Source organism: Jaculus jaculus, chromosome 13, assembly GCF_020740685.1.
Source record: "Jaculus jaculus isolate mJacJac1 chromosome 13, mJacJac1.mat.Y.cur, whole genome shotgun sequence".
NCBI lineage: Eukaryota > Metazoa > Chordata > Mammalia > Rodentia > Dipodidae > Jaculus > Jaculus jaculus.
This window is the reverse complement of record NC_059114.1, coordinates 27,227,989-27,516,346: the sequence shown is the minus strand read 5'-3', so window position 1 is coordinate 27,516,346 and position 288,358 is coordinate 27,227,989. Positions and strand designations below refer to the sequence as shown.

The window sequence follows — 288,358 nt, the reverse complement described above, 5'->3', positions numbered from 1 at the left end:
ATTCTGGTTATTTCTTTTATTTTTTTCCCTTTTATTTTATTTTATTTTATTGAGGTAGGGACCCAGTCTAGCCCTGGCTTACCTGGAACTTGCTCTGTATTCCCAGGCTGGCCTCTCCTCACAGGGTCTCCTACCTCTGTCTCCCCCGTGCTAGGTATGCACCACCATACCCAGCAGGCCACATAAAGGGCAGTCCTAATCTATGGTATAAATGTAACCATTTAAAGGGAAATTTGTTGAGCACAATGGATCCATTTATCCAAAGAACTGTGCTTTTTCTCCAGTATAGTTTATGACCTTCTAAGCCATAGGATTTTAACTTGGTTATAGTACCAGGCATGGATTTCCCCCCTCAGGGAGTGAGCTTCAACTCCAATCAGGGAGCAGTTGGTTACCTCCATAACTGACATGCCACTATTGCGCCAGTGGGCACGTGTGACCTGGCTGACCCATTGTGTAGATTGCAAGATGCACTATGGGTCAAGACTGTTGATGACTTCTCCCCTAGTAGGCTGCATAGCACTTTCTGTCATTGTCAGCTGGACAGCTGAAGGAGGCCGTTTTCATTATAATTATTTATTATTCTTATTAGGTTTTTTTTTTTTTCTTTTTTCAAGGTAGAGTCTTGCCCAAGCCCAGGCTGACCTAGAATTCACTTGGTAGTCTCAGGGTAGCCTTGAATTTACTGCGATCCTCCTACCTCTGCTTCCCAAGTACTGGGACTAAAGACATATGCCACCATGCCCAGTGTTTTCATTATTATTATTTGTGTGTGTGTGTGTGTGCCAAATAAAGGCAGTTGTGTTACTATAAATTAACTTGTAATATGAGATAAAATGAGAATGTGCATAAGACTTGTGGAATAGAATAGACCTGGTTTGGGGTATTATCATTGGGTAATATCATTACAAACAACATTTACATCATGAACCTGTGTTTTTCTTTAGGTACTAAGGGCTCATGAAAAGCTGACTACTTTTTATGGGGCATTTGGACCAGAAAAATTTAGGTATGTAATTCCTTTTCTTTCTCTCTCTTTTTTTAAACATTTTATTTCTATTCATTTACTTATTTGACAGAGAAAGAGAGTATGGGCACACCAGGTCCTCCAGCCACTGCAAATGAACACCAGATGTGTGTACCCCCTTGTGCATCTGGCTAATGTGAGCTCTGGGAATTGAACCTGGGTCCTTTGGCTTTGCAGGCAAGCACCTTAAACTCTAAACCATCCCACCAGCCCTTGTTTTGGGTTTTTGAGGTAGGGTCTTGATCTAGCCTAGGCTAATCTGGAATTTACTATGAAGTATCAGGGTGGCCTCAAACTCACAGTGATCCTACCTCTGCCTTCTGAATGCTGGGATTAAAGGTGTGCAACCCTGCTCCTAGCTCAGAAACTTAATTTTTACTGTAAAATCTTTGTAGCAGTTTTGTTTTCTACTTCATGAGATAAAAGTTAATTAAGATGCATAATGATACCCGCTTGGAAGATATAATCTTTTTTTTTTTTTTTTTTTTGGTTTTTTGAGGTAGGGTCTCACTCTAGCTCAGACATACCTGGAATTCACTGTGTAGTCTCAGGGCGGCCTCGAATTCATGGCGATCCTCCTACCTCTGCCTCCTAAGTGCTGGGATTAAAGGCATGTGCCATCATGCCCGGCCGGGAAGATATAACCTTAATTTTGTGTTATATTATTAATTTTTTTCCTTCTCAGTAGTAGTTCTTGGATTGAATTCCTGAACAGTGAAGATGATCTTAGAGATTTTTTTTTTTTTATAGCTAAGAGAAGGAAACCTTGTTTGTGCACAGGCTTAGAAATCAGATAATACATTTTGCATATTTTTTGATAATGGCTTTCTAGCTACTGAAGTGAGAAATTGATTGTTGGAAACTAATATGCTGTCAAGTGTGATTGGGTAAAGTTGAGGCAGAAAAATCAGCCTGGGGGCAGCTTGGTCAACATAGTGAGACCCTATCTCATTCATTCATTCATTCATTCATTCATTGATAGAGAGAGAGAGAGAGAGAGAGAGAGAGAGAATTTTTGTTATCCGTGTGTTGTGGCACACGCCTTTAATCCCAGCACTTGGGAGGCAGAGGTAGGAGGTTTGCCAAGAGTTCAAGGCCACCCTGAGTCTACATAGTTAATTCCAGGTCAGCCTGGATCAGAGTGAGACCCTACCAAAAAAAAAAGAAAAGAAATTTTGTTTATTCAAATCCTCTTAATGTTGACTGATATTAACATACAACATTTAGGTTCAAAGGGTTAGTAATTGGCCAGGTGTTGTAGGGCATGCCTGTAATCCCAGCACTTGAGTGGCTGAGGTAGGAAGATGTGAGTTTGAGACCAAACTGAGATGACATTGTGAATTCCAGGCCAGCCTGGGTGACACCTGACCATGAAAAAGCACACAAAAAAGTTAGAATTTGTACTATCACCTTTCTCCAATTGTATTTTCTTTAGAATATCACCTTAGCCGGGCGTGGTGGCGCACGCCTTCAATCCCAGCACTCGGGAGGCAGAGGTAGGAGGATCGCCGTGAGTTGGAGGCCACCCTGAGACTACAGAGTTAATTCCAGGTCAGCCTGGACCAGAGTGAGACCCTACCTCAAAACAAACAAACAAACAAACAAAAAGAATATCACCTCTTTTGCTTCCTGTGAAAAGGAATTTATTATTTAATGCTCATTGATGTGATATGTCTTGAAATTTTGCTCCCCCTCTTATGCCCAGTTCTCGACACCCCCAGTGACCAACAAGGAGAACCAAACACGTGTGCAAGGACAAGGAGCTTTAATTCGGGCTTAAGCTCGGTCTCTGGACTTCACCAACGCAGTGGGTCCATACAAGAGCCCCGAGTAGCGGGAGGGTAGGGTTTTTATAGGGATTTGAACATACAAGAAGGGGATGGGTACATGATTGGTTGATTTAAACAGTGTACTCTTCTGGTTGGCTTAGGATTTTGGTGAGCAAAGTTGGCGGGCTGGAGCTAAGGGAATTGAGCTCATCCATGACTACGGGAATGTCTCATGACTTCAGGACTGTATGGCATAATGTATGGCATAACCGGTTTAACTGTTAAGCCTACCCTTACGGCAAGGTCGGCGGGCTGGAGCTGGGGAAATGAACTTTATGACTTCAGGAATGTATGGCATGATCAGTTTCCAGTATCTGGTAAGCCTATCCTTACCAGAAGATAAAAAACTTAGATCTTGCTGGGAAACAGAAACTTAGGCTTATTGAGGACTCTGAAGCCTGTCATGACATCCATCTGGTTCCTGGGTTCTTCACCCCAACTTGAAAAATTTGCATGAATTACTTGTATCTCTCACTATTCATTCAGTAAGATAATTCAGAAAAAAAGAGCCTTAACTGCTAAGCCATCTCTCCAGCTCCTATTTTTATTTATTTTTTAGAGAGAGTGAGAAAGAGGCAAATAGAGAGAATGTGCACACCGGGGCCTCTAGCTGCTGCAAATGAACTCCAGATACCTGCACCACCTTGTGCATCTGGCTTTACGTTGGTACTGGGGAATTCTTTGCAAGCAAGCTCCTTAACTGCTAAGCCATCTCTCCAGCCCTGAAATTATTTATTTTAATTTATTTATTTGAGAGAGAGAGAGAGAATATGGATTGGCACACTGGGACCTTTAGTCTCTGCAAACAAACTCCAGATATATGCACCACCTTGTGCATCTGGCTTATGTGGGTCCTGGGGAATTGGACCTGGGTCCTTTGGCTTTGCAGGTAAACCCCTCAACTGCTAAGCAATCTCTTTAGTCCCTGAAATTATTTATTTTTTTCTGAAATTATCTTTTTAATTAACATAAAAAGCAATAGGTTTCTTTATGGCATTTTCATATACACACATTGTACTTTGCTCTTATTCACCCCTCTCCTTAACTGTCTTGCCCCTGAAATGGCTTTTAAATAGAATAGGTCTTTGCCTTTTTAGGGGTTGTTAAAGTTTGTCAATTAAGACTTAACTTCTGACTCTAATTCTGGCCAACTTTCAAAGTAAGTTTGATGTGAATATGCTTGAGAACTTGATCAACTCAATTTCTACACCATTCTCTTTGCAAACACCTTGTCCATGGTTTCAAAATGATGTGATACCATATGTGAGAAGTATTGTACCTGAGGGACAGGTGAGTTTCCTTCAGTATCTCTACTTCTTATTCATTTTTTAATATTTTATTTATTTGAGAGAGAGTGTGTGTGTGTGTGAAAGAAGCAGATAGAAAGATTAGGTACACCTGGGCCTCTATAGCCACTGCAAACGAGCTCCAGATGTATGTGTCACCTTGTGCATCTGGCTTACGTCGGTCTTAGGGAATAGAACCTGGGTCCTTAGGCTTTGTAGGCAAGTGCCTTAACCTTTAAGCCCTCTCTCCAGCCTCCCACTATTTATTTTAAAATCTATATTATTATTTTCAGGCAGAGAAAGAGAGAGAGTGAGAAAGAGAGTGTATTGGCACCCCCAGGCCTCTAGCCACTGCAAACCAACTGCAGACACCTGTGCCACTTTGTGCATCTGGCTTTATGTGGATACTGGGAGTGGAACCTGAATCGTTAGGCTTTGCAGGCAACTTCCTTAACCACTACGCAATCTCTCTAGCTCCAATATCTGTACTCTTTATTTATTTATTGTTTTTATACTCTTTTTTAAAAAATATTTATTTATGAGACAGAGAGAGAGAGAAAGAAAAAGAGAGAAAGGCAGATAGGGAGAGAATGGGTGCTCCAAGGCCTCTAGCCATTGCAAACGAACTTCAGACACATGCACCACCTTTGCATCTGTCCTATGTGGATACTAGGGAATCAAACCTGGGTCCTTAGGCTTCATAGATAAGCACCTTAGCTGCTAAGTCATCTATCCAGATTCCAATACCTCTACTTTTAATAATTTAATTTTTACATTAGATCATTATGGATGAAGTGATTATCTATTAAGAATTTAATTTTAAAGATATTTTTGTTTTTTACTTATTTATGGGCATGCCAGGACCTCTAGCCACTGCAAATGAACTCCAGACACATGTGCCCTTGTGCATCTGTCTTATGTGGGTCCTGGGGTATTGAACCTGGGCCCTTTGGCTTCGCAGGCAAAGGCTTTAACTGCTAATCCATCTTTCCAGCCCATAATTTTACTTTTAAATGGTTTATCTATTTCAGAACATTCTTGCAAAATGGTTGGAGCAAGCATCCCAGAACTTAGAATTAACTGATAAGGTCATGCCAATGTAATTGACATTTTCTACCTTTGCAGTAGCATAAACACTGTTTTAATAGTATGTAATATTTTTTTAAAGGCACACTAGCCAGAAAATGGATTTCAGCTGACAGAGGATATTTTTAACAGCAGAAAAAACGGATGAGTTAGGATTTTCATCTTCTGGGCACTGGATTTCTATGGTATGATGCAATGAATTAACCTTCAATATTAAACTATACAATTTATATTTGTCTATGTGGAGAAAAAAATATTTTGTTGTCTCTTTTGAGTCTACCAAATGGAAAATTTCATTTGTTCTTCCCATTATTCCTATTACAAGGTCAGTCTGTTTTATTTTATTTTATTCATTTGAGAGAGAAAAAGAATAGGCAAACCAGGGCCTCTAGCCACTGCACACGAAACTCTAGTCACATGTTCTACCTTGTGCATCTGGCTTTACGTGGGTACTGGGGAATTGAACCTGGGTCCTTAGCCTTTGCAGGCAAGTGTCTTAATTGATAAGTCAGCTCTCCAGCCCCTCACATACCTGTTTTAATGCACTGCTTTAAATTTCCTCCTCTTTTAAAAAAATGTATTTTATATTTTATTTATTTATTTATTTGACAGAGAAAGAAGGAGAGAGCGAATGGGCACGCCAGGGCCTCCAGCCCCTGCAAATGAACTCCAGATGCGTGCACCCCCTTGTGCATCTGGCAAACGTGGGTCCTGTGGAATCAAACCTGGGTCCTTTGGCTTTGTAGGCCAGTGTCTTAACTGCTAAGCCATCCTTCCAGCCCAAATTTCCCTCTCTTGATTTGCACGCTGGGGCCTTTAGTCTCTGCAAACAAACTCCAGATACATGCACCACCTTGTGCATCTGGCTTATGTGGGTCCTGGGGAATTGGACCTGGGTCCTTTGGCTTTGCAGGTAAACCCCTCAACTGCTAAGCAATCTCTTTAGTCCCTGAAATTATTTATTTTTTTCTGAAATTATCTTTTTAATTAACATAAAAAGCAATAGGTTTCTTTATGGCATTTTCATATACACACATTGTACTTTGCTCTTATTCACCCCTCTCCTTAACTGTCTTGCCCCTGAAATGGCTTTCAAATAGAATAGGTCTTTGCCTTTTTAAGAGTTGTTAAAGTTTGTCAATTAAGACTTAACTTCAACTTTCAAAGTAAGTTTGATGTGAATATGCTTGAGAACTTGCTCAACTCAATTTCTACACTATTCTCTTTGCAAACACCTTGTCCATGGTTTCAAAATGATGTGATACCATATGTGAGAAGGATTGTACCTGAGTGACAGGTGAGTTTCCTTCAGTATCTCTACTCTTTATTTTTTTTTTTTAATATTTTATTTATTTTTGAGAGACAGAGAGAGAAAGCAGCAGCTAGAGAGATGAGGTACACCTGGGCCTCTATAGCCACTGCAAACGAACTCCAGATGTATGTGTCACCTTGTGCATCTGGCTTACATTGGTCCTGGGGAATAAAACCTAGGTCCATAGGCTTTGTAGGCAAGTGCTTTAACCACTAAGCCCTCTCTCCAGCCCCCTACTCTTTATTTTATAATCTATTTTGTTATTTGCAAGCACAGAAAGAGAAAGAGGGTGAGTGAGTATTGGCACCCCCAGGCCTCTAGCCACTGCAAAGCAACTGCAGACACCTGTGCCACTTTGTGCATCTGGCTTTATATGGATACTGGGAATCGAACCTGAATTGTTAGGCTTTGCAGGCAACTTCCTTAACCACTAAGCAATCTCTCTAGCTCCAATATCTCTACTATTTATTATTTTTATACTTTAAAAAAACATTTATTTATGAGAAAGAGAAAGGCAGAGAGCTAGAGAATGGGTGCTCCAAAGCCTCTAGTCATAGCAAACGAACTCCAGACACATGCACCTTCTTTGCATCTGGCTTATGTGGATACTAGGGAATCAAACCTGGGTCCTTAGGCTTCACAGGTAAGCACCTTAACTGCTAAGTAATCTATCCAGACTCCAATATCTCTACTCTTAATAATTTAATTTTTACATTAGATCATTATGGATGAAGTGATTATCTATTGAGTATTTAATTTTGAAGATGTTTTTGTTTGTTTATTTATTTATGGGCATGCCAGGGCCTCTAGCCACTGCAAACGAACTCCAGACACATTTGGCACCTTGTGCATCTGGCTTATGTGAGTATTGGGCACTCTATCATGGGTACTTAGGTTTTGTAAGCAAGTGCTTTAACCACTAATCTACTCCCCAGCCCAATAATTTTATTTTTATTATTTAATTTTATTTACTTATTTGCAAGCAGAGAGAGATAGAAGAGAGACAGGTAGAGAATGGGCATGCCAGGACCTCTAGCCACTGCAAATGAATTCCAGACACATGTGCCCCTTATGCACCTGGCTTATGTGGGTCCTGGGAAATTGAAATTGGGTCCTTTGGCTTCACAGACAAATGCCTTAACTGCTAATCCATCTCTCCAGCCCATAATTTTATTTTTAAATGGTTTATCTATTTTAGAACATTCTTGCAGAATGGTTGGAGAAATCATCCTGGAACTTTGAATTAACTGATAAGGTCATGCCAATGTAATTGACATTTTCTACCTTTGCAGTAGCATAAACACTGTTTTAATAGTATGTAATATTTTTTAAAGGCAAACTGGCCAAAACATGGACTTCAGCTGACAGAGATATTTTTCACAACAGAAAAAAAAAAAAAAAAACCAAATGAGTTAGGATTTGCATCCTCTGGGCACTGGATTTCTATGGTATGGTATGATGAATTAGCCTTCAATATTAAAATGGCCAATTTATATTTGTCTGTGTGTGGAGAGAAAACTGTTTTGTTGTCTCTTTTGAGTCTACCAAATGGAAAATTTCATTTGTTCTTTCCCATTATTCCTATTTCAAGGTCAGTCTGTTTTATTTTATTTTATTCATTTGAGAGAGAAAGAGAATAGGCAAACCAGGGCCTCTAGCCACTGCACACGAAACTCTAGTCACATGTTCTACCTTGTGCATCTGGCTTTACGTGGGTACTGGGGAACTGAACCTGGGTCCTTAGCCTTTGCAGGCAAGTGTCTTAATCAGTAAGTCAGCTCTCCAGCCCCTCACATACCTGTTTTAATGCACTGCTTTAAATTTCCTCTTTTTAAAATATTTTATATATTTATATATTTATTTATTTATTGACAAAGAAAGAGGAAAAGAGAGAATGGGCAGGCCAGGGCCTCCAGCCATCTGCCCAGCCCAAGCCTTACAATTTTTCTTTTAGAGTCAAGTTATTACAAGAAAGTCACAAACTAATGGAGATGAAGAAAATTTTACAAGGCTATGGAATAAGAGAAGTGAATCTCTTAAACAAGGAAATAATGGTCAGTGTGCTAGTTGAATCTTTACTTTGTTATATTTCTATGGCAACATGGGAAATCCAGTAAAGAGTTTATATTGTTAAAAATTAAAAGAGCTAGATTTTTTTTGCTAGATACAATTATATGTGTTCCACTTGCTTATGAGAATATTATGATCAACAAATAACAAGTTTAAAGAAGATGACAACTCAAAAAGCAATCCCAAATATAAGTTATGTTTTAATCTTTCATATAGTTTAGTTTTTTGCTGCATTTAAAACTTTAAAAATGAAGCTGGGCGTGGTGGCATACACCTTTAATCCCAGCACTCGGGAGGCAGAGGCAGGAGCATCGCTGAGAGATCGAGACCAACCTGAGACTACATAGTGAATTCCGGGCCAGCCTGGACTACAGTGAAACCCTACCTCGAAAAACAAAAACAACAACAAAAAAATTGTTTATGACACTTGTCTTGTAAGCAAATGATTTGTGGGTTCTTTGAGGTTTCATATTAAGAAATGTGCACACTGCTTCTCTTTCAGAGAGTGGTCAGATACATTCTTTTTTTTTTTTCCAGGTAGTCACTGTATTTTATTGGAAAACATTGATATATATTTTTCTTCACAGCTTGAACTGAACACAATATTGCCCGGTTTAAAAAACAAAATAAAACAAAAAACAAAAACAAAACATTCTGCAACATCCACAGCCTCACGCCTACCTGCCCTTGCCCTCAGCTCTTGGCTGGGTCTCCCACTTTGACCTGTCCCTACCTCCCTTGAGGCTGGTGCCAGGGGGTGGAGAAGAGTCTCAAAGCTGGGCAGGTCCCAGGAAAAGCCTCTTATCAACCTGGGGGGCCGGATGAAAACAGAGAGAGGAAGCGGACCCAGACTGAACTGCCCACGTTGACTGACCGACATGTCCCAGAGGCGAGTCAGCAGAAGCGAGGGCGCGGATCATGCTCTCCGCTGGGTAATGGGGCAGCCAGGGTGAGGGCAGAGGCAGCGCGAGGGGAGGAAGTGGTGCCAAGTCACCAGAGAGGCAACAGGTGCCCTCTGCGCGGTGGCCCACACGAGTGTTTATTGCAGGTTGGTTCTCGTGAGTGTGGTGGGGTCTGTCTCCCCTCTCCCCACCCGTCAGCTGGCCCGGCATGTTTGGGACAAAATGAAAAGTTTTGAGGGGCATAAAGGGTGGGGGAAAAAGGATCACCAGCACATTACATGGCGACCATTCCCATATCCGTTCCTAGACAGCCCTAGGCTGGGTGGCCAGCCGGCCGGGCCTTGGGGAGCGGCATGGGATGTTAGCACCAGGTATTTACAGAACAGCAGAGATCACTGGAGAGACACGGGCAAGCACGAGCGGCAGAGGTGGCCAATGAGAGCCCCCACCTCCACTGTGCCCGGCCTTGGAAAGCCAGCCAGATGGTTTCAGAGCAGGGCCAGTAGGACTGGAGTTCTGCTCTGTGTGTCCCCTCAAGTGACAAGCATGCCAGCTTCCAAGTTTTTCCTGCCCCTTGCTCCCCTCCTGGGCCACATCCAGTCACTGCCACACTTCCTTGACTGTCAGTCTTTCCTGAACGTCCTCCCTGGCACCCCACCCCACAGGCTGCTGGGTTTGCACATGGAATCACGGGGCTGGTTGCATGCAACGGCGGAGGGCATGCTCCTCTGCCCGGGCGAGGGCTTGCTCCCCTCCCCACAGGTCCAGGACAGGGCTGGCAGCCACCCCAGCACCCAAAGGACAAACAAAAGGAAACAAACTGAAACGGGGGGAGAGCCACCCGGGCTGGGGGAGGAGGGCAGAGGCCTCCCAGAGGAGTAGGTTTCATGTTATGAATGCATCAGGCCTGGAAGGTGTGAATGGAAGTTGGGAGGCAAAAGGAAGCGATGAGGGTGTGGAGGGAGAGGCAGGAAGGGGGAGAAAGAGCAGTCATGCAGCTTGGGACAATCTTTTGTTGCTTTATCAGATTCTCAGTCAATCAATTGGTGTTTGCTAGAACCGGGGTACGCAGGGAGTGTTGAAGAGAGGAGAGCGCGCGCGAGGAGAGATCAGGAGAACAGGCATCACCAGCTGCCCGGGCCTTCACTTTGCGGTCATCATCTGTACAAACTCTTCATAATTGACCTGGCCGTCGCCATCAATGTCTGCTTCTCGGATCATCTCGTCCACCTCTTCATCAGTCAGTTTCTCCCCCAGGTTCGTCATGACGTGGCGCAGCTCAGCAGCACTGATATAGCCATTCCCGTCCTTGTCAAAGACACGGAACGCCTCTCGGATCTCCTCCTCGTTGTCTGTATCCTTCATCTTTCTGGCCATCATGGTCAGGAACTCTGGGAAGTCAATGGTCCCATTCCCGTCAGCATCCACCTCATTGATCATGTCCTGCAGCTCGGCCTCGGTGGGGTTCTGTCCCAGTGATCTCATCACGGTCCCCAACTCCTTGGTGGTAATGGTGCCATCTCCGTCCTTGTCAAAGAGGGAGAAGGCCTCCTTGAACTCTGCGATCTGCTCTTCAGTCAGCTGGTCAGCCATGGCGAGGCACGGGGTGTCCGGAGCGCGGGGATCGAGGTTCCTGCGGCGGCGGCAGCAGCTGCAGCAGCTCGAGCTCCGCCGCGCGCCCGCGCCTCCACGCTCACTGCCCGCAGCGCGCGCCGCCGCCGCCCGCCCCCACCGCTCCCCCTACGGCCCAGATACATTCTTAAACAAGATGTTCCATCCTCCTTAGAAGATGCCTTAAAGGTGGCCCAAGTGTATATGCTGCCTGATGATGAAATCTATAGTCTAAGAATTATTGATCTGAATGACAGAGAACAGGTATGAAAGTTTTTTGTTGTTTTTTCTTAGAGTTTCTTGGTTAACTGCATTCTTACCAACAGAAACCATGGGCTGGGAGAATGGCTCAGTGTCTAAAGCACTTTGTGCTCAAGTCTGAGGACCCGAGTTCAGTTCTCAAACCACCCCATGTAAAAAGCCAAAAGCCACTGCATGCTTCTGTAATTCCAGCATGCTGACAGCAGATGGGAAGTGGAGACAGGAGAATATCCTGGAAGCTCTCGATGAACACAGCAAAAACAATCACAGCTGCAGAGCGAGAGCCAGAGACCTTGCCTCACATGATGTGGAAGAGCAGGGACAGATTTCAAAGTTGTCCTGTGACCTTTACACACACATTATGGTACACACATATACATTTATAAAACAGCAGGCAAGCTGGTTGTGGTGGTACATACCTTTAATCCCAGCACTTGGGGGTAGAGGTTGGGGGATTGCCATGAGTTCGAGGCCACCCTGAGACTACATAGTAAGTTCCAGGTCAGCCTGAGCTGCAGTGAAACTCTACCTCAAAAAACAAAAAAAATGCTGGAGACATGGCTTAGTGGTTAAGGCGTTTGCCTGCAAAACCTAAGGACCCAGGTTCAATTCTCCAGGTCACACATAAGCCAGATGCACATGGTGGCTCATGTCTGTAGTTCATTTGCAGTGGCTAGAGGCCCTGGCACCCCTGTTTTCTCTCCCCACTCTCTGTCTCTAACAAATAAATAAAAAAAAATAATAAATCTTTAATTAAAAAAAAAAAACAGCTGGGCATGGTGGTGCATGCCTTTAATGCAGCACTCGGGAGCCAGAGTTAGGAGGATCACCGTGAGTTCAAGGCCACCCTGAGATTACATAGTTAATTCCAGGTCAGCCTGGGCCAGAATGAGACCCTACCTTGGAAATAATAATAATAATAATAATAATAATAATAACAATAATAATAAAATAAACATCAGTCTACAAAACCTAATGACCCGTTTGTTTTTTAAAAAGAAAAACAAAACATCCCAAGCCCTACAAATGGCTTGTACTGAACTTTTACATTTGAATTAAAGATTGTTACACATGAAAAAAAAAAACAACCTAATGACCCATGTTCCCTTTCCCAGTGCCCATGTAAAGCCAGGTGCCTAAAGTGGCTCAAGCATCTAGATGCCCTGGTGCACCCATGTTCTCTCTCTCTCGCAAAAAAAAAAAAAAAAAAAAAAAAAGCTGGGCATCTTAGTGCATGCTTGTAATCCTAGCACTTGGGAGGCAGAGGTAGGAGGATTGCTGTGAGTTCAAGGCCACCCTGAGAATACAGAGTGAATTCCAGGTTGGCCTAGGCTAGAGTGAAACCCTACCTCAAAAAACACAAAACAATAACAAAACAAACAAACAACAACAACAAAAACAGAGACCAATCAAATTATCCAAACCAGTTTCCCCAAAATAAATAAAGTTACACCAAAATGGGAACACTGGGTGTTAGAATAGCTACTTCTTATCTATCGTTAAATATATTTTGTGATTAACTAGTGGGCTTTTATATTATAATAGTTAATAAAACTCAGACATACTTTTCTTTTTCCCCCATTTTTTGAGGTAGGGTCTTGCTCTATTCCAGGCTGACCTGGAATTCACTATGTAGTCTCAAGGTGACATCGAAGTAATGGCAATCCTCCTACCTCTGCCTCCTCAGTGTTGGGGTTAAAGGAATGTACCACCATGCCCAGCTTAGACTTACATTTTAACATGTGCTGCAGGACCCTTTGACTCTTCAAAAATTTGTGAGTTTTTAAAATTCAATTTTATTTCTATTTATTTATTTGGGGGAAAGGGAGAGGATGGGTACACCAAGGCCTCTAGGCCTGTGCCAACTTCCTGCATCTGGCTTTTTTTGGGGGGAGGGTGTTTTGAGGTAGGCTCTCACTCTAGCCCAGGCTGGTCTAGAATTCACTATGTGGACTCAAGGTGGCCTCGAATTCACAGCAATCCTCCTACCTCAGCCTCCTGAGTGCTGGGATTAAAGGTGTGTTTCCCAGCTCCATGATTCTGCTTTTGAAAATATCTTTACATCTTTTTTCCTTCTGCGCTGGCAATTGAACCTAGATCCTTTGCTAGTCAAGTCAAGATACTTTGTTGTTTTCCTGTGTCCTTTCAAGTTAAAAAGGAAAGAGGTTAGTCTGAACTGTCCACTGCAAGGACTAGCTGGTTTTTTTGTTTGTTTGTTTTTTGGTGGGAACAAAAGAGGTTTATTTTGGCTTTTAGGCTCAAAGGGAAGCTCCATGATGGCAAGGGAAAACAATGGCATGAGCAGAGGGTGGACATCACCCTGGCCAACATCAGGTGGACAACAGCTCCACTCCCTAAGGATACCCCGCCACTGACGCCCTGTGACTCACCTCCGCCCTGACCCACAGCCACGGATGAGGACTCACTGACGCTGGAGGAACTTGAAGAGCAGCGGAGGCAGATCCAGGCGGCTCTCCAGCAGACTGACGGCATCAGCAGTGACTCCGATACTCCCGTGGACACACCTCTAACTGGTAATTCGGCTACCTCCTCACCTGTCCAGATGAGCTTGACCTCCCTACCCCAGAGGGAGCAGCATCTGAAGAGGGGGTGCTGGATGTACCTGATGTTCCAGATACTTCTACAGAGACAGCCAAAGGTGAGCTCCCCTCCAGGCCCACATCTGAGCCCACATTGCTTTGTCAGAAGGAGGAAGAAAAACCGGCAGAGGTGGACCCCCCAGGGGCTCTTCTGGATAATGGCACTGTCGTATTAGACTGTGACGCCAGGAATGGAGGCCGGCAGCAGCTCCTTCAGGTGGACACCTGTTCTTCCACAGCCACGAAAATTCACAGCCCCATACCTGACATGAGCAAGTTCGCAACTGGAATAACACCATTTGAATTTGAGAATATGGCAGAGTCTACTGGGATGTACCTCAGGATAAGAAACTTGTTAAAGAACTCACCCCGAAATCAGCAGAAAAACAAAAAGGCTTCTGAATAACTGCATTATGTATCACTGAGAGCTACTTAATGACTTAGAGCTGTTCTTTAATTAGCGCTAGAGGACAGAAACAATTCTTTTCCTGTTTGTCCTGCCCACGCTTAAAAAAAAAATCAATCCAAGGTTTAATTGTGGTCTCAATTCAAGCCTATTTTAAAATGGAATGACCAGGCCCACCACTTTTGCTATCTTGTATTCTCTGACAAAAACCTCAGTGGGGAGTGAAATGGAGCTTGTTTAGAGATAGTTTGGTCATGTTTCTACTATTTTTGGAATGTGAATGTCCATCAAGAGTAATTTTTTGTTTTTTGTACATTGTTTTCCCTTTCTACATTTTGCTAATTATCCTGTATATATGTTTAATATATCACTTAAAAAATTTCTAATCAGGGCTGGAGAGATGGCTTAGTGGTTAAGCGCTTGCCTGTGAAGCCTAAGGACTCCGGTTCAAGGCTTGATTCCCCAGGACCCACATTACCCAGATGCACAAGGGGGTGCACGCATCTGGAGTTCCTTTGCAGTGGCTGGAGGCCCTGACACTCCCATTCTCTCTCTCTCTCTCTCTCTCTTCTCTCTCTCTCTCTCTCTCTCTGCCTTTCTCTCTTTCTTTCTCTGTCGCTCTCAAATAAATAAAAAATGAACAATAAAAAAATTGTAACCATTTTAAATTCATATTTCAAATATGACAACCAAATGAGAAAAATCAGGGATGAGCAGCTTTATCCTCTTTGGGGGTATTTTTGTAATATTTAATGCATGAATTTTAATGACACTTTTTATAACTTCATTCTTCAAATACACTTAATTACAGGTATGTTCACCTTTGTGTACAGAGGTTTAATAAATTAGTTTTAAGCCGGGCATGGTGGCGCACTCCTTTAACCCCAGCACTACGGAGGCAGAGGTAGGAGGATCACCATGAGTTCAAGACCACGTTGAGACTCCATAGTGAATTACAGGTCAGCCTGGGCTAGAGCGAATCCCTACCTGAAAAATGAAAATAAAAATAAAAATAAATTAGTTTTATTATATATAATCTAAGACTTTGAATCAAAAAAAGTGATTCATAGTTAAATTAATAACTTAAATTTAGAAAAAAAGTATGTGGTTGCAAAATTGGTAGTACTGGGCTGGAGAGATGGTTTAGTGGTTAAGGCGCTTGCCTGCAAAACTGAAAGATCCAGGTTCGATTCCCCAGTACCCACATAAAGCCAGATGCACAAGGTGGTTCCTGTGTGTGGAGTTCATTTACAATGGCTAGAGGCCCTGGCATGCCCATCCTTTCCCTCTTCCTCTCTATCTGCTTCTCTCTATCTCAAATTAATGAAATAAAAAGTTTAAAAAAAATTGGTAGTACAGCTGGGCATGGTGGCGCACACCTCAAATCCCAATACTCAGGAGGCAGAGGCAGGAGGATCACTGTTTGAGGCCAGCCTGAGACTACCTAGTGAATTCCAGGTCAGCCTGACCTAGAGTGAGACCCTACATCAAAAAAAAAAAAAAAAAATTAGTGGTAGTAGGGACTGGAGAGATGGGTTAGCAGTTAAGGCATTTACATGGGAAGCCTAAGGACTCATGCTAAATTTCCCAGTACCCATGTAAGCCAGATGCACGAGGGGGTGCATGCTTCTGGAGGTCATTTGCAGTGGCTGCAGGCCCTAGCATGCCCATTCTCTATCTGCCCCCACTACCATCTCGCTCTCAAAATGTCTTTTTTTTTTTTTTTAATAGTGTTAGGGCTGGAGCGATGGCCTAGTGGTTTAAGGTGTTTGCCTGTGAAGCCGAAGGACCCAGGTTCGATTACCCAGGACCCATGTAAGCCAGATGCAGAAAGGGCGCATGTGTCTGCAGTTTGTTTCCAGTGGCTAGTGGTCCTGGCATGACCATTCTCTCTCTGTCTGTCTCTCTTCTATCTCTTCTAATAATTTAAGAAAATAATTTAAGAAAAATAGCCAGAAGCTGTCTGGCATGATGTGGTGACCCTACCTCAGGAAAAAAAAATAGTTGTAGTAAAGGAAGCAAGAAATTGCAAGTTTGTGTGCTTTCAGTGAATTTCAGGCATAAATATTAAGTTTTGTTATCAGGTATATAAGAAAGAACTAAATTTCTAGCTTTTTCTTTATGTGGAATTCATCCTTTTTTTTTTTTTTTCCCCAAGGTAGCGTCTCACTGTAGCCCAGGCTGACCTGGAATTTTTTTTTACTTTTGGTTTTTCGAGATAGGGTTTCACTCTAGCTCAGGCTGACCTGGAATCACTGTGGAGTCTCAGGGTGGCCTCAAACTCCTGGTGATCCTTCTACCTCTGCCTCCTGAGGGCTGGGATTAAAGCCATGTGCCACCAAGCCTGGCTTTAGGAATTTTTTTTCTTTTTCTTTTCTTTCTGTACCAGGAATTGCCTGTGCTAGGCAAGTGTTCTACCACTGAGCTACAACCCCAGCCCTGGAATGCAACTGTATACTTGGCCAAGTCCATGCAAAAGAACATTTAGAAATCTTGTTGCTACTGTCAACTAATGTTATCCTGCCCCCAGGACAGCAGAAGCAAGACCATTCTGGTCTTAGTTTTCATTTGTTAAATTTTTTTGTTTATTTTTATTTATTTATTTGAGAGTGACAGAGAGAAAGAGGCAGATAGAGAGAGAGAAAATGGGTGCGCCAAGGCCTCCAGCCACTGCAAAGGAACTCCAGATGCGTGTGCCCCCTTGTGCATCTGGCTAATGTGGTCCTGGGGATTCAAGTCTTGAACCAGCGTCCTTAGGCTTCATAGGCAAGCACTTAACTGCTAAGCCAGTCTCCCCTTAATTTTCATTTTTGAGAACTTGAATAATCAAACTTACTTACCTTATTATAAACAATAAAGGGAAGGGAAAATATATAAACATGAACAGGTGAATCAGTTGGAAGGCCCTCATAGAACATGGTAGAAGAAAATGTTAACTTTGAGCTTTTTTTTTATTTTCATGCACTTGGTGCTTTAAATTTTTCCCCTCCCAAGGTAGGGTCTCACTGTAGCCCAGGCTGACCTGGAATTCACTATGTAGTCTCAGGCTGGCCTTGAATACAGTGATCCTCCTACCTCTGCCTCCTGAGTGCTGGGCATGTGGCACACAGCTGGCAACTTTTAAAATATTTTTATTTATTTACAAGCAGAGAGAGAGAGAGAATGGGTTCACCAGGGCCCTCAGCCACTGCAAACGAGCTTCTAGATGCATGCGCCATTTTGTGCATCCGGCTTTAGGGAATCAGACTCAGGTCACTAGGCTTTGCAGGCAAGTGCCTTAGCCGGTAAGCCATGTCTCCAGTCTGACATGATGCTTTTACTCTAGAGAGCTATCTCACCATTTCTGTCAGGCTAATTAATAACTGCCCCAAGAACATACAGTGAGGGAAGCACAAAGAAATTTAAGGCACTTAATCAGCATTGAACAATGTAGAATTACATGTGGTGGTGCATACCTATAAACCCAGTAAAAAGATCAAATGTCAAGATCATCCTCAGCTACATGCCAAATTCAAGACTAGCCTAGAATCCAAGAGACCTTATCTCAAAAGAAAATTTAAGCCAGGGACAGTGGCTCATGCTTTTAATCATAGCACTGGGGAGGCAGAGGTAGGAGGATCGCTGTGAGGCCACCCTGAAACTATATAGTGAATTTCAGGCAAGCCTGGGCGAAAAACCAAAAATAAAATTAGAGCCAGGCATTGTGGCTCATGCCTTTAATCCCAGCACATGAGAGGCTGAGCTAGGAGGATTGTGATGAGTGAACCAGCCTGGGCTACAGAGTGAGTTTCAGGCTAGCCTAGGCTCTAGTGAGGCCCTGCTCAGAAAAGAAGACAGGGCTGGGTGTGAGGCACATGCTTTTAATTCCAGCACCAAGAAGCAGAGGTAGGATTGCTATGAGTTTGAGATCAGCCTGGGCTAGAATGAGACCATACCTTGCAAAAAGAAAGAGAAAAATAGGGCTGGAGAGATGGCTTAGCAGTTAAGCGCTTACCTGTGAAGCCTAAGGACCCCGGTTCGAGGCTCGGTTCCCCAGGTCCCACATTAGCCAGATGCACAAGGGGGCGCACGCGTCTGGAGTTCGTTTGCAGAGGCTGGAAGCCCTGGCGCGCCCATTCTCTCTCTCCCTCTATCTGTCTTTCTCTCTGTGTCTGTCGCTCTCAAATAAATAAATAAAAATTTAAAAAAAAAAAAAGAGAGAGAAAAATAAATGATGGAGGGTTGGAGAGATGGCTCAGTGGTTAAGCCGCTTGCCTGCAAAACCAAAGGACCCAGGTTCAAATCCCCAGAGCCCACATAAGCCAGATGCACAAGGTGGCACATGCATCTGAAGTTCATCTGCAGCAGCTAGAGGCTCTTGCTTGCACATTTTCTCTATCTGCCTCTTTCTCTTTATGTATATGTATATGTATGTGTATGTGTATGTGTATGTGTATGTGTATGTGTATGTGTATGTGTATGTATATGTATATGTATATGTATATGTATATGTATATATATGTATTTTTTTTATGACGGAAATAATTCCAGAGGTCAAGAGTACTTGGCTGTGGGAGCATGAGGACTTCAGCTCTCAGTATTCTCATAGAAATTGTTTGCAGCCCGGCTTGGTGGAACATGCCTGTAGTCCTAGCACTTGGGAGGAAGAAGTAGGATTGCCATGAGTTTAAGGCCACCCTGAGACTCCATAGTGAATTCCAGGTCAGCCTGAGCTACAGTGAGACCCTACCTCTGGGGAAAAAAAAAAAAAAAAGTTTTCTGGCTGGAGAGATGGCTTAGCTGTTAAGGTGCTTGCCTGCAAAGCCAAGGGACCTCAGTTCGATTCCCCAGGACCCATGTCAGTCAGTTGCACAAGGTGGCACATGCATCTGGAATTCGTTTCCAGTGGCTGGAAGCCCTGGTGTGCCCATTCTCTCCCTCCCTCCCTTGCTCTCTCCCCCTCCCCCTTTCCCTCTCTCAAGTAAATAAAAATAAACAATTAAAATATTTTTTAAAAAGTTGTAGTCAGCAGAGTTTGAGGCCACCCTGAGACTACATAGTGAATCCCAGGTCAGCCTGAGCTAGAGTGAGATCCTACATTGAGGAAAAAAATACAAATAAATAAAGCATACCTTTAATCCCAGCACTCAGGAATCAGAGGTAGGAGGATTGCCATGAGTTTGAAGCTCCCTGAGACTACTTCTAGGTCAACCTGGACTAGAGAGAGAGAGACTATTTAAAAAAAAAAAAAAAGCCTAAGGACCCAGGTTCAATTCCTCAGTACCCATGTAAGCCAGATGCATAAGATAACCCATGTGGCTGGAGTTCATTTGCAGTGGCTAAAGGCGCACCCACTCATATTCTGACTCTCTCATATAAATAAAAATAAAGCCAAACTGGGTGTGGTGGCACATGCCTCTAATCCCAGCACTGGGGAGGCAGAGGTGAAGGATTGCTGAGAGTTCAAGGCCAGCCTGGGATCTACAAAATGAGTTCCAGATGCACAGTGACGCAGGGCGCAAGGTGGCACATGTGCACAGGGTGGCACACGTATCTGGAGTTCAATTGTAGTGTTTGGCCGCCCTGGCACACCAATTCTGTCTCCCTCCCTCCCTCTTGTGCTCACTCTCACTTTCTTGCATTAAAAAAAAAATAGGCATACTGGGGCACGCCTTTAATCCCAGCACTCTGGGAGGCAGAGGTAGGAGGATTGCTGTGAATTTGAGGCCACCCTGAGACTCCATAGTGAATTCCAGATCAGCCTGGGCTAGAAAGTGAGACCCTCCCTTGAAAAACAAGACAAAACAAACAAAACAACAACAACAACAACAACAAAAAAAAAACAGCTATGCCTTTAATCCCAGCACTTGGGAGGCAGAGGTAGGAGAATTGCCATGAGTTCAAGGCCCCCCTGAGACTACATAGTGAATTCCAGGTCAGCCTGAGCTACAGCAAGACCCTACCTCAGAAAACAAACAAACAAACAAACAAAAAAACCCAGCTGGGCATGGTGGCACATGCCTCTAATCCTAGCACTCAGGAAGTAGAGGTAGAAGTTCATGAGTCCTTGAGTTCATGGCCAGCCTGAAGCCAACCCCCCACCCAAAAAAAGACATGGGTCAGTACCGCAGTCATAAAAAGTAGATACAAACACAGGAGTCAAATGTCTCCCACACCAACACTTACAAAAAAACAAAACAAAACAGGAATCAGCCAGGCGTGGTGGTGCACACTTTTAATTCCAGCACTCAGGAGAAAGAGGTAGGAAGATCGGTGAGTTCGAGGCCACCCTAGACTATATAGTGAATTCCAGGTCAGCCTGAGCTAGAGCAAGACTTTACCTCAAAAAAACAAAACAAAACAAAACAAAAACAAAAACAAAAAAAAAAAGAAAGAAAGAAAGAAAAAAGGAATTGTACATGGAGTTTCTAAACAAGATATGTAGCAGCTACTGATGTCCCTTTACAAGAGTCAGACATGCCTATTAATACACACACCCATTCTGGCATGAATATACAGGGACATTTCCAACACCCACCTCTCTTATGCCCAGAAAAATACCAAAACACACCCAAAGTGCATTTGTTTTGTTTGTATCAAAACATCTTTCCCTCTTCCCATCCTACCCCAAATCTTCCCACCCCATTTAAGATTGGCCTATAAGTCTACTTTAGCCATTTCATTATTGTTTTTATACTTTATGAGAATAAATTATATAGCAACTATTTTAATAAATTAAGCTCCACAAGGGAGAGAAAAAGAGGAAAGCTAAATGGCAAGATAAAAAGCCAGGGCACATTTTGGCTTGGAGGAGGGCAGGGGAGGGTAAGGACAGAGTGATTGCAGGGGTAGGGACCCCCTGTGGTGAAGAACCGGCAACCACTGAGCCCCTCAGCATAGAGTTTCTGGGAAAAAAAAAACAAAAAAAAAAAACACCAAGAATGTACAGTAGTGCTTGTGCCAGGGGCAGCACCAGCTTGGGCATGACGTCTAACCTGTGGAGCAGTGATCCTGCTGTCTCTCTGGCGAGCACCAGGGACGACATAGGCAGACCAACCTGCAGCTGCCCCTGAGCTGGGTGGGGGGCAGGGCCACTGCCGAGCGCAGCTTTCAGTACAGCAGAGGTCACCCCCGGTGGGTTCTGAAGCAGAATGTCCTATTTTGCACACACTACCTCCAGGAACAAGTGTGACCACATGCTAGCCGCAACCTGACGAAGTGTCTTTAAAGGCAGTGCTTGATCCTCCACCAGAATGAGTGGTTTTCTAATTACTTCATTAGTGACAGTCCCCTTAGACCAAGGATCAGATATTCTACCTCACACATATGTCTTTCTTCTTATCTAGTCCAGAGCCATGCGAATGCACACTACAAACTACATTTAGAATTACGGATAGCAGGAGGGAGGGAGAGAACCTTGTGCAGTTGCGTATCATCCACTTGTCCGAGACAGCAATGATTCTAGACTTCAGGATCTATTGCAGGATGGAACTTTCTGTAAGATGCCAAGTGACCCACACCTACCAGAGGAAGATTCACAGATTAAGCCAACATTTGGATCATGAGAAGAGGTACTGTGGTGGTTTGATTCAGATGTTCCCCGTAAACTTAGGTGTTTTGAATGCTAGGTTCCCAGCTGATATAAATTTGGGAATTAACATCTCCTGGGGGGAGTATATTGTTGGGGGGTGGGCTTATGGGAAACTGTTATAGCCAGTTTCCCCTTGCCAGTATTTGGCACACTCTCCTGTTCCTGTTGTCCACCTGATGTTGGACAGGGGGTGATGTCTATCTTCTGCACATGCCATCGTTTTCCCTGCCATCATGGAGCTTCCCCATCAAGACTATAAGCCAAAATAAACCTCTTTCTTTTTCCCACAAGCTGCTTTCGGTTGGGTGATTTCTTTTTTTGTTTCAAAGTAGGGACTCACTCTAGCCCAGGCTGACCTGGAATCACTATGTACTCTCAGGGTGGCCTCGAACTCACAGATCCTCCTACCTCTGCCTCCTGAGTGTTGGGATTAAAGGTGTGTGCCACCATGCCTGGTTTGGTTGGGTGATTTCTACTAGCAATGCAAACCTGACTGCAACAGTAAAGTGGTACCAAGGACTGGGATTGCTGCTAGACACCTGACTGTGGCTTTGGCCTTTTCGAGCTGATTTTCAAGAGAAATGTGGAAGGATTTGAAACCTTGGCTTAAGAGATGCCTTGCAGTGCTGTAAGTACAGCTTGATGGACTATTCTGGTCAGAGTTGAAAGGCCTGAATGCAGTAAGAACTATGGACTGTGAGGTTTGGCTTATAAGGGTGAGAAAGAGCTTTGCTTGGACTGGGCTAGCAGTTTGTACGAAAAGCTTGCTGTTATGCCCATGTCCTGAGAAGTTGTGCAGGGTTGTTTTGCATAGAAATGAACTGGTGTTAGCAGAGGGATATGGCACAGAAAGAAAAATCTTTGGGCAAACTGTTGCCTATTCAGCTGCAATTGAGAGATTACAACCTTTGAGATTGGGCCAGCTGACCTGCACTGGGGCAACAGGAAGAATGTAAACTCTTGAAGGGGCCTCAGTGTTCAAGAAGTGTCCTATTCTTCAAAGTCTGCTTTATTCCCCCCTGGATTAACAAATTGGCACTCTACTTGCAGGAAAGAGGGCTGTAAAGATGGCTTAGCAGCTAGGTGCTTGCCTGTAAAGCCTAAGGACCCCAGTTCAAGGCTCGATTCCCCAGGTAAGCCATATGCACAAGGTGGCGCTTGCATATGGAGTTTGTTTACAGTGGTTGGAGGCCCTGGCATGCCAATTTTCTCTCTATCTGCCTCTTCCTCTCTCTGTCTGTCTGTCACTCTCAAATAAATAAGTAAAAATAAAAATAAATTTAAAAAAAAGAAATGCAGGAGAGGGTCTTTAAGCTTGCAAAGTGGTCTTGTGTTTTGGAAATGGCCATGAGCAATGTGAACAGGTTTGCTGGACGCCTGCATGGAGACCCCATGGGGCCATGAGGATGAACCGTGTTGCAGTGGAGACCCAGTGGAGGTGCTGGGACCACGAGATAGAAGCTAAGGAGCTGCCAGCCCCGATAAAGTTTTCCAGGACTGTGAGTAGCCTAGCTGGAGGGGCGGAATTGGAATGCCAGGGAGTTGTTGCTGGTTAGAATTATCGGACTTGGAGATTTGTCACTGGCTAGAGTTGTTGGACTTGAAGCTACAGAGTTTGATGTTTGCCCTGGTTGTTTTAAACCTTGTATTGGTTGAATATTTCTTTTCTATGCCCAATGCTATCTTTTACAGTGTGAATATTTATTCTGTGCCATTACAGGGGCTTTGGGGAGGATTTTTTTTGGTATTATGGCTCAGTTAAAAGCCCTGGACTATGGGGATGTATGAACATCATTGGAATTGATAAAAGCTATGGGGACTTTTTACGTCATGTATAGATATCAGTTTATGGGGATCAGGGGTGGAATGTGGTGGTTTGATTCAGGTGTCCCCTATAAACTTAGGTGTTCTGAATGCTAGGTTCCCAGCTGATATAAATTTGGGAATTGATGTCTCCTAGGGGGAGTGTATTGTTGGGGGCAGGCTTATGGGTTTTATAGCCAGTTTCCCCATGCCAGTGTTTGGCACACTCTCCTGTTCTGGTTGTCTACCTTATGTTGGACAGGGTGTAATGTCCACCCTCTGCTCATGCCATCGTTTTCCCCTGCCATTATGGAACTTCCCCCTTGAGCCTGTAAGCCAAAATCTCTTTTTTCCCCACAAGCTGCTTTTTTTTTTTTTTTTTTTTTTTCCTGAGGTAGGGTCTCACTCTAGCTCAGGCTGACCTGGAATTCACTATGGAGTCGCAGGGTGGCCTCGAACTCATGGCAAACCTCCTACCTCTGCCTCCCGAGTGCTTGGATTAAAGGTGTGCACCACCATGCCTGGCTACAAGCTGTTTTTGGTTGGGTGATTTCTACCAGCAACGTGAATCTGACTGCAACATGTACCACAAGACATAGCAGAAGTGGGACAGATGTACAAAGTTCATTCTGTGGGTCATTTCTTTATAGCCAGCGGTGATACATGTTTTCAGCTATACAAGGAGGAAGATTGGGAGTGAAACCAGTATTTCCAGATGAGACAGTCTTGTAAGTGACCAGGACACAGGACCTCATTGAAAACCATCAGAAAACCACAAGCCTGATAATGTTATTTATATTGTGATCTGAGGCAGATAATAACAGAGAGAACCCAAAAGACATGGAACACTACAGAAAAATAAGACCCACCAACTCAACTGTCACATCCTGACAGCAATTTTTTCCCCAGAGTAACTATGGAGAACAATCACAATGTCACATATTAGCCAAGGTCAGCTGCAGGTACAATTAAAGACCACTGAAAAGCACCAAGTTTTCCTCCTCCTTCCATGTCCACCTGTAAACCGGTTAACTCTAAAGCTAGCATCTGAAAGATTTTCCACTAACAGGAGGGCAATGGAGTCTGGCTCAGTAACATCTGGTAGCTGGAAGGAACACAGGAAAATGAGCAAGCCCTTGCCACCTCCCATGCCAGAATAAAGCTATAATCATGAGATGCAAAACTCTTCCTTTGCACTCCTGAAATCCTGAAGGCTTCCTCTAGACAAAGGCTGTTTCCCACCTCCCTCCATATTTCCTCACTAGCTGACAGACAGAAGCAACACTCCTCAGCCAATGGGTATGGTTTGCCATGAAGAATTGGAAAGCATGCTCCACTAACCTCAGCAGCCCAGGATTAGAGCCCTGAGCTGCTCAAGTGGTCTGAGACACTGCTGCCTTGGCAGCTTTCAGAAGCAATGTTTTCACGACCAGAGTGAAATGTATGTAACCAAGGTTGGAAGAGGATGATGGTGGAGGAAGAACAGGGTTAACCTCAGGTCAAGAGTCTAAGGAATCTACAAAACATCAGCTGAATTTTAGAATTTGCCACTAAATTGCTCCACCTTGTCTACTAGAATATGCCAATAGCAGGCCAACTCAACACCTAGGGTCACTTCTGCTCTTCTCTTGGGGCATAAGAGCTGTACTTGGCACTTTAAACTCCTACCCTGAAGATTATATATAAAATTGGAATACACATCTTAAAACACTGCAAATAATTAGAAAACACAAGCATCAAATTTACTCAAGATGCAAAAATCTCTACATTATTATATAAGAAACAAAAAACGTCAAGACAATACAATCCCACAAAAACTGACCCCCAGCGAGACTGTTTTAGATGCCTAACAAAGATTTCAAAGAAATCAAAGGAATCAAACAAGAAAAACTTCTGAGCCGGGCATGGTGGCACACACCATTAATCCCAGCACTTGGAAGGCAGAGGTACGAGGATCACTATGAGTTCGTGGCCACCCTGAGACTACACAGTGAATTCCAGGTCAGCCTGAGGTAGAGTGAAACTCTACCTTGAAAAACCAAAAAAAGAAAAGAAAAGAAAAAAGAAAGAAAGAAAAAGACAACAAACTCCTGAAGGAGAACACAGGAAACCAACTTAATGAAATAAGGAGGTCAATACAAGGCATGAGTAAGGAAATAGAAATAATGAAAAAATACCAATCAGAAATACTAGAATTGGAGCCAGGTGTGGTGGTAGACACCTTAAACCCAGCATTTAGGAGGCAGAGGTGGGAGTACTGTCATGAATTCAAGGCCAGTCTTAGATTACATAGTGAATTCCAAGTCAGCTTAAGATAGAACAAGACCCTACCTGGAAAAAAAAAAAAAAAAAAAGATTAATGATAGCTGGGCATGGTGGCACATGCCTTTAATTCCATCACTTGGGAGGCAGAGGTAGGAGAATTGCTGTGAGTTTGAGGTACCCTGAAATTACATAGTGTGAAACCCTACCTCGAAAAACCAAAAAAAAAAAAAAAAAAAAAAAAAGTAGAAATGAAAAGTGGAGTAAGTTAAATAGAAACTCTATGGAAATAGAAAGTCTCACCAGTAGAATGGATGCAGGAGAGGACAGAATATCTAAACTAGAAGACCAAGTGACAAACCTAATACATTCCAACAAAGAGAAAGACAAATAGGAAGGCATAAATGGGAATTTCAAGGCATTTTGGACACTATGAAGAGATTAAACATAAGAATTCAAGGCATAGTAGAAGGAAAAGAACTTCACTCCAAAGGTATAACAGGTATTTTCAACAAAGTCATAGAAGAAAATTTCTCCCAAATAGGGAAAGAGATGCCAATGCAGATACAGGAAGACTTTAGAACAGACAAAATCAGGAAAGAGGGCTAGAGAGATGCCTCAGTGGTTAAGGTGCTTGCCTGTGAAGCCAAAGGACCCAGGTTCAACTCTCCAGGACCCACATAAGCTAGAGGCACAAGGTGGCACATACGTCTGGAGCACATGCATCTGGAGTTTGTTTGCAGAGGCTGGAGGCCCTGGCACGCCCATTCTCATTTTCTCTCTCTCTCTCTCTTTCTCTGCCTCTTTCTCTCTTTCAAATGAATAAGTAAATAAAACATATATATATATATATATATTTAAAATCAGGGAAGAGGGCTGGAGAGATGGCTTAGCGGTTAAGCGCTTGCCTGTGAAGCCTAAGGACCCCGGTTCGAGGCTCGGTTCCCCAGGACCCACGTTAGCCAGATGCACAAGGGGGCGCACGCGTCTGGAGTTCGTTTGCAGCAGCTGGAGGCCCTGGCGCACCCATTCTCTCTCTCTGCCTGCCTCTTTCTCTGTCGCTCTCAACTAACTAAATAAAAATGAACAAAAAAAAATTTTTTTTAAAAAATCAGGGAAGAACCTCTTACTGCCAAGTTATAATTAAACTGTAAAACCCACAAACCAAAGAAAATATATTGAAAGCAGTTAAAAATAAAAATCAAGTCACATACAAAGGCAAGTCCATCAGGATAACAACAGATTATTCAACACAAACTTTAAAAGCCAGAAAGACTTGGAATGATGTATTCCAAGTTCTGAAAGATAACAATGGTCAACCAAGATTACTCTATCCTGCAAAGCTATCCATCCAAATTGATGGAGAAATAAGAATCAAATGATAATGAGAACACAACATACCAAAACCTTTGGGACACAATGAAGGCAGTCCTAAGAGGGAAATTTATAGCTTTAACTGCCTATATTAAGAAATTATAGACACCAGGCATGGTGGCGCACACCTTTAATCCCAGCACTTGGGAGGGAGGGTTAGGAGGATTGCCGTGAGTTCAAGGCCACCCTGAGACTCCATAGTGAATTCCAGGTCAGCCTGGGCTAGAGTGAGACCTACCTTGAAAAAAAGAAATTAGAAAGGTCTCAAGTAAACAACTTAATGCTTCACCTTAAGGTGTTGGAAAAAGAAGAACAAAGTGAACCAAAATCAGTAGATGAGCCAGGTATAGAGGCAGAGGTAGGAGGAAGAGGTAGGAGGGTTGCAGTGAGTTCCAGGCCACCCTGAGACTACAGAGTGAATTCCAGGTCAGCCTGGGCTAGAGCGAGACCCTACTAAGTGAGGTAACCTGTACATTCCTGGGTCCTTACTCTGGGGGCCAGCTACAGTCCCCCCGAAGGTGCCCGGGCAACTGGGTTGGGTGAGCACGCAAAAGTAAAAGACTTTGGGGAGGAGTTTCAGTGAACAGCTCTCTAAGTTTATTGTCAGGAAAAATGCGTTTATAAGCATCTGAGGGTGGGAGGGAGGACCCTAAGGGGATTGGACATACCAAGTTCATTTCTGATGCCTAATTAGCATATGGGGACATTCATTCCAGCACATAGGCCATAGTGGGGGGGGGCGGGGAGGGGGGAGTTCAGGTGATCTAGGGTCTCAGGGGATGGGCTGTGTGAAGGCTGATAAGGAGTTTCCTAGGCAACTGGCCAAAGGTTACAGGGCTATGGGCAGAGCCTAAGTTCAGGTGAGCTGGGCTTGGAGAGGGAGTGGCCTCCTTTAGCCTAGGAGTCCTTAGCCATGCCTGGAAGTTCAAGCCCCTCTTCTGAAGTCTCCAGCCTGTGCTTGGCAGTGCCCGACAACTCCCCCTTTGTTTTTATAATGGGGCAGTGTCATCCTGAATGAGTTTTTTATAGCTTACCATAGGTAAAATTTATATATATATATATAATAAATAAATATATTTATATATAAATTTTATATAAATATATATACATAAATATATAAATTTTATTTATAGATAGATAGATAGATAGATGCAGAAGAACAGATTACTGGGGGTGGAAAGGCCTAAGTAAGGTCAGGGGAAGATACTGAGTAAAGGAAGGGTGGGTGGAAGGTTAATCAAAATTGAAGGGGGTGGGGCTGGAGAGATGGCTTAGCAGTTAAGACACTTGCCTGAGAAGCCTAAGGACTCATGTTCGACTCTCCAGGTCCCATGTAAGCCAGATGTACAGTGACGCAAGTGCTCAAGGTCGCACATGCACATAAGGGGGCGCACATGTCTGGAGTTCGATTGCAGTGGCAGGAGGCCCTGGTGCACCAATTCTCTCTCTCTCTCTCTCTCTCTCTCTCTCTCTCACTATTTTTATTTCTCTCTCACACTCTTGCTCTCTTACATAAAAATAAAAAAGGAGGGAATTACCATGGGTTATATTTTTATAATCATGGAAAATGTTAATAAAAATTTTTAAATTAAAAAAAAAAGAAGGGAAGTCTGTTGGGCTTGTCTCAAAAAAAATTAGAGAGGGCATGAATAAATCATATGGAAACCTACTTTTTTGGACAATGACACACCCAGAAGACATAGACTGTTACTAGAAAATTTTCAGAGCCAGGCATGGGATACCTTCCAGTGAGTGGTTGGCCAAGGAGGTCCCTGATGCCCCAAAACATTACAGTCCATTGCAAAGGCTCTTGGCTTCCCACCAGGAATAGACGGTAAGACCCTATTGCTGAAGACTCTACATACTTGGGCTGCAAGGTCACTGAGAAATCTTGCTGGAGATAAGATGAAAACCTCCTCCATGTAGATCAGCTGACAGAAAGCTGGAAAAAGCTATGCTGCATGCAGCTCCATGGGAGAGAGAGGTCATCAGTGGAGATAAACAACAGTGGACACTGCAAGCCTTAAGGTGGTCCAGCCAGGCCAAATGAGCCAACAGGTGCAATAGTGGCATGTCTGTTATGGGGAAAAACAACTGCTCTCTAAATTGACTGGATGCCCACTCCACAGGAAGGAATACATGCCTGATACTGAAAAACCTATGAAAGGAGAAGTCATGAGCCCTAGGGGTGTAACACCTGCTGGTGTCTGGCTAAATGCATATATTATGCTCACCAAATTGCCCAGTAAGCACTTCTCTCTTCTCTTAATGTTTACACCCATATATGAATGCTACTCACACTTTATTTTTTCAAGGTAGGGTTTTACTCTGGCCTAGGCTGACCTGGAATTCATTATGTAGTCTCAGGGTGGTCTCAAACTCATGGTGACCCTCCTACTTCTGCCTCCTGAGTGCAGGGATTAAAGGCATGTGCCATCATGCCTGGCCATTACTGTCACTTTTTTGGTTAGAGAAGCTTCTCTTTTCAGAAGGTGATGACCTTGGGGATGACTCAAAGGGCCCCATAGTGCTGAGAAGAAGTGACAGAGTGCTCAACACTGAAACATCTCTATTATACCTTTCAAGGCTCAGGGTCCATTGTGCAAGAGGTGACAGAAAGAACATAAGAGCCAAACAAAGAGTAAGACTCTTTACAATACACTCTTCCAGACATAAAATGGCCTGGATATCAATGACCTGGCAGCACCTGACACTACCTACACAAGATCCTCATTACAGGAGGAAAACATGATGACATCAAAAGGAAAGAGAGACTGACTGAGGGGGGGGCATGTGATGGATACTAGAGTTGTGAAGAGGAAAGTGAGGGGAGAGGGAATTACCATGGTTTATTATGTATAATTATGGAAGTTGGCAATAATAAAAATTAAAATAAGGGCTGGAGGGATGGCTTAGTGGTTAAGACCCTTGCCTTCAAAGCCAAAGAACCCAGGTTCAATTCCCCAAGACCCATGTTAAGCCAGATGCACAAGGTGGTATATGCATCTGGAGTTCATTTGCAGTGGCCGAAGGCCCCAGCGCACCCATTCTATCTGTCTCTCTCTCTCTCAAATAAATAAATAATCCCAGTACTTGGGAGGCAGAAGTAGGAGGATCACTGTGAGTCAAGGCCACCCTGAGACTACATAGTGAATTCCAGGTCAGCCCTGGGTTAAGAGTGAGACCGTACCTCAAAAAAAAAAAAAAAAAAATTGAAGTGCTGGAAAGATAAGTTTAGTGGCTTGCCTACAAAGCCTAAGGACCCAGTTCAATTCCCCAGTACCCACATAAGCCAGATGCACAAGGTGGCACATGAGTCAGGAGTTTGCAGTAGCTAGATGCCCTGGTGTGTCCTTTCTCTGTCTGCCTCTTTCTCTCTCTAAAATGAATAAATAAGAACTAAAGATTAGGATTTCAGAAATAGCTTTAAAAGTGTTGTTTATCCATGGATGTTGAGAACTCCACGTAGCTTTCCTATAAGGTTGTATTAGGCAAAAGGATCTGTTAGAGATCCCTTAGTGGAGAGGGAATGTCTCACTCTAGCCCAGGCTGGCAGAGGTTCTCCTACCACAGCCTCAGTCCTCCTGCCTCCACACACATTCCTACTATTGGGATTATCAAGCCTGTGACACAGTTCCAAGCAACTTTTTTTTTTAAATTTTTTTTTTCAAGTTTTGACTTTTTTTTTTTTTTTGGTTTTTCGAGGTAGGGTTTCACTGTAGTCCAGGCTGACCTGGAATTCACTATGTAGTCTCAGGGTGGCCTTGAACTCACAGTGATCCTCCTACCTCTGCCTCCTGAGTGCTGGGATTAAAGGCGTGTACCCCCATGCCGGCTTTCAAGTTTTAACTTTTATTTATTTATTTGAGAGCGACACAGAGAGAAAGAGGCAGATAGAAAATGAAAGAGAGAAAAAATGGGCGTGCCGGGGCCTCCAGACACATGCGCCCCCTTGTGTATCTGGCTAACGTGGGTCCTAGGGAATCCAGCCTCGAACCGGGGTCCTTAGCCTTCACAGGCAAGCACTTAACCACTAAGCCATCTCTCCAGCCCAAGTTTTGACTTTTTAAGATTTTATTTTTATTTATTTGGGAGAGGATGGACATCACCAGGGCCTCTATCCACTGCAAACGAACTCCAGACACATGTGCCACCATGTATCTGGTTTACGTGGTTTATAGGCAGTTGCCTTAATGGCTCAGCCATCTCTCCATGCCCTAGTTTAATTGTTTTCATTTGAGAGCAGAGAGGAAGAGGGTGGGCATGCCAGGGCCTCCAGCCACTGCAAACAAATTCCAGATGCATGTACCATTTTGTGTGCCTCACTTTACACGGGTACTGGGGAATTGAACCTGGGCTATCAGACTTCGCATGCAAGCGCCTTAACCACTAAGCCATGTCCAGCCCCTCAAAAAAAAAAAAAACATTTTTTTTTAAAAAGAAGATAAATCCTAAATCAGCATTCAGAATGAGTAAAATGGGCCAGGTGTAGTGGTGCAGGCCTTTAATTTCAGCACTTGGGAGGCAGAGGTAGGAGGATTGCCATGAGTTCAAGGCCACCTTGAGACTACATAGTGAATTCCAGGTCAGCCTAGGCTAGAGAGAGAGACCCCACCTCGAAAAAACCAAAAATAAAAATAAAATTTAAAATAAAACAGAAAGAGTAAAACAGAAAAGGAATGCAGTGGCTCATTTTAAAATGCTTGCTACAGTGCATTGTTAGGAATGCTGGGTGGAGGAACACAGTATTGTTTGGGCTTGTCATTGCTGTGACAGATCTCCAGGTGTGGGGAAGTGAGGTAATAACCAAACACTTGTACTTCAAGATGGACTTGGAGGAGGGGTGGGGATCTGTTTGTAATCTTTGCCTTGGGTTAAAATGGTATGTGAAGTGTAACACAGGTTGCTACAGCAAGCCCAGATCTTTGTCATCTGGAGCAGGTGAGTGGAAAGATGACAGTCACTCCCTTTAATAAAATACAAAGACCTGTTTCTTTGTTTCAAAAAGGTTGTGTCTCTTCGTCTGTCCAAAGCACTGTCTGTGTTCTAACAACCACAAGGTTTTATCCTAGTTGAGTTTATGCTTCAAACACCCTGTTGGCATCATTTGATTTTCCTCTCTTGTAGTTTAAAGATTATCATTAGCAGACAAAGCCTTATAAGGGTGTTGTAATAGGTTTTTTAAATTTCTTTTATTTTTGTTTACTTATTTATTAGAGACAGAGAAAGGGGGAGAGAGAGGGAGAATGGGCATGCCAGGGCCTCTAGCCTCTGCAAATGAACTCCAAACACATGTGCCCCCTTGTCCATTTGGCTTATGTGGGACCTGGAGAATCGAACCAGGATACTTAGGCTTTGCAGGTATGTGCCTTAACTACTAAGCCATTGTGTGGAGACAGTACCTCTTGTCTGACTGCATGGTGCGTCTGTGGAGACAGGACATCATGTTGGACTGCATGGTGCGTCTGTGGAGACAGGACATCATGTTGGACTGCATGGTGCGTCTGTGGAGACATTACCTCATGTGATACTGCAAGGTGGGTCTGTGGAGACAGAAAATCACGTTGGACTGCACTGTGGGTCTGTGGAGACAGGATGTCGTGTCAGACTGCATGGTGGGTCTGGGGAGACAGGACATCATCTAAGATTGCATGGTGCGTCTACAAACATAGAATGTCATGTCAGACTGCATGGTGGGTCTGTGGAGACAGGACATCATGGAAGACTGCATGGTGAGTGTGTGGAGATAGGACGTCATGTCACTCTGCACGGTGGGTCTGTGGATACAGGATGTCATGTCAGACTGCACTACGGGTCTGTGGGGACAGGACATCACATCAGACTGCACTGTGGGTCTTTAGAGACAGGATGTCACCTCAGACTACAGGGTGGATCTGTGGAGACAGGACGTCACCTCTGACTGCAGGGTGGGTCTGTGGAGGTAGGATGTCATGGAAGACTGCCTGGTGGGTATCTGGTGTTAGGACATCATGTCACTGCATGGTGGGTCTGTGGCGACAGGACATCATGGCAGACTTCAACATGGGTCTGTGGATACAGAATGTCAAGTCAGACGGTAGAGTGGGTCTGTGGAGATAGGACATCACATTGGACAGCAGGGTGGATCTGTGGAGAAAGGACGTCCCGTTGGACTGTATGGTGGTCTGTGGATCTGGGACATCATGTAGGACTACACAGTGGGTCTGTGGAGACACTACGTCATGTCGCACTACACATGGGTCCGTGGAGACAGGACGTCACGTTGGACTGCAGCGTGGGTCTGTGGAGACAGTACCTCATGTCAGACTGCATGGTGGGTCTCCTGGCCAGACAAGTGCACAGACAGGGCCACATCAACACTGCGCATCTTGTAGCAACCTGCCTCCACCTGCACCTGCAGGAAGCCAGAGGGGACTAGGAAGCCAGGAAGGATGTGAAGGTCCACGGGAGCTGGAGCTGGGAAGACTCTCTTTTAGGAAGCCCTCCAAGCCTAGTCGGTTCTAAACACTTAATGAGCAAGAGGAGGCAAACAGTGGGAGAAACCAGACGGAGAGGGGCAGGGCCAGCCTCCCCAATACTAGTCCCTAGCTCTGATCTGAGTCCCATCTGACCCTTTCCACTGCTGTGATGTGGCAGTCTCGGGTGTTTGATGGGAGCAGACAGTGGCTTTGCAACTCCACTGTAGAGAAGGATGCCCAAGCAGGGTGGGCTGGGCATGGTGGTATACACCAGTCATCCCAGCATGCAGGAGGATCATGAGATTGAGGACAGGCTGGGATACATAGGGAGACACTGCCTCAAGAAGAGGGGCTAGGGGAGAGAAGGGAGGAAGACCTTCAACTTGGGATCGTCATGCCTTGGACTCTGGAGTGCTGGGATTACAGGCCTGTGTCACCACACTGGGCTGGGATGAGACATTTACCAGTTCTCTATGTTGTCTGCTCAATTTTTCTTTAAACTTAAAACTGCTCTCAAAAAAAAAATTAAGCCTGGGATTGGAGACATGGCTTAATGGTTAAGGCACTTGCCTGCAAAGCCTAAGGACCCAGGTTCAATTCCCCAGTGCCCATGTAAGCCAGATGCACAATGTGGTGCATGCATCTGGAGTTTGTTTGCAGTGGCTAGAGGCCCTGACGCGCCCATTCTCTGTCTGTCTCTCTCCTGTCACTCATTCTCTCTCTCTCCCTGCAAATAAGTAAGTAAATAAAAGAAAAACATTTTAAAAATTAAGTCTAGGGGCTGGAGATATGTCTTAGTGGTTAAGACTCTTGCCTGTGAAGCTTAAGGACCCAGGTTTGATTCCCCAATTCCTACATAAGCCAGCTGCACAAGGTGGCACAATGCATTTGGAGATCATTTGCAGTGGCTAGAGGCCTTGGCATGCCCATACTCTCTCTCCTTGTCTCTTTCTTTCTCTAACTGCATTCCCCTTTCCTTCAAATAAATGAATTTTTTCAGATGAAGTCTAAGTGTTAGGGAGATAGAGCTCAGTTGATAAAGTGTTTGTCTTGCAAGTATGAAGCCCTTAGTTTGAACACCAGAAACCATGTGCAAAAAAAAAAGGAAGAAGCCAGGCATTGTGGCAAAGCTGTTCCCAGCCTACTGGAGTGCTCAGCAGGACTGAAAACCTGCTGGGAATCAAAGGCTCACCATCTTCTTCTACCCTTAACACTGAAGTAGTCTTAAAACGGGCTCACCATGGCTCAGGGAATTTTGCAAAACAGGAGTGGGAAAGATTGTAAGAGCCACAGGTTGGGAGGGCATATCAAGAGGCATTAACCCCCCCCCCCCAAAAAAGAATGACTTCTGCCCTCATAATGCACAACCCACAACTCCATACTAGCAACCCAACTGAGGTGGGCCCTCAGCAGATTGGGGGCAGGGAGGAGAGAGATGATTGTATGAACACATGATGTGTCCATACACAGTATATTCTTAATTTTAAAAAGTGCCAGAAAATTGTCAGAAGCAGAAGGTACTTGATGGGCCTCTGTGAGAGCAGGTAGGGATCCAGAACCAAATGGTAGGAGGAAAACAAGGTGTAAATTTCTGAGTGTTTGGGAGTCGCTGTCTTCTCCTTCTTATGACACGTCATTGGGTTGATCCTCCACATTCATACAAGATTTTACCTCAAGTCCCTGAGCTAACATGTTCAGAAAAGACCTTATTTTATAATTTGGTCACATTCCAAAGCTCTGAGCAAACATACTTTTTGAAAAGGACACGTTTTAGCCCAGATGTTCCCTTTGATCTTCAAAGTGACACAACTCATAAGCCAGAGTCTGTTTGGATGTAGAGGGAAGGTGTCATGGGGGAAGTCAGGGGTGACCCAGGATGAGGGACTGAAATTCAAAATCAGGTGAGAGGCAGAGGAAGGATCTGGGGTTCTCGAAGCAACAGAGATCTGGAGAACAGCTCAGTGGAAGTGCGCTTGACTAGCATGGACAGCCCTTCGGTTCAGTCCCAGCAACACAAAAAGGAACCTTTGAGGGGTGGTTCCACATGGCCCTATGCTTCCATGTGTGAGTGACCAGGGACATCAGGAGACATGGCATTTCAAGGTGGTCTGATCCCATAGGAGCTATTTTACAAGAGTGCAAGTTTAAAGACCAGCGTTGAACCTAACCATACACACTGAAATGTCTGTAGAAGGAGCAAAACCAATCCACACCCAACTGACAAGGCCAGCTTTGGCCCCGTGAACACGCATGCCATCCTTCCTTTACTGCTAACAAATTGTAGTTATGTCTTGTTTCAGCTGCCTGCTTTCCATCTATATAGGCTAGAGATATTAAAATACATTAAAAAATCACCACATACTGAATGGTTGATGTCAATACAAATGTGTTCTCTTAAGGCTCTGGGAGAAGCAGCAGCGGGAGGATGCAGGAGGAGCAGCAAGGAAAGGGGAGCTTGCAGAAGAGTGTCCCAAGATGACTGCTCAGGAGGGTCTTATTTTCCCCTTTGGACACACACACACACACACACGCACGCACGCACACACGCACGCACGCACACACACACACACACACACCACACACACACGGTATACACAAGCTCGCGTCTTCCGGCGTGGCGGGGGCGTCGTCGTCTGCACTGACGTCCACGCTCGCTGTGGGGACGCGCGCTTCCGGAAGAGGTGGCGGGTCGCAGGCCGGAGGCGAAGCGCTCTGCTCAGCGGCTCCGGATCCTGCACGCGAGGCCTTCAGGCAGCGGCGCAGGCCCGGCTCGCGGGCTCAGTGTCCCCTTCCGCGGTGCTGGCCGTCGCTGCGGGAGCTCCGGCCTCCTCCCTGGCTCCTGGCTGCCCTGGGTTGATGCTGCCAGCTTGTGTTCTGTCGCCTGGGGCTGATGGTCTGCTCCGGGGCCTTGGGACCGCGGTCTTTAGTTGTCGGCCTTGCCTTCTGCGGGAGCTGTGGCCCGGCTGGACAGAGGGAGGCTGGAGCGGTGTCGGGGCGAGGACATTCGGGACTCGGCTTGGCGGTGGTCCTCTTCTTTGGCCAGGATATGCATAGGTTGGGTAGACTGGCACGGCTGAACTCCTTATGCTGTGCCTGCTGTCTGTCTTCAGGCTGTTCCTGGGCTGTTAAGCCTGTAGACAGTGTCCGAAAGGCAGGCGCGGGATGTTTCCTCTTGGGGGCATAGGGAAGGCAGCGGGATCAGCGGGGGTGGAGAAAGGCATTGATGCTGGGCAGATAGGCTTGTCTTCACCCTTGTCCCTCATCCTACTCTGTGCCTGGGACTGTAATAAAAGATATTTTGCCATGATTTCATCATACTTACGTTCCTGGATGGCTTCAAGAATGTCATCTACATCAAACTGCATAAATGCCATAACTGATATGATGTTCATCTCCAGCTCTCTAGGGAGTGGTTTACAATTATCTGAACCCCCTTGGTCCTGCTGGAGCCAAGAGTGGTTCATCATTTCCATTGTTGTTGGCCCCCGTTCTGGAACTACAGTTAGTATAAGCCTTATGAGGTCCTTTAATTCTTCAGAGAGGCCTTTGGGTACCTTTTAAACCCCTGTGATGATCTTCAGGCAGAGTTCCCTACTTACGTTAGAGTCAAAAGGGATGGTCCCGGTTACCATACAATAGAGAAGGACCCCCAAAGACCACATGTCCTTTTTTGGACCGTCGTAGGCTTCAAAAGAGATAGCTTCTGGAGGCATGTACTTGTACGTGCCACAAAACTTGCGCAGCATCTGTCCTGGCCAAAACCGGCTGGCCAGGCCGAAGTCTATGACTGTGACCTTGCCCCCGTCATCCACCATGATGTTATCCGGCTTTATGTCTTGGTGTACTATGCCGAGGCTGTGGCAGTAGAAGATGGCATCTTAGATTTGTCTGAACATCTGGTGGGCCTCGTCCTCCTGCAGGCAGCCCTTCGTGGAGATGTGTTCCAGCAGCTCATTCTGGCAGAATTCCAAAACCAAGTAGAGGTTGTCTTTCGTGTCAACTATCTGAAATAGCGACACTGTGTTGGGGTGTGCCAGCATCTTCATTCTTTCCACCTCCTGTGTGCAAACTCTCCGCCACTTCTCCAGGACCTTGATGGCCACCCTGGCTCCTGTGGAACGGTGGCGAGCCTTTCGGATGCTCGAATAAGCACCCGTGCCGATGACGCCCAGGTCCTCGTACTGAGACCACAGGGTCTCCTCCGTCATTGACATCGTAGCAGAGCTACGAATACCAACGAAAATGTTAAAGTAAAAGGTAAAGGAAATAGGTAGCTAACAAAAGAAAGTAAAATAAACAATCAAAATAGAAATCAAAACTGGAAACGAATCAATAATAAAACAAATCCCACACCAAAGTCTACCCAAAGAAAATGAATCAGAAAGTAAATTCCAAAGAGCCAAAAAAAAAATTAAAGAATAGCCAGGCGTAGTGACACATGCCTTAATCACAGCACTCCGGAGAGGCAGAGGTAGGAGGATCGCCATGAGTTCAAGGCCACCCTGAGACTACAGAGTTAATTCCAGGTCAACCTGGACCAGAGAGACCCTACCTCGAAAAACCAAAAAATTAAAAAAGTAAAATGCAAAAAGCCAAAAGCAAAAGAACAAAACTAAAGATAAAAATAAAAAGGAAATGAAAGATGCAGTTAACAAAAGAAAGTAAAATTAAAACTGAAAACCAAGCTAGAATGAAACAAAAATCCCATACCAAAGTCTACCCAAAGAAAACGAACCAGAAAGTAAATTCTAAAGAGCCAAAAAAATAAAGTTAAAAGGTAAAAGCCAAAAGCAAATAAAAAAAACTCCTCTCTCCTCTCCTCTCCTCTCCTCTCCTCTCCTCTCCTCTCCTCCTCTCTCTCCTCTCCTCTCTTCTCCTCTCTCCTCTCCTCCCTGTCTCCAAGCACTAGGATGGAGGCTGCTGGTGGCAGGACCTTGTACCCCAGCTCAGTGGTTAGTAAATACATTATCTGTTGAAGGAGAGCTCGAGTCAGATCCTCCACCCAAGCAATTGAGAAAGTAACTTTGCAAAACTGGTGACAATGGAAGTTGTAAGGTGTGAAGCCAGATGTGATGATGCAAGCCTGAAGTCCCTATATTGGGAAAACAGTGGCAAGAGGATGGCCACAAGTTCAAGACAAGCCTCAACTATGTATGAAATCCTGCCACGAAACTCATACAAAGATGTCCACCTTGTGCCCCACTGAAGCAGACATTTCTTATTATGGTAAAATATACATAACACAAAGATAACTATTATAAAAATGCACAATTTAATGTCCTTGGACACACTCCACTTAGCATGAGAAATTTTTATACCATCTGGTTCCAGAGCTTTTTGTCACCCCAGAAGTTTACCTGTACCCGTTTAGCCCCCACTTCCCTCACCACCAGGCTCATCTGCTGAAGCCTGTTGCTGTGGATTCCCACTGTGGGCACTTCCTGCTTGTGGAGGATTTGTTTTCAAGATCCATCCATGTTACAGCGTGTATCAGCCCTGTGTTCTTTTTTGTAGCAGAACAATATTCTTTTTTTAAAATTTAATTTATTTATTTGTGAGAGTGAGAGAGGGAAAGACACACACACACACACACACACACACACACACACACACAGAGAGAGAGAGAGAGAGAAAGATAGAGGGAGAGAATGGGAGCATCAGGGCCTTCAGGCACTGCAAAGGAACTCCACATGCATGCACCATTTTGCGTATCTTGCTTACATGTGTCCTGGGGGATCAAACAGAGGTCCTTTGGCTTTGCAGGCAAACACCTTAACTGCTAAGACATCTCTCCAGCCCCAGAATAATATTGTTCTGCAGGTTTATACCATAGTCTGTCTATTCATTAGTTTGATATTTCTAGAGTCTCCACATTCAGGCTGTTCCTGTTTGAACACTTGTTTTGAATTCTAGATATGTATCTTGGAGTAAGATTGCTGGATCCTGGTCTAATTCTATGTTTAATTTATTAAGGAAATGTCACACTGTTATCCAGAGTGGTGGCACTGTTTTACATCACCCATCCCACCCCAGCAACTCATGTGGTCTGAGAATCTCCACATCTTCACCAACACTTGTTATTTTCCATTGCTGCATGCTGGTCATCATGTGAGTGGGAAGTAGTGCCTACTCTGGCCCTGATGTGCCCGTCTCCAGTGCTAATAATGTAGAGCATCTTGCCATGGGCCTGTCGGCCATTGGGCAGCTTTGGAGATGTGTCTTGTCAAGTGCTTTTCCTGCTCCTCTTTCTTTGCTTGTGTGTAGAGTATGTGTGGTATGGCATGTGGTGCGTGGTGTGTGCTGCACATGTGCAGACATCGGTGCCCAGCATGGAGTCCAGAAGAGAACTTCAAGTGACTTCTCTGTCACTCATCCACATGTTTCCTTAAGATGCAGTCTCTCCCTCAACCTAGAGCTGCTATTTTTCCACCAGTAGGCCCCAGTGATTCCTCAATCTCTACCCACACCCCACCAAAGTCAGTCACCATGGGCACAGACACTTGCCTATACCACACATGCATGTGCACACTCAAAAAATTCAGGCCAAGGCTGGAGGGATGGCTTAGCCATTAAGGCATTTGCCTGCAAAGCCAAAGGACCCTAGTTCGATTCCCCAGGACCCACATTAGCCAGATGCACAAGGGAGCACATGTGTCTGAGTTCTTCTGCAGTGGCTGGAGGCCCTGGTGTGCCTATTTTCTCTCCCCCTCTCTCTTTCTCTGTCAAATAAATAAATAAAAACATTTTTTAAAAAATTCAGGCCAGAAATATGCACAGTAAGCAGAGTCCTTTCCTATCATGAAGCCCAGGGTTCCATTTCAGCTTTGAACAAAACTAATTGTGCACTCACTCAATCTCTCTCTCTCTCCCTCTCTCTCTCATTTATCTATCTCTATCTGCCTCTCAAATAAATAAAAATAAAATACAAGAAATAAAATGAATAAATAAAATATTTTAAAACAAAAAAAATATTTTAAAACAGAACAGAGAGCCTAAGAGGTAACAAATGTCTTGGTCAAGACAACATGGCCATTGGGAACTGTAGAACTGGCATTCAGTGTCAGGTTCACCTCCAATTTCAACCTCACTCAGAGGTCCTCAGCTTCTACTAACTGTGGGAGCGGGCAGGGTTCAGAGCACAGGCCTGGGAAACAGCTGTACATGGTAACGTGGCTCTGGACAAGTTCCTGGCCCTGTCTGGACCTCAGGTTCCTCATCGGTACCGCGTGTTGCTGCTCTCGAAGAGTCTTTACGCTCCGGCTCCCTTCACCCAAAGTCCCATGCTCTCCTCACATGCCTCTGTGGTAATCCCTTCCAGCCAGAGCTGCTGTTCTGGAAAGAGCTCCGTGACAGACAGTGTAGGAAAGGAAGTCCCGGTGCAGGCTCAGTGCTGTCTGGAAAACTGTTAGCTTTCCTGGAAGACACCTGCTGCTCCAGCAGCCCTGCGGACAACACAGGCTGAGCAACCCAGGGAAGCTCGTGGCAAAGGGCGTCCTCCACCACCGGCTGCAGCCTGTGAGAATCAGCTTGCAGGGCACCCGGCTCTTCACGTCCCTCTCTCACCCCCCTTAGCCAGGAAGATGGCAGCAGCTGCCCTCGCCCAGAAGCACTAAAGCAGGGCCTGACCCTCAGAGCCTGCTCCACGCTGAGCTGAGGGGGGCACCCACAGATGAGGGGTGGGACTCTACGCCTCCTTTCCTTCGATGGCCTCAGATGAGGGCGAGGCGAGGCAGGCTTTTTCAGGAAAAGGGCCAATACTGGTCCTCAGCACTGCTGTGACCATATCGCCAGTGCCAAAATGAATTGGCATGGCTTCCTTCCAATAAAGCTTGATTGACATTGACATTTTAACTTCATACAAACGTCAGTGGTCTGTTCATAGCTCCCCGCAGCCATATAAAATGCAAAGCCTCGTATTGTCTCCAGTCCTAGAGAAGCAGCTGAGAGCCTGGCGTGGTGACGAACAGCTTGACTCCCGGCATCCAGGAAGCAGAGGCAGAGGAGCGGTACAGTGCACTCTGGACTACAGCGAGAAGCCCTGCCTCAGGTGGAACTAGCGTCTCTCCTTACTCTTGTCCCATGGGCTTTATAGCTTGCCATATAGCTTTCCTTTGTTCATTTTTAAATCTCTTTATTGTGCATGTGTGTGTCTGTGTGTGCCACATGCCAGAGCACACGTGTTTGTGGTCAGGGGTATCTTGGAGGCGTTGGTCTTCACCTTCCACCTTATTTGAGATGGTTCTTGTAGTTTGCTGCCACGAATGTCAGACTACTTCATCTGTAAGCTTCAGGATTCTCCTAGCCAGCCTCCCATGACAGTAGACACTTGCCCTGCTTTTCCTCACCTTGACCTGGTTGCTAAGCATTGAACACTGGTCAGCAGCAAGTTGCAAAGAAAATAAAATTAGAGTCATTGCCCTTTTTCATACACATAGATAACTATTACTTTGTTTTGTTTTGTTTTTTGCAAGATAGTGTCTCACTCTATCCCAGGCTGACCCGGAATTCACTATATAGTCCTAGGCTGACTTTGAACTCACAGCAGTCCTCCTACCCCTGCCTTTTGAGTGTTGGGATTAAAGATGTGCGTCACAACACCCGGCCCACTACTGCTTTTTAAAAATATTTTTATTTGTGAGAAAGAGTATGTGTGAGTATGTGTGTTCCAGAGCCTCTAGCCACTGCAAGTGAACTCCAGATGCATGCACCATTTTGTTCATCTGGCTTTATGAGGGTCCTGACTGCAGATTGGCACCCCAGATGATTAGGCTTTACAAGCAAGTGCCGTCAACTGCTAAGCCCATGATCACTGCTTCTGCCAATGTGAAAATCATCCACAATTTCAGCACACAGAGATTACTACTTATGCCAGTGACACTTTCTCACTCGATATTTCTCTCTCTCTCTCCTTGCATCATTGCTGTTCAGTGTGATAGCCACTCCGTATGTGATTTGTGTGGGGGTGAGGATGGAGACAGGAGCTCACCCTGTAGCTCATGCTGGCCTGGAACTCACTCATTAGCCCACATTGGCCTTGAACTCAGAGTCTCCTGCCTCAGCTTCCCAAGTCCTGGGATGGCAAGTATAAGCCACCATGCCCCACTTATATGTGATTATTCAACTTAAAGTTAGATGCATCTGTTCCTGGGTAAATGATTCAATAGATAAGAATGCTGACTGTACAAGCAAAAGGGCTTGAGAGAGTCTGAGACCAAGTGAGTTTGGTTCCAGGCACCCATGTTCAAAAGGTGGACATGACCACGTGCACCTGTAACCCCACTCCTATGAGAGCAGAGACAGGAGACTTGCTGAGACTCTCTGGTCAGCCAGTCTGACAGAAAAGAGCAGCTCCAGGTTCCGTCAGAGACTGTGTCTTAGGAACAGGAAGCTTGATAGAGGAGGACTTCCGGCCTCTGCACAAGCACGTGAGCGTCTGCAGACACGCAGCACATGCTAGTCACATGACCAAAACGAGGATACAACTAGACGGTCATGGTGACACAATGGTAATCCTTGCACTAGGGCACTAAGACAGGTATATCACAAGTTCAAGGCCAGCCTGAGCTGCATAGCAAGACCCTGTCTCAAAAAGCAAACAAAGCCAGATATGATGGCACACAGCTTTAATTCCAGCACTTGGGAGGCAGAGGTAGGAAGATCACAATGAGTTCAAGGCCACCCTGAGACTATATAGTGAATTCCATGTCAGCATGGGCTAGAGCGAGACCCTACCTTGGGGGGAAAAAAAAAAAAGCAAAAATTAGATGAAATTAAAGTTTCAGTGTTTCAATGGAGCAGTCATTTCAAGGAGTCAGTGCCTTCTTGTGGCCAGTGTCCACCATGTGGCTGCCACAGAAGCCTGGACATACATTTCTACTATCACAGAATGTTCTATCAGCATCAATGTGTTTAGGTCAAATTTTACAGATTTACATCATAGTGCAGAGTGGGTGTGTGGAGACAGGACATCACGTTGGACTGCACTGTAGGTCTGTGGAGACAGGACATCACATCAGACAGCAGGGTGGGTCTGTGGAGACAGGATGTCTTGTCAGACTGCATGGTGGGTCTGTGGAGACAAGATCTCATCTAACACTGCATGGTGGGTCTGTGCAGACAGGACAATATGGCAGACTGCATGGTAGGTCTGTGGAAAAAGGATGTCATGTAATACTGCATGATGGGTTTTGGGAGACAGGACCTCACGTCGGACTGCCTGGTGGGTCTCTAGAGACAGGACATCATGTGACACTGCAGGGTGTGTCTTTGGAGACAAGACATCATGTCAGACTGCATTGTGGTCTGTGGAGACAGGAGGTCATGTCATATTGCATGGTGGGTCTGTGGAGACAGGACATCATGTCACACTGCACTGTGGGTCTGTACAGACAGAATGTCATGTCAGACTGCATGGTGGATCTCTAGAGATAGAACATCACGTCAGACTACAGGGTGGGTCTGTGGAGACAGGATGTCACATTAGACTACAGGTTGGGTCTCTGCAGACAGGACATCGTATCATCCTGCAGGGTGGGTCTGTGGAGACATTACCTCATGTCAGACTGCATAATGGGTCTGTGAAGGCAGGATTTCATCTAAGACTGCAGGGTGTGTCTGTGAAGACAGGACGTCATGGAAGACTGCATGATGGGTGTGTGGAGACTTTGGTTTTTTTGAGGCAGGGTCTCACTCTAGCTAGGCTGACTTGGAATTCATTATGTAGTCTCAGGGTATCCTTGATCTCAAGGTGATCTTCCCACCTCTGCTTCCTGAGTGCTGGGATTAAAGGCATGTGCCACTATGCCTGGTTTGTAACAGTTTTATTAGTACCCAAGTACCTTTTTTTTGTTTTGTTTTTCAAGGTAGGGTCTCACTTTTGCCTAAATTGACCCGGAATTTAGCCTCAGGCTGTGATCCTCCTACTTCTGCTTTCTGAGTGCTGGGATTAAAGGCATGCACTACCACGCCCAGCTAGTGCCCAGGTAACTTCAAAGACATGAATCAGTTTCTGAAAATCCAATGTGCCTTCATACAACCTGTACGATCTCTTGAAGATCTGGGAAATGTCTTTTTTTTCTTCCTTCAGTGTCATAGATTCTTTCTTTCTTTCTTTTGATTTTATTTTTTTCTCAAGGTAGGGTTTCATTCTAGCCACCACGCCCAGCTTGGGCTAGATTTTTAAAAGAACAAAGATTTGCAAGCAATTGCCTAATCTTACACATTCTGAAGTGAATTTGTACTATTATGTCAAAAGAATCTATGGCTAGCCAGGCGTGGTGGCACACCCCTTTCATCCCAGCATTTGGGAGACAGAGGTAGGAGGATCAACCTGAGTCCGAGGCCACCCTGAGACTCCATAGTGAATTCTAGGTCAGCCTGGGCTAGAGTGAGACCCTACCTTGAAAAAAAAAAAAAAAAAAAAAAAACCCTAGCCCAGACTTACCTGGAATTCACTATTATATAGTCTCAGGGTGGCCTTAAACTCATGGCAATTCTCCTACCTCTGCCTCCCGAGTGCTGGGATTAAAGGTGAGTGGCCCCACGCCCGGCTTTGATTTTTTTGTTTTTTTTAAGTTTTTCAAGGAAGGGTCTTGCTCTAGCTCAGACTGATCTGTAACTCACTATGTAGTCTCAGAGTGGCCTCAGACTCATGGCAATCCTCCTACCTTTGCCTCCCAAATGCCGGGTTAAAGGTATGCATCACCACACACAGCTCCAATGTTAGATTTTTAAAAAATATTTTATTTTTCTTTACTCATTTGAGAGAGAGAAAAAAAATAGGGAGGAGGGAGAGAGAATGGGCATGCCAGGGCCTCCAGCCACTGCAAACGAACTCCAGATGCATGCAGCCCCTTGTACATCTGGCTTACATGGGTCTTGGGGAATTGAACCTGAGTCCTTTGGCTTTTCAGGCAAGCGCCTTAACCACTAAACCATTTCTCCAGCCCCCAATGTCATATTTTAAAGAGAAACCTTTGACCATGTGTGGAAATAGGTTTATAAAAGGCATCCCTAGGGGCTGGAGAGAGATTGCTCAGTGGATAAGAGTTCTTGCTGCTTAAGCATGAAGGCTTTGGAAGGGCCTGAGACTGCTCGAGTTCACTCCTCCAGTACCCATGTAAAAAAGCTGGGCATGAGATGCACAAGGGGGCACATGCATCTGGAGTTCGTGTACAGTGGCTAGAGGCCCTGGCGCAGCCATCCTCTCTCTCTGCCTTTTCCTCTGTGTCTGTAGCTCTCAAATAAATAAATAAATAAAATATATTTTTTTAAAAGTCTGGGCATGGCCACACATACCTATAATCCCAGTCTTGTGATAAGTGGAGACCAGAGAATCTCGGGCTCACTGACCCCAAAAAAGTGACAGCTCCAGGTTGAGGGAGAGACTCAGTCTCAAGAAAGCATGTGGTTGAGTGATATAGGAGGACACCAGATGTTCTCTGGCCTCTGCACACATCTGCACATACACATGCATACTCCACACGTACATCACATCACACACCACACAGACTCTACACATGTGTGCACACAAAATAATTCATTCCTAGGGCTAGGGAGGTGGCTCAACAGATAAAGTCACTTACTTGCAAAACCTGCTGGCCCAGGCTTACATAGTACCTATGTAAAGCCAGACACAAAAAGTGGCCCTATTTGGTGTTCATCTGCAGTGGCAAGATTACTATCATGTTTCTTGGCCATTTTAATTTTATCTATAAATTGTCTTTTCAGATGCTTTGCTTATTCTAGTGAGTTAATTAATGACTAAAAAAACCCCAAAACATGTGTCATGGCTCATGTCTTGAACCCCAGCACTCAGAGGTTGAGGTAGGAAGATTACAAGTTTGAGGCCAGTTTATTTCACAAGTTCCAGGCTAGCTGAGGCTACATAATGAGACCCTGTCTCAAAAAAAAAAAAAAAACCAACAAAAAACACAAAAATATCACCAAAATAATTCTTAATTATTTTGTTATATCTGAGGCAATGAGAAAGTCTACCAGAAATTCTTAATATCAGGAATGCATTTTAAACAAAACACTATCAACAGTGTGGTCACAATTGGAATTTTTGAAATCCAAAGAATGACTGAAAATACAGCAGCTGTAGCACTTATCCAACTTACTTCATTGCTCGCTGCTGAGATTGCTCCTCTGCAGAGTGACCTCATAGCAATGAGTTCTCCGTTTCAGTCATGGAGGCTGGGCCATTAGTCATAAGTGAGAATGACAGATGAAACTGGATTAGGTCAGGCTGTGGGATTAGACCCAAGACACTTTTCCCACGGGCTGATCACAGGTTTCTTTCTCCTCCTCATGTCTACCCTGCCTGTGCTGATCTGAGGCTCTCAAACAATCACAGTCCTATTCATTGACTCAGGTTACTGTAAAGCTTTTATTTATGAACAATGTTTGGAGCACTAATGAGCCTTGATTTGTTAGGGTCCTTGATATATGGTAGTCAGCTTTAAGTTGCTGGCACAAAGCACTCAAACAAAAACAGCTTGTAGTAGGAAAAGGTTTATTTTGGCTTACAGACTCAAGGGAAAACTCAAGGGAATGACAGGAGAAACATGGCATGAGCAGAGGCTGGACATCACCTCCTGGCCAACATCAGGTGGACCACAGAGGCAGGAGAGTGTACTAAACACTGGCAAGACAAGCTACCTATAACACCCATAGGTCTGTCCCCAGCAACACACCTTCTCCAGGAGGCTCCAGTTCCCAAATTGCCACCAGCTGGAGACATACCATTCAGAACACATGAATTTATGGGGAACACCTAATTCCAACTAACACAATGACATATGGAGTAAAAAATCAGGATAGTATTGAGCCAGGCATGGTGGCGCACGCCTTTAATCCCAGCACTTGGGAGGCAGAGGTAGGTGGACAGCCGTGAATTCAAGGCCACTCTGGACTAAAGTGACACCCTACCTTGAAAAACCAAAACCAAAACAAAACAAACAAACAAACAACAACAAAAAAAAAAAAACAGGATAGTATTGCTGAAGACTCCACATATTTGGGCTGTAAGGCCACTGAGAAATCCTGCTGGAGCTAAGCTGATAACCTCCTCCATGTAGACCAGATGACAGAAAGCTGGAAGAAGCCATTCTGCATGCAGTTCAATGGGAGAAAGAGAAATCACCAGTGAAGATACTCAATAGGGGGCACTGCAAGACTTATATTTGGCCAAATGAGCCAATGGGTGCAATAGTGGCACATCTGTCATGGTGGAAACCAACTGCCCTCTAATTGGACTGGAGGCCCACTCCATGGGAGGGAATACATCCCTGATACTGAAAACCTAAAACAAGGGTAGTCATGAGCCCTAGGGGTGTAACGGCTGATGCTATCTGGCTAAGTGTCTATACTATGCTCATCAAACTGCCCAGTAAGCACTTCTCTTAATGTTCATATCCATATATTAATGATACTCTCACGTTTGGTAGAGAACCTTGTCTTTTCAGATGGCAGTGACCTTGGGATGACTCAGAAGGCATCATAGTGCTGGGAAGAAGTGACAGGAGTGCTCAGCACCTTATCACACCTTATAAGGCTCAGGGTCCATTGCAGAAGAGGTGGCAGAAAGAATGTAAGAGCTGAAGGAAGGGTAGGATTCTTTACAACGTGCTCCTCCAGACACAAAATGGCCTGGATATCCATGACCTCACAGTGCCTGATACCACCTACACAAGACCATTATAATAGGAGGAAAAGATCATGACATCAAAATAAAAATGAGACTGATTGGGCTGGAGAGATGGCTTAGTGGTTAAGCACTTGCCTGTGAAGCCTAAGGACCCCGGTTAGAGGCTCGGTTCCCCAGGTCCCACGTTAGCCAGATGCACAAGGGGGCGCACGCATCTGGAGTTCGTTTGCAGAGGCTGGAAGCCCTGGCACGCCCATTCCCTCTCTCTCCCTTTATCTGCCTTTCTCTCTGTGTCTGTCGCTCTCAAATAAATAAATAAATAAATTTTTTTTTAAAAAGTGAGACTGATTGAGAGGGGGAGGGGATATGGTGGAGAATGAAGTTTCAAAGGGGAAAGTGGGAAGAGGGAGGGCATTACCATGGGATATTGTTTATAATCATGGAAGTTTTAAATTTAAAAAAAGGGAAAAAAGTGTTATAATCCCACTTTTTCTGTTGTTTGTTTTGTTTTGCGAGGTAGTGTCTCACTCTAGCTCAGGCTGACCTGGAATCCACTATGTAGTCTCAGGGTGGCCTCGAACTCACAGTGACCCTCCTACTTCTGCCTCCTGAGTGCTGGGATTAAAGGCATGCCCCACCATGCCCAGCAGCATTTTTTTTTTAAATTTGAGATAAAGGGAGCGAGAGAGAGAGCAGCTGCACAAGGTCCTCCAGCCACTGCAAATGAACTCCAGATGCATGAGCCACCATGTGCAGCTGGCTTATATGGGACCTGGAGAATGGAACCTAGGTCTTTAGGCTTCACAGGCAAGTGCCTTAACCACTGAACCATCTCTCCAGCCCAGTTTTTGGCTTTTTTTTTTTAAAAAAATATTTTTATTATTTATTTTTATTTGAGAGAGAGAGAGAAGTAGAGAGAGAGAGAGAGAGAGAATGGGCCCACCAGGCCCTTTAGGTCCTGTACACAATCTCCAGAAGCATGCATCACCTTGTTCATATGGCTTACATGGGTACTGGGGAATCGAACGTGGGTCCTTTGGTTTTGCAGGCAAATGCCTCAACCACTGAGCCATCTCTTCAGCCCCTGGCATTTTCTTTTTGGTTTTTCGAGGTAGGGTCTTACTCTATCCCAGGCTGACCTGGAATCATTATGTAGTCTCAGGGCTAGCATTTTATTTTTATTGACAACTTCCATACTTACAGATAATAAACCATGATAATTCCCTCCCTCACTTGTCCCTTGCAGCTGCTGGAGGCCCTGTTCCACCCACTCTTTGCCCCCCCCACCCCTCCCTCCCTCTCTCTGGGTGTGGTTAATCCCAGCACTTGGGAGGCTCAGGTAGGAGGATTGCTATGAGTTTGAGGCCAGCCTGAGACTACATTGTAAATTCCAGGTCAGCCTGAGCTAGAGTGAAACCCTACTTCAAAAATAAATAAATAAATAAATAAATAATATAAGAAGAAAAACAAGAACAAAAGAAAGAAGCTGGTCAAAGTGGTCAAAGGCACTTGCTTTCAAAGCCTGATGGCCTCGGTTTGATCTCCCAGCACCCACATAAAGGCAGATGAACAAAGTGGCACCTACATCTAGAGTTCATTTGCAGTGGCAGGAAGCCCTGGCATGCCCATTCTCTTTCTGTCTCTCACTTTCTGCTTGCAAATAAGAAAATAAATTATTTTTAAAGAATGAAAAATAAAACCCAATCACAGTGACATATACCTGTGATCCCAGCACTTTTGAGATAGAGGCAGGAATCAGAAATTCAAGGTCATCCTTGGGTACCTGATACCATGTCTCAAAAAAAAAAAAAAAAAGCAGCCAGACGACTTGGTGCAGTGGCACATGCCTTTATTGCAGCATTTGGGAGGCCTAGGTAGGAGGTTTGCCATGAGTTCGAGGCCAACCTAAGACTAAACAGTGAATTCCAGATCAGCCTGGGATAGGGCAAGACCATACCTCAAAAACATAAAAACACAAACAACAAGAAAATATCAATTGGATGTTATCACTTCTGGGTTCCTAGAATGCAAATACCATTTAAATTGGGGGAATCTCAGAATAGGTTCTGAGTCCCTTTTCCTGATGCAGGTCAAGTAGGCTGTGCTGTTCTTTTCCTGGTACCTAACATCCTCAGCTAGGCCTGTTGTGTGATCCTATTGAGACTTTCACCTTGACAAATGATGCAAAGGTCCACACTTCCTTGTGAATGCAACAAAAATGATAGTCCAAAGAAGGGTGGCTGAGCTGAACTTGGTGGCAACACTGGTAATACTGGGATATAGGAGGTAGAGGCAGGATGTTCAAGAGTTTAATGCCAGCCTGGATTATATGAGAGCCTCTCAAAAAACAAAAAAGAAATAAAAGAATGGGTTGGAGAGATGACTCTTTTTTATTTATTTTTCTTAGAGAGCTGGGTATGGTGGTGCATGCCTTTATTTAATTTATTTATTTGACAGAGAAAGAGGTGGAGAGAGAGAGAGAGAGAACACTGGCACACCCCCTTGTGCATCTGGCTAACCTCAATCCTGGGAAATCAAACCTGGGTCTCTTGGCTTTGCAGACAAACACCTTAGCCACTAAGCCATCCTTCTAGCCTGACTCTTACCTACAAAGTCAAAGGACCCAGGTTCGATTCCCAATTCCCTAGTACCCATGTAAAGCCAGATGCAGAAAGTGGCACATACATCTAGAGTTCATTTACAGTGGCTAGGAGACCCTGGGTCACCCATTCTCTCTGTCTCTCTTTCTCTCTTTCTTTATCTCTATCTACCTCTGCATCTCTCAAATAAATAAATGAATGAATGAAAAAAATCCTGTTATTAGGACTTCATATGGGAGGGGCACACAGATATTCAAACTGGGAGATTAAAGATGTGGACCACTATGCCCTGCTAAGTATTATTTTATTGCATGGGTATTAATCATATTTTGCTGATCCACTCACCAGTTGAACATTTCTATTGCTTCTTCATTTTTTTTTTTTTTTTTTTTGGTTCTCTTTTTAGGGTCATGCTCCAGCCCAGACTGACCTGAAATTCACTATGTAGTCTCAAGCTGGTCTCAACTCACATAGATCTTCCTACGTGTGCCTCCTGAGTGCTGGGACTAAGGGGATGCACCACCACACCTGGCTACTCTTGGTTCTTATGGATACTGCTGCCACGATGCTTGTCTTGTTTGAGACAGGGCACCCCTATGTAATGCAGCTTGGCTGGAACTTACCCTAACCCTAACCCTCCAGAATGGAATTACAGGCATGCACCACCACAAACAACTTGCTATATAACATTTGCATGCAAAGTTTTGTGGACATATGTTTTCATTCATCTTGAGAATGTTTTCTACATGTATAATTGCTGGTCATGAGAACTCTGTATTTAACATTTGTGAAATTATATTGTGAATATGCTGAATGCTACCAAACTGTGCTATTTGTTTATTTATTTACTTACTTATTTTGATTTTTTTTTTCAAGGCAGAGTCTAACTCTAGCTCAGAGGACAAATTTTAGGTCAGTCCTCACCAGTCCACCTAATTTAATGTAAGGTATTTTGCCCCGATATTTTTTTTTGTTTTTGTTTTTGTTTGTTTGTTTTTGTTTTTTAAGGGAGGGTTTCACTCTAGCTCAGGCTGACCTTGAGTTCACTATGTTGTCTCAGGGTGGCCTCGAACTCACGGTGATCCTCCTACCTCTGCCTCCCAAGTGTTGGGATTAAAGGCATGCGCCACCGTGCCGGCTGCCCTGGATTCTTGCTCTGTTGTCCTTTGCTGTGTTTACTAGGCACTTCTGGGAAATTCTGTCTCCACCTCCCATCTTACCTTCAGCAGCCACATGCTGGGATTTCAGAAGCCCTCTGGCTTCTAGCTTTAAAGTGAGATCTGGTGATTGATTGCACTTAAGTACTTTAGCTTGAGCAGTGGAGAGTCCTTTAGCCACTGAGCCATCTCCCAGTCCCTAGCTATTCTTTATTTATTATTTATACAGGATCTAGATATTTAACCAGGCTGGCCTTGAACTTGTGGTGAGCCTCCACCTCCTGAGTGCTAGAGTTATAGGCTTGTACCAACCATACCCAGCTGAAATTATGCATTTTAAAATTGATACTTTTCAGGCTGGAGAGATGGCTTAGCAGTTAACATACTTGCCTGTAAAGCCTAAGGACCCAGGTTCAATTCCCCAAGACCCATGTAAGACAGATGCACAAGGTAGCACATACATCTGGAGTTTGTTTGCAGTGGCTAGAGGCCCTGGCACATACATTCTCTCTCCCTTTCTTAAATAAATAAATAAAATACTTAAAATTGATAATTTTCTATTATGTGAGTTTATATCAATAAAAATAAATAAGCCAGGGGCCTGGGCTCAGTACAGCTCAGTGGTAGAACATATTTTTTTAAATTTTATTTATCAGAGAGAGAGAGATAAAGAATAAACTCCAGATGCATGTTCCACCTGGTACTCATGTGCCACCTTGTTCATCTGGCTTATGTGGATTCTTGGATGTCAAATATGGGTCCTTAAGCTTCACAGACAAATACCTTAACAGCTAAGCCATCTCTCCCGCCCTAGAGCATATTTTTTTAAAGAATATTTTAATTTTATTTATTTATTTCAGCGGGACAGAGTCAGACAGAGGGAGAGAGAGAGAGAGAATGGGTGTGCCAGGGCATCCAGCTACTGCAAATGAACTCTAGATGTGTGCGCCATCTTGTGCATCTAGCTTATGTGGTCCTGGGGAATTGAACCTAGGTCCTTTGGCTTTGCAGGCAAGTGCCTTAACCTCTAAGCCATCTCTCCAGCCCCCTAGAGCATATCTTATCATGTGAGAGGCACTGGATTCAAATCACAGCAATGCAAAAAACAAAAACAAACAAACAAAAAAGCCGGGCATGGTGGTGCATGCCTTTAGTCCCAGCACTTGGGAGGCAGAGCTAGAGTGAGACCCTACCTCCAAAATCAAAACAAAACCGAGGAGGAAGAATAGGTCTTGCTGAGCAATTTCCCAATGTCACCTATGTCAGTTGTTGGAGGAGGTGGGAAGTAGATTGGTTGTCCTGGTCCTGTGTATGTGTTTGACTGAGTCTGCCCTGACATATGCTGGCCTTGGCACAGTCAGGACGCTGGAACTCTCCTGCTGGCTTAACCTTCCCTCCAGTTGCTGGCACAGCAGGCTCCAGTTAGGCTTTGCCGCATGGCTGCCCCAGAGCCCTGCTCTACCGCTGAGCGTCTGCGGGAGGCCCGGGAGCACACATAGCTCTCCTTAACGCTTGAGTTTGCCTATCTTCTTCTTTAAAAAAAATTTTTTTTTAGAGGGATGCCTTAGTGGTTAAGGGGTTTGTCTGTAAAGCCAAAGGACCCAGGTTCAATTCCCCAGGACCCACGTTAGCCAGATGCACAAGGGTGTACTTGTGTCTGGAGTTGGTTTGCAGTGGCTGGAGCCCCTGGCGCGCCCATTCTCTCTCTCCTTTTCTTTGTCAAATAAACAAATACATAAAAATAAAATACTTAAAAAAATTTAAAAATTTTTTTTTTTTTGGTTTTTCAAGGTAGGGTCTCACTCTAGCTCAGGCTGACCTGGACTTCATTATGTAGTCTCAGGCTGGCCTTGAACTCACAGTGATCCTCCTACCTCTGTCTGGAATCAAAGGAATGTGCCACCATGCTTGGCTCTAACTAAGTCTTTTTATAATTTATTAGTTTATTATTAATTAATTACTTTTGAGCTAGGGTCTTGCTCTAGCCCAGGCTGACCTGGAATTCACTGTATATTTTCAGGCTGGTCTCAAACTTAACAGTGATCCTCCTACCTTTGCCTCCTCACCCCACACACTTTCTTTAATGTCATGCAAAAAAGGATGAGTAGAAGCTAGGTATGGTGGAACATGCCTTTACTTCCAGCAATTGAGAGGCTGAGGCAGGAGGATCATCATGAGTTTGAGGCCAGCCTGGGACAGAGTGAGACCTTTCCTCAAAAACGAAAAAGTAGGACTAGAGAGATGGCTTAGACATTAGGGCACTTGCCTGCAAAGCCTAAGGATGCAGATTTGATTCTCCAGTCCCATGTTAACCAGATGCACATCATGGCACATGCATCTTTAGTTCATTTGCAGTGGCTAGAGGTTTTGGTGTGCCCATTCCCTCTCCCTCTCTCTCTCTAACTCTCTCTCTCTCTCTCTCTCTCTCTCTCTCTCTCTGCCTCTGTCTCTAATAAATTTTTAAAAAGACAGAAAAAGTAGGCTGGGCGTGGTGGCGCACACCTTTAATTCCAGCAGAGGTAGGAGCATTGCCGTAAATTCGAGGCCGCCCTGAGACTCCATAGAGAATTCCAGGTCAGCCTGGGCTAGAGTGAAACCCTACCTTGAAAAACCAAAAGACTGAGATGGGGCCTTCCTCCACGAATGCCTCCCAGAGCATAGGCCTTGCCTCCCTGGCTCAATGCTGCAGAACTCCTGCTGCAATGACAAAGGGATGAAGCCTGGAGGGAGGGCCTTCCTCTCCTCCACTTCTCCTAGATGTCTCTTCTGAGGGTTAGAGATGGGGCTGTGCCTGAGAGCCACGTAGGAAGATGCTCAGAAGAGGAACCTATATGGTCAGCCCAGGGCGGCCCAGGTGGTTCCAGCACTGGATTTGGAAACTTTGAGGAAATTGGACCTCTTGACAGTGACCTCAAGCCACGAAACTCTACCTGGCTCCAGTCTGCCAGTCTCCTGTTTGTGGATAATCCTGTGGGCACTGGCTTCAGTTACGTGAATAAGAGCAATGCCTACGCTACGGACCTGAATATGGTGGTTTCGGACATGATGGTTCTCCTGAAGAGCTTCTTTGATTGTCACAAAGAATTCCAGATGGTTCCATTCTACATATTCTCAGAATCCTATGGAGGAAAGATGGCTGCTGGTATTGGCCTACATCTTCACAAGGCTGTCCAGGAAGGGACCATCAGGTGCAACTTTTCTGGGGTTGCGTTGGGCGATTCCTGGATCTCCCCTGTCGACTCTGTGCTGTCCTGGGGACCTTACCTATACAGCATGTCTCTTCTTGATGACAAAGGCTTGGCAGAAGTGTCTGAGGTTGCAGAACATGTCCTGAATGCTGTAAATAAGGGACTCTACAGGGAGGCCACCCGGCTGTGGGGAGAAGCAGAAATGGTCATTGAGAAGAACACAGATGGGGTGAACTTCTACAACATCTTAACTAAGCGCTCTCCCATGTCTGCCATGGAATCCAGCCTAGATTTCTTCCGAAACAACTTAGTTCGCCTTTGTCAACGACACGTGAGACACCTACAGGGAGACGCCCTAAGCCAGCTCATGAATGGTGTCATCAGAAAGAAACTCAAAATCATTCCTGAAGATTTCTCCTGGGGAGCCCAGGCATCTAATGTCTTTATGAACATGGAGGGGGACTTCATGAAGCCCGTCATCAGCATTGTGGATGAGTTACTGGAAGCTGGTGTCAACGTGACCGTGTATAACGGACAGCTCGATCTCATAGTGGGCACCATGGGACGAGAAGCCTGGCTACGGAAGCTGAAGTGGCGAGAACTGCCCAAATTCAACGAGCTCAAATGGAAGGCCCTATACAGCGATCCTAAGTCATTGGAAACCTCTGCATTCTTTAAGTCCCATGAGAACCTGGCTTTCTACTGGATCCTAAGAGCTGGTCATATGGTTCCCTATGACCAAGGGGACAAGGCTTTGAAGATGTTGAGGATGGTGACTCAGCAAGAGTAAGAGGCCCTGGTCCTCACTCAGTGCTCCTAGAGGTGCTGGATGCCGGAACTTCCTGATCCAACGTGGGCTGTGGCTCTAATCACCTTTCACACAACAGAAGATCGCAGCCCCTGTGGCAACTTGGAATATTTTTTTTAAATTTTTTTCATGCTGGTGTGATGGTGCATGCCTTTAATCCCAGAACTCAGGAGGCAGAGGTAGGAGGATCACTGTGAGTTCCAGGCTACCCTGAGACTACACAGTGAATTCCAGGTCAGCCTGGACTAAGAGTGAAACCCTACCTTGAAAAACAAAAAACAACAAAAAAATTCTTTATTATTGACAACTTCCATAATTATAGACATTAAACCATGATAATTCTCTCCCCCTTTACTTTCCCCTTCACAACTCCACTCTCCATCATATTCCCTCCCCGTCTCAATCAGTCTCTTTTTTGTTTTGATGTCATCATCTTTTCTTCCTAGTGTACTGGTCTTGTGTAGGTAGTGCCAGGTACTGCGAGAACATGGATGTACAGGTCATTTTGCGTCTGGAATAGTGCACTGTAAGAAGTCCTACCCTTCCTTTGGCTCTTACATTCTTTCCACCACCTCTTCTACAATAGACACTGAGCCTTGGAAGGTGTGATAGAGGCAACTTGGAGATTATTTCTGCTGCTTATGAAGTCTAAGTTTTTTAGACCAGACATGGTGGTGCATAGCTGTCTTCCCAGCACTCAGGATGCAGAGACAGAAGGATCATAACAAGTTCAAGGCCAGTTTGGTCTACATGATGGCCCCTGTCTCAAAAAAAAAAAAGTCACACACGCACATAAAACTGAATTTGGGAGCAAGGTGAGGTGACACATGTCTTTTGAAGGGTTAATAGCCTTTGCTGAAAACTAGAGGGAACTAAAGAGTTAATAACTATCCCTGAAACTAGCAGGCAATAAAGAAGTCATAGAGATATTTGGCCTCTATGTTCAACACCTTCTCTGATTGATGTTCTCCCCTTAAGTTCAGATGACCTTGAAGGACCAGAAACCATCTGAGTAACCTTCCTTAGACAATCTTGGCTGAAGAAGCCTATTCTGTACAAGGTCACGAACAGCTATGATTTCTTATCAACTGCACCTGGTAAAGATCCTTCTTATAAGTCTGAACCCCAGCCTGGCTCAGTGCTTCAGCCTTCATCCACAAGAAGGTTGCTGCCCCTTACTGTTTCTCTCAATAAACAGTCTGCCTGTAGAGACCAAGTCTGTGTTCTCTTTCACTTTTCTCTTACACTTTCTTTACACCTTTACTTATAGCACTCATGAAGCAGCGGTAGGAGCATCACTGTGAGTTCAAGGCCACCCTGAGACTACATAGTGAACTCCAGGTCAGCCTGGGGTAGAGCAAGACCCTACCTCAAACAAAGGAAAATAAATTGATGTGATTTATAAACAAAGAAAGAGGAGGATAAGGAACAGAATGGGCCACACCAACTTGTTTCTCTCCCTGCAGCTCTTTTACTTGCTAGGTATACATATATTACATATATATATATATATATATATATATATATATATATATTTTTTTTTTTTTTTTTTTTTCTTCTCAAGGTAGCCAGGCTGACCTGGCTCTGAACTCACTCTGTAGTCCCAGGCTGGTCTGAAACCCACAGGGATCCTCATACCTCAGCCTCCAAAGTGCTGGGATTAAAGGTGTGCACTGCCACCATGACTACATAAATATTTTTTTTACAAAAATGGAATCAATGCTGTATGTGATTTTGCTGTCTGCTTTGTCCTGAAAACCTTTCATATCAATAAATATATGACTTATTAAAAAAAAGAAAAACCAAAAAACTAAAAATACATAAGTAAATACATAAGTAAAAATAAAATTCACTTGATGTCTGTTGTCCACCTGATGTTGGCGAGGAGGTGATGCCCACCCTCTGCTCATGCCATCGTTTCGTTTTTCCCTGTCATCAAGGAGCTTCCCCCTTTCCCACAAAAAAGAGGGATGGCTTGGTGGTTAAGGCGCTTTTGCTTGCTAAGCCAAAGGATCCAAGTTGGATTCCTCAGGACCCACGTAAGTCAGATGCACTAGGTGTTGCACGTGTCTAGAGTATGTTTGCAGTGGCTGAAGGCCCTGGCACGCCCATTCTCTCTAACTGCCTCTCTCTCTCTGTCTCTCTCTCTCTCTCTCTGAAATAAATAAATTAAAATTAAAATATTAAAAAAGAAAAAGAAAAAGCCCAGCACACCTTTAATCCCAGCACTCTGGAGGCAGAGGTAGGAGGATGGCTGTGAGTTCAAGGCCGCCCTGAGAGTACATAGTGAATTCTAGGTCAGCCTGAGCAAGAAAAAGTGTGAGTAAACTCAAAGTTAACCTACATTATCACATTGTTTACACCACTATTTACCATTCAAACAACAGAAAGGAGGTGGAAATTTAGGGATTGGAAAGGAAAGAAAACAAAAAAGCACTTTTTAGCATTTATTCATCTCCACTATGTACAGCTGTGTTCAGGAAAGGCTTTTTTTTTTTTACTCCTCTGTGCAAGAATTCTTTTGTATATAAAAATTCTTTTGTATATAAAACTTTGAGAAATGAGGCAGAGGTCAGAGGATTGCTGTGAATTCGAGGCCAATCTGGGACTACAGAGTGAATTTTAGCCAGGGATAGAGTGAGACCCTACCTTGAAAAATCCAACAACAAAACAAAACCCCCAAAGTGTTTTTATTTATTTATTTATGAAGGTAGAGAGAGAGGGAGGCATGTTAGAGCCTCTTGCCACTGCATACAAACTCCAGATCCGTGCACCACTTTGCATACCTGGCTTTACATGGGCTAGTACTGGGTTATTAAACTGGGCCATCGGGCTTTTAACCACTTCACATCCTATTTAAATTAAAAAAAAAATATTTAGGCTGGGCATGGTGGTGCACGCCTTTAATGCCAGCACTCGGGAGGCAGAAGTAGAAGGATTGCCGTGAGTTTGAAGCCGCCCGAATTCCAGGTCAGCCTGGGCTAGAGTGAGACCCTACCTCGAACAACCAAAAAGAAAAAGAAATTATTGGTTGGATTCAAGTCAGTGCAATCACCAGTTTTACAACTATTTTGCTTTATTGGTTAAAAAAAAATCATAGCTTGGTGTGGTGGTACATGCCTTTAATCCCAGCACTTGGGAGGAAGAGGCTAGGAGGATCATCATGAGTTTGTGACCACCCTGAGACTACATAGTTAGTTCCAGGTCAGCCTGGGCTAAAGTGAAATTCTACCTTGAAAATCTAAAAAAAAAAATCACAGAATCTTGGGCGGAGAGATGGCTCAGTGGTTAAGGCACTTGTTTGCAAAGCATAATGAACCAGGTTCAGCTCCCCAGTATCCACATAAAGCTAGATGTATAAAGTGGAACATGTATCTAGAGTTCTTTTGCAGCAGCTAGAGGCCCTGGTGTACCCATTCTCTCTCTCTCTGTGTGTGTGTGTCTCTACTTGCGAATAAATAAGTAATTATTTTTAAAAAGTCACAGAATCTTGCCGGGCATGGTGGTGCATGCCTTTAATCCCAGCACTTGGGAGGCAGAGGTAGGAGGATTGCCATGAGTTCAAGGCCACTCTGAGATTCCATAGTGAATTCCAGGTCAGCCTGGGCTAGAGTGAGACCCTATCTCAAAAAAAAAAAAAAAGTCACAGAATCTTAAAAATGTTTGTGATAGGGGCTGTAAAAGTGACTTTGTTCAGCCCCCTCAGTGCAAAGTACCATGTATTCAAAGCACTAGCCTATTTAGAAGGCTCTAAATACACTTTAAATTATGATGTGTGACACTCAGCTGCTACTGTTCTTTGTTAACTGACTATACACAATACTGCTTTTGTTGTCACACTCTTTGAGAAATGATCACGAGAACCTAAATTTAGTAGTCATTTTTCATCATTTTGCTTATTAAAAATTCCAGCCTGGCCAGGCATGGTTAAGGCTCATGCCTTTAATCCCAGCACTTGGGAGGCAGAGGTAGGAGGATCGCTGTGAGTTTGAGGCTACCCTAAGACTCCATAGTGAATTCCAGGTTAGCCTGGGCTAGAGTGAGACCCTACCTTGAAAAATCAAAAAAAAAAAGCCTTAACCACTAGGCAATCCCTCCAGCCTTTGAGTGATATATTTTAAATGTTAGGGATGAAGATACCTGAACAAGTTACCAGGCTTTTTTTTTTTTTTTTTTTTTTTTTTAGGCAGGCTGTAGTCTCAGGGTGGCCTTAAACTCACCACCCAAGAACATGTTTTAATATATATATTTGAGAGAATGGGCATTCCAGAGCTTTCGGTCACTGCAAACAAACTCTAGACACTTGCACTATCTTATGCATCTGGCTCTATGTAGGCACTGGGGAAATCAAACCTCTTTCCTTTGGTTTTGCAGGCAAGTACCTCAGCCGTCTCTCCAGCCCTTGTTTTTTTTTTTTTTTTTTTTTCTTCAAGATTTATTTGCAAGCAAAGAGAGAGAGAGAGAATGAGACAGAGAGTGAGAGAGACAGAGAGAATGGATGCACCAGGGCCTCCAGCCACTGCAAATGGACTCCAGATGCATGCACCACTTTGTGGTCTGGCTTTTTGTGGGTTCTGGGGGATTGAACCTGGCCCTTTAGACTTTGCAGGCAAGTGCCTTAACTGTTGAGCCACTCCCCAGCCCCGTGCTTTTTAAAATATTTTATTTTTATTTATTTGAGAGAGTGAGTGTGAGAGAGAATGGGTGCACCAGAGACTCTAGCCAACAAACTCCAGACACATGCACCACTTTGTGCATCTGCTTTTATGTGGGTACTGGGAAATCGAGCTTGGGTCCTTTGGCTTTTTAGGCAAGTGCCTTTAACCGCCAAGCCATTTCTTCAACCCTGTGTTTAAATATATATATATATATATATATATATATATATATATATATATATATATATATATATATATATATATGTAAATGCATATATATTCACTTTTAAATTAATCAATTTATCTATTAACAACTTCCATTATTCCACTCTCCATCATATCCTCTACCCCTCTCAATAAGTCTCTCTTTTATTTTGATGTCATCATCTTTTCCTCCTATTATGATGGTCTTGTGTAGGTGGTATCAGGCACTGTGAGGTCATGGATATCCAGGCCATTTTGCGTCTGGAGGAGCACATTGTAAAGAGTCCTACCCTTCCTTTGGCTCTTACATTCTTTCCACCACTTCCTCTGCAATGGACCCCGAGCCTTGGAAGGTGGAATAGAGATATTTCAGTGCTGAGCACTCCTCTGTCACTTCTTCTCAGCACCATGGTGCCTTCTGAGTCATCCCAAGGTCACTGCCATCTGAAAAGAGAAGGTTCTCTACTAAAAGTCAGAGTAGCATTAATATATGGGTATGAACGTTAAGAGAAGTATTAACTGGGCAGTTTGATGAGCATAGTATACATTTAGCCAGACAGCAGTAGACGTTACACCCCTAGAGCTCATGACTACCCTTGATTTAGGTTTTCAGTATCAGGGATGTATTCCCTCCCATGGAGCGGGTCCCGAGTCCAATAAAATGGCAGTTGGTTTCCACCATGACAGACGTGCCACTATTGCACCCCTTGGCTCATTTGGTTTCTTTAGCCCTGTTTTTGTTTTTGAGTCAGGGTCTCACTCTCCAGTCATGGCTGACCTGGAACTCATTCTGTGCAGCTGGCTTTACATGGATAGTGGGAAATCAAACCTGGGCTGTCAGGGTTTGCAAACAAATGCTTTTTACCTTTGAGCCCTCTCTCTAGCCCCCCAGCATTCACTTTTTTTTTCAACTTAAAAATTATTTATTTATTTACTTGAAGTAGAGAGAAAGAGAGAGAGAGCAAAAGAGCAAGCCAGCCTCTAGCCACTGCAAACAAACTCCAGACTCACGTGCCACCTTGTGCTTCTGGCTTTATGTGGGTACTGGGAAATTAAACCTGGGTCCTTTGGCTTTGCTAGCAAGTGCCTTAACTGCTAAGTCATCTCTCCATCCAATGAAAAATTTAAAATGTATTTATTTGTGTGTGTGTGCATACCAGGGTCTCCTGTTCCTGCAATGCAATGCCCATTTGGCTTTATATTGGTGGCTGGGAAGTTAAGCCTGGATGCGCAGACTTTGCAAGCAAGTGCTTTTAACCACTGAGTCATCTTCCTAGACCCAGTTTACTTATTTATTGGTTTTCTGTTATGATTAAGGCCTGGGCTACCATAAACCTAATACTATTTAGTTACCTCTATTGGTTAGTGATATGATTTGGGATATGGGTGTAGCTCATAGGTGAAGCCTAGCATTTGTGAGGCACTGGGAACAAAATAAAATAAAAAGCAGTTTAAACTTTTACTTACTTTTCAAAAAAAACTTTTTTTTTTTCAAGGTAGCCCAGGCTGACCTGGAATTTACTATGTAGTCTCACTGCGATCACCCTCTCTGCCTCCTGAGATTAAAGATGGGTGCGACCACGCCCAGCTTTTTCTAAACTTTTAAAAATTTATTTCCAGAGCCGGGCGTGGTGGCGCACGCCTTTAATCCCAGCACTCGGGAGGCAGATGTAGGAGTATCGCTGTGAGTTTGAGGCCACCCTGAGACTACATAGTGAATTCCAGGTCAGCCTGAGCTAGAGTGAGACCCTACCTCAGAAAAAAAAAAATTTCAGTGGGGGTGGGGGCAGGGTTGGGGGTGGAGAATGAATGAACACACCAGGGCTTCTGGATACCCCCTTTTTTTTTTTGAGGTAGGGTCTCACTCTAGCCCAGGCTGACCTGGAATTCACTTCTGTATTCTTGGGGTGGTCTTGAACTCACAGAAATTCTCCTAACTCTGCCTCCTGAGTGCTGGGATTAAAGGTGTGCACTACCATGCCCAGCTTATCCCTTATTTCAAAAAAAGTTGTGTTTTTTTTTTTTTTTTTTTTTTTTTTGCTTTTTCAAGGTAGGGTCTCACGCTGGTCCAGGCTGACCTGGAATTAACTATGTAGTCTCAGGGTGGCCTTGAATTCACGGCAATCCTCCTACCTCTGCTTCCCAAGTGCCAGGATTAAAGGTGTGCACCATCATGCCCGGCTAAAAATATGTTTTAAATAATTTATTTATTTATTTATTTACTTAACAGAGAGAAAGAAGGAGAAAGAGAAGGAGAGAGGGAGAGAATGGGTACACCAGGGCTCCAGCCCCTGCAAACAAACTCCAGATGCGTGGACCCCCTTGTGCATTTGGCTAACACGGGTCCTGGGGAATCAAACCTAGGTCCTTTGGCTTTGCAGACAAGCACCTTAAATGCTAAGCCATCCCTCCAGCCCTAATCCCTTACTTTTTAATTTCAAGAGAAAAACAACTGAAAAAAATCAGTATTGGCTGGAGAAATGGCTTAGGGGTGATGAGCATATAATATACATTTAGCCAGACAGCAGTAGACGTTACATCCCTAGAGCTCATGACTACCCTTGTTTTAGGTTTTCAGTATCAGGGATGTATCCCTCCCATGGAGCGGGCCTCCAGTCCAATTAGAAGGCAGGTGGTTTACTCCATGACAGATGTGCCACTATTGCACCCATTGGCTCATTTGGCCAAATATAAGACTTGCAGTGTCCACTGTTGAGTATCTTCACTGGTGATTTCTCTTTCTCCCATTGAACTGCATGCAGAATGGCTTCTTCCAGCTTTCTGTCATCTGGTCTACATGGAGGAGGTTATCAGCTTAGTTCCAGCAGGATTTCTCAGTGGCCTTGCAGCCCAAATATGTGACCTTCCTCTGCTGGAGGGATGGCTTAACAGTTAGGCGTTTGCCTGCAAAGTCAAAGACCCAGGTTTGATTCCCCAGGACCCACGTTAGCCAAATGTACAAGGGGTTGCACAGGTCTGGAGATCATTTGCAGTGGCTGGAGGCCCTGACGTGCTTATTCTCTCTCTCTCTCTCCCAAATAAATAATTAAATAAATAAATTTTTTAAAAAGTGAAACCTGGGCTGGAGAGATGAAGGGGTGTAGAGTGTGGTGGCACTCTGCCTTCAATCCCAGCGTTTGGGAGGCTGAGGTAGGAGGATCACTGTGAGCTTGAGGCCAGCCTGGGACTACATAGTGAATTCCAGGTCATCTTGGGTAGAGTGAGACACTGTCTCAAAGAACCAAAAACAAACAAAAAAAATAGTACTAATATGTGATAGATAAATCAATATTTAATTTAATTTAATTATTTGAGAGAAAGAAAGAGGGAGAAAGAGGAAATGGGCACACCAAGTCCTCTAGCTACTGCAAACAAACCACATGCATGTGCTGCCTTGTGCATCTGGCTTTACATGGGTACTGGGAAATCAAACCCTGGGTCCTTAGGCTTTGCAGGCAAATGCCTTAACTGCTGAGCCATCTCTCAAGCCCAACACCCCAAATCCCACACACACATAACTTTTTTGTTTGTTTGTTTTTTTCGAGGTAGGGTTTCATTCTAGTTAAGGCTGATTTGGAATTCACTATGTAGTCTCAGAATGGCCTCGAACTGACAGCAATCCTCCTATCTGTGCCTTCTGAGTGCTGGGATTAAAGGTATGTGCCACCATGCCCATCTTACATAATTTTAAAAATATTTATTTTTATTTATTTATTAGAGACTGACACAGAGAAAGAGAGATTGGGAATGGGCACACAAGGGCCTCTAGCCACTGCAAATGAACTCAAGATGTGTGCGCCACCATGTGCGTCTGGCTTATGTAGAACATGGAGAATTGAACCTGGGTCCTTAGGCTTTGCAGACATGTGCCTTAACTGCTAATCCATCTCTTCAGCTCCATGTGATTAGTTTTTAAAGGTAAAGTCTTGCTCTAGCCCAGGCTGACCTAGAATTCACTATGTAGTCTCAGGGTGGGTTTGACTTCACAACGATCCTCCTACTCTGTCTCCGGAGTGCTAGGATTAAGGGTGTGTGCCACCAAGCCTGGCCAAACCAATATTTATTTTTTTTCTTTTCAAATTTTTTTATTAACTTCCATGATTATAAAAAAATAATCCCATGGTAATACCCTCCCTCCCCCCACTTTACCCTTTGAAACTCCATTCTCCATCATATCCCCTCCCCATCTCAATCAGTCTCTCTTTTATTTTGATGTCATCATCTTTTCCTCCTATTATGATGGTCTTGTGTAGGTAGTTTCAGGCACTGTGAGGTCATGGATATCCAGGCCATTTTGTGTCTCAGTGCACGTTATAAGAAGTCCTACCCTTCTTTTGGCTTTTACATTCTTTTTGCCACCTCTTCCGCAATAGACCCTGAGCCATGGAAGGTGTGATAGAGATTAGCAGTACTGAGCACTCCTGTCACTTCTTTTTAGCACCATGATGCCTTCTGCGTCATCCCAAGGTCACTGCCATCTGAAAAGAGAAGATTCTCTACCAAAAGTGAGAGTAGCATTAATATAAAGGTATGAACATTAAGAGAAGTGATTACTGGGCAGTTTGATAAGCATACTATATACATTTAGCCAGACAGCAGCAGATATTACATCCCTAGGGCTCATGATTACTCCTGTTTTAAGTTTTCAGTGTCACAAACCAATATTTAAAAATAAAATTTATTTCAGAGAATGGATGGGAGTGCCAGGGTCTCCTGACGCTGAAATGAACTCCAGATACATGTACTACCTTGTGCATCTAGCTTTATGTAGGTTCTGGGGAATTGAACACAAGGCATTACGCTTTGTAAGCAAGTGCCTTTAACTGCTGAGCCATCTCCACAGTCCCAAACCAACATAAACTTAATAGAATGAGTTGCACTCTGCCATTAATATTTGCCTAATCCTATGGCATTTATGACTACATAGGGTAGCTTTTATAAAATTTAATTTTTGTCTGAGCATGGTGGCTCACACCTTTAATCCCAGCACTCAGGAGGAAGAGGTAGTAGGATTGCTGTGAGTTCAAGGCCACCCTGGGACAACATAGTGAATTAAATTAAAAAATTCACTTTTGGGGGGCTGGAGACATGGCTTAGTGGTTAAGGCACCTGCCTGCAAATCCAAAGGACCCAGGTTCAATTCTCCAGGACCCACATAAGCCAGATGCACAAGGTGGTGCATGTATCTGGAGTTCATTTGCAGTGGCTGGAGGCCCTGGCCTGCCCATCCTCTCTTTGCCTCTTTCTCTTTCAAATAAGTAAAATAAAAAATAATAATAAAATAAAATTTAAAAATTAACCCCCCCCTTTTTTGGCTTTTCAAGGAGGTCTTGCTCCAGCCCAGGTTGACCTGGAACTCATTATGTAGTCTTAGGCTGGCCTCAAACTCACAGCAATCCTACTACTTCTGCCTCCCCAAGTGTTGGGATTAAAGGGGGGCACCACCACACCTGGCCTTTTAAAATTTGTATTTATTTTGGTATTTTGAGGTAGGGTCTCACTCTAGCCCAGGCTGACCTGGAATTTACTATGTAGTCTCAGGCTGGCCTCTAAGTCACGAAGATCCACCTACTTCAGCCTCTCAAATGCTGGGATTAAAGGCCTGGGCCACTGAGCCTGGATTCAGCCTTTTTAAAAATTTTTGAGACACGTTCTCAAGTAGCCCAGGCTGGTCTTAAACCTACTATGATGTCCTTAGTTTTTTTTTTTTTTGTTTGGTTTTTTTTTTGTTTTTAGAGGTAGGGTCTCACTGTAGCTCAGGCTGACCTGGAATTCACTATGTAGTCTCAGGGTGGCCTCCAACACACAGCAATCCTCCTACCTTTGCCTCCTGAGTGTTGGGATTAAAGATGTCCTTAAAGTTTTAAAAATATTTTTATTTAGTTATTAGGGGAGAGAGAGAGACAGACAGACAGACAGAGACATCGAAAATGGACAAGCCAGAGCCCCCAGCCGCTGCAAAGAACTTCAGACCCAGGTGCCATTTTGTGCCCCTGGCTTTATGGGTGCTGGGGAATGGAACCTGGGTCATTAAGTTTTGCAGCAAACCATTTCTCAAGCCCCTGACCTTGAATTTTTTATTTTCCTGCCACCACCTCCCTAGTGCTAGGATTACAGGTTTGTCCCAAAGACTGTTAAGGTGGTGCTGGTGATTGAGTTCAGGGCTTTATGCACGCTAGGCAAGCAATCTACCAACTGAGTTATATCCCCAGTTTATTAAAGGCCGAATAATGTTCAGATTAGGGAGTAAATTATCCCTCTCAGATTAGGAATCCGAATATTGAATCCCAGGGGTACTATCACCACTAATCTTTTCAGTTTATAAATTAGGCCCAGGTGGAGTTAGGTAATAGAAATTTTGTGTGTGTTGTTTCAGACTTGGAACGGGCAGAGCTTAGAGATAAATTCACTTTGTTAAGGACGTCGTGCATTTTCAATGTAGTTTCCCTTCCCCTCTTCTGTACAGGCCTGTTTGTCCCAGCAGCGTGAAGCTTTGAATTAAGATCAATAAGGGAATTCTCTCCTAAGGGAAAGGAGGAGGAAGCGTGAAGCCACTCATTCATCCCTGAGTTGGCAGCAAAATCCTGGGCTGCCTTGACAGCTGCAAATTTCTGCTTGGGGCTGCTCAACTTCTGGGGTTGCCATGGTCCATGGGAGTGAAATGCTGGCCGCCCTCTGCCACCGCGGCCGAGCCGGCTGTTGCAGCATCCTCTCCGGTCTCATCCAAAGCTTTTACAGGAGATTCGGGGCGGGGGGACGGGACATTAACCTGGGCTTCTGTCCAAAGGACTGGGATGAATAAAAAGAGGCTTTTTCTTAAACCAACGGAGGCAGCCCTGGGCTCCTTTCAAAGGATTTTTTAACCCTTAGTGTTTTCCCCGGGCAGCAGAGATGATTCTTCCATGGCTTAAATCTGCTTGTGGGCATCTTCTTCCAACTCGTTTCCAAGAATTTCTCCCTCTTCTCTGGCGGGAAGGAGAGGGCAAACTGACAAACCGGCCCCTGGTCGCGGGCGGCGGTCAGGACCCAACGGAGCTCTCTAGAGTGACTTGCAGATTCTGGGAGGAAGGCTTTGCAGGAAACCGGGAACGAGTCGAAATGATACGGCGCCCCTTCGCGCAGGCCTCTCGGCTTGCCGTGGCGCCCCGTTCCCCAGCGTCCGGGGCCTCGCGGGCACTGGGCAGCGCTGCAGGGTCCAGGCTCGTCCGTCCGGGGTCCTAGGGTGGGTGGGGGGCCAAACAAAGGAGCGCGGCGGGCGGCGGGCGGCGGGCGGCGGGGCGCGGGGAGGAGCCCAGCGAGCGAGCAGACGAGCGGACGAGCGGCGTCTTCCCCGGCAGCGCGCGCCCGCCCGCCCGGCCCCGCGGTGGCGCCGCCGCCGCGTCACGCTCCTCCCCGCCCCGAGCCCACGAGCCGCGAGGCGGGAGGCGGCGGCCGCGGCTGGTGCTGCAGTGGGGCAGGTGGCGGAGAGCGGCGGCGTCCGAGGCGGTGAGTGGGTCGCGCGGGCCTGTCCCCTTCCCCGTCTTCGCGCGCTCCTGGGCCCCGCGTGCCCGGCTGTCCCCCGGAGGAGACGCCCGAGCCCGCAGCGGCCGCCGACCCGGAGGCCGGGCTCCCTGAGGTGTCTTCCCCCGGAGCCGGGCGGGGATCCGGCTGTGTCAGCACCCGGCCGGCCGGGCCTGCCTTCCCTTCCTCGGCCCGCCTCAAGATGGAGCGGGGACTCCCCGCCCGCGTCCTCTCCTTCGCGCTGCGCCTTGCGGGCTGGGGCTGGGGCCGGGGCGCTGCGGCCGCCCCGACCTGTTGCCCCCCGCCTCCCCGGGCGCTGCCGCCCGTCGCCCGAGCCTCTCCTCGGGCCCCGGGGCGCCGGCGCGGTGTCCGCGAGCCCGGACGGAGGGCGCCCGGCCCTGCCCGGGGTCGCCTCACGGGCCCCGGCTTTTGTTTGCCGGCCGGGCGAGCGGGGCGGCGGTTGTCGGAGGCGGGGGAAGGCGAGGCAGGGCCACCTCTCCGGAATCGCCGCGGCGGGCCCGACCTCCTTCCGCGGCAGGGGACTGGCGCGGAAGACATGACACTTGTTCAGAGGCGGTTTTCCAGCAGAGCCGACCGTCCGCTTCCTAGAACGGAGGTCTTGCATTACGGAGGGGGAAAAAACCCCACAATCGGATCCCCATGCTGGGGTAAATCCCCAAGTCAGTCGTCTCTCCACTTCATGTGGCTTTTCCATCTGGCCGGAACCGCGCGCCACCCCCTCCTCCCTTCGCGGCCCCACCTCTTCGGCATGAAGAAATTACACGTTAAGTCTGTAATCGGTGTGGATACCTGTTTTTAGCAAAACTTGGGCGCCAATTACTGTTTTAAAAAAAGAAAGTGCAGAAGATTCTGTAATTTATTCTTTCTTTCCGTGTGTGTCAGCAGCCTGGCTCCCTTCCTCTTTTAGGTCAGGACTGTGTCTAACCTGGTTGGAGCGCTGTCAATATCAGTGCTGTGGCTGCTACTGCTTTTATGGTTCTGATTCTGGAATTTTGTTATCCTTACTAGTATCAACAGTGTCTGTAAGTCAGGAGAGCACTGTTTGGCTTGTCGATTTAATGATAACCTTTTGCAAGAGTCCTCAGGTATGTTGCTCTTCAGCCCTGGGGACATTTTTTTTCTCTTAAATAATAACAATTAACATTTATTGAGGATTTCTTGTGGCCAGCCTCTGGGCAAGCCTTGTATGTATATTATCACATGTAATCTGCCCAACCCAGTAAGGGTGCTGTCATTATTCCTATTTTACAGACAGGGCATTGAAAGGTCAAGTAACTTGAGAGTCACCCAGGCCAGTAAGTGATGTTGGCAGGATTGATTCTCAGGTCTTCGTTTTGTGCTTAGTTATTTTGTCAGTTCAGTGAATATGTAGCAGAGAGCAAGACTATTTTTTTGGAGGGGGGAGGCTTTCGAGGTAAGGTCTCACTCTAGCCCAGGCTGACCTGGAATTCACTATGGAGTCTCAGGGTGGCCTCGAACTCATGGCAATCCTCTTACCACTGCCTCCCGAGTGCTGGGATTAAAGGTGTGTGCCATCACGCCCAGCTATTTTTTTAAAATATTTATTCATTTGTAAGCAGAGAGAGATAGAAGAGAGACAGACACAGAGTATGCCAGGGCCTCCAGCTGCTGCAAACAAACTTAAGATGTATGTGCCACTTTGTGCATCTGGTTTTATGTGGATCCTTAGGCTTTGTAGGCTGAAGAGATGGCTTAGCAGTTAAGGCGCATGCCTACGAAGCCTAAGGACCCAGGTTTGATTCTCCAGGTCCCACGTAAGCCAGATGCACATGGTGGTGCATGCGTCTGGAGTTTATTTGCAGTGGCTGGAGGCTCTGACCTGCCATGCTCTCTCTCTCTCTCCCTACTCTCCGTTTCTAATAAATAAATAAAAATAAATCTTTAAAAAATTATTTATTTGAGAGCGGGAGAGACAAAGAGAATGGGTGCACCATGGCTTCTAACCACTGCAAACGAACTCCAGATGCAAGTGCCAGCTTGTGCATCTGGCCTACATGGGTATTGGGAAATCAAACTCTACTCCTTAGGGTTCACAGGCAAGTGCTGTAGTGGCTAAGTGATCTCTGTAGCCCCCCACCCCCCTTTTTTTTTGAGGTAGGGTCTCACTCTAGCCCAGGTTGACCTGTAATTTACTATGTAGTCTCAGGGTGGCCTTGAGCTCACAGTGATCCTCCTACCTCTGCCTCCCGAGTGCTGGGATTAAAGGCGTGTGCCACCATGTCTGGCCTAGCCCCCCCTTTTTTTAACTTAAAAATTATTTTTATATGAGAGAGAGAGAGAGAAATTGGCAGGGAGGGACGGAGGGAGAGAGAGAGAGAATGGGTGCGCCAGGGCCTCTAGCCACTGTGATGAACTCCAGATGCACGTGCCACCTTGTGCATCTGGTTTACGTGGTTCCTAGGGAATCAAACCTGGGTCCTTTCGCTTTGCAGGCAAGTGCCTTAATCACTAAGTCATCTCTCCAGCCTCCCCCCTTTTTAAAAATTACTTCAAAGAAAGTGAGTGATTGCATGAGGGAGGACTTCGTCCAGTTGTTGAGGCTTAGAGAAGGTGGTTGTATATGTTCCACTGGTCCTTAGTTCAGAGAGGTAAATACTGAAACTGGGAGAGACCTGCATTGGTATCTGTCTGAAGATAAAGATTGTGCTGTTCCTTTTATTATTATTATTATTTATTTTTGAGAAAGGGACAGAGAGAAAAAGAGAGAGAGAGAGAGAGGCAGAGAGAAAGAGAAAGAATGTGTGCGTCAGGGCCTTTCAGCATCTGTGAACAAACTCCAGATGTGTGTGTCCCCTTGTGCACATGTATGACATTGCATATTTGCATCACTTTCTGGGTACATGGGACTGGAGATTTGAACATATGTTATTCGGTTTCACAAGCAAGTGCCTTAACCACTAAGCCATTTCTCCAGCCCGCCACTCCTTTTTGAAAAAAAAAAAAAATTGGTGTGTTGTGTGGGTGAGAGTTCACACATGCCATGGCACACAGGTGGAGGTCAGAGTACAACACTGGGTGTCAATCCTTGCCTTTCACCTTGTTTGATGCAGGGTAGTAGGATCTTGACCTTTTGTGGGTTCTGTCTCTCCCTCATCTCATTGTAGGTGAGCTCACACATCCAGCCTTACATGGGTTCTAGAGATATGAACTCAGGTCTCTTGTAAAACAAATGATTCACTGAGTCATCACCCCAGCCTCTGTTTTGGGGGGGAGGGGTGGAGAAGTTAAAGCAGAGTCTCACATAGCCCATGCTAGTGGTGAACTCCCCATCTTCCTGCTTCCATGTGCTTAGTGTTGGGATTGCAAGTGTCTACCACCACACGTGTTTTTGTTTTTGTTTTTTGAAGTAGGGCCTTGCTCTAACCAAGATTGACCTGGAATTCACTATGTAGTCTCAAATTGGCCTCAAGCTCACAGTGATCCTCCTACTTCTGCCTCCTGAGAGCTGAGATCAAAGGCATGTGCCATCATACCCAGCCTTTTGCTTTAAATTATGTGTGTGTATGTGTGTGTGTATGTATGTATGTATGTATATAAAACCCAGGTGTGGTGGTACATGCCTTTGATCCCAGCACTAGGGAGGTAGAGGCAGGAGGATCGCCGTGTGTTCGAGGCCACTCTGAGACTACATAGTAAATTCCAGGTGAGCCTGGACCAGAGTGAGACCCTACCTTGAAAAACCAAAAAAAAAAAAAAAAAGTGTGTGTGTGTGTGTGTGTGTGTGTACACACATACATACACACACACATATACACACACATATATAATTTATACGTGTATATAAATTATATATATAAAGTTTTTTTTGAGATAGGTTCTCACTCTAGCCCATGCTGACTTAGAGTTCACTATGTAGTCACAGGGTGGCCTTGAACACTCTTCCTACTTTGTCTCCCAAGTGCTGGGATTAAAGGCGTGTGCCACCATGCCTGGTTTCTTGCTTTAAAAATTTTTTTTTTGTTTCCTTTGCTTTAAGTTTTTAATAATATTTATTTGAGGGCTGGAGGGATGACTCAGCAGTTAAAGGCACTTGCTTGCAAAATCTGATGTCCCTAGGTTCAGTTCCTCATTACCCATATAAAGCCAGATGCACAAAGTGGTGCATGTGTCTGGAGTTTGTTTTGCAGTGCAGGAGGCCCTAGAACACCCAAACTCTGTCTCTCTCTCTGCTTGTCTCTTTCTCTCAAATAAATAAAAATTATTAAAAATTTTTTTTTTGTTTTGTTTTTTGAAAGGTAGGTTCTCACTCTAGCCCAGGCTGACCTGGAAGTCACTATGTAGTCTCAGGATGGCCTCAAACTCATAGTGATCCTCCTACCTCTGCCTTCCGAGTACTGGTATTAAAGAGTGCTGTGCGCCACCACACCCAGTTCAATAAAATTATTATCATTATAATCATTATTATTTATTTATTTATTAATTAGAGACAGAGAGAGGGAGAAAGAGTGTGTGAGAATGGTCATGCCAGGGCCTTGAGCCACTGCAAACAAACTCCAGATGCATGTGCTACCATGTGCATCTGGCTTACGTGGGACCTGGAGAATCAAATCTGGGTCCTTAGGCTTCACAGGCATGTGCCTTAACTGCTAAGCCATATATCTCCAGCCCCCACTTTTTTTTTTTTCTGTTAGGGTTTTACCCTAGCCTAGGCTGACCTGGACCTCACTATGTAGTGTCAGGGTGGCCTTGAACTCATAACAATATTCCTACCTCTACCTTCTGAGTGCCAGGACTAAAGGCATGTGCCACCATGCCTGGCTTCAATTAAGTTATTTTTAAAAATAAATAGAGAGATTGTGATGGGGAGGCAATATGATGGAGAATGGAATTTCAAAGGAGAAAGTGGGGGGGGGGGGGGAGGGAACTAACATGGTATTTTTTTTATAATCATGGAAAATGCTAATAAAAATTAAAAAATAAAGAATACAGAAAAAAAAATAGAGAGAGAGGGAGGGAGGGAGGGAGAAAGAGAAAGCATGAGAGCACCAGGGCCTCTTGCCACTGCAAATGAATTCCAGACACACCACTTTGTACATCTGGCTTTACACGGGTACTGGGGAATGAATAGCTGGCAGATAGGCTTTTCAAGCAAGTCCTTAACCTCTGAACCATCTTCCTAGCAAATCTAAATTGGTTTTTACATTTTGCTTTTAATTAATTAATTAATTTGAAAGAGTGAGAAGAAAAGGCAGATAGAGGAAGAGAATGGGAGTCTGGAGTTCCTTTGCAGTGGCTGGAGGCCCTGGAGTTCCCATTCTCTTTATCTCTTTTTCCCCCCTCTCTCTCTTTCTCTCTCTCTTTCATTTACAAATAAATAAAAATGAGCCAAAAGAAAAAAATTTAAAAAAAGATATATCTCAGTATTAAAAGATACAGAACAATGCTGGACGTGGTGACGCCTTTAATCCCAGAATTTGGGAGGCAGATGTAGGAGGATCTCTGTGAGTTTGAGGCCACCCTGAGACTACATTGTTAATTCCAGGTCAGCTTGGGCTAGAGTGAAACTCTTCCTAAAAAAAAAAAAAAAAAAAGCCATGTTATTCATCCATCTGTCCATCTAATGGATGGGCATGAAACCCAGGCAAGCACTCTTAACATGGCTGGCTACTTTTTCTTTTTCTTTTTTGGTCTTTTTGAGGCAGGATATCCCTCTAGCTTAGGTAGACATGGAACACACTCTGTAGCCCCAGGCTGGCCTCAGACTCATAGCTATCCTCCTACCTCAGCTTCCTAAATGCTGGGATTAAAGCTTTATGCCACCATGCCTGGCTTTTTTTTTTAAACTCTTATTGGCAACACAATATGCCATGAACATAATTCCTCTCATTATCCTCCTTTGTCCCCTTAACCTACTTCCCTCCACTATTTATTTTATTTATTTATTTCAGAGAGAGGAGTAAATATGCAGAGAGAGAGAGAGGATGGGCGTGCCAGGGCCTTTGCCTCTGCAAACAAACTCCAGATGTGTGCATCTGGCATACGTGGCTGCTGGGGAATCAAACCTAGGTCCTTTGGCTTTGGAGGCAAGTGCCTTAACTGCTAAGCAATCTCTCCAGCCTCCAATATTTTTCTTTTAAAATCTTTTTATTTTATTTATTAAAGACAGATAGAGGGAGAGAGAGAGGGGCAAACAGAGAGAAAATGGACACACCAGGACCTTCAGCTGCTGCAAATGAACTCCAGACACATGCACCACCTTGTGCAATTGGCTTACATGGGTCTTGGGGAATTGAACCTGGGTCCTTCGGCTTTTCCAGCAAGCACCTTAACCTCTAAGCCATTTCTCCAGTGCCCCCTTTAAAGAAATTATTTATTTATTTATTTGAGCGAGAGAGGGAGAGGGACACAAATAGAGGAGAGAATGGGCGTGCCAGGGCCTCTAGCCACACTGCAAATGAATTCCAGAGGTATGCACCACCTTATGCATCTGGCTTACATGGGTCCTAGGGAATTATCCTGGGTCCTTTGACTTGTCTGGCAAGCACCTTTACCTCTAAGCCATTTCTCCAACCCCCCCTTTTAAAATTTTTTTATTTATTCATTTATTTATTTGTTTGAGGGAGGCAGATAGAGGAGAGAATGGGCATGCCAGGGCTTCTAGCCACACTGCAAATGAACTTCAGATGCATGTGCTACCTTGCGTACCTGGCTTATGTGGGTACTGGGGAGTCAAACCTGGGTCCTTAGGCTCTGCAAGCAAGTGCCTTAACTGTTAAGCCATCTCTCTAGCCCTCCTTTTTTTTTTTTTTTTTTTTTGTATTTCAAAGTAGGGTCCCTCTTTAGTCCAGACTGACCTGAAATTTACTATGTAGTTTCAGGGCAAACTCAAGGCAGTCCTCCTACCTCTTCCTCTCAAGTACTGGGATTAAAGGTGTTTTTTTTTTTTTTTTTTTTTTTTTTTTTAAGTAGGTTCTCAATCTAGTCTAGGCTGGCCTGGTACTTACTCTGTAGTCCTAGGCTGGCCTTAAACTCACAGAGATCCTCTTACCTCTGCCTCCTGAGGACTGGAATTAAAGACATTAAAGACATGCATGACCACACCTGGGCATTCCCTGATCTATTTTGATATCATCATTTTTCCCCCTTTTATTATGCAAGTCTTGTGTAGGTTGGGACAGCCATTGTCAGGTCATGAATGTCTCAACCACTTTCTGTCTGGAAGACTGTATCGCAAAGCACTCCTCCCTTTCCTTTGACTCTTAAGATCTTTCCCTGAGCCTTAGATGGTTTGACAGAGATGTCTTTCTCAGTACTGAACACCCCACTATTTCTTCTTCACAGTACTTTGATGAGTTTTGAGCCTTCCCAGTGACCACTGCCATCTGAAAAGAGAAAACCTAAAGTAAGATGAGGGTTGGAGAGATGACTCAGTGGTTAAGGTGCTTGCCTGCATAGCTTAATAACCTAGGTTTGATTCCCCAGTACCCACGTAAAGCCAGATGTACAAAGTGGCACATACATGAATCTGGAGTCTGTTTGCAGTGGCTGGAGGCCCTCGTGTGCTCATTCTTTCTGTCTCTCTCTCGTCTATCTCTGCTTGCAAATAAATAAGTAAAAAATATTATTGTTGTTATTATTATTATTATTGGTTTTCTGAGGTAGGGTCTTGCTCTAGCTCAGGCTGTCCTGAAATTCACTGTGTAGTCTCAGGGTAACCTCAAACTCATGGGAATCCTTCTACCTCTGCCTCTCAAATGTTGGGATTAAAGGTGTGTGCCATCACGTCTGGCTAAATAAAACTTTTTAAATTGAGACTAGCATTAATATATGAACATAAGTATGTAGAGGGCAGTTTGGTGGATATACCAAATGAGCCAGACAGTATTACTAGTTTCCCCCCTAGGGCTTATGAATTCCCCAGCCTTGGGGTTTTGATTAGGTTCCCTCTAATGGAGTGGACCTCAAGTCCAATTCAAGAGCAGTTGGTTTCCCCCACAACAGACATGCCACTATTACACCATTTGACACATTTGGCCTGGCTGGCCAGGCATGAAGCTTTCAAGGTCCATTGCTGCCTAAGACTGTTGATAACTTCCCCAACAGGCTGCATATCTCTTTCCAGCATAATGACAACTAGTCAACAGGAGGAGGCTTCCAGTTCAACCCCAGCTTGATTTCTCAGTGACCTACAGCCCAAACATATGGAGTCTTCAGCACTAGGACCTTACCTTCTAGTTATGGTGGGCAACCAAGAGCCTTGGCAGTGGCTTGTAATGTTTTGGGTGTATCAGGGGCTTCCCTGGCTAACAACTCACTGGAAGAAATCTCTTTTTGAACTGGGCATGGTGGTGCACACCTTTAGTCCCTGTACTGGGGATGCTGAGGTAGAAGGATTGGTTAGTTTGAGGCTAGCTTGGGGCTACAGAGAGAGTGCTAGGTCATCCTGGGCTAGTGCGAGACCCTACCTTGAAAAACAAAAACTTTTTTTTGTGCAGGGTGGAGATATAGCTCACTAGTTAAAGGTGTTTTTTTGCAAAGCTTGACAGCCTGGGTTTGATTACCCAGTACCCACATAAAGCCAGATGCACAAAGTGGCACATGCATCTGGAGTTCATTTGCAGCAATAGGAGGCCCTGGTGTACCCATTCTCTCTCAACCTCCTTTTCTCCAATAAATATTTTTTAAAAATTGGCGTATATGTGGTATGGTGTGTGAGGTGGTATGTTTAGTATATGTACATGTGTGTGCAGATACATGTGCCTTATGCTCATAGTAGAAGCATGTGGAAGCCAAAGGAGAACTTTTGTTGTCTTTCTCTTTTTGCTTGTCCTCCTTTTTCCTTGAGACTCAGCCCAGAGCTGCCATTATCTCCATTTAGTGTGGAGAGATGCCTCAGTGGTTAAGGTACTTGTCTGTAAAGCCTAAGGACCCAAGTTCAGTTCCCCATTACCCATGTAAAGCCAAATGCACAAAGTGGCACATGTGTCTGGAGTTTGTTTACAGTGGCTGGAGGCCCTGGCATGCCCATTCTCTATCTGCCTGTTTATCTCTCAAATGAATATATATAATTTCATGAAGGGGCCTGGAAAGATTGCTCAGTGGTTAAGGCACTTGCCTTAAAAGCCTAAGGACCCAAGTTCAATCCCCCAGTACCCAAATAAAGCCAGTTGCACAAAACGGTGCATGCACCTGGAATTTGTTTGCAGTGGCAAGAGATTGGTGCATCCATTCTCTCTCATATCCATCTGTATCTCTCTGCTTGCAAATAAATAAATAAATAAATAAATAAAATATTAAAAAATTTAAAACAAAAGAATTTCAGGGAAGAATAACATCTTCAGATTTCAAAGGAGGGAGGGAGGGAAATATAAAGAGAATGGGTATGCCAGGGCCTCCAACTGCAAAGGAACTTCAGATGCATGCACCACCTGAGCATCTGGCTTTGGTGGGTACTGGGGAAACCTGGGTCCTTATGGCTTAATAGCTAAGCCATCTCTCCAGCCTTCCCCCTTTTTATTTTTTATTTATTTGTTTTTGGTTTTTCAAGGTAGGGTCTCACTCTAGCTCAGGCTGACCTGGAATTCACTATGGAGTCTCAGGGTGGCCTTGAACTCGTGGCAATCCTCCTACCTCTGCCTCCCAAGTGCAGGGATTAAAGGCATGTGCCACCATACCTGGCCTACCCCCCTTTTTAACAAAAATATAGATTTTTATTTATTTATTTGAGAGGTAGAAATAGGGAGAGAATTTTTATTTTATTTATTTGAGAGAGACAGAGCAAGGGAAAAAGAAAGGGAGAAGGAGAGAGAATAGGCGTGTCAGAGCCTCCAGCCATTGCAAATGAACTCTAGACACATGCGCCACCTTGTGCTTATGGCGTACGTGGGTACTAGGGAATTGAACCTGGGTCCATAGGCTTCACAGGCGTCTTAACTGCTAAGCCATTGCTCCACCCCTCCTTTTTTTTTTTCCCCCTTGGTAGATTGGCAGACTGTACTTAACGAACCTTGAATTCGGCTAGGACATTTGGGTTAATATGCTGGTCCTGGCATGAGGTATCAAGAAGTCTTGGCCACAATTAATTAAATAAAATTTTTTTTTAACTACCCTTCCCAAGGTAGGGTTTCCTAGCTCAAGCTGACCTAGAATTCACTATATAGTCTCAGGCTGTTCTGGAACTCACAATGATCCTCCTGCCTCTGCCTCCCAAGTGTTGGGATCAAAGGCATGCGTTACCACACCTAGCTAAGAGTTGTGTTGTTTTTTTTTAAATCTCCATCTGGTACTTCTAGAAGGACAGATTCCATTAGCACTAATGCAATGGATAGGTCTATTTTCTAGTTGTTTATTGTGGCCCAGCAACAACATCTTAAAACTATTCTTTAAAAGGGGGTTCCAAGGTACTAACACATGATGTATCCATAAAAAAATGTTATTAATAATAACTAAATAAAATTAAAAAAACACATTTTTTGCAAAATCTTTGTAAACAGGAAATAGTCCTATTACTCAGTCCCTGTTGGAAAGCTTGTCTGGCGCCCTAGTCCTTGGGTAAATACCTGTTCTATCACTGCTCCCAGTTCCTCCCCTTTTGTTGAATCAGGGTCTCATGTAGCTCCAGCTGACCTCAAACTTGATATATAGTGAAGTTGACCTTGAATTCCTGATCTTTTTGCTTCCACCTCCCAGTTACTGGGCTTACAGGGTCTGTGTGGTGGAAAGACAGGGCTTTGTGCTAGACAAGTACTCTACCAACTAAGCTGTATCACTAGTGCCTCCACATTTTGTATGCATGTGTGTGTGTGTGTGTGTGTGTGTGTGTGTGTGTGTGTGATGGGTGGTATATGCTCGTGTGTGCACAGATGCAGAGACCAGAGGAGAATGTCAGTTGTCTTTCTCTTTTTTCCTTTTTAAATATTTAGTTAATTAATTAATTTTTTTATTTACAAGAGGAGAGAGAGGAGAGAGAGGAGAGAGAGAGAGAATGGGCTTATAGCCACTGCAAACAAACTCCAGATGCATACGCCACCCTATCCACCTGTCTTACATGGGTACTGGGGAATTGAACCTGGGTCTTTGGGCTTTGCAGGCAAGCACCTTAACTGCTAAGCCATCTTTCCAGCCCCCCCCACACCCCATTTTTTTGGTTTGTTTTTCAAGGTGGGGTCTTGCTCTGGCCTAGGCTGACCATGGCGATCCCTCCTATATCTGCCTCCTGAGCACTGGGATTAAAGGTGTGCACACCACATCTGGCTTGTGGTTTGTTTGTTTGTTTGTTTTTTAATAGGTAGGGTCTTGTTCTAGCCCAGGCTGACCTGGAATTCACTATGTAATCTCAGGGTGGCCTTGAACTCATGGCAGTCTTCCTATCTCTGCCTTCCTAGTGCTGGGATTAAAGGCATGCCTGGCTCATTTTTATTTTTAAAATTTTTATTTATTTGAAAGAGAGAGAGAAAGAGGCAGATAGAGAGAGAATGGGTGCATCATGGCCTCCAGCCACTGTAAATGAATTCCAGGTGCATGTGTCACCTTGTGTATCTGGCTTACGTGGGTCCTGGGGAATTGAACTTGGTGCTTTGGCCATAGCCAAATGCCTTAACTGCTAAACCATCTCTCCACCCTAAATATTTTTTAAAGACAAAATACATGCTAATAGTATGCTACCATTAATGATAAAAAGGGTATAAAGGGGCTTTGGAGGTAGCTCAGTTGGTAAAATGCTTGCCTTGTAAGCATGGGGAACTGAATTCCAGGCCAGTGAGAGATTCTGACTCAAAAAGAGGTGGACAGGGCTGGAGAGATGGCGTAGCGGTTAAGCGCTTGCCTGTGAAGCCTAAGGACCCCGGTTCGAGGCTCGGTTCCCCAGGTCCCACGTTAGCCAGATGCACAAAGGGGCGCACGCATCTGGAGTTCGTTTGCAGAGGCTGGAAGCCCTGGCGCGCCCATTCTCTCTCTCTCCCTTTATCTGTCTTTCTCTCTGTGTCTGTCTCTCTCAAATAAATAAATAAAATTTAAAAAAAAAAAAAAGAGGTGGACAGTATACCTAAGATTGACATCCAAGGCTGTCCTTTAGCCTCCACATGTATACTCACATACAATCCATATGCATTCATTAATATATGTGCACATGCGATGAACATGCATATACATACATATTCATACAACACTTACATACACATGCTCAAAATAAAAGGCTAGTTGGGCATGGTGGCACACACCTTTAATCCTAGTATTTGGGAAGCAGAGGTAGGAGGATTGCTGTGAGTTTGCAACCAGCCTGGGACTACAGAGTGAGTTCCAGGTCAGTCTGGGCTAGAGTGGGACCCTACCTGGGAGAAAAAGGGGGGAGAGATAGGAGAGGCTGGGGAGATGGCTCAATGGGTAAGAGCACTTGCTTTGCCAGCATGAGGACCTGATTGATCACAGCACTCCTGTAGAAAGCTAGGTGTGGTTGCACATGACTGTAACGCCAGTGCCAAGGATGGAGACAGGTGGATTGCTGGGGTTCCCTGATCAGCAAGTCTTATGGAAAGACAGGGACCTCCCTGGCCAACAACTCACTGGAAGGTATCCCATACTTTAAAAAAATTTTTTTTTGTTTATTTTTATTTATTTATTTGAGAGCTACAGACAGAGAGAAGGAGGGAGGGAGGGAGAAGAGAGAAAGAGAGAGAAAGAGAGAGAATGGGCACGCCAGGGCCTCCAGCCACTGCAAATGAACTCCAGATGCATGTACCCCCTTGTCCATCTGACTAATGTGGGTCCTGGGGAATTGAGCCTCAAACCAGGGTCCTTAGGCTTCACAGGCAAGCACTTAACCACTAAGCCATCCCTCCAGCCCAAATATCCCATTCTTGACACTGAAAATTTTCTAGTAACAATCTATGGCTTCTGGGTGCACCATTGTCCAAAAATGTAGGTTTCCATGTGACTTATTCATACCATCTTAGATTTTGATTAACCCTCTCCCCACTCTTCCTTTACTCAATCTGTTCAAAAAAGTCTTTAAAAGATAGTTATAGTTCAGCTCCATAAGTTTATTCTATTATTTAAATTGGAATGGGAAACAGTGACTTTTCCTTGTTTGAGGAATCAAAGCTTTCTTGCTGCCATGTTTTATAAAGTTGATTTTGAGCAGGAGTGTCTTGCCATTATTGGAAGGGCATATGTTTAATGAACAGTTGTCAGCAAAGAACTTGTAATTTATGAGGAGTTAAATATTCTACATGAAAAAGCAACTCGTGCTCCTGTCAGAACTTGTGCCTTGCCAACTTGCAGGCCCTTTTCTATGTCAGGCTTCTTTCCCACAGTTTAATTAAAGGTGGAGTTTTCTTCCTAAGATCTGGTAGAACTTTCTGTGTGTGTCTGTAGAGAAGGTTACCTAAAACAGGTGAACATAACCAACATAAAGATTTAGATTTAAAATTCAGACGAAACCAATTCTTAGTTACCACAGACAGACACCATGTAGGTTGCTTGTTCAGAAACTGTCCTATGGATTTGTAAGTGTGTTTAGTAGACTGATTATAAAGAGAGAGAAAAATCCCCAGCAAGTCCTTGATTTTTCTGTAAGTTGTTTGTGTCCTATTCTTGTTCAGAAAAAGCAGTTCGTATGCTTTTGCTTTCGGTATGGGTCACATGTGACTATTTAAGGTCAGGCAAGAGTATGCCTTCTTTTATTCCTTTACGAAGATAGGGACGGAAGACAAGTTTAATGTACTTGAGACTTATTCTTTTCACCTTCCTGATGTATATTACAGATCAGAAACTATATTCAATTTTACATTCTCACTCTCTAAGCTAGTGTTATATGTCAGAGTCACAAAATTATAGGAATTTTGGAGAATGTTTGCGTAAATGAGCAAAATAGTTCAAATTATTTAGCTTTGTATGTTCCCTTTATTATTTTTTATTTTATTTTATTTTTTTTGCAGAGGGAAGAACTTTGGGAGGCTGTTTATTTTTGTGTATGTAAGTCATAAGTCTTTACTCCACGGAGCTATGCAGACATTCATAGGCAGTTGTATCATAGTCCAGTGTCCCCTCTTTAAAAAAAAAATCATTGTCTAATGACTCAGCCCTCTGCCTGGGTTGGTTTTTAACTCCCTCCCTCCTTTTAAAAACGGTTCTGGAAAAAAAAAAAAAAAAAACGGCTCTGGGTACAGTTTGTACTCTGTACTGTGTTATACACACAAAGTTTAAAGCCATAATTTTCAAGTACAACATAATTTTTCAAAGGATTATGTCTACTGCTTTGATGAGAAGATGTTAAGCTTTCTCTTTATTGTCAATGTCTTATTATATGATATTCTCAAACCAACACTTAATGCTGACAGGTGGATTTTACAAATGGCTCTGTAAGGGCTTTATTATTTAGAAATGGGAAGACTCCCTTGTAACACCTTATGAATTAAGGAGCCAATTAATTTTCCAACCCTTACTAGCTTGTGTTGGTCCTTTAGGGTCTGGATAGGCTCTTCACATTGATTGTTTTAGTGACTCTTGTGTACTTTCATTTCTTCTGCTTTGTCTTTGCTGGAGAGAGAAGTGGTTTGCTTCTTTTAAAATTTTTTTAAAATTATTTATTTATTTGCAAGCAGATGGAGAAAAAGAAGAGAGAGAGAATGAAAATGTGCATACCAGGGTCTCTATCCTCTACAAATGAACTCCAGATGCATGTGCTACCTTGTGCATCTGACTTACGTGGGTACTGGGGAATCAAACATAGGTCCTTTGGCCTTGCAGGCAAGTGCCTTAACTGCCAAGCCATCTGTCCAGCCCTTTTTACTTATTTTATTTTATTTGAGACAGAGTGAGAGAGAAAGAGAGAATGCATGCATGGCAGAGCCTCTAGCCACTGTAGGCCAACTCCAGACACCTGATTTATGTGGGTACTGGGGAATTGAGCCTGGGTCATTAGGCTTTGCAGGCAAGTGCCTTAACCACTAAGCAATCTATTTCTCTAGCCTGGGCCTGTAATTTCTGGTTTTGAGAGGTAGGGGCAGGAGAATGAGATGTTTAGGGAAATCCTTGGCTATATAGGGAGTTTGAGAAAGGGAGGGAAGGGGAAAGAGCATGGAGGAAGGAAGGGAGGAAATGAGAACACAGTAAATTGTAAGAAATACAGCAACCTTTTGGGCTAGGGATGTGGCTCAGTTGGCGGAGTGCAGTGAATAATCCAGGCCTAATGTCTGTTGTACCTATAATCCTAGCACTAGGAAATGGGAGGCAAGAAGATTAGGAAGGAGTTCAAGGTCATTTTCACTAATAAGGAATGTGAGGCCAGCCTGGGAGATATGTCTCAAAAAAAACCAAGATAGAGCCAGGTGTAGTGGCGCACACCTTTAATCCCAGCAGTTGGTAGGAGGCAGAGGTAGGAGGATCACCGTGAGTTTGAGGCCAGCCTGAGAATACAGAGTGAATTCCAGGTCAGCCTGTGCTAGAGTGAGACCCTACCTCAAAACAAACAAACAAACAAACAAACAAACAAACCAAGATAGAAATGCCTTAGCAGTTAAGGTGCTTGCTGGTAAAGCTAAAGGACCCAGGTTCAGTTCCCCAGTAACTACATAAAGTCAGATGCACAAGATGGCACATGCATCTGGAGTTCATTTGCTATGGCTAGAGGTTCTGACATGCCCATTCTTTCTTTCTATCTGTCTCCTTCTTATCCTCCTTCAAATAAATAAGTAAAATAGTGTTTTTTTTTAAAGCATACAACTCTTATTTTTGGTTATTTTAAAGACAGTGTTTCATATAGCCCAAATTGGCTCTGAACTGTTGATCATCTTTTCTCTGTCTTTTTTTTTGTCTGATTTATTTTTATTTATTTATATATTTGCTAGAGACAGAGAGAGGGACAGAGAGAGAGAAAGAGAGAGCGAGAATGGTTATACCAGGGCCTCTCCAGATGCATGCACCACTATGTGCATCTGGCTTACGTGGGACCTGGAGAATCAAACCTGGATCCTTAGGCTTCACAGGCAAGTACCTTAACCACTAAGCCATCTCTCCAGGCCTTCTCTGTCTTTCTGATTACTGGAATTACAGGCCTGTGCCACCATGCCTAATTTGGTGGTTATTTTCAAACTAGACTAAGATGATGTTTTTTACACTTTATATGAAAAATTAAATAGCAGTAGTTTTTTTTTTAAGGCAAGAGCCTAAACTGCTGAACTAACTCTCCAGCCTCCCCCATATTTCTTTTCCTTTTTTTTTTTTTCTTTTTCACTCTATCCTAGGCTGATCTAGAATTCACTCTGTACAGTCGTACAGTCCCAGGCTGACCTTAAACGCACAGAGATTCTCCTACCTCTGCTTCCTGAGTACTGGGATTAAAGGTATGCACCATTACACCAAGCCTGATAATAGTTTTTACTTTTTTTTTTTTTTAATCTTCTTCTCTTTCTTTCTTTTTAATTTTTTGAGGTAGGGTTTTGCTCTAGGCTGTGCTGACTTGGAATTCACTATGTAATTTCAGGGTGACCTTGAACTCATGGAGATCCTCCTACCCAGTCTCCTGAGTGCTGGGATTAAAGGCATGTGCCACTATGCTCTGCTTTCTTTTGTTTCTTAATTTCATTTTCACTTTGTATAGAGACTTTTGACTTGTTCTAAATCAGACTCTTTTTATCAGACATTTTTTATATACTTAGAAATTTTATATTGTATTTCAGTTTATCTTGGTATTCCATTACTATCTTTTCATTTATTTTATTATTAATATATTATTATTATTAATGATTTTTAGACAGGGTTTCACTATATACCCAAGGCTTGCTTGAAATTCACTGTGTAGCTCAAATTTGTAATTCCTCTGCTTCTGTCTTCCCAGTGCTGGGATTATAGAAATGAGCCATCATGTTTGGCCTAATATATATATAATTTTTCTTTTTTGAGGTAGGGTCTCACTTTAGCCCAGGCTGACCTGGAACTCATTTTGTAGTTCTAGGCTGGCCTGGAATTTAAGCGATCCTCCTACCTCTGTCTTCCCAGTGCTGGGATTAAAGGCATGTGATGCCATGCCTGGTGTAACTCAATCTTTTTATTATTTTATTAGAAATGGAGCATTGAAAGAATGAGGCACTTTGTGACTTCCCTCTTACACAGGTACCAAGCATGGTAGCCATCCTACTGACATTTAAGATTTTCTTCTGTGATTCTGAATCAGCTTCTGGGTTGCTGCTGCTACAAAGGGCTCCAGTACTCAGCATTGCCTTCTCCCTAGTCAGTGTCACTTCTTGTTACACTGGGTTGAAATAGGGCTTCTTTTGTGGCCTGTGCCCTAATTGCATTAGGTGACATCATACACATTTTCCCTTGTTCATGGGCCAAGCTTCTGAGAGGTCAGAGCAAATGATCACTGAAGGTGGCTTTATATTATCCATCAGCAGGTTGCATTGACTGGCCACTCATGCATTTTCCAGATACTCTACCTTGCAGTAGACCTTCTTCTTCCTATTCCTTGTGGTATTTATTTATTTATTCATTTATTTGAGAGAGAGAGGCAGATAGAGAGAAAGAGAAAATGGACACACCAGAGCCTTTAACCACTGCAAACAAACTCCAGATGCATGCACCCCCTTGTTCATCTGGCTTATGTGGGTACTGAGGAATTGAACTCGAGTCTTTAATCTTCACAGGCAAATGCCTTAACTGCTAAGCCATTTCACCAGCCCCATTCCTTGTGGTTTTACCTTTTGGGCCACAGGAATGTTGTTGGGACAGCCACTGATCAGTCACACTGTGTAATATCATTTGGCTACTCTGCTGAAGTATGCAAAGGGAATATTGTGTGTCTCCATTCAGAAGACTAACACGTTTCAAGATGTTAACATTTGGGATAATGAAAAGCCAAGTGTGGTGGCATATGTCTTTAATTCCCAGCCTTTGAGAGGGAGGCTGAGGTAAGAGGATCACCTTGAGTTCAAGGCTAGCTAGGGCAACAGAATTCCAAGTCAGCTTGTGCCACCCTGAGTGGAAAAAATAAAAATAAATGTTTTTTAAAATAATGGAGCTGAAGCCGGGCGTGGTGGTGCACGCCTTTAATCCCAGCACTCGGGAGGCAGAGGTAGGAGGATCGCCATGAGTTCGAGGCCACCCTGAGACTACATAGTGAATTCCAGGTCAGCCTGAGCCAGAGTGAGACCCTGCCTCAAAAAACCAATAAATAAATAAATAAATAAATAAATAAAATAATGGAGCTGGGTGTGGTGGCACACACTTTTATAATCTCAACATTCAGGAGGCAGAGGTAGGAGGATTGCTGTGAGTTTGAAGCCAGCCTGGAGGAAAAGAAAAAAGAAATAAACTGGGCATGGTGGCTCACACCTTTAATCCCAGCACTCAGTGAGAGGCAGAGGTGGGAAGATTGCCAAGAGCTCGAGGCTTACTGACTATTATAGTGAATTTCAGGTCAGCCTGGCCTAGAGAGAGACCCTACCTCAAAGAACAAAACAAAACAAAAAAAGAAATAGTCTATTGCTGTCATGGCACACATCTATAATTACAGCAATTATAAGGCTGAAGTAGGAGGCTAGTGAGTTCAAGGCTGACCTGGGCTACATTAAGTAGCTTTAAGCCAGTATGAGCTACAAACCAGACCCTGTCCAAAAAAAATAAATAAAAGCCCAGGGAAGAAAGAGTGTTTCTTTTATTATTCCAGTGTTTAAAAATTCATTCAAATTTATTTATTTGCACATGTGTATGAGTATATGTATATGGGTGAGCCAGGGTCTATTCCCACTGCAAAAGAATGCCTCATCAGGTCTCAGGCTGGCCTTAAACTCACAGAGCTCCTCCTATCTCAGCCTCCCCAATGCTGGGATTAAAGATGTGTGAAACCTTGCCCAGGGCAAGTAGACTATTTCTAAGTCAAAGGCATTTTACAACAGTTTGGGGGGAGAGGTTATCAAATTAGTAAAAAATGAATTTTTAAAAAATATTGATTTACTTATTTGGGAAAGAGAGAAAGAATGGGCATGCCAGGGCCTCCAGCCACTGCAAACAAACTCCAGATGTATGTACCACATTATGCACCTGGCTCATGTGGGTACTGGAGGAATTGAACCTGGGTCCTTAGACTTTGTAGGCAAGTGCGTTAACTATTAAGCAATCTCTTCAGCCTCCCCCCCCCATGAACTTTTCTTTGTTTTTTTGAGGTAGGGTCTTGGTCTAGACCAGTCTGACCTGGAATTCACTATGTTGTCTCAGGCTGCCTCCTGAGTGCTGGGCTTAAAGGCATGCACTACATTTCTTTTCAGTTTCCCCTTATAGTCCTGATGCCTGTGCTTTTCACATATTCACTTTTTTCCATATGGCTTATTCATTTATAACATCTTAAACTTTAATTAGACCTCCTCCAATCTCTTACTTCCTTAAATCCCCTCATGTGATTCCCCTCCCCTCAGCCTTTTTTTCCTAAATATTTTTTTGTTTATTTTTATTTATTTTTTGAGTGACATACAGAGAGAAAGAGGGAGGGAGAGAGAGAGAGAATGGGTGCATCAGGGCCTCCAGCCACTGCAGACAAACTTCAGATACATACTCCACCTTGTGCATCTGGCTTACGTGGGTCCTGGGGAATTGAGCCTTGAACCAGGGTCCTTAGGCTTCACAGGCAAGCACTTAACTGCTAAGCCATCTCTCCAGCCCCATTCTTTCTAAATATTTTATTTTTATTTGAGAGAGGCAGAGAGAAAGCGAGAGAGAGAGAATAAATGAGAGAATAGTTATGTGAGGGCCTCCAGCCACTGCAAACTCCAGATGCATGTGCCACTTTGTGTATCTGGTTTATGTAGGTCCTGGGGAATTGAACTGTGGTCTTTTGGCTTTGCAGACAAACGTCTTAACTGCTAAGCCATCTCACCAGTTCCCCCCCCCCACCTTTTTGAGATGAGGTCCTGCTGTGTTGGCTAGCCTAGCCTAGAACTTCAGGACTCAAGCAGTCTTCCTACTTCAATCTCCCTCAAATATCTGGGACTATAGGCATGTGATACCGTATTGCTCACTGAAGTCTTTTTGTTTGTTTGCTTGTTATTTGAATTTTAGTTTTTCCAAAGTAGGGTGTCGCTCTCTATCTTAGGCTGACCTGGAATTCATTATGTAATCTCAGGTTGGCCTCAAACTCACGGCAATCCTCCTAACTCTGCCTCTCAAGTGCTGGGATTAAAGGCGTGCTCCACCATGCCCGGCTTTTTTCTTTGTTTTTTGAGGAAGGGTCTCGCTGTAACCCAGGCTTAAGTGGAATTCATTATGTAATCTTAGGCTGGCCTTGAACTCACAGTGATCCTCCTACTTCTGCCTGCTGAGTGCTGGGATTAAAGGTATGTACCACCATGCCTGGCAGAAGTCTTTTTTAAAAAATTAAATTAAATTATTTATTTATTTATGTGTGTGTGAGAGAGAGAGAGAATGGTCGCACCAGGGCTTCTAGCTATTGCAAATGAACTTCAGACTACATGTACCACCTTGTATATCTGGCTTATGTTGGTGCTGGGGAATTGAACCTGGGTCCTTAGACTTCACAGGCAAGTACCTTAACCACTAAGTCATCTCTCCAGCCTTCACAGAAGTCTTTTGAGGTATGGCAGATCCAAATTGAACTGTATCCTAACTATTAAATACATAGTGGATTTCAATGACTTAACTTGTGAAAAAAGATTATAAAATATTATTTATTTTATATTGACTACATTAAAATAATAGCTTATATATAACAGGCTTAGTAGTTACTTTATTAAAATTAATTTTCACGTGTGTGTGCGCGATGCATGTGTTCATTTGGGTATGGGCACGTGCACATGTCACAGTGCAGATGTGGAGGTTAGAGGACAGCCTCCGGTGCTGGTTCTTGCCTTCTACTCGCGTGAGGCAGGTCTGTTGTCTGTTGCTGTGTATACCAGGCTAGCTGGCCTACAAGCATTCAGAGATTTTCCTCTCTCTACCTTCTGAAGCTGCTGGTGCACTGGGATTATAGATGCATGTTACCCCACTGGGTTCTATGTGGGTCTTTGGGAATCCAAATTCTTCTCTTTATGCTTGTACAGCAAGAGTTTTAAATAATTAAATTTTGTATTTATTTATACCTGGGCATGGTGGCACATGCCTTTAATCCCAGCACCCGGGAGGCAGAGGTAGGAGGACTGCTGTGAGTTTGAGGCTATCCTGAGACTACATAGTGAACTCCAGATTAGCCTCAGCTAAAATGAGACCCTACCTTGAAAAACCAAAAAAAAAAAAAAAAAAAATATATATATATATATATATATATGCACACACACACACAACACTTGTAAACAGAAAGAGACAAAGACAGACAGAACTATATACATTGTCTTAACCACTAAGCCACCTCTCCAGTCCAAGAATTTTAACCATTCAGCCATCTCCTCAGACCTTACCTGATTTTTTTTTCCTACTTCTTTTTAATTGTAAAAATGTGGTTACTAGGGAGCTGGGGTGAATGCTTAGTGGTTAAAGGTGCTTCTTCACAAAGCGTACTGACCTGAGTTCGATTCCCCAGTACCCAAGTAAAGCCAGATGCACAAAGTGGTGGCATGCGTCTGGAGTTTGTTTGTAGTAACAAGAGGCCCTGGCATGCCCATTCTTTTTCTTTACAAATAAATAAAACTTAAAAAAAAAAAAAAAGGTCTGATGTGATGGTACATGCCTTTAATTCCAGCATGCCTTTAATTCAGTAGAAGTAGAAGGATCACTGTGAGTTAGAGGCCAGCCTGAGACTACAGACCAAAATCCAGGTCAGCCTGGGTTAGAGCAACACTCTACCTTGAAAAACCAAAGAATAAATAAATAAAATATGGTTAGTAGAAAATTCAAATGTTCATGAGACTTTGCATTTTATTCCTCAATTGAGTAGTGCTTGTCTAGAAAGTATTGCATTGTAAACAGATATAATTATCTGATTTGAGGCTTTTTGCCAGGTCAATACTACTCACTGGAGGTAGTAATTGAATAGTTATGCTCATAGCTTTATTTATTTGGCCTGCTTTTATTTTTACTTATTTATTTGAGAAAGAGAGTGAGAGAGAAAGAAAGAGGCAGAGAGAATGGGCATGTCAGGGCCTCCAGCTGAGGCAAATGAACTCCAGATGCATGCACCACCTTGTACATCTGGCTTAAGTAGGTCCTGGGGAGTTGAATCTGGGTCCTTTGGCTTCACAGGCAAGTTCCTTACCCACTAAGCCACCTCTCCAGCTCTGGCCTGCTTTTAAAGCCAGGTTCTAGAGTTGGGAAACCTTCTAATGCCACCATCTTCATCAGGGCCTCAGAGGGAAAGATACAGTTACTTAATGCTTTGGTTTGAAAATTGAATTATTGGCTGTTTTGTTGTTGTGTCAGTTCAGAACTTTTAAAAACTCTTGTTGTGCACCATATACTCTATTTTTTTTTTCAAGGTAGTGTCTTACTCTAGCTCAAGCTGTCCCAGAATTCACTATGTAGTTTCAGGGTAGCCTCAAACTCTCTGAGATCCTCCTATCTCTGCCTCCCAAATGCTGGGATTAACGGTGTGCACCACCATGCCTGGCATATCATACATCTTGTAAGGTCGTTTGGATGCAAGACAAATCAAATGATATCCCTGGCCATGAGGTACTTAGTCATAGAATGAAATGCAAACAAGACAGCAGTGTGATTTGTCATTCAGCAGCAGAAAATATCCAGTGGGTTTTTTGTTTTGTTTTGTTGTTGTTTTTTTTTTTTTTGAGATAGTTCTCACTCTAGCCCAGGCTGACCTGGAATTCACTCTATAGTCCCAGGTTGGCCTTGAACTCACAAGTGATCATCTTACCTCAGCCTCTCAAGTGCTGGGGTAATTCTTATATTTTTCTGATTTTTAATTTTTTAAAAATTGTTTTTATTTATTTATTTAAGAGAGAGAGAAGGAGAAAGAGGCAAATAGAGAATAGGCATGTCAGGGCCTCCAGCCACTGCAAATGAACTCCAAACACACATGCCCCTTGTGCAGCTGGCTTACATGGGTCCTAGGGAGTTGAACCTGGGTCCTTTGGTTTTGCACGCAAATGCCTTAACTGCTAAGCCATCTCTCCTGCCATATTTTTCTGATTTTTTGATCTCCCTCCCCCAAGTCCTTCCTTCTGTGGCAGCAGGTCAGAGAGTGGCCTTACTACATTTTCTACCCAAGGGCCTTAATCTTCATTCATCTAGGAGATAAGAGGTTTTTAAATCGGTCCCAAACCATTTTATAAGTATATTGACTCTTTTTTTTTTCTCCTTGAAACTTGATCTCATGTAGCCCAAGGCAATCTTAAACTCACTGTAGTCAAGGATGGCCTTGAACTCCTGATCTTCCTACCTCCATCTCTCAAGTTGTGAATTACAGCCCCATGCCCAGTTTTTTGATCAGGTTTGATAGTCTGCCTAAGAAGTTGAAATACTTAACTATCCTGGGTTAATTTAGGATTTGAAGAAATTAAATGAGTCTCCTTTCCTTCTGTCTTTTTCTGTGTTTTCTAAGTGTATAGAAAGATGAATGCTAGCAAACCAAAAGAAGAAAAACTAATAGAATAAGTTGCCTTTCTTTTGTGGATACCAGTGTGTTTGGAAAGCTACCCTGTGTTTATTTTCTGTGGCAATGGCCAAGCAGCTCAGGTTACACTGCCTTTTGTGTGTTGGGGGCAGGGGACAGCAAGTGACACAGCATTCAACAGACACTTACATAACCATGACTTCAGGGGACAGGTTTACTTTGTGAATGAACCTTCTAGGCTCAGGGAGATGATATTAGAGCACAGCATTTGCATTTTCTTCTCAGGCCTTGCCTGAAAAAATCAGCATCAGGAACACCTTTCCTTCAAACTAGCCTCTGTGCTTCCAGAACTTCTTTCCCTACCCTCTCTGTCATCAAGTTCCTGGAATACTGTATTTTAGAAATCTCAGAGGAACTGTCTCCAGGTAAGTCACTCAATCTGTGTGGTACTGTTTTCTCATGGTCATCCAGCTGGGCTGAAGTTGTTATCAGATTGTTTTTGGAAACTTGGTATTAAACTCCCTCTCCTGGCAGGTTAAATTCATTGCAAATTCCTTGGCTACCAGCATTTCTAGGTTTCATAAATGGAGTATTTTCATTCTGCAGATGGAGGAAGTAGACTATGAAGGGTCTGAGCTGAAGTGTAGAAATGTGATTTTTCTAAGGGCTATTTGCTGTGCTGATAGTGCCAGGAACAACTGTGCTTGTTAGAAGTGATGTTATCGCCTCATGATGGCAGAGTCATTTTACTTTGTTTGGCAAAGGCAGAGCCAAGTCACTTTACTTTCACTTTAGGGTGCTTTGCCTTTCACTTTCTGGGATTGGAAATCCAAATAACTGATAGAACCAAAAAAGGATGGAATATTAGAGATGAATGTTATAAATGAGTACTGAAGTCTAGTGAAGGTTTTAGTAAGTTATCCCAAGTCACTCACTCAGCTGGGACAGAATCCATGTGCCTCATTTTCTAGCCTGTCTTGCTTTTTTCCTTTTTAAAAATGCAGTTTTAAAAATTCATTTATTTGCAAGCAGAAAGAGGAAGAAAGTGGGGGAGAGAGAGAAAGAGAGAATGAGAATGCCAGGCCATCTAGTCACTGCAAACCAACTTGAGATGTATGCGCCACTTCATTCATCTGGCTTTATGTAGATATTGGGGAATCAAACCCTGATCATTAAGCTTTGCAGGCAAATGCCTTAATTGCTGAGCAATTTCTCCAGCTCCCTTTTTTTTTTTTTTTTCTTCATGGTAGGGTCTTGCCCTAGCTCAGGCTGACCTGAAATTAATTGGCTGACCTGAAATTCACTCTGTTGTCTCAGGGTGGCCTCGAACTCATGGCGATCCTCCTACCTCTGCCTCCCGAGTGTTGGGATTAAAGGCGTGCGCCACCATGCCCGGTTTATGTCTCCTTTTTAACTTACTGGCCTCTGCTACTAAGTATTTTCATTTTCACGCAGAAGCCCAATCATCTGCAGCTAGGATCCACATATGAAAGAGAATATGTGGCGCTTGGCTTTCTGGGCCTGGGTTACCTCACTTAGTATAATCCTTTCCAGGTCCATCCATTTTTCTGCAAATTTCATAACTTCATTTTTCTTTACCGCTGAGTAGAACTCCATTGTATAAATGTGCCACATCTTCATTATCCACTCATCTGTTGAGGGACATCTAGGCTGGTTCCATTTCCCGGCTATTATAAATTGAGCAGCAATAAACATGGTTGAGCACATAGTTCTAAGGAAATGAGATGATTCCTTCGGATATATGCCTAGGAGTGCTATAGCTGGGTCATATGGTAGATCAATCTTTAGCTCTTTTAGGAACCTCCACACTGATTTCCACAATGGCTGCACCAGATTGCATGCCCACCAGCAGTGTAGAAGGGTTCCTCTTTTTCCACATCCCCGCCAACATTTATGATCATTTGTTTTCATGATGGTGGCCAATCTGACAGGAGTGAGATGGAATCTCAATGTAGTTTTAATCTGCATTTCCCTGATGACTAGTGACATAGAACATTTTTTTAGATGCTTATATGCCATTCGTATTTCTTCCTTTGAGAATGCTCTATTTAGCTCCATAGCCCATTTCTTGATTGGCTTGTTTGATTCCTTATTATTTAACTTTTTGAGTTCTTTGTATATCCTAGATATTAATCCTCTATCAGATATATAGCTGGCGAAAATTTTTTCCCATTCTGTAGGTTGCCTCTTTGCTTTTTTCACTGTGTCCTTTGCAGTGCAAAATCTTTGTAATTTTATGAGGTCCCAGTGATTAATCTGTGGTTTTATTGCCTGAGCAATTGGGGTTGTATTCAGAAAGTCTTTGCCAAGACCAATATGTTGACTTTTTCCTCTAGCAGTTTCAGAGTTTCAGGTCTGATGTTAAGGTCTTTAATCCATTTGGACTTAATTCTTGTGCATGGCGAGAGAGAAGAATCTATTTTCATCCTTCTGCAGTTATTTATCCAGTTTCCCCAACACCATTTGCTGAAGAGGCTGTCTTTTCTCCAATGAATATTTTGGGCATTTTTATCGAATATCAGGTGGCTATAGCTACTTGGGCTTACATCTGGGTCCTCTATTCTGCTCCACTGATCTACATGTCTGTTTTTGTGCCAGTACCACGCTGTTTTTGTTACTATGGATCTGTAGTATAGGTTAAAATCAGGTATGGTGATACCACCAGTCTTATTTTTGTTGCTCAGTAATATTTTAGATATTAGAGTTTTTTTTGTGATTCCAAATGAATTTTTGGATTGTTTTTTCTATTTCCATGAAGAATGTTTTTGGAATTTTGATAGGGATTGCATTAAATGTGTAGATTGCTTTTTGGTAAGCTTGCCATTTTCACAATATTGATTCTTCCAATCCAGAAACACTTTCTAGTGTCTTCTGCAATTTCTCGCTTGAGTGTTTTAAAGTTCTCATTGTAGAGATTCTTTACTTCCTTGGTTAGGTTTATTTCAAGGTACTTTATTTTTTTTTTGATGCAATTGTGAATGGGAGTGATTCTGTGATTTCGTCTCTGTGTGTTTGTTGTTAGCATATATGAAGGCTACTGATTTCTGTGTATTTATTTTGTATCCTGCTACTTGGCTGTAGGTTTTGATCCACTCTAACAGTTTGCTAGTAGAGTTTTTAGGGTCCTTTATGTATAGAATCATGTCATCTGCAAATAATGATAACTTGATCTCTTCCTTTCCAATTTGTATCCCTTTTATGTGTGTCTCTTGCCTTATTGCTATGGCTAAGACTTCCAAAACTATATTAAATAAAAGTGGGGACAGTGGACACCCTTGTCTTGTTCCTGATTTTAGTGGAAAAGCTTCCAGTTTATCCCCATTTAGTAATATGTTGGCTGTAGGCTTGTCATAAATAGCTTTTATTAGATTGAGATATGTTCCTTCTATTCCCAGTCTCTGTAGGACTTTTATCATGAAGGGATGTTGGATTTTGTCAAATGCTTTCTCTGCATCCAATGAGATGATCTTGTGATTTTTGTCCTTCAACCCGTTTATATAATGTATTACATTTACAGATTTGCGTATACTGAACCATCCCTGCATCTCTGGGATAAAACCTACTTGGTCAGGGTGAATGATCTTTTTGATATACTCTTGTATTCTGTTTGCAAATATTTTGTTGAGAATTTTTGCATCTATGTTCATGAGGGAGATTGGTCTGTAATTTTCTTTTTTTGTTCTGTCTTTGCCTGGTTTTGATATCAGGGTGAATCTGGCCTCATAGAAGGAGTTTGGTAGAATTCCTTCTTTTTCTATTTCCTGGAAAAGCTTAAGAAGCAATGGTGTTAATCTCTTCCTTGAAGGTCTGGTAAAATTCAGCAGTGAATCCATCTGGGCCTGGGCTTTTTTTAGTTGGGAGATTATTGATAACTGTTCAGATCTCCATGTTTGTTATAGGTCTATTTAAGTGATTAATCTCATTTTGATTTAATTTAGGTAGGTCATATAAATCAAGGAAAGCATCCATTTTTTTCAGATTTTCATACTTTGTGGAGTATATGCTTTTATAGTATGTTCCATAATGCCCAGCCCCTTTCTTTAATTTTTTTTAAAAAATCATTTATTTATTTGCTAGAAAAGAGAGAGAGAGAGAAAGAATGGGTGCAGCAGGACCTCTGGCCACTACAAACTCTAGATGCAAGCGCCTTAACTGCTGAGCCATCTCTCCAGCCCTAAAAGAGCTTTTTTTTTTTTTTTTTTTTTTGAGGTAGGTTCTCACTTTAGCCCACATTGACATGGAACTCACTCTCTCACTCTGTAGTCCCAGGCGCTGGCCTTGATCTCACAGACCACTACCTCCTGAGTGCTAGGATAACAGGTGTGTACTGGGCTGGGGAGATGGCTTAGTGGTTAAGGCACTTGCCTGCAAAGCCAAAGGACCTAGGTTCAACTTCCCAGGACCCATGTAAGCCAGGTGTACAAGGTGGTGCATGTGTCTGGAGTTGGTTTGCTGGAAGTCCTGTGGTGCACCCATTCTCTCTCTTCCTCTGCTTCTCTCTCTGTCTCTCTCAATTAAAAAAAAAGTGCTTGCCATGACTGAAAGTTGTTAAAAGAGGTTTTAATCATTTTAAAAAATGATTTTTTTCTGTGTATGTGTGATGTGTGTGTAGGGGGTGGGTGCTGGGTTTAAAGGCATGTGTCACCATGGCTGGCTTTATTTATTTGGTTTTTCGAGGTTGGGTCACCCTGTAGGATTTTTATTTTTTTGTTTGGTTTTTAAAAGTAGAGTCTCATGTTTTTATTTATTCATGTATTTATTTATTTAGTATATTATTTATGTATTTGAGAGAGAGAGAGAATGGGCACACCAGGGCCTCCAGCTACTGCAAATGAACTCCATATGCATTTGTTCCCTTGTGTATCTGGCTTATGTGGGCCTGGAGAGTCGAACTGTGATCCTTTGGCTTTGTAGGCAAATGCCTTAATCACTAAGCCATCTCTCCAGCCCCTAATGTATGTATTTATGTATTTATTGTTTATTTATTTGAGAATGACAGACAGACAGAGAAAGAAACAGGCAGATAGAGAGAATGGGCACGCCAGGACCTCTAGCCACTGCAAACAAACTCTAGATGCGTGTGCTACCTTGTGCATCTGGCTTACGTGGGTCCTGGAGAATTGAGCCTCAAACTGGGGTCCTTAGGCTTCACAGGCAAGTGCTTAATTGCTAAGCCATCTCTCCAGCCCCTGTATTTATTTTTTGAGCCAGCGTCTTGTATCCTTGAATCTTGAACTTGATATGTTGTCAGATAAAGCTGTTTTTTTGTTTGTTGTTTTTTTGGTTTTTCGAGGCAGGGTCTCACTCTATGTCAGGCTGACCTGGAATTCATTAGGCTTAGGATGACCTTGAACTATGGTGATCAGTCTATGTCTGCCTTGAGTGCTGGAATTAAAGGTACGCACAGTCATCTAAAGCTGACTTTTGAATAACTGATCCTTATGCTTCCACCTCCAAGCACTGAGATTATAGTATGCCCTACTTTGTCTGGCTCTAAAAATTAATTTATAAATTAATTTATTAGTGCAGTTTACTTAGCTAAATCCAGAATTCTAAGCAAAGTTTTATCTCTTTGCCACTGTATTAGGTAGGTAGTTGTTATCACAATAGCTCCACTAATTTTAATAATTTAAGTTCCTGACAGTTTATTTTCAGTTCTGGAAAACTCTAGAATAGATATATTCTAATAGGAAAATGGAGAGAGGTGATATACGCATGCAACTTCTCCCATTACACCATCTTCATCACCTGCTTCTGGGGGTTCTGGTCTATTCAGGCTACTGGAAGGACAAAGATGGTAGGAGTTGGATGTGTTTAGACTGGAGGTGGCACACTACCCACATGCCTCCTTTATTCCCCTTGCTAGAATTCAGTCATGTTGCTGAACTGCCAAGGAAGCCAGAAAAAAAACAAAACGGGACTAGTGGTCAGATGGGCCCAATGCTCACTACATACATACTCACTGATCGTCCTCTGAAATAATTGCATGTCTTTGAAGCTAATTTTATGTACTTAATACAATGAGAGACACAAAAAAACTGAGACTGCAACTCTCAATAATTCCCCTATTACCTGATGATCATTATTATTAATCTCCTATAGGTCCTTTCCACCTTAAGGCTTTTATTTTTTATTTTATTTTATTTTATTTTTTTTTAAAGATTTTATTTTCATTTATTAATTAGAGACAGAGAGAGGAAGAGAGAGAGTGTGTGAGAATGGACACGTCAGGCCTCTAGGCACTGCAAACGAACTCCAGACACATGCACCATCATGTGCACCTGGCTTACATGGGACCTGGAGAATCGAACCGGGGCCCTTAGGCTTCGCAGGCATGTGCCTTAACCACTAAGCCATCTCTCCAGCCCCACCTTAAGGCTTTTAATCATTTGAAATAGTAAAAATAATTTTTTTGTTTTTATTTTGTTTATTTGAGAATGACAGAGCGAGAAAGAGGCAGATAGAGAGAGAATGGGTGCTCCAGGGCCTCCAGCCACTGCAAACGAACTCCAGACGCGTGCTCCCCCTTGTGCATCTGGCTTACGTGGGTCCTGGGGAAGCAAACCTCAAACTGGGGTCCTTAGGCTTCATAGGCAAGCTCTTAACTGCTAAGCCATTTCTCCAGCCCTGTAAAAATAATTTTTTAGGGCTGGGGAGGTGGCTCAGCAGTTAAAGGTGCTTATTTGCAAAGTCTGTTGGGCCAGATTCAGTTCCCCAGTAATTTACTCATGTAAAGCCAGACACACAAAATGACACATGCATCTGGAATATGTTTGCACCGGCAAGAAGCCCTGGCTTACCTATTCTCTCCCTGTCTCATAAACAAATAAATAAATGAGAGAAGAAACTTTTAGAGCTTGAGTAAACAGTGGTAGTATTTTCCTGATATGCAGGAAGTCCTGGGCTTATTCCCCAGTCATACCCCCTCTCCCAAAAATAGGAGCTGGAGAGATGATTCAGCAGTTTAAGGCACTTGCTATAAGCCTGCCAGACCCAAGATCAACTCCCTAACAATCACCCCGGTAAAGTAGGATGCAGAGTAGCACATGTGTCTGATCTGAATGTGCCTATGGAGTGGAAGGTGGAACCAGGAGAATCTGGAAGCACATATGAAGTGAAACTGCAGAAACAATACCAAAGGGAGACTGTCTCAAGCAGGGTGGGGGGAGGGAGAGGACACACACTCTGAAGTTGTTCTCAGACCTTCACATGTGCACTGTGCACAGGTAAGCCTACACACACACACACACCTACCCTCACCCACGCATACAGAAACATACACGGTGGGAAAAAAAAGATAAATATTAAGCGGTTGGAGAGATGGCTTAGCAGTTAAGGTGCATGCCTGCAAAGCCTAAGGACCCAGGTTTGATTTTCCAGGTCCAATGTAAGCCAGATGCACATGTTGGCTCATGTGTCTGGAGTTCATTTGCAATGGCTGGGAGCCCTGGCGCACCAATTCTCTCTCCCTTTCTCTGTCTCTTTCTCTTCTGTCTCTAATAAACAAATAAATCTTTTTTTTTTTTAAGGAGGTTTCCATGTGGCATCTTCATCCTCTCTTAATTTATTTTATATATATATATACACATATACATATACATACACATACATACATACACACACAGATGTATGTATGTATGTATGTATGTATGTATATGTATCTATTTATTTATTTATTTTGAATTGTTGAGGTAGGGTCTCACTCTAGCTCAGGATTTCACTGTGTAGTCTCAGGGTGGCCTTGAATTCATGGTGATCCTCCTATCTCTGCCACCTGAGTGCTGGGATTAAAGGTATGCGCCACCATGCTCGGCTTAATATATAAGTTTAAAAAATATTTTTAAATTTTATTTTACATATTTGAGAGAGAGAGAGAGAGAGAGAGAGAGAGAGAGAGAGAGAGAGAGAGAATGGGCACACCAGGGCCTCCAGCCACTGCAAATGAACTCCAGATGCATGGATCCTGGAGAATTGGCCCTGAATCCTTAGGCTTTGCAGGCAAGTGCCTTAACCACTAAGCCATCCTGCCAGTCCCAATATATAATTTGTTTTTTGCTTTTTGTTCCAGCTCAGGCTGACCTGGAATTCACTATGTAGTCTCAGGGTGGCTTTGAACTCTCAGCGATCCTCCTACCTCTACCTCCCAAGTGCTGGGATTAAAGGCATGCACCACTATGCCCAGTTTATATATCTTTTTAACTGACAACTTCCATACTTACAGACAATATACCATGATAATTCCCTCCCCTCCCCTCCCCTCCCCCACTTCCCCTTCACAACTCTACTCTCCAGCATATCCCCTCCTTCTCTCCATTAGCCTCTGTTTTATTTTGATGTTAGTGCCTTTTCTTCCTATTATGAGGATCTTGTAAAGGTATTGCTAGGCACTGGGAGGTTGTGGATATCATCCTCTTAAATTTTGATTAACCCTTCTTCCACCCTTCCTTTACTCAATCTCTTCTCCTGACCTCACTTAGACCATTCCACCCCAGTGATCATCGACTTACATATATACAATATAGTCTCCCTAAGTCCTCCCCTCTCCTATCTCCTCTCTCCCCTATAGATCCTTTCTAGCTTATTGGCCTCTGCTACCAATTTTTATTCCAACTCACATACAAATCTAAACATTTGTAGCTAGGATAAACATATGAGAGAGAACATGTGGCATTTGGCTTTTTGGGCCTGGGTTACCTCACTTAATATAATCTTTCCAGATCCATCCATTTCCCTACAAATTCTATAGATTTTTTTTTTTTTATTTTTAGCAAGGGGGGAGAGATGGAGAGAATTGGGGCACCAGAGCCTCAGCCACTGCAATTGAACTCCAGATGCTTGCACTGCCTAGTGGGCATGTGCAACCTTGCACTTGCCTCACCTTAGCGTCTGTCTCATATGGGATCTGGAGAGAGATCGAAAGTGGGTCTGTAGGCTTCATAGGCAGGCAAGCGCGAAGTCATCCCTTCAGCCCTAATTTCTTATTTCGTTTTTTTGAGTTCTTTGTGTATTCTGGATGTTAATCTTCTGTCAGATGTATAGCTGGTAAAGATTTTCTCCCATTCTGTAGGTTGCCTCTTTGCTCTATTCACAGTGCCCTTTGCTATACAAAAGCTTTTTAATTTCACAGGGTCCCAGTGGTTAATTAATGGTTTTATTTCCTGAGCAACTGGGGTTGCCTATGCCAATGTGTTTTCCTCTAGCAGTTTCAGAGTTGCAGGTATGGTATTAAGGTCTTTGGTCCATTTGGATTTGATTCTTGTGCATGGAGGGAGATAAGGTTCTATTTTCATTCTTCTATGTATAGACATCCAGTTTCCCCAACACATTTGTTAGAGGCTGTTTTTTCTCCAATGAATATTTTTGTTGAAAATCAGATGGTTGTAGCAACCTGGATTTATATTCATGTCCTGTATGCTGTTCCATCAATCTACGTGTTTGTCTTTGTGCCAGTACCATACTACTTTTGTGTACTATGGCTCTGTAATACAGCTTAAAATCAAGTATGGTGATACCACCAGCCTTTTAGTACTTTATTTTATTATATTTTATTTTCTTTCTTTCTTTCTTTCTTTCTTTCTTTCTTTCTTTCTTTCTTTCTTTCTTTCTTTTTTTTTTTGAGGTAGGGTCTCACTCTAGCCCAGGCTGACCTGGAATTCACAGTGATCCTCATACCTCTGTGCTGGGGTTAAAGGCATATGCTACCATGCCTGGCCTATTGTTGTTTTTTGAGGTAGGATCTCACTCTAGCTCAGGCTGACCTGGAGTTCACTATGTAGTCTCAGGGTGTCCTTGAATTCACAGCAATCCTCCTGCCTCTGCCTCCCAAGTGGTGGGATTAAAGGCATGTGCCACCATGTCTGGCTTTATTTTGACTTTTATTTATTTATTTGAGAGAGGAAGAGGCAAAGAGAGAGGGGGGTGGAAATGGGCATGCAGGGCTGCCTCTAGTCACTGCAAAATGAACTCCAGATGCATGTGCCATCTTGTACATCTGGCTTTTGTGGGTCCTGGGGAAATCTAATATGGGTACTTAGGCTTTTCAGGCAGGCACCTATGTGTTTTTCTTTGTGCCAGTACCATGTTGTTTTTATTACTATTGCTCTCTATAATATAGCTTAAAATAGGGTATGGTGATACCACCAGCCTTATTTTTGTTCCTCAGAATTGCTAGACTATTTGAGGGGTTTTTTTTTGCTTCCAAATGAATTTTAGAATTTCTTTTTCTATTTCTATGAAGAATGCCACTGGAATTTTGATAGGGAATACCTTAAATGTGTAGATTGCTTTTAGTAAGACTGACATTTCAGGGCTGGAGACATGGCTTAGCAGTTAAGACATTTGCCTGCAAAGCCAAAGGACCCAGGTTCAATTCCCCAGGATCTACATAAACCAGATGCGCAAGGGGCTACATGCATCTGTAGTTCATTTGCGTTGGCTGGAGGCCCTAGTACACCCATTCTCTCTCTAATAAATAAATTTTAAAAAGATTCACATTTCACAATATTGATTCTTCCAATCCAAGAACATGGGATGTCTTTCCATTTCCTAGTGTCTTCTGTAATTTCTGTCTTTCTTCTCTACATTTTCATTGTAGAGATTCTTCACATCCTTGGTTAGGTTTATTCCAAGGTACTTTATTTATTTATTTTTTAAGCAATTGTGAATGGAAGTGATTCACTGATTTTATCCTCAGCATGTTTGTTGTTAGTATATAGAAAGGCTACAGATTTCTGTGTTTATTTTGTATCCTGCTACATTGCTAAGAGTGTTTATCAGCTCTAACAGTTTGCTGGTAGAGTCTTTCAGGTCCTTTATATGTAGAACCATATCATCTGCAAATGATAATTTGGTCTCTTCCTTTCCAATTTGTATCCCTTTTATGTGTGTCTCTTGCCTTATTGCTATAGCTAAGACTTCCAGTACTATATTAAATAAAAGTGGGGCAGCCGGGCATGGTGGTGAATGCCTTCAATCCCAGAACTGAGGAAGCAGAGGTAGGAGAATTGCCATGAGTTCTAGGCCACCCTGAGACTACATAGTGAATTCCAGGTCAGCTTGAGCGACAGTGAGACTCTACTTCAGAAAACCAAAAATAAATAAATAAAATAATAAATAAATAAATCAAAGTTGGGACAGTGGACCCTTGTCTTGATCCTGATTTTAGTGGAAATGTTTTAAGTTTTTCCCTATTTAGTATTATGTTAGCTCTAGGTTTGTCATAGCCTGTATTATGTTGAGATATGTTGCTTCTACTCTCATTTTCTTTTAAGACTTTTACCATGAAGGAATGTTGGGGTTTGTCAAATGCCTTTTCTGTATCTATTAAGATGGTCATGTGATTTCTGTCCTTTAGTCCATTTATATAGTATATTACATTTTTTGATTTGCATATGTTGAACCATCCCTGCATCCCTGGGATAAAGCCTACTTGGTCGAAGTAAATGATCTTTTTGATATAGTTTGTATTCTGTTTGCCGATTTTTGTTGTTGTTGTTGTTTTTTGAGGAAGGATTTCACTATAGCCCAGGCTGACCTGGAATTCACTTTGTAGTCTCAGGGTGGCCTCAAACTCAAGGCAGTCCTCCTACCTCTGTCTCCCGAGTCCTGGGATTAAAGGCGTGTGCCACCACATGCAGCATGTTTGCTAATATTGTGTTGAGAATTTTTTTGTTGTTGTTTTTTTGAGGTAGGATCTCACTCTGGTCCAGGCCGACCTGGAATTAACTCTGTAGTCTCAGGGTGGCCTTGAACTCACGGCGATCCTCCTACCTCTGCCTCCTGAGTGCTGGGATTAAAGGTGTGTGCCACCATGCCCAGCTCTTGTTGAGAATTTTTGCATCTATGTTCATGGAGGAGATTGGTGTGTAATTTTTTTCTTTTTGTTTTGTCTTTGTTTGGTTTTGGTTATTAGGATAATGCTGGCTTCATAGAAGGAGTTTAGTATTATTCCTTCCCTTTTTTTTCCTCCCGAGATAAGAGTCTTATTCTAGCTTAGGCTAACCTGGAATCCACTATGTAGTCTCAGGGTGGCCTTGAACTCACAGCAATTCTCCTAACTCTGCCTCCTGAGTGCTAGGATTAAAAGCATGCACCACCATGCTCAGCTTGTTGATTTCCTTTGATTTCTTTCTTTCTTTCTTTTTCACTTTCTTTCTTTTTTTAGTTCTGTGCATAGTGTGTATACAGCCATATTGGTACCACCATTAGCCTCCTCCCTGTCCTCCCCCCCCCTCCAAAAGGACCCTCTTTGTTGGGGAATATGGGTTGTGCATTGTGGGGTCATTTTTGAGTGCTTTAATGACCTATTCATCATTCAGTAGTATATTGTTTAGTTCCCATGATTTTGTGTATGTTCCGTATTTTTTCTTGCTGTTGATTTTTAGTTTAATCCCATTGTGATCATAGTACATGGAATTGTTTCAATTTTCTTGCATTTGGTACATGTTGCTTTGTGTTCTAATATTTGTTCTGTTTTAGAGAATGTATGCTGCTGAAAAAGAATGTGTATTCTGCAGCATTTGGGTGGAATGTTCTGTAGATATGTTAAGTTCTATGAAATCACTTAATCCAGATGCTTCTCTGTTTAGCTTTTGCTGGGATGACCTGTCAGTTGATGAGAGTGGGGTATTGAAATTACCCACTACAATTGTGCTTGGTGTTATCTGTGACCTTAAGTCTAATAGTGTTTGTATGATGAAATTGGGAGCATCCATGTTAGGTGCATATATGTTTAGAATTGTAATGTCCTCCTGTTGAATTGTTCCTTTAATCAATATATTGTGACCTTCTTTATCTTTTCTCACTAATGTTGGTTTGAAGTCTATCCTGCCAGATATTAGGATAACAACTCTTGCTTGTTTCGTAGGCCCATTCACTTGAAATACTGTTTCCCATCCTTTCACCCTAAGATACTGCCTGTCCTGTGTGGAGAGGTGAGTTTCATTGGAGGCAACAAACAGAAGAATACTACCTTTTAATCCTGTCTGCAAGCCTGTGTCTTTTAGTTGGGGCATTGAGGCTATTGATGTTATTATTGAAAGGTGTGAATTTATTTTTGTCATTCTTTTTGTTTTTCCTTTACTATTGTTTGAGTATGGTTTATATTTTCCTGTTTCCTCATATGTGCGCTTTCCTTTTCTCTTTAGTGCGAAGGATCCCTTAAGTATTTTCTGTAGAGCTGGCTTAGTGGTTATATATTCCTTTCGCCTGTTTTTGTTGAGGAATGTCCTTATTTATCCATCAATTTGGATGGATAGCTTTGCTGGATAAAGTAATCTTGGTTGACAATTGTTATCTTTCAGAACTTGGACTATATCATTCCAAGCGCTTCTGGTTTTTAATGTTTGTAATGAGTTATCTACTGTTATTCTGATGGTCTTGCCTTTATATGTGACTTGATATTTCTCTCTAACTGCTTTCAATATATTTTCTTTGGTTTGTGTGTTTATGGTTTAACTATAGTATGATAAGGAGAGGTTCTTTCCTGATTTTGTATATTTGCTGTTTTAAATGCTTCCTATATCTGCATTGGCATCTCTTTCCCTATTGGGTGGAAATTTTCTTCTGTGATTATTTTGAAACTACTTACTATACCTTTGGGTTGGACTTCTTCTACTCTACCCTAAGTTGTTGTGTTTGATCTTTTCAGTGTCTTGAATGTCTTGAGATTCCCATTCATACCTACATATTAGTTTGTTTTTCTCTTTTTTAGACTGTACTAGATCTGCCACTGTCTCTTCTATTTTAGCTATTATGTCTTCTCCTTGACCCATTCTACTCGTGAGACTTTCTACAGTTTTCTATTTGACTTACTCTGTTTTGCATTCCCTTTACTTCTTCATTATTTCTCTTTCCTTACTCATGTCTTATACTGACTTCCTTGTTTCATTGAGTTAGTTTCCTGTGTTTTCTTGAGATTCCTCTAAGAGTTTGTTTTCTTCTTTGATTCCTTGATTTCTTTGAACATAAATATAATCATTATTTTGAATTCTTTGTCAAGTTTTTCATCCAGATCAGTGTCACTGGAGGTCATTTCTGATGGATTTATAATTTTTGTAGCATTATATTGTCTTGATTTTTTTGTGTTTCTTTTATTATAATGTAGAGATTTTTGTATCTTGAGCTAATTTGGTGCTTGGGTTTCCTAATTATCTGCTGGATTCTTAGGCACGTTTATCAGACATTATATAACTTCAGAGTAGAAGCCTAAGGTGCCAGGTGTGGCTCTTATGTTACTCCCGAGTAACAGCAGAAGTGACTCTATGTTAAGTTTGCCTGCTACACAAGTATTCTAGTAGGCTGGGTGGAGCAAAATACAAGCATATTCTAAAATTCACCTGAGCAATATACACATTCAAACCACCAAAGAGTATTTATACAAGAGTACAGTTTAAAACAAGGAGATAATCTTACAAAGCCACAGTCCCTAAGGGTTTGTGTTGCCCCACACCCGTAATCCTGTTGACTGGGAGGCTGAAGTGTCTGGATTATAACGGCTTCCAGTTCAGCCTGGGACTGAGTGAGATCCTGCTCCCAAGAAAGACAGAAGAAAACAGCACTATAAATCAGGAAATATCAAAAGCGACACAAGTTAACCTCAAACCACAGTTTAAATCAGGTGTGGTGGTACATACCTTTAATCCCAGCACTCAGGAGGCAGGAGTAGGAAGATCACTGAATTCAAGGCCACCCTGAGACTACATAGTGAATTCCAGGTCAGCCTGGAGTAGAAAGAAGTGAGACTCTACCTAGAAACTTCCCCCCCTCCCCCGCCAAAAATAAAAAACAACCCTGGAGTATTTAAGAATGGTAAAGTCAGGGCTGGAGAGATGGCTTAGCAGTTAAGCACTTGCCTGTGAAGCCTAAGGACCCCGGTTCAAGGCTCAGTTCCCCGGAACCCACGTTGGCCAGATGCACAAGGGGGCATATATCTCTTCCTCTTTCTCTCTCTGTCTGTTGCTCTCAAATAAATAAAAATGAACAAAAAGAATGGTAAAGTCAGCTGGGTGTGGTGGCACACACCTTTAATCCCAGCACTTGGGAGGCAGAGGTAGGAGGATCACTTTGAGTTCAAGACTACCCTGAGACTATACAGTGAATTCCAGGTCAGCCTGAGCTACAGTGAGACCCTACCTTGGAAAAAAAAAAAAAAGAATGGTAAAGTCGACCATTAATCCAATGTAACATATAACCTGCCCTGACATGAAAGGTGTGATTTGCAATTCCAGAGCAGGTCTATATACTTGGCTTTGGGGCAGGTATTACTCAGAGTAACCTTTTGGGATGGCTTTGATCTCACCTATGCTGAGTGCTTAGGTCCCTTCTTTACTGTGCTGTGGGCTCTAGTAGGCTAGTTGGGTCAGTGGATCTGCTGTTTCGATTGGTTATGATGGATACTGTGTGGCCAAGATCCTCTGGAGTCCTCCAGTGGTTGCTGGCACTGGCGGTTGGGGGCAAGAAGGCTGTGGAGGGTGCTTGAAGTTCCTGGCTGCTCAGCTGAACCCTGTTGTCTTCTCCTTCAGGTTTCCTGACTCTGTGGGGCTTGTGTGAGTAGTGGTTCTGCTCCTGTACCTCAGGCTGTCTAGGTGTGCACATAGGTCTTCCAGTGGGCCAGCCACTGGGGCCACAGTGGGAGCCAATTCTGGCTGCTTTTGTGGTTGGTAGAAGCTCTGGGTCTCTCCTGCTTCTCTGCTATAGTTGATAATCCCTTATACATCCTCACTGTTTGGTAGAAGAGTGTATTGTGCTGTTATTCTGCTTATTTCTGCTTTTTAACCAGAAGTCCTCTTTCATTAATACTTATTCTGTATTTGCTGACACAACTCAGGAGAGGGCAAAAACAAGCAGCAGCTGATGGTTTGCCTTTTGCTAGGAGAGATCCACATTGCCACAGCTGTGGTGAGGCCTTACAAGACCTTTGGGCATTTTCAAAATGAACTTCCTCCACATTTTAATCTTTATTCCTGTTAGTAAACAGGGTAAATACTAGAGCTAGTGAAGTTTTCAGGTCTTTCAAGATAGGGATTCAAGTCAGGCGTGGTGGCACCCCTTTAATCCCAGCACTCAGGAGGCAGAGGTAGGATTGCCATGAGTTCGAGGCAACCCTGAGACTCCATAATGAATTCCAAGTCAGCCTGGGCTAGAGTGAGACCCTACCTCAAAAAAAAAAAAAAAAAAGATAGGGATTCATTCTGGCTCAGGCTGCCCTGGAATTCACTACTCAGGGTAGCCTCAAACTCAAGGGGATCGTTCTATCTCTGCATCCTGAGTGCTGGGATTAAAGGAATGTGCCAACACACCTGGCAGGGAAAGGGCAATAGCTATTTATTTTATTTTATTTATTTATTTTGAGAGAGAGAAAAAAATGGGTACACTAGGACCTCCAGCCACTGCAAAAGAACTCCTCACCTCCAGACACATGTGCCAGAGTGAGGCAGAGTGTGGTGGTTTGATTCAAGTGTTCCCCATAAACTTGTGTTCTGACTGCTAGGTTCCCAGCTAGTAGCAATTTGGGAATTAGAGCCTCCTCAAGGAAATGTATTGTTATATAAACACTTATGTGTGTTTTAGCCAACTTCCCCTTGCCAGTGTTTGGCACACTCTCTTGTTGATAATATTGGCCAGGAAGGTGATGTCCACCCTCTACTCATGCCATCATTTTACTCTGTTATCATGGAGCAAAAGCAATATCTCTTCCTCCCTCAAGCCGCTCTTGGTCAGATGTTTGTTGCCAGTAACACAAAGTTAAATGCAACACAGGGGATAACCTTGAGTTCTAGGCCAGACTGAGACTACAGAGTGAGATCCAGGTCAGCCTGGACTAGAGTGAGACCCTGTCTCGAAAAAACTTAAACAAACAAACCCTTATAGGACACTCCCAAGAAATCAGAAATTTCAGACTCCTTGATGAACAGAGAGAACAGGTAGATCTCCTCCAGAGTCTTGATCTTCATGTCCTTGACTAGGCAGCCCAGTTTAGTGATCTTGGGCTTTCCCTCTATGAGCCTTGATCTTCATGTCCTTGACTAGGCAGCCCAGTTTAGTGATCTTGGGCTTTCCCTCTATGAGCTGGTACACTGCTGAAGCTTCTAAACTTCCTGGAAGCCACAGTGACCTTCCAATTCTGAGCCCTTGGGTCATGCAGGCTCTTACACCACATAGGCATTATCTGCCACTTGGGTGTTTTCCCAAGGCAGAATTGTATTTTTATTTTTAAATATATTTATTTATTTATTTATTTGAGAGAGAGAAAGTGAGAGACAGAATGGGTGCGCCAGGGCCTCCACCTACTGCAAAAGAACACCAGATGCATGTGCCTTGTGCATCTGGCTTACGTAGGTCCTGGAGAATTGAACCGGGATCTTTTGTCTTTGCAGGCAAATGCCTTAAACTGCTAAGCCATTTCTCCAGCCCCAGAATTGCATTTTTAGGGAAAAAAATTATTTGAGAGAGAGAGAACAAGGATGTGCATGTATGCCAGGCTTCTTTGCTACAAATGAACTTCAGAAGCTTGTAGTCTGGCTTTATATGGGTTCTGGGAAATTTAACCTGCACCAGCAGGATTTGCAAGCAAAAGCTTATTTTTTTTAACTTTTATTAATTTATTATTAGTAATGTATTAATTTATTTGCGAGAGGCAGATAGATGAGTACACCAGGGCCTCCCACCCACTGCAAAGTCTAGACACATGTCACCATGTGCATCTAGCTTATATAGGTCCTGGGGCATAGAACTTGGGTCCTTTGACTTTGCAGTCAAGCACTTTAACTGCTAAGCTATGTCTCCAGCCCAAGCAAGCACTTTTTTTGTTTTTGTTCTTTTGAGGTAGGGTCTCACTCTCACTCAGGCTGACCTGGAATTTACTGTGTAGTCTCAGGGTGGCCTTGAACTCATGGCAGTCCTCCTACCTCTACCTCCCAAGTGCTGGGATTAAAGGCATGTACCACTGCGCCTGACTCCAAGGAAGCACTTTTAACTTCAGTGCCATCTTTCCAGCCCACATTCTTTTTTAATGTGTGTGTGTGTGTGTGTGTGTGTATGTGTGTATGTGTGTATGTGTGTGTATATATATATATATATATATATATATATATATATATATATGCACACATATATATATGTATGTATATATGTATATATATACATATACATACGTACATACATTATAGATATAGATATAACCTGCGGGAGTTCGAGATAGTGTCTTACTCTAGACCCTGGAATTCACTGTGTAGTCTCAGGGTGCCCTTGACCTCAGGGCAGTCCTCCTACCTCTCGAGTGCTGGGATTAAAGGCATTCACCACCATGCCCAACAATATATAGCTTAGTTTTCTAAGAGGAAAAGAAAAACACCTTTTAAGCTAAATCAAATTAACAACTTGAAAACTGGAAGTGTATGTATGTGTGTTACTGGTGCTAAGCTTTTTGTGTGTATTTTTCTTTGCTCACCTGTGTTACTTCTGCTGTTTAGCAGTGGAGGAAGATGGGACTGACATCAAGTGGGAGGGTAGTGCTTCTAGATAAAGTACATATATCTTTGTCATTAGCCCCAGGTACAGCCATAGAGAATTTTCTGGTGTTCCTTTTAAGTGGTGAGGCTGCAGTGCAGAACAGACAAACATCAGAATTCCCCTTTGTGAGGTCACCAAGATGACCACACAGGCAGGGAGTTCGAAATGTTGCTCCGCCTCTGGTAGCATGTGAGCTGAGGTGTGGCTGGATTCCATAGACACCATGAGGTACAAGTTTGTCTCCTGCTGCTAGATTTGTGCTGACTTATCTGCAACTTCTGTAAATAAAATATAGACACATATCTCTATATTTTACTGAAAATTATATAATGGTAAAATCATTGTGAATAGCTGGGTATGGTGGTGCACACCTTTAATCCTAGCATTTGGGAGGCAGAGGTAGGAGGATCACTGTGAGTTTAAGGCCAGCCTGGAACTACAGAGTGTGTTCCGGATTGGTCTGGGCTAGAGTGAGACCCTACCTTAAAAACAACAGCAACAACAAAAATCACTGTAAATATTCTTGGCAGGACACTGAAAAGCAGAACACTTACAAGATGAGCAGAAATATGTATTTCCTCTCAGTATACAGGTGTCAGTACTCCATTTGTTATGTAGTTTTCTATTAATTTTCTTGCAAATAGGCATAACATTTTAGTTCTGTGAAAATTTATATGTAATTCCAGGCAGCAGCAACTCAAAATGATTAGATTTGTTTATCAGTTGTATAATTATTTATGACCCAGAGGCCTAAATTCAGACCCACCATAACTGAGAAGTTGTCAGCATATTTTTTTTCCAAGGTAGGGTCTCACTCAAGTCTAGGCTGACATGGAACTGATTCTGTAGTCCCAGACTGGCCTTGAACTCACACAGATCCTCCTACCTCTGCTTCCTGGGAGCCAGAATTAAAATTGTGCACCACTGTACCCATGCTTGTGCGTGTGTGTGTGTGTATGTAATTAAAAAAAATTTTTTTTGTACATCTTTAGTTATTTACTTGAGAGCAACAGACAGAGAAAGAGGCAGATAGAGAGAGAGAGAGAATGGGTGCACTAGGGCCTCCAGCTACTGCAAATGAACTCCAGACACGTGCACCCCCTTGTGCATCTGGCTAATGTGGGTCCTGGGGAATTAAGCCTCAAACCTTAGGCTTCACAGGCAAGTGCTTAACCACTAAGCCATCTCTCCATCCCTATATGTATTTTTTTTTAGACAGGCCTCCCTCTAGCCCAGGCTGACCCATCCTTGTATATCTTCTTCTTCTTTTTTTCTGAGGTAGGCCTCCCTCTAGCCCAGGCTGACCTGGAATTCATTATGTAGTCTCAGGGTGGCCTCGAACTCACAGTGATCCTCCTACCTCAGCCTCCCGAGTGCTGGGAATCCTTGTATTTTTTGTGTTATTTATTTATGAGTGTGTGTTGTGGGGGGGGTTAATGGGAATGGGTGTGCCAGGAACTGGCACTGCAGGTGAACTCCAGATACATGTGCCACCTTGTGCATGGGTACTGGGGTATCGAACCTGAGTCCTTCGGCTTTGTTGGCAAGCACTTTAACCACTGAGCCATCTATCCAGCCCCCGCCCCCCCATATTTTATTTTATTTTATTTATTTTTGGGTTTTTGAGGTAAGGTCTCACTGTAGCCCAGGCTGACCTGGAATTCACTATGAAGTCTCAGGGTGGTCCTCCTACCTCTGCCTTCTGAGTGCTGGGATTAAAGGCATGCACCGCCACACCAGACTTATTTTATGTTTTAATTTGAGAGAGAAAATTGGCATGCCAGGGCCTCCACCACTGTAATTAAGCTCCAGACACTTGTACCACCTAGTGGGCATGTGCAACCTTGAGCTTGCCTCACCTTTGTGCATTTGGCTTACATGGAATCTGCAGTCAAACATGGGTCTTTAGGCTTTGAAGGCAAGTGCCTTAACCACAAAGCCATCTCTCCAGCTTCCTTGTCATTTTTGTTTGTTTTGTTTTTGTTTTTCGAGGTAGGGTCTCACTGTAGTTCAGGCTGACCTGGAATTCACTATGTAGTCTCAGGGTGGCCTTGAACTCATGGCAGTCCTCCTACCTCTGCAAGTGCTGGGATTAAAGGTGTGCACCACCGTGCCCAGCCCCCTTGTATTTTTTTAAACTTTTTTTTTCAATTTTATTTATTTATTTATTTGACAGAGAAAGAAGGAGAGAGGGTGAACGGGCGCACCAGGGTCTCCAGCCACTGAAAACAAACTCCAGATGCATGTGCCCCCCCCCTTGTGCATCTGGCTAACATGGGTCCTGGAGAATCAAACCTGGGTCCCTCGGCTTTGCAGGCAAACACCTTAACTGCTAAGCCATCCCTCTAGCCACCCCCCCCCCCGTATTTTTTTAACCAGTTTAATTTGTTTTATTTTTTATTGAAAACCCTATGTAGTTGCCACAGCTGAAGCCTACCTAGGTCCTTTGCACTGAGAGTCTGGTATTAGTTTTTACATGATGGTTGGAGAACTGGTAGAGAGACTTGGTGAACAGTCTCTTTCTAAGGTCAGGGGTCAGGTAGTTGTAGGTATTGGACATGGCATCAAAGCTGGTCTTGGTGAAATTACCCAGGTTGTCAGTGAAGCCTCTTGCTGAAGTGTGGTAGTTATCAATACTAGCCATCAACAGCAGCTTCTAGGACACAGGGACAGAGATCATGCCAGTGGCCCTGGAGGTTTAGATAAGGCCTAACAGCACAGAGCCACCTTGTAGGGGACTATGTGGGGTTTGTCGATCTCGTTCTTCTGGTAGCCTTTCCTCACAGGTACAATGGACAGCATGGCCAAGCTGACAGCGGTGGCTACCTCCTTGGACATGTAACCATGTATTCCCCAGTGGTCACAAAAACCTTGAACCTGGTCTGCTTCTGCACTGCCATGATCTTCAAAACCTCATCCTTGAGCCAGGCATGGTGGTGCACACCTTTAATCCCAACACTGGGGAGGTAGAGTATGATGGTTTGATGTCCGTGAGTTCTAGGCCAGCTTGAGACTACAGAGTGAGATCCAGGTCAGCCTGGGCTAGAGTGAGACCCTGACTCAAAACAAAACAAAACAAAACAAAACAAAACAAAACAAAACAAAAAACAACTTAAAAAGAAAACACAAAAAAATCTCATCCTTTTAGGACACTCCCAAGAAATCAGTAATTTCATACTCCTTGATGAACAGGGAGAAGAGGTAAATCTCCTCCAGAGACATGTTCTCTTATTCTATCAAGGAGTGCCAGGGCCTCCAGATACTGCAAACAAACTCCAGAAGTATATGCCACTTTGTGCATATGGCTTTACTTGGGTACAGAACCCAGGTCATTAGGCTTTACAGGCAAGTGCCTTAACCGCTGAACCATCTCTCCAGCTCTGTGAACTGTGTTTGTTTTTTTTTTTTTTGAAATGCCACTTGTTATGTTGCTCATGATAGTAGTCTCTAGCTGTTATACTCAGATGATCTTCCTGTCTCAGTCTTCCAAGAAGCATGTGCCCAGCTGGAGACTACTTTTTTGTTTATTTATATTTATTTATTTGGGAGCAACAGACAGAGAAAGAGGTAGATAGGGGGAAAGAAAGAACGAGGGCACCAGGGCCTCCAGCCATTGCAAACGAACTCCAGACACTGCGTCCCTTGTGCATCTGGCTAACGTGGGTCTTGGGAAATCGAGCCTCGAACTGGGGTCCTTAGGCTTCACAGGCAAGCGCTTAACTGCTACACCATCTCTCCATCCCCCAAAACTACTTTTGTAATAGATATTGACCCTATTTTCTTTCTCCCATTGATGTAAAGTCTTTTGATTTATTTCTCTTTGCAGATTTAATCCAGTGACTCACCTCAGTGTAGAAACACCCATGGTTGTATGGATGATTGGGGAAAGATCGTGGCAATAAACACAGAAAAAACAGCCGTCATCCACTAGGAAAATGAGTATGTTAAAACCAAGTGGGCTTAAAGCCCCTTCCAAGATCCTTAAGCCTAGAAGTGCAGCCTTGAAGACATCTGCTGCTGGTAATGCTTTATGATTTTTTATCTTGTGTGAAGACTTTAATTTTAAAATGTTCTTAAATTTATTTATGTGTGTATATGTGTAGTGTGTGTGAGCACACGTGTGCTACAGTGCATGTGTGGAGATCAGAAGACAACTTCAATGTGTCTGTGCTCTACCTGCTTTGAAAATGGTCTCTAGCTGCTGCAGACAACCTGCCCAATTGCAAACAAACAGCAGTAACTGGCTCACAAGCTTTGAATTCTCCTGGCTCTGCCACCCATTATTGTAGGCATTTAGCATACAGGTGCATGGGTCACTTTGAATCTGGCTTTACCTGGGTACTAGAGAGTTGAATTCATTTTGCCTTCAAATTGTATCCATGGAGTTAGAAAAAACAAGTACATGTCTAGTCTGAAAGATTGTATGATGCTGATTGACCAGTTCACTGAGGGACAACTTTCATGGACATTTTATACTTGAGCTGAAGTCTACTCAGGCTGCTGTAACAAAATACCTTAGACTGGGAAATCATACACAACAGAAATCTGTTGCTCATAATTCTAGCGCGCTCGCAACTTTGCTCACACCTTCTTGTTGATCAGTCATCAAGCCAGCTGTCATCTCCAAGTGGCCTTCCCTGGCTGATCTTTCCAAGGTGCCATCTCCCGGCACTGATTACCTGCATTTACCTAATGTGCTGCTTTCCTGTCTTCTCATTTCTTCTTCTTCCTCTTCCTCGTCCTCCTTCTTTCTTCTTCTTTCCTCCTCCTCCTCCTCTTCCTCCTCCTCTTCTTCCTTCTTCCTTCCTCCTCCTCTTCCTCCTCCTCTTCCTCCTCCTCCTTCTTCTTCTTTCCTCCGAAGTAGGGTTTTACTCTAGCCCAGGCTGACCTGGAATTCACCATGTAGTCTTAGGGTGGCCTCAAACTGGCAGTCCTCCTATCCCTGCCTCCCAAGTGCTGGGAGGAAAGGTGTGTGCCACCAAGCCCAGCTATCATTTCTTTTCTTTTTCTTCTTTTTTTTTTTTTTTTTTGTTTTTGTTTTTCGAGTTAGGGTCTCATTCTAGCCCAGTCTGACGTAGTCTCAGGGTGACCTCGACCTCATGACAACCCACCTACATCTGCCTCTCAAGTGCTGGGATTAAAGGTGTACGCCACTACTCCCAGCACCTATCTTCTCATTTCTTTTTTTTTTTTTTTTTAATATTTTTTGTCATTTTTATTTCTTTATTTGAGAGTGACAGAGAGAGAGGGAAAGAAAGAGACAGATAGAAAGGGAATGGGCGTGCCAGGGCTTTCAGCCACTGCAAATGAACTCCAGATGCGTGCGCCCCCTTGTGCATCTGGCTAACGTGGGTTCTGGGGAATCGAGCCTCGAACTGGGGTCCTTAGGCTTCACAGGCAAGCGCTTAACTACTAAGCCATCTCTCCAGCCCTATCTTCTCATTTCTATCTCTGATCTCTGTGAATATACGCTGTCTTGCTTTGTTCCCTGGCACAGATCAATACCAGGAACTGGTCCTGGAGATACAGGACATAATTGATTGATTCATATATAGCATGAATAAATGCATTATTTCACTTAATCCTCTCTTTAAAAGTCCTCAAGGGAGATGTTATTTTCCTCTTACAGACGAAGAAATTAACCTCATAAAGGCTATGCTACAGCTTGAGATCATATGCCTAGCAAGTGGTAGTGTGAGTAGGAATGTGTACTTTATGCAGAAATTTTCAGTTTATACAAAATCCTTAATCCTTGTTGAATGATTGCATGAATGAGTTTTTGATGTACTAACTGGTAAATGAAAACTACTGCCTGTTATGATAGGTTTAAGATCACACATAGTTGTTGTGCCCTACTTGGATATTTGGCCAGTTGGTATTTTTTTTGTCTTCATTGTAATTTCCACCTTTATTGTCAAAGGAATAGATTTTATGTAGTTTGGTTGCAATAAAAATGATTACGGGGGTGGGGGGCTGGATGGATGGCTTAGCAGTTAAGGCACTTGCTTGCAAAGCCAATGGACCTAGGTTTGATTCCCTAGAACCCACATAAGCCAGATGCATAAGGTGGCATATGCATCTGTAGTTCATTTGCAGCAGCTAAAGGCCCTGGCGTGCCCATTCTCTCCCTTTCTGTCTCAAATTATCAACTCAATAAAATAAAATAGACTGGGGCCGGGCTGGAGAGATGGCTTAGCGGTTAAGCGCTCGCCTGTGAAGCCTAAGGACCCCGGTTCGAGGCTTGGTTCCCCAGGTCCCACGTTAGCCAGATGCACAAGGGGGCGCACGCGTCTGGAGTTCGTTTGCAGTGGCTAGAAGCCCTGGCGCGCCCATTCTCTCTCTCCCTCTCTCTGTCTTTCTCTCTGTGTCTGTCACTCTCAAATAAAAAAATAAAAAAAAATTTAAAAGAAAAAAAAAATAGACTGGGGCCATAGCACTGAGTCACCTCCTTCATCAAGCATGACTGTATATATTTGTGGTTAAATGGACCCAGTCTTGTTAGCTTTGACTACTCAAATGTAGGAACAAGCTGCACTTAGTGGATTTGACTATGTGTGTCCTAATATGCAGGAAAGGAAGAGGGGTGAGAATAAAGTAAATCTATCAATACAGATCTGGGAAAAGGAATAATTTTTTTTGTCTTGCTTTGACTTCTAGTCTTAATTGCAAATGTCAATGAAACCTTACTCACCTGGTTCACTGAGATTTTACATTACTCTTTGGTTTCTTGTCTGAAACAAAACTCTGTAAGAGCCATGTGCTGTTCTTACTGCTGTTGCTCGATTTTTCCTTTAAGTTGGAGGATGGTAGCTTGAATATGAAATCGAATCTTTCCTGATTCTTCTGTTTCAGTCGCAGCTCCACTAGAAGAAACTGTATCCACTGAAAAAGCTTCAAGTGCTCCATCATCTGAGACTCAAGAGGAATTTGTGGATGATTTTCGAGTTGGAGAGCGTGTTTGGGTGAATGGAAATAAGCCTGGGTTTATCCAGTTTCTTGGAGAAACTCAGTTTGCCCCAGGCCAGTGGGCTGGGATTGTTTTAGATCAGCCCATTGGAAAGAATGATGGATCTGTGGCAGGAGTTCGCTATTTCCAGTGTGAACCTTTCAAGGGCATATTTACCCGCCCTTCAAAGCTAACAAGGAAGGCACAGGCAGAAGATGAAGCGAATGTTCCGCAGACGGCTCATGTGTCCAGAGCTGCTTCTCCTTTGTCCCCCTCTGCAGCCAGCGTGGTGTCCTCCTCCACAGCTGCCCCATCAAACATGCCCCACACATCCTCCCAGCCAGCAGCAAAGGAAACTGCCACCACGTCTCAGATCAGCAACCTCACAAAAACTGCTAGCGAGTCAATCTCCAACCTTTCAGAGACTGGCTCACTCAAGAAAGGAGAACGAGAGCTCAAGATTGGAGACCGAGTATTGGTGAGTCAGAGTGTCAGAAAACTATGTCCATTGCTCTTCATGCCTCACATGCTGCTCTTTTTTTTTTTTTTAGGCTCTCTTTATATAGTGCAGCCTGGACTCAAAATTACAGCACTCTTTTCTCTCTCCAGTGCTGAGATTTACAGGTGTGTGCCACTAGAACACTAACATGCATCTTTAAAAAAAAAAATAGAAATCTCTGATTTAGAAATATGAGGTTTGAGAGATCAAGTGCTTGACTCTCAAGCATGAGGTACTTGAGTTTTATCTCTGATACCTACATAAATGCTGTGTATGGTGGTGCACACCTATAATCCTAGCACTGACAAGATGGGGACAGACACTCAGGTCTTATCAGTGAGCTCCAGGCCAGTAAGAGGTCTTGTTTCAAAAAGAGGTGGGCAGCGTACCTAAGGATGACACCCAAGGTTGTCCTCTAGACTCTCCTGTATGCACACACATGTATATACACCCCCTCCCCACAATTATACACACAGAAACACACAAAAAGAAAAGGGCTGGAGAAATGGCTTAGCTGTTAAGGCATTTGCCTGCAAAGTCAAAGGACCCAGGCTCAATTTCCCAGGACCCACGTTAGCCAGATGCACAAGGGGACATAAGCGTCTGGAGTTGGTTTGCACTGGCTGGAGGCCTGGCGTGGCCATTCTCTTTCTCTCTCTCTCCCTCTCTCCCTCCCTCTTTCTCTGCCAAAAAAATTAAAAATAGGATAAAAGATAGCCGGGCATGGTGGCACACACCTTTAATTCCAGCACTCAGGAGGCCGAGGTAAGAGGATTGCCGTGAGTTTGAGGCCACCCTGAGACTACATAGTGAATTCCAGGTCAGCCTGGGCTATAGCAAGACCCTACCTCAAAAAACAAACAAACAAACAAACACAAACAAAAGGATAAAAGAGGGCTGGAGAGATGGCTCAGCATTTGAGGCACTTGTCTGCAAAGCCAAAGAACCTTGGTTTGATTCTCCAGGACCCACGAAAGCCAGATGCACAAGGTAGCACACATGTCCGGAATTCGTTTGCAGTGGCTGGAAGCCCTGGTATGCCCATTCTCTTTCTCTCTTCTATCTCTCTCTGCAAATAAATAAAAATAAAATATTTAAAAGAGAGTTGGACATGGTAATACATGCCTTAATCCCAGTACTTGGGAGACAGAGATAGGAGGATCACCATGAGTTTGAGGCCACCCTGAGACTACATAGTTAATTCCAGGTCAGCCTGGGCCAGAGTGAGACCCTACCTTGAGAAACAAAAAAGAAAAAAAAAAAAAGGATAAAAGAAGAAAAACAAAATTAATTAAATAACTTAGACTTAGAAGTCAGGCATAGTAGCACATGCCTGTATTCTCCTCACTCAAGAGGCAGGAGGATTCCAACAAGTTCCAGGATAACCTGGTCCACATAGGCTAATCTGCACTACAGGGTAAAACTCTTTCTCAAAACAAAAAGAAGGGGACTGAGAGACAGCTCAACAGTCAGTTATAAATGTGCTTGCATGTAAAGCCTGATGGCCTGGAATTGATTTTCCAGTATACAAAAAGCCAGATGCACAAAGTGGTGCATGCATCTGGAGTTTGTAGTGGCAGAAGGCTCTAGAATGCACATTCTATCTCTCCTTCCTTAGAATACAGAGTAAACTTCAGATCACCCTGGGCTAGAGTGAGACCCACCTCGAAAAACAAAACAAAAAGTATCCTATGGGTGCATTTAAAACAATCTGGCTTTATTTATTTATTTACTTATTTATTTGATTTTTCAAGGTAGGGTTTCACTGTAGCCCAGGCTGGCCTGGAATTCACTACGGAGTCTCAGGGTGGCCTCGAACTCATGGCGATCCTCCTACCTCTACCTCCTGAGTGCTAGGATTAAAGGCGTGCGCCACCATGCCCGGCTTGGCTTTATTTTTATTTATTTATTTAGGTTTTTTTTTTTTTTTTTTTTTTTTTGATTTAGGGTCTCACTCTAGCCCAGGCTGACCTGGAATTCACTATGTAGTCTCAGGGTGGCCTCGAACTCTTGGCAGCCCTCCTGCCTCTCTGCCTCCCAAGTGCTGGGATTGAAGGTATGCACCACCATGCCCCACTACACTTTCAGTTTTTATAAATTGCTCCTAGGGCTCTTTCACTAAGAATTGGTAGCAAGTTTTTCTTGTTGTCAATATTTATTTTTCTACTTATTTATTTGCAAAAAGAGAGTATGAGCATGCCAAGGCCTCTTGCTGCTGCAAATGAACTCCACACACATGTACCCTTTGAGTGTCTGGCTCTGTGTGGAAAATGGGGAATTGCGCCTAAGTTCTTGGGCTTTACAGGCAAGTGCCTTAACCACGAACTCATCCTTCCAGCCACAGCATCTGCTTTTTTCTTTTTTTTAATTTGGTGGTTTTTCAAGGTGTGGTTTTGCTCTAGCCCAGGCTCACTTGGAATTCACTATATAGTCTCAGAGTGGTCTTGAAATCACATTGATCTTCCTATCTCTGCATCCTGGGATTAAAGGCATGTGCCACCATGCCCAGCTGCTTTTTAAAAAATATTTTATTTTATTTTTATTCATTTATTTATGAGATAGAGAGTGAGGACTGTTTTATTATTTATTTATTTATTTATTTATTTTTGAGTCTTATGTAGTAAGTCAGGCTGACCTCACATACACTACCTAGCAGATAACCTTGAACTCCTGATCCTTTGAAGACATGTGCTACTGTGCCTGGTTTAGAGGCAGGATCATGTTATGTAGCCCATGCTTGTCTGCAAAATCTCTTATCTTTCTGCCTTACCCTCCTGAATGCTAGGATTACCCCATTTATTTGATTGCTGATATAGTAGGTTTGTTGTTTTTTTTTTTTTCCTCTGAGATAGGGTCTTACTCAGGCTGGCCTTGAATTCACTATGTAGTCTCAGGGTGGCCTCAAGCTAGCAATCCTACCTCTGCCTCCTAAGTTCTGGTATTGAAGGCATGTACCACCTTGCCCCGCAGATATAGAAGTTTTTTTTTAAAACATTTTATTTTATTTATTTCAGAGAAAGAAAGAGAGAGAGAGAGAGAGAGAAAGAAAGAAGGGAGGGAGGGAGGGAGGGAGGGAGGGAGGGAGGGAGGGAGAGAGAGAGAGAGAGAGAGAAAGAAAAAAGAAAGAAAGAAAGAAAGAAAGAAAGAAAGAAAGAAAAGAGGCAGAGAGCATGGGCATGCTAGGGCCTCAGCCACTGCAAACAAACTCCACACACATGCGACACTTTGTGGCTTACGTGGGCACTAGGGAATCGAACCTGGGTCATTTGGCTTTGCAGGCAAGTGCCTTAACCACTAAGTTGTCTCTCCAGCCCTTTTCTTTTTGTTTTTTTGAGGTAGGGTGTCACTCTAGCCCAGGCTGACCTGGAATTCACTGTGTAATAGTTTTTGGCAGAAGGTTCTGTTTTTTCCTGTTGAGAAGACTTCAGATATTTGTTATTAAAAAAAAAAACCTGAGCCGGGCGTGGTGGCGCTCGCCTTTAATCCCAGCACTTGGGAGGCAGAGGTAGGAGGATCGCTGTGAGTTCGAGGCCACCCTGAGACTACATAGTGAATTCCAGGTCAGCCTGGGCTAGAGTGAGACCCTACCTCAAAAAACCAAAAAAAAAAAAAAAAAAAAAACCTAGCTGAATATTGAAATTGTTTAACAGGACAGATTTTAGTTAGCCTGGGGTAGAGTTGTAACTCAGTAGACTGTTTGCCTAGCATGCAAGAAGCCCAGCATAGCATAAACTAGTTTTGATGGCTCATATTGGTAACACCAGTACTTTGGAGGCAGAGGCAGGAGGATCAGAAGTTCAAGGTCCTTCTTGGCTACATAGGGAATTCTAGGCCAGCCTAATTTCTTTGCAGTGAGAGTTGCTGCAGATTTCAGCAGCAAAAGAATAATAATGCCAGCATTTGGTAGGCTGAGACAGGAGGATTGCCATGAGTTCCAGGTCAACCTGGTCTAGAAGAAGACTCTGATTCATAACACAAAACAGGGGGGTTGGAGGGATGGCTTAGCAGTTAAGACATTTGTTTGCAAAGCCAAAGGACTCAGGTTTGATTCCCCAGGACCCACGAAAGCAGATGCACAAGGTGGCACCTGCATCTGGAGTTCCATTTATAGTGGCTGAAGGCCCTGGTGCACCCATTCTCTCTATCTGCCTCTTCCTCTCTCTCTCTCTCAAATAAATAAATAAGATAAATAAATTAATTAAAAACAAAACAGGCTGGAGAGATGGCTTAGTGGCCTAAGGACCCATGTTCAACTCTCCAGATCCCACTAAGTCAGACACACAAGGTAATGCAAGGTCTCATATGCACACAAGACAACACTTGCGTCTGGAGTTCGAATGCAGTGGCTGGAGGCCTTGGTGTGCCAGTTCTCTCTTTCTTCCTCTCTCTCTCTCTCACTTACTCTCATAAAACAAATAAACAAATGAACAACAACAAAAACAAGCTGGCCATAGTGGCAGACACCTTTAATCTCAGCATTTGGGAGGCAGATGTAGGAAGATCACCATGAGTTCAAGGCCACCCTGGTTACCAGTTAATTCCAGGTCAGCCTGGGCTAGAGTGAGACCCTACCTCGAAAAACCAAAAAACAAAGCAAAACAAACAAGCAAACAAAGAAAACCCAGCTGGGTGTGGTGGTGTACGTCTTTATTCCCAGCACTTGGGCAGCAGAGGTAGGAGGATCACTGTGAGTTTGAGGCCACCCTGAGACTGCATAGTTAATTACGCATCAGTCTAGGCTAGAGGAAGACCCTACCCTGGGGGGGGGGGGGGACCCAACCCAAAATAATAACTAACTAAAATTTATTTTTATTTTTATTTAATTTGCATGTGTGTGTGTCTAGGTGTTGCCAGAGCTTCCTGCCACTGCAAATGAATATCAGATGCTTGGGTCACTTGGTACATCTAGCTTTACATGGATACTGGTGAACTGAACCAGGGCCAGCACACTTTGCAAGCAAGTGCCTTTAACCATTGAACCATCTTCCCAACCCCACAATTTTTTTTCTATGAAGCTGACACCCCATGAAAGTCAAGCCTGGTTAAGGCATTTGCTTACAAAGCCTTAGGACCAAGGTTTGATTCCCCATTACTCATGTAAAGCCAGATATACAAAGTGGCACATGTGTTTGGAGTTTGTTTGCAGTTACCGGAGGCCTTGACACATCCATTTTCTCTTGTCTGTCTCTTTCTGCTTGCAAATTTAAAACAACAACAACAACAAAAACAAAAACAAAGAGAAAGTGCTAGAGCTGACTGATGTCAGAGAAATGAGTAATGCTAAGAAAACATTCTATCATTGAGCTATATTCCAAGCTCTCACTCTGTAATCTAGGGAGATTAACAGAGAAAAGTGCTGACTGATGTCAGAGAAATGGGTAGTAACAAAAGTCAAGAGAGTTATTACACACAGTAGACCCCAAGTTTAGAGGAATTACACATGTAGTATTCCAGAGTTTAGAGGGAATATTCATGTGGTAGACTCAGACAGAAGAAAAGTCATACGTGTAATCAAAAAGGGAAATTACCCCAAAGCACGACTCAGATGGAAGATAAGCAGGAAACTGCTCAGCCAAGCAGTCTCAGTGACAGAGAGAAGCCAGTTTATATGCATGTTCAGACAGACGAGATCATAGGGAAGAAAGGGAGGCTAGCAGGTGATAAGTCCTTTATTGCTAATTAAAATGGATTTGGGGGACTGGAGGGATGGCTTAGCAGATAAGGCACTTGCCTACAAGCCCAAAGGACCCAGGTTTGATTCCCCAGGACCTACATAAGCCAGATGCACAAGGTGGCACATATGTCTGGAGTTTGTTTGTAGCAGTTTGGAGGCCCTGGGGCACCCATTCTCTCTCTGCCTCTTTCTCTCTCTCTCTGAAAAATAAATAACTAAATAAATAAAAACAGCATTTAAAATGGATTTTGTAGTCAGACTCAGGTATGTTAGGGAAGACCTGATTGGTTCGTAGATTCAGGGAGCTGGCCCAAAGACTAGCCCAGCTAGGTAGTGTGCCAGACTGGAAGCAGCAGGGGGTGCTGCAGCCGTTATGGATGAAACTGCATCAGACAGGAGTTCCAGTGCTGCCAGGTAGGCAGGGTGACGTCTTCTGGTTTCTCTCTTTGGTCTCCTGTTCTAAGTAAACTGCCTAGAAGAAGCTAGCTTTCTCCTATCTCCATTATGACAAGATGGGAGATGGAGACAGGAGAATTCCTGGATGCTTGCTGGCCAGCTAGCCTGGCATATGAAGTGGTAAAAACAAAACAATGTACCATGCTATAAATAAGATGGAAGGTAAGGATGACATTTGAGGATTTCCTCTGACCTCTACACATGTGTTATGTCATGTGTGTGCCCACACTAACAATCATGAACACATATACATATTTTACACAGACAGATTTTTTTTAAAAATTTGTCTAGAAAGATGACAAAGCAGTTAAAGCACTTTCCTGTAAAACCTAACAACCTGGGTTCAATTCCCCAGTGCCCATGTAAAGTTGGATTCACAAAGTGGCACAGGTATCGGAAGTTCATTTGACAGCCCTGGTGTATCCATTCTCTCTCTTTCTCCTTAGAAATAAAATAAAATAATACTTTAAGCTGGGTGTAGTGGCTCATGCCTTTAATCCCAGCACTTGGGAGGCAGAGAGGTAGGAGGATGGCCATGAGTTCAAGGCCACCCTGAGACTACATAGTGAATTCCAGGTCAGCCTGGGCTAGAGTGAGACCCTACCTCAGAAAACCAAATAAATAAATAAAAATAAATAATACTTTTTTTTTGTTTGTTTGTTTTTGTTTTTCGATGTAGGGTCTCACTCTGGTCCAGGCTGATCTGGAATTAACTCTGTCATCTCAGGGTGGCCTTGAACTCATGGCAATCCTCCTACCTCTGCCTCCCGAGTGCTGGGATTAAAGGTGTGCGCCACCACGCCCGGCAAATAATACTTTTAAAATGAAGAAGAAAGAAAGAAAAGAAGCTTAGACCAGGCCTAGTAGTGTAATCTCAACTACTATGGAGGCTGAGGCAGGAAGATTGAAGGTTCAGGGCCTCCCTAGATTACAAAGTGAGAGCTTAGACTGTAGCTCAATGATAGAGTGTTTTCTTAGCATGCATGAGTCCCTAGGTTATTTTTTTGAGGCAGGGTCTCACTTAGGCTGAGAACTCACAGTTATCCTCCTACCTCTGCCTCCCTAGTGTGGGGATTAAAGGCTTGTGCCACCACAGCTGGCAAAAAATATTTTGAGAGAAATGAAAGGATGTTCTGAAGAGGTAAGATGAGTTCTGGCAGAAGGAATGCAGATTGTCAGGTAGTAGTAATTGTAATGCTGTAGCAGTGTCACAAATTCGTGACTTGAGGACCTGTACCAACACTCAAACACATGTCATACATTTAGGTATGAGGGAAAATGTAATGAATAATGCAGATGGGCCAGGTGTGGTGGTACATGCCTTTAATCCCAGCACTTGGGAGGCAGAGGTAGGAGGATTGCCATGAGTTCATGGCCACCCTGAGACTACATAATGAATTCCAGGTCAGCCTGGGTTAGAGCGAGACCCTGCCTCAAAAAACCAAAAAAAAAAAAAAAAAAAAAAAAAAGTATAGCTTTGGCCGGTGTAGTATGCACACCTTTAATCCTAGCACTTAGTAGGATAGCCATGGATTTGAGTCCAGCCTGGGCTACAAAGTGAATACCAGGTCAGTGGCTAGAGTGAAATCTTATTCAAAAAATCCAGGCATGGTAGCACACGCCTTTAATCCCAGCACTTGGGAGGCAGAGGTAGGAGGTTCACCATGAGTTCAAGACCACCCTGAGACTACATAGTGAATTCCAGAACAGCCTGAGCTAGAATGAGACCCTCTTCAAAAAAACAAAAAACAAACAAAAAAATCCAAAAAGGGGGGGTGCTTTATCCCATCCTGCCTTCTCATGGGCAGGAACTCTTTATGCTATCTCATCTTTTCTTCTCTTAAACCAACAAAGGCTCTCTAAGTATTAAAAAAAAAAAAAGTCTGGGGAGATGGCTCATCTGTTAAAGGCTCCTGCTTGCAAAATCTGACAGTATGGGTTTAATTTCCCAATACCCACATAAAAAGCAGATGCACACAGTGGGGGCATGTCTCTGGAATTCGTTGTCAGGAGCAAAAGGTTTTGGCACTCCCATTCACCTCCCTCTCTCCTTCTTTCTGTTTGCAGAAGAATAAAAATATATTTGACTTTTTATTTATTTGCAGGCAGAGATGGGGGAGGGGAGATAATGGGTACACCAGAGCCTCTAGCTGCTGCAAAGGAATTCCAGAAACATGTGCCACTTTGTGCCTCTGACTTTACGTGGGCACTAGGGAATTGAACCTGGGTCCTGAGGCTTTGCAGGCAAGCTCCTTAACTGCTAAGTCATTTCTCCAGCCCTAAAAAATATTTTAAAAAGAATCAAGCTGGGCGAGGCAGATATTGGAGGACAGCTGTGAATTCAAGGTCAACCTGGGCTAGTGTGAGACCCTACCTCAAGCCCCGCCCCACCTCCCTCAAAAATACCATAGCTTTGAACACTTTATGAAAATGAAATGTGTGAAATAGTTTTTATTTTATTTTATTTTGGTTTTTTGAGGTAGGGTCTCGCTCTAGCCCAGGCTGACCTGGAATTCACTATGTAGTCTCAGGCTGAACTTGAATTGATGACAATCCTCCTACTGCTATACCACTGTAAGTGCTGGGATTAAAGGTGTATACCACTTGTATCTGGCTAGAAGTAATCTTTTTAACTGTTTATTGACAACCTGCATGCAAATAGGAGAAGCGGTAGTTTAATAGCTATGAGGAAACAGGGACTCTCACAGTAGTAAATATCAGAAAAAACATTATTATTATTATTATTTTGGTTTTTTCGAGGTAGGGTCTCAGTTTAGCCCAGGCTAATCTGGAATTCACTCTGTAGTATCAGGGTGGCCTTGAACTCACAGTGATCCTCCTACCTCTACCTCCTGAGTGCTGGGATTAAAGGTGTGCGCTCTTATTTTGATGTCATGATCTTTGAGGGTTAAAAAAAAAAAAAGCCGGGCGTGGTGGCACATGCCTTTAATCCCAGCACTCGGGAGGCAGAGGTAAGAGAATCACTGAGAGTTCAAGGCCACCCTGAGACCACATAGTGAATTCCAGGTCAGCCTGGACCAGAGTGAGACCCTACCTCAAAAAAAAAAAAAAAGTTGTGCGCTACCACATCCGGCAGAAAAGTTATTAAATTATTTGAGAGAGAGTAAGTATGGGCACACCAGGCTTTCTTATCACTGCAAACATGCCAGATATATGTGCTACTCTGGTTTTATGTCGCTAGTAGGGAATTAAACCTGGGCCTTCAGGCTTTGCAAACAAGTACCTTTAACCACTTAGTCATTTCTCCAACCTCAGAAACTTAAGTACTTAAATTTTCATATACCATACAATTGGGCTCAAATCAAACATGTATGGATTGTATCTTTAATATGCATACATCATTGTTTTCATGTAAAGGAAATAGAATATAAATACCAATTGTTTAAGTAAAGGGATTACAGATGAATTTTGCTTCTCTTTGTTGTTGTAGGGGTTCACATATCTAAAATCTTCTTTTGTGAGGTAGAGTCTCCCACTAGCCCAGGCTGACCTATGTAGTGTCAGACTGGCCTTGAACTCACAGTGGTCCTCCTACTTCTGTCTCCTGAGTGCTGGAATTAGAGGTATGTGCCTCCATGTCCAGCTTTAAAATCTTTTTTTTTTTAATTTTTATTTATTTCCAAAGAGAGAAAGAGAATGAGAATGGATGTGCAGGGCCTCTCGGTACTGCAGATGAACTCCAGATGCCTGTGTCACTTTGTGCATCTGGCTTTATGTGGGAACTGGAGGATCAAACCCAGGCTGTCAGATTTTGCAAGTAAGTTCCTTAACCGCTAAACAATCTCTCCAGCGTGGGTTTTTTGGTTTTTTTTTTTTCAAGGTAGGTTTTCACTCTAGTCCAGGCTGACCTGGAATTCACTATGTAGTCTTAGGGTAGCCTTGAACTCACAACAATCCTCCTACCTCTGCCTCACGAGTGCTGGAATTAAAGATGTATACCACTGTGCCCGGCTCACTTTGTTTCACTTTTGTAGCAAATATCTCCAACCAGGTATTGCTTGTGAGCGATAGTGTGTTTTTATTTTTACTTATTTATTTACTTATGTTTTGAGGCAAGCCCAAGAGACTGGCTTTTCTCTTTTTCATTTTTTTTTAAGGTAGGAGGGTCTTGCTTTAGCTCAGACTGACCTGGAATTCACTTTGTAGTCTCAGACTGGCCTTGAACTCATGGCAATCCTCGTACCTCTGCCTCCTGAGTGCTGGGATACCCCGCTTTGGCCTTTTCTATGCAAGAAGGAGAGTGAGCGAGTGTGCATGGGGGGGGTTGGTGCACCAGGGCCTCCTGCCGCTGTAACCAGATTCGTCGTGTGCACCGCCTGGTGCGCGTGAGTGACCTGTGCGCTTGTGTCACTTGTGCATCTGGCTTATGTGGGATCTGGAGAGGCAAACATGGATGCTTAGGCTTCGCAGGCAAGTGCCTTAACCACTAAGCCATCTCTCCAGCCCCTATTTTTTTTTTTTTTTTTTTGGTTTTTGTGAAGTAGGGTTGTGCTGTAGCTCATGCTGACCTGGTAATTTTCTAAGGAAGAAAATAGTTTGGTGAATAGTCTTAATGACTACATATTGCATAGATTTATTCATCATTCATAATGAACATTATTCAGGTAATATTAGCATCTGTTACAGTCAGGTTTTCATTGTTGGCAGAAGTCACCCAACCAAGAGCAGCTTGTGGGACAAAGGTTTACTTTGGTTTACAGACTTGAGGGGAAGCTCCACGATGGCAGGGGAAATCGATGGCATGAGCAGAAGGTGGACATCACCCCGTGGCCAACATAAAGTGGCCAACAGGAACAGGAGAGTGTGCCAAACATTGGCAAAGGGACACTGGCCATAATACCCATGAGCCCGCCCCCAGCAATACACTGCCTCCAAGAAGCATTAATTCCCAAATCTCCATCAGCTGGGGACCTAGCATTCAGAACCCCAAGTTTATGGGGAATACCTGAATCAAACCACCACAGCATTTGTCTTCACAAGAACTCTTTTTTTAAAAAAAATATTATTTATTTTGAGAGAGGGGGGAAGAGACAGAGGCAGAGAGAGTAAAAGGGTGGCACATAGAAAGAGAGAGAGAAAGGACATGCCAGGGCTTCCAGCCCTTGCAAATGAACTCCAGATTTGTGCATCATCTTTTCACAAGAACTCTTGAAGAACTGAGAAGACAGAGCAAAGAAGCTACTGATGGGATAATGGCATGTATCATATGATCACTCAGTGATATCACAAAGGGGTGGGATAAACTAGTCCATTATGCTCATTTCTTCATTTTTGCCTTCTCTTCTAGGTTGGTGGCACCAAGGCTGGTGTAGTCCGGTTTCTTGGAGAGACTGACTTTGCCAAGGGGGAATGGTGTGGTGTGGAGTTAGATGAGCCTCTCGGGAAAAATGATGGTGCTGTTGCTGGAACAAGGTTGGTTTGGAAATGTATGACATGTATGAGCTGTCACCAAGTATGTGTAATAAAATAGAAAGTTTTTTTTTTTGTTTTTTTTTTTTTCATTTTCCCAGGTAGAGTCTTGCTCTACCCAGGCTGGCCTCAAACTCATAGCAATCCTCCTACTTCTGCCTCCCAAGTGCTGGGGTTAAAGGTGTGGCCAGGGCTGGGAGGATGGGTTGGAGGTTAAGGCGCTTGCCTGCAAAGCCAGAGGACCCAAGTTTGGTTCTCCAGGACCCACGTAAGCCAGATATACAAGGTGGCACGTGCATCTGGAGTTCATTTGCAGCAGTTGGAGGCCTTGGCGTGCCCATTCTCTCTGTCTGTCTGTCTGTCTGTCTGTCTCTCTTAAATAAATAAATACTGAGAAAATAAAAAAAAAAGGTATGTGCCACCATTCTCAGCTTTGAAATGAGTTTTCTAAGGAGGAAAAAAAATTTTTTTTGAGACAGGTTCTCAGCCCAGATTGGCCTAGAACTCAGTATGTAACCAAGACTGACCTTGAACTCCTGATTTTCCTGTTTCCACCTCCCTATTGCTACGTTTACAACGATATACCACCATATATAGCTTCAAATGGTCCAGTGACCGTGGTAACAGGTATGGGAGATGATGCATTGTTATTAGTGTATAATATATATTAATGTATCTCTTGATTATCGATGTATTGTAGTTAGCATTTTACCTATACAACATCTATAATAAATCATATAGACAAAAGGCTACCAAATATAATAATAATGATTCATAGAAATACTCTCATGCAAAGTACAGCATTGATAATGAAGCCATCCTGTTCTCTTATACTCACACTCCCCTGCCCATACTGGGGGATGAAATTCAAGGCTTGCAAAACTATCTTTTCTTTATCATTATTATTATTATTATTATTTTGATTTTTTTGAGGTAGGGTCTCACTGTAGTCCAGGCTAACCTGGAATTCACTATGTGGTCTCAGGGTGGCCTCCAACTCACAGCGATCCTCCTACCTCTGCCTTCCAAGTGTTGGGATTAAAGGCATGTGCCACCACACCTGGCTTATTTTTATAGCTTATTTTAGGGCTGGAGAGATTGCTTAGTGGTTAAGGTACTTGCCAGCAAAGCCAAAGGCTCAGGTTCAATTCCCCAGAACCCATGTAAGCCAGATACACAAGGTGGTGCATGCATCTAGAATTCATTTGTAGTGGTTGAAGGCCTTGGAGCACCCATTCTTTCTCTCTCAAATAAATATTTTTTTTTAATTTTATTTTAAAATTTTTATTTGTTAGGGAGAAGGAGAATATGAACATGCCAGGGCCTTCTGCCTCTGCAAACAAACTCCACATGTGCACCACCTTGTGCATCTGGTTTATGTGGGTCCTGGGGAATTAAACCTGGGTCCTTTGGCTTTGCAGGAAAGTACCTTAACCGCTAAGCCATCTCTCCAGCCCCAATTTTTTTTTTAAAAAAAAAGCTTTTTTATTTTAGAGAGAGAATGGGCATATCAGGGCCTCAGGCACTGCAATCAAACTCCAGACGCTTGAGCCACCTAGTGGGCATGTACAGCCTTGCACTTGCCTCACCTTTGTGTGTCTAGCTTATGTGGAATCTGGAGAGTTGAATGTGGGTTCTTAGGCTTTGCAGGAAAGCCCCATTTTAACTGCTAAACTAGCTCTCCAGCCCTGTTTTTAAAGCTTTTAAACTTATTTATTTATTTTGTTTTTTCAAGGTTGGGTCTCGCTCTAGTCCAGGCTAACCTAGAATTCACTGTGTAGTCTCAGGATGGCCTTGAACTCATGGCAATCCTCCTACCTTTGCCTCACAAGTGCTGAGATTAAAGGCATGTACCACCACACCTGGATTTAAATTATTTTAACTTATTTATTTATTTGAGAAAGAGTGAGGGGTGGGGAGAAAGAGGGAATGGGCACACCAGGTCCTGTAGGCAGTGCAAATGAACTTCAGACACATGTGCCACCTTGTGCATCTGGCGTATATGGGTACTGGGGAATTGAACTTGGGTCCTTAGACCTCACAGATGAGTGCCTTAACCACTAAGCCATCTCTTCCAGTCCTTTAAAAAAATTATTTGTTATTTACTTGCAAGCAAAGAAGAGAGACAGACAGAATGGGCACACCAGGGCCGTTAGCTAGTGAAAAGGAACTCCAGGTGCATGCACCACGTTGTGCCCCTAGCTCTACATGGATACTTGGGAATTGAATTTGGGTCCTTAGTCTCTGAAGGGAAGCACCTTAGCCACTGAGCCTTCTCTTCAGCCCTAAACTTAAAAAAATTTTTTTTATTTACTTGAAAGAGAGACAGACAGATAGAGAATGGGTGCTCCAGGGCCTTTAGCCACTGAAAACTAACTCCAGATGAATGTACCACTTTGTACATCTGGCATTATGTGGGTACTGGGTAATCAAACCTGGATCCTTAGGCTTTCCAAGCAAGTGCCTTAACTGCTGAGCCATCTCCTCAGCCCCCTAAACCTTTTTTAAATGTGATCTGGGACTTGAACTTAGGTACTCAAGTTTGCATGGTAAGTACTTTACCCATTGAATCATCTTCCCTAGACCCCCCCCCCTTTTTTTTTAGGCTTTTAATTTTTTTCTAAAGGTATTCTTTCTTTTCTTTTTTTTTTTTAATTCATTTATTTATTTGTTTATTTGAGAGTGACAGACAGACAAAGAGGCAGATAGAGATAGATACAGAATGGGCGCGCCAGGACCTCCAGCAAACGAACTCCAGACGCGTGTGCCCCCTTGTGCATCTGGCTAACGTGGGTCCTGGGGAGTCAAGCCTTGAACTGGAGTCCTTAGGCTTCATAGGCAAGCACTTAACTGCTAAGCCATCTCTCCAACCCATATCTTTTCTTATTAATTATCAAAACATCATAATTCTAAGACAGGCGTGGTAACACATTCCTTTAATTCCAGAACTTGGGATGCAGAGGAAGGAGGATTGCCATGAGTTCAAGGCCATCCTGAGACTGCGTAGTGAATTCTAGGTCAGCCTGAGCTAGAGTGAGACCCTACCTTGAAAAATGAAAAAAAAAATCATAATTCTAGAGAGCCATGATCTCTAATGTCTGTTTAATAACTGACATTTCTAGTTTATTATAATGGATCTGCCAGTCAGTGGTTTGTATCATTTTTGCATGCTGAGGCGGGGGGGTAATGGGTATGTCAGGGCCTCTTGCCACTGCAAAAGAACTTCAGATGCGTGTGCCACTTTGTGCATCTGGCTCCATGTGGGTACTAGAGGAATAGAACACACTCTGTCTGGCTTGGCGAGGAAGTGGCTTTAACCACTGAGCCATCTCTGTAGCTGGACATGTATTTTGTTTGTTTGTTTTTTTGTTTTTGAAGCAGTCTCTCTATAGCCCAGGCTAACTTGGAATTCACTGTGTAGTCTCAGTCTGGCCTTGAACACACAGTGATTCTTCCACCTCTGGCTCCTGAGATTAAAGGTGTATCCTACCACACCTGGCCGGACATGGTTTTATTAAGTGGGTTTACTATGCTGCTGAACTCCATCTGTATATTTATCATACTGTAGAAATACATATGACCTTTGTGTAGAACCTCAGCAGTAAATGAGCAGTCTCTCTGTGCTTCGTGTTGCTATTAGCTTGCTTCCTAAAATGTCCTTGTGGGTATTGACCAGTACACACACATTTGTATAAATGCTATTTGCTGAGTATAACTGTAGCTTGGGGTAGAATTCCAAACTAGCAAACTGGTCACAGATAATGAGTTGGGAGAACCTTTAGCTATTGTTACTTTTTGTAATTAAGTTGTGTTTGTTACTATTCTTACTGTTCTCTCTAAAGGTATTTTCAGTGTCAACCCAAATATGGTTTATTTGCTCCTGTCCACAAAGTGACCAAGATTGGCTTCCCTTCCACTACACCAGCCAAAGCCAAGGCAGCCGCCGTGAGGCGTGTGATGGCCACCACGCATGCCAGCCTGAAACGTAGTCCATCTGCCTCCTCCCTCAGCTCCATGAGCTCGGTCGCCTCCTCTGTGAGCAGCAAGCCCAGCAGGACAGGACTGGTAAGCCTCTCTTCCTTCCTATTCTGTCCTCTGCACGCTCCTGGTCCTCCGATTCCTAGGCACCCTCCGTGCCTGCAGTGCCCTGCTTTGCTGGTCCTTGTTCTGAGTGTTGGCTGTAGCTTGCTGTGAAGGGCCTTCAAATGAGCTGAAAAATGTAACTCCAGCAAGGACATGATTTTTGAAACAAGAAGGATTATTGGTAGTACTTTTCAGATCCTTAAAGGCTTAAAAATCTGCCAGCTCCTAGGGAATCTGTAGTGACTCTTGCTTTTTCTTTTCTCTGAAATTATTTGGGCTAAGAAATAGCAGGAATCTTAGAAGGATCCTATTCTTAAAGTACATAGGTCCTTTTCTCTTTAATTTCAAAAACCGGTATATTTAGAAAGTATATTCATAGGAATTTAATATTATATTAATACAGTTTAAACCTACAGTTGGATATGGTCCAGAGAATGCAGAAGGGTTCATCTCAAACTTGGAAAATGTTGCTAAGATGTCCCCTGTTATGTTTTGTTTCCTTTTTATCTCCTAGTCCTTTTCTTTGTCCTTCTTTCCCTGCTTAGAGAATTTGAAAATAGAATCAAGAGAGTTAAAACGGCACCTGTTCTGTTTGTAATGTGTTTTAAAAAATATTTTATTTTTCTTTATTCACTTGAAAGAGAGAGAAATAGGCAGAGAGAGAGAGAGAATAGGCACACCAAGGCCTCCAGCCACTGCAAATGAACTCCAGATGCATGCACCACCTTGTGCATCTGGCCTACGTGGGTCCTGGGGAATTGAACCTGGGTTTTGGCTTTGCAGGCAAGCACCCCAACCACCAAACCATCACTCCAGTCCTAACATGGTATCTTATTAAGTTTATTTTGACATTATTCCATGTTCTAAATTTTATTAGAAGTAAAATTAGAAATGAGCAGATGCTGGATACTGTTTGTATCAGAAATAAGAGAACAAGATTCCATAAAAGCTGGTGTGGTAGTAAATGCCTTTAATCCCAGCATTTGGGAGGTAGAGGTAGGAGAATTGTTGTGAGTTCAAGGCCAACTTGGAACTACAGAGTCAGTTCCAGGTCAACCTGGGATAGAGTGAGACTCTACCTCAAAAAAAAAAAAAAAAAGATTCTATTCGCATTGGAATTCAGGATCTCTGCTTTATAATGATGACAAACATCAGGCAAGAGTTCAAAAGCTACGGAGTGGATACCAGAAACAGGGGTTCTAGCCCTTGATCTCATTTTACCTTTTCATGAAAAGAGATGATGGAGAGATGGTGAAGTCTTAAAGTCGAGTTTGTCTGTCTCTGTCAGCCAGCTAGAGTTTCTTCTTCTTCTTTTTTTTTTTTTCCTTCTTCTTTCTTTCTTTTTTTTTTAAGACAGGATCTTACATATACCATGCTGGCCTTCAACTCCCTATGTAACTGAGGATGACCTTGAACTTTGGTTCACCTGCCTCTACCTTTTGAGTGCTGTGCAGTCCTACCCACTCTATTTCATGCTGGGACCTTGGGCTCTGTGCATGCTAGGGAAGCATTTGACCAACTGAATTACATCCCTCAGCCAAGAATTGTAACATGAACTTAGTGGATAAAACACGTGATCACTTGCTGTACAAGAGTGAGGACTGAGGTCTGGATTCCCAGCTCAAGTAGATGCTGGTGGTGGCTATGGCAGCCAACAGTAAGCATGGTGCCCTGTCTTCCTGTGCTCAGTGCTTCCTGGCAGGGCAGAGACACGCTCAAGAGACACAGATGGGAACCCTGGGACAAACTGGCCAGCTAGACTTGCTGAATTGGTGAGTCCTGGATTCAATTAAGAGATCCTGCCTCAGTAACTAAGGTCAGCGATTGAGGAAGACACCTAACATCAACCTCTAATTGACATGTGTCCGCATACATGTGAAAATGCATACACACATGCACACACAACAAACACACACAACAGTAAAGAATTGTACTATGAATTCCTTAGAGTTTATTCTTATGTTTAGGTAACATAAATGCTTCTCAGACAGTTTCAGTTTGCATCTGAATTAAAGACTACATCTGGGGCTGGAGAGATGGCTTAGTGGTTAAACGCTTGCCTGTGAAGCCTAAGGACCCCGGTTCTAGGCTCGATTCCCCAGGACCCACGTTAGCCAAATGCACAAGGAGGCGAACGCATCTGGAATTCGTCTGTAGCGGCTGGAAGCCCTGGCGCGCCCACTTTTGTTTGAACAAAGCCTGATTCTAGAACCTCAGCAAATTTCACTGTGAGCATATACTCTGCTACTCTAGGAACAATCCCATGGAAGTGTCTGCCCTGGATGAAGAATTTTTTCTTGAGTACTTATGATCTTATAAATTATATCCATATCATTGTGAAATATTCAGTTCCCCTTGCTTCTACCAGTCTGGTTTTTTTCTTATTTTCTTATATTATTATTATTACTTTTTTGTTTTTTTTTTTAAGGTAGGTCTCACTCTAGCTCAGGCTGACCTGGAATTCACTCTGTAGTCTCAGGTTGGCCTTGAACTCTCCATGATCCTCCTACCTCTGCCTCCTGAGTGCTGGGATTAAAGGCATGAACCTCCATGCCCAGCTTTTTCTTTTTTTTTTCAGTCTCTTATATTTAGCAGACAAGTACCAATTTCTTTTAGCTTACCTTATTGAGAGAAGAAAAGTGACAAGATAAATGAGTTTCCTTGCTTTGTGAGACTGTTTCTGTATGCTGTGTCTGGTGGGTATAGTTTCTAAGCCAGAAATGGCTATGGAAGGGTATAACAATGACACAGGGATTTAGGGCATCTTTGAAAGGGAAAGAGCCTTTTTTGGTTCTTGGTTGGGTGGTAAGTCAGGAGTTAGGGTGTCGGATGTTCATGAACACACAAAACTTATACTGTCAGTGACCTCCAGGTTCTTGTCTTAAGAAATTCATAGACCTCGGAGGATCAACTTTGGAAAGATTTTATTATGGAGCTTAAGAGAAGAAAAGAAGGCAGAGCTCCTGCTGTAAGGCAAGAGGGGAATCCCAGGAGCTGGGAAAGTTGCCTGGTATCTATGCTTGGGCTCTTTAACAGGTGTTTATTGGCTAGAGCTGAGCTGGTCCAGTCCTAACACCATGTATCCAGGCACTTCTTGGAAGGGGTAATTTTCTCTTTTAGGAAAGAAAGAATAAGGAAAAACCAGACCCCCCTCCCAGTAATGATTCTGGCCTCTAGCAAAGTGGAAAAAGTGGAGGCTATGAGGACTCCTTCGGGAGAAAAGAGGTCAATAAGAGCCAGGTCCCCCCACAAAGGCTCAAGGATGTCTCTCACTTTTACTTTTGGGGCCCTATTTCCTCTTAACTTCATCAACAAGGATATAAAATAATTGAAAATGTGATTTCATTTTATTGATTACATGTGTATTTCTGTCTTAGGAAAACATAAATTGATGACAAATTAAATTTTTTAATTCTTCAGTAACCGTAATGACTTAGGAAACATCCTCCTCTTGGACACTGCATGTCTTGTCAAACCTTGGAATCCTATTTTCCACACCCACCTTCATTTCCTGTGATCCATTAGTGTTGCACAGGACTTGATTTTTGTCTTGTACAGACATGATGCTGTTGGATGGAGTCCAACACTGAAATGGAATTGCCTTGACTTAGTCATTTGCATGGGGGCAACAAGTATCTCTTGTGTTTGTTTTTTGTTTTTCAAGGTAGGGTCTCACTCTAGCCCAGGCTGACCTAGAATTCACTATCTAGTCTCAGGGTGGCCTCAAACTCATGGTGATCCTCCTACCTGTGCCACCACACCCAGTTTCTGTGTTTCTTTTGACATGTTGAACATCATGCAGTACCCATGTGAGTTTCCAGGGGCCCCTGGGGCATCTCTGCACGTGGTTTGGAAACTTCACATCTAATGTTCTCAAGAAGATATGCTGGTAAGAAAAAGTATAATTTAACCAAGCAGTGAAGGTGCAAAGTTAGTCAAACCATAAAAAGAGAGAAAAAGAATGTGTCCCAGTATGTTTAAATGATTCAGGAAATTTCACAGGACTCGAGAGATGGCTTAATGGTTAAGGCACTTGCCTACAAACCTAAAGGACCTCAGTTTGATTCCCTAGGACCTATGTAAGCCAAATGCACAAGGAGGTACATGCTCTTGGAGTTCATTTGCAGTGGCTGTAGGTCCTGGAGTGCCCATTCTTCATCTTTCTGTCTCTCTCTCAAATAAATAAATAAATAAATAAATTTTTTTTGTTTTGTTTTTTCGAGGTAGGGTCTCACTCTAGCCCAGGCTGACCTGGAATTCACTATGTAGTCTCAGGGTGGCCTCAAACTTATGTCAACTCCTATCTTTGCGTCTCGAGTGCTGGGATTAAAGGGATGCACCACCACACCTGGCTAAATATTTTTTAAAAAATTTTTTACAAAATGAAACAGCACAAGGAATTTGGATTGGATTGGATTCCTTTGCTCTCATCATTATCAAATTGCTGAATTACTGACTGAGGAAAGATCCTCACTCAGTCTATATTCTGTGGTGACAGCTTGATGGGCTGATAAAGAGTACAAGAGCAACAAAAGCAGCCTTGTTTGCAGATAACAAAGCAAAGTCTAAGGTGATCTGGAACCAACAATTGCTAAGTCAAGGCCTTGGACAAATGCTTGCCTAAGAAGAGGCCTTTTCCAAACATGCAAAGCCTGCAGAGGCCTGTGGAGAGGAATATGATTCACTTTTCCCAGTTACCTGGTTGGCAGTTAACAGTGGGTTATTTAATCTGGATTTTTCACATGATAGCTTCAAGATGAAGGAATAAATAAATAAATGACAGAATTAGGAATGTACAACAACAGAGATTAACAAATGACAGAACTGAACACAATCTTTCTCAGGGCCCCCTAGCCCCTGTCCCTGACACCTGTTTTCCCTCTCTCCTTTATTTTATTTTAATTAATTTATTTGACAAAGAAAGGGGGAGAGAGAGAGAATGGGTGCGCCAGGGCTACCAGCCACTGCTGACAAACTCCAGACGTGTGTGCCTCCATGTGTATCTGGCTTACGTGGGTCCTGGGGAATCAAACCTGGATCCTTTGGTTTTGCAGACAAATGCCTTAGCCATTAAGCCATCTCTCCAACTCCTTTCTCTCCTTTCTATCTCTCTCTACAAATTTTTCTTCCTTTTATTTCTTTCCTCATTTCCTTTCCCTTCCTTTAGTGTGTGTGTGTGTGTATACAAAGTATACCAACCACACATAGGCCACTGCCTCTTCATTTTTAGTTATTTATTTTAGACTTTTAAAAATATTTTATTTATTTGTTTGAGAGAGAGAGGGGGAAAGGGCATGTCGGGGCCCCTAGCCACTGCAAACAAACTCCAGATTTATGTGCCCCCTTGTACATCTGGCTTATGTGGGCCCTGGAGAACCGCGATCCTTTGTCTTTGCAGGCAAATGCCTTAACTACTAAACCATCTCTCCAGCCCTATTTTTAGATTTTTTTTTTTTTTTTTTTTTGGTTTTTCAAGGTAGGGTCACTCTCTGGTCCAGGCGGACATTTTTATGCAAAAGTGAGGGAGAGAATTGACATGCCAGAGCCTTTAGCCACTGCATTGGAATTCCAGACATGTGTGTCTCTTGTACACATGTGCAACCTTGCGCCTTTGTGTCACTTTGTGTGTCTGGCTTACATGGAACCTGGAGATTTGAACATGAGTCCTTAGACTTCTCAGGTAATTGCCTCAACCACTAAGCCATCTCTCCAGCCCCTTTTCATTTAATTTTTTAAAAATTTTTATTTACTTGAGAGAAATAGGCAGATAGTGAGAATGGGCATGCCAGGGCATCTGCTTGCTGAAAACAAACTTCAGACTCATGTGCCACCTTGTACATCTGGCTTATGATCTGGGGAATAACCTGGGCCCTTTGGCTTTGTAGACAAGTGCCTAACTGCTAAGCCATCTCTCCAGCCCACCTCTTCATTTTTGTGACTCTTGTAATTGGGATTTTAGGTCTTGGAAGCCAAATTCCAGAGTGAGGTCTCTCTCCCATGCCTTTCCTTTTGAAAGAAAAAAAAAAAAAAAGATGGGCATGGTAGCATATGTCTTTAATCCCAGGCAGAGGTAGGAGGATTGCTGTGAGTTCGATGCCACCCTGAGACTACATTGTGAATTCCAGGTCAGACTGGACTACAGTGAAACCCTACCTTGAAAAAAACAACAACAAAAGACAAGTAAAACCCAAGTATTTCAAATCAGTTACAGGAAAGTGTGACTCCTCATTATATGATGGTATTTGGGAACTTAAGCTTTAAAAACTCTCAGCCTCAAGTCTGAAGATCAAAAGATTGGCCAAAATGTCATCACAAGAAGATAATTACAGGAGCTGGAGACATGCTCCATGGTTAAAATGCTTGCTGTGCAAGCCTGACTTCCTGAGTTCAGAGCCACATACCCCATAGAAAAGATTGAAGCTGTGATGGGCTTCTGTAATCCCAGTGCACTGGCAGAGAGATGGGAGGCAGAGATCATCTCCCAGAAGCTCTTAGGCCAGTTAGCCTGGCGAACTTTGTAAGTGAAATTTTATAGATTCCATGAAATTTAGATTCAGTGGATCTTGGAGTAACTATGTTTGGGCCACACATTCACCTTCTGAACATCTGAATTTTAGTGTGAGCTTGTTCATTGATGTGTCCTTTATGAGGCTTACAGACAAAGGCATATAATGTCTTGTTTTCTTGGTGAGAACTTTGCCAACTTGCAAGCGGGAGCCACACTCTTGCTTTGCTGATGAGATGCCGCCATGCATGCATCGCTCCCTCCTTGCCTCCTTGATAGCACCATTGCCCTTCACTTCTCTGAATTTCCTTTGCAGTTGACTGAAACCTCCTCCCGTTACGCCCGCAAGATCTCGGGCACCACTGCCCTCCAGGAGGCACTGAAGGAGAAGCAGCAGCACATTGAACAGCTGCTGGCTGAGCGGGACCTGGAGCGGGCCGAGGTGGCCAAGGCCACCAGCCACGTGGGGGAGATAGAGCAGGAGCTAGCCCTGGCCCGAGATGGGCATGACCAGGTGAAGTCTGGTGCTGATCTTGTGGAGATCATGGTGGTTTCTAAATTGAGTGGTGAGGTTGAAAGGTGTGCCTCGTGTTTGGAGTCAGGGAAGTAGACTTGAGGACAGGAAATGAATATTAATTTCTTTGCTGGGCTCCTTGGAAAAGCTATGACCTGTGTACCAACTTACATCATCACAAAGATGAAATTTTGTTCTTCTTGATTATACTTCAGTGCTTTGATCTTTATGTCCAGGTCTTTGAGCCTGTTTGTGTTAGCTACTCATTTACTAGGACCTTAGCAGTGATCACAGCTCCTGTTTGTAGCTTATTATTGACATGTGTTTCAGTTTTGGAAAAGAAGAGAGTTGTTTTAATGTTGCCCTGAGTTCTTTGTAGTCTGGTTTTTTCATCTCCTAGTTTGTAGGAATGCTCCTAAGAATAACTTCATAAGATAGGAGGTATTTGAATATGACAAGATTTATTGTGATGCCCACCCAACTAGGTCACACTTATCAGTAGCTGTTTGGAGATACTCTGGACCTATTTGGGGGTCAGAAACCACCACTCACTGACATCCTTGTTTCTCTAGCATGTCCTGGAACTGGAGGCGAAAATGGACCAGCTTCGAACAATGGTGGAAGCTGCTGACAGGGAGAAGGTGGAACTTCTCAACCAACTAGAAGAGGAGAAAAGGTGATCCTTGACGGTTCTGAGGTGCTAGTGTGCCCTTTTCCTTTTAAATGATTTCTTAGGAAGAAATTCCCTATCAACAAGAACTTTTTTTGTTGTTGTTTTTGGTTTTTGCTTTTCTGACCTGGAACCCACTATGTAGTCCTAGACTGGCCTCAACCTCACAGCAGTCCTCCTACCTCTGCCTCATGAGTGCTTGGGATTAAAGGTATGGGCCACCATGCCTGGCCAAAAAAAAAAATTGAATTCTTAGCCAGGTGTGGTGGTGCACAACATTAATCCCAGCACTCGGTGGTAGAGGTTAGGTGGATCACTGTGAGTTTGAAGCCACTCCCAAACTATGTAGTGAATTCCAGGTCAGCCTGGTCTAGAGAGCAAGAAATCTCAAAATAAAATAAAATAAAAAAAAAAAGAACTCTTCAAGCTGGGTGTGATGCACATGCCTTTAATTCCAGCTCTCTGGAGGCAGATGTAGGAGGATTGTCATGATTTTGAGGCCACCCTAAGACTACATAGTGAGTTCCAGGTCAGAAAAGCAAAAACCAAAACAACAACTACAGGCTACAGTGAGACCCTACCTCAAAAAAACAAAGAAACAAAAACAAAAAAACAATTCTTCATGTTATGTGGAAAGGTTGTGCTTTGATAGGGCTATTTCTAGAAAATTTGAAATCCTTTAGAGACCTGATATTTTTTTAAATTAATTAAATTTATTTGCAAGCAGAGAGAGAGACTCAGACAGACACAGAAATTGGGTGTGCCAGGGCTTATAGCCACTGTAAATGAACTCCAGATGTACACACCACTTTGTTTATCTAGCTTTATGTGGTTACTGGGGAATCAAACTAGGGTTGTCAGGCTTTGCTGCAAGCAAGTGCCTTACCACTGAGCAGTCTTCCCCGCCCCGAGACCTGATTATTTTAACAGATATTTATTGAGTGTCACTAAATGTTAAATCTCCTCCTGAAGATAGTCTTACTAAATATCTTAGAGGAAATTCCAAGAATTTTACCTACCTTTTACGAAATTGTGTCTGGTGATATAAGGTCCTCGTTCCTTGAAATAATCAGTCTCATTTGAAAAGCAAACTTCTTATATGTGAAACAATTAGAGAATTATTCAGGTCAGTATAAAGTCAAGTACTGAGTGCTGTGAGACAGAGAAGTTTAGGTCTTATACAAGGAGACTTCCTACCTCCACCTCCTCACACTGGAGAGGGATTGAACCTAAGGCTTTACACATGGTCTGGGCATGTACTCTACCACTGAGCTATATCCCCAGTCCTTTCTTTTTGTTTTTCAAGGTAGGGTCTCACTCTGGCCCAGGCTCTTTACTTTTTTATCTTGAGACTTTGTCTCACTAAATTTCCCAGTCTGGTCTTGAACTCACTTTGTAGTAAAACAGGCCTTAAACTTTCAATCTTCTTACCTCAGCCTCCCCAAAATTACAGGTCTATACCATGAGATCCACTTCTTTTCTTCTCCTGTAACTTTCCTCTTCCTATGGTCGTTTATTTCCCTATCCTCTTTTTTCTTTTCTTTTTTTTTTCTTTTAGTTTTTTGAGGCAGAGTCTCTTAGTAGTCCAGGTTGACCAGGAATTCAGTATGTAGTCTCAGAGTGGCCTCAAACTCATAGAAATCTTCCTACCTCTGCCTCCCAAGTGCTGGGATTAAAGGTGTATGCCACCACACCTGGCTTTTCTTTTTGAAAGGATTTCCATGTACAGCCCAGGCTGCCCTCAAATTGAAGATCCTCTAGTCTTCACCTCTCCAGTGTTGAGATTGCAGGTGTGTACCATCATGCCTAACACACAAGGAGGGTTCTTGAGGCCAGGAACAAAATGATCTGCGAGAGGTGTCTGAATAGAAACTATTTGGCCATGCTGGGTTTTGGCCTTGACAGGCATGTGTACACATGTGCACATGTACCCATTCAAACACATATGAACTTTCAACGGTCATTGTTGGACTGTCTTTCTTAGTTGTTCACTTTATTATTTGACTCCCCAATTTCAGCCAGACTAGCTAGACAGCAAGCCCTAGGGATCCCCCAGTGTTAGATACAGAAGTGTGCCACTATGGCTGGGTCTCACTCTAGCCCAGGCTGGCCTCGAACTCAGTGATCCTCTTACCTCTGCCTCCCAAGTGCTGGTGTGCACCACCATGCCTGGCTCCATGGCTGGCTTTTATTTGAGTGCCTGAAATTTGAACTCAGGTCCTCATGCTTGTACAGCAAGCACTTTACCACTGAGCTATCTCTTCATCCCTTGTAAGTTATTTTTATTTATCTGTTTGAGAGAGAATGGACATGCCAGGGCCTCCTGCCACTCTAGATGAACTACAGATGTATGTGTCATTTTGTGCATCTGGTTTTACATGGGTTCTTGGGAATCAATACCAGGCCTTCCTTTGCAGGCAAGTACTTTTAACTGCTGAGCCAACTTTCTTTTCTTTTCTTTTTTTAAATTTAGTTAGTTGAGAGCAACAGAGAGAGAAAGAGGCAGAGAGAGAGAGAGAGAGAATGGGCGCGCCAGGGCCTCCAGCCACTGCAAACGAACTCCAGACTCATGCGCCCCCTGTGCATCTGGCTAACGTGGGTCCTGGGGAATCGAGCCTTGAACCGGGGTCCTTAGGCTTCACAGGCAAGCGCTTAACCACTAAGCCATCTCTCCAGCCCTTGAGCCAACTTTCTAACCCTGTAAAGGTGTCCCCTTTCCTTCCCTTTCTTTCCTCCCCTCTTCCCTTCCTTCCTTCCTTCCTTCATTTTTTTGAGGTAGGGTTTCACTCTATCCCAGGCTGACCTGGAATTCACTGTGTAGTCTCTGGATGGCCTTATACTCACAGCAGTCCTCCTACCTCTGCCTCCCAAGTGCTGGGATTAAAGACGTGTACCACCATGCATGGTCCCCCCCTCCCCCAGTAGGGTTTCATTTTCACCCTGGCTGACCAGACTGGCCTCAAACTCACAGTGATCCTCCTACCCTGCTTCCCCAGTGTTTGTAAAGGTGGTTTTTTTTTGTTGGGGGGGGGGGTTCAAGGTAGGGTCTCACTCTAGCCCAGGCTGATCTGGAATTCACTATGTGTTGGTAAGCCAGGATGGTAAGCCCAACAGACCAGCTTTTTTTTTTTTTCTAATGTGAGAGAGCTAGAGTGGGAGCGAGAGTATATATGTGAGAGAGAATTGGCACGCCAGAGCCTCTAGCCACCTAGTGCACATGTGCAGCCTTGCACACTTGCATCACCTTGTGTCTGGCTTATATGGGACCTGGAGAGTTGAACATGGGTCCTTAGGCTTCACAAGTGCCTTAACCACTAAGTGATCTGTCTAGCCCTACAGTTGTTTCTTTAACCATCATTTGCTTAATTTACCAGGGTGCGGATTGTAGATTTTGCCTGGCTACAGGGGAGGCAGCCATGCTGCTTTGTTGCTTTCCTCAGTGTTTTGTCTTGATTTTACTCCACAGGAAGGTTGAGGACCTTCAGTTCCGAGTGGAAGAAGAATCAATTACCAAAGGTGATCTTGAGGTAAACCCTTCCATCCCTAAATAAAGTTTTATGGATGCTAGTATTGAGAAATGTAGGTGACATTCATGCCAGCTGATCATGGTCAGAGCAGTCAGTCAGGAGAATTGCCCTCTGGCCCACTAGGGCTGTGGCTGAGGCTTTGTGGCTGAGGTGCTGGTGCTGGTCCTTGAGCCTGTGATGGTGGTGTCCTAATTCCTGTGGAAGATCGAAATGCTTACAACCCTTCTTTTGTTTCCAAATTGATTGAAAGTCATGGATTGAATTTAACCAAGTCATAAATCTGGCAGTGGGTCTTCAAGGCATAAGACTGTTCCTCTGAAATCAAAAAGTAGCATTTAAAAAGATCATTTTTAATTTTATCATAATAGTCCACAACACACATTTTTGCTATGTCTTAGCTTTCTTGTTTAATGGAAATCCCTTATAACTATAAAAAATAACTTATATGTTCTAATAGTTTATGATTTTATATTTTTAAACCAGGGATTGAAGGCATAGTTTTGTTCATTTTAAGCCTGTACCACTGAGCTATATCCCCAACCCAAATAGCTGCTTTTAAAACAATGTTTTCAAAACAGTTCAGTTACCAGAAGCCAGCTGTAGTGACTCATGCCTGTAATCCCAGTACTTCTCCCAAGTTGAGGCAGAATGGTTGTCATGAGTTCAAGGCCAGCCTGGGCTACAGAGTGAGTTCCAGGACAGCTTGGACTACAGAGACCCTATCTCAAAAACAACAGCCATCCATGAGGAGGAGGCATAGTGTTAAAAAAATAAATAAATAAATAATAGCCGGACATGGTGACACATGCCTTTAATCCCAGCACTTGGGAGGCCGAGGTAGGAGGCTCCTTGTGAGTTCAAGACCAGCCTGAGACTACATAGTGAATTCCAGGTCAGCCTAGGTTTAGCTGGAGACCTTACCTTGAAAACAAAACAAACAACTGAAAAAAATCAAACAAAACCCAAAAGAGATGTGATCCATTTTTTTCAAAAACAAAACATTAAAGAGTGGCTAGGGTATAAATCAGTGGTTAAAGCCCATGATTCAGTCGCCTCAGCTCAACAAAATAACAAAGCAAAGCTCGATAAACAATGTACTTACTTACTGGAGCAAAAGTAGAAGCAGCTTGTGTCACATCCATGGCACATCTAAACTTCACAGGTCTTCCGCTTATATGAGGGCTCTTATCTTCACAATAGTTTCTATCCATTTTACATTAGATACCAGGATTAAATGATTTTGATGTTTTTCAAACCATTGCCAAATATATGACAAACAAATTATTTTTTCAAATCTTGATGATTCTGTAATATTCTTTTAGTAAAAATCTCATTTGTTGGTATAGTTCTTAGAAGTTTTTAAAATTAAAAAAAAAAAAAAGTTTATGGAGACAGGGTTTTGCTATGTTGTCCTGGTTGGCCCTGAACTTATCCATATCAGGCTGGCCTCAAATTTATGGCAATCTTCCTGCCTGTGCCTCCTGAGTGCTGGGATATAGACATGCACCACCACACTCAGCAATAGGTACACTTTTGCCACCACAACAGTTTTAGAATCTGTTAATTACCTACACTGTGCTTAAATTGCAGGGGTCCTTTTGAACAGAAACTCTGCTTTCTTTGGAAAGAACTACATCTTTACAGTCAATAAAGAGTAAAGGATACATTTTCTGAGCTCTAGTTTTATAAGGTCCAGAACTTAATGGTTTATTAATCATTTAATGAACATCTTCTTCATTCACCTCATTATGTAGTCACATCTTTTAGTTGACTTTTGTGTTGTTCTCATCCATTTTAAAACACCCCAAGATCTCATTAGAAATTCCATCATCTCATTCATATGAATTGTAGCCTTTGGTGTTTGGGAGAAGGTCGAGTTAAAATATTTATATCAGCACTAGGCTAGTATAGTCTTTCTGATAAACTTACTTGAAATTAATCAAATAAAGTTGTATTGAAACCCTAACACATATTGAAACTTTAGTTGAATCTCTTTTGTAGTTGTTTACTGTTTTTTAATTTTTTTTTACTGATAGCAAAAGAGCCAGATTTCTGAAGATCCTGAGAATGTAAGAGGGCACTTAACTGTGTGGACATTTTCCTTAACAGATATTGATTCCAGATTAAAATGCTTATTGATAACACTCAAATACTAACTCTATAATCTGACCTTGGGACAGTCTCCTTAATATTTCTGTGCATGTGGCTTTTAAAACAATTGCATATGTATCCTGGAGGAATTGTATATAATAATCAAGCTATGTAAATTTGTTTAATGATGAGCAAATATTTGCTTTCTGAACAATTTTTGCCAAAAGGAAAAAAAAATGTACAGGGGCCTGGCCTTTGTTACCTAATTTATAATAACTTCTGGATTGAGTAGATTCTAAAAGGAATGACAGCTGATGGAAGCATAAGGCCTAGAGGGAGTTGTAGAGATGCTGGGGAAGCTTCCCAGGTTGACTCAGCTGCCCTCCCCTCGAGGGCCAGCACGGGTTGACTTTGCACTCCGACTGCTGTCCAGTGCCTGCCAGCACCTGGCAAGAACGCCAAACCTGGATTCGTTGCTATAGTATTTTCCCTAGTATCTGAAAGTAGAGGCCAGTATTCTTTGCTGAATATGCCGAATGTTTTACATTTGCTGTTGAAGGGAGCTTTTTCTAATAGCAGTGCTACTAGGCATGCTTTCTGGCTGAGATTGAATACCCAATACATACCTTCCCAGAGCAGCCTTGAGAGCACTGTTTCTTGGTAACCTTGCCAGTTGTGATGCTGCCTGAAAAGAATGTGAAAACTTCTTGTTTTGATTCACTGGCACAAGAGAATAAAATGAAAACAAAGAACTCTTTATTTCCTACCACCTCCGGAGCTGAAGTAGACAGCATAATTTGGACTTTTGATGAAAGTTTCCTTTTTGCGAAGCTCCTTCAGTGATCTGGGTCTCTCTCTTCTCTCTGTCCCAAACAGGCTCCGCTGCCTCCAGTGTCAGTGTGCATGGGACCTCCCTCCTGCCTGTCTGTGCGCTTCTCGCAAGGCCTTTGCTTTCCTTCCAAGCCCTGCCCCAGGACTTTCCTCTTGGGATATCATGTCTTGTTCTAAGAAAGCAATATATATTTTTAATTTAAAATTTTTTTATTCATTTATTTGAGAGAGAGAAGGGGGGAGGGCAGAGAGAATGTCAGGGCCTCCAGCCACTGCAAACAAATTCCAGATGCATGCACTACCTTGAGTATCTGGCTTAGTGGGTTCTGGGAAAATCGAACCTGGGTCCTTCAGCTTTGCAGGCCAGTGCCTTAACTGCTAAGCCATCTCTCCAGCCTGAAAGCAATATTTTAAAAGGAAGGTTATCCTGTTCAGTGTCATACTTTTACCCCAGGTTGTGGCATGGAGGTATTTCATTGGTTCTCTTACTGCTGACTGGTGAAAGTCTACAGTGAAGCCCAGGGTCATTTTTGTGAATCTCCATCCATAAGGACCTTGCTCTGTAGCACAGGCTATGTGGCCCCAGACTGTCCTGAAGCTCACTCTAGCCCTAGATGGCCTTAAACCATGGTGATCCTCTTGTCTTGGGCTTGAAGTTGTCTTGCCTCTGTTCCCCAGATGCTGAGATTACCCACACCTGGCTGGATGCTTGTTTTTTTCTACAAATAGTGACCTTTTGCCCATCTAACTCAGTGCCCAAAGAAGAAAGGGTCTGTGGCCTCAGTTCCTGAAGCTGTCACCCCAGCGATGTAGATCTGGGTTAGTTTCTTATTAAAGCAGACATATTGAACAACTTCTACCTGAAGCATATGCAGATCAAGGGGACTATTTAGACAATTCACTTTTGAATATTATTTCCTTATTTTTGTGGAAGGTAGACTTTTAAACATGTTTTCCATTCACCTTTTAAATATCTCATGATGGTTTGTTTATACCTGTTCATAAATAAAGTGACCCCTTAAATGCATTGAACTCACCACAGTATCAGGAAAGATGTTTATAGCTTTGCCTCTCGCCTCCCACCTTCTTCTACTCAAGCTCTTACTATGTGTGCCACTTTGTGAGGATCTCTGTTATCATTTTCTCATTGCCTATAACATCAAGACTGATAGAATATGCCACTTAAAAAAAAAAATATATATATATATAAATTTAGATGAGGTTTCACTGTAGCCCAAGTTGATCTGAAACTCATTCTGTAGCACTCACTGGCCTCAAACACATGACAGTCCTCCTGTCTCTGCCTCCTGAGTTCTGGGATAAGAGGTATGAGCTAGCATGACCAGCTAATTCTGGTATCTTACTAGCAGCCACTGAAAGCAGCTCTGTTGATAGGTTTGGTCAACCAGTTGCTCCAGTGGCCACTTGAGCAGGAGAGGTAGTGGAGGATGAGTACTTTTGGACTGACATGTGAATATTTCAAATGGAGCAGGACTCTGCCACACTGGAGTCTATTAGGGTCCCTGTTAAGTAACTGGAGGATGTGATGAGGTGAGTCAGAACCTGTGAAGTTTGGAGGTCAACTCTGGGCTCTTCTTACTAGTTCCTTTAGCAAACTTCTGCCTTTGCATTGACACCAATTTTTTTTTTTTTTCCTGAGCTGGTGAAAATGATTTAATATGGGGATGAAAATCAGTCCCTTACAGTTTGAGCTCGCTGTGAGCTCCTTAATTGTCCTCTCCAGAGATGGAGGTTATGGGGAGTAATCATGCTGTCTTTATAATTCTGTCCCCCCCCCACACACACACCTTTGGTTTTTTGAGGTAGGGTCTTATTCTAGCCCAGGCTATTGTGAAATTCACTATCTGGTCTCAGGGTGGCCTAGAACTCAAGACAATCCTCCTACCTCTGCCTCCCAAGTGCTGGGATTCAAGGCGTGTGCCACCACGCCTGGCTGGTCTTTGTAATTCTGAACTGTGCCCTCTCTTCCACAGGCAGGTTTTGGAAATCTCTGTTGGGAAGAAAGTAGAGCTTCGGGGCCTTCTCCCCATTCTCCTTGAAAGACCCTCACCAGAAGTGTCTTCCCTACTTTAGCAGAAGCTGCTGCTGTGGGCTCTCCAGTTCTGGTTTCTAGCTCCCTTTATTTATCTTCTTATTTATTGATTGATTCATATTTTGAGACAGGGCCTCACTCTGTAGCCCATGCTGGCCTCCAACTTGGGTCAGTTCTCTTGCCTCAGCCTTATGCATGCTGGGATTACAGGCTTGAGCCACCCATGAGCCAATGCCCAGCCTGGATTCCCTTCACTAAGGTTAATTTTCCACCCTTGTTCATTTCAAATTATATAGCAGAGGCAAAGGTCTACTCTGAGGACTTAATGAGTGCTTGAAGATTTGTCATTGTTTCCCCATGTATTGGTGGTGGTGATAATTGTTCTGAGGGTCAATCAACCCTTTGAAGTCCCTGAGTCAGTTACATATACATTAATGTCAAGTAGCCATTGTGGGTTGGAGGGAAGCTGATAGTTTAGTAATATTAACTGTTCTAATGTGTGCTGGTAAATAAACTTCACTTATCAAGATAACATATTCTTGGCTGCATGCATCTGAAACTTCATCTTATCTCATACGTTTTCCTTTTTTTTTCTTTCTCTGCCCACTTTCACTCCTGTGTTCATAGTGTTGGTCCTCATCCCCTCCTCCTCTCCTCATAGCTCCATCCTCTTTTGTTGTTACCCTTCTCGTTCCTCCTTTGGCAGAAGGTTACTGGTGGCTCAGCCTGCATGTCGCTCTCTCTCCGTGTGCTGGCATGTCATGTGGCACTGTTGTGTTCTTTTCCTCTTCCTTTTTACTAACAGACGCAGACCAAACTGGAGCATGCCCGCATTAAGGAGCTTGAACAGAGCCTGCTCTTTGAAAAGACCAAAGCTGACAAACTCCAGAGGGAGTTAGAAGACACTAGGGTAATGGTTTTCACTATTTAATGAAGCAGCCCCACATGTGTGAATGGTGCACATCTCAGGTGACATACCTGCCATTGGCCTGAGCCTTGACCCAGTGGTTCAACCTGAGTTTGTTCTCAATACTGCTAAGGCAACCATTAGCATAGAATGACACAAAGTCACAGGTGTTTCATATCAGATCTTTTGTCAAAAGTAAAGACTCAACCAAAATCAAGTGTAAAAACTGCACAGATACCCACAAGTGTATTTGAAATTCTTTGTATTAATATTTTGAAACACTTTCCTCCAATTCCACAAGCAGTCAATTGTCCTCTTGCTTGTTTCTCATATTGCTAGTTACTAGGTCTTCTAAATAATTCATGCTAGTTCCTGCCTTCTCCCATGCCTGCTAGGGGCAAGACATGGAAACACTAGCTCTTTTTAATGAAAGTTCCGGATTTTGACCCCAACTAGCTTTTTTTTTTTTTTAAATGACTGAGGTCTCTGTATATCTCCCTCCTTTCTGTTGCCCTAGAGATTGAAATCTCAGTTGTCAGTCAGGACAGGTATGTTGGGAACAGAACAACTTCTTACTATCCCCAGTTTCTTGAGCACAGAGATAATAAATAATCTGCCCAGGGTCAACCAGTTAAAACTAATATTAGCATCTAGACAATTTGACTCCAGAGTCTGTGTTCTTAACAGCTGGAGGATGGAGTCTATTAATTTGTGCCAAAAGAAATAATCAGTTACTGTCATATAAAATATGTATTCACATATACTTTTAAAATAAGTGTGAGTATGATTGGCCTTAACCTTAAAGTTTCAAAAAGATACTTTGTGTTTGATCAAATTTATTATTCTGATTTTTTTCTTTGGAATCATTAGTATTTATACAAATATGTCTCTTGGTTGGGAACTCATTGGTCTAAAAATCTATACAATTCAGTGATCTTATTTTTTTTTAAAAGCAAAACACACACACATAACACAGAGGGAGAGAGAGAATTGGCACACCAGGACCTTAGCCACTGCTATCAAACTCCAAGCGTTTGCGCCACCTAGTGGGCATATGCGACCTTGCAGTTGCTTCACTTGCGTGTGATCTGGAGAGTTGGACATGGGTCCTTAGGTTTTGCAAGGCAAGTGCCTTAACCATTAGGCCATCTCTCCTGCCCAGTTGCAAGTTTTTAATTAAAAAAAGAAATAAAGCTGGGCATGGTAGCTCATGCCTGTAATCCCAGCATTTGGGAGGCTGAGTCAGTAGGATTACACTGGGTTCAGGGCAAGCCTGGGACATTTAGTGAGTTCCCAGCCAGACTGGGCTACAGAGAAAGACCCTGTCTCAAAGTAAAAACAAGAAGAAGATGAAAAAGAGAATGTTCTCAAAACTTAAATGTTGCTGGGCATGGTGGTTTACACCTTTAATCCCGGCACTCAGGAGGCAGAGGTAGGAGGATTGCCATGAGTTTGAGGCCACCCTGAGAATACATAGTGGATTCTAGGTCAGCCTGGGCTAGAGTGAAACCCTACCTCAAAAAAAAATTGAAAAACTAGCCTGGAGAGATGGCCTAGTGGTTAAGGCACTTGCTTGCTAAGCCTAAGGTCCCAGGTTCAATTCTCCAGGTCTCATGTAAGCCAGATGCACAAGGTGATACATGCATCTAGAGTTCATTTGCAGTGGCTAGAGGCCCACTTGTGCACATTCTCTCTCTTAAATAAAAATATTAAAGAAATCGAAAAACTGGGTTAGAGGGATGGCTTAGTGGTTAAGGTGCTTACCTGCAAAGACAAAGGACCCAGGTTCAATTCCCCAGGATCCATGTAAGCCAGATGCCCAAGGTGGTGCATGCATCTGGAGTTCATTTGCAGTGGGTGGAGGCCCAAATGCACCTATTTTCTCTGACTCTCTCAGATAAATAAAAATAATAAAAAGAACATTATTTTTTAAAAAATCAAAAAACCATGCCAGGTGTGGTGGCTCATGTCTTTAATCCCAGAATTTGGGAGACAAAGGTAGGAGGATTGCTGTGAGTTAAAGACTACGCTGAGACTACATAGTGAATTCCAGGTCAGCCTTAGCTAGAGTGAGACCCTACCTCAAAAAACAAACAGAAGAAAAGTGGTAATATAGTACTGTTTATTGGTAACCTAAAGCCAAAGATTTGATCTCGGAAATACAAGGACTGCTGAGATTTGAGGTACTGTGGTGTCACTAGTGTTGAAGTTAAGGAAATAAATGTTCTTTTACTTCTAAACTCCTCTCCAGTATGTTAGTTTTGTCAGGAAACAAGTTCAGTGCATTCCGTCTTTGCTCTGGATAAGAAGGCAGCCATTTACAACATGGTTTACCCAAGTATTTCCAATGAAAGCGTACAGCTTTTTATAATGAATGATATCTTCTATTATTGATTTTCACTCGTGGTTTGCCAAGTGGGAAACTAATAAGTGACCATTTAAGTTTTATATCATCCACATTCCTTTTCAGGAAGCACTTTAGAGTTCCTTTTAGCCAATATATCCAGTTTATACACAGTGCTATAGAAACATGAGCAAGGATAAGAAACAATTCCTCAAGCTAGTGAGAGAGTTTCATCTGAGGGTAAACTCTGGAAATTAAATGTGGAAGTGTCACAGAACTGCGAGAATGTCAAATAAAGAATAATCATGTTAGCCGGGCAAGGTGGCGCACACCTTTAATCCTAGCACTTGGGAGGCAGAGGTAGGAGGATTGCTGTGAGTTTGAGGCCACCCTGAGACTACAGAGTAAATTCCAGGTCAGGCTGTGCTACAGTGAGACCCTCCCTTGAAAAACAAACCAACAAAAAACAACAAAAAAGAATAATCATGTTATGATTATTTCACTTACTGTTACTTGGCATTCTCTCAATTTGACTCATTGTGACAAAGAACTACTGTATTATTGCATTAGACTTATTTATGCTATAGAACTTATAGCAGTGGTACTTAAGTAACAAATTCTTGGATTCGCCCCTCCCTAGAAAATAGTATATACATTCACTGAAGTCTAATCTGATGCATGTATAATAGCTGTGAAGCATAGCCATTTTAGACAGTTCTACAATATTCTAGGAGTTCAGTTTCAGACACTGACAGACTGTCTTTTCCTCCTTTCTTCTGGTATTTTTATCAATATCAGAACTGAATAGACAGCAGAGGAAAGAAGACACTTGTCCTTTGTTTTCTGTCCCAGTGAAGGCAGTAGGTGGGAGAGGAGTCTTAAATTTGAAAGAGTTGTGATTCATGAAATCTGGGACCACAGGTATTTCTGTTGCTTGTGATCCCTTCAATTCTCAGGTTAGTCATATCATTTAAAAAATATTTTATTATTTATTTATTTATTTGAGAAAGGGAGGAAGAAAGAGAGAGAAAGAGAAAGAATGGCACTCCAGGGCCTCTAGCCACTGCAAAAGAGCTACAGATACATGCGCTACCTTGTGCATCTGCTTATGTGGTTCCTGGGGAATTGAACCTGGGTCCTTTGGCTTTATGAACAAATGCCTTATCTGCTAAGCCATCTCTCCAGCCCTAGTCATATCATTTTTAAGGTACATTTCCCCACATATTCTGTGAACTAAACTGATATCCTAAAAGGCAGAAATAGAGAAAGTTTTTCTACCTGGTGTGGTTGTACACACCTTCAATCCCAACACTGGGGAGGCAGAGGTAGGAGGATCACTGTGAGGCCATCCTGAGACTACACACTGAATTCCAGGTCAGCCTGGACTAGAACAAGACCCTAGCTCAAAAAACTGGAAAAAAAAAAAAAAATTCTCCCCTAAGACTAAAGGGACATATACAAGTTGAGATAGTATTTTTCCTGGCTTTATATATAGTCTTAAAACTTCAAACAGAATTCAAGTGTGTGAGAATATGTGAGAACTTTTTAGACATACACTCTAGGTGATTCATGTATATGCTAATACTGAGAGCCACTGGGTTAGGGAAACAAAACATACATTAACATGTCAATAGAATTACACAATCCAGGAAAAAAGCATCCCTAAGTAAGAGTCTAGTGTGTAATTACAGGTAAGTAATATCTTTTATTTTGGGCCACTTAAAAAATCCAGTTGAGGTTTTTTATTCTATAGGTGATACTTTATTCATTGATACATTGGATAGATAATTTTAGATATTTCATACCATGCTATCCAACAGAATTATAGTATAAGTCACCATAACTTATAATCTTCTGGTACTTATATTAACTTTGTAGTAAGTTTCAGCTAAAATTAATTTTAATAGTATCTTTAAACAAGCATTCTAAACTATTCTCACTTCACCATTTGATGAATATAAAAGTTATTAAGGTATTTTATATTCATTTTCCTCTAACTCTTCCAATCCTGATCTCTGTCTCATAGCACATCTTATTTCAGGCAAGCCACACTTTAGGGCGTAGCCATCTGTGGCAGCAGTTACATGGCCTAGGTGAAGGGGGATGGGTACAGAAACTGGCCAAAGAAGAAAGATTCTTTTTCCTAGGAGGCAGATATATCTGAGTACTTTGAAAGCTACCGTTTTTGTTAACTTAAATGGGTTACTTACCTAAATGTTTTTAGAGGGGAAAAACAATCTTGGAGTGAGTTAAGTTCAATATCTATTTTGGATTTCAAAATGATGGAAGTTTACTAAAGTTTATAGTTTTTAATTGGAGCTTCCAGAATTGGGCTGAATCCATTACAGTGAGAAGAAATTAATCTGTATGCATTTGTAACAGCTTGATTGCTACTGGAGATAAGGTGGGCTGTAAATATCTTTAGCGTTAGAGAAAATCAATGGTTGGCCATTTCAATGATGTCTTTTTCTTTGGACTGCTATTAATAGGTGGCTACAGTATCAGAAAAGTCCCGGATAATGGAACTAGAAAAAGATCTAGCATTGAGAGTACAGGAAGTAGCTGAACTCCGAAGAAGGCTAGAGTCTAGTAAACCTGCTGGGGATGTGGATATGTCACTTTCCCTTCTGCAAGAAATAAGTTCTCTGCAAGAAAAGTTAGAAGCCAGCCATACTGACTACCAGAGAGAAATAACTTCTCTAAAGGAACAGTTTGGAGCTCGGGAAGAGACATTTCTTAAGGAGATCAAGGCCCTGCACACAGCCACTGAGAAGCTTTCCAAAGAGAATGAGTCCTTGAGAAGCAAGCTTAACCATGCCAACAAGGAGAATTCAGATGTGATAGTTCTGTGGAAGTCCAAACTGGAGACAGCCATTGCATCCCACCAGCAGGCAATGGAGGAGCTGAAGGTGTCCTTTAGCAAAGGGATTGGAACAGATTCAGCAGAATTTGCTGAGCTAAAGACACAAATAGAGAAATTAAGACTAGATTACCAGCATGAAATAGAAAATTTACAGAATAAACAGGACTCTGAGCGGTCTGCTCATGCTAAGGAGATTGAAGCCTTAAAGGATAACCTAATGAAAATCATTAAAGAAAAGGAGGACAGCCTGGAGGCCATCAAATTGAGACTGGACAAAGCAGAAAATCAGCATCTTGTAGAGATAGAAGACACATTAAACAAATTGCAGGAGGCTGAAATAAAGGTAAAGGAGCTAGAGGTTCTGCAATCCAAGTGCAGTGAGCAAAATAAGGTCATTGGTAATTTTACATCACAGCTCAAGGCTGCTGAAGAAAAGCTCTTGGATCTTGATGCACTTCGGAAAGCCAATTCCGAAGGTAAATCGGAAATCGAGACACTTAGACAGCAGCTTGAGGCAGCTGAGAAACAGATAAGAAATTTAGAGAATGAAAAGAATGCTGAAAGCAGCAAGGTTTGTATTGGCATCTTCATCTTTTTTTTCCCTTTTCCATTTTTTCATACTGTTTGAAAAATATATTTATTTGCTAGAGAATGAAAGAGAGTATGAATGGGTGTGCCAGAGCATTTTGCAAGCATAGCAAATTTACTTTAGACCCATTTTGTGCATCTGGCATAAGCAAGCACCTTTAGCCACTGAACCATCTCCCTAGCCCCAATTGGTTGTTCTTGTTTTGATTGTATGTTACTTTTGAATTGAGGTCTTTCATCCTTCAAATTCCTAATTTAACAAAATCAAATAGTATACTTACCTGGCAAGGGCAATAAATTAAGGAGGGTTGACAGTTCAGTTCTAGGCCTGCCCCTATCAAAGAAAAAAAATAAAGTTACAAGGTCATCTTGTCCTACCCACACTACTCTCTTGTTTATATAAGGATTATGTATACAAGTGGACCATGAACTCTGAGGGCTTCTTGACTACTGTAATTTATCATGCTATGATAAGTATATTCACAACAAATGTAAGGTCACGAACCTAATCCATGCATTGTCACATAGATTTCATTGGAGTTTCTTCCATGCTACAACAAAAATACCATTTCTCCCCTACTTTTGTGAAGTTGGTGGAGGGGAGATTAATAGTGTCTTTCTTTGTAACCCAGCCTAGCTTTGAATTCAAAATCCTCTTGTTACCAGGGTTATAGGCACGCACCATGCACCACCATATTTGACTATACCCCTGTGTGTGTTTTGTGTAGCAACAGACTGGCCTGGAACCCACTTTGTAGCCCTGCCTCAGCCTCCCAAATACTGGCACTTTCTGCTTTAGATCATGCTGGTATGCCAAATTCAGGTATAAATAAATATCATGTTTTGACTTTTTAAAAATAGCCTATTAGGGCTGGAGGGATGGTTTAGTGGTTAAGGCATTTGCCTGTAAAGCCAAAGGACACAGGTTTGATTTCCCCAAGACCCACGTTAGCCAGATGTACAAGGGGATGCACGCATCTAGAGTTCTTTTGCAGTGACTGGAGGCCCTGGTGCACCCATTGTCTCTCTCTCTCTCTCTCTCTCTGTCTGTCTCCCTCTTACTCTGTCAAATAAATTCATTGATTAATAAAATATTTTTTAAAATAGCCTATTAGATAACTATACCTAGATTTGAATATTTAAAAAGCCATTGGCTCCTTAGAATTAAACAAAAAAAAAGAATCACTTCTTTCAGTTTGTTTTTGTTCTCATAATTTCATTTACATTTGATTTACTTTTTCCTTATCATTTTTTTTTGTTTGTTTCTTTTCTGCTCATTTTTTTTTTAATATCATGCTCCTGTGTGTGTTAGGCTAGTAGCATTACCCAAGAGCTGCAGGAGAAAGAGCTAAAGCTTACTAACCTTCAGGACAATTTCAGTGAAGTCAGTCGAGTGAAAGAGACTTTGGAAAAAGAACTCCAGATTTTGGTAAGTACTGTTGGGAATCTGAATCTGTGTTTCCTTCCCTTTACTGTTTAACAAAGAACAGTCTCCAGGAAGGAAGAAATCTTGCAGGTATTCTTCATAATGTTGATGTACATTGAGTATTATTTACTGACTGATAAATGACTCCAGGAGAATCAGATAGAACCAAACTAGTGATAACGGTAGGTACTATTTTTGTTCTTTTCAAGTCTGTTTTGTGCCTCTGGCAAAGCACTTCTTTGGAACACTATTGACTGCTCAGCTTCGCTAAACACCAGAGACCTTCCCAATCACACATCCAGCACAGTAAGGCTTCATGGTGAGGTAGGCAGCAGCCTTCCAGCTCTTTTGGACTTCAGCACCCCCTCTTGGCAAGACTGAGTGCCATCTAATTGAACTTTTCTAGTTGTATCCCTCCTTAGCAAACTGTTCTCCCTCTCTCTGTATATGCAATGTACACATGTGTATATATTTTTTCCTTTCTGGTTTGTTGAGATAGGGTCTCACTGTAGCCCAGGCTGGCCTGGAATTCACTATGGAGTTTCAGGCTGGCTGTGAACTCACAGTGATCCTCCTACCTCTGCATCCTGAGTGCTGGGATTAAATGAGTGGGTCACCATGCCTGATTCCCCCCCCCCTTTTTTTTTAGCCTTTTTCTCCTTTTACTTTGCCTCCTGAACCACAACTTCACCTTAATCAAGTTGTAGACAGTGGCAATGGGAGAATAAAGTTCTAAACTTACTGAAAAACTAGATGAGAAACCATAGTTCTTAAAGGCCAGTTGTCTCAGCTCCTGTGCGTGCTTCCTGTTCTTTTATTACTGTGCTTTTTTGGTGATCACAGTGGTGAGTGTGACTTTTTTTTTCCCCCTTATTTAAATGTCAGTGTCAGCAAGGAGGTGCACGCATCTGGAGTTCGTTTGCAGTGGCTGGAGGCCCTGGCGAACCCATTCTCTCCCTCCCTCTCCCTCCCTCCCTCCCTCCCTCTCTCTCTCTCTCTCTCTCTCTCTCTCTCTCTCTCTCTCTCTCTCTCTCTGCCTATTTACTTTCAAATAAATAAAAATTTAAAAAAAATGTCAGTGTCAGTCTGGAGAGATGGCTCAGTGGTTAAAGGCTCTTGCTTTAACCCACCCTGGGTTCGTTTACAGTGCCCATGTAAATAAAGCCCAAAGTGGCTCATGTGTCTGAAGTTTGTTTGCAGAAGGCCCTGGTGTGCCCATACTTTTTCTGTCTGTCTCTTTTTCTCTGTCTCTCAAATATATAAAGAATATTTAAATGTCAGTGTCAGAAATTTCTATCTTTATTTAAGGCAAGGTCTCACTTTGCCCAGGCTGACCCTCACACTTGTGGCAGTCTTCATATGTTAGCTTTCTTAGTGCCAGTGTCTGAGTAACATCTATGAGCACAAACTTCTACCTTTTTTTTTTTTTAAAGGTAGTAGTATCTCACTCTGGCCCAGGCTAACCTGGAACTCACTCTGTAGTCTCAGGGTGGCCTCAACCTCACAGTGATCCTCCTACCTCTGCCTCCTAAATGTTGGTATTAAAGGTGTGCACCATCATACCTGGCTCAAATTTCTACTTTTCTTTTGTTTGTGTTTTTCCAGAGTCTCATTCTAGCCCAGGCTAACCTGGATCTCACAGCAATCCTTCTACTTCTGCCTCCCAAGTGCTGGAATTAAAGGCTTGCAACCATGCCTGACAAATTCTACTTTTAGAATATGATAATTAGGGCTGGAGAGAGGTTTCAGCAGTGAAGACGCTTGCGTGCGAAGCCTAAGGACCCAGGTTTTGAGTCCCCAGAACTCACATAAGCCAGTTGAACATGGTGGTGCATGCATCTGGACTGTGTTTGCAGTGGCTTCAGCCCCTTGTGTGTCCATTCTCTCCCTATTCCTCTTTCTAATAAATAAAAATAATTTAATTTAGACATCATGATAATTATATAGCTGAATTGTTTAGTGGTAGTCACTGTACACATAAGGCTATATAGATGTTATTAATGAAGAAAATTTGAAATTTGGTTCTTTTCTTACACTAAAATTTTAGGTACTCAGTAGCTACATATGGCTAATGGCCATGGGGCAGTAGAGGATATTTCTGCCATTGCAGAATGTTCTGTTGGACAGTTCTGGCATGTAATATTTTAGTTACGTTTTGTTGATTTGGCATCCCTTAAGAAGAAAATAGCTGGGCATGGTTGCACATGCCTTTAATCCCAATACTTGGGAGACAGAGGTAAAGGGATCACCATGAGTTGGAGGCTAACCTGAGACTACATAGTGAATTCCAGGCTAGCTTGGGCTAGAAGGAGATCCTACTTTGAAAAAAAAAAAAGTTTGAAATTCCACATTTTTCTGTCCTTCCTAATCCTCTAGAATGCCTTACTTTTTTCTGCCTTCCCCCCCCCCCCCCACCGAGGTAGGGTCTTGCTCTAGCCCAGGCTGACCTGGAACCACGCTGTAGCCCCAGGGTGGCCTAGAACTCAATGCAGTCCTCCTACCTCTGCCTTTCAAGTGCTGGACTTAAAGGTCTGTGCAACCACTCCCAGCTTTTTAAATTTTTTATTGAAAACTTCCAAAATATGAACAGTATACCATGATCATAATCCCTGCCTTACTTTTTTTTTTTCTAAGACTGTTCCCCTATATGTTCTTGGGAGTATACAAGGCATTTAAAGTCTGGCTTTTGGGATAAAACAGGTGGATAGCTTGTGGGCTTTGATGGACTTGATACTCATGTACCCTTCTCTTTATAGTCCTATAGTTAGAAATACTCATTTAAAGTAATTCTCTTGGGGGCTGGAGAGATGGCTTAGCAGTTAAGGCATTTGACTGCAAAGCCAGAGGATCCTGGTTCAATTCTCCAGGACCCATGTAAACCAGATGCACAAGGTGGTGCATGCATCTGGAGTTCATATGCAGTGGCAGGAGGCCCTGGTGTGCTCACTCTCTATCTCTCTCTTTCTCAAATACATAAAATATATTTTTAAATAAATTAATTAATTCGCTTGGGTTGAGGAGCTGGCTCAGTGGGTAAAGGTGCTTGCTTGCAAAACCTGCCTGCCTGGGTTCAATTCCCTATACCCATGTGAAATCAGGCACACAAAGGAGTGTATGCATCTAGGGTTTGTTTCCGGTGGCAAGAAGCCCTGGTGTGCTCATACTCTTATCTCAGGATGCCCAAGAAGTGGTTTTATCTTAGTTTACTGTCTGTTTCCAAAAAGAGACCTTGGGGCCAGAGAGATGGCTTTGCAGTTAAGGCACTTGCCTGGGAACCCTAAGGACCCAGGTTCAATTCTCTAGGTCTTAGGCAAGCCAGATGCATGTGGTAGGGCATGTGTTTGGAATTCATTTGTAATAGTTAGAGGCCCTGGTGAACCCATTCCTTCTCTCTCTTTCCCTCCCCCTCATCCCCGCCCTGCTTGTCCCTAATAAATAAAGAAAAAAGAAACTTTTTGTTGGGACCTTGAACAGTGGGTGACAGAACTTTTCCCTTTAAAAAGTTATATAGGGGGGCGGGGCGCGGCGGGCGGGCGGCTGCCCGGCCGGCGGTGGGGCGGCCTGCGCGGCGCAGGGGAGGATGAGCTCCCCGCGGGACGGAGCGCCGACCTGGCCCTCTTCTACACGGTTACCGAGCCCCGGCGCCACCCCCAGGGACACACGGTGTACAAGGTCACCGCCCGGGTGGTTTCACGAAGAAATCCAGAAGATGTCCAAGAGATAATCGTATGGAAGAGGTATAGTGATTTTAAGAAGCTGCACAGAGAACTATGGCAGATTCACAGACACTCATTCCAACATTCAGAATTGTTTCCTCCATTTGCTAAAGGAATAGTTTTTGGCCGCTTTGACAAAACTGTCATCGAAGAGAGAAGACAGTGTGCCGAAGACCTGCTACAATGCTCTGCCAATGTCCCTGCTCTGTACAACAGTAAACAGCTGGAAGACTTTTTCAAGGGTGGAATCATTAACGATGGCTCGGAATTAATTGGTCCTGCTGATGCTTACCCCGAGCCCCTCACTGACACCTGTCCCGAGGGCAGTACAGAAGGACAGTCAAGCCCCACTCGCGAGAGGCTGTGAAGAGAAGGACAGCAGAGTATCTCATGTGCGCAGAAAGCGTCTCCAGCCTCCGTTGCAAGCCTCAGCTGGAGGACGCATCTCAGCCTCCAGGATCACTAAGTTCAAGGCCCTCTTGGAACCTAAGGAGCCCTGCCGAGGAGCTGAAGGCCTTCAGAGTCCTTGGGGTGATTGACAAGGTTTTACTTGTAATGGACACAAGGACAGAACAGACATTCATTTTAAAAGGTCTAAGGAGAAGCAGTGAGTTCAGCGGGAGCCGGAAGACCATCATCCCCTGCTGCGTGCCCAACATGGTATGTCTGCACAAGTACATCATCTCTGAGGAGTCGGTGTTCCTCGTGCTGCAGCTGGCCGAAGGTGGCAAACTCTGGTCCTATATCAGTAAATTCCTAAACAGATGTTCTGAAGAAAGCTTTGACATCAAGGAAATGAAGAAGTCCGCACCTGGTAACATTGCTCCCCCACAGCCATCTTGTGGGCCTCAGGACGGCAGTGGTTCTGAATCCAGAGGGAGCGATGGAGGGAGCATGCCCAGAGTTCTACCTTTGAAGACTAGCCTCACTTCAAGTTCTCAAGAGGACAGCAACCAGGAGGACGAAGGCCAAGACAGCTCTCCAAGATGGCCTGACTCTGGCTCCAGCTCTGAAGAGGAGTGCACCACTAGCTATTTAACACTATGCAATGAATCTGGGTGGGAAAAGATCAACCCAGGGTCCTTGAATGAAGAGCCATTCATGAAGCCTGAAGGGGGTGATGTTGGTCCTGGAGTTGTTGAGCATTTCCCAATAGCCCTTGCTGCTGACAGTGACAGCCTTAGCACACAAGTGAAATTCTTTCCCGGAGATGACCCAGAAGCAGTTCGTTGTCTAGGAACCTCGATTCCCTTACTCGGTCGAAAAACAGTCCCACGGAATTCTTTAGGATAGACAGTAAGGACAGCGCCAGTGAACTTCTGGGGCTTGATTTGGGAGAAAAGCTGTGCAGTCTAAAGTCAGAGCCTTTGAAGCCATTCTTTCTGCTTGAAGATGGAGACAGCCCTTGCAGGAGTTTTGATACCAGTGAAAGCAAGGGAGAGTCTGAAGCTCAGGACACCATTAGCAGGGGCTCAGATGACTCAGTCCCAGTTATTTCATTTAAAGATGCTGCGTTTGAGGATGTGGGTGGTGCTGAAGAAGGCAGGCCTGATCTTCTGGTAAATCTACCTGGTGAATTGGAGGCAACAGAAGAAGCTTCAGCAGTGGGACCCACCACCTTTTCACAGACCATTGCAGGCAGAATAGAAAGTAAACTGTTGGAAGCCCCCGACGTGCTATGCCTCAGGTTGAGCCCTGAACCATGCCAGGCCCCAGAGGAGCCGAGTGACTCTCTGGGGCCCCAGTGCTGTGGCATCCAGAGGCGCCATGAGCAGGAGGATCTTGGAGTGTTATTCCAGGCAGCTGCTGATCATAGTGGCTCAGGAGGCACATCTTTGCTCTGCAGCTCTGGTCCTGAGTTTCAAAGACTTGGAGCAATGGGGACGGCAGTAACTGCAGATGATGCAGGGGAGAGCTTATTCCGTATTTGTAGTCGGCTCTCGGGCTGATGAACACGGCACAAGTATGGACACTCCCCACGTGGAGGAAGTGCTTCTGCCCACAGGTCACATGGATGATCTGGCTAGAGGCACTCCGGCTTCTTTATTCCAGAGAGACTCTGAGACGAAGGAACAAAGTGGGTTAGCAGTAGCAGGAGACAAGGAAATCCATCAGATTTTTGAGGACCTTGATAAAAAGTTAGCACTAAGCTCCAGGTTTTACATCCCAGAGGGCTGCATTCAAAGATGGGCAGCTGAGATGGTAGTAGCCCTTGATGCTTTGCGTAGAGAGGGGATTGTGTGCCGCGATTTGAACCCAAACAACATCTTATTGGATGATAGAGGACACATTCAGCTAACGTATTTTAGCAGGTGGAGTGAGGTTGAAGATTCCTGTGACAGTGACGCCATGGCAAGAATGTACTGTGCCCCAGAGGTTGGAGCAATCACAGAAGAAACTGAAGCCTGTGATTGGTGGAGTTTGGGCGCTGTCCTCTTTGAACTTCTCACTGGCAAGACTTTGGTTGAGTGCCATCCAGCAGGAATAAATACACACACTACTTTGAACATGCCAGAATGTGTTTCTGAAGAGGCTCGCTCACTCATTCAACAGCTCTTGCAGTTCAACCCCCTGGAACGCCTGGGTGCTGGAGTGGCCAGAGTTGAAGATATCAATTCTCATCCATTTTTCACCCCAGTGGATTGGGCAGAATTGACAAGGTGAAGACCATGTGGCGTGGTAACAGCTCACATACGCAGATCTCCTGTAACCAGCATTTCTGGCAGAAGGGTCGTGGCCTCCTTTACAGTGTGCCGCAGCCAGAGAACAAGGACTTTGGAGGGAATGAGGAGGCTAAAAGATCTGTCCACAGTTACTGTCTGGACAAGACATTAGCTCATGTTGCTAGCAGCTGTTATATCTATACCTTTACCAGGCGTGACTGAATTTACATCTAGGGACACAGGTATATTGCAAACCCACCTGAAATAGGACTGCCCTTCAAGATGGCCCTCTGCTAGGAAGTGTCGAAGGAAGTTCCACTTGGGACGAAGACTTTTCCAAGGCAGCTAACCATGTTTCTGCTAACCCAAGCTGGTTGATATGATCACATTACTATCTGCCAAATAACACTTAAGGTGATTTGTGAACAGTGTCACCTACAGGTCGACAAAAAGAGAAGTACAGAATGCTTGGAAGGAACCCACGCCACGAGCACTTTTGAATGGGACCCAGGTGGTGTGGGAGAGCACGCCGTGCTGCCTCCTGTAACCACGGGCCACTGCTACCGCGGGCTCGGGCCGCCCTTCTTCCCGCCATGCCTTTGTCGGCCGTTCTCCACCTTTGGCTGTTTCTCTCAAGTTTTCTTTTGCACTCCTGTTCACACACATGCAATGAAAAAGGGAAGGGGTATTTATTCCCCCAAATTGTCAGCTTTACAAGGACTAAGAAATCATGAAAAAATAAATTGGTAAAATTAAAAAAAAAAGTTATATAGACTTAGATTCATGACATTACACTCCAATTTAGTTGAAGCTTCTCAGGTTATACTTAGAAAAAATCAAGAACTCTGGGCATGGTGGCACACACCTTTAATCCCAGCACTCAGGAAGTCGAGAGGTAGGATTGCTGTGAATTCGAGGCCAGCCTGGTATTACAAAGTGAGTTCCAGGTCAGCCTGGGTTAGAGTAAGACCCTATCTTTAAAACAAAACAAAAAAAAAGCCAGGTGTCGTGGTACATGCCTTTAATCCAGCACTTGCGAGGCAGAGGTAGGAGGATCGCTGTGAGTTCAAGGCCACCCTGAGACTATAGTGAATTACAGGTCAGCCTGGACTAGAGTGAACCCCCACCGACACCCCCAAAAAATCAGAAATTCTATTTATCTGTTCGTTTGAGAAAGAGAGAATGGAAGAGGCAGGCAGATAGAATGGATATACCAGGGCCTCCAGCCACTGCACTGTAAACAAACTCCAGGTGCATAAGCCACCTTGTGCATTGGCTTATATGGGTACTGGAAAATGGAACCTGGGTCCTTAGTTTTCACAGGCAAGCGTCTTAACTGCTAAGCCATCTCTCCAGCCCAAGAATCCTATTTATTGTCTTAGGCTGACTCCGTCCTTCTACCCTTCTTTCTTTCCTCTTTCCTTTTCCTTTTTTCCCCCTATGGTTCTTGGGATTTGATCTAGAGTCATACATACTAGGTAAGCACTTTACCACTGAACTGCAACTCCAGCCTCAGATTTCTGAATAGTTGATTGCTACTCACATAACAAAGTACTCACATGTACCACATGTATATAAGCATATACTTATATAAGTATGTGCATTCAGACATTTGTATGCGTGAATGTACGCGAGGAAACCTCACTTGTGTAAGTGCATCTATGCACAATACACATTTGATAGTTCTTTGATACCTACCTGTTTTAAATATGTTCTAATGAAGCAAACTGAAAGTAAGTAGTAATATAGTTACAATGAGAAACACTTTTAATCTTTATTACTTGAAATCCTTGCATTGTGAATATATAATTCTTTTTCTTTAGAAAGAAAAGTTTGCTGGTGCTTCAGAGGAGGCAGTCTGTATTAAAAGAAACATGCAAGGTAAGTTTCACTAAAATATGAGCAAGACCGTCTGAGGGTGTGTTGTTCTCACACTGAGGCTGATATCCAGAGTGCAGAGTAGATGCCACATATAATCTGGGTTTTTTGTTTATTTTATTCTTTTTTATTTTGAGGTAGGGTCTTGCTCTAGTCCAGGCTCACCTAGAATTCACTATGTAGTCTCAGGGTGGCCTCTAACTCATGGCAGTCCTCCTACCTCTGCCTCCCAAGTGTTGGAATTAAAGATGTATGCCACCATGCCCAGCTTGTTTGTTTATTTTCTTTTTAAAAAATTATTTTTATTTATTTGACAGACAACAAGGGAGAAGGGGAGGGAGAGAGAAAGAGAGAGAGAATGAGAATGGGTGCGCCAGGGCCTCCAGCCACTGTGGACGAACTCCAGATGCGTGCGCCCCCTTGTGCATCTGGCTAATATGGGTCCTGGGGAATCGAACCTGGGTCCTTTGACTTTGCAGGCAAAGGCCTTAACTACTAAGCCATCCCTCCAGCCCTCTTTATTTTTTAAATATTTATTATTTATTTGGAGAGAGATAGAGAAAGAGAGAGAGAGAGAGGGAAAGAAAGAAAGAAGATGGGTGTACCAGGGCAAACAGATTCCAGATACATGCATTACTTAGTGCATCTAGCTTTATAGTCCTGGGGAATCAAACCCAGGCAATCAGACTTTGCAAGCAAGTGCCTTTAACCCCTGAACCATCTCTCCAGCCCTGCTTTTAGTTTTTCCATGTCGGGTCTTGTTCTAGCCCAGGCTGCCCTGAAATTCACTGTGTAGTCGCAGACTGGCCTCGAATTCATGGTGTTCCTCCTACTTCCACCTCCTCAGTGAGTGCTGGGATTAAAGGTGTACACCACAGTCTTTTTTTTAAAGCATTTTTATTTATTTATTTACAAGGGGAGAAAGGAGGAAGAGAAGGTAGGAAGGAGACAGGGAGGGAGGAGGGAGACAATGGGCATACCAGGGCCTCTTGCATCTGCAAACAAACACTAGAAGACACATGCAATAATTTGTGCATCTGGCTTTACATAGATACCAGGTCGTTAGGCATTGCAGACTAGTGCCTTAACTGCTGATCTATTTCTCCAGCCCCCTTCCACTTTTTTGTTTGTTTGTTTGTTTTTTCTGAAGTAGGGTCTTACTCTAGCCCAGGCTGATCTGGAACTCACTCTGTGGTTCCAGGCTGGCTTCGAACTAGAGCTCAAACTCACAGCAACTTTCCTACCTTTGCCTCCCAAATGTTGGGATTAAAGGTGTGTACCACCATGCCATGCCTGGCTCTTTCTTCTTTTAACTGAAGGCTTGTTCCATATTTAAAAAGTGAGTGTGGTTGGGCATGGAAGCAGAGGTAGGAGGATCACTGTGAGTTTGAGGCCACCCTCATTGCAAATTCCAGGTCAGCCTGAGCTAGAGTGAGACCCTACCTTGAAAAAAAAGTGGGGGGGAAAAAAAGGCAAAAAAGTGAGTGTTCTGTCAGGCTTGGGAGGCAGACAGTTGCCATTGGTTTGAAAGCAGCCTGTGGTCACAGAGTACATTTCAGGTCAGGCTGGGCTAGAGTGCAACCCTACCTTGACAAAAACAAAGAAACAAATTGAAATTTTATTATTATTATTATTAATTTATTTATTTATTTGAAAGAGAGAGAGGCAGATAGAGAATGGGCACACCAGGGCCTTTAGCCACTGCAAACAAACTCCAGACACATGTGCTACCTTATGTGGGTTCTGGGGAATGGAACCTGGGTCCTTTGGCTTTACAGGCAAGTGCCTTAACTGCTAAGCCATCTCCCCCGCCCAGAAACAAAAATTTTAAGATGTGAATATTCCTGGGAAAAGTTTTACCTTATTTACTCTTTAAAATTTTTGTATATATTTTATTTTTATTCATTTGAAAGAGAGAGACAGATAGAGAAAATTGGCATGCTAGGGCCTCTAGCCACTATAAACCAACTCCAGACACAAGTGCCACCTTGTGCATCTAGCTTACGTGATCCTGGGGAATCAAACTTGTGTCCTTTGGCTTTGCAGGCAAGTGCCTTCACTGCTAAGCCATCTCTCTCTGGCCCTTCATTTAAGCTTTTGGCATTGATAGCTTTATTGAATTTTTTTTGGGGGGGTTCAAGGTAGGATCTCACTCTGGCCCAGGCTGGCCTCGAACTCACAGCGATCCTCCTACCTCTGCCTCCCTAGTGCTGGGATTAAAGGTATGCGCCACCATGCCTGGCTTAGCTTTATTGAATTTTGATTGGAAGGAGGAAAGGGGTGTATGGAAGGAGATGCATGGGGTCTGCATGCTGTACAGATCTGGAGAGGCAAGAGAGCAGCACACTTGGCTTCTTAGAGTCACAGTGGTGTGGCTTACAATGGGACTTTTTAGTATTGCTGTGTTCTTAGATGGTACAAGACAGCCAAGTTTACACCTATGAAATGTGAAACATGTTAAACTTTTATCTTTATCCTAATAGAAACTGTAAGCAAATTACATCAAAAGGAAGAAGAGTTGTCTTCTGAATTGGAGAAGTTGAGAGAAAAATTAACAGGTAAGGAGGTATCTATGGTGACTGTTAGGATTTGAGATAGTTGTTATATGTTAAAATAATATACCTACTATCCAGGCATAACCTTGTCACTCAGTATGGTTGATATAATGTGATGAAATTGTTTGAAATCTGTAAAACTTGCAAGTCTTTTCTCTGTTTTCAAAAATTACCCCAGAATTTGTCACATCCGCTCCCACTTCAATCCTTGATCAAAGTCCAAAGTCTCTTTCATGTCGCCATATAGCTGACCACTTCTTTCCTGCTTTTGTCCTTATTGCCAGCACAGTAGCCATGAAGTCAGATCATGTCTCGTCTCCTCAAGGTCATCTAGTGGCTCCCATCTCACATACTAATAACTGTAGCCCTTCCTCCATCAAGCCCCATTGCCTTTAGGAGTCCATCCTGGACTCTCCTTCCTTGTTCTTGTTCTTCAGCCCCATCCACCTCCTTGCTGCTATAGGACACTTCAGGCCATGTCTTGTACTTACTTTCCTGCTTCTTCTAAGTATCACCATCTTAAAAGGGGCCTGTTGGAATCAGGTTCACATTGCTGGTAGAAATCACCCAACCAAGAGCAGCTTGTGGGAGAAAAAGAGATTTTTTTTGGCTTACAGGCTCAAGGGGGAAGCTCCACGATGGCAGAGAAAACAATGGCATGAGCAGAGAGAGGGTGGACATCACCCCGTGGCCAACATAAGGTGAACAGCAGCAACAGGAGAATGTGCCAAACACTGGCAAGGGGAAACTGGCTATAACACCAATAAGCCCACCCCCAACAATATACTGCCTCCAAGAGGCATTAATTCCCAAATCTCCATCAGCTGGGAACTTAGCATTCAGAACACCTAAGATTATGGGGGGCACCTGAATCAAACCACCACAGGATTTTAACCTCCCTTTCTCTTTCCAGCCACCTTTCCCTGCTTGCAGCTTTCCCTGTCCTAGCACTTCCTCTTTGTTATCTTATATTCATTTCTTTATCCTGTTTAATGTCTGTCTGTCTTGTTAGAATATAATAATGTGATTTTCATGAGGGCAGGGATTACTATCTAAAAATATCCCTAGGGCAAGGATGCATTCAATACATTTTTCTTGTTTCTAATATAGCAGTGCTTATTTTTTCCTTTATATATTCAGATATGGAAACAAAAATTAGAGAAAAGAATGAAAAAGAAGAGCAGTTGACAAAGACAAAGGAAAAATTAGAAAATGACATTGCAGAAATAATGAAGATGTCAGGAGATAATTCTTCTCAGCTGACAAAAATGAATGATGAATTACGTCTGAAGGAAAGGTACATATGATGTGTTAAAGAGAGTGTATATAAAGAGAGCATCTGCTCTGGATTAGGCTCAATAGTAAGATCTAGATGATGGGACAAAAGGCTCAGAGTTGTGTTTTAAGGCTCCCTGTCTCTGTTTCTTCCCCCTTTCCTTTCTTTTTTTTTTTTTTTGAGGTAGGGTCTCACTCTAACCCGGGCTGAACTGGGACTCACTCTGTATCCCAGGGTGGCCTTGAACTCATAGCAATTCTCCTACCTGAGTCTCCTAAGTGCTGGAATTAAAGGTGTGCCTTTTTCCCCCCTCTTTTTTTTTTAATTTTTTTTTAACAATATTATTTATTTATTTGAGAGCTACAGACACAGAGAGAAAGACACATAGAGGGAGAGAGAGAGAATGGGCGCGCCAGGGCTTCCAGCCACTGCAAACGAACTCCAGACGCGTGCGCCCCCTTGTGCATCTGGCTAACGTGGGACCTGGGGAACCGAGCCTCGAACCGGGGTCCTTAGGCTTCACAGGCAAGCGCTTAACCGCTAAGCCATCTCTCCAGCCCCCCCTTTTTTAATATTATATTATATTATTATTTTATTTTTTATTCTTCGAGGTAGGGTCTCACTCTAGCCCAGGCTGACCTGGAATTCACTGTTCTCAGGGTGGCCTCAAACTCACAGTGATCCTCCTACCTCTGCCTCCGGAGTGCTGGGATTAAAGTCATGTGCCATCATGCCCGGCTCTTTTTTTTATTATTAGTTTTTGGGGTTTTTTGTTTTGTTTTGGGTTTTTTTTTTTTTCTTTTGAGATAGGGTCTCACTCTAGCCCAGGCTGACCTGAAATTCACTATGGAGTCTCAGGGTGGCCTCGAACTCATGGCAATCCTCCTACCTCTACCTCCCGAGTGCTGGGATTAAAGGCGTGTGCCACCACGCCCGGCTCTTTTATTATTTTTAACTTTAATTTATTTTTTTTATTTGAGAAAGAGAAAGCATGGATATAACAGGTCCTCCTGCTATTGCCAACAAACTCCAGATGCATGTGCCACTTGTGCATCTGGCTTAGTGGGCACTGGGGAATTGAACGTAGGCCATCAGGCTTTAGAAGGAACTGTCATCTTCCTAGCCATTCTCTCTCCCTCTCTTTTTGCCTAGTTTTTCAAGGTAGGGCTTTACTCTAGCCCAGGCTGACCTGGAACTTGCCATCGTCTCAGAGTGGTCTCAAACACACAGTGATCCTTCTTCTATCTAGGCCTCCCAAATGCTGGGATTAAAGGTGTATGCCACCATGCCTGGGTCTAGCATGTTATCTTATACTCTTATAGAACACTAACCTTTCATTGAATTGGAGAGGAATAATTTTAAATATTTGTACTCTCCTCTCCTTTTTTTCTAAGTTTTGAGAAAGGGTCTCATTGTATAGGGCAAGCTAGTCTCAAATTCATAACAATCTTTCTGCCTTCACCGTTCAAATGTTGGATGAAATTACATGTCTCCAACAGTCTGTCCTCAGTTTTCACAATCTACTACATCACCTGAATGCCTAGAATATGATCTGCTAAATGAAACTAGAGAGTCTTGTCTTACAGAGATCAGTAACTATTAGTACCTCATATTTTTAATTTTTATACAATTTATAATTGAATTCACATCATTACAAGAATAAGAACAGTGTTAAGACATGAAGTTCCTACTGGAATTCTGTATTTATTTATTTATTTTTATAGAAAGAGAGAGAGAACAGAGAGAGAAAGAGCTGGGCGTGGTGGCTCATGCCTTTAATCCCAGCACTGGGGAGGCAGAGGTAGGAAGATCACTGTGAGTTTGAGGCTACCCTGAGACTACATAATGAGTTCCAGGTCAGCCTGGGCTACAGAGTGAGACACCTACCTCGAAAAACCAAAAAAAAAAGAAGAGAGAGAATTGGCCCTCAGCCATTGAATTCGAACTTGAGAGGTTTGAGCCATTTAATGGGCATGTGCGACCTTGCACTTGCCTCACCTTTGTGCATGGGATCTGGAGAGTAGAACATGGGTACTTAGGCTTCGCAGGCAAGCACCTTAATGGCTAAGCCAGCTCTCCAGCCCCCTACTGGATTGACTACAGGGCCTTTGGGCATGCTAGGCAAGCATCTACATATCCAGTCCCTTCAGGCATTTTTTTTTTTTTTTTTTTTTTTTTTTTTGGTTTGTTGAGGTATGGTCTTACTATCTAGTCTCAGAGTGGCCTTGAACTCACCGTGATCCTCCTACCTCTGCCTCCCCAGTGCTGGGATTAAAGGCCACCACGCCCAGCTCTTTCTCTCTCTTGTTCTCTCTCTCTTTCTCTAAAAATAAATAAATAAATACAGAATTCCAGTAGGAACTTCATGTCTTAACACTGTTCTTATTCTTCTTTCTTTTAGTTTTTGTTTTTGTTTTTCAAGGTAGGGTCTTACTCTAACTCAGGCTGACCTGGATCTCATTCCATTTCCAGACTGGCCTTGAACTCACAGCAATTCTTCTAGTTCTGCCTCCTAAGATTTGGGATTAAAGGCCACCACTCCAGGAAGGATTTTTTTTTGTTTGTTTGTTTGTTTTTATTCATTTATTTAAGAGCAACAGAGAGTGAGAAAGAGAATAGATGCACCAGGGCCTCCAGCCACTGCAAACACACTCCAGATGCATGCACCACCTTGTGCATCTGGCTTACATGGGTCCTGGGGAATTGAGCCTCAAACTGGGGTGCTTTGGCTTCATAGGCAAGCGCATAACCGCTAAGCCATCCCTCCAGCCCTAATTAATTAATTTTTAAAAACAGAATTCCTGGGGCTGGAGGGATGGCTTAGCGGTTAAGGCATTTGCCTGAAAAGCTAAAGGACCCAGGTTCGATTCCCCAGGACCCATGTTAACCAATTGCACATGGGGGCACACGTGCCTGGAGTTCATTTGCAGTGGCTAGAGGCCCTGGCACGCCCATTCATTCTCTTTCTTTCTCCCTCTTTCTCTGTGAAATAAATAAATAAATATTTAAAATTAATCAATTAAATTGCAAGTAGATAGAGGCAGGCAGAAGAGAGAGAGACAGAATGGGAACACCAGGGCCTCCAGCCACAGCAAACACACGCCAGATGTATGTACCACTTTGTGCATCTGGCTATACATGGGTACTGGGGAATCAAACCTGGGTCCTTTGGCTTTACCAGCAAACACTTAAACTGCTAAGCCATCTCTCCAGCCCTCTTTGTTTTTTGTTTTTTCTTTTGAGGTAGGGGGTCTCACTCTAGATCAGGCTGACCTGGGATTCGCTATGTAGTCACAAGGCTGTCCTTGAATTCACAGCTATCCTCCTACCTCTGCCTCCCAAGAATTGGGATTAAAGGCATGGGCCACCATGTTTAGCCCTTCAGGTATTCTAATAATTATCTCACCTACTGCCCACCATGCCTCTAAAACCTAACACTCAGTATACACTAATTTCATTTTTTAAAATATATTTTATTTATTTATTTATGAGAAAGAGAGAGAGAGAGGCAGACAGAGAGAATGGGTGCACCAAGGGCCTCCAGCCATTGCAAACGAACTCCAGACACATGTACCCCCCTGTGGATCTGGCTTATGTGGGCCCTAGGGAATAGAACCTGGGTCCTTTGGCTTTGTAGCCAAATGCCTTAACTGTTAAGCCATCTTCTCCAGCTCAAGATACACTAATTTCTCTTTGAGACAGGGTCTTATATGAGGATTTAAATTTTTTTTCAAAATAAAATGTTTTTATTTACCTGAGAGAGAGCGAGGGAGGGAAGGTAGGGGGAGAGAGAAAAAAAATAGGGAGAATGAGCATGGGTGTACCAGGACCTCCTGCCACTGCAAAGGAGCTCCAGATGCATGCGCTCTGTTTTAAGTGGGTACTGGGGAAATACAAAGAATCACCCTTTAACCTCTGAGTTTTTCTCCAACCCTTTTTTTAATTTTAATTTTTTTGTTGTTTTTTTCGAGGTAGGGTTTCAATTTAGCCCAGGTTGACCTGGAATTCACTATGTAGCTTCAGTCTGGCCTCGATCTCAAGGCAATCCTCCCACCTCTGCCTCCCAAGTACTGGGATTAAAGGCGTTTGTCACCATGCCTGGTTCCTTTTTAAAAATTTTGAGATAGGATTTCATTTAGCCCAGGCTGGTCTCATACTCACTATGTAGTGAGGTTGGCTTTGAACTTATGATCCTCCTGCCTCAGCCTCCTAAGTGCTAAAAGGTATGTACCTCTATGCTTAACTGGGTACATTAATTTCCTTCAAGCTGTTTAGCAAGTAGCCCATAGCAGAAAGTGCTATGTGGGAAGTGGGGCGGGGGTGTTGGTCAGTGGTAGAGTGTGATTATGAAAAAGGGATCTATAGGGTTTGCTCATTTGAAGAAAAAAAACCAAACATGACAAACCTGAGAATAACAGGAGTTTACTAACACTGGCAATATATATGTTAAAGTACATACAGAGCACCTACCAATAAACATGTATTGTTTTTGAAACAATTCCTTTTTATTTTATTTTTTTTAAGAGAGAGAGAGGGCATGCAAGGGCCTCTAGCCACTGCAAATGTACTTGACACTTGCGCCACTTTATGCATCTGGCTTATGCGGGTACTAGGGAATCAAATCTGGGTCCTTTAGCTTTGCAGACAGGCACCTTAACCACTAAGCTATCTCTCTAGCCCCCTATTGTTTTATAAAACAAAAATGTCAACTTGTAACAGACTTGTTTAATACTCACTAGTCAAGCACAGCTGATGATCTTGAGAGGAAAATACACCGAAGGCATATATACAGTTATAGAAGTTTTTACTATACATGTACCATGGATCTCCTACCTCTGCTTCCCAAGTGTCTGGAGTTCATTTGCAGTGGCTAGAGGCCCTGGCAGGCCATTCTCTGTCTTTCTCTCTCTCTCGCTCTGTCTCTTTCTCTCTCATAAATAAATGTTTTTTAAAATAAGGTAGGCATGGTGGCACACACCTTTAAGTCGCAGCATTTAGGAAGCAGAGGTAGGAGAATTGCCATGAATTTGAGGCTACCTTGAGACTACATAGTAAATTCCAAGTCAGGCTAGGCTACTGTAAGACCCTCAAAAAAATTATTCTTGGGCTGGAGAGATGGCTTAGCAGTTAAGGCGCTTGCCTGCAAGCCTAAGGATTCAGGTTCAGTTTTCCAGGTCCCATGAAAGCCAGATGCACAGGGGACACATGTGTCTGGAGTTCGTTTGCAGTGGCTAGAGGCCCTGGCGTGCCCATTCTCTCTCTCTCTCTCTTTCTAATAAATAAATAAATAAAAATAAATCTGGGCTGGAGAGATGGCTTAGTGGTTAAGGCATTTGCCTGTGAAGACAAAGGACTCAGGTTCGATTCCCCAGGACCCACATAAGCCAGATGCACAGGGGACACATGTGTCTGGAGTTTGTTTGCAGTGGCTGGAGTGCCCATTCTCTCTCTATCTGTCTCTCTTCTATCTCTATTTGTAAGTAAGTAAATAAATAATAAAATCTTTAAAAAATTATTCTCCAGCCAATTTATTTTGATTTGTTATAATTAACACAAAATTTAATATCATTTTTAGAATTATTAGTGTCTTTCTAATATAATGCTTAAATTTAAAACATAAAAAACTAACACCTTATTTTGAAATATATTCTAGATGTGTAGAAGAGTTACAGCTAAAACTTACAAAGGCTAATGAAAATACAAGTTTTCTGCAGAAAAGTATTGGGGAAGTAACTCTTAAAGCTGAACAGACCCAGCGGGAAGCAGCTAAAAAGCATGAGGAAGAAAAGAAGGAATTGGAAGGGAAATTGTTGGACCTGGTAAGGAGAGAATAAAGTGGACTGGCTAGGTGGAATGGGCATCTAGAGCCATATGACTTACTTCTTCCTTTGGGGTATTTTGCAGGAAAAGAAGATGGAAACAAGCCACAATCAATGCCAGGACCTGAAAGCTAGGTATGAAAAAACCAGTTCTGAGGCAAAAACAAAGCACGAGGAGACCTTGCAGAGCCTCCAGAAGATGCTGTTGGACACAGAGGCGAAGCTGAGGACTGCCCAGGAGGAGAACAGAGGCTTGATGCAGGAAATGGAAGAACTGAAAGCACAGGCTGACAAAGCCAAAGTATGTTCTGGGGGGAGAAGTGTTATAGCCATGTTGTACCTTGCTCAAGTTCTGTGCCAAGGCTGCAAGAGAGCATAGAAAGCAGTAGCAAGTGTGACAAGTCAACCTCTGCATGCATGTCAAGGTGGTAAATTTCCTTTGGCTTTAAGTATTTTGTGCCAGGTACTCTTGCTTCTCCTTGTCAGGGAGAGTGATGGCTACAGGTCTTTCCCCTCAGTGTACTCTGTACAGCCGTCACCATTCCCTGTGCTGCTTGTCTCCAGCTGCCACAGCCTCTTCTTTGGCCGAGCTCTCTCTGCTTGCTTGCAGTAGACTCTGGTACGAGAGCAATTCCTCTGATCATGGCTGAGCTTGCTGCTACCTTGCACAAGTATTAAGAGAAACGAGCCGCTAAAAGCAACAAGCAGGGGCTCAGGGAAACAAGTGAGGAGTTTCGAGACAGAGCTGGAGGAAGCCTCATCGGATGAATAGAGCTCCTGTAGGAAGACCTACAAGTGCCAAGTCTGGAGAGGGCTTTTGTCTATACTTAGAAAGGCTCTGTGAACTTACTCATAAGAAAGCAAAAGTACACCAAGACAATATTAGTTGACTAGAGTAGAATTTGATACATTGAATTTCAGTTTGTGGTGTCAAGAGTACATCTGTCTGCACCTCAACATATTCTTTGATTCTAGTGGCTTAACAGTTTCCTCTTGCTACTACAGTTTGATTTTTTTATTGCTCAAAATAAATACATGTCTGGAATATTTATTTGGTTTTTCAAGGTAGGGTCTCGCTATAGCCCAGGCTGACTTGGTATTCATTGTGTAGTCTCAGGGTGGCCTTGAACTCATGGTGATCCTCCTACCTCTGCCTCCTGAGGGCTGGGATTAAAGGCATGCACCACTTTTTTTTTTTTTTTTTTAAGAGTCAGGGTCTCACTCTAGCCCAAGCTCACCTGGAACTTATTCTGTTGCCTAAGCTGGCCTTGAACTCAAGATGATTTTCCTACTTCAGCCTCCCAAGTGCAGAGGCTTTATAGGCAGGCACAAGCCACCATGCTTGTTTGGTGTTTTTTTGTATAAAGTTCAGTTGTGTAAAATTCCAGGATTGTTCCTTTTCCAGAGTTACCATCTAGATATTTGGTTTTCCTGGATTTTTTTTTTCTGAATTTTAGTTACAAACCCTGGGGAATCTGTTAAGACCTAAGGGTATCACCGTAGGGAAGCTTATTTCTATACTTATAAATTTTATACACCATTTTAGGATGTAAAGCCTTTTAGTACCTGGCTTAGGAGCTGATGGTCTGGTATTGAGTATAAGAGCCATTAGTTATACAAGGCTATATAAATTTAACTTAGTTACATTTTAACAAAGTTGCAAATTCAGCTCCTCAGGTACATTCACTGCATCATGATCTCACTGGTCACATGTCTATCATGTTAAGTAGCATGAATACAAACATTTATTTCATCACAGAAAACTGGATGCACAAAATAGCACATGCATTGGAGTCCCATTTCCAGTGCCACAGTGGCAGGAGGCCCTGGCACTTCCATATTCTCTCTGTTCTGTCTGAAATTTAAATCGATGTCCATTCACTGACTGTCCTTTTTACTAAGTAAGATCCCTCAAAACATTGACATACTTTATTTTAGTCCCCTTTTGATTAAAATAGTCTCACTTTTGCCTGGTGTGGTGGCACACACCTTTAGTCCTAATACTCAAGAGGCAGAAACAGGAGGATTGCTATGAGTTGGAGGCTATCCAGGGATGACAGAATGAGTTTCAGGCTAGCCTGGGCTAAAGTGAGACCATGCCTTGAAAAAAAGCAATAAAAATTGTCACTTTTCATAGTTGTTTGATTTTGGGGGGAAGTGTGTGGAGAGCACTGGTGACTGAACCCCCAGGGCTTTGCAGATGCTAAGCATGTACTCTACCTGAGCCACATACACCCTTGTACTTTTAAACATACTTCTAGGAATCTTTTCTAAAATAGAAATTTTGAATGATGGGAGAGAACATTATGCCCTACTGTTAAAATCAAGCAACTGTGTGTGTGTGTTTTTTTTTCTTGTAGAGAGTTTTCAGGAATAATTTTACAAGTTGTTTCAAATATAAAACAAGTTAGGCCAGGCATGGTGGCACACACTTTTAATTCCAGCACTTGGGAGGCAAAGGTTAGGAAGATCACTGTGAGGTCGAAGCCAGTCTGGAACTGCAGAGTGAGTTCCAGGTCAGCCTGTGCTAAAGTGAGACCCTACCTTGAAAAACAAAAACAAATACAAACAAACAAAAGTTAATATACACTTTGCAAAGTCACATTACTTTTTATTGTCCCCTCTTTCCCTCTCATTATTCACATAGCTTCTATGAGATTTGTTACGAACAGTTTTACACTTTCACAATTTATGCTATATTAAGTTATTTGGGCTTGCATTTGTCTGCTTGATTTCATTTTGTTTCCATTCTTTCCATCTTTTGTTTCTGTAGTCGCTAACTTATTTGTTAACGTCAGCCAAAAAAGAAATTGAACTAATGTCAGAAGAGCTGAGGGGTCTGAAATCAGAGAAGCAGCTTCTTGCACAGGAGGGGAATGCTTTAAAGTTAGAGAAAGGTTCGCTTTTATCAAAGCTTGTAGAATTGGAGGCCAAAATTACTTTGCTTCAAAAAGACCAGCAGAAACTATGGTCATTAAACAAAACTCTCAATTTAGAGAAGGAGAAAGTCTTAGAAGAAAAGCAAGATGCCGAAAAGCTTTATCAGCAGGAACATGTCAATAAAGAAGCTCTGGCTGTTGAGAGAGAGAAACTGCTTACAGAAATCAATATTGCCCAGGAAGAGCTTTTGAAGAGCCATGTGAAAAACGAATCCTTGGAAGCCTCCAAGGCGAGCATGCAGCTGCTTATTGAGGAGCTCTGCTTCTGCAGAGACACTCTGATGGCCACGTCTGAGAAGGGTCGGGTAGAAAAAGAGCACCTGGAGGATCAGATCAAAAAACTCACTGCTGAAAACCTCGTCTTGGCAAATGACAAGGATGATGTAATTCAGAAACTTCAATGTGCTTATGAGGAGCTAGTCAAAGACCAGAAAGCTCTGGTGCAGGAGATGGAGGAGCTCACGAGTGAGAAGAAATCAGCAGCAGAGAAGCAGATGAACCTCGATAACATGTGCCTGACCCTAAAGGCGGAGCGTGAGAGCCTTCTCCAGAGCAACAGAGACCTGCAGTTTGAGAAGGACACACTGCGTCAGAGCCAGGAAAAGCTGAGTGCCAGCCTGGAGGCTACCCTTCAGGTCAAACAGCTTCTCAGCACAGAAGCTGGGACACTGCGCACGCAACTGGACTATGCCAACAAGGCCCTGAGCAAAGCTGAGCTCGAGATGCAGCAGCTTCAGGCCACCAATGCAAGCCTCATGAAGGTCCTGGAAGAGATCAAAGCCAGTCGGGCCATTACAGACTCCGAGTGCATCCAGCTTCTCCATGAGAAAGAGACGTTGGCTGATTCTGAGAGGAGGCTCATGGCTGAGAAAGAGGAGCTTCTAAATGAAAACCGAATCATCACTGAAAAACTCAGCAAGCACTCAGAAGAGGCCGGCCGTCTTGAAGTGAGCCTCAACAAGAGGATCACACAGCTGACTTCTGAGAAGGAGACAGCTTGTCAGAAAATTACCAGGCTTAAAAAGAAACAGGAGAGTCTCTTGAAAGAAAACTCAGCACTGGAAATGCGAACTGGAGATTTACTTGCAGAGAGAGAAAATTCAAGCAAAGCCATGGGTGATCTTAAAAGGAAATGTGACCAAGAGGCTGCAAACAGGAGAATCATTGTGCAGGAGAAGATGCAACTACTTGCTGATATTGATGCTCTGAAGAAAGAGCTTCAAGAGAGGAAAGAGGAAAACCAAGAGCTAGCGAGCAGCAAGTGTGACCTCTCTTTGATGCTACAAGAGGCTCAGAATGCCAAAAGGGATCTTGAGAAGGAACACACCAACATGATGCAAGCAAAGGAGAATTTGAATGCTGAGCTCAAGACCTGCTGTTGTGAAAAGAACATTTTGCTGAGGGATGGCTTGAACCTACAAGAAGAGTGTCAGAAATTAAATGAAGAAATGCATGAAATGCAGCAATCCTTGATCGTGGAGAAAGAAGCCAGAGCAAAGGAAAATGAGTCATCCCTATATGAAAACAAGAAACTTCATGGGAGAGTGGCAGTCTTGGAGCAGGAGGTAGAGGGGCTAAGAGTGTGTAATGAGCAACTCCAGTCTGAGAATTTTACATTAATCCAAGAGAAGACCAAATCAGAGCAAAAAATAGTAGAAATCATTAAAGAAAAGGAACTCTTGAGTGTAGAAACGGCTCAACTTGCTGCCAACATAGAGACTCTCAAAAGTGATTTTGCTACTCTTTCCAAGTCCAAGTTGGAATTGCAGGAACTTCACAGCTGTCTTACCAAGATTCTGGAAGACCTCCAGCTCAACCATGAAGTGGCTGTGGCTGAGAGGACCCAGTTGCTTCAGGACAACAAGGACCTCCTGGCCAAGAAACGAGAAATAATTCTGAGAAAGGATGAGCTCCTGGAGGAGAAGGAGAAGCTTGAAGAAAGCTACTTCATCCTCCAGAAAGAGATTAGCCAGCTGGCCAAAACCAACAGCCACATTTCAGCCAACCTCCTAGAATCCCAAAATGAAAACCGTACTTTGAGGAAAGACAAGAGCAAGCTTACCCTTAAGATTAGAGAGCTTGAGACTCTTCATTCATTTACGGTAAAGTGAGAGTATTGTGCGCCCAGACTACCTACTAACTCTGTACACTAACGTTACTGGCTTAAGTGACTTTTCTTCTTCGCAGCTTACAGAAAGCCACTGTGTTCAGTCAGTTGTATGTGTCTGTAGCTGTTCATTGCAGCCTGAAAAGGTGATTTTTTTTTTTTTTTACTAAATGTCTAATTGCAATAGTCTCTCTCCTTCAGAAAAAAAAAAAAAAACACTTATGTTTAGCTGGCATGATGATGCATACCTTTAATCCTAGCATTTGGAAGGCAGAGGTAGGAGGATTGCCATGAGTTCAAGGTCACCCTGAGACTACATAGTGAATTCCAGGTCAGCCTGAGAGAGAGTGAGACCCATTCTCAAAAAAAAAAAGAAAGAAAGAAAGAAAGAAAGAAAGAAAGAAAGAAAGAAAGAAAGAAAGAAAGAAAGAGAAAAGAAAAGAACTTAATTTTTTTTTAAGTTTAAGGAGACTCTTTGTTAACTGAAAAAGTAGAATGAGCAGTATTGAAATACGGTGTCTCCTATGTGCCTTTTAACAATTTCATTGAGTTTGTCCATTTGGAGTTGGAATATTCCACTGAACACTCCATGGCTTATAGTAGGTTATATGTAACAAAAGTCTATGAGCACACAGAAAATGAAATTATAAGCAAACACATTAAATGTTTTTATGATTATTTTTGCCACTTAACAGCTAAGAATTTATGCCTGTTTGTATATTGTTTTTTTTTTACAACTTCCATAATTATAGACAGTAAGCCATAATAATTCCCTCCCCTCCTCCATTTTTTTTTTTTTTTTCCAGGTAGGTTCTCACTCTAGTCCAGGACCTGGAATAGTCTCAGGGTGGCCTCTAACTCATGGCAGTCCTCCTACTTCTATCTCTCAAGTCCTGGGATTAAAGGCATGCACCACAACATCGGGTTCTTGTATACGTTTTGTTTGTTTGTTTCTTTGTTTTTGTTGTTTGTTTTCAACGTGGAGTCTCACTTTAGCCCAGGCTGACCTAGAATTTACAATGTAGTCTCAGGGTGACCTCAAACTCACAGCAATCCTCCTACCTCTGCCTCTCAAGTACTAGGATTATAGGTGTGTGCCACCATGCCCAGCTACATTTTTCTTTTTTATTCACAGCCACAATCATATTTATTACTCAGTTTCTCTCATGAACTTTTCATTAAATTCCTCTCATGAAACTGTTGAGCCTTATAATTTCCAAAATAATTTATATTTTGCTATGAAAAATCCTCAGCCTAAAATTTCAAAAGCCCTAAATTTGAAATAGCAAGAATAATATTTTAAACTGGATGTTGTGGCACACGCTTTTCATCTCAGCACTAGGGAGGCAGAGGTAGGAGGAGTGCCGTGAGTTCAAGGCCACACTGAGACTACATAGTGAATTCCAGGTCAGCCTGAGAGAGAGTGAGACCCGTTCTCAAAAACCACCTCCCCAAAAGAATAATATTTTTAAAAATATTTTATTTTTACTTATTTATTTGAGAGAGGGAAAGAGGCAAAGAGAAAGAATGGGCATGCCAGGGCTTCCAGCCACTGCAAACGAACTCCAGATGCATGTGCCACCTTGTGCATCTGACTGATGTGAGTACTGTGGAGTCTAACCAAGGTCCTTTAGCTTTGCAGGCAAGCACCTTAATTGCTAAGCCATCTCTGTAGCCCAAAAAGAAGAATAATATTTTAAACCTGGCACAGTAGATACAACAGACATTAAGGGCATTCATCTTTATTATCACTAAGTAATCTTTCAATTGTAAGTCAGACTGATGAAAGCATGCTTATCAGTATAATTTGGAATTTAGGTGTGGGTTTAGAAGGAAATTGCAGGGTCCATACTGTGTCACAGTGCAGACCCTTCAGAGCTTGGTTTGTTTGCTTTAGGGCTAGGTTGATGACTCTTGTCCTCCGTGCCCCACACAGACTCAGAGCATCCCTAGATGTGCCAGGGAAGGATGGCCTGCCTTCCTCACTATGGTTTCTTATACTTAGGCTGCTCAGACTGCGGAAGATGCCATGCAGATTATGGAACAGATGACCAAAGAGAAGACTGAAACATTGGTCTCCTTGGAGGACACCAAGCAAACAAATGCAAAACTACAGAATGAAGTAATCACATTTAAATGTTTTTTTTCTTTCTTTTCTTTTTATTTGAGGTAGGGTCTTGCTCTAGCCCAGGCTGTCCTGGAATTCATTATGTAGTCTCAGGGTGGCCTCAAATTCATGGGGTGATTCTCCTACCTCCACCTCCCCAGTGCTGGGATTAAAGGCATATGCCACCACACCTGCTGGTTGTTTTTTTTTTTTTAATTTATTTTCAAGCAGAGAGAGGGCAAAGAGAGATGGAGAGTGGGGAGGGAGAGAATGGGCATGCCAGGGCCTCCAGCCACTGCAAATGAACTACAGATTCATGCACCACTGTGCATCTGGCTTTACATGGGTACTGGGGAGTTGAACCTGGGTTGTTAGTCTTTGTAGGCAAGTGCCTTAACTGCTGAGCTATCTCTTCAGCCCCTTAAATGCTATTTTGTTTAAGGAACAGCTTATGGACTTCATGGAGTATTTAGTCACTAATTCAGGAGTATTTTAAAAAATATTTTATTTTTATTTTATTTATTTGACAGAAAGAGGGAGAGAGAGAGAGAATGGGTGTGCCAGGGATCCAGCCACTGCAGATGAACTCCAGATGCGTGCACCCCCTTGTGCATCTGGCTAACATGGGTCCTGGGGAATTGAACCTGAGTCCTTTTTGCAGACAAACATCTTAACTGTTAAGCCATTCCTCCAGCCCAGGAGTATTTTTTTTTTTTAAGTATGGACTTGCACAGCTTTGATTTGTGTTAGTAGAGTCAAATGTACTCCAAGTCATCATAATGTTAAATAAAATGTATTGCTTCATCACTTATTTAGTAGGCTTAACCTTTAAACACTGAAGGGGAAGCTGAGTGTGTGGGTGCATGCCTATAATATCAGCACTTGGGATGTGGAGGCAGGATGATCAGGAATTGGGCTATAAAAGACCCTGTCTAAAAGAAATGAAAAAATGAGAGGGAAACCCTAATGGCATGACTTTTTTTTTTTTTTTTTTTTTTTTGATGTAAGGTTTGCTGTAGCCCAGGCTGACCTGGAATTTACAATGTAATATCAGGCTGGCCTCAAACTCACAGTGATCCTCCTACTTCTGCTTCCAAGTGATAGAATCAAAGGCATGCACCACCATGGCCGGCCAAAAGCTTTCTAAACTCACAATCAGGCAAGATGCTAAGAAAGTAGATCAAGGGAAGGAACTGCCAAATTGAATAGTTACCATGAAGACTAGCCCTCTCACTGTGCAAGGAAGAAGTGGATCCTACTATGATGGATCCCATAGTGTGTCTATTTTAGTCAGACCACAAGATTTCAGTGTTTTTGTTTTACGAGGTAGGGTCTCACGTTAGCCCGTGCTGACCTGGAATTCACTGTGTAGTCTCATAGTGGCCTCAAACACACAGTGATCCTCCTATCTTAGCTTCCTGAGTGCTGGGATTAAAGGTGTGTATCATCACACCCGGCTTGACTTTAATGATTTATTTCCCTTATTCATAAACCTGTAATGAAAAAAAGGGGGAGAGGCTGGAGTGATAGCTTAGCAGTTAAGGTGCTCACCTGTGAAGCATAAGGACCCAGGTTTGATGCCCCAGGACCCACGTAAGCCAGATGCACATGATGGTGAGCATGTGTCTGGAGTTCATTTGCAGTGGCTAGAGCCCCCAAAGTGTCCATTCTTTCACTCTCTCAAATAAATAAATAAAAATAATACATATATATTTAAAATCCCTTAATGTTAGAGAGCATTAAAAAAATAGATAGTAGTGTTAACACTTGCATGAAGAAGCCAGGCATGGTGGCACACACCTTTAATCCCAGCATTTGAGAGGCAGAGGTAGAAGGATCCCTGTGAGTTCAAGACCAGCCTGAGACTACAGAATGAGTTCCAGGACAGGCTGGGCTAAAGTAAGATGCTACCTCAAACAACAACAACAAGCCACCAAAAAAATCTTGTAAGGTATTTCTAGATTCCTGGCAGGTGTCCATGTGACATGGCCATGGGCAAGCTCTGTCATCTGGCTGTAGGAGACCAGGATACAAAGGTGACAGAGCCAGCCAGGCTCAGGGGTCATACCCTGTATCATAGATGGCTTGTACAAGGTCCATCATTGGTGAGGGCTCTACACAAAACACTCAGCCACCTGCTAGAGACGTGATCAGCCATCTCCAACTCATGTCATGCTTGACTATCCCACCAGGGTTTAGGCATAAGCAGGGTGCATATCCTGTGGGCAGTGATAGGACCAAATGCAAGCAGGGTACCCTTCATACTCATGGCACGGCTTCTTCCTCATCACTGTAAACTGCAGAGAGATGGATACTAAATTTTTGCCAATCAACAAATGGTTGATACAAATAAATAATTTTTGTCATAAGATTTACATAAATTCAATGTTAAAATTGGAAAATATTGGGCTGGAAAGATGGCATAGCGGTTAAAATTGGAAAATATCATACCCTACATTATTAATCTATGGGGAAAGGGAAGGTGGTTTTTTTTAATTAATTTATTTATTTGAGAGCGACTGACAGAGAGAGAAAGAGGCAGATAGATAGATAGATAGATAGATAGATAGATAGATAGATAGATAGGTAGGTAGGTAGGTAGGTAGGTAGGTAGACAGACAGACAGACAGACAGACAGACAGACAGACAGACAGACAGACAGAGTATGGGCATGTCAGGGCCTCTCGCCACTGCAAAGGAACTCCGGACACGTGCACCCCCTTGTGCATCTGGCTAACATAGGTCATGGGGAATTGAGCCTCGAACCGGGGTCCTTAGGCTTCACAGGCAAGTGCTCAACCACTAAGCCATCTCTCCAGCCCAGAAGCTATTTTTTTACGTTGGTAGTGAGCACTGGGGAGACTTAAAACTCACCAAAGTGCTAAGTTGACTTGCCAATTACTTTCTGCTTTCTTTTTCTTTTTTCTTTTCTTTTTTTTTTTTTTAAGAAGTAGGGTCTTGCTGTAGCCCAGGCTGACCTGGAAAATTCACTGTGCAGTCTCAGGGTGACCTCAAACTCATGGCAATCGTCATATCTGTGCCTTCTGAGCACTGGGATCTAAGGCACACGCAACCACACCCAGCTTTCTGCTTTCTTTTTCTTTTTCTTTTTCTTACTTTTTTGTTTGTTTCAAGATAGGGTCTTGGCTATAGCACAGGCTGAACTGGAATTGATTATGTAGCCTCAGCCTGGCCATGAACTCACAGCAATCCTCCTGCCTCAGCCCCATGAGTGCTGGGCGTTTTTGCTTTTAAAGATGGACCATTTTGAATAGCAACCTCAGTGGTAAATACTGAGAATTGTATGGAAGATCAAAGAAGCCAGACATGGTAGCATACACCTGTAATTACAGTACATAGAAGGCTGAGGCAGGAGGATTGCTATAAGTTCAAGGCTAGCCTGGGCTACATAGCAATACTCGATGTGGTGGTTTGAGTCAGGTGTCCCCCATAAACTTAAGTGTTCTGAATGCCAGGCCCTCAGCTGGTGGCAATTTAGTAATTGGATCCTCCTGAAGCCAGGGTGTTGTTGGGGGCGGGCTTATGGTTATTACAGCCAGCTTCCCCTTGTCAGTGTTTGGCACACTCTGATACTGCTGTTGTCCAACTGGTGTTGGCTAGGAGGTGATGTCCACCCTCTGCTCATGCCATTGTTTTCCCCTGCCATCATGAGGCTTCCCCTTGAGTCTGTAAGCCAAAACAAACCCTTCCTTCCTACAAGCTGCTCTGGGTCGGGTTCTTTGTACAACTACAGGAAGCTGATTGCAACACTGTTTTAAAAAGATACCTAACCAGGGCTGGAGAGAGAACCCAGCAGTTAAGGTGCTTGCCTACAAAGCCTAACGATCCAGGCTCTATTCACCAGTACTCACATAAAGCCAGATGCACAAAGTGGCACATATATTTGGAGTTTGTTTTCATAACTAGAGGCTCTAGTGGGCCTATTCTTTCCTCTTCATCCTCCTCCTCTTCCTCCTCTTTCTTCTCCCTCCCTCTCTCTCTCTCTGCTTAAATAAGTAAATAAAATATATTTTAAAAAAATACCCAGTGAGCCGAGCATGGTGGTATATGCCTTTAATCCCAGCACTTGGGAGGCAGAGGTAGGAGGACCACCATGAGTTTGAAGCCACCCTGAGACTACATAGTGAATTCCAGGTCAGCCTGAGGTAGAGGGAAACCCTACCTCGAAAAAACAAAAACAACAACAAAAAACAACCCAGTGAAAGAAAGATTAGAGAAACCTTTTGTTTTATGTAGCAATTTAGTTTGATTTTTTTTGGTTAGATATGCAGGAAATGGACTAAATAAAGATGTTAGCAATTTATAGTCACATGTCATTTATAATCTTTTCATCAGATGACCCAGTCCCTTATTACAAGTGACTAATTCCATCTATTTTTAAGTACACATTTTGGTGAGTAATTTATCCAGCCATGTCATTGGAAAATGAAGTAATTTCATCAAGCCTTTTTTCTTTTGGTTTTCAAGTTGGACACACTGAAGGAAAACAACTTGAAAAATCTGGAGGAGTTGAACAAATCAAAAGAACTTCTGACTGTAGAAAATCAAAAGATGGAAGAATTCAAGAAAGAAATGTAAGTTTATCTCCTTTGAGAGAAACTATGTAACTCATTTTAAATTTCAAAAAGGAAAGTAATGTGAATTATTTTATAAATATTTGGAAAGTACACAAAGTAAAAACAACAACAACAAAAAACTTGCCCTCTATACCCCAAGTGCTGTTGTGTTCCCCAAGAAGCAAATTCAATAATCACTATTAGGTCAGAGCTACAGCTAAGTTTAGGATCAAAGGGAACTGTGTGCTAGCTGATGAGTTATGACATTTGGGTCCAAGTGTGACTTTATAAAGTTATGAAAGTATAATGACAGCCAAATGTTTTTAAGTAGTATGCACACATGATAGCTAGTCATAAAATTTGGAACCAGCACCCCTTTATTAATAAATCCTTCTAAAAGCAGCTGACTGTGGTAGCATATACTATAATCCCAGAACTGAGAGAGCCTGAGGCAGGAAGATTGCTAAAAGTTTGGAGCCAGCCTGGGCTACCTTGTCTCAAAATCAAAGAAGGCCACTTCTGCCACAGGCCCAGAAGTATGATGTGGCTGGGTCACTGTCAGTAGCCATTTTCAATTTTCAGAGTCTGTTGACTGTAATCTTGCTGTTTATATGTGCATGTGCTTATATCTGATCACTGGCACCCAGCCTCCTGGACAGAAATAAAATGGCATTGTTGGGGATCTTTTGGAAGTGTCATAGCGTGCTGTGTGGTGATGGCCTTCAGCATCCTCTTCATGCAATAGCTTAGCTAAGTAACACTTGAATTTCCATCAGATTTCACTATGAATAAGGACTTGCCGGCAGAAATAATAGAAAGAGTGGTTAACCTGTTTATCTCTGAACATTGGTTGAGATAAATTCCCAGATTCTATTCTCTCTTTTTATGTTATTAGATCAATGATATGTATAAATAATTAAGATGCAACCATTTCATACAGAGTTTAATAGTCTGTAACAATCAATTTCAGTACTGTTGCCATTTTCTTTTCAAGGTGGGGTCTCACTCTGGCCCAGGCTGACCTGGAATTCCCTATGTAGTCTCAGGATGGCCTCAAACTCATGGCAGTCCTCCTTCCTCTGCCTCCTGAGTGCTGGGATTAAAGGTGTGCGTCACCACATCTGGCTTCAGTACTGTTACTTAATACTATATTCTGCAAATGCTGTTCTGTCTTGTAGTAAGGTAGCTTAAAGGCACATAGTAGAAAACAAAGTTACTCCATTCCTTCCATTGGGTTTGGCAATGATACATCTCTACATAATGGCTAGCCTCTCTATTAAGAAAAGTTATTTTTCTTATTGTGGATTACATCTGTATTACTCATTTCAGTTTTCACAGCCTACATTGTTTAGAACATTAACCAGAATACCTCTACTCTTAGGAAATTCTGTAATTTATTTCAGGTATTAAAATGTTTAAAAAATGAAATAAAAATAACAATTTTAAAATAAGCCAGGCATGGTTAATACCAGTGCCTAGGAGATTGAGGTAGGAGGATCAGCATAAATTCAAGGTAAACCTAGAGCTAACAGACTCAGTTCCATGTCAGGCTGGGCTAGAGTAAAACCTTATCTCAATTAAAAAAAAAAAAGGTGGGGGCTGAAGCAATGGCTTAGCAGTTAAAGCACTTGCCTGCAAAGCCAAAGGACCCAGGTTCAATCTCCAGCATCCACGTAAGCTAAATGCACAAGGTGGCACGTGCATCTGGAGTTCATTTGCAATGGCTACAGGCCTTGGTGCACAGATTTTCATTCTCTCTCTCTGTGTCTGCTTCTTTCTCTCTCTCAAATAAATAGCTAAAATAAAATATTTTTAGCCAGGCATGGTGGTGCACGTCTTTAATCCTAGCACTCAGGAGGCAGAGATAGGAGGATTGCCATGAATTCGAGGCCATCCTGAGACTGCATAGTGGATTCCAGGTCAGCCTGAGCTAGAGTAAGACCCTACCTCGAAAACCCAACAATAATAATAATTAAAATAAAATATTTTTTAAAACTTTAGCTGGGCATGGTGATACATACCTTTAATCCCAACACTTGGGAGGCAGAGGTAGGAGTATCACTGTGAGTTTGAGGCCAGCCTGAGACTACATAGTGAATTCCAGGTCAGCCTGGACTAGAGTGAAACCCTACCTAAAAAAAAAAAAAAGTTTAAAACAAGCCTATCTAGTTCTTAAGCACCAAGATAAATAAGATGATTTACAGATAGAACTAGGAAAATGTTCAAACTTAACATATGAGTAAGGCCTCTGATCAAGTGTGGACACATGATTTAAGTGTGTCCAGCTAGCTGCCATTCTCTGAAAAAGACTATTCTTTGAATGAAATAAGCAAAGTTGGGCTGGAGAGATGGCTTACCAGTTAAGGGGTTTGCCTGCAAAAAGCCAAAGGATCCTGGTTCAATTCCCCAGGACCCACATAAGACAGATGCTCAAGGGGGGGCGCATGTGTCTGAAGTTCATTTGTAGTGGTTGTAGGCCCTGGCATGCTCATTCCCTCCCTCCCTCCCTCCCTCCCTCTCCCTCTCTCTCTCTCAAATAAGTAAATAACATATTTTTAAAAAGAAGAGAAAAAAATTTGAGGGGTGGAGAGATGGCTTAGCAGTTAAGGTGCTTGCCTGCAAAGCCAAAGGACCCAGGTTTGACTCCCCAGGACCCATGTAAGCCAGATGCACAAGGGGGCGTATGTATCTGGAATTCATTTGCAGTGGCTAGAGGCTCTAGAGTACCCATTCTGTCTCTCTACCTGCCTATTTATGTATCACTCTCAAATAAATAAGTAAAAATAGTTTTTTTTTAAAAAAGAAAAATGCAAAGTTGAATAATTGTAGAATGATGATCCTATATTTTGGTTTTTGAGGTAGGGTTTCACTCTAGTTCAGGCTGACCTGGAATTCACTATGTAGTCTCAGGGTGGCCTTGAATTCATGGTGAGCCTCCTACCTCTGCCTCCCAGGTGCTGGCATTAAAGGTATGTGCCAACAAGCCTGGCCTGTTTTAAGATTTTTTATTTAATTTAATTAATTTATTTATTTGAGACTGAGAGAAAGAAGCAGAGAGGGAGGGAGATAGAGAATGGGTGTGCCAGGGCCTCTAGCCACTGCAGACAAACTCCAGATGCATGTGCTACCTTGTGCATTTGGCCTACATGGGTCCTGGGGAATCAAACCTAGGTCCTTTGGCTTTGCAGGCAAGTGCCTTAACCGCTAAGCCATCTCTCCAGTCCTGTTTTAAGATCTTTTTTAAGCCGGCCGAAGCAGCACATGACTTGCCTTTAATCCCAGCTCTCAAGAGGCAGAGGTGGAAGGATCACTGTGTGTTTGAGGACACCCTGAGACTATAAGGTGCATTCCAGGTCAGCCTAGGCTAGAGCAAGACCCTACCTCAAAAAAAAAAAAAAAAAAAAAAAAAAGAAAAAAAAAATTTTCTTTAATCTTAAACCTTTAAAACCTTGGCTTAGGGCTGGAGAGATGGCTTAGCGGTTAAGCGCTTGCCTGTGAAGCCTAAGGACCCCGGTTCGAGGCTCGGTTCCCCAGGTCCCACATTAGCCAGATGCACAAGGGGGCGCACGCATCTGGAGTTCGTTTGCAGAGGCTGGAAGCCCTGGTGCGCCCATTCTCTCTCTCTCCCTCTATCTGTCTTTCTCTCTGTGTCTGTCGCTCTCAAATAAATAAATAAATAATTAAAAATATATATATAAAACCTTGGCTTACGCTAAGAGCCTACAGTGAACTGGGTGTGGTTCAGTGGTAGAGTACTTGCTTAGTGTACAAGGCCCTGGGTTTAGTCCACCCAGTACAAAAAAAAAGGGGGGGGCCTAATTTTGGGCTGGATAGATTGCTTAGTGGTTAAGGCACTTGCCTGCAAAGCCTAAGGAACCAGGTTCAATTCAATACCACGTAAAACGGATGCACATGGTGGCACATGCATCTGGAGTTTTTTTTGCAATGGCTAGAGGCCCTGGTGCACCCATATTCTCTCTCTCTCTCTCTGTAATAAATAAATTAAAAATTAAAAAGCCTGATTTTAGTGAGCTAAGAGAATTTTTGTGTGGATTTATTCCTCTAAATCTTTATGAGGTTATCATAGAAGGCATATTATAAGTAGGGGAAGAATTAAAAATCAAGAAAATTGAAGATGCCAAGCCTTGCCACCCCATTAGATAATTAAAGTTAAAAATAGATAAATTCATCCATCAGCAAATGGATTCATGCCCAGATGACTGAATTCAGAATCCAGCCACACATGACAGCCTGCTACGTGAGTTTAACCACCACTGGCACCAAACTAAAATTCAGTGATCAAGTAAAAATATTTTGAATATCCATGTATAAAAGGTAATAATTAAGAATTTATGGGTTGCCAGGTGTGTTGGCACATGCCTTTAATCCCAGCACTCAGGAGTCAGATGTAGGAGGATCGCGGAGAGTTCAAGGCCACCCTGAGACTTCATAGTGAATTCCAGGTCAGCCTGAGCTAGAGTGAGACTCCACCTTGAAAAACCAGGAGAAAAAAAAAAAAAGAATTTATGGGTTAATTTTAATAATAGGAAAATGTTGAATAAACATCTACACTGCATGTATATACATGCATATCCATACGTGTGTGTATTTTTGTTGTTGTTGTTTTTGTTTTTTCAAGGTTGGCTTCCCAGACTGACCTGCAATTCACTACATAGTCTTACTCAGGGTGGCCTTGAACTCATGGCGATCCTCCTACCTCTGCTTCTGAAGTATTGGGATTAAATGCATGTGCCACCATGGCCAGTTTCAGGCTGTTTCATTTAATTACAAATTAGCATTGTTAGAAAGAATACTGTCAAAATAAAACACACTAGTTAATCCTTTGGGTACTTAACCTCTAGTTTTCCTAAAAATATACTCAGATACAAATAATAGCACTTGACTCTGATGGACATTGGCAAATGGACCTTTGTATTTTTATCTCTGCCAGAGCAAAAAGGTTAAAATTCTGTGCATCTAGAACAGAGTGCCTGGGCAGCAGTTAAATCACTTAATTTCCATAATGGATCTTGGTACAGTTATCTAATAGAAATATTCCTAAATACAAAAAGGCTGTATTGACTATCTGTTTTTTTATCTATTTTTTAGCAAAATTCCTGGGTGTGTGTGTGTGCGTGCATGTGTGTGTAGTGTTTATTAGAATTTTTAAGATGTCATAATTGTGGGTGGCTATTCTCCTTTTGAGAAGTTAAAGCTGTGTGGCCCTGCCTGTGTGTGGCCGACATGATCTCCTGTTGTGATAGATCCTATCATTATAGATCTTATTGGGCATGTGACCCAGATCTATTTTCCTCAGCACTGTGAAGCTGGTTGTCTCCCACAGTTTCCTTGCTTGTCTTGTTTCTATGGTAACCCTGCACTCACTGTGCTTGCAGAGAAACCCTAAAGCAAGCAGCAGCTCAGAAGTCCCAACAGCTTTCAGCATTGCAAGAAGAAAACATCAAACTTGCGGAGGAGCTTGGGAGGAGCAGGGACCAAGTCACAAGTCATCAAAAGGTCAGTAGACTTTGCTGGGGTTTCGATCTACATGTTATAGGCTGCTCTATGTGGTGTTCCTGGAGGCTCCTCAGATCTGTTCAGTACAGATGGGTTCTTAAAAATGGGATTTCCACTTATCTGTGATATCTCCTATATATATATGTATGTATGTATGTATGTATATGTGTGCGTGTCTCCTGGTTTTCAGTAAAGCATGCTGCTATAGGATTTACAGCAGGAATGAACTGACAGACCCACTAACAACATACCACCACCACCACCCGCACCAGATCTTGTGAACAGGAAATAAGGTCCTAACTAGACTATTTTCCAGCAGTGTATTTAAATGAAAAGGAACAATATTTTCTCCCTTGAAGCTTTGATTTCAAAATTATTTTTCTTTTTAACATTTTTCCCTCTTCCTTTTTTGTTGAAATTAAAGATACAGAAGCTGATAATGTGAATTTGGTGTGAGGGTTGATAATTGATTTGAAATAAAACTCTGCTTCTAATTAAGATTAGAAAGCACCTTTTCCCCCAATATACTTGAGAGTCTGCATGTGCTGGTAATGTATTGAATGTTGGTAATAACACAAGTGAACAGCAGCCCATTTGTTTCTGTGTTGTTTCTAAGTTGTAGAGGGTTCTGACAGAAGTTGATAAAACATGAGAACAGAATTTTTAAAGGATGCTGCATTCTGCTTTACATTCTTCTCTAACACTAGAACCAAAATGCTAAATTATTAGTCATGTCTAACCCTAGAACAGAAGCTAAAAATAGCATTTTGAGAAACTTTACTGTGCAACCATTCATGCTTTCTTTGCTCTGTGAAGGGAACAAAAAAATCCCATTATGCTATAAACATTAATTCTAACTTAGGATAGAGTAGTTTGGAGTCACTGTACTGAATTCTCATTGAGATAGTACAATTTGTGATGAAAACACTTTAAAAAAAAGTTGTATTTATTTATTTGCAAGCACAAAAGGAGAAGAAAGACAAAGAGAATGGGTGCAACAGGGCCTCCAGCTGCTGCAAACAAACTCCACATGCATGCGCCACTTTGTGCATCTTGCTTTACATGGGTACAGGGGCATCAAACCTGGGTCATTAGGCTTTGCAGGCAAACACCTTAACTGCTAACCCACCTCTCCAGCCCTAGCACTTTCTTTTTCATCAGGACCTCCTGCCACTACAAACTCCAAATTCATGTGCCACTTTGTACATCTGGTTTTACATCATTACTGGGTGATCAAACCCAGACCATTAGGCTTTACCAGCCTTTAAGTGCTGAGCCATCTCTCTAGCCCAAAAGAATTTTTAATATATGTGTTTGTGTGTGTGAGTGTGTGTGTGTATAATATATATATGTTTTTCAAAGTAGGGTCTTGCTCTAGCCCATGCTGACCTGGAATTTACTATGCAATCTAAGGGTAGCCTTGAACTCACAGCGATTCTCCTACCTCTGCCTCCTGAGTGCTAGGATTAAAGGCATGCACCACCACGTTGGCTTTAAAATATTTTTTAATTATCTCTGAAGTGCAGAGATAATTTTTTATGAGATAGAGAGAGAAAAAAATTGGTGCTCCAGGACCTCTACCCACTACAGTGGAACTGCAGACAAATGTGCCGCCTTGTGCACATACATGACCCTGTGCCCATACATGACCTTGTGTGCACCACCTTGGGCATCTGACTTATGTGGGTTCTGGAGATTCCAACCTGAGTTCTTACACTTTGAAGGCAAGTGCCTTAACCACACTAAGTCATATCTTCAGCCCCCAAAGACTTTTGTTGTTGTTGTTTGTTTGTTTGTTTTGGTTTTTCAAGGTAGGGTTTCACTCTAGCTCAGACTGACCTGGAATTCGTTATGTAGTCCCAGGGTGGCCTCAAACCCATGGCGATCCTCCTACCTCTGCCTCCCAAGTGCCGGGATTAAAGGCATGCGTCACCACACCTGGCAGGTTGGTTGATTTTTTTGTGGTAGGGTCTTGCAGTAACCCAGGCTGACCTGGAATAAACTATGTGTCCTCAAGTTGGCCTCAAACTCACGATTCTCATACCTCGGCCTCCCAACTGCAAGAATTAGAGGCTTGCGCCACCATGCCCAGCAAGACTTTTTTTCTTTTTCCAAACATTGACAGACTATTGTGAGGAGGTTGTCACCTGGGACTCCACCCTCATAAATTAAAAAAGTGCATAATGAAGAAGGGATTTAGGAATCTTTGTATAATATCTACATCCTGGGCCCACAAGGCAGGAAGGGTGCGATTACTGGGTGGTCTGGGAGATGGAGGCAGGGCCTCCTCCCCCCTACATCCCCACACCCACCCTGAACAAGAGGGTGGGAGTGAGACCTCTGAGAGGCTAGGGAGCCACAGACCAGGGTGAGATATGATGGGCACATGAGGATTAGGGGCATCCACAGCTCAGTTAAGGAAGCGACAGCAGCACTTGGTGCCACAGTTGCAGGGCAGCTTGTTGCTAGCATCCTCGATGGGAAACTTGTAGCCCTAAGTAAGCTCCTCACTTCACAGAATGTGCTGTAGGACAAAGATAACAGGGTGTTTCTGGCCCTCCACATCGATGGCATGAGAGAAACAACTGGGCTCACATGAATGGTTGATGAAGCAAATGGCATTTCTTTGCATCATGGCATCTGCCACATCAAACGACCTTGTTTTTTTAAAAAATACTTTTTTTTTTTTTTTTTTTTTTTTGGTTTTTCAAGGTAGGGTCTTGCTCTAGCTCAGGCTGACCTGAAAATTCACTCAGTAGTTTCAGGGTGGCCTTGAATTCATGGCAATCCTCCTACCTCTGCCTCCTGGGTGCTGAGATTAAAGGCGTGCGCCACCACCACCAGCTACAAGTTTTATGATTAAAGATATGAGAGTATTACAATGCCTATCTATGAAAATACATTTTGGACAGTTGCTTTTTGTTTTAGTTTTTCGAGGTAGAGTTTCACTCTGGTCCAGGTTGACCTGGCATTCACTATGTAGTCTCATGGTGGCCTCGAACTCACGGCAATCCTCCTACCTCTACCTTTGGAGTGCTGGGATTAAAGGCAAGTGCCACCACGCCCGGTTTGACAGTTGCTTTTTGACTTCAGGATGTTTTTACTTACCATGTTCCCCAGTTTTTACATTTCATGAAGAAATGCAACATTCTCCCAGTTCCGAAACGGTAATGATGCTTTTCGTTGGTAGTAGCTAACTCATTGGCTCATACTATGTGCTAGGCATATTGTAGATGGCAGCTGTTATCTCAGTCCCCACTATAGTTCTGTGTGATTCATTCATTATCCCTGTTTGTAAAACACACCAGAACGGGACTGATTATATTGCTTATGTCTCACTCAGAAATGGAAGAAGGTCATGCCAGGCGTGGTGGCGCACACCTTGAATCCCAGCACTTGGGAGGCAGAGGTAGGAGGATAGCTATGAGTTCAAGGCTACCTACAGAGTGAATTCCAGGGCAGCTGGGAGTAGAGTAAGACCCTGTTTTGAAAAACCAAAAAGAAAAAGGAAGAAGGTCATGAGCCCTCCTAACCCTTTGGGAGAGGTTCTTAGGACTCCTCCCCTCCCAGCAGCTCTGTTGTTATGCCCCTTGTTTTGTTTTGTTTTTTTTCCAAGGTAGGGTCTCACACTAGCCCAGGCTGACCTGGAATTCACTCTGTTCTCAGGGTGGCCTCGAATTCACGGCGATCCTCCTACCTCTGTCTCCTGAGTGCTGCGATTAAAGGCATGCGCCACCATGCCCAGCTTACCCCTTGATTTTTGTATTTGAAAAAAAGACAGTGAATGTGAGAGCTGTAGAGATGGCTTAGCAGTTAAGGCATTTGCCTGCAAAGCCAAAGGATCCAAGTTTGGTTCCCCAGGACCTACATAAGCCAGATGTGCAATGTGGTGCATACATCTGGAGTTCATTTTCAGTGTCTGGAGGCCCTGGCACATTGTTCTTTCTCTCTCCCTTCCTCGCCCTCTCTCTGACTCTTCCTCTCTCACAAATAAATTTTTAAAATATAAATATTTTTTAAAAGAGACAATGAGTTTGAACTAAAAGGTGATAGCTTTCATGGTGGAGATGCAAGTTTGCAGTGCTGGGAGTCGAGCTCAGGACCTCATACATGGCTGGGCAAGCCCTCTCCCAACTGAGCTGCACCCCCAAGTCCCAGTGATGAAGAGACTGATGACCAAGCAAGACCATGAATCAGTGTGTGTGTGTGTGTGTACACATATATGACAAAAGAATGAAGAGAATTACTCATTTAAAATAGTTTAGCCAGATGTGGTGTCTCAGTGCTTATAATCCTAATACTTAGGAGGCTTAGGCAACAATATCAGTTTAAGGCTAACCTGAGATACATAGGTCCAGTTTCTCTGGGCTGTTCACTAAGACCCTCCCTTCCCTTCTTTTCCTTCCCTTCCTTCCCTTTCCTCCCCTTCCCTTCCCTTTCTTCCCTTCTTTCCCTTTCCTTTCCTTCTTTCCCTTTCCTTTCCTTCTTTCCTTTTCCTTCCCTTCCTTCCCACTCTTCCCTTTGTTCCTGTTCCTTCCCTTACCTTCCTTCCCTTTTGTCCCTTTCCTTCTCTTCCCTTCCCTACCTTTCCTTTTCCTTCCCTCCCTTTCCTTCCCTTCTTTCCTTTTCCTTCCCTTCTTTCCCCTTCCTTCCCTTCCCTCCCCTTCCCTTCCCTTCCTTCCCTCCCTTTTCTTCCCTTCCCTTCCTTCCCTTATCTTTCCTTCCCTTCCCTTCCTTCTCTTCCCTTACTTTTATTCCCTCCCTCCCTTCCTCTAGTCCCCCCTCCCTCCTTCCCTTCCTTCCTTCCTAAGTAGGGTTTCCTTCTAGCCCAGGCTGACCTGGAATTCACTATGCAGTCTCAGGCTGGCCTTGAGCTCACAGTGATCCTCATACCTCCACCCCCCAAGTGCTAGGATTAAAGGTGTGTGCCACCACGTCCAGCCCTCAGTTACTTTCTATAGTTGTCAATGTTTTTTTAATTTAAAATTTTTTATCTGTTTATTTGAGATAGATAGAATGAGTGTTCCAGGGCATCCAGCCAATGCAAACAAACCCCAGACAAATGCACCACCTGTGCATCTGGCTTACGTGGATCCTGGGGAGTCAAACCAGAGTCCTTTGACTTTGCAGGCAAGCCAAGCACCTTATTGTTAAACCATCTCTCCAGTCCTAGTTGTCAATTTTTAAGTTCTAGGGACAGAACCCAAAGGCTCTTTACATACATCAAAATATTGGTCAACCCTCTTAGAAATCCATTACCGGGGCTGAGGACATGCATATAAGAGCATTTCCCCTGATTATTTCCCCCTGGTTTGTTCATATTTGTCCTGCACCATCTGTAGCACCTGGCTGCTACCTTTCACAGGTCTATTTGTTTTTTGTTTGTTTGTTTGTTTTGTTTTGTTTTGAAACAGGTACTCACTGTAGCCCAGACTGTCCTTAAATTCATGGTGATCCTACTTTAGCCTTCTGAGTGCTGGGATTATAGCTATGAGCCACTCCACCACTAGATTAAATGTCTGCTTTAAAAAAATTTACACACACCCACACAAAACACATCCCTGGCCTGGTGGCACATGCCTTTAATCCTAACACTTGGGAGACAGAGGTAGGAAGAGCACCATGAGTTCAAAAACGCTCTGAGACTACATAGTGAATTCCAGGTCAGCCTGGGCTAGAGTGAGACCTTACCTCAAAAAAAAAAAAAAATAAAAAAACACAAAATAATATACACATACACACATACATACATACATACATGCCAAAGCCTCCTGCTGCTGCAAATAAACTCCAGAAGCATGCAGCACTATGTGCATCAAACCTGGGCCATCAGGCTTTGCAAGCTAGTAGCTTTAACCATGGAGACATCTCCTCCCCCTTTAAACCAGACTTTTATTTTATTTTAAATATTTTTATTTTCAAGCAAAGAGAGAGAGAGAAGAGAGAAAAACAGAATAGGCACATTAGGGCCTCCAGCCACTGCAAACTAACTACAGATTCATGTGCCACTTTGTGCATCTGGCTTTACATGGGTACTGGGGAATCAAACTCTGGTTGTTAGACTTTGTAGGCAAGCACTGAGCAATCTCTCTAGCCCTTAAAACAGATTTTTTATTTATTATTATTTTTTGGGTTTTTGAGGTAGGGTCTTGCTCTAGCCCAGGCTGACCTGGAATTGACCATGTAGTCTTAGGCTATCCTTGAACTCACATTGATCCTCCTACCTAAGTCTCCCAAGTATAGGAATTGAAGGTGTGCACAGCCATTCCCAGGGCTATCATGTTTTATTCTCTTATAGGACACTAACACTCCATGGAATTGAAGAGGAATAATTTTAAACATTTGTACTCTACCCTCCTTTTTTATTAATTTTATGAGACACAGAGAGAGAGAAAATTGGTAAACCAGGCCTCTGTCCCATCCAAACTCCCAATGCGTGTGCTACGTTGTGCGCATATGTGACGTTGCATGCTTGCATCACCTTGTGCAACTGGCTTACGTGGGACCTGGAGAGTCAGACATGGGTCCTTAGGCTTCACAGGCAAGTGCCTTAATCACTAAGCCATCTCTCCAGCCCTCCCCTCCTTTTTTTTTTCTAGACAGGGTCTCACTGTATAGGGCAGGCTAGCTTCAAATTCATGACAGTCCTCCTGCCTCCACCTTCCAAGTGCTGGGATTACATGTCTACAGCAGTCTGTCCTCAGTTTTCACAATCTACTACATCATCTGAATGCATAGCATCCAATCTGCTAAGTGAAACTAGAGAGTGGGGTCTTACAGAGATCAGCAACTACTAGTACCCCATATTTTCCCATTTTTATACAATGAATAATTCAGTTAGCGTCACTTACAAGACATGAAGTTCCTACTTGCATTCTTTTTCCATGTGTGCACACTTAGTGGTGGGGATTGACTCCAGGGCCTTTGGGCATGCTAGGAAAACACTTGATACTCAACTCTATATCCAGTTCCTTCAGGCATTGTTTTAGTTATTTTTTGAGGTAGGGTCTCACTCTAGTTCAGGCTAACGTGGATCTCACTCTATTTCTAGGCTGGACTTGAATTCACAGTGATCCTCTGGCTGGGATTAAAGGCATGGCTACCACACCCAGCTTGATTTATTTATTTATCGAGGTAGGCTCTCATTCTAGCCCAAGCTGACCAGGAACTCACTTTGTAGTCCCAGGCCGGCCTTGAACTTCTACTTCTGCCTCCCAAGTGCTGGAATTAAAGGCATATGCCACCACACCTGGCTGATTTTTTAAAAAATATTTTATTTATTTTTTATTTGACAGAGAAGGAGAGAGGGAAGGAGGGGGAGAGAGAAAGAATGAAAATGGGCATGCCAGGGCCCCCAGCCACTACAGATGAACTCCAGACACCTGCACCCCCCATGCATCTGGCTAATGTGGGTCCTGGGGAATTGAACCTGGTCCTTTGGCTTTGCAGGCAAATGCCTTAACCACTAAGCCATCCCTCCAGCCCTGATTTTTTTTCAGTGTATAATTCTATTATTGACAATAAACCATGATAATTCCCTCCCCTCACCCACTTTCCCTTTCACAGTCCATCATATCCCCTCCCTCTCTTTGTTAGTCTCTCTTTTAGTTTGATGTCATTGTCTTTTCCTCCTATTATGAGGGTCTTGTGAAGGTATTGCTTGGCACTGCAAGGTTGTGGATATCAAGGCCAATTTCTGACTGGACAGTTGTATTGTAAGGAGTCATATACTTCCTTTGGCTCTTTACATTCTTTTTAAAAATATTGAATTTGTTTATTTATTTGAAGGAGAAAGAGGGGGAGAGAGAGAGACTTCCAGTACTATATTAAATAAAAGTGGAGACAGTGGACACCCTTGTCTTGTTTCTGAATTTAGTGGAAAAGCTACAAGTTCCCCCCACCTCAGCGACCACATGGGATTTACTCCATAGATGCAGGGATGGTTCAACATATGCAAATCAATAAATGTAATACATTATATAAATGGACTGAAGGGCAAAATTCACATGATCATCTCAATAGATGCAGAAAAGGCATTCAACAAAATCCAACATCCCTTCATGGTAAAAGTCCTACTAGGAAGAAAAGGAACATATCTCAACATAATAAAAGCTATTTATGACAAACCTACAGCCAACATAATTTTAAATGGGGAAAAACTTGTTTTGTTTTTCCAAAGTATTCTTTAGTAGGGTCTCACTTTAGCCCAGGCTGACCTGGAATTCACTATGTAGAACTCACAGTGATCCTCCTACCTTGGTTTCCCAAGTTCTGAGATCAAGGGTGTGTGCCACCATACCCGGCTCCCCACGTATTTTGTTTGTTATCTTTCACAGAATAAGCATAATAATCGTATTTTTAAAAATACTGTATTGGGGCTGGAGAGATGGCTTAGCGATTAAGGCATTTGCCTGCAAAGCCAAAGGACCTCGGTTTGATTCCACAGGACCCACGTTAGGCAGATGCACAAGCGGGAGCATGTGTCTGGAGTTTGTGTGCAGTGTCAGGAGACCCTGGTGCCCCCATTCTCTCTCTCTCCCTTTCTCTCTCTCAAATAAATAAAAATAAAAGTTTTTTTAAAGATACTGTATTTGGGACTGGAGAGATGGCTTAGTGGTTAAGGCATGTGCCTGAGAAGCCAAAGGACCCAGGTTCAACTCTCCAGGACCTTTGTAGGGCATTTGCACAAGGTGGTGCAAGCATCTGGAGTTTGTTTACAGTGGCCAAATGCCCCAAAGTACCCATTCTCTCCCTCTCTCTTTCTGCCTCTTCCTATTTCTCTCTCTAAAATAAACAAATAAATAAATATTTTTAAAATACTGTACTTGAGCCAAGCATGCTGGTACACACCTTTAATCCCAGCACTTGGGAGGCAGAAGTAGGAGGATCGTCATGAGTTTGTGGCCACCTTGAGACCACATAATGAATTCCAGGTCAGCCTGAGCTAGAGTGAGACCCTACCTCAGAAAATCAAAATATATTTATATACTCTATTTGGGCTGGAGAGATTGCTTATCAGTTAAAGTGCTTTCCTGTGAATCCTCAAAAAAAAAAAAAAAAAGAAAAGAAAAGGAAGGAAGTCTACCGAACCTCTTCTATGAAGCCAGCATTACCCTAATTCTAAAACCAGACAAAGACACAACAAAAAAAAGAAAAGCACTAATAGTGGGGCTGCCTTTCACTGACTAAGCATTGAAACCTTAAGGTGTGCATGTAGGGCCAGGCGTGATGCCACATGCCTACAGGCCCAGCACTTGGGATGTGAAATCAGGAGCATGAAGAGTTCATAGCCATTTTTGACTACATAGCGAATTCCAGGACACACTGGGACACATGTGACCCTGTCGCAAAAAATAAAGTGCCATGTACTAATCAACGTGCTATTATTTAATATTTCTAGCTCTTGGGCTAGAAATGGCTTAGTGCTTAAGGCACTTGTGTGTGAAGCCTAAGGACCCATGTTCGACTCCCCAGATCCCATGTAAGCCAGATGCACAAGGTGACACATGCACCAGGTCACGCATGTGCACAAGGGGTCGCATATGTCTGGAGTTTGATTGTAGTGGCTGGAGGCCCTGGCATACCAATTCTCCCCCCCCCCATTAAAAATAAGATATTTCTAGCTCTCAAGAAGAGGGGAGTCATCAGTCATTGCAATCAGTTTATGAATTAATAACATTACCCTATGCTCAGTGACTTCTTGTTCCACTTCTCTGAATGTGCTATAGTGGAGATGGGGATGAAAGTGGAGACAAGTGGAGGGGAAAATGGCACCTGCTTGCACTTGATATCAACTCGACTCTTGCTGTTTGTTTCTGTTTTTGTTTTTCAGCTGGAAGAAGAAAGATCTGTACTCAATAATCAGTTGTTAGAAATGAAAAAGAGGTACAGTTTTTTATATGTTTCTTGGTGTGTGTGTTTAGTGTATGTGGCAGCTCATGGTGGAAACAAACAAGCTTCTTAAATTCAGAAATGGTACTGTGGTAATTTAATATGCATTGACTTATTATAAAGATCCATTTTCAAAAGTTTCAAATATTTAAAATTTTAAAACATGTTCAGTTGCATTTCCTCAAAGTGTCCTAAATTTAGCCTGTTTTGTGTTGCTATAATTGTTAATTTTAGCAACTGACAATACTAACATTATGCAATTTTATGTGCAGTAATTACTCTATCTAAATCCTGATTTCAATTATTTAAAAATTTAAATTCAGCACATGCCTTTAATCCCAGGACTTGGGAGGTAGAAGTAGGAGGATCGCTGTGAGTTTGAGGCCAGCCTGGGACTACAGAGTGAATTTCAGGTCATCCTGGGCTAGAGCAAGAATCTACCTCAAAAAACCAAAATAACAATGATGATGATGATGATGATGATGAAAAAAGTGCACTTTCTGTGCAAGCACGAGGGCCCAAGAGACCCTAGTCCTGTGGGGCTCATTGATCAGCCAGTCTGATGGAAAATGGCAGCTCCAGGTTCCATGAGAGACTGTTTCAAGGAAACATACGTATGAGCAGTGAAGGACACTGGCCATTTTCCTGGCCTGTGCACACATATTCATAGGGCATACACATTTTTATATACTTTACACCACATGCTACACATACAAACCAAGAAAAGAAAACAAGTACGGGATTCATCTTTCAATTTCCCTGAGGTAGTGTTGACATTCCAGAACCCATGTGTGCCTTACCATAGCCAGGTATCCCTGCTGGGCCAGGAGGAGTGGTAGCAGCCTGTGTGCTCTGACCTGTGCCTGTGCTCAGGCTCTGCTCTGTCCCCTGTGGGGGAGTGTTTAATTTTATGGAAAGCCACACTATATTTTTTTATGTTTTGTTTTTTTACACCAGGGTCTCACTCTAGCCCAGGCTAGGGAACTCCAGACATATGCAGCATCTTGTGCATCTGGTTTATGTGGTACAACAGAATTTGAACCTGAGTCTTTAGGCTTTGTAGACAAACACTTTAACTGCTAAGCCATCCCTCTAGCACTTTTTTCAGTTTTTAATAAGAAAAACCTAGATTCCATAACAGAGGCAGTTTGGGTTTTTTTCCAGGTAGATTCTCACTCTAGCTCAGGCTAACCTGGACATTACTTTGTAATCCCAGGCTGGTCTCAAACTCAAGGCAATCTCCTACCTCTGCTGGGATCAAAGGCGTGACTCACCACGCCTGGCCAGCTTCTGTTTTTGTTTTTTTTTTAAATATATATTTTATTTTTATTTATTTATTTGACAAAAAGAGGGAGAAGAGAGAGAGAGAATGAGTGCACCAGGGTTCCAGCCACTGCAACTGAACTCCAGATGTGTGCGTCCCCTTGTGCATCTGCCTTATGTGGGTCCTGGGGAATCGAACCTGGGTCCTTTGCCTTTGCGGATGAACACTTAACTGCTAAGCCATCCCTCCAGCCCAGCTTCTGGTTTTTGTGTGGGTTCTCTTTTCCCTGTATTTTCACTTACTGTTTAATTACTGAATTTTAAAAAATATTTTATTTAGAGCCAGATGTGGTGGTGCATGCCTTTAATGCAAATAGTTGGGAGGCAGAGATAGAAGAATCGCTATGAGTTCAAGGCCACCCCAAGACTACATAGTGAATTCCAGGTCAGCCAGGGCTAGAGTGAGAACCTACCTGGGGGGGGTGGGGCACGAGAGAAAAAGAATAGGCATGCTGGGGCTTCTAGCCACTGCAAACAAAGTCCACATGCTTGCACTGCCTCATGCATCTGGCTTATGTGGGTCCTGGGGAATCAAACATGGATCCTTAGGTTTTGCAGGAAAGTGCAAACCACTGAGCCATCTCTCCAGCCCTCACTTAATTTTTTTTGAAAAAAGTTCTATTTCATTAGTCCTTTGTTATATGACTTTGACTAAATTACTTACTTGTCTTTCAAAATATAATTAAGCCTATGGTATTTTTTCAGGGCTTAAAAAGGTGGAACAAGTTTGGGGACTTTGAAAATCTCTCTTCTTACTTTACTATCTCTGTTCCCCTTTTATGTCCTAGATGTTTAGGAAAGCGCTTTTGAAGATTACTTCTGATTTCAGCCAGACTTAGTACTTAATAATAGTTCTATAATCCCCACCATTCAGGATTCTGAGTTAAGAGGATCACAAGTTCAAGGACCACCTAGGCAACTTAGTAAGACTCTGTCTCAAAACAATAAGTTTTTGGTTTTTCGAGGTAGGGTCTCAGTCTAGCCCAGACTGACCTGGAATTCACTATGTAGTCTCAGGCTGTCCTTGAACCCATGATCCTCCTACCTCTGCCTTCTGAGTGCTAGGATTAAAGGTGTATGCCACCGTGCCTTCTTTTGTTTTAAAGGATTGCCTGGGATAGTGGTCTACGCCTTTAATCCCAGCACTCAGGAGACAGGTAGGAAGATGGCTGAGTTTGAAGTCAGCCTGGAACTTCAGAATAATATCTAAGTCAGCCTGGGCTAGAGTGAGATCCCTACCTCCAAAAAAATTGGGGGAAGGTGGGCTCGGACATAGCAGCGGTAGAGTTCTTGCCTAGCACATGCAAAGCCCTAGGTTCAGACCCCCCTCCCCAAAATTGGGTGATCATTTTGATGAGAAAATACAAAGGTTAAATTTTTTTTTCTGGAACTAAAAATTTTAAAGCTAGTTTCTCACATTTAGAACTACTTTATGCGTGTTAATAAAACCTCATAGAAAGTTGGGGAAAAAAAACCTCATAGAAAGTTATTTCTGTTTTGGCAAATGAATGGAAACATATTTTAAAATATCTAATAATTTAGACTCTTAAATGCCTCTTAAATATTTCTTTGATAAAGGTTTCATAGGATGTATGTGTATAATGATTCAGTAAATCTATTGAGCAGAGAATAAAAATTTGGCATGTTTGTTAATTTAAATGCCTTTGAAGTACTTAAGTCATAATGGTGTTTAACATGTCATTGTTTATGCAAGAACCAAGAGTCTGGTCAACAGTTCAAACAATGCTTAGAAGTGACCATGAGCCATAAAGAACCTCTCAAATGGTCACAATATTCGCATGTAGTGCTTAGTCTTGCCTCTAGGGTAAAGCTAGCTACTAAGAAATCAGGAACTGAGTCAGATGTGGTGGCACAGTCCCAGCACTTGGGAGCCTGTGAGTTTGAGGCCAGCCTATGGCTACAGAGTGAGTGAATTCCAGGTCAACGTGGGCTAGAGCCCTGCCTCAAAGAATCAAAAATTAATTGATTAGTTAGTTAATTAAATCAGGGGCTAAAGATTTAGATCATGGAAGAGTACTTGCCTACCACCTGGCTAGCATGTATAAAGCTTTGGGTTCAATCCCAAACAGAAAAAACAAGAAAAAGAAAAAAAGCCTGCCATGAAGTCTGAGAATCTTAGTTATCCTGTCCCAGTGAGTAGATTTATATCATGAACTATAATCCCAGTACTTGGGAGATAGAGATAGGAGGATCAGAAATTTATGGTTGTCCTCAGCTACATAGCACATTTGAGACTAGCCTGGGCTACATGATACCCTGTGTCAAACAAAAGAAATCAGTAACATCCTCCTGTAACTGGTGTGGCATTTTGGTATCTGTAAACGTTGAGTTGCAAGAGTATGTAGAAAGGTTTTTCTTTAAGCTTAAAACTATCCATTTGACAAATTGGGTGGCAGTTTGGGCAGCCCTTTTATAGACTAGGTTTCAAAGGGTCCAACTGATAAGGCATAGTTAATGGAGACTTCACAGATCTCCAGCTGGAGGCACATTAGGGAACTAATGACTCTCTCTTCCTTCTGGGTGTTTTAATGTCAAATATGGTACACCAAAGCTAGAGTTTGCAACATGGGCTTTTAAGGAGTCAGAATTCATGCTGGTACTGCAAAATGCAAGACCTCTTTCAGGAATGAAAATTGGCTTGAGTACTGACTCCAGTTTTGAAGTGGTCTGCGTGGCCCCAGCTCATTCAGCTCCCTGTGGGCTGTACGCGTCTGACTGTCTCCGAGCTTGCGCTACTTACCAATGCTCATTTCACTCCTCTCTCTTCCCTTTCCTACTCTTGCTTCCTTTGCTATATCTGTGTGTCTTTCATGGTAAGACTAAAGAAAGTCTATCCACGTTATAATAAATAAATTTCATATATTTTTAGCAAACTAAATTGTTGTATATATTTTTGGCTGCCTTTGTCCCTCTGTGTCTTGCTTTGTTTTGTAAAATATACTCAGCAATGTATACATACACACACATATTTCTTTTTGATATCTGTATACAGCAAAGAAGCTCAGTGCAAATTTAGTTCTCCTTACTGAATCTGCATTTCTCTTCATGTTTCTAATATTCGGTTCTTGTTATTTGCATTTTTAAAGCTTGCCCAGTAACACTTTAAGGTATTTGCTTCAATACTGGAATTTATTTTTTTATGTAAGTAGTAAGAAAAGAATCTGAGTGATATGTCCCCTTAGGGGTGGAAAAAGAGATTTCTGGCCACTATAGCCTTTCTTTCATGTCATGCTTATCTTCCTTCCCTTTTTTTTTTTTTTTAATTTGTTTATTTGTTTGGCTACCTGGTTTTGTTTTGTGTTGTTTTGGTTTGATTTTTCAAGGTAGATCTCGCTCTATCCCAGGCTGACCTGGAATTCACTTTATAGTCTCAGGGTGGCCTCAGACTCACAGCGATCCTCCTACTTCAGCATCCCAAATTCTAGCATTAAAAATGTGTGCCACCATGCCCCATGGTAATTTTGTGTGTGTGCGTATGGATGTGTGCTTTTTTTTAAACAATATTTTATTTATTTATTTGAGAGAGGGAGAGAAAGAAAGAGAGAATGGGTGTGCCAGAGCCTCTAGCCATTGGAAACAAACTCCAGACCTGGCTTTATGTGAGTACTGGGGAAGTGAACTTGAGTCCTTAGGCTCCGAAGTGCCTCAACCACTAAGCCATCTTTCCAGCCCTTTCCTCCTTCCCCTCCCCAAGGCAGAGGCTCACTATAACTCAAGCTGACCTGGAACTCACTCTGTAGTCCCAGGCTGGCCTTGAACTCATGGTGATCCTCCTACTTCTGCCTCCTAAGTGCTGGCCTTCTTGGTCTTTTTAGTACAACTATTCTAGCCAACATGGATGGCTTAAGCATAATACAGCTTGCTTTTCAAATATTACTAATGTTGGCATAAATGGTTTAATTCAGCCTTTTGGTTTATAGAGAGCAATCAGAGTTTAGAAATGACCTAGCAATGAAGATGAGCTACCAAGGGCTTTGTGCTCTGTTACCAAGTGGATTTCTTTCTTTCTTTCTTTTCTTCTTTTTAAATGTTTTATTTGTTTATTTTGAGAGAGAGAGAGAGAGACAGAGGAAGAGGCAAAGAAAAAGAGAATGGGCGTGGCAGGGCCTCCAGCCACTGCAAATGAACTTCAGACTCATGTGTCCCCTTGTGCACCTGGCTTACGTGGGTCTTGAGGAATTGAGCAGAAGTCCTTAGTCTTCACAGGCAAACACTTTAACCGCTAAGCCATTTCCCTAGCCCCTGAATCTCTTTTTTTTTGGGGGGGGATGCTCAAGGTAGGGTCTCACCCTAGCCCAGGCTGACCTGGAATTCACTATGGAGCCTCAGGATGGCCTCGAACTCATAGCAATCCTCCTACCTCTGCCTCCCGAGTGCTGGGATTAAAGGCATGTGCCACCATGCCTGACCTGAATCTCTTTCTTAATCATGTGTCATTTGGTAACATGTTCTGTGTTCTGCTGGTCATCTTCTTAGGAAACAGCATGACTCATGGCTGTGCACATACATGACAGTATGTAGTGTGATTGCTGCCCAGGGGAAACCTTTCCTTTTTGCTTCTGCTGGTGGTGTTTACCTCTTCCTGATAGTGATTATCTATGGGATCTTAGCCAAGTGGAGCGCCTGAGTATAGGAGAGTCCAAGTCTATCCTCAGCAGCCCTCAATTCTTTTTTTTATATTTTTAAATCTTTTTTCTGATTTTATTTATTTTTATTTATTTATCAGAGACAAAGAGAAAGAGAGATAGAATGGGCATGCCAGGGCCTGTAGCCAATACAAAGAACTCCAGATGCATGCACCACCTTGTGCATCTGGCTTACATGGGTTCTGGAAAATTGAACCAGGGTCCGGCTTTGCAGGCAAGCACCTTAGCCACTAAGTCATCTCTCTAGCCCCTTTTTAAAAAATTTTTTTTTAAGATTTTATTTTTATTTATTTATCAGAGACAGAGAGAAGGAGAGAGAGAGAATGACATGCCAGAGCCTCTAGTCACTGCAAACAAACTCCAGACACATGTGCCACCGTGTCTTACTTGGGACCTGGAGAATCGAACTGAGGTCCTTAGGCTTCACAAGCATGTGCCTTAACTGCTAAGCTATCTCTACAGCCCCTAGGCCTTTTGTTTTTGAAAAACAGTTAATAACATGTTTTTCAAATCTGAGCTGGAATTATTGCAAGTGAAATTCCAGCAACTATTTTTTTATTGTTGTTGTTTTGTTTTTGAAGTAGAATCTCATTGTAGCCAGGCTGACCTGGAACTCACTCTGCAGTCCCAGGCTGGCCTCAAGCTCACAGTGCTCCTCCTACCTCTGCCTCCTGAGTGCTGGGACTAAAGGTGCGAGCCACCACACCCAGCATCCAGCAACTCTTTTTTTTTTTTTTTCTCGAGGTAGGGTCTCACTCTGGCTGATCTGGAATTTACTGTGTGTTCTCAGGGTGGCCTCGAACTCACGACGATCCTTCTACCGCTGCCTCTTGCATGCTGGGATTAAAGGTGTGTGCCATCACGCCTGGCTTCCCAGAAACTATTTTTACAATAGAAATCATTAAATAAGTTTAAAAGAGTTAAAGAGCACACAATTTACTGCATCTTTGGATGACATCAAATATTCACTTTCTATATTACAAATAAATGCCTGTTCATTCCATCCACTTACGCCCTTCTGTTTTAACCTAAACAAGGCCCTATTTCCTAGCAAGGTACCTCAAGAGCATGGATGCTCACTCTTTTCCATTGTTTTTAATTCAAGACATTTTTGTAAGTCTCAGATTCTTTTCTTACCACTTTTTATTCTGGAGTGTAAGTGTAAACCACACAACAAGATGAACAACACTTATATTTTTCATCTTCATGTAGAATTTTAATTTGTCATAAGCCATGAGGATTCTGTAATTTGTGTGCCGGATATCTTGGGTCTCACTAACCAAACTTAATTTTCTGCCATTTCTAACCTGGGCCTCAATTGCCTACTCCTACAGTTGACTTGAAAACAGATTAAACATCACATTTTCTGCATTCACCCACCTAATTCTAACAGAACCTGCCGGGAACGCTCACTAGTTCTCAACTGCATTAACGTGATGTCAAATTGTGTGGCCGAGCCTAGGATACTTTTCCTCAGTTTTGTTTTCCCTAAAATAGTTTTGTGATATAGGTAGGGTCTTTTTCTTACCATTTCACACTACATGTAATTTTTAAAACTTATTTTAAACTAATTATTCATTTACAAAAGAATTGCAAAGGTAGGGTGGCCAGTTTCTGATGCCCTCACCCAGCTGCCATAGCACAAGTATAAAGCCCCAGAAATCAACACAGTTCAGGACCGCTAGATTGTCTTGACTTTGTTGTGCTCGCCACAGTTTCTCTATTAGTCTTTTTTTTTCATCCAGGATTCAAGGTAAAAAAATCACATTGCACTCAGGAAGTCCTGTCACTGTGGTCTGCAATCTGTAACAGTCTCTCACTTAGTCTTATCTTTCATGCCCTCAGCATGTTTTTATGCATGTAATTCTTACAATATAGCATTAAATAAACACACTCTCACTTGCCCTTTGCAGCTGACTCTGCCCTTTCCACCTGGACTCTAGGTTAGATGCCTCCCTCTCACCAAAGGCCTCACGTGTCTTCTGGAGAGCCAGGCAGAGAACAGTAGCAAGACCCCACCCCTTCAGCTTCTTCATACTGCATTCTGCCCCTGAAGAACCATAGTCCCATCTTCTGCTCTAGCTTTTCTGCATCTTCATTCTATAAACAGCTTAATGCTCTCCCCAGATTGGTTGAAAAGTAATATTCCTACAGTTTGAATAGTAATAATCTTTGCTACTGTTTTGGCTTACCTGATCTTAAAAACACAGTCTCAGAACTTGCTAAAAAGTTCCTGAAATTAGTGAGAACCAAATTCCAGCATAAAACTGCTCTGCATGACATCTGTATACTTGCTTTGCATGTATGTATTTTAATTTTCATTGCTTGATAATAATTTATTCCAGAAGTAATAGTATTCAACTTTGGGTTCTGTTTTACTATAAGTCTGGGAGGGGGAACAACAGGTTTTTTTTTTTTTTTTCAATTCTACATCTTCCAAATTTATTAACTTGTCTCTTTAAGTGCAAATGGAATCAATGATATGCAGATTCTGGCATGTCTATGCATAGGTAAACTTTTTCTCCCCTCACAGTAAGTAAAATTTTACAAGCATAACAGTCTTAATCCCCTATGAAACTTCCCTATTATACTTTAAAAAATATTAACTACAGTTGTTGGCGCGTGTATTCTAGAGCAGTTGTGCATTGACACTCTCTTAGTTGATTTCTGGAACTCTTAACTCTTTGGTCTTTTAGAGAATCCAAGTATATAAAGGACGCAGATGAGGAAAAAGCTTCCTTGCAGAAATCCATCAGTATCACTAGTGCCTTACTCACAGAGAAGGATGCAGAGCTGGAAAAGCTGAGGAATGAGGTAGGGTGCTGTGGGGGCATGTTTACTGCCTCTTTGTGTCTCCCCTCTCAGCCTAAGCCCAACAACTGTGTTGCAGGTTACAGTACTGAGGGGAGAGAACGCCTCTGCCAAGTCCTTGCATTCAGTCGTTGAGACGCTGGAGTCTGACAAGGTGAAGCTTGAACTCAAAGTCAAGAACTTAGAGCTTCAACTTAAAGAAAACAAGAGACAGCTCAGCAGCTCCTCAGGTAACAGGATACTCACCTGGCGCTGCAGCACATGCATGTGACTCTGCTTCCTCCTCCTCCCCACCCCACTCTCCTCCTTGCCCACTTCTTGCCTCTTCTGGAGAGCCCTTGTGGTAGAGATGTCCTCCCAGCACAGCTCTTGTGTTGTCCTTGGCTGCCCTGCCCTGGGCTCTAATCATCTGGTCAAACAAGGGTTTGGCACAGGGGCTTGGTGTTCTGAGCCTTCCCATGGGTGTCATTGCTTTCACTTGGGGTCTGACAATGCATGGCAGGGAAGAACAAGGATCACCTTGGTGGATGTTGATGGAGTGTGTCTTGAAAGCCAGGTGGAGGAGACAGGCATTTGGACCCATCTGAGAATGGCCCATCTGAGAGAAAACACCTGAAGGGGCAAGGCCAGCATGTGTGAGACTCTGTCAGGCGCCCCGAGAGAAGACAGTACTTACAGTGTTCACAAACAAGAACTTGGACTTGACTTTCTCATACCACCCCATCACTGCAGTCGAAGGGAAAGGGTTACAATGCTTGTCAATTCCCCATGCTTACTTTTTTTGTTTTGTTTTTCTTGTTTTTTTTAACATAAGGCAATACTGATACTCAGGCAGAAGAGGATGAAAGAGCCCAGGAGAGTCAGGTAATGTTCCTTACTGGTTTTGCTGTTTTCCTGTTTTTCAAAGTCATGAGAGCTTTTGAGTAGGTAATACATTCCTGTGATCCAAACATTAAACAGTATTAAGAATAAATACAAACTTTGCTACCACGGAGAAGCGGCTGCGCTGACGGGGAGTGAGCACAGTCCTGCCAGGTCGCTCCGGTTAGTTATACAACCATTCTTGGTAGTGTTGATAGGCACATACTTTGAGACACCGTTGTGTAAGGATACAACTTATTTGTAGTTTGCACTTTAAAAGAAGCTTGAGATCCACTTTGAAGAAACTGAAGATTCCTCCAGAGAGCTTGTATGCTCTCTGACAGTGTGTGCCTAGCACTGTGTGCTCAGTACCAACTGCGGGGATGCAATCATCGAGGGTGCGTGTGCCTCAGTGGCTGCAGGACGAGGTGGTCTCGAGAACTCATGAAGGAGGGAGGCTACCACTACCAACACACACTGATTACAATTAGTACTTTGAATTAGTAATTTGAATTATGGCCTTTTAATTTAGATACTATTTAATAAGTCTTAATTATCTTTGTATGTCCTGTGATGGATTGTCACCTTTCATTATTCTAAAACCCAAGCATTCTTTTTAACTGCTAAAAATTCTTAATAATAAACTTTGTCAATTTATATATATCAAAAAAAAGAATAAATACAGTAAAAAGTCTTCCTTCAGACATGCTCTTGTGTTCAGTTCCCTAACCCCAAATGCTGTTGCTTTTGTCTTATCTTTGCAAAGGTTTGTTTTTTGGGTTTTTTTTAATGTATAGCTAAGGGACAGGAGAGATAGGTTAGCCTTTAAGGCACTTGCAAAGCCTAACCATCTGGGTTCAATTCCCCAGTGTCCACATGGCCAGTTGCATAAAGTGGCACATGGAGTTCATTTGTGGCACTGGAGGCCTTGGTACACCCATATTCTTCCTCTCTCTCTCTTTCTCTCTCTCTCTCTCTCTCTCTCTCTCTCTCTCTCTCTCTCTCTCTCTCTGCTTGCAAATAAATTGAACAAAAAATAAAAGTATAGCTAAGTATGGTGGCAAGTTGGTATATTCCTATAGTCCCAATACTTGGAAGACTGAGATGGGAAATCAAGTGAGCTGTGGAGTTGATACTAGCCTCCATGACATAGCAAAAGTCCCATCTCAAAAAAAAACCAAAAAATGCTAATACTAATACAATTTCCCCTAATTTCTTTTCTTTTTTTCTTTCTTTTTTTGAGACAGGGTGACATGTAGCCCTTGCTGGCAAGAAATCACTATGTAGACCTGGCTAGCCTCACACTTGCAGCAGTCCTCCTTCCTGTACCTCTTATTTTTTTAAGATTTATTTGAGAGAGAGAGAGAGAATGAGCACACCCATGTGCATCTGGCTTACATGGGAGCTGGAGAATCAAACCTAGGTCCTTAGACTTTACAGGCATGCGCCTTAACCGCTAAACCATCTCTCCAGCCCTGCCTCTGCCTCTTAAGTACTGGGATTGTAAGTATATACCTCCACACCAAGCCACCTTCTCCTACTTTTTTTTTTTTTTTTTTTTTTTAGGTAGGGTCTCACTCTAGCTCAGGCTGACTTGGAATTCACTATGTAGTCTCAGGGTGGCCTTGAACTCATGGTGATCCTCCTACCTCTGCCTCCCGAGTGCTGGGAGTAAAGACGTGAGCTACTACACCCGGCTTCCTCCTACTTTTTTGTTTGTTTTTGAAACAAGATCTCACTCTAGCCCAGGCTGACCTGGGACTCACTTTGTAGTCTAGGCTGGCCTCAAATTCATGGCAATCCTTCTCCCTCAGACTGCTGAGTGCTGGGCTTAAAGGTGTATACCACCATACCTGGCCTTCTCCTGCTTTTTTACATAAATAGAAGTATAGCACACTCTCTGCCCTTTTCTCTTCTATAGCTGTGTAGTATTTCATGATAAACTGTACCTCAATTTAGACAGTTCTCTTTTGGTCAACATGACATCTGGGATGTTTCTGAGCCATTAGGCATATTTTAAACACAGCTGTAAGGATTTAACTTTAGCAGCTATCAAACTCAAACTCTGACTGCTTAGTGTGTCTCGTAGACAAGCATGATTAACACTGTTCTCTTCCCCTTCCCTTTCTCCTTCCATTTGCTTCTGCTGCTGCTGCTGCTGTTGACAACACTTTTCTTCCCATCAGCAAATGGTTTGTTTTGTATTTCCTAATTTTGTGTTCACATGTCATGTATGTGCTTGTAGAAATGGCTTCATTTTTCCTTGAAATGGAGCTCCTTACAGGAGAATGATGAAAAAATGCCATTTGAAAGCTAGTCATTATAGCATCTGCCTGTATGCCTAGCACTCAGGAAGCAGAAGCAGGAGGATCTCAGAAGCAAGCTAAAGTATGAGACCCTGTCTCTAAAACATAAAGACCTGCTGGCTTACTTGTTTTAATTTTTTTTTTTTTTTTTTTTTTTGGTGAGATAAGGTCTCACTCTAGCTCAGGCTGACCTGGAATTCAATATGTATTCTCAGGGTGGCCTCAAACTCATGGAGATCCTCCTTTCTCTGCCTCCCAAATGCTGGGAGTAATGTTTTAATATTTTTATTTTTATTTGAGAAAAAGAGATGTACACATGCACAGAAAAAGTATGGGAGTGCCAAGCCTCCTAGTTTTTTTGTTTTGTTTGGTTTGGTTTTTTGAAGTAGGGTCTCAGTCTAGCCCAGGCTGACCTGGAATTCACTATGTAGTCTCAAGGTGGCCTCAAACTCACAGCAGTCCTCCTACCTCTGTTTCCTGAGTGCTGGGATTAAAGGTGTGCACCACCGTGCCCAGCTTCCTAATTTTGTTTGTTGTTGTTGTTGTTGTTGTTGTTTTTTGATAGGTTGGTTTGGTTTTTGAGGAAAGGATCTCACTCTATCTAGCCCAGACTGACTTGCCTGTTTTAGACATTTACATATCTCTCTTGCTTCTTTTCTTTTTAACAAATCAGATTGACTTCCTCAATTCAGTCATAGTGGACCTTCAGAGAAAGAATCAAGACCTCAAGATGAAGGTGGAGATGATGTCTGAAGCTGCACTTAATGGCAACGGAGATGACCTGCACAGTTACGACAGGTATGCCAATGGGGGCCACACTGACTGGAGCCTCAGTGCCTCAGCGCAGATGTGTGTTTCCAGCCAGGTTCTCCAGTAGGTTGTCAAACAAAAGAAAGCTGGCTTTGTGGCTACTTTGTCATCAGTAAATCCATCCCAATAAGTCTGGCAAGTGTTTAAGAGGCTAGTATCCTGGAGGCCCCAACACTTAGCCATCACTAGTTCCTGCATATATTTTTATTTATTTATTTGAGAGCATGAGAGAGAGAATGGGCAGACCAGAGCCTCCAGCCACTGCAAATGAACTCCAGATGCATGTACCCCCTTGTGCATCTGGCTTATGTGGGTCCTGGAGAATCAAACCAGGATACTTTGGCTTTGTAGGCAAACACCTTAATTACTAAGCCATCTCTCTAGCCCAGTTCTTGCATATTTTTAAAATTCTTTTAGAGCTGGGAAGTTAGTTCACTTGGAGGCTCTTGCTTGCACTGCCTGCTGGCCCTTGTTCAATTCCTCAGCACCCACAAGAAGCTGGATTCGAAGTGGCCCATGTGTCTCAATCAGTCTGGTCACAGTGGCAACAGATCCTGGTGGACCAGTACACACACACACACATACAAATAAATACAATTTAAAAAGATAAATAAGGGCTGGAGAGGTAGCTTAGTAGTTAAGCACTTGCCTGTGAAGCCTGAGGATCACGGTTTGAGGCTCTATTCCCCAGGACCTATGGTAGCCAAATGCACAAGGGGACGCACGCATCTGGAGTTTGTTTGCAGTGGCTGGAGGCCCTGGTGCACCCATTCTCTGTCTTTGTGTCTGTCTGTCTCTCTCTCTCTCTCTCTCTCTTTGTCACTCTCAAATAAATAAATAAAGCTGTACAAAAAAAATTAAAAAATATATTTTTAAAAGATAAATAAAAGTAACAAATGTATCTCTCTAATTTCTCCTGATAAACTTTCTGGTTTTATCTGATAACATTTGTAGTGATGACCAGGAGAAGCAGTCCAAAAAGAAGCCCCGCCTGTTCTGTGACATTTGTGACTGCTTCGATCTTCATGACACAGAGGACTGTCCCACCCAGGCACAGATGTCTGAAGAACCTCCACATTCTACCCATCATGGCAGTCGGAGTGAGGAGCGGCCGTACTGTGAAATCTGTGAGATGTTCGGTCACTGGGCAACCAACTGCAATGATGACGAGACTTTCTGATAAAGCGTCAAGGCAGAGCTGGGCTTTCTCAGAGGAACTGGCATTTCAGCAGCTTACCACCAGCATTATGTGTGCGCCTTCAGGAGGACTCATGTTTATTTTTGACTCCTGTCAACAAATCTAAGAAAATATTTTGGCCTTTAGTGAATCTCCCTTATGTTTTCCCTTATAAGTTAGAACAATAAAAATATTTAGTGAGTGAGCTTTCACTGCTAATTTTGTTTCCTGGGATTTTAAGTTTTAAGATATTGTACCAGATGCTGTTACATTTATTTGCCCTGGAGGAACCTCATGGAACAAGCCCAGTCCATATCATACCTTATTTAAGAAACTTTAAGTTATGCCATTCTTTTTCATATTTGCACTAAAATATTTGGGGGCTGCATTTGTATATTTAGGGGTTTTTTTGGTTAAGCTTTGACACTGGAATGAGTTTCAAAAATATACAATTGTGCATTTTCATTTACTCATTGGAAGTATTTAATTCTTGACTATCTGAGCTTTTTGCACTACCTGTTCTCTGTAGTGCCTTTTTTTCAGTCTTCACAATACTTATGTGTGATTATAAATCATGAAACAGGTAAAGGAGGGGAGAGCCCCAAACTGCTGTGGGGAAATTTTATAATCTGTATGCTGCACCCACTTACTCGACTGTGGTGTTTTCTCTATTGGTTTTACATAATTCCAGCCTCTATATATGATATGTATATATTTTTTAAAAAATCTATATTTTGGAAAAAATATATATAATGTGTCTTCCTTTTCAGATTTTTACCTTTATGAAAAAGAAAACACCCAAAAAGGATCATCAGGACATACCTAGACCAGAAATAGCTTTGTGTGGCTTCATACCTAATTTTGCTTTCTTTCTACTTTGTTTCTTTACCAAATCTAAGTCACTGAAAGTTTTCTCCAGCTATTGTTTTTCCTTCTCTGGCAGATACCCAGCAGTGAGTTAAGCCATTGTATAACACCTAAATTAACCAATCTACAATCCTCCTTTATAAATTTGTTTTCTTACTGTATTTTTAATGAATGTATGATGAGAAATTCAACATTAATAATTTTGAATTTTCTTATCACAAAAAGATAAAACAAAGGACCTCAACCACCAGAACAGTCTATCAAACAGTCTGATTCTATTTATATTCATTTGAATGTCTTCTTGAATATGTAAAAAGTAATCAAGTGTATCTTCCATGCTACGTGTATAATAAGAACTTCTATAACTGTATATATGCCTTTGGTGTATTTTCCCTTCAAGACTATCAGCTGTGCTTGACAAGTGAATATTAAACAAGTCTGTTGCCAGTTGACATTTTTGTTTAATAAAACAATAGGAATTGTTTCACAAAAATACATGTAAAGCAGTATTAATCTGAGTAAATGGGTGTTCTGTATGTACATTAATAAAACGTTATTTTTTTGCCAGTGTTAGTGAACTCATATTATTTTCAGGTTTGTCATCTATTTTTTTTTTCTTCAAATGAGAAAGCCCCATAAATCCCTTTTTCATAAACACACTCTACCACTGACCAACACCCCTAGCTTCCCACATAGCACTTCCTGCTATAGGACTACTTGCTAAACAGCTTGAAGGAAGTTAATGTGCCCAGATGAGCATTGGTACCTATTATACCAGCACTTGGGTGTCTGAGGCAAGAGGATCATGAGTTCAAAGCCAACCTCAGCTACATAAGTGAGTATGAGGCCAGCCTGGGTTATATGAAACCCTATCTCAAAAATTAAAGCCGCACATGGTGGTGCACGCCTTTAATCCCAGCACTTGGGAGGCAGAGGTAGGAGGATTGCCAAGAGTTTGAGGCCACTCAGATCAGCCTGAACTAGAATGAGACCCTACCTTGAAAAAAAAGGGCGGGGCTGGAGAGGTGACTCAGTGGTTAAGGCACTTGCCTGCAAACCAAAAAGATCCAGGTTCAATTCCCCAGGACCCACATAAGCCAGATGCACAAGGTGGTACATGTGTCTGGAGTTCATTTGCAGTGGTGGAAGGCCTGCATACCCGTTTTCTCTATCTTCCCCCTTTTCTCTCTCTCTCAAAACTTTCAAAATATTTTAAAATGCCAGGCATGGTGGACATGGCCTTAATCCCAGCACTTGGGAGGCTTAGGTAGGAGGATCGCTGTGCATTCAAGACTACATAGAAGGGCTGGAGAGGTGGCATAGTAGTTAAGTCACTTGCCTGCAAAGCCTAAGGACCTAGGTTCGACTCCCCAGAACCCACATAAGCCAGATAAACAAGTTGACCCATGCTTCTGGAGTTTGTTTACAGTGGCTAATGGCCCTAGCATGTCCATTCTCTGCCCCTGCCCCAAAAGAAAGACTACATAGTAAATTCCAGGTCAAGCTAGGCTACAGTGAGACTACCTCAAAAAACCAAAAAAAAAATTTTTTTAAAGAACTGGGTGTGGGGCTAAGATGCCAACCCCTTTTCTAACTCCGCCCTCTCCCCGGCCTGGCAGGGTCAGTGATCCTAGAACTGTCCAAGGAGAAGACCAACGACCGACCGGCTCCTGGACCGGCCTCCGTGCAGCACGTGGAGGCAAAGCTGTCGGCTCAGATTTGCTACCTCACCCAGGTGGCCATGGGGCAACCCCATGAGGGCTCCAGCCACTCATCAAGGAAGGACTGCCAAATGGCTCTGAAGGGTGTAGAGTATGCCCGCCTCAAGCTCAGCAATGTGGCACGAACCTGTGAGCAGATGTTAGAAAGCTAAACCAAGAACATGGATCCAGAGGCGACCTACTCGCACCTTGGGACACAACCTGGAGACCTGTGGGATGGGGAGCACAGAGTGACACCTGTCCTGCTGGTTTGAGTCATGCAGGACAAAGGAGCAGAAGGTAGCAATGGAGAAACTAAGGTCCACGCCTGCGCCTAGTTCTGCCCTGGCCCCTTCAGTACCGTGTTTCTGCTTTCCGTTACTTAAGCTCAAGACATTGGGCTGCCCAACCCACCTCCTCATGCAAACCTCTGCCCCCAGAGTCCTTAGCCCAGTGAAGATAATGTTCTTTTTTTATGAGTTTTAGTTTTAATTTTAATTTCATTTTTGTGTGTGGAGTAAGAGTGCAGGCATACAAGTGCGTGGACACGTGGAGGTCAGAGCACGTTTCAGGTCGAACCTTGCCTTCTACCTCATGTGAGGCAGGGTCTGTCTCTCTGGATCTTACCCTGCTGTTCTTTGTTGCACTGCCCACAAGCTTCTGGGAAATTCTTTTCTGCCTTCCATATCCCTGTTAGCCTGCTGGCATTACAGAAGCCTCCATGGCTTCCAGCTTCTTACATGGGGTCTGGAGGTCAAGCTTGGGAACTCCAACTTGAGAGGCAAACACTTTATCCACTGAACTATCTCCTCAGGCCCAACATAATGTTTTTCTAATAAGCTGAACATGATGGCTCCCTATTATCCCATCACTCGGGAGGATGAGGCAGTAGGATCCCTGTGAGTTTGAAACCACGCTGGTCTATACAGTGAAGTCCAGGTCATTCTGGAGTACACAGTGAGACCCTGTCAAAAAAAAAAAAAAAAAAAGGAAGCCAGGCATGATGGCACACTCCTTTAATCCCAGCACTCAGGAAGCAGAGGCAGGAGGATCACAGTGAGTTTGAGGCTAACCTGAGACTACATAGTGAATTCCAGGTTGGCCTAGGCTAGAGTGAGACCCTACCTTGAGAAATAAAAATAAATAAATAAAGAAGAAAAGGAAGGGCTCAGAAGATGGTTCAGCAGCTAACGGTGCATGCTTGCAAAGCCTGCCAGCTCAGGGTTCAGTCCCCAAGCCTCCCATGTAAACCAGGGGCAAAAAGAGGCACAAGTGTTCCATGTTCATTTGTTGCATCCATGCTTTGGCATGCCTATACACACAACACATACACATGCACAAATAAATGAATTAAAAATTTAAAGAAAAAAATATGTGTTCTTATTGGAAGAGACGAAATAAGAACTAAGGACTAGAGGACTAGCAGTTAAGGCACTTGTAAACCAGACACACAAGGTGGTGCATGCATCTGGAGTTCATTCACAGTCGCTAGAAGCCCTGGAGCACCCATTCTCTAACCCCCTTCCCTCCCTCCCTCCAATAAGCAAATAAATAAAAACTGAAAAAAAGGAAAGAAAAAAAAGAGCTGGGTGTGGTGGCACACACATTTAAATCCCAGCACTTGGGAGGCAGAGGTAGGAGATCGCTGTGAGTTCAAGGTCACCCTGAGACTACATAGTGAATTCCAGGACAGTCTGGGCTTGAGTGAGACCCTACCTCAAAAAACGGGGGACTAGAGATATAGCTCAATTCCCCAGAATCCACTTAAAGCAGAGTGCATGCATCTAGAGTTCCTCTGCAGCAGCAAGAGACCCTGGCACATCTAAGCTCACTCCTCCCTCCCCTCAGGTAAATAAAAATATTTTTGGTTCCAGTTCTCCGTCTCAGGTGAGAGGCTGGGGAGAGGTTCTTGGGGCTTTGGACAGAGGCTCCAACCCAGGCGCTTTATGAATCATGAATGAGCCCTGCACTCCCGACTGCTGCAGGACCCAGGTCTGTGAGGACAGTTGGGAAGGGAGGGAAAGGTGACCATTTTATACCTTTTAATCACAATGTTTACTGAGTATTTACTGTGCAGACGAGTTAGCTCAGAATGAGCTTCTGGGATGAAGTATGTTGAGAACGTTGACTTCAGAGATACACAGATAAGTCAGCTGGTTGCTGTGCAGATCAAGGTAGAAGTTAGACAAAGGAAAGTTGAGTAGCCCTTGCTCCAAAGTTATGTCTTGTGCTATGCTTTTTCCACGTAGGGTCTCGCTCAAGCCCAGGATAGCCTCAAAGTCACTATATAGTCTCAGGCTGGCCTCGAACTCATGACGATCCTCCTACCGCTGCCTCCTGAGTGCTGGGATTAAAGGCGTGCACCACTACACTTGACTGCATAGTCATTTGTATTATTTATGTCCTGTACTGCATGTTGTTTTGTACTAACACTGAAGTGTTTGTACTGTTTCAAGGCCGTGACCTGTACTGCAGCCTCTACTGAAAATCATCTTATGCTGCTTTTATCACCATAGCACAGCTTCCGACATCTGCTCACTAAGTAACCATTTTTCCCCTGTGCCTGTAAAACTTGCCTATCACATACTCAAAGTCTCTGGCAGTAGGCCAGGGATCTAAGCTCTGAGAACTAACAATAATGAATAGCCAAGATGAGGTATATAAACTCTGAGCTATTATAATAGCTCAGGGTCCAGGCTTTGGAAGAGATTCCCCTGGGGCCATGCTGGTGTGAAAATAAACTGATTCTCCACTCAAAAAAAATACTTTAAAAACTTTTTTAATTCTCATATAACAGCTGGGTGTGGTGGCACATGTCTTTAATCCCAGCACTCAGAAGGGAGAGGTAGGAGGATGGCCCTGAGTTCGAGGCCACACTGAGACTACATAGTGAATTCCTGGTCAACTGAGCTAGAGTGAGACCCTACCTCAAAAAAACAGAAAAAAATTTTTTTAAAAATAAAGTACATCATGTAATCCAAGAGAAAGACCAGACAGGGTGTGGGAACTTAAATGATTAATGTATTATTATTAGGATATATGACTTTTGATGCCTTGGGGTAGAACTGGGTGGGTCATTTGGGATAGGATAAAAAACTAGAAAACGTATATGGTATTTGAGTGCATGGCCTGTCCCTTCAATATCTTGTATACATTTTATGTTAATGGAGACTCTCTAAGTGATTGCCATGGAGTCTGAGTAAGCAGAATGGATTTAGGTGGTAACACAGAAACGCAAGCAAGCAAGCAACCAACCGCTCACTCACTCACTCAATCAGTCAATCACAATTTACCTTTTTGCCTGGCAAGGTAGCACATGCCTATAATACAAGCACTCAGGTACGGAGAGGTAGGAGGATTGTCATGAATTCAAGACCAGCCTGAGACTACATAGTGAATTCCAAGTCAGCCTGGGCTAGAGCAAGACCCTACCTTGAAGCATCCACCACCACAAACACAGGAAAGAAAAATATTTGGAGGACCGGAGGAATGGCTCAGTGGTTAAGGCATTTGCCTTTATCTAAGTACCCTGATCCAGTACTCACATAAGCCAGATGCACAAGGAGACCCATGCGTCTGGAGTTTATTTGCAGTGGCAGAAGGCCTAGCACACCCTCTCTTTCTCTCTGGGCCTGCCTGTCTCTCTCTCCCTCTCAAATAAATAAATATGTATATATATTTTTGGCGCAGGGGAGATGGCAGTGGTTAAAGGCGCTTGCTTACAAAGCCCATCAGACTGAGTTTGATTCCCCAGTACCCATGCACAAAGTAGCGTATACATCTGGAGTACCTTTGCAAAAAGACTGTGGCGCACCCATACACTCTTCCTCTTGCTCTCTGTCTCAAATAAATGTGTGGGTGTGTGGGGGGGGTGCACCACCAAAAATATATATTTAAAAATATTTTTGAACCATGGGATTTTTTTATAATCATGGAAAATGTTAATAAAAATTTAAAAAGGAAAAAAAACATTAAACTGCAGTTCAAGTTCAATTACTATATATATATATATATATATATGTGTGTGTGTATATATATATATATATATATATATATAATTTTTTTTTTGAGCCAGGCATAGAGGCACATACCTATAATCCCAGCACTTGGGAGGCAGAGGTAGGAGGATTGCTGTGAGTTTGAGGCCACCCTAAAACTACATAGTGAATTCCAGGTCCACCTGGGCTAGAGTGAGAACCTACCTCAAAAAAAATTTTTAATTACATATATTTTTTGGCTGGAGAGAAGGGCTTAATGGTTAAGATGCTTGCCTGTGAAGCCTAAGAACCCAGGTTCAATTCTCGAGTACCCACATAAACCAGATGTACAAGGTGGCGCATTCATCTGGAGTTTGTTTGCAGTGGCAAAACCTCTGAAGTACTCTATTCTCTCTCTCTCTGTCTGCTTCTCTCAAATAAATAACATATTAAAAATATTTTTAGGGGCTGGAGAGATGGCTTAGCAGTTAAGTGCTTGCCTGTGAAGCCTAAGGACCCCGGTTCGCGGTTTGATTCCTCAGGACCCACATAAGCCAGGATGCATGCATCTGGAGTTTGTTTGCAGTGGCTGGAGGCCCTGGCACAGCCATTCTCTATCAGACTATCTCAAACTATCTGCCTTTTTCTCTCTGTCCCTTTCAAATAAATAAATAAACAAAAAATGAAAAAAATATATTTTTAGCCAGGCATGGTGGCGCACACCTTTAATCCTAGCACCTGGGAGGCAGAGGTAGGAGGAGTGCTGTGAGTTCAAGGCCACCCTGAAACTACTGAGTGAATTCCAGGTCAGCCTGGGCTAGAGTGACACCCTACCTCAAAGAACCACAAAAAAAAAAAAAAAAAAAGAAAGAAAGAAAGAAAAAAGAAAAAGAAAAAGAAAAAAATATGTTCTGCAAGGAGAGAGTGGGAAGAGAGAGAGAATGCGAGGAAATGGGTGTGCCAGAGCCTCTTGCCCCTGCAAGTGAACCCCAGATACATGCTATTTAGCTTTTTCGAGGTAGGGTCTCACTCTAGATCCATTCTCTTCAGGCATTCTTTTAGTTATTTTTCAAGATAGGTCTCACTCTAGCTCAGGCTGACCTGGATCTCACTCTATTTTCAGGCTGGCCTTGAACTCACAGTGATCCTCTGGCTGGGATTAAAGGTGTGGGCCACCATGCCAACAGGAATTCTTTTCTTTCAAGGTAGTCTCAGGTTGGCCTCGAACTCACAGCGATCCTCCCCTTCAGCCATTCTTTTTTTTTTTTTTTTTTTTTTTTTATTTATTTATTTGAGAGTGACAGGCATAGAGAGAAAGACAGGTAGAGGGAGAGAGAGAGAATGGGCGCGCCAGAGCTTCCAGCCTCTGCAAACGAACTCCAGACGCGTGCGTCCCCTTGTGCATCTGGCTAATGTGGGACCTGGGGAACCGAGCCTCGAACCGGGGTCCTTAGGCTTCACAGGCAAGCGCTTAACCGCTAAGCCATCTCTCCAGCCCTTTCAGCCATTCTTATAAGCATCCCACTTACTGCCCACCATGCCTCCAGAGCTTAACAGTCAGGGTACACCAATTTCTCTTTGAGACATGGTCTTATATGAGATTTGTTTTGTTTTGTTTTTGAGGTAGGGTCTCGCTCTAGCTCAGGCTGACCTGGAATTCACTATGTAGTCTCAGTGTGGCCTCGAACTCATGGCAATCCTCCTACCTCTGCCTCCCGAGTGCTGGGATTAAAGGCATGTGCCACCACGCCCAGCTCCTTTCTCTTTTTAAAAAATATTATTTATTTATTTATTTGAGAGAGAGAGAGAACGATGTGTGTGCCAAGATCTCCAGCCACTGCATATGAACTCCAGACACATGTGCCACCTTGTGCATCTGGTTTATGTGGGTCTTGAGGAATTGAACCTGGGTCCTTTGGCTTTGTAGGCAATTGCCTTAAGAGCTAATCTATCACTCCAGTCCTATTATTATTATTTTTATTTTTGGTGGTTCATCACTTCTCGGCCTTTTGGCTAAGATCAAGTGTATTTTTGGTGGTTTTTTTGTTGTTGTTGTTTTGTTTTGGTTTTTGAGGTAGGTTTTCACTTTAGCCCAGGCTGACCTGGAATTCACTATGTAGTGTTTCAGGGTGGCCTTGAAAGCACAGGGATCCTCCTACCTCTGCCTTCTAAGTGCTGGAATTAAGGGTGTGCGCCACCATGCCCGACTACATGATGTACTTTAAACCTTCTTTGATCTTCACAACTCTAGACTTACCAGCTATAGAGGCCCCTGTGTGGTGGCTCACAGATACAATCTCAATGCTCCAGAGGCTGAGGTAGGAGGATGTCTTGAGTTTGAGGCCAGCCTGGATGGGTTACACGGTGAGTTTCAAGTGAACCTGGACATCAAAAAAATAAAAATTGAAAAGTCACTTAAGGTTATCTCAGCTCTTAACCGTACATTTTAGCTCACAAAGTTAAAGACCTTATGCTTCCCCCCCCAAAAAAAATTTTGCATGCAACTTAAGTTTTTCAAGTTAAGAAAACTAATTAAAGGTTTTCGGGCCTAGCGTATGCCTTTAATACAAACTGAGGTAGGAGAGGACTGCTGTGAGTTCGAGACCATGCTAAGACTACATAGTGAATTTCAGGTCAGCCTGGGCTAGAGGCCCTACCTCGAAACACAAAACAACAACAACAAAAAAAATAGAGGTCTTACGAAAATGCTTGAAAATTACAATATTGTGGTCATTTTCAGGGACCTTAACGACCTCAGTTGTAGTTCAGGCAAATTATATGGCATCACTATTGCCATCTTAAATTTCTGCTGATACCTTCTCATATTTATAATTTCATTCAAGTTTAGCTTCTTGCCATTCTAACAAGTATTCTTGCTGCTGAGAAAGAAATGTGGCGAACTTTAAACCCGACGATCGAGGCCCGCTCTCCGCCTTTAAGCACCCTTCCCAGCGCGCGACGACAGACAGGTGGAGCCGCGCTTAGCGGAAGCGGAGGGCACTAGGACCTCGCCGAACATGACCGACGGTTCTGCCTTCCGGGTCGGACGCGCGTCAGCGTGCTGGATCACGTGCACCGCTGCCACGTGACCACGCCCGAGTCTGCGGGCCGAGCCCGGCGGTGGGCGAGGGCTGGGCGAGGGGCGGCGGCGGCGGGCACGATGGCCGCGCACCTGTCCTACGGGCGGGTGAACTTGAACGTGCTGCGCGAGGCGGTGCGCCGCGAGCTGCGCGAGTTCCTGGACAAGTGCGCGGGAAGCAAGGTGAGGGACGGGGCCCCGCCGCCCTCGCCTCCCCGGCCCGGCCTGGTCGGGTCCCCGACCGGTGGACGCGGCGCCCGGGGCCTCCCCTTCTGCTTGCACTCCGGAGTCGGCGTGGCCCCGCGATGGTTTTGTGGGAGCAGGATAACCCACCATGCCAGCCCTGCCCTTGGTGAGCTTCCCGGCCAACAGGCATGGCTGGTGTCGGCTCAGACGTGGGACCCCTCGACAGTCTGAAGCACCCACAGCAACCTACACACACAGATTATGAACGAAGATGGAGTGATTTGGAACTTTAATTTGGTCCTTAACATAGGATTGTTTCTCCTGTTCGAGCACCCGTCTTATGAGGGTGGCAAATTGTAGTGACTTTAAAGGATTTATATTAAATATTCTATTTATTTATGACAGAGACAGAATGGGCGTGCCTGGGCTTCTAGGCCCTGTCAATGAACTCCAGACACTGTACCTTGTGCATCTGGCTTTATGTGGGTGCTGGGAATTGAACCTGGGTCCTTAGGCATTGCGGGCAAGTGCCTTTACCGCTGAGCCATCTCTCCAGCCCTTTCATTTTTATTTTAAAATATTTTTATGTATTTGAGAAAGAAAGCGAGAGAGAATATGGGTGCACCAGAGCCTCCAGCCACTGTAAACAATACTCCAGACATATGCACCACTGTGTGCATCTGGCTTTACGTGGGTACTGGGGAATTGAACTCAGTCCATCAGGCTTTGCAAGCAAGTGCTATATCCGCTGAGCCACGGCTCCAGCCCTTTTTTTTTTTAATTTTTTGTTTTTATTATTTATTTATTTGAGAGCGACAGAGAGAGAGAGGAAGAGAGAGAAAATGGGCGTGCCAGGGCCTCCGGGCACTGCAAACGAACTCCAGACGAGTGCGCCCCCTTGTGCATCTGGCTAACATGGGTCCTGGGGAATCTAGCCTCCAACCGGGGTCTTTAGATTTCACAGGCAAGTGCTTAACTGCTAAGCCATCTCTCCAGCCCCCTTACTTTAGTTTTATATTTTATTTTAAAAATCTTTTAATTAATTAATTTATTTATTTATCTGAAAGAAAGAGGGTAGAGAGAGAAAAAGAGGCAGATAGATAGAGAACAGGTGCTTCAGTGCAAACAAACTTCAGATGCATGTGCCACCATGTGCATCTGGTTACATGGTAACTGGGGAATTGAACCTGGGTGTTTAGGCTTCACAGGCAAGCGCCATAACCACTAAGCTGTCTCTAGCCCCTCCTTACTTTTTTTTTTGGTTTATTGCAAGGTAGGGTCTTGTCTAGCTCAGGCTGACCTGGAATTAGTCTCAGGGTGGTCTCCAACTCATGGCAATTCTACCTCTGCCTCCCAAGTGCTGGGATTAAAGGCGTGTGCCACCACATCCCATTTACAAATGTGTGGTGTGTGTGTGTATTTCTTGTTTGTTTGGGTTTTTGTTTTTCGAGACAAGGTCTTACTCTAGCCCTGACTGACCTGGAATTCACTATGTAGTGTCAGGGTGGCTTCAAACTCATGGCCATCCTCCTACTTCTGCCTCCTGGGATTAAAGATGTGTGGCACCACACCCAATTTATAAATTTTTAAAAATATATATTTTAATTTATTTATTTGAGAGAGAGGGAGAGAGGAAAAAGACAGATAGATGATATAGGATAGATGGATGATAGAATGGGCACGCCAGGGTCTACAGCCACTGCAAACAAACTCCAGACACACGTGCCACCTTGTGCATCTGGCTTACATGGGTCCTGGGGAATTGAACCTGGGTACTTTGGCTTTGCAGGTAACTGCCTTAACTGCTCAGTCATCTCTCCAACCCTAAAAATATTATTTATTTATTTATTTATTTGAGACAGAGCGAGTGAGTGAGAATGGGCGTGCCAGGGCCTCTAGCCACTGCAAACGAACTTCAGATGCATGTGCCACCATGTGCCATCTGGCTTATGTGGTACCTGGCTGGGTCCTTAGGCTTCGCAGGCAAGTGCCTTAACCACTAAGCAATCTCTCCAGCCCCCCTAAAAATATTTTTATTTAGGCTGGGCCTCAGTATTTACATGGGTGGCTGGGAAGTTAAATATTTTATTGATTTATTTGCAAGGAGAGAGAGAATGAGTGTAACAGGGTATCTTGCTGCTGCAAACAAACTCCAGGTGAATGTGTCACTTTTGTACATGGCTTTACATGGGTACTAAGGACTCAAACCTGGTCCTCAGTTTGCAGGCAAGAGCCTTAACCACTGAGCCATGTCTCTACCAGCCCTACAATTTTTTTTTTCTTATCTATTTTTATTTATTTGAGAGAGAGCAAGGGAGAAAGAGGCAGATAGTGAATGAGCACACCAGGGCCTCTAACTTGCTGGTGAACTCCATATGTATGTGCCACCATGTGCATCTGGCTTATGTGGATACTGGGAAATTGAACCTCTGTCCGCCCCCCCTTTTTTTTTCTGAGGTAGGGTTTCACTCTAGCCCAAGCTGACCTGGAATTCACTATGTAATCTCGGGCTTGAACTCAGTGATCCTCCTTCCTCTGCCTCCCAAGTGCTGGGATTAAAGGCATATGCTACCACACCCAGTTTACAATTTTTTAAGTAAAAATTTCAGCTAAAAAGAGATGAGGAGCTGGGGAGATGGTTTAGTGACTCAAGGTACTTGCTTACAAAGCCTTTATCCTGGTGCTGGGTTTAGTTCTCTAGCCATCCAAATAAAGCCTGACACATCTTGGATTTCATTTGCAGTGGCAAGAGACCACTGGCTCATACACGTATGCAAATGATTATTTCTTTTTTACGAAAGAGGAAAGGAATGAAACTATAGGTATTATTTTTGTTTTGTTTTGAGACAGAGTCTTACTCTACCTCAGGCTCACTAGGGACTCAAGAAGATCCTCCTACCTCAGCTATCCAAGTGCAGGGCTTGTAGGTGTGAGGTACAACTCTAAGCTTGAAGCTGTAAATTGTAGCAGTAGAAATAGTCATATAGGCCCAGGGCAGTGATCTATGGTGTCAACATAAGATTTGAAATAGTTACTGGTTTTTTGTTTGTTTTGTTTTGTTTTTCAAGGTAGGGTTTCACTCTAGCCAGGCTGACCTGGAATTCACTACGGAGTCTCAGGGTGACCTTGAACTCAAAGCAATCCTACCTCTGCCTCCGAAATGCTGGGATTAAAGGCGTGCGTCACTACACTTGGCTTAGTTATGGGTTTTAATTATGTATGGTTGGCAGTTTCCATGTTTCAGTCGAATCATATGACACAGACATACAACAAACTGCAGGTCCTTCTTTCTGGTAAGGGCAGTTATTAGCTCTTTAACTCCCTGTGCCCCTCAGTAGCATCACTTGCCCCTTGTGATATTCTGTAGACCCTCAGGCTATGGATGTGATCAGTCAATGAAAATTTTAAGTCCAAGCTGGGCGTGGTGGCGCATGCCTTTAATCCCAGCACTTGGGGGTGGGGGAGGCAGAGGTAGGAGGATTGCCATGAGTTCTAGGCCACCCTGAGACTCCATAGTGAATTCCAGGTCAGCCTGGCTTAGAGTGAGACCCTACCTTGAAAATAAAAAAATAAAATATGAAAATTTTAAGTCCAGTTTGAAGAAAATATACCTACTCTATATAACTGCTATTTTCTGTTGTTGAAATTGCTGATAATGTCTTAAAATAATATTTCTTGGGGCTGGGGAGATGGCTTAGCAGTTAAGGTGAAGCCTAAGGACCAAGGTTCAATTCTCCAGGACCCACATAAGTCAGATGCACAAGGTGGGCGCGTGCATTTGGAGTTCGTTTGCAGTGGCTGGAGGCCCTGGTGTGCCCATTCTCTCTCCTCTATTTTTCTCTCTGTTTGAAAATAAGTAAATAAAATAATATTTCTCCCCTTTTCTAGGCAATTGTGTGGGATGAGTACTTAACAGGACCATTTGGCCTGATCGCACAGTATTCACTCCTAAAGGTAATAAGTGGTATTTGGAACTTGTTCACATAGTTACAATGATGAACTTTAGCAGTGATACCCTTCTCAGTAAATTATTTGAACCACTATTTGTTCTGTACAAGCACTGATACTAACATGTGATCGATGTTTTGTGTAGGGGCTATGGTGTTGCCCAGTGGTCATGTACTTCCCTAGCTGCAGTCAATATGCAGCACCGTGCATATTGCACCGTAACATCAAGAAATCATTGAGCTGGGCGTGGTGGCGCACGCCTTTAATCCCAGCACTTGGGAAGCAGAGGTAGGAGGATCTCTGTGAGTTCAAGGCCACCCTGAAACTTTCCAGGTCAGCCTGAGCTAGAGCAAGACTCTACCTCAAAAAAAGAAAAAGAGAAAGAAATAATTTTGCAGCTGGACGTGGTGGCACAAGCCTTTAATTCCAGCACTTGGGAGATAGAGGTAGGAGGATTGCTGTGAGTTTGAGGCTAGCCTGGGACTACAGAGTGAATTCTAGGTCAGCCTGTGCTAGAGCAAAACTACCTCAATAAACAAACAAACAAACAAAGAGCGAGTTTGGTGGTGCATGCCTTTAGTACCAGCATAGCAGATTGCTATGAGTTACATAGTGAATTTCAGCCTGGGCTAGGGCGAGACCCTATCTTGAAAAACAAAAAAAGAAAGAAAGAAAATAATTGCATGCTGAGTTAGCATTGTAACATATGACCATTACCTGGTGTCTTTAATACTTTATTGTGTCAGAATCATTTGCATGCTGATTTAATAGTAATGATTTTTGGGGGGTGGGGCTAAAGTGTAATTTTATTTATATATTACTTGCAATTGATAATAAGATATGTAAACAGATAAATTTTTGACAGGATTATTTTTTTTTTTTGAGGGTCTCACTCTGGCCCAGGCTGACCTGGAATTCACAATGGAGTCTCAGGGTGGCCTCGAACTCACAGTGATCCTCCTACCTCTGCCTCCCAAGTGCTGGGATTAAAGGCATACGCCACCACGCCCGGCTGTGACAGGATTTTTAAATTCACTTTAAATTCATTTTACAACTGAATTATTAATATTGCAAGATAACAGATACTCTGCTTCATAAAACAAAAATTATTTGCTACTCTGACTTATTGCTACTAGTCTTCAATGGATTAAAATGTTTCATGCCTTTCAGTTGCAAAGATTACAAAACTTTCACAGCCAACTGTGTATCTGTCTTTACATGGGTACTAGGGAATTGAACATGTGCCAGGAGGCTTTTCAAGAAATCACCTTTAACCTCGGAGCCATCTTCCAGCCTAGACTTCTGGTTTTTAGTTAACCTTTCATATATATGTTTTCCTAGGAGCATGAAGTGGAGAAAATGTTCACTCTTAAAGGAAGTCGTTTGCCCGCAGCTGATGTCAAGAATATCATTTTTTTTGTCAGACCCAGGCTAGAATTGATGGATATAATTGCTGAAAATGTGCTCAGGTATCTCAGAGCTATTGTCAAAAGAAGTTGTTCCTGATAATGACTTTAATGTACTGAGTGACTTCTCCCAGAAAACTTCCCTTTGTGTCAGTGTATTAGAAGGTGGTCTTTTGGAAAAACTGGGAGTCAGACAAGGAACAAAATTAGAGGGAGCCTGGGAAACTTAGAAAGGTGTTCTGAATGGTTTCAGGGATGTTAACAATTTCATTCTCTTAGGAATGCCAAAGTTTGAATGTATTAATAGAAAGGACCCTGCTTCAAAGCAAAATACAAAACCCTTTAATGTTGTTGTTGTTATCATTATTATTATTATTATTTTAGGCAAGAATATCATTCTAGCCCAGGCTGGCCTGGAAGTCACTCTGTAGTTCATGCTGGCCTTGAACTCATGACAATCTTCCTCCTGAATGCTGGGATTATAGGCATGGGCCACCAAACTTTAATGTTCTATTTATTTATTTATTTGAGAGAGAAAGAGGCAGAGAGAGAGAAAGAAAGAGTGAGCACGCCAGGGCCTCCAGCCATTGCAAATGAACTTGAGATGCATGCACCACCTTGTGCATCTGGCTTATGTGGGTTCTGGGGAATTGAACCTGGGTCCTTTGGCTTTGCAGACAGGAACCTTAACTGCTAAGCCATCTCTCCAGTCCAATGGTTATTTTCTTATTATCTTTTTTTTTTTGGTTTTTGGAGGTAGGGTTTTACTCTAGTCCAGGCTGACCTGAAATTTATGTAGTCTCAGGCTGGCCTCAAACTCATGGTGATCCTCTTACCTCTTCCTCCCGAGTGCTGGGATTAAAGGCATGTGCCACCATGCCCAGCCCAGTGGTTATTTTTAATATACCAAATGTCGTGTACTTTAATTTCATAAGCAAAATAAGTGAGAGCTGATTAAATTTTAATGTAGCATCCAATCTCTAGAGGATGTTCTCTGTACAGTCCACTCTGCAGTACAATTGATTGATGCAGTCCCTATAGCCTTAAAAGCATATGGGTTATTTTTGGAATCCCATTACCTAGGAGAATCAAGAATGACCTCTCATTTTAATACAAGATGGTGATATTGCAATGATTTGGTAAAAGCAGAATTGTTTCCTAAGACCCAATTATCCTGTTTTAATAAACCTGAGCGATGTAATGCCCCATTAAGTGGTTAAGAGAATGCTAGAAGATGAACCACCAGGTTTGGCTGGCTGCCTATGACTCAGTGCTACTCCTGTTTGGGGGTCAAGAAAGAGAGCAGAAGACAGAACTATTAACAGTTTGAGTCTGAGAGTCCATCTTCTGGTGTTTACCTAAGCAGCATTTATTCCATGCCTGCTAGGCAGTGGAGATAAAGCTAGCAAAAGAGCCTCTTACCCTAAAGATCTCATAAGCTAATAATTGATATTTCCTTTACAGCGAAGACAGACGTGGCCCAGCCAGAGACTTCCACATTTTGTTTGTGCCACGCCGCAGCTTGCTATGTGAACAGCGGCTCAAGGACCTGGGTGTTTTGGGATCCTTTATCCACCGGGAGGAGTACAGCTTAGATCTCATTCCATTTGATGGGGATCTCTTGTCCATGGAATCAGAGGGTGCATTCAAAGTAAGTTTGCATTTCCCTGACACATCAGACTTCTGTTTGTGTCAAATATTTATTTACTTAATTAATAAATTTGTTTGGTTTTTTGAGGTAGGGTCCCGCTTTAGCCCAGGCTGACCTGGGATTCACTATGTAATCTCAGATGGCCTCGAACTCACAGTAATCCTCCTACCTCTGCCTCCCAAGTTCTGGGATTAAAGGTGTGTGCCACCATACCTGGCTTAAAATTTTATTTATTTATTTGAGAGAGAGACAGAAAAAAGCAGACAGACACAGAGAGAGAAGAAGAAGAATGAGTATGGGCATGCCAGAGCATCCACTGCAATTTTTAGTATTTTTTCCTTGGCTTTTATTTTATTCTTTATTACTATTATTATCAACTTCCATAATTATAGAAAATAAACCATGATAATTGCTCCTACCCACTTCCCTTCACAACTCCATTCTCTGTCATATCCCCTCCCCCTCTTCATCAGCCTCTCTTTTTATTTTGATGTCATCATCTTTTCCTACTGTTATGATGGTCTTGCATTGGGAGTGTCAGGCACTGTGAGGTCATGGATATCCAGGCCATTTTGTGTCTAGAAGAGTGTATTGTAAGGAGTCCTATCCTTCCTTTGGCCCTTACATTCTTCTTATCACCTCTTTTGCAATGGACCCTCAGGTGTGATAGGGATATTTCAGTGCTGAGCACTCCTCTGTCACTTCTTCCCAGCATCATTGTGCCTTATGAGTCATCCCAAGGTCACCACCCTTGGAAAAGAGAAGGTTCTCTAACCAAAAGTGAGAGTAGCATTAATATATTGGTATGAACATTAAGAGACGTGCTTTCTGGGCATTTTGGTGAGTATAATGTATGCATTTAGCCAGACAACAGCAGGCATTACACCCCTAGGGCTCATGACTTCCTCCGTCATAGTCTTTTCAGTAGCTTCAGGCACGTATTTCCTCCAATGGAGTAGGCCTCCAGTCCAGTTAGAGAGCAGTCAGTAGGGTCTCACTCTAACCCAGGCTGACCTGGAATTCACTCTGTAGTCTCAGGGTGACCTCAAACTCATGGCGATCCTCCTACCTCTGCCTCCCAAATGCTGGATTAAACGTGTGCACCACCACACCTGGCCCTTTTTCCAACTTTCTGTCACTGGTCTCCACAGAGGAAGTTTTCAGCTCAGCTCCAGTAAGATTTCTCTGTGATCTTGCAGCCTAAGAGTATGAAGTCTCCAGCAATAGGGTCTTACTGTTTATCCCTGGTGGGAAACCAAGAGCCTTGGCAATGACCTGTAATGCTTTGGGAGCATCAGGGAGCTCCCTGGCCAACGACTACTGGAAGGTATCCCATCCCTGGCAGTAAAAATTTTATAGTAATAATCTATGGCTTCAGGGTATGCCATTGTCCAAAAATGTAGGTTTCCATATGACTTATTCGTACCCTCTTAGATTTTAACACCATCCCCATCCTTCCTTTACTCAGTCTTTTCCCCTGACCTCACTTAGGCAATTGCACTCCCCAGTAATCTGTTCTTCTACTTACATATATGCAATGCCAACCCCTTAAGTCCTCCCTCCCTTATGGCCTCTTTCTAGCTTACTGGCCTCTGCTTTTTATTTTATTCTGTTTGTGAGTTTTCAGTGGTGCTCCTGGGCCACCACTCCCAGCTTACAGCCCTGACTTTTTTTTTTTTTTTTTTTTGAGGTAGGGCCTCACTCTAGCCCCAGCTAATCTGGAACCCAGTGATTCTCCTACTTTACTCTCCTAAGTACTGGGACTAAAGGTGTGTGTCACCATGCCTAGCTTCTTCTTCTTTTTTGTTTATTTTATTTTATTTTTTTTGTTTTTCAAGGTAGGGTCTCTCTGTAGCCCAGACTGACCTGGAATTCACAATGTAGTGTCAGGATGGCCTCAAACTCACGGCGATCCTCCTACCTCTGCCCCCTGAGTGCTGGGATTAAAAGTGTGCACCACCATGCCAGGCCCCAGCTTAATTTTTATATACTTTGCAAAGTACTGTGCGCGCGCGCGCGCGCGCGCGCGCGCGCGCGCGCGTGTGTGTGTGTGTGTGTGTGTGTGTGTTTTAGTGTTTAGAGAGACTTTATTAGATTAAGAAAAGGAAAAAGGACTAGGCATGGTGGCACACACCTTTAATCCCAGCAGTCAGGAGGCAGAAGTAGGAGGATTGCTGTGAGTTCGAGGCCACCCTGAGACCACATAGTAAATTTGAGGTCAGTCTGGGCTAGAGTGAGACCCTGCCTCAAAAAACTAAAAAGAAAAGGAATACAGAGGGCTCCTGCCAGAGGGAGGGGGTAAAGCCTATGTGGGAGTAGGGTCTCCTTTCCTCCCTTATCCCTGGGAGTGGTTGTGGGGCTTACCAGAGCAGTGATCTGGAGGTTCCAGAGAGATGAAAACCCAAAAAGAGCTCTGTGTTTTATAAAGTAAAAAATATAAGCTGGGCATGGTGGCACATGCCTTTAATCCCAGCACTGGGAGGCAGAGGTAGAAGGATCATCATGACTTAGAGGCCACCCTGAGACTGCATAGTGAATTCCAGGTTAGCCTGTGCTAGAGTGAGATCTACCTTGAAAAAAATAAAACAAACAAAAAGAAAAGAAGTAGGTCTTGCTCTTCTTGTTGTCAGTTTATATGAAAATTTTCCTCCTTGTTTGTAAAAATGGGAAAGCATTCTGTTGCTGTCTTGTGAGACTTTCAGGGTAATATGCAGAGTATGGCCATCCAAGAATGACCTGTTTGAATTCACACTCCCCTTTGAGTGATGAAGCCTGGGGTAGGTCTTTATTTGTTTCTTCTTGGAGAGTAGAAGAAGAAGAGCTGTATGCCAGGCACATGTTTCTCTTTCAGGAGCCCAGATATGCCTGGCAGAGTGGCTGCCACAGCTGTACCCTGCCAAGGGCTGCTGGCTTTGAGATGTAGGCTGGCACTAAGCAGCTTTATAATATGGACTGGAGTCCCCAGCCAAGCAAGGGACCGATGGGAATGATGTTCTTGTCCATTCCTGAGCACCAGCACTGGGAACAGAGGTGGGTCCTGGCAGGCCCCTGGGAGATGACCGCGGCTCACGGTGACCGGCCCTTCTCTCCACAGGAGTGCTACCTGGAGGGTGACCAGACAAGCCTGTACCATGCTGCCAAGGGGCTGATGACCCTGCAAGCACTGTATGGAACAATCCCCCAGATCTTTGGGAAAGGAGAATGTGCCCGGGTGAGAACCAGCTGTTTTCTAGTTGTGTCCAACATTGGAATGGATACACATACAGCCCTGCCTCATTATTCATAAGTGCTGTATTTAGAACTTTACCTCCTCACTATAGATAATGCATAACCTCCAAGTCATTTCTCACAGTGCTTTGTGGACATGCCCATAGTGGTGAGAAATTCTTCATCCATTAGACATATTCTCAGCTGAGACTGAACAAGCTGACACTTTGCCCTTTTGTTTCACGTCTTGCATACACAAGTGTTTCTTTCACATTCTGTTTAGTGTAACCATTTTTCACACTTTGGTAGGTTTTGCTGGTGATTTTGCACTTTAAAGTATATCCCAAGTATATCCCTCCCTCCCTCCCTCCCTTCCTTCCTTTCTTTTTCTAGGTAAGGTCTCGCTCTAGCCCAGGCTAACCTGGAATTCACTATGTAGTCTCAGGGTAGCCTCAAATTCATGGCGATCCTTGTACCTCTGACTCCCGAGTGCTGGGATTAAAGGTACAACACCTAGCTAATGTCTGCTGTTTTCAATTTTCAGAGTCTGTTGACTTTAATCTTGCTGTTTATATGTGCACGTGCTTATATCTGATCACTGGCACCCAGCATCCTGAACAGAAATAAAACTGCATTGTTGGGGATCATTTGGAAGAGTCATAGCGTGCTTTGTGGTAATGGCCTTCAGCATCCTCTTCATGCAATAGCTTAGCTAAGTGACACTTGAATTTCCATCAGATTTCACTACAAACAAGGACTTGCTTACAGAAATAATAGAAAGAGTGGTTAACCCGTTTATCTCTGAACACATTGGATGAGATAAATTCCCAGATTCTATTCTCTCTTTTTATGTTATTGGATCAATGGTATGTATAAATAATTAAGATGCAACCATTTAATACAGAATTTAATAGCTTGTAACAATCAACTTTAGTGCTGTTACTCAATATTACATTCTGCAAATATTCTTCTTTTTTGTTGTATGGTAGCTGAAAGGCACATAGTAGAAACAAAATTGGTAAACTACTTCGTTCCTCCCGTTGGGTTTGGAAGTGATACATCTCTACAGAGTGGCTGGTTCTTCATTGAGAAAAAAATATTTTTCTTGTGTATTGCATTTGTATTTTTAATTTTGCTTTTCACTGACCATACTGTTTAATCACTAACCAGAATACCTCTACTTTTAGGAAATTCTGTAATTTATTTCAGGTATTAAAAATGTTTAAGGGCTGGAGAGATGGTTTGGCGGTTAAGCGCTTGCCTGTGAAGCCTAAGGACCCTGGTTCAAGGCTCAGTTCCCCAGGACCCACGTTAGCCAGATGCACAAGGGGGTGCACGCATCTTGAGTTCGTTTGCAGTGGCTGGAGGCCCTGGCGTGCCCATTCTCTCTCTCTCTATCTGCCTCTTTCTCTCTCTGTCTGTCGCTTTCAAATAAAGAAAAGTTAAAAAAAAAAAAAGTTTAAAACAAGTCAGACATGGTGGCACATGCTTTTAATCCCAGCGTTTATGAGGCTGAGTTGGCAGGATTAGCATGAATTTGAGGCCAGCCTAGGGCTACAGAGTGAGTCCCAGGTCATCCTGGTCCCTATCTTGATAAACCAAAAAGAAAGAAAGAGGAAAAGAGAAAGAAAGAAAGAAGGAAAGAATGAAGGAAAGAAAGAGAGAGAGAGAGAGAGAAGATGAATTTAAAACAAGCCTATGCAGCTCTTAAGCACCAAGAAAATTTGAGATGACTTACAGGTAGAACTGGGAAAATGTTGAAACTTAACATATGAGTAAGGCCTCTGGTCAAGTGTCAAGTGTAGACACATGATTCAAGTGTCACCAGCTAGCTACCATTCTCTTAAAAAGACAAAGTTCTTAGAATGAAAAAAGAAAAATTGAACAATTATAGAATGATGTTCCAAATATTGTTTTCATTCTTATGAATGCCATGTTTTCTAAATAGAACATTTATTTATTTTATTTTATTTTTAAAAATATTTTATTTTTATTTATTTGAGAGAGGGAAGGAGGCAGAGTGAGAGAGAAAGAAAGAGAGAATGGGGCATGCCAGGGCTTCCAGCCATTGCAGATGAACTCCAGATGCATGTGCCACCTTGTGCATTTGGCTTACATGGGTACTGGGGAATTGAACTGATGTCCTTTGGCTTCGCAGGCAAGTGCCTTAAACGCTAAGCCATCTCTCCAGCCCCTTATTGTTATTTTTTAAATACTTTACTTATTTGAGAGAGAGAGAGAGGAAGAAAGAGACAGATAGAATGGGCCCATGCCAGGGCCTCCAACCCCTGCAAACAAACTCCAGATGCATGCACCGCCTTGTGCATCTGGCTTACATGGCACCTGGGGAGTCGAACCTGGGTCCTTAGGCTTCACAGGCAAGCACCTTAATTAACTGCTAAGCCATCTTCCTAGCCCTAGAACATTTATTAACTGTCCCAATGAAGTATGTTTTTTTCTTTAATACAGCACTTTAGTTTACATTCTGTCAACTTGAACTGGAATCTCTTGTATATCTATGTAGGTAACAGACAGCTCTCTAACCTACTTAATCTGTGGACTGTGGTCCAAGTATGTGAGCTTTGATATTGAAGGGAATTTTTTTTTTTTTTTTTTTTTTTTTTTGGTTTTGTGAAGTAGGGTCTCACTCTAGTCTCGGCTGACCTGGAGTTCACTATATAGCCTCAGGGTGGTCTTGAACTCATGGCAATCCTCCTACCTCTGGCTTCCAAGTGCTGGGATTAAAGGATGTGCCACCACACCTGACTTGAAGGAAAAATTTTAGAAAGTTTTAATGTAGGCAAGTAAAATATTAAGAATGTAACTTGTACGGCTGTTTTAAGTTTGTGGTTAACATTTCTTAAGAGTCAATGAAAATTCATTTGCTATTAGAACTTAAATCTCAGTTGAAAATTATTTATGATAGATAGTACTTATTAAATACTCTTTTGGATAGCAAATAAATATATATAAAATACAAAGGAAAATCTTTTTTATTTTTTTTTTTTTTGGTTTTTTGAGGTAGGGTCTCACTTTAGCTCAGGCTGATCTGGAATTCTCTATGTAGTCTCAGGGTAGCCTTGAACTCACGGTGGTCTCCTATCTCTGCCTTCTGAGTGCTAGGATTAAAGGCGTGTGCCACCACGCCCGGCTTGGAAAATTGTTTTTCCTAAGAAAATAAAAATCAGGACTGAGGAGATAGATGGTTCTGTGGTTAATAGTGCATGCCATCTATGCATGAGGATATAAGAGGGTCTAAGACAATTTGAATTTGTTTTCCCAGAACCTACATAAACTGAACCTGGCTGTGCGCATCTGTAACCCTAATCTGTAGGGGGTGGAAACTGGATTTACAGGCCAAAACCCATAGCTTCACGTTGAATGAGAATGGGCTTGCCGGGGCCTCTGGCCACTACAAACAAACTCCAAGTGTGTATACTACTTAGTGCATTTGGCTTTATATGGCTATTGGAGAATCAAACTCAGGTTGTTAGGTTTTTCAGGCACATACCTTCGGGGCTGAGCCATCTCTCTGGCCCACAAATGCTCTAATTTTTTTTGTTTGTTTGTTTATTAAATTTTGCTAGGGTGTGAGCCAGGCATGGTGGCGCACACCTTTAATCCCAGCACTTGGGAGGCTGAGGTAGGAGGATCACAGTTAGTGTGAGGCCAGCTTGGGTTACAGAGTGAGTTCCAGGACAGCCTGGGCTAGAGCAAGAACCTGCCTTGACAAAAACACCGATAAGAATTTAATTAATTATTTATTGGTGTGTATGAGTGTGCGAATGCATGTGTATGGAGGTCAGAGGACAACTCTCAGGTCAGTCCTCACCGGCCCACCTGATTTGAGGCAGGGCTCTTCACTTTGAAGTCTTGCCCTGCTGTTCTTTCATGTGCTTGCCACAAGCTTCCAGGCATTTTCCCATCTCCACCTTTCATTGTGCCATGAGCATCACTGTGCGGGGATTACAGAAGCCTGCCACAACAGCCTCCTGCTCGTTGTGTGGGGTCCAGGTGCTCCAGCATGAGTCAGCTCCCCAGCTCCAGTAGCAAATGCTTTATTTGTTCTGTTTTTTTTTTTTTTTTTTTTTGGTTTTTTGAGGTAAGGTCTCACTCTAGCCCAGGCTGACCTGGAATTCACTATGGAGTCTCAGGGTGGCCTCGAACTCAATGGCAATCCTCCTACCTCTACCTCCCGAGTGCTGGGATTAAAGTTGTGAGCCACCACGCCCGGCCTGGTTTGGTTTTTTTGAGGTAGGGTCTCGCTCTGGCCCAGGCTGACCTGGAACTCACTGTGTAGTTTCAGGCTGGCCTCAAACTGAGGAGGATCCTCCTACCTCTGCTTCTGGGGTGCTAGGATTAAAGGCGTGTATTGCCATGCCCTGAAGCAAAGACTTTTATATAAATTTTTTTGTTTACTTTTCTTTATTTGAGAGCAACAGAGAGAGAGACAGAAAGAAGGAGATATATATAGGGAGAGAATGGGCGCGCCAGGGTCTCCAGCCACTGCAAACGAACTCCAGATGCATGCACCACATTGTGCATCTGGCTTATGTGGGTCCTGGGGAATTGAGCCTCGTGCTGGGATCCTTAGGCTTCACAGGCAAGTGCTTAACCACTAAGCCATCTCTCCAGCCCTGAAGCAAAGACTTTTAAAAACACATTTTATTTATTTATTTATTTATTTATTTATTTATTTATTTGAGAGAGAGGCCAGGGCCTCCAACTGCTGCAAACCAACTCCAGATGTCTGTGCCACCTTGTGTATCTAGCTTTTTAAAAATGTATATATATATTTTTTATTTGAGAGAGAGATAGATAGATACAGAAATAGGCAGGTAGAGAGAGAGAGAATAGGCACGCCAGGGCCTCCAGCCCTGTAAACCAATTCCAGATGCTGTGCCCCCTTGTGCATCTGGCTTATGTGGATTCTGGGAAATTGAACCGAGGTCCTTTGGCTTTGCAGGCAAGTGCCTTAACCACTAAGCCATCTCTCTAGCCCTTGTGTATCTGGCCTTTACATAGGTACTGGGGAATCAAACTCAGAGTCCTTTGACTTTGCCAGTAAGCACCTTAACCACTAAGCCATCTCTCCAGTCCAGCAAATACTTTTTGATAGCTGCTTATTTCTTTATTATTATTTTCTTAATTTTAATTAAATTTTTTTGTTTATTTTTCTTTATTTATTTGAGAGAGACAGAAAGAGAGAAGGAGGCAGAGAGAGAGAGAGAATGGGCACACCAGGACCTCCAGCCACTGCAAACAAACTCTAAATGCATGTGCCACCTTGTGCATCTGGCTTACATCGGTAATGGGGACTCACGCCTTGAACTGGGATCCTTCGGCTTCACAGGCAAGCACTTAGTTGCCAAGCCATCTCTCCAACCCTATAGCTGTTTATTTCTTATTCAGCTCACCCTTGCCAAGGTTTTTTTCCTTTTAAAATTTTTTGGGGGGAGGGCTGGATAGATGGCTTAGTGGTTAAACTCTTGTCTGTGAAGCCTAAGGACCCTGGTTCGAGGCTGGATTCCCCAGGACCCACGTAAGCCAGATGCACAAAGGGGCGCATGCATCTGGAGTTTGTTTGCAGTGGCTGGAAGCCCTGGTGTGCCCATTCTCTCTCTCTCTCTCTGTCTCTCTATCTGCCTCTTTCTCTCTCTGTCTGTCACTCTCAAATAAATAAATTAAAATAATACCCCCCAAAAAATTTGGGGGTTAGGAGGCAGAGGTAGGAGGATCTCTATGAGTTCAAGGCCACCCTGAGACTACATAGTGAATTCCACGTCAGCCTGAACTAGAGCAAAACCCTATCTGAAAAACCAAACAAAAGTTGTTTTTTTTTCCTTCATTTTGTTAAATTTTAAAGTTCTCATGTGGCCCCACCTGATCCAATATTTTGTTTCTAGCAAGTGGCCAATATGATGATCCGGATGAAGAGAGAGTTTACAGGAAGCCAAAATTCAATATTTCCTGTGTTTGATAACCTCTTATTGCTTGATCGAAATGTGGACTTGTTAACACCTCTTGCCACCCAGCTTACATATGAAGGACTCATTGATGAAATTTATGGCATTCAGAACAGTAAGTAAATTGACATCTATTTTCACTAATAGGTAATAAAATTAAAAAAATACTTGTTGCTGGGCAGGGTGATGTACGCCTTCAATTCCAGCTCTTGGGAGGCAGAAGTAGGAGGATCACTATGAGTTCAAGGCCAGCCTGACTACAGATTCCCAGATCAGCCTGGGCTAAGGTGAGACCCTACCTCAAAAACAAAACAAAAATCCTTTATGTACAAGCTACCATTTGTTTGTTTGTTTGTTTTCTGTAGTCTCTGGCTGGCCTCAAACTCAAAACAATCCTCCTACCTCTGCTTCCCAAGTGCTGCATTAAAGGCATGCACCACCATACCTTGCTAATATAAATTTTTATGGAAGCAATTTGGCAGCACATAAAACTTGCATGGTTTGAGAAAATCCGAAGCCTGAAAATGGCCCTTGAAGTATCATTCCAAAAAAGGACATCAGAAAAGTTTATATGAAAATTTGCATTACCATTTATTATCCAGAATCTTCTAAATAGCCCAAATGTTTGTTAATTTTATAATAAAGTATTATGGAACCATTGAAATAATAAACATAGAACATGAAAAACTATATAGTCAGTTTGGATTATAAATGTCATGTGTGTGTATTTGTATATAGCATGTTGTTTATAAATATATATTATATGTAGAATGACCAAACAAGAAAACCCAGAAAAGGGAAAATAATAGAGGAAAAGTAATGAGACCAGGCCTCAAAGTTAGTTTTACTTTATGTTTTTTAAAATATTTTATTTTTGTTCATTTGAGAGAGAGAAAGATGCAGAAACAGAGAGAGAATGGGCATGCCAGGGCTTTTGGCCACTGCAAATGAACTCCAGATGCATGTGCCACCTTGTGCATCTGGCTTATGTGGGTCCTGGGGAGTCGAATGTAGGTCCTTTGGCATTACAGACAAGCACCTTAACCGCTAAGCCATCTCTCCAAGCCCATTGTTTTACTTAAAAAAAAAAAAAGTTTAGTTTTTCAAGGTAGGGGTGACCTGGAATTCAGTATGTAGTCTCAAGCTGGCCTTGAACTCACAGTGAGCCTCCTGAATGCTGGGATTAAAGGTGTGTGTCACCAAGCCCAGCCTACTGTGTAGCCCAGGCTGACCTTGAGCTCTCATTTTCCTACTCTAGCCTCCTGAGTGCTGGGATTATATGCTACAGAACTGGGCCCAAATGTCATTTCATTTATTTATTTATTTATTTTTGCAGTCTGCATGTAGATCTTTATTCTGAAATAAAAAGACTAACAGAAGCAGCAGTCCCACTAACAGAAACTTGAATACGCATTACCACAACCTTGACTTATAGCAAGGAGTCCTGGTCCTGAATAGTGTAGGACGACAGCACCAGGGGAAAGGTTCTTTCCTTCGCCACAGCACCTTAAGAGCCTACAGGCAACCAGCCAGAAACCAATGGCTCTACTTACTTTCCATTTAGGAAGGGAAAATATCTCAGATTTGACCATTTAAAGAAAAAAATTAAGGAACCATATCTCCCAACTCAAGACTGGCATCAGACACTGCTGACAGACCAGTCCAAGATGCTAGACTGACTGCCATGGCCTCAAGTCTGCCTTGAACTCGTCTAGACACTGATTCACAGAACTGAGTGGATACCAGAGGTGTATAGCTCTTGAGCCTACAGGTCAAGCTAAGCACTCAGTGCATACTTGGAGAGACTTGGATCTACTCAGGAAACCAGGCAGTGGTTGTTAGTGGTTGGCACCAATTTCTGTTCTGGTCTTGCTATGTGGCCCAGGCAAGTATTGAACTCTATTGAAGTATTGAACTTTTTTTTCTTTTCTTTTTTTTTTAAAATTATTTATTTATTTATTTGAGAGCAACAGACACAGAGAGAAAGACAGATAGAGGGAGAGAGAGAGAATGGGCGCGCCAGGGCTTCCAGCCTCTGCAAACGAACTCCAGACGCGTGCGCCCCCTTGTGCATCTGGCTAACGTGGGACCTGGGGAGCTGAGCCTTGAACCGGGGTCCTTTGGCTTCACAGGCAAGCGCTTAACCGCTAAGCCATCTCTCCAGCCCAAGTATTGAACTTTTTGTTTGGTTTTTTGAGGTAGGGTTTCACTCTAGACCAGGCTGACCTGGAATTCACTAGGGAGTATCAGGGTGGCCTCAAACTCATGGCAATCCTCCTACCTCCACCTCCCTAGTGCTGGGATTAAAGGCATATGCCACCACGCCCAGCATGAACTCATTTTTGAGAGAATGGGTACATCAGGAGCCTCTTGCCACTGCAAATGAACTCCAGATGTATGCAACACTTCATACATCTGGCTTTACACAAATTGAGGAACTGAACCCAGGCCATCAGGTTTTGCAAGCAAACACCTTTAACTGCTAAGCCATCTCCCCAGCCCTAGTATTGAACTCTTAATCCTTCTGCCTCAGCCTCCTCAGGACTAGAATTACAAAAGTTGTCCATCTTTTGAAGTTCTTCAAGGCTCAAGAGGCTGGAGCTTAGTTTCTACAAAGGAGCTCCTGGGCTTCAGAGGCCACAGGATGCTATGGCTTCTCCCCAGGTTGAGCCTGAGGATTCTTCCCATTCAAAACAGCTCTTCTGCAATTCTTCTGACACTCAGACAAGCTGTCTGGGAAGGGCAATCAGTATGCTGAATTCCATGCAGCCAATGCTGTCACCCTCCAGGACAGGCAGTTTCTGAAAGTGCTGCAGCCCAAATAATCAGGCTCACTTGTGTGTTCTGCCTTTGCCCCAGCAGCCTGTGCTGCCCTCAGGGAAGCCTCTGACTACTAAAGATTCCCAATCTAGGGAAGCAATAGGAAGAGGAGACATCAGGATTTCTGGTGATTGTTGGCACCCATATCCACAGATGGGCCAGGCCCTCCTAACATGTATGGGTGTCATGCCCTGGCTTCATACTGAAGAAAGACCAACATCCTTCAGATGTGTAGGGTGAGTGTCTCCTGACCTGGTCATGCTGCCAAGCCAGGGCTATAGTTCAATTCTGGGAAAGGCACTAATTTCTAAGCCCCTGCAATCCATGGTACAGTCCCTGCCTCCTGCAACCTCACAGATGCAACCTTCTTAGGTCATGGAGGAGGGTCCAGCCCATGGGTCTGCAGAGTAGAAGTGTAAACAGGCAAAAGGCAAATAATACAACCTAGGACTGCCCAGAGAGCCACAGGCAGATGCCCAAGATCTGTTTGGACCCTTGTGACTAGCCAATCATCAGGAGACACATCAGAAGCAGATGGTCACCAGTGGCCATTCCAGGCCATCAGCTCTGACTTCCAGGGCCATCAGCCTCGCTGTCACTGCTCTGAGACTTCTCAGAGGGGCTCTCCAGGCGGTGCAGGTCCAGGAAGCTAGTGATAAGCCTGGCAATGGCTTCCACATCACTGCGGTGGTCCATGACTGCACTCTGGGTGAGTGGGTGGGAGAAGCCTGTTGCAAACCGGAGCACTACCATGTAGCCCTTCCCAAAGTACTGGACTTTCTCCTCCTCCATGTTCACATCTTGGATGTCATTCAACAGGACCACCACTAGAGGAGTGTGCAGGTCAGCAGCCACTCCCCTCCCCATGTCCCATCTCCCCTGTGCAGCAGGGCAGGTTACTTGAGGGCCACTAGCTCTGCTTGGAGTCACAGTGGTATTGGTGGCAAAAGCATTCACTATTACATATCCTGGACCCCACAGCACCTTCAGGATAAGTAAGACATGCTCAGGGGACTCCTGTCACATCTGCAGGTCTGGGACAGAAGCTGGCTGTCCTGAGCAGTCCCACAGCAGGGGTCTATTCACTAGGCCTTAGCTGCCATCTTCATGCTGAGCTTTTTGGCCCATTTTTACCTAAAAGCTAGAAAACCTATTGGCCAAGGAAGAGACCTGTCACTTCTCCCTCAGCTGCTCAGGGAACCCACCTCTGGTGCTAGACAGCAAGTCCTACCTCTCTAAGAGCCACCAGAAGCTTAAACACATCCCTGCCCCACTGAGCCTTCCACTTCTCCCCACTGCTGCACATGGTACTGTCCTTGTGGCTGGGCATCTGTGGTACTGGTTCTCAGCAAACAGCCAATGGAGAAGCTCGGCCAGTGTAGTACTAACACCCAAACTTTTAAGCAACCCTGGTTTTCAATCTGTGTCACCTTTAGGACTGTGCACTGCTATGTCGCCACATGGTTAAGAACTGCAGTCTTTGGGCCTAATGCCCCATGTTAAAAAACCTACCAAGGGGCTTCTGCATGTATATAAGGTTGCTTGCACATTTGTAGTAGACAATGGCTGGGCTAGATGCACAGGGCAGAGCATCAGTGAGAACCTTCTGCTAACCATAGCTAAACCAACTCCCAGGCTCACAAATTCAAGGGAGTACGGGAGGCAGGCTGCTTTCACCCATTCAGCTTCTCAATCACCTAACAGGAATCAGGTGTATAACCTGGGCTTGGGACAAGTCAGGTGGTTCCTGGAAACCAAGCTGGCTCCCTAAAGAGCTAAGCATGCTGACGCTGGAATCAGCTCCCACCACCTCCACCCCACCAGAGAGGAGCTAAGGAGTTCCCATCTTCTCTGACAGGCTATGTCCTAATGAACAAAGGAGACCCTGCACCTCACCTTGCAGGTCAGGACATGCCTGTGGGACCCCTACTTCCTAAACAGGTGGACTTGGGCCCAAACCATCCAGGCTTTCGAGTACTGTGTCTTACCCTGACTCCCACACCTCACCTTGGTCATGGCCTGCTCTGAGAAGTCAGCAGCTTCCTGTAGAGGCTGAATGTCTTCAAAACGACTTTACCAGTACGCTTGTTGAAGATGGCTTCCTCCCAGTCCTCCAAGTTCTGCACAGCCACAAATAGACAGCCTGTGACATAGAAGAGCTTCCAGCCCAGACTATTCACAAGCAGGGACCAGGAGCGGATGCCCGGAGCCCTCTTCAGATGTAGGCAGGAGCTGGTGCGTGCCTCTACCTGCATGTACATCCCTGGACCACGGGCGTCACTGCACAGCAGAGGCGACCGGTGCGGACACGCACGTGCACACGAAACACGGCCTGGTTTGCTCGGCTCTGCTCTCAATGGGACGCGCGTCCAAGGCCAAATGAGGCTGGATAAGGAGGGTCCCTTCCTGGGCAACAACCAGCTCCGAGAGGGACCTGGCTGAGGCTGCCTCATTTTTAATTTTATTGATTTAAGGGGCGGGGAGAATAAGCACTCCTGTCAGGTCAAACAGTCTCCAGATACATGTGCTACTTTGTGCATCTGGCTGTGTGTGTGTGTGCTAAACATATAAATCAGGGCCTTCAGGCGGAGAAGAGGCTCAGTGGTTAAAGGCACCCCAGTACTCATGTAAAGCCAGAGTGGCACATGTGCCTGAAGTTTGATTGTAGTGACAAGTCCCTGGCATACCTTCCTCTGCCCCTTTCTTGAAAATAACTATACATAAAAAGGAGGATCTTCATGAGTTTGAGGCCAGACTGAGACTACATAGTGAATTCCAGGTCAGCCTGGGCTAGCATAAGACCCTACCTCAAAAAAAAACAAACCACAATTTTTAATGTATTTATTGATTTATTTGAAAGAGAAAGGGGAGAGAGAGAATGGGTGTTCCAGGACTTTCAGTCACTGCAAACCAACTCCAGATGCATGAGCCACTTTGTGCAATGGCTTTATGTGAGTACTGGGGAATCGAACCAGGGCTGCCAGGCTTTGCAAGGTAGCACCTTTAATTGCTAAGCCATTCCTTCAGCCCATTCTTGCAGATTTTAAAGATATTTATTTATTTATTTGAGAGAGAGAATGGGTGTGCCCATTCTCTAGCCACTGCAAACAAACTCCAGACACATGTGCTACCTTGTACATCTGACTTATGTGGGTTCTGGGGAGTTGAACCTGGGTCCTTAAGTTTCACAGGCAAGCACCTTAACGACTAAGCCATCTCTCCAGCCCCTTGTAGATATTTTGAATGGAACAATGACTGACCTCTGACTAAGTTTAGAAATTAAACATTGTTCAGTGGTACCTATAGATATCTTCCAACAAAATGAGAACCCATGGCTGGGGAGATAGCTCAGTGGGTGAGAGTACATGCTGTGCAAACAGGACCTGAGTGGGATCCTCAGCACCCTGGTAAAAAGCTGAGTGTGCCCATATGAGCCTATAACACCAGGCTTGAGGTGGGCAGAGTTTGGAGACTCTGGTGCTTCAGGTTCAGCGAGAAGTTCGTAGTCCAGAAGAGTGGTAAAGGAGGGCACCAGTGTTCTGCTCTGGCCTTCACACCATTCACAGGTCACACGCATCACAATGCACACACACAAGCAGACACTGTACATACATGTGTCACCTACCACATCCCCTCCCCCACAGATAGATATTTTAAAAAGAAAGAAAATGAGAACCATGCAATCAGTATTAAAGAGTCACTGTTCTGGGCTGGAGAGATGGCTTAGTGGTTTAGGTGCTTGCCTGGAAAGCCAAAGGACCCAGGTTCTATTCCCCAGGACCCATGTAAGGCAAATGTACAAGATGACAAATATCTGGAATTTATTCACAGTGGCTGGAGGCCCTGGTCCTTTCTCTCTTTCTGGCTCTGTGTCTCTCTCAAATAAATAAAAAATAAAATATTTTAAAAAGGGTCATTGTCCTATGTACGTACCATGGAAAATGAAGATACAGAGCTGAATGTCATTTTCTTCTAAAGCTGTCTCAGCATAAGTTAGTAGTATTCCTGTACATGGACCTTGGAAACTAAAAGTGCAGGCATGTATGCCATTCTCCATTGCATGGGAAATAGCATTTTGTGTCTGGGCCCTTGACTATTGGTTCTTCCAGTAATAACACACAGTTGGCACTCGTTTCCTCCGCTGTTCAGGTTATGTGAAGTTACCTCCAGAGAAATTTGCACCTAAGAAGCAGGGTGATGGTGGGAAGGACCTCCCCACAGAGGCAAAGAAGCTTCAGCTGAACTCTGCTGAGGAGCTCTACGCTGAGATCCGCGACAGGAATTTCAATGCTGTGGGATCTGTGCTCAGCAAGAAGGCGAAGGTCATCTCTGCGGCATTTGAGGTGACACAGAGTTCTTACCCTGCTATCCTCCGTGTGCTGGATGTGCCTGCCCTGAGGATTGTAGAGCTTCAAAACCACATAGTCATTAAGCTTGGCTTCAGTACAGCTCAGGCTTTTTACTTTTGTGATTTTTCGTGGTAGAATCTCACTCTGGCCCAGGCTGATCTGAAATTAACTATGTAGTCTCAGGGTGTCCTTGAATTTATGGCAATCCTCCTACCTCTGCCTCCTGAGTGCTGGGATTAAAGGTATGCACCACCATGCCCAGCAGCTCAGAGCTTTTTACTTATTTATTTTTAAACATTTTTACTTATTTATTTGCAAGGAGAGAGAGAGAGAATGGGCCCATCAGAGCCTCTTGCCACTACAGACACACTTCAGATGCATGTACCACTTTGTGTATCTGGCTTTATATGGGTGATGGGGAGTTGAACCCAGACAGTTAGGTTTCTCAAGCCTTTAACTGCTGAGCTATCTCTACAGTTCTAGGGGTATTCAAAGTTTTTCCACTGGTGATCTATTTTTGCCTAAGAAATTTTGGGTGTGTAGGTATATAAAATAGGTATGCAAAGCCAGGTGTGGTAGCACGTGCCTTTAATCCCAGTACTTGGGAGGCAGAGGTAGAGAGGAGCGCCATGAGTTTGAGACCACCCTGAGACTACATAGTGAATTCCAGGTCAACCTGGGTTAGAGTGAAACCCTACCTCATAAAAACAAAACAAACAAAAAACTCAAAAAAAAAAAAAAACAACAACGTGTGTGTGTGTGTGTGTATTTTTTAACTTGAGGAGCTGGAGAGATGGCTTAGCAGTTAAGGTGCTTGCCTGCAAAGCCTAATGACCCAGGTTTGATTGCCTAGGACGTACATGAGCCATGCACAAGGTTGCACATGCGTCTGGAATTTGTTTGCAGTGGCTAGAAGTCCTGGTGCGCCCATTTTCTCTCTTTCTCTCTCTGCCACTCTCTCTTCAAAATAAATCAAATATTTCAAAAAACTATTTGACAGCCAGGTGTGGTGGTGCACACCTTTAATCCCAGCACTTGGAAGGCAGAGTAGGAGGATTGCTGTGAGTTTGAGGATACTCTGAGACTACGTAGTGAATTCCAGGTCAGCCTGGGCTAGAGCAAGACCCTGCCTTGAAAAACAAAACAAACAAAATTACTTGAGAAAGAAGGAAAGAGAGAGAATGAGTATGATCAAGCCCTCTTGCCACTACAGTTGAATTCTAGACACATGAACCACTTTGTACATCTGGCTTTACATGTGTGCTGAAGTCTAGGCTGACAGCTTTTGCAAAGCAAGCATCTTTAACCACTGAGCTATCTCCCCAGCCCCCAAACCAACTCAGTATACATGTAATTTTACCATTTATTGAAGATAAAAGCAAATTTTCATACCTGTCAGATAGATGTAATTGTTTATTTCTACATAAAAAAATTAAGTCTTGTCTGAATATTTGATACTCAGGAAGTAGACTATCTTGAATATATTTCAGAGTTGATGAGAATGCTGCTTTGTGTATGTAGCATAACCTATGTAGACATAGATTCAGACCCATTTCAAACATTGGCCATTCTGTTCTAATCCCAAGCCAAAATTTGTTTAATGATTTTTTTGTATTTTTTTTTCTATATTATGTTTATGTATTTATATGAGAGAGAGAAAAACAGGCATATAGAGAATGAGAGATAGAATGTGTGCACCAGGGTCTTTGGCCGCTGCAAATGAACTCCGGATGCATGTGTCACCTTGTACATCTGGCTTACATGGGTCCTGAGGAATTGAACCTGGGTCCTTTGGCTTTGCAGGCAAGTGCCTTAACCACTAATCCATCTCTCCAGCCCTGTATTTTTTTTTAACATTTTTAATGACAACTTCTATAATTATAGGCAGTAGACCATGATAATTCCTTCCCCTCCCCCCCTTTCCCCTTCACAAGTCCACTCTCCATCATATGCCCTCCCCCTCTCAATTAGTCTTTTATTTTGATGTCATCATCTTTTCTTTCTGTTATGAGGGTCTTGTAGTACTAGACATTGTGAAGTCATGGATATCCAGGCCATTTTGTGTCTGCAGGATTGCATTGTAAGGAGTCCTACCCTTCCATTGGCTCTTACAGTTTTTCCACCACCTCTTCGGGACTGGACCCTGAGTCTTGGAAGGTGTGATAGAGATGTTTCAGTGCCGAACACTCCTCTGTCACTCCTCAGCACTGTGGTACCTTTTGTCTTTTGAGTATCCCGGTAGTCACTGCCATCCAAAAAGAGCAGCTTCTCTCCCTCTTTTTCTTTTTTTTTTTTTTTTTTTTTGTTTTGTTTTTTTGAGGTAGGGTCTCACTCTAGCCCAGACTGACTTGGAACTCACTCTGTAGTCTCAGGGTGGCCTTGAATTCACAGCAATCCTCCTACCTCTGCCACCTGAGACCACCACACCCAGCTTTGAAAAGAAAAGCTTCTCTAACCACCTCTAACAAAATGTGAGAGTAGCAATAATATATGGGTATGAAAGTTAAGAAAAGTGCTTACAGGGTAGCTTGATGAGCATAATATATGCATTTAGCCAGACAACAGCAGGTCTTACATGCCTAGGGCTTGTGTCCTCCCCTGCCATAGGCTTTTGAGTAGGTTTTCAGTACCAGTCATGTATTCCCTCCCAGGTAGTAGGCCTCCAATCCAATTAAGAGAGCAGTTGGTTTCTCCCATTATAGGCATGCTACTATTGCGCCAGTTAACACATTTGGCCTGGCTGTCCAAACTTAAGGCTTGCAGTATCCACTGTTGTTTATCTCCACTGATAACTTCTCTCTCTCCCATTGAACTGCATGCAGCATAGCTTTTCCAAGCTTTCTGTCAGCTGGACTACATGAGGAGGTTTTCAGCCCAGCTCCAGCAGGATTTCTCAGTGAACTTGCAGCCCAAGTATGTGGAGTCTTCAGCAATGGGGTCTTACCGTCTATTCCTGGTAGGAAACCAAGGGCCTCGGCAATGCCCTATAATGTTTTTGGGGCACCAGGGACCTCCCTGGCCAACAACTCACTGGAAGGTATCCCATCCCTGGCACTAAAAATTTTCTAGTAACAATCTATGGCTTCTTGGTGCACCATTGTGCAAAAAAGTAGGTTTCCATGTAACTTATTCATACCCTCTTAGATTTTTATTAACCCTCCCTTTACCTTTCCTTTACTCAGATCTCTTCCCCTGACCTCACTTAGGTGATTGCACCCCAGTAATCTGTTCATCTACTTACATACATACATACACACATACATATGTATGTGTATATATAATATATATGCACACAGAGAGAGAGAAAATACCATCCCCTTAAGTCCTCCCCTCTACTCTCTCCCTTATAGCCTCTTTCTAACTTACTGGCCTCTGTTACCAATTTCAAGTCTAAACATTTGTAGCTAGGATCCACATATGAGAGAGAACATGCAGCATTTGGCTTTCTGGGGCCTGAGTTACCTCACTTAGTATAATCTTTTTCAGATCCATCCATTTCCAAATTTGCAAATTTTATTTTTCTTTACCACTGTATAGAATTCCATTATATAAATGTTCCACATCTTCATTATCCATTCATCAGTTGAGGGAAACTAGGCTGGCTCCATTTCCTAGCTATTGTGAATAGAGTGGCAATAAACATGGATTTGCAAGTATCTCTTAGGTAGTGAGAGGGGTCCTTAGGATGTATGCCTAGGAGTGGTATCACTGGATTATATGGTAGATCTACTTTTAGTTGTCTCAGACATCTCCACAATGATTTCCACAATGACTATACCAGCTTACATTCCCACCAATAGTGTAAAAGGGCTCCCCTTTTTCTGTATCCTCACCAGCATTTCTTGTCATTTGTGTTCTTTTCTTTTGGTTTTTCAAGGAGGGTCTTGCTCTAGCCCAGGCTGACCTGCAATTCACTGTGTAGTCTCAGGATGGCCTTGAATTCATGGTGATCCTCCTACCTCCACCTCCCAAGTGCTGGGATTAAAGGTGTGGGCCAGCTTGCCTAGCTCTTATTTGTTTCCTTCTGACAGGAGTGAGATGAAATCTCAGAGTAGTTTTAATTTGCATTTCCCTGATGGCTAAGGATGTAGAACAATTTTTTAGATGTTTAAAGGCCATCTGTATTTCTTCTTTTGAGAACTCTTATTTAATTACATAGCTCATTTATTATTATTATTATTATTATATTATATTATTATTATTATTATTATTATTATTATTATTATTTTGCTTTTTCAAGGTAGAGTTTGCTCTAGCCCAGACTGACCTGGAATTTACTATGTAGTCTCAGGCTGGCCTTGAAATCATGGTGATCCTCCTACCTCTGCCTCCCAAGTGCTGGGATTAAAGGTGTGCACCACCACAGCCAGCCCATTTTTTTTTTAATTTTTATTTATTTATTTGAGAGTGAGACACAGAGAGAAAGACAGATAGAGGGAGAGAGAGAGAAGCACCAGGGCTTCCAGCCTCTGCAAACGAACTCCAGACGCGTGCGTCCCCTTGTGCATCTGGCTAACGTGGGACCTGGGGAACCGAGCCTCGAACCGGGGTCCTTAGGCTTCACAGGCAAGCGCTTAACCGCTAAGCCATCTCTCCAGCCCACAGCCCATTTTTTAATTAGGCTACTTGATTTCATATTATTTGGTTTTTTGAGTTCTTTGTATATCCTGGATATTAATGCCCTGTTGGATGTATAGCTGGCAAAGATTTTCTCCCATTCTGTAGGTTGCCTCTTTGCTCTATTCACAGTATCCTTTCCTGGACAATGGTTGATTAGTAGTACCATTGAGCTACTTCATCAACCCAGACTTTCTTTCTTTTTCTTTTTTTCTTTTTTTTTATTTATTCAACGGAGAGAAAGAGAGGGAGGGAGGAAAAGAATGAGAGAGAGAGAGAGAGAGAGAGAGAATGAATGGGCACACTAGGGCTCCAGCCACTGTAAACAAATTCCAGACAAGTGCACCCCCTTGTGTCTGGCTTATGTGGGTCCTGGGGAATCGAACCTAGGTCTTTTGGCTTTGCAGACAAAGGCCTTAACTGTTAAACCATCCCTCCAGCCCCCAGGCTTTCTTTCATTGTAAACATTTTCTGAGACTTAGACTGAGGTCCTGTGTTAAATGTTTCTCCTTTTTTTTAGGAGGTGTGAGGGCACAGTTAATTGCAGTTTATAAGCTTTCATCATAAATTTAGGATCTTCTTCCGTTAGATTATATCTTACCTCATTTAAGGGGAAGACAGCTGTACTATAAATGAAAGAAAGCTGGACATGGTATTTCAGGCCTTTAGTTATAGCACTCTGGAGGCTGAGGAGGAGGATCATCTTGAGTTCAAGGCTAGCCTGAGCTACAGAGTTCCGGGTCATCCTGGCCTAGACTGAGACCCTGCCTTGAAAAACAAACAAAAAAAGCCAGGTGTGATGGCACATGCCTTTAATCCCAGCACTCGGGAGGCAGAGGCAGGAAGATTGCCATGAGTTTGAGGCCACCCTGAGAATACAGAGTGAATCCAGGTCAGCCTGGGCTAAAGTGACACCCTACCTCAAAGAACAAAAATTAAACAAAATTAAATAAATAAATAATTCCCTGCAACAGAACTTGGGAATCTTGCTGACAACTGGAGATTGGCCAGCATGACAGTGGCAGGGGATCCCTGCACACACAGTAAGTGATAATGAGATCTAAATCCCCAGCAGGCCAGAGCTTTAAAATTGGTGACTTCATTATCACCTTCCTGTCTCCGCTTGCTTGTTCACTGGTTTCTTCTTGTTAAGCTGCTTTATGACACATGGCAATTTAGTAAGCTTATGAACTCTAAATATTTAGACTTTGGAGACATAAATTGGAAGTTTTTGAAAACTAGTTCTTTATTTTATTTTTGCTGAAAAATAACTATTGAGCATATGTATTTTTGGAATTCAGTTATTTTAGGGATATCCATGAAATTATTTTCATATTTCAGAAGTAAAAGTTTTGGTTGAAATTTGTTTCCCCCCAAAATGTTCTCATCACTGAGATCCATCCATTTTGTTCATGGGCTATACTCAATTGAGGTAGACCGTCAGCCTACCTCAGGGATGGAGAGGTGGCTTAGCCATTAAGGTGCTTGTCTGTGAAGCCATGTTTGACTCTTCAGATCCCACATAAGCCAGATGCACAAAAGTGAGGCAAGCGCAAGGTCGCACATGCCCACTACATGGCAGAAGTGTCTGGAGTTAGATTTCAGTGACTGAGGACCTGGCTTGCTAATTCTCTCTCTCAAATTAAAAAAAAAATAATTAAATCCGGGCATGGTGGCACATGCCTTTAATCCCAGTACTCGGGAGGCAGAGCTAGGAGGATCACCATGAGTTCAAGTCCACCCTGAGACTACAGAGTTAATTCCAGGTCAGCCTGGACCAGAGAGAGACCCTACCTCAAAAAACCAAAAAAAAAAAAAAGTTATTTATTTATTTGAGAGCAAGTTAGAAAGAAAGAGGCAGGTAGAAAGAGAAGGCCAGGTGTGGTGGTGCATGCCTTTAATCCTAGCCCTTGGGAGGCAGAGGTAGGTGGATTGCCATGAGTTCAAGGCTATCCTGAGACTACTTAGTGAATTTCAGGTCAGCCTGAAGCAAGACCCTACCTGGAAAAACTGAAAAGTAAAAATAAAGAGAGAATGAGTCAGGTGTGGTGAGCCATGCCTTTATTTATTTTTAATATTTTTATTAATTTTTTTTTGAGAGAGAAGCAGATAGAGAGAGGATGGGCACACCATGACCTTTAGCCACTGCAAATGAACACCAGAAACATGCACCACCTTATGCATCTGGCCTAAGGTAGGTACTGGTATATTGAACCTGAGTCCTTAGGCTTTGCAGGCAAGTACCATAACTGCTAAGCCATCTCTCCAGCCTCGGGTCACACCTTTAATCCCAACACTTCAGAGGCAGAGGTAAGGAGAATTGCCATAGGTTTGAGGCCACCCTGAGACTACATTGTGAATTCCAGGTCAGCCTGAGCTAGAATGAAACTGTACCTCAAAAGCAGAGAGAATAGGCTTGCCAGGGCCTCTAGCCACTGCAAACAAACTTCAGCTGCACATGCCACCTTGTACATTATGTAGAGACTGGGGAATCAAACTTGGGTCCTCAGGCTTTGCAGACAAGTCCCTTAACTGCTAAGCCATCTCTGTAGCTGTTTTTTGTTTGTTTTGTTTTCTAGAGGTAGGGTTGTGCTCTATTCCAGACTGATGTGGAATTCACTGTGTACTCTCAGGGTGGCCTTGAACTCATGGCGATCCTCCTACCTTTGCCTCCTGAGTGCTGGGATTAAAGTCAGGTGCCACAATGCCCGCTGTTTGTTTGTTTATTTTTCTTTTTTGTTGTTGTTGTTTTTGTTTTTTCAAGGTAAGGTCCCACTCTAGCTCACACTGACCTGGATTTCACTATGTAGTTTCAGGGTGGCCTAGAACTCTCAGCAATCCTCTTACCTTTGTCTCCCAAGTACTGGGGTTAAAGGCGTATACTGCCATGCCTGGCTCTTTTTTCTCTTTAATTTAATTTATTTGTAAACAGAGACAGACAGACAGAATGGATATGTCAGGGTCTCCAGCCACTGCTAATGAACTCCAGATGCATGTGCCACTTTGTGCATCTGGTTTTATGTGGGTACTGGGGAATTAAACTTGGGTCATTAGGTTTTTTTTTTTTTACTTATTTTTATTTGAGACACACATAGAGAGAGAGAATTGATGTGCTAGGGCCTCTAGCCACTGCAAACGAACTCCAGATACATGTGCCACCTTTTACATCTGATTTACATGGGACCTGGAAAATCGAACATGGGTCCTTAGGCTTCATAGGCAAGTCCCTTAACTACTGAGCCATCTCTCCAGCCCCTTCTTTTTCATTAATGAAACAGGGTCTCAAGTAGCCCAGGCTGGTTTCAAACTCCTAATCTCCCTGTCTCCACCTCCAAGTCCTGGGATTATAGCTATACTATCAAGCCTGGCTTAGAAGCTTTTTACTGTTTATGGTCCCCTATGCATAGCACATAGCTTAATATTATCATTTTTTTTTTTTTTTCCTGAAGTAGGGTCTCATTCTAGCCATGGTTGACCTGGAATCCACTATGTAGTCTCAGGCTGGCCTTGAAGTCACGGTGGTGCTCCTACTTCTTCCTCCTGAGTGCTGGGATTAAACATATGTATCACCATTCCTGGCAGTATTTTCTTTTTTTTTTTTTTTTTTTTATTTATTTATTTGAGAGCGACAGACAGAGAGAGAAAGACAGATAGAGGGAGAGAGAGAGAATGGGCGCGCCAGGGCTTCCAGCCTATGCAAACGAACTCCAGACGCGTGCGCCCCCTTGTGCATCTGGCTAACGTGGGACCTGGGGAACCGAGCCTCGAACCGGGGTCCTTAGGCTTCACAGGCAAGCGCTTAACCGCTAAGCCGTCTCTCCAGCCCCAGTATTTTCTTTTTTTTAAAAAAATTTTTTTTTAATAAATCCTGGCAGTATTTTCATCTTTGAGTTGTATGTATGTGGTACTGGTGGTAGTAGGGATCAAACTTAAACCCCCACAAACTAGGCCAATGCTGTACCACTGAATTATATCCCAACCCTTGTGTTTGTTCACACCAGGTCTCACCACATGGCCCAGTCTAGCCTTGAACTCTAGATTGGCCTGCCTCAATCTCCACAATACTGGTATTTTAGATATGTGTACCATATCCAGTTTATGTAGGCTTTTCTTAATTTTTATTTTTTATGTTTTTAGGGTTTTTTTTAATTGACAACTTCCATAATTATAAACAATATCCCATGGTAATTCCCTCCCTCACCCCACTTTCCCCCTTGAAATTCCACTCTCCATCATATTCCTTCCCCCTCTCTATCAGACTCCCTTTTATTTTGATGTCATGATCTTTTCCTCCTATTCTGATGGTCTTGTATACGTCCTGTCAGGCACTGTGGGTCATGGATATCCAGACCATTTTGTGTCTGGAGGAGAACGTTGTAAAGAATCCTGCCCTTCCTTTGGCTCTTAAAGTCTTTTCACCACCTCTTCCGCAATGGACCCTGAGCCTTGGGAGGTATGATAGAGATATTGCAGTGCTGAGCACTCCTCTGTCATTCTTCCTAGCACCATGGTGCCTTCTGAGTCATCCCAAGGTCACTGCCATCTTAAAAGAGAAGCTTCTGTAACCAAAAGTGAGAGTAGCATTAATATATGGATATGAACATTAAGAGAAGTGCTTACTGGGCAGTTTGGTAAGCATAGTATATACATTTAGCAAGACACCAGCAGATGTTACACTCTTAGGGCTCAAGACTACTCCTGTTGTAGGTTTTCAGTATCAAGGGTGTATTCCTTCCCATGAAGTAGGCCTCCAGTCCAATAAGAGGGTGATTGTTTTCCCCCATAACAGATGTGCCACTATTGCACCCGTTGGCTCTTTTGGCCTGGCTGGCCAAATATAAGGCTTGCAGTATCCACTGTTGAGTATCTTCACTGGTGACTTCTCTCTCTCCCATTGAACTGCATGCAGAATGGCTTTTTCCAGCTTTCTGTCAGCTGGTCTACGTGGAGTAGGTTTTTAGCTCAGCCCCAGCAGGATTTCTCAGTGGCCTTGCAGCCTAAGTATGTGGAGTGTTCAGCAGTACGGCCTTGCCATATATTCCTAAGGTCCTTGGCAATGGCCTGTAATGTTTTGGGGGCATCAGGGATCTCCCTGGCCAGCAGCTCACTAGAAGGTATCCCATTCCTGACACTGAAAGCTTTCTGTGGCTCCTGAGTGTCCCATTGTTTCCATATGACTTATTTATATCCTCTTAAATTTTGATTAGCCCTTCTTCTACCTTTCAATTTTTTTTTATTTTTTATTTTGTTGTTGTTTTTCAAGGTATGGTCTCATTGTAGCTCAGGCTGACCTGAAATTCACTATGTAGTTTTAGGGTGGCCTTGAACTCACAGTGATCCTCCTACCTCTGCCTCCTGAGTGCTGGGATTAAAGGCGTGCACTACAATGCCTGGCTCCTGGAACTAGCTGTGTAGATATCACAGCAATCCTCTTGCCTCTACCTCCTGAGTGCTGAGATGAAATGCATGCACCACCATACTTGGCATCAAGTAGGTGCTTACTAAGAAGTTTGTATAATATACCCAACAGTATTCTCCATTAATGTTCAGATACACAATATGGATAATGAATGAACTGGTGTATAAAAAGAGAATTATATGCCTTTTCTCTCTGAAGAACTCTTTCAGTAATGTATTTATCTTTTCTGTTTTCCTGGATGATGTTGACACTGGATTTGGCTTAGTTTAGATGCAGTCCATTCTTTCTTTCATGCTAATATAAATGAAACATTATCTGAGACTTCTACCCTGTCTAATGGTGCTTATGTCATTTCTGTTCCAGGAGAGGCACAATGCCAAGACAGTGGGGGAGATCAAGCAGTTTGTTTCCCAGTTGCCTCATATGCAGGCAGCACGGGGATCCCTTGCAAACCACACCTCGATTGCAGAGCTAATCAAAGATATCACTAGTAAGTATCCTTTGTTGTGATTCTTTTTTTTAAATTTCTTTTGTTCATTTTTATTTATTTGAGAGTGGCAGAGAGATAAAGAGGCAGATAGATAGATAGAGAGAGAGAGAGAGAGAGAATGGGCGTGCCAGGACTTCCAGCCACTGCAAACAAACTCCAGATGTGTGCGCCCCCTTGTGCATCTGGCTAACGTGGGTCCTGGGGAATTGAGCCTCGAACCAGGGTCCTTAGGCTCCACAGGCAAGCGCTTAACTGCTAAGCCATCTCTCCAGCCCCTTTGTTACGATTCTTCCCAGCTGAGACTGGCGAGCCAAATCTTAGCAGCTCCTGAAACTGGTTCACCTTCATGCAGTGGCCTTACTGGGTCTCCACACAGAGATTTCAGCACTGCTTCACTTTGCCCAGGGCCATTTCCAACAAAAACAAAACTGTTACACATCCAATTTCCAGCTTTTTTTTTTTTTTTCAGGGTAGGCTTTTGCTCTAGCCCAGGCAAACTGGGAATTCATATGTAGTCTCAGGCTGGTCTTGAACTCACAACAATTCCCCTACCTCTGCTGGGATGAAAGGTGTGCGTCACCACGCCCAGGTACAGAGAGAATGGGCATGCCTGGGCCACTAGCCACTGCAAACAGACTCCAGATGCATGCGCTCCTTTGTGCATCTGGCTTTACATGGATCCTGGGGAAGTGAGCTCTGGTCATTAGGCTTTGCAGGCCATTGCCTTAAACTCTGAGCCAGTTTATTATTGTTATTATTTCTTTCTTTAAATTTTTTAAAATTTATTTATTTGAGAGAAAGAGAATGGGTACCCCAGGACCTTCAGCCACTATAAATGAGCTCCAGATGCATGTGCACCATGTGCATGTGTCTAGAGTGGGTCCTGAGAAATTGAACTTTGATCCTTTGGCTTTGCAGTTCAGCACCTTAACCACTAAGCCACCTTCCAGTCCAATTGCTTTCTTTCTTTTTCAAGGTAGGGTTTCACTCTAGCCCACACTGACCTGGAATTCACTATGTAGTCTCAGGGCGGCCTCGAACTTGTAACGATCCTCCTAGCTGTTCAAGTGCTGGGATTAAAGGTGTGTGCCATCATGCTGGGCGTGAGGTTTTTTTAAAAAATATTTTATTTTATTTATTTGAGAGGGGGAGAAAGAAGCAGAGAGAGCAAGAGAGAATGGACATGCCAGGGTCTTTAGCCTTGCAAATGAACTCCAGATGCATGTGCTACCTTGAACATCTGGCTTACATGGGTCCTGGTGAATTGAGCCTGAGTCCTTAGGCTTTACAGGCAAGCTCCTTAACTGCTAAGCCATCTGTCTAGCCCTGAGGTATTTTTACAATTGAGCTTGTAACTTGAGTATCCAGTAGGTAGAGCCCTGGTAGGAAGAGGCATGTCACTGGGGCAAATCTTCAGTCTAGCCACTAGGTGTTTAGAGAGAGCAATGTGAGCTCTGGCTGTTTGTGCTTGTGGGTGCTGGCTATTGCCTCTCTGTTCTTGATCTGTGGAAGTAGACCAGCTTCTTAATGCCGTGGTGGAAATTCCCCTAGATTCTGTAAGCCTGAAATAAACCCTTTTCTCCCATAAGATGCTTCTGGTTGGATCTTTGTCGCAGCAACAAAAAAGTAGTTACAGGGCTAGAGGAATGGCTTAGTGGTTAAGGCAATTGCCTGTAAAGCCAAAGGACCCAGGTTTGATTCCCTAGGACCCATATAAGCGAGATGCACAAAGTGGCACATACATCTGGAGTTTGTTTGCAATGGCCAGAGGCCCTGGTGCACCTATTCTCTCCCTCTCTCTCCCTCTCTCTCTCTCTCTCTCTCTCTCTCTCTCTCTCTCTCTCTCTCTTTCTCTCCCTCCCTCCCTCCCTCCCTCTGTGTGTGTGTGTGTGTGTGTGTGTGTGTGTGCCTCTTTCTCATTCTCTCAAGTAAATAAATAAAATTAAAATTAAAAGTAGTTACAGGGGGCTGGAGAGATGGCTTAGTGGTTAAGCACTTGCCTGTGAAGCCTAAGGACCCCGGTTTGAGGCTCGATTCCCCAGGACCCACGTTAGCCAGATGCACAAGGGGGCGCATGCATCTGGAGTTCATTTGCAGTGACTGGAAGCCCTGGCGCACCCATTCTCTCTCTCTCCCCCCCCCCCTTTCTCTGTCTGTCACTCTCAAATAAATAAATAATAAACAAAAACAATTAAAAAAAATAGTTACAGGGCTGGAAAGATAACTCAGCAGTTAAGGTGCTTGCCTACAAAGCCTAATGACCCCTGGGTTCAGTTCTCCAGTACCCACATAAAGCTAGACACACAAAGTGGCACATGTGTCTGGAGTTCAGCTGTAGTGGCTAGCGGCCCTGGCCTACCCTGACCCCTCTTTCTCTCTCTCTCTCTGTCTTCTCTGTCTCTGTCTGCTTTCAAATAAAATACAATAAATAAAAAAATTAAAATCCTTTAAAAAAAAGAAAAAAATAATTGCAACAGAAAAGTGTTACTCAGAGTGGGTCATTGCTGCAATGAATCTGATCATACAGATTTTTTTATATCTTTTGAAATGTGTTTGTGGGAGGAATGTGGAAAGATGTGGTACTTGGGACTGACAAAGTCTTGCAGTGCTGTAAGCAGAGCTTGATGGGCTCTTCTGGTGAGAGTTTGATTTCTTTTTCTTTTTCTTTTCTTTTTTTTAAATTTTTTTTTGTTATTTTTATTTATTTACTTGAGAGTGACAGACAGAGAGAGAAAGAGGCAGAGAAAGAGAGAGAAAATGGGCACGCCAGGGCCTCCAGCCACTGCAAACGAACTCCAGATGCATGCACCCCCTTGTGCATCTGGCTAACGTGGGTTCTAGGGAATCGAGCCTTGAACCAGGGTCCTTAGGCTTCACAGGCAAGTGCTTAACCATTAAGCCATCTCTCTAGCCCTTTTTCTTTTTCTTTTTCTTTTTTTTTAGAGGTAGAGTTTCACTCTAGCTCAGGCAGACCTGGAATTCACTATGTAGTCTCAGGGTGGCCTCGAACTTATGGTGATCTTCCTATTTCTGCCTCCGAAGTGCTGTGGTTAAAGGCATGCACCACCATACCTGACTTTGGTGAGAGTTTGAAAATGCTGAATGCAGAAAGAATTGTGGACTATGAAGGCTTGGCTTATGAACTTTCAAAGGGGAAGGAGAAAACTTTGTTGGAACTGGGCTACTGGTATAAAAACTGGCTACATTCTTCCACCATGCCCTGAGAATTTGAGCAAGTTGGATTGCTATGCTTGGCAAAAGGTATAAAACAGATGTGAAAAAAATAAATAAAACAGATATGAGACATGTGCAGCTTGGACAGGCAAAATTCAAGCAAGTTTGAAGTTACTGGCACAGAGACTGGTTTTAGGAGACTTAAGCTGCAAATGTTAAGTTGTCCCTGGGCAAAGTGAAGCAGGATTGAAATTCCTGTCTGGAGGCCCAGTAAGGCCCTTCATTCATTGTATGAAGGTGTACCAGTTTAAGCAGCCGCTTAGATTTGGTGGTTCGAATGTGAACGTATGTCCTCTATATATATAGTTATATTTATATTTATATAAATTTATATATATATTTATATTTATATATATATATTTATATATATTATATTATATATATATTATATATATTTATATATATATTTATATTTAAATAAAACTATATATATAGTTTTATTTATTTATTTATTTATTTATTTTTATTTGAGAGAGAGAGAGAGAGAGAAGCAGATAGAGAAAAAGAGAGAGAGGAAGGGAGAGAATGAGCACACCAGAGCCTTTAGCCAGTGCAAATGAATTCTAGACGCATGCGCCACCTTGTGCATCTGGCTTATGTGGGTTCTGGGGAATCGATTCTGGATCCTTTTGTTTTGCAAGTAAGTGTCTTAAAGAATTGCTAAGCCATCTGTCTAGCCCCTGAGGGAGGGAGGTAGGTAGGTTGGTATATATAGATACCAATATATATGTATGTATATATATCTACATCTATCTATCTATAGGTAGATATATATCCAGATAGATAGATAGATAGATAGATAGATAGATAGATAGATAGATAGATAGATAGATATTTAAGACTGAGCTTGCGGTTTGAGTCTCCAGCAGGTGGAGGCCTGCTGGAGAAGTGATATGATAATTTTTTTTTAAATTTTTTTTGTTGTTATTTTTATTTATTTACTTGAGAGTGACAGACAGAGAGAGGAAGAGGCAGATAGAGAGAATGGGCATGGCAGGCCTCCAGCCACTGCAAATGAACTCCAGATGCGTGCGCCCCCTTGTGCATCTGGCTAATGTGGGTCCTGGGGAATCAAGCCTCGAACCGGGGTCCTTAGGCTTCATAGGCAAGCGCTTAATGGCTAAGCCATCTCTCCAGCCCTCTTTTTTTTTTTTGAGGTAGAGTTACACTCTAGCCCAGGCTGACCTGGAATTCACTATGTAGTCTCAGGATGGCCTTGAACTCACAGCAGTCCTCCTACCTCAACCTCCTGAGGGCTGGTATAAGGTGTGCATCACCATGCCTGGATCTTGTTTTTTTTTTATATTAATTTTTTAAAGAATTATTTATTTATTTGACAGAGAAAGAGGCAGAGAGAGAGAAAAAAAATGGGCATGCCAGGGCCTCCAGACACTTTCACCCCCTTGTGCATCTGGCTAATGTGGGTTCTGGGGAACTGAACCTGGGTCCTTTGGCTTTGCAGGCAAATGCCTTAGTCACTAAGCCATCCCTCCAGCCCTAATATTTTATTTATTTGAAAGAAAGAGGCAGAGAGAGAGAAGATAGGAAGGGAGAGAATGGGTGCACCAAGGCCTTCAGCCACTGCAAATGAACTCTAGATGTGTACGTCACCTTTGCACATCTGGCTTATGTGGATCCTAGGGAATCGAGCCAAGGTCTTTTGGCTTTGTAGGCATGCACCTTAAATGCTAAGCCATCTCTCTGTCCCTAGCTGTTGTCTTTCTGCTATGGATTTTATTCATGTCATCTGTTCCTAAGCTTTGTATCTATTATTTTTAATATTTTTATTTATTTGCAAAGAGAGAGACTATAGGCATTCCAGGAACTCTCGCTGCTGTAAACAAACTCCAGATGCATCTGTCACATTGTATATCTGGCTTTTTTTGAGTACTGGGGAAATGAACCTGGATCATTAGGCTTTGCAAGCAAGCACCTTAGCCACTCAGCCATCTCTTCAGCCTTCAGTTTTGCTTTTTTTAAACAGAGTCTCACACTATAGCCCAGTCTGCTTCAAACTCATGACAATCCTTCTCCCTCAGCCTCCTAAGTACAGAGATTACAAGTTTGATCCTTGGTTCAATTCCCCAGTACTGAGTCAAACACACAAATTGGTGCATGAAAGGGAGTTCATTTGTAGGAGTACCCATACTTTGTCTCCCAAATACATACATACATACATACATACATACATACATGTATGTATGTATAATATATATATATATTATATATATAATACAATATATATATATTATATATATATAATATATATATTGTGGTAGGATCTCATTCTAGCCCATGCTGACCTGAAATTCAGTCTCAGAGTAGCCTCAAACTCATAGCAGTCCTCCTACCTCTGCCTCCCAAGTGCTTGGATTTAAGGTGTGCACCACCATGCCTGGCTTTTTATTTATTTATTTATTTTTAATTTTTGAGGTAGAGTCTTATTCTAGTCCAGGTTAACCGGTAACTCACTCTGTAGTTCTAGGCTGGCTTTGAACTCATAGCAGTCCTCCTACCTTTACCTCCCAAGTGCTGGGATTAAAGGCATAGGCCACCACACCTGGCCTCAAATATATTTTTCAAAAATGAAATAAGGCAGCTGGGCATGATGGTGCACGCCTTTAATCCCAGCACTCGGGAGGCAGAGGTAGGAGGAGTGCCGTGAGTGTGAGGCTATCCTGAGACTACATTGTGAGTTCCAGGTCAGCCTGGCTAGTGTGAAACCCTACCTTGAAGGGATAAAAAAAAAAGTGAAATAAGGCAGAAGGAATGTTAGAGCCAGATGAAGAGTAGGACTGCTTACAATGTAATCTTCCAGACACTGAATGGTCTTGACATTCATGACATCACTGTACCTGAAACTACATACACCAAACCTTCATATATTAGGAGGAAACAATGATGACATCAAAATAGAAGGGGGGGTTGCCTGTGAACCCTAAGGACCCAGGTTCAATTCCCCAGGACCCAAGTAAGCCAGATGAACAAGGTGGCACATATGTCTAGGGTTCATTTGCTGTGACTAGAGGTCCTAGCGAGCCCATTCCCTGTCTATCTCTCTCTTTCAAATAAATAAATAAAATATTTTAAAAGTAAGACACAAATTAGAAAGAAGAAATTCAATGGAAGGGTGGATTTAAGAGATGTGAAGAATTGAGGGTGAGGAGTAGAAATTATGGTTTATTATCAATACTTATGGAAGTTGTCAATAAAAGGTTTAGAAATAAATAAATAAAATAAAACAGCCAGGCATGGTGGCACACACCTTTAATCCCAGCACTCAGGAGGCAGAGGCAGGAGGATCGCTGTGAATTTGAGGCCACCCTGAGACTACATGGTGAATTCCAGGTCAGCCTGAGCTAGAGTGAAACCCTACCTCGATAAACAAAACATGAATAAATAAAATAAAACAAATCCCAAGGATAGTGAATGAAGTAAGGTGACTACATCTAAGTGTATCTTAGGGATTTAGAAGACTATCTTTGAGTAGAGCATAGTGGCTCGAGGCATTACTCTAGCACCTGGGAGGCTGAGGTGAGAGGACTGCCCAGAGTTCAAGGCTGGCCTGGACTACAGTTTAACTTCTAGGTTAGCCTAGGCTAGTGTGAGACCTTACCTCAAGAAAAAGTCTCTTGGGGGCTGGAGGGAAGGCTTAGCAGCTAAGGCATTTGCCTGCAAAGCCAAAGGACCCAGGTTGGATTCCCCAGGACTCACGTTAGCCAGTTGCACAAGGTGGCACATGCGTCTGGAGTTCGTTTGCAGTGGCTAGAGGCCCTGGCATACCCATTCTCTCTCCCTCTTTCTCTCTGTCAAATAAATAAATAAATAAAAAGTATCTTGGATTGGAGAGATGGCTTAGCAGTTAAGGTACTTGTCTATAAAGCCTAAGAACCCAGGTTTGAATCCCCAGAACCCATGTAAGCCAGATGCACATGTTCATGCATGCATCTGGAGTTCATTTGCAGTGGTAAGGCCCTAATGCGCCCATTCTCTCTATCTACTTCTCTCTCTCAAATAATAAACTTTTTTTTAAAAAAAAAAAGGTCTCGTCTTTCAACACTGAAGCCTGTATTGTTCATTCTAGATGGGGAAACAGAGATTCAAAGAGCAATCAAATAGTAATCAGCCCAAAGACACAGCTAGTAATTAGAGAGCTGTGACATCAGTCTGGTCTGTCCTGCTGTGATGTGGCCCTGTCCATGTGTTACCCACCCACAGATGACTAACTTGTGATTTCTTAAATTTGTACCCACTTTAAAAAATTTTTTTTTAATTTATTTATTAGACACAGAGAATGGGCACACCAGTGCCTCTAGCCACTTCAAATGAACTGCAGACGCATGCGCCACCATGTGTATCTGGCTTACGTGGGACCTGGAGAATTGAACTGGGATCCTTAGGCTTTGCAGGCATGTGCCTTAACTGCTAAGCCATCTCTCTGGCCCCACTTTTCTTTTTTGCATACCTTCTTTCCTTTTTTAAAATATTATATTTATTTATTTATTTTAGGGAGAGACAGAATGGGTATACCAGGGTCTCCAGCCACTGCAATAAACAAACTCCAGATGCATATGCCACTTAGTGCATCTGGCTTTACGAGGGTCCTGGGGAATCAAACCCAGGTTGTTAGGCTTTGCAGGAAAGTACTTTATCCACTGAGCCATCTCTCCAGCCCTGCTTACCTTCTTTCTTAATAATGCTTTGTGTATAACAGTCATGTCACTCAAATGGACATTTATTGAATTTCTAAACTGCAAATTTTCTAATTATATTTTAGCTTCAGAAGACTTTTTTGATAAGTTAACTGTGGAACAGGAGTTTATGTCTGGAATAGACACTGATAAGGTATGTAGATAATACAACCTTTCTAACAAATAATTGCAAATTTACCAAAGTCAAAATTATAGTTAAGCTGGGCGTGGTGGTGCACAACTTTAATCCTAGCACTTGGGAGGCAGAGGTAGGTGGATCTCCATGAGTTAAAGCCCACCCTGAGACTACATAGTTAATTCCAGGTCAGCCTGGGCCACAGAGAGACTCTACCTCAAAAAAAAAAAAAAGATTATAGTTAAGTAATTGTTTTGAGTCCCATGCTATGCCCATTTTTTTTTCTTTTTCTAAATAATAAATTTATTTATTTTTCTAATGTTGTTAGGAGTACTGGCACACCTCTTTAAACCTAGCACTCAAGAGGGTGAGGTAGGAGGATCACTATGAATTTGAGGCCAACCTGGCTACTGTATGCCCAATTTTGTTTGTATGTGTGGTAGTGGGAATTGTACCTAGAGCCTGTGCATGCTAAGCAAGCTCTTTCCTATAGTGCTATATCCATAGCCTAATGCTAGATATTTTTAATATAAGTTATGAAAATAAGGATTTAACAAAATCACATTTAACATTGCTTTAGGTAAGACACTTTCCAGTGATACATAGGAAGATGATTCCTGGTCCCTGAAATCCAAGATTTAAAATATATATACATACATATACATATACATATACATATATATAAATATGTATGTATATGTATATGTATATAATTTTTTTTAAAAAATTTATTAACATTTTCCATGATTATAAAATATATCCCATGGTAATTCCCTCCCTCCCCACCCCCACACTTTCCCATTTGAAATTCCATTCTCTATCATATTACCTCCCCATTACAATCATTGTAATTACATATATACAATATCAACCTATTAAGTATCCTCCTCCCTTCCTTTCTCTTCCCTTTATGTCTCCTTTTTAATTTACTGGTAAATTATATAATTTATTTATTTGACAGAGAGATTTGGAAGGAAGGAGGGAGGAAAATGGACACACCAGGGCTTCCAGCCACTACAAATGAACTCCAGATGCATGGGCCACTTTGTGCATCTGGCTTTACATGTGTACTGGGGAATCGAACCTGGATTCTTAGGCATTATAGGCAAGCGCCCTAACTGCTAGGCCATCTCTCTAACCCTGAAATTCAAGATTTCCAAGGACTGTAATGATAAAAGTGTTTGCTTTTGGGTGGCTGGTTATAGTGGTGTAGGCCTGTAATTCCAGCAATTGGAAGGCTGGGGCAGGAGGGTTGTAAGTTTGAAGTCAGGCAGGCTACACAGTGAAACTCTGTCTCAAGATCAGCAACAACAAAAAGACAATTGCTTTTTGGGATAGGGGTGTAGCTTAGTTACAGAGTACCTGCCTGCCTAGTGTGCCTGAATCCTTGGGTTCAGTTCCTAATACCACCAACATTGTTTTTGAAAATCAGGCAGGTATAAAATTCCAGCACTTGGGAGATGGAATCAGGAGAATCAGGATTTTAAGGCCAGCCTCAGTTACATTGTAAGTGTGAGGCCAAGCAGGATTACTTAAGACCATTGGCTTTAAAAAAAAGAAGCTGAAAAGCCAGGTATGGTGGCACATGCCTTTAATCCCAGCACTGGGGAGACAGAGGTAGGAGGATCGCCGAGAGTTCAAGGCTACCCTGAGACTACATAGTTAATTCCAGGCCAGTCTGGACCAGAGTGAGACCCTACTTCAAAAAACCAAAAAAAAAAAAAGCTCTAAGACAAAACATCCTGCAAAATACTTTTTGTTTGTTTGTTTGTTTTTTCAGGGTAGGGTCTCACTCTAGTCCAGGCTGACCTGGAATTTACTACGTAGTCTCAGGGTGGCCATAAACTCATGGTGATCCTCCTACCTGTGCCTACCAAGTGTGAGTCCTGGGATTAAAAGGTGTGTGCCACCACACCTGGCTTTTTTTGTTTTTGTTTTTGTTTTTTGAGGTAGGGTCTCACTCTAGCCCAAGCTGACCTGGAATTCACTATGTCTCAAAATGGCCTTGAACTCATGGCAGTCCTCCTACCTCTTCCAAGTGTGGGATTAAAGGTGCACACTACCATGCCTGGCTCTGACTTTCAAATTTTGTTATATAGTTTCTTTATATATTTATCTCTATTATTTTTTTTTATTTTTATTTATTTGCAAGCAGAGAGAGATAGAAGAGAGACAGAGAATGGGTGTGCCACAGCCTCCAGCTACTACCAACAAACTCCAGATGCATGCACCTGTTTGTGCATCTGGCTTTACTTGGATACTGGGGGTTCAAACCTGAGTTGCTAGGCTTTGCAAGCAAGCACCTTAACCTCTAAACCATTTCTCCAGCCTTTAATTTTTTTTTTAAGGTGGGGTTTCACTCTAGCCTAGGCTGACCTGGAATTCACTGTGTAGTCTCAAGGTGGCCTAGAACTCACGATGATCCTCTCTGCCTCCCGAGTGCTATAATTAAAGATGTGCATCACCACGCCCACCAAAAAGATTCCTATTTATGCGACATAAATTGCTGCTATTTTTGAGGTAGACGACATCATATAAGCCACAAACATTTTGTATCCTCGAGCAAGTTGTCCAGGGATGTCACCACCGTCTTGTGCTTCAGTGATTTTATCTGTGACTGACGTATTTATTTGCTGACGGTCAGGGGGTGGGGCATCAGAAACCATGGAAGCTCCCTAGGTAGATGTTAGGAATGAGAAAACTAATGAACCATTCTCCCACACTTCCTGTGTTTGCCTTAGAAAAATAACAGCAAATGCCAAATCCTTTTAAATTCTCAAACTGGCTAGTGTATGTGTATCTTTTGTTTCTAGGTCAACAACTACATTGAGGACTGTATTGCCCGGAAGCATCCCCTGATCAAGGTGTTAAGACTAGTTTGTCTCCAGTCCGTGTGCAATAGTGGACTCAAGCAAAAGGTGTTGGATTATTACAAAAGAGAAATTCTCCAGGTACTATTTTTAAACTTTTTTAAGTTGCCAAGGGATGAGAAGCATTTTTTTGTCTTTGTTTTTGAGGTAGGGTCTTGATCTAGCTCATGCTGACCTGGAACTCACTCTGTAGCCCCAGGCTAGCTTCCAACTCATAGCACTCTTCATACCTCTGCCTCCTGAGTACTGGGATTAAAGGTGCCACCACACCTAGCTTTTATTTATTTATTTATTTATGATTATTTGAGGTAGGGTCTCACTCTTGTCCAGGCTGGCCTTGAACTTACAATGATCCCCTTACTTCTGCCTCCCAAGTCCTGAGATTAAAGGCATGGTGATACCAGCTTATTTTCTCTTTTTTCTCTCAATTTTTATTAACATTTTCCATGATTATAAAAAATATCCCATGTTAATACCCTCCCTCCTCCCATTTAACCCTTTGAAATTCCATTCTTCATCATATCTCCTCCCCCTCTCAATCAGTCTCTCTTTTATTTTGCTGGCATGGTCTTTTCCTCATCTTATGATGGTCTTGTGTAGGTAGTGTCAGGCACTATGAGGACATGGATATCCAGGCCATTTTATGTCTGGAGGGAGCACGTTGTAAGGAATCCTACCCTTCCTTTGGCTCTTACATTCTTTCTGCCACCTCTTCTGCATTAGACCCTGAGCCTTAGAAGGTGTGAGCAAGATGTCACTCAGTACTCCAGTCACTTCTTTCCAGCACTATGATACCTTCTGAGTCATCCCCTCAAGTCATCTGAAAAGAGAAGATTCTCTACCCAAAGTGAGAGTAGTGTTAATATAAGGGTATAACTATTAAAAGAAGTGCTTACTGGTCATTTTTCTTTATTTATTTGAGAGTGACAGAGAAAGAAAGAGACAGATAGGGAGAGAAAGAGAGAGAATGGGTGCGCCAGGGCCTCCAGCCACTGCGAACGAACTCCAGACTCGTGCGCCCCCTTGTGCATCTGGCTAACGTGGGTCCTGGGGAAGTGAACCTTGAACCGGGGTCCTTAGGCTTCACAGGCAAGCGCTTAACCGCTAAGCCATCTCTCCAGCCCTTTCCCCTCTTTTTAATCTTGTTTTTGTCTTTCTTTTTTTTCAGGTAGGGTCTGCTTTAGCCCAGGCTGACCTGGAATTAACTATGTAGTCTCAGGGTAGCTGAATTCACAGGGATCCTCCTACTGTATCTTTTGTTTTGTATAATAACAATTGTAGACAATATGTATTGTACATCTCTTATGTGCCAGGGTGTATTAGAAAAGCTTAAAAGCTTGTGGATGTTTAATCCTCCCAACAGTCTGACTTAGATACTATTGCCATCCCAATTTTATGAGTGAAAAATTGAAGCACAGGCTAGTTTCATAACTTGCTCAAGGTCATCCAGCTAGCGATTGGCAAAACCAGGGCCCAAACCTAAGCAGTTTGGGCCTAATGCCCTGTTTTTAACAAGATAGTTATGCAATGGGGGAACTTTTTAGAAATTTATGACAATAGATCTTTAGCAAGCTTACTTAAGCTTGCTACTTTTATTTATTTATTTATTTATTTATTTGAGAGCAACAGACACAGAGAGAAAGACAGATAGAGGGAGAGAAAGAGAATGGGCACGCCAGAGCTTCCAGCCTCTGCAAACGAATTCCAGATGCGTGCGCCCCCTTGTGCATCTGGCTAACGTGGGACCTGGGGAATCGAGCCTTGAACCGGGGTCCTTAGGCTTCTCAGGCAAGCGCTTAACTGCTAAGCCATCTCTCCAGCCCAAGCTTGCTACTTTTTATTTAATAGGGAAAAGGCCATTGCTATTTAAAAAAAATATTCTCTCACTTGTTTGAAAATTGCTCAGCCAGAATTTATTTGTTATTACCAGTTACTACTCAATAAATCATTATCTTTTGCTTTAATCTTTCTCTTTTTCTGTTTCCCTCTCAGACAGTATCTTGTGTAGTCCGGGCTTGCCTCTGGTTTTCAAGTAGCTGAGGATAGCCATGAGCGTCTGACTTCCGGCCTGACCTGTAGAGTACTAGTGTCTGCATGCCTGGTCCACTTGGTGCTGCGGATTAAACCCAGCGCCTCGTGCGTGCTAGGTGAGCAGTCCACCTGAAAGAACTCTAGACTTGTGCTACTTTCTGTATCTGGCTTTTTGTGGGTACTGGAGAATCAAATCTGGGCCATCAGATTTTACATGCAAGTGACTTTAACTGTGAGACATCTCCCCAGTCCCCCTAATCCTTTTTCTAAAAAAGATTTTTATGGGGAAGGGGGCTAAAGAGATGGCTCAGCATTAAGGCACTTGCCTGCAAAGCCTAATGACCCAGGTTATATTCCTCAGTACTCACGTAAAGCCAGATACACAAAGTGGTGCATGCATCTGGAGTTCATTTGCAGTGGCTAGAGGCCCTGGTATGCCCATTCTCTCTCTCTGTCTCTCTATCTCTGTGCTTGCAAATAAATAAGTAAATATTTTTATAATACTTGTATTGGGCTAAGGAGATGGCTCAGCAGTTAAGGGTGCTTGCTTCCAAAGCCTTCAGTCCCGGTTCAACTCTCTAGCACCCACATAAAGCCAGATGCACAAAAGTAGCATAAGCATGCCAGGTGTGGTGGCGCACACCTTTAATCACATCACTTGGGAAGCAGAGGTAGGAGGGTCACTGAGTTCAAGGCCACCCTGAGACTACGTAGTGAATTCCAGGTCAGCCTGGGCCAGAGTGAGACCCTACCTCGAAAAGCCAAAAAAAAAAAAAAAAAAAAAAAAAAAAGTAGCATAACCATCTAGCTTTTTGTTTGTAGCACTAGCACATGTGTGTATGGACATGCCAGAGTCTCCTGCTACTGCTAAAAAACCCTCCAGATATATATGTGCCACTTTTTGCATGTGGTTTAACATGAGTGCTGGGGAATTGAATCCAGGCTGGTAGGCTTTGCAAGCAAGTGGCTTTAACCACTGGGCAATCTCCCCAGTACTGCCTCATCCTTTTCTTAAGTCTAAGTATATGCCATATATAACAATATATTGTTATTTATTGATGTTCACTTAGGTTGAGCCCAAAAAGTCTGACTTTAAAGAAAAAAACTTAAATCACACACAAGCTGGATTAGTAGCCATGGGCAAGCAATTTTTATTTATTTTATTTTATTGTTTATTTATTTATTTGAGAATGACAGAGAGAAAGAGGTAGAGAGAGAGAGAGAGAGAGAATGGGCGTGCCAGCACCTCCAGCCACTGCAAACAAACTGCAGATATGTGCACCCCCTTGTGCATCTGGCTAATGTTTGTCCTGGGGAATCAAGCCTCAAACCGGGGTCCTTAGGCTTCACAGGCAAGCATTTAGCCACTAAGCCATCTCTCCAGCTCTTTATTTTATTTTTTAATTTTATTTATTTATTTATTCATGAGAGCGAGAGAGAAAGGCAAACAGAGAGAGAGAGAGAATGGGTGCGCCAGGGCTTCCAGCCACTGCAAACAAACTCCAGATGCATGCACCACCTTGTGCATCTGGCTAACGTGGGTCCTGGACAATCGAACCAATGTCCTTTGGCTTTGCAGGCAAACAACGCCTTAACCACTAAGCCATCTCTGCAGCCCAAGCAATCTTATTTTTAGGCCGGACTGACCTGGATTCACTCTGTGATCCAGACTGCCTTCATGACTATCCTTCTGCCTCAACCTCCTAAGAGTTGGGTTTAAAGGGGGTATGCTGCCACACCTGGCTGGGCAAACAGTCATAATTCAAATTAACTCTTCCGCTCCGTCTTCTGCTTGTGTCCATATTCAGTGCTGTACCTTAGTAACATCCTGGGGCACAGATCAAATTCATCTGTGGAACGTGCTTCATTTTGGTATTGGTTGGGTGGTTTTTTTGTTTTGTTTTGCTTTTTGTTTGTTTTTATTTTTTGAAGCAGGATCTCACTCTAGCTCAGGCTGGCCTGAAACACACTCTAATCTCAGGCAGGCTTCTGACTCCACAGTTCTCTTACCTTAGCCTCCAGAGTGCTGGGACTAAAGACATGTGTCACCATGCTGGGTCAAAGTGCTCTTAAAAAAAAAAAAAAAAGTAGGGCTGCAGAGATGGCTTAGCAATTAAGGCATTTACCTGCAAAGCCAAAGGACCTCAGTTTGATTCCCCAGGACCCAAGTAAGCCAGATACACAAGATGGTGCATGTGTCTGTAGTTCATTTGCAGTGGCTGGAGGCCTTGGCACACCCATTCTCTTCCTCTCAGTGTCTCTCACTCTCTGCCTCATTCTCTCTTGCTCTCTCAAATAAAAAAATTAAGCTGAGTGTGGTGGCACACACCATTAATCCCAGCACTCTGGAGGCAGAGGTAGGAGGATTGCAGTGAGTTCAAGACCACCCTGAAACCACATAGTTAATTCCAGGTCAGCCTGGACCAGACTGAGACCCTACCTTGAAAAAAAACCAAAAAATTAATTAATTAATTAATTAGTTAATTAATTAAAAGAAAAAATTAATTTCTGGGTATGGTGGTGCATGCCTTTAATCCCAGTTCTTGGAAGGCAGAGGTAGGAGGATCACCATGAGTTCGAGGCCACCCTGACACTACATAGTGAATTCCAGGTCAGCCTGGGCTAGAGTGAAACCCTGCCTCAAAAAAAAAAAATAATAATAATAATAATAATAATAATAATAAGCCAAGCATGATGGTACACACCTTTAATCCCAGCACTCAGGAGGCAGAGGTAAGAGGATCACATGAGTTCAAGGTCACCCTGAGACTACATAGTGAATTCCAGGTCAGCCTGGGCTAGAGTGAAACCCTACCTTGAAAAACCAAAAAAGAAAAGAAAAGGAAAATTGTTCTGGGCATGGTGGCACATGCTTTTAATCTCAGTACTCAGGAGACAGAGGTAGGAGAATCAATGTGAGTTTGGAGACCAGCTTGGGACTACAGAGTGAGTTCCAAGTCAGCCTGGACTACAGTGAGACCCTACTTGTAAAAAAAAAAAAAAAGAAAGAAAGAAAGAAAATTATGTATTTGAGAGAGAGAGAGAGAGAGACTAAGTATGCCAGGGCCTCTTTCCAATGCAAATGACCTCGAGACACATATGCTACTTTGTGTCTGGCCTTATGTAGGGAAATATTCTTTTTTTTTTTCAAGGTAGGATCTCACTCTAGCCCAAGTTGACCTGGAATTCACTACGTAGTCTCAGGGTGGCCTTGAACTCACCTCTGCCTCCCGAGTGCTGGGATTAAAGGTGTGCACTACCACGCCCAGCGAAATAATCTTTTTTTAACAAAAAATTGTTTATTTATTTGAGAGAGAGAGATTGAGAATGAGCATGTCAGGGCCTCCAGCCAGTGCAAACAAATTTCAGAAGCATGCACCACCTTGTACATGTCTTCCATGGGTCCTTGGGAATTGAACCTTTGGCTTTGCAGGCAAGTGCCTTAACTGCTAAGCCATTTCTCCAGCCCAGAAATGTCCTTTTTTAAAACTACATGTTTTTTTTTTCCTGATCTAACATGAAGGCCAAATAACTTTTCTCTTGTAGACTTATGGCTATGAGCACATACTGACCTTGAACAACCTAGAGAAGGCTGGCCTGCTAAAGCCACAGACTGGGGGCCGAAACAATTACCCAACAATTCGGAAAACATTGCGCCTCTGGATGGATGACGTTAATGAACAAGTAAGATGCCCTCCTCCTCTTAACTGTTTCGATGCTGGTTATGTAGTTGATTGTGACAACATCCAGTCACTAGTTGACACATCCACTTTGCTTTCTAAAAATAATTGTTTAATGTTTTTCCAAATGTATTTCTGTATTGTGTCCATCAAAATCTCAGTGGGAGGGCTGAGAGATGGCTAAGCAGTTAAGCGCTTGCCTGTAAAGCCTAAAGACCCTGGTTCGAGGCTCGATTCCCCAGGACCCTCATTAGCCAGATGCACAAGGGGGCACACATGTCTGGAGTTAGTTTGCAGTGGCTGGAAGCCCTGGCGTGCCCATTCTCTCTGTTTATCCGCCTCTTTCTTTCTCTCTCTGTCACTCTCAAATAGATAAATAAAAATGAACACAAAAAATACCTTAAAAAAAAATCTCAGTGGGAAAGCTGGGAGTGGTGGCTCACGCCTTTAATCCCAGCACTCGGGAGGCAGAGGTAAGAGGATTGCTGTGAGTTTGAGGCCATCCTGAGACTACCCAGTGAATTCCAGGTCGACCTGAGCTAGAGTAAGACCCAGCCTCGAAAAACAAAAACAACAAAACAAACAAACAAACAAAAATCTCAGTGGGAAACAGAATGCTGTCAAACTAGGTAGTTTAAGGAGAGATTAATAAAAGCACCAAGGGCTGGAAAGATGTCTTAGCATTTAAGGCACCTGCTGGCAAAGAACGCAGATTTGATTCCCCTGTACCCATGTAAAGCCAGATGTACAAGGTGGTGCATGCATCTGAAGTTTGTTTGCAATGACTAGAGGCCCTGGCATGCCCATTTTCTCTCTCTCTTATTCTCTTTTTTTTTTCTTTCAATCTGTCTCTCCATCTCTGTGATTGAAAATAAATAAATTAAAAAAAATAAATAAGTAAATAAAAATGCCAGGAGAGCCAGGTGTGGTGGCACACACCTTTAGTCCCAGCTCTCAGGAGACAGAGGTAGGAGGTTGCTTTGAGTTCAAAGCCAGTCTGAGACTACATAGTAAATTCCAGGGCAGCCTGGGCTGGAGTGAGACCCTACCTTGGAAAACCAAAAAAAAAAAAAGGCCAGGTGTGGTGGCGCACACCTTTAATCCCAGCACTCAGGAGGCAGAGGTTGGAGGATCACAGTGAGTTTGAGGCCACCCTGAGACTACAGAGTGAATTCCAGGTCAGCCTGGGCTAGAGAGAAACCCCAACTCGAAAAACAAAAACAAGAAAAAAGCAGAGTGGACTAGCAAGAAGTGGTTCAGCGGGGAGCTCTTACCAGCTGGGATCTGAGGACAAAGGCGAGGAATGGCTAAAGAAAACAGGGCTGGAGACTAGAGAGGACTAGACGGCTGAGGGCTCTGGTGGAAGGAGAAAAGCTAACCTCTGACTATGTCATGGAGGACAGGGTCATGGGAACCCAACCAAATGTTGCTGTCTACTCTCCAGTCGTCCAGTGGTGCCTTCCGTGACACCCACCCAGATATAGGGCATGGGGCGTGCTACTATGGCACCTATTGGCCACTTTCTAGGCACAGCCATTGGCAGAAGAGTAGGCACTGTTAGGAAAGACTTACAGGAAAGCACGTGTCATACAAAAGCAAGGCAAGCAGTTTCCTTCCCTGATTAACTTGTTTCCCCCTCAGAGCCAACTGTTGTGGCAAGTTTTTATTTAATTTAATTTATTTATTTATGAGAGAGAAAGAGACAGATAGAAAGAGAGAATGGGCGTGTCAGGGCCTTTAGCCACTGCATACAAACTCGAGACACATGTGCTCCCTTGTACATCTGGCTTACATGGGTCCTGGGGAATCAAACCCCGGTCCTTAGGCTTCGCAGGCAAATGCCGTAACTAACTGCTAAGCCATTTCCCCAGTCTCTTGTGGCAAGTTTTTATCTATTCTTCCTGAAAGATTCCATGCATATCTAAGCATTTTAATTTACTTATTTAAGTATTTATTTATTTAAGAGAGTGAGAAAGAGGCAGATAAAGAGAGACAGAATGAGTGCACCAGGGCCTGGGCTTATGACTTCACCAAGTCATACATAGATGTCTGGTTAGGTTTTCAGTACCAGGCATTCTCTTCTGTGGAGCTGGCCTCAAATCTAACCTTTTTTATTAAACAGAATCCCACGGACATATCCTATGTGTATAGTGGTTATGCACCACTCAGTGTCCGACTCGCTCAGCTGCTTTCCCGGCCTGGCTGGCGGAGTATCGAAGAGGTGCTCCGTATTCTTCCAGGGCCCCACTTTGAGGAACGGCAGCCGCTGCCCACAGGTCTACAAAAGAAACGTAAGCCTCATTCTAGCCTCTAGCAACAATTATGTGCAATGACTTTGTCGAAGACATTTGTAAAGTTGTGGTCGCAGAGTCCAGTATACCTCTTTTGTTAGTTGCTAATGTGTGAGCACTGGAGCCTTGTTATGCCCTCAGGAGCGCAGCTTTCAGCTTCTGCGTGGGGAGTCCCAGGAGTTAGTAACATTACTGAGATCAAAATCAGTGTCTCTGACTTTCAGATGAACTGCTTGTACCTTTTTATTCTAATAAATGAAAAAAAATGTTTTAAAGAAACAGTTAAAAAGCACCAATTTGAATTTTGAAATGTTTACATTTTAGGTCAACCAGGAGAAAGCCGAGTGACCCTGATATTTTTCCTTGGGGGTGTAACTTTTGCTGAAATTGCTGCTCTGCGATTTCTCTCCCAGTTGGAAGATGGAAGTACAGAGTATGTCATTGCCACCACTAAGCTGATAAATGGAAACAGCTGGATGGAGGCTCTAATGGAAACCCCTTTCTAAGGTGCTCAAAGGGGACCTGACACTTCCACTGCAGAACGTTCAGGAAGTTGCTGGAAAGAAGTGAAATCCCATAGAAGCATAGGAGTACAGAAGTTACCATGGAGTTTCCATCGAACTTTGTTTTTCCGGCTTCTCCTTTGTGCTCTTAATTTCTGAAGAAAGAACAATCAACTTGGATAAAGAGACACTGATCTGAGCATGGTGACTTATGCCTGGAATCCTAGCACTCTGGAGGCTAAGGCAGGAAGATTGCAATGATTCTGAGGCCAATATTGGGTCTATATCAGGTATGTCCAACCTGTGGCCAGTGGGCTGAATGCATCCCAAGATGGCTATGAATGCAGCTCAATACATGTGTAGAAGACAGTGTCATGACACAATGTCAAAAACTTAGACACTTGGGCTGGAGGGATAGCTTACTGGTTAAGGCATTTGCCTGAAAAGCCTGAAAAGACTTAGGTTTGACTCCCCAAGACCTCTGTAAGCCAGATGCACAAGGGGCACACGCATCAGGAATTCATTTGAGGTGGCTGGAGACCCTGGCAAACCCATTCTCTCTCTCTCTCTCTCTACCTGCCTATTTCTGTATCTCTCAAATAAATAAATAAAAATTAAAAAAAAAAAACTTGGACACTCTTGGCTTATATAGTGATGTGATTTTTTTTGGCCAGCCTGGGCTACATACTGAGACTCTGTCTTAAAAAACTAAAAAATAAGCTGGGTGTGGTGGCACACGCCTTTAATCCTAGCACTCAGGAGGCAGAGATAGGAGGATCGCCGTGAGTTCGAGGCCACCCTGAGACTCCATAGTGAATTCCAGGTCAGCCTGGGCTACAGTAAAACCCTACCTCGAAAAACCAAAAAAAAAAAAAAAAAAAAAACAACCTAAAAAATAAAAATAAAAAGAGGGCTTAGTAGTTAAGGCTCATGCCTGTGAAACATAAGGACCCAGGTTTGATTCTCTAAGTCCCACATAAGACAGATAGATGCACGTGGTAGCACATTGCTGTGGCTAGATGCCCTAGCATGCCCATTCTTTCTCTCTCTCCCTCTCTGTCTGAAATAAATAAATCTTTAAAAAGAAATAAAAAGTTAGAGACATTGATTTTGAACTTTGTAAGCTCAAGGTCTGTATTAGAGGCTTCTGGAAATATGGTTAAGGATATAGGAATGGATAATCCATATAGCCACAAAAATGGGGACAGTTCTTAAAATAAGAAAGTATAGACTGGGAAGGTAAAAATGAAAATAAAAGTGGAAAGTCCAACCCCGAATCCATGACCTATATTTCTAGAAGATGTGTCATGTATGGGATCATGGTTGTGCTAAGGGCTAAGCTAATGTCCTTGAGTGATTTCTTTTTCCCCCAGGAAGAGAGCATGTTACATTGTTGCCTCCAGTCTCTATAATAGTTGATCCCTACTGTAAGTTTTGTTTATTTCTGCAAAAGCATAATTTGAAGGAGCTTCCTGTTGCAAAACAAAGTTTCTGCTTTCTCTTAAAATTAGCTACATTTGTGTAGGTTTCTGTGAAGGAATTCTGTGTTAAAGAAGATAATAATTAGGGAGCAGCTTCCAGAGAATTTAACTATCGAGACACTTTCTTGGTACTCATGTTATTAACTATACAATAGTTCAATGTAGATTCCTCTGCTAAGGTACATCATGCACCCAGCATCCATCTGGTCCTACTGTGAACAGTGGCAACACCTAATTTTCTTCTGTTGCAATTCTATTGTTTTGTTTTCCAGGCAGGGTGTCCATTCTAGTCCAGGCTGACTCATACTGTAGCCCCATACTGTAGCCCTATGCTGTCCCTTTAAAAAAGTTATTTATTCTTTGAGAGAGAGAGAGCCAGACAGAGGAAGATAGGGGCATGCCAGGGCCTCCTGCCACTGAAAACAAACTCCACATGCTCAGCTTTATGCATCTGGCTTTTCATGAGTACTGGGGAATCAAACAGGGCTGTCAGGTTTTGCAAGCAAGCCCCTTTAGCCTCTGAATCATTTCTGCATCCCCATGCTGGCCTTGAACTCACAGTAATTCTCCTACCTATACCTCCCAAATGCTGGGACTAGGCTTACACCACCATGTCTGGCTTAGCATCTTGCAACACTTGTCTCCATGGTAACTGCCATATGTACTTGTCTAGCAGCCTGTGGCCACTTGTACTTATTTTCCTACCCATCTCGGTTTCAGTTGCTTTTCTGGTGATTTCAGCTGCCCTCAACAATCTTAGTCAAGCCGCCATAGCTGCCACTACTCCTGGGGGACTGTTAACTGTACTAGAGAACAGAGTTGTCGGGTTGTCGGTGTCGGTGAAGTTGGAATTGCAAATGTGGTTCTGCTTCCTTGCTGCTTATCGTAGGATTTAGAGGAGTAAAGGACTTCATACAGGAGACTAAGTTGATGGCATTTCTGCCATTACCCATCTCCAGCAAAATTAACGGGTCTGCACATTTGCCAGGTCCCAGCCCAAGAGTGGTTTTTATGATTAATTACTAATTACTCATTTTTCCCTTATCTTTTTTTGTTTGCTTGTTTTTCAAGGTAGGGTCTTGTTCTAGCCCAGGATGACCTGGAATTCACTATGTAGTCTCAGAGTGGCCTTGAACTCATGGCAGTCCTCCTACCTCTGCCTCCCTAGTGCTGGCATGAAAGGCATGCATCACCCATGCCTGGTCCCCTTACTTTTTTTTTTTTTTTTTGGTTTTATGAGGTAGGGTCTCACTATAGCCCAGGCTGACCTGGAATTCACTATGAAGTCTCAGGGTGGCCTTGAACTCACGGTGATCCTCCTACCTCTGCCTCCCAAGTGCTGGGATTAAAGGTATGCGCCACATTCCCGGCTTCCCTTACTTTTTGTTGTTGTTGTTGTTTGTTTGTTTGTTTTTATTTTTTCTTTCTCTATTTTTATTAACATTTTCCATGACTATAAAAAATATTCCATGTTGATATTCTCCTTCCTCCCATTTAACCCTTTGAAATTCCATTCTCTATCATATCTCCTCCCCCTCTCAATCAGTCTCTCTTTTATTTTAATGTCATGGTCTTTTCCTCCTCTTATAATGGTCTTGTGTAGGTAATGTCAGGCACTATGAGGTCATGGATATCCAGGCTATTTTATGTCTGGAGGGAGCACATTGTACAGAGTCCTACCCTTCCTTTGGCTCTTACATTCTTTCTTCCACCTCTTCTGCATTAGACCCTGAGCCTTGGAAGGTGTGATCGAGATGTTACTCAGTGCTCCAGTCACTTCTTTCCAGCACTATGATACCTTCTGAGTCATCCCATCAAGTCATCTGAAAAGAGAAGATTCTCTACCCAAAGTGAGAGTAGCATTAATATAAGGGTATAAATATTAAGAGAAGTGCTTACTGGGCAGTTTGATAAGCATAGTATATACATTTTTCCAGACATCAGCAGATGTTACACCCCTAGGGCTCATGACTACTCATTTTAAGTTTTCAGTATCAGGGATATATTCCCCCCACTGAGTGGGCCTCCAGTCCAATTGGAGGGCAGTTGGTTTCTACCATGATAGACGTGCCACTATTGCACCCGTTGGCTCATCTGGCCTGGCTGGCCAGTTATAAGGCTTGCAGTGTCCACTGTTAAGTATCTTCTCTGGTGGTATCTCTTTCTCCCATTGAACTACATGTAGAATGGTTCTTCTAGCTTTCTGTCAACTGGTCTACATGGAAGAGGTTATCAGCTCAGTTCCTGCAATATTTCTCAGTGGCCTTGCAGCCCAAGTATGTGGAGTCTTCAGCAATAGGGTCTTACCATCTATTTCTGGTGGGAAACCAAAGGCCTCAGCAATGGCCTATAATGTTTTGGGGTCACCAGGGATCTCCCTGGCCAACAACTCACTGGAGTTATCCCATCCCTGGCACTAAAAATTTTCTAACAACAATCTATGGCTGTTGAGTGTTCTATTGTCCAAAACCGGAGGATTCCATATGATTTATTTATATCCTCTTAGATTTTGATTAGCCCTCCCTCCACCTTTCCTTTACTCAATCTTTTCCCCTGACCTCACTTTGGGCCTTTTCACCCCCATTAATCTATTCTTCTACTTACATATATACAATACCAACCTATTAAGTACCCTCCTCCCTTCCTTTCTCTTCCCTTTATATCTCATTTTTAACTTACTGGCCTCTGCTACTGAGTTTTTTCCTTCTCACATAGAACCCAATCATCTGTATCCCTTACTTTTTTGATGTGGAATTAAGAAAGCAGTACACTTGCTGGACGTAGTGGTGTACACATTTAATCTCAGAGGTAGGTATATCATTGTGAGTTCAAGGCCAGTCTGGGACTACAGAATGAATGTCAAGTTAGCCTGCCCCCCCCCAAAAAAGCAGTACACTGCATATTAATGTGTGAAAGTTTGTATTAAAGAGTAAGTAGAGGGAGGGAATTACCATGGGATATTTTTTTATAATCATGGAAAATGTTAATAAAAATTTAAAAAAAAAAAAAAAGAAGTAAAGGGCTGGAGAGATGGCTTAGTGGTTAAGGCACTTGCCTGAGAAGCCTAAGGACTCAGGTTTGATTCCCCAGTACCCACGTGTAAGCCAGAAACATTAGGTGGTTCATGCGTCTAGAGTTCATTTGCAGTGGCTGAAGTCTGTGTGTGTCTGTTCTCTCTGTCTGCCTCTTTCTCCCTCTCTCAAGTAAATACATAATTTTGTTTAAATTAATGTAAACAGGCTGTAGAGATGGCTCAAAAGCTAAGGGCACTTGTTTGCAAGGTCTAATGCCCTGGGTTCAAGTGTGAAATCCACATAAAGCTAGATACAGAGAGTAGCACACGAATCGGGAGAGCCATTGTAGTGGCAGGAGGTCCTGGTGCATCTATTCTCTCTTCTTCTGCTTACAGATAAATGCACATTAAAAAAAATTAGTGTAAGAATGAAGAGTGGCAGAAGTAATGTTAAAAAGATTTGTTTCTCAGCCAGGCTTGGTTGCACATACCTTCAATCCCAACACTTGAGAGGCAGAGGTAGAAGGACCACTGTGAATTTGAGGCCACCCTGAGACTACATAGTGAATTCCAGGTCAGCTTGGGCTAGAGTGAGACCCTGCCTCAAAAAAAGAAAGAAAGAAAGATTTGTTTCTCATGGAATTAGTACAGCCTGACATTCAATATTTAGAAATGAAAAGCATTCCACAATGGAAGAACATTCTTGTTTTAGACAAGTTCTTTTTCAAGTACTTGTTATCCCAGGGAGATTATTGTTTCCTTTGGGCCCCAGCAGTTGTCAGTTCAGCTGCTTTTAGAGAATGAAATCCATCTTCTCCCCCAGTGCTTTTGTCTCCTGGGATTCAATCCAATCAAGCCTGCTCAAGTCTCCACAGCCAGAGTGTTTCGTTTATGAACAAATGCTCAGTTGTAGTCTCTTGCATCTATACTCGCCTGTGACCATTTGCTCAGCACTCAGCTAAGTCAGCTCCTAAAAATGCATTCGGTAGGAGACTGAAAAATATCAATTACTTCATCTGTTTGCAAATAGAAAGTAGTGGATTATTATGTATTATTTCCATTTGTGTAAGTTCATTTAATACTTAAAGCTGTCTTTGTCTCAAAGGAGTATGCCCGTAAGAAAGTGTGTGTGAATGATACATTTATTCTTGCAGACAATGGATTGTTTACATCGTGTCTGGAATTTTGTCTAGTTGAGTAGATAGTTCTGCTATACCCTTTAGTACAAAAGTTTTCTGTGTTTATCACACAGATTTGAATTTCAGCCAATAGGAACTAACTGGATTACTTGTAAAGCAAGAAAGTAACCAGTTAAAGGAGGAAAGTTAAAATAGGATATTAAATTAGAACTGGGAAACTCGGCATGAACTCCATTCTAGCTCTGTTCTCACTAGAAACGGGTTGTGACTAGTCATGACATGCTGGTCCGCCTCGTTCTCAGTTTTATAGAAGACTAGCTGAAGGGTGAATGTGGTGGTGTACTCCTTAAATGCCAGCAGTCAGGGGTCTGAGGCAGGAGGATTGAGAGTTTGAGGCCAACCTTGGCTATATAGTGAGATTCTGTCTCAAAACAACTAGCTGGGGTTATCTCAGTGGTAGAGTGCATGCTTAGTACTTAGAAGTTCCTGAGTTCAATCCCCAGAAACACAAGGAAAACTCTAGCTTGATGCTAGACATAAATGTTGAAATCAAACAAATATTTATTTTCAGACAGTAATCTCCCTGTGTAACTCACGCTGGTCTTGAATTCAAAATCCTCTTGCCTTGAACGCCTAGTGCTAGTGTGTTTGAGCATGTTCAGAAAAATATTTTGAAAACACTTTTTTTGGAAAAATTTTTATTTGTTTATAAGTAGAGAGAGACAGAAGAGATAGAAAGAGAGAGAAAGAAGATGGAATGAGTGCAACAGGGTCTCCAGCCACTGCATACGAACTCCAAACGCATGTGCACTTTGTGCATTTGGCTTTATATGGGCACTGAGGAATTGAACTTGGGCTATTAGGCTTTGCAGCCAACCATCTTAACCACTGAGCCATCTCTCCATCCCCTAAAACATTTTAAGACAAATATTATATATATACATATGTATATATATTTATGTATATTTTATATATATATATAATATTTGTCTTAAAAGACCTATTTTGAACAGCTTGGCCTTTTCATCTGTTACTTTGGGTATACATCTCAGCTGTCCTTCCTGTGACTAGACAGGACATGGGAGCCCTTCAGATGACCAATCCTCTGGGGGAGCAATTACCACTCACTAGTTTCCTAAGCAACTTGATAATGTTCTGCTCCTGGTTTCAGCCAGGCTGCAGTGAGGCAGTGATTTGATAATAAGACATCCTGATTAAATCATGGAGCCATTTGCTCCTGGATGATGATGTTTATAAAAGGGTTGATGTCTTCATCGCCTGCCTTTTCAGAGGTCAAAAAACAGTCTTTCCAAACTAGTGCAAGCAAAATGATCAGAAGTGGTATAAAGTTTGTGCTTGTTTTTCCTTGGTTGTTACTTCTAGAAAAGTGTTCTTTGTTTTCCCAGCTGCCTTCTGTGGCCTCACATTTGGAGCTGAACTTAGAACAGAAGCACTGGGAGGGCACCAGTGTAATGAGTCTGTAAACTGCTGAATTCTGTAAATTAGAATCAAATGCTCTGGAGCAGTCACCTCTGGTTCTCACACACACATGCATGCTTGCGCCTGCCTATATAATGAAGCTGCAGCTTCTGCTTTAGCAGACACTGGTGAATGTGCAGTGTTTCTGCTGGCTCTCAGACCTAGTAGATGGTACTGCCCAGTGTTTGTCAGACCTACTGGCACCATAGCCCACCTAGATTGTTTCAACAAGCAAGACAAGACGAGGCTTGAAATACCCACTTGTGTACAGCTTGTTCAGCCCATCTAAGGGAGAGCTTTGCCAATCGCTGCTGCAGAAAGTCCTGTGGGCTGTGGAGGTGACATAGGCAGAGGGCGGGCAGGGTTGCCAATGCCCCGCCTGGCCTGCGATTGCCTGCGCACAGCTCCCTGCGAGCCCAGGGACCACAAAGAGGTTGTAATTGGTCGCTGGACCACACCTAGTTGAATGTGCTGCTGCCTGAAGACCTCTGGGTTCTGCCGAGATCGCTGGACTGTGCACAAGTCTACCTTCAGCACCAGACCATAGAGGACCTGGGGGAGCTGTGGCTGTGGAGGAATTGTGGAAACTTCGCCAAGTGAGTGAAATGGGGAGAGAGGGAAGCTAGTGGGTGGCATAGAATAGCTGCTGGGCAGAGCAGTAGTGGAGATCAAGATCTGGTTTGTGATTCTTACTGTCTGAGGTGAAATTAGCAGGGCTGGGATTCAGATCATGGAGCCCGGGATCCAACTGGTACCTACCACTTGGCACCCCTGCAGTCCCATCTCTAGCTAGCCAGAGGAGAAGCCTGCCAGGCAAAGTTCCTCAAAGTTTCCTACTAAGAAGCCTGGAGCCCAGGGAATGACAGAAGGGATGCATCAAGGTCCCGCATCGCATCTTCTCTTCCAGTCTCAGGCAGGACCCCACCGCTGGGGGCTGCAGCTTGAAGTGATGCAAAAGGCTGTACTCCACAGGCCCATTAACAGCACCCACAACATTAAAAATGCAGGAGGTGCTAAGAGGCCAGGGCAGGGTTGTCTAATGCAGAGCCAGGGATGGGAAGGGCCAGGCATCTCCCT

General features: G+C 43.2%; 5 protein-coding genes and 1 pseudogene across 20 annotated transcripts; 4 read left to right on the top strand and 2 right to left on the bottom strand.

The window, feature by feature from the left end:
* Positions 1-9,144: 9,144 nt before the first annotated feature.
* LOC123454253 (calmodulin-1-like) lies at positions 9,145-11,210 on the bottom strand. The gene has a single exon (XM_045133167.1). It carries the CDS (start codon positions 11,103-11,105, stop codon positions 10,656-10,658), a length of 450 nt encoding a protein of 149 aa, XP_044989102.1. The 5' UTR covers positions 11,106-11,210; the 3' UTR covers positions 9,145-10,655.
* A 43,811-nt stretch (positions 11,211-55,021) lies between these two features.
* Positions 55,022-56,315, top strand: LOC101613962 (retinoid-inducible serine carboxypeptidase-like). Its single transcript, XM_045132125.1, has one exon. It carries the CDS (start codon positions 55,022-55,024, stop codon positions 56,240-56,242), a length of 1,221 nt encoding a protein of 406 aa, XP_044988060.1. The 3' UTR covers positions 56,243-56,315.
* Positions 56,316-68,526: 12,211 nt separating this feature from the next.
* Clip1 (CAP-Gly domain containing linker protein 1) lies at positions 68,527-218,491 on the top strand. 16 transcript variants are annotated; one of them, XM_045132034.1, is made up of 28 exons: positions 68,527-68,607; positions 114,471-114,664; positions 117,497-118,068; positions 129,528-129,652; positions 133,492-133,714; positions 140,554-140,751; positions 141,324-141,427; positions 144,888-144,948; positions 146,985-147,017; positions 150,729-150,833; positions 155,664-156,608; positions 157,938-158,054; positions 166,254-166,311; positions 168,792-168,866; positions 170,004-170,160; positions 175,793-175,958; positions 176,044-176,259; positions 183,010-183,126; positions 187,600-187,706; positions 193,085-193,205; positions 203,038-203,090; positions 207,527-207,547; positions 211,783-211,900; positions 211,977-212,127; positions 212,712-212,761; positions 214,945-214,950; positions 215,738-215,862; positions 216,829-218,491. In XM_045132034.1, exons 2-28 carry the CDS (start codon positions 114,580-114,582, stop codon positions 217,052-217,054), a joined length of 4,335 nt encoding a protein of 1,444 aa, XP_044987969.1. In that variant the 5' UTR covers positions 68,527-68,607; positions 114,471-114,579; the 3' UTR covers positions 217,055-218,491. The 16 variants fall into 16 exon arrangements, with proteins under 16 accessions (XP_044987969.1, XP_044987973.1, XP_044987980.1 ...); XM_045132038.1 differs by lacking the exon at positions 146,985-147,017; XM_045132045.1 differs by lacking the exon at positions 157,938-158,054 and having other exon boundaries at positions 155,664-156,380.
* Positions 162,065-164,598, top strand: LOC123454031 (ribosomal protein S6 kinase delta-1-like). The gene is given in 3 exon segments (XM_045132051.1): positions 162,065-162,995; positions 162,998-163,712; positions 163,714-164,598. Coding segments are annotated over 3 exon segments (2,271 nt in total). The 5' UTR covers positions 162,065-162,157; the 3' UTR covers positions 164,432-164,598.
* Positions 218,492-226,742: 8,251 nt separating the features above from the next.
* Vps33a (VPS33A core subunit of CORVET and HOPS complexes) lies at positions 226,743-280,693 on the top strand. The gene is made up of 13 exons (XM_045132989.1): positions 226,743-226,857; positions 230,749-230,814; positions 232,150-232,277; positions 233,679-233,865; positions 236,960-237,076; positions 242,979-243,153; positions 250,008-250,201; positions 260,607-260,733; positions 268,745-268,812; positions 271,608-271,745; positions 277,242-277,379; positions 279,498-279,666; positions 279,991-280,693. Exons 1-13 carry the CDS (start codon positions 226,756-226,758, stop codon positions 280,170-280,172), a joined length of 1,791 nt encoding a protein of 596 aa, XP_044988924.1. The 5' UTR covers positions 226,743-226,755; the 3' UTR covers positions 280,173-280,693.
* On the bottom strand, positions 246,369-248,155 carry LOC101601955 (annotated as a pseudogene).
* Positions 280,694-288,358: the final 7,665 nt, after the last annotated feature.

Excerpts from the sequence above, each read along its gene's own strand:
- Vps33a (XM_045132989.1), top strand. The coding sequence starts at position 226,756 with ATGGCCGCGCACCTGTCCTACGGGCGGGTGAACTTGAACGTGCTGCGC. Across the intron at positions 250,202-260,606 it reads TCATCTCTGCGGCATTTGAG|GAGAGGCACAATGCCAAGAC; the intron begins GTGACACAGAGT and ends TTTCTGTTCCAG. Across the intron at positions 260,734-268,744 it reads GCTAATCAAAGATATCACTA|CTTCAGAAGACTTTTTTGAT; the intron begins GTAAGTATCCTT and ends ATTATATTTTAG.
- LOC123454253 (XM_045133167.1), bottom strand. The coding sequence starts at position 11,105 with ATGGCTGACCAGCTGACTGAAGAGCAGATCGCAGAGTTCAAGGAGGCC.
- Clip1 (XM_045132050.1), top strand. The coding sequence starts at position 114,580 with ATGAGTATGTTAAAACCAAGTGGGCTTAAAGCCCCTTCCAAGATCCTT. Across the intron at positions 176,260-178,731 it reads CACAGGCTGACAAAGCCAAA|TCGCTAACTTATTTGTTAAC; the intron begins GTATGTTCTGGG and ends TTGTTTCTGTAG. Across the intron at positions 212,762-215,737 it reads AAAGAGCCCAGGAGAGTCAG|ATTGACTTCCTCAATTCAGT; the intron begins GTAATGTTCCTT and ends TTAACAAATCAG.
- LOC101613962 (XM_045132125.1), top strand. The coding sequence starts at position 55,022 with ATGTCTCTTCTGAGGGTTAGAGATGGGGCTGTGCCTGAGAGCCACGTA.